At 42.7% G+C, this 288,358-nt stretch overlaps 1 protein-coding gene across 17 annotated transcripts; it reads right to left on the reverse strand.

Moving 5' to 3' along the window:
* Positions 1–22,868: 22,868 nt before the first annotated feature.
* SEMA3D (semaphorin 3D) lies at positions 22,869–218,874 on the reverse strand. 17 transcript variants are annotated; one of them, XM_073328654.1, is made up of 21 exons: positions 218,288–218,470; positions 215,584–215,671; positions 213,600–213,744; positions 201,255–201,389; positions 147,531–147,722; positions 125,662–125,822; positions 110,977–111,039; positions 108,095–108,214; positions 98,916–99,009; positions 94,803–94,931; positions 87,174–87,316; positions 73,095–73,209; positions 72,628–72,697; positions 70,136–70,280; positions 55,945–56,167; positions 52,941–53,029; positions 51,045–51,086; positions 49,344–49,501; positions 44,962–45,026; positions 42,699–42,838; positions 22,869–31,314 (listed from the first exon to the last, which is right to left on the reverse strand). In XM_073328654.1, the coding sequence occupies exons 5-21, from the start codon at positions 147,679–147,681 to the stop codon at positions 30,886–30,888; spliced, it is 2,337 nt and encodes a 778-aa protein (XP_073184755.1). In that variant the 5' UTR covers positions 147,682–147,722; positions 201,255–201,389; positions 213,600–213,744; positions 215,584–215,671; positions 218,288–218,470; the 3' UTR covers positions 22,869–30,885. The 17 variants fall into 17 exon arrangements, with proteins under 17 accessions (XP_073184755.1, XP_073184756.1, XP_073184754.1 ...); XM_073328655.1 differs by lacking the exon at positions 213,600–213,744 and having other exon boundaries at positions 201,255–201,384; XM_073328653.1 differs by lacking the exon at positions 213,600–213,744.
* Positions 218,875–288,358: the final 69,484 nt, after the last annotated feature.

Here is a 288,358-nt window from a genome sequence, read left to right on the forward strand (position 1 = left end):
GTACCAACAATGACCAGGGCCAAAGTGATTTCTATTTGCAGTGCTGTATTTTAAAGCTGATCCATTAGGACAATCTCCTAACGCATTTACATTAATAGGTGTGGAGAGAGGTCATCAGATGTAACATTCTAATTCAGCTTCACCTTTTTGATCATAAGCATGTGAAAGTTTCACTTGTTACCTGGTCTGGTGACTTGCACATGTCGCTAGCTGTTCTGCTTTCTACAAACGGCAGGCCAGATCCTCAGCTGCACTCAATGTAGCTGCTCCAATTTACAGCAGCTGAGAACCTGCCCTGTGTGTTTTGTCTTCTTTCCCAGGCTGGTGAGTCATTTCTGTATTGGTTTTTACCTTCCAAACTGAGTTTGTCTCCAGAATTAGTGTTTTCTCCTTGATCCGCCCTTTTAGAGGGGGCTGTCTCCAGCAATGGCATTTGTGAGACATTATGGACCAGTCCAGCAATCCCTGGGAAAAGTTCCCAGCAATTCAATGGAAGTTTATGAGCTTTGATGCCGTAACCCAATGACCCACCTCAGTGCCACAACTAAAAGCAAACTGTTCCTTTTGTTACTGCCGGCAAGTATATTGAAACTGCCTCCTGAAATATTGCTTATGCAGTTTACTTCCACCATTGGCTGTTTGAGCCTTTCATGCATCACCTCTATATTTACAAAGCTTTAGTTCTGTTTCCCTCATCAGCAGATTATGACTTAATTTTCACTACCTTGTTCTCTTTCATTGCCACAAGTCAATGCCTCTTCCCACATAGGTCTTCGGCTTTCATCACAGGGTTTAGTTTTTTGTGAGTTTCCATTGCATGCTCTTAGATGCAAACTGGGAGCTTTGTTTCCAGTTTACTAGCTTAGCACTTTGTAAATTCTACATACACAGTAGCTTATGGCCTGGTTCTACTCCCACTCAGGTCAGCTGAAGGTTTGCCATGCACTTCCATGGAAAGACAGTTGAGCTGTTTTGAGTGCAAAGTCAGCCCTTAAACTTACACTTGCAAAGATGGCATTGCACCTCATTCTGCTCCTTTCAAACTATTTGCATTTTAACCAGCTGAATGTTTTACATCATCTTCTTGGCTCATTGCTCTGAGGCTACATCTTCTCCACTCTTTGTTTGGTTCCACTATTATATTCTATAAAGGTTATTACGTTGCCCTCCTCACCATAATATCTGAACAGCAGTGTGTTGAACAATTTGACCCATATCACTATCAAGTGTAGTTTGTTCTCTCGTGGATATTCTCCCCATGGGAAGGAATTGCATGTGCGGTGCACTGTTTTGGTTTCCCTTATCTACCACATTAAACATAAGCTACTTATCTTGCCCATTAAGGACCACCATACCCTACCCATCAACTACACCTTATTGACAGAACTGATCAAATTATTTTGTTTAAAAAAGGTGGTTTTAACCATAATATAAATTTCTGAGACCAAGATGCTATCATGTTCTTCAGAAGCTCTAAATTCTATCTGTTAAGTCTTTGGCTTTTGCCTGAGAAATGTGAAACAGATGTAACTGATGCTGAAAGGTGTGACTGAATCTGGCACAAGAGTTCTGAGAGATGTGACCTGCCCCATTCATCTCAGATGGCGTCTGGGGTTAACTCAGATGCCCAGTGATTATGTCTTGTCACTGTTAACTATCTCATTCCTCAGAAAGGATAGCAGGATCACAGATCTGTACAATTTATTCTGGTGACCTCTCATTCTGGTGCTGCAAGTGTGGGGTTTTGGGGTGATGCCATCACTTATTTGTTTATCTGAGAAAGAGCCAACCCCAAGGAGACTAGCAGACTCCTGGGAGTACTCAAACCCTACTGAGAGGGAGACAGGTTCAAGACACTCTGCGGAGCTAAACAACACACACTATCATATTTAAAACCTCTCCACAATCTATTGTGAGGGGAATCTCATTTTGTTGACTCACATGGGTGGAGTTTATTTGGTGGGTGGAGCTTGAAAGAGTACTCACACCTATTTTTCCCTTGTACAAAACACTTGACAATGGCAAGACAGTTGGTGTGGTCTGTCTGCTGCTAAACATAGTTGTTTCTTTCTCCTTCCCCACCATCTTTCCCTTGTCCTTGAATCCACTGCATCACTTTTGTCATATGATACAACTGTAAGCTCTTTGGGGTGGGATCCATGTTTTTCATAAATGTGTGTACGGTGCCTAGTAGAATTATTATTTATTTGTATTACACCACTGCCGAGAAGCTCAACCAAGATCAAAACTCCATTGTGCTATGGTACAAACACATCATAAGCAGTTCTTGCCCCAAAGAGCTTACAACCTAATTAGACAAAACTTGCAAAGAGGGGAAGGGGAAACAGAGACACAGACGTGAAGTAACTTGGCTGAGGTCACCCATCAGGGCAATGGCAGATCAGAGAATAGAAATGAGGTCCCCTATCTCCCAATTTAGCACTCTGTCCATTGGACCACTCGGTCTCTCCTAAAAGGCCTTGATCCCTGGTTAGGGCCTTTACATGCTATACAATGCACAATACAAACAATAAATAACAAAAAAATACCATGTATGAGGCTTTCCAGCATCCATCTCTCTATATTTCTGTTATATTTATATGCCCCAACCCCCATTACTGTTGTATCTGAACTCACAGTCTTTAATGCATTTATCTTCACAGTGCCCCATGAGGTAGGACACAAACACAGTCCTAGATTGAAGCTGTGCAGATTGCCTCCATAAAGGTCTATAGTACCACTTAAGTCCTACTTAGACCCTAAAGGTGGTTCATTGGGTTAGAGTACATACACAAGCAATATTCACAACCTTAAGCATTCAAAAACCATGAGTCAGGCCCCAGACAATCATGGGAGTGGCTTAAAAATAATATGATTTTAAAAAATAAGGGTTGTTTTTATTTGCCCTCTTGTTTCCGAGCCTTTCAGCTGCACTCAATTCACATTTTGAGCCTTTACTCCACAGCCACAAGGGCTAGAAAACACACTTTTTATTTAAAAATAATGAAAGCTGAAATTCACACTTAACTGCTTGGCTAGGGGAGTTGAGAACTTAAGAAAACACCAGATTTTGTGAGACTCATGATAAAATCATGATTGACTGGCAAGCATGACGATGGAGTTACACTGGGCATGAATTTAGCCTATATTGAAGCCTATTTGGTTTGCCATAAAATATGTTGGTTCAAGAACAGGAAACCATTATTTGCATTAGCATTCTCTGTTTTAAAATCTGGGCAAGTTTAGGAGAAGTATTTGTATAAGACTTTTACATGTTTCCTTTCATTACTTCAGTTATAACCTTTATCCATGCCCACTATTTATGCTCCTAATGGATCCCACAAATAACACACTCAGGTTCTATAAATAATCAGCTTTGCAATTACCCTTTTAGTATTAAACAAAGTTACTAGACGTATTGGAAATGCCATAGGACTCTCAAGCAGTGTGGGACTGCAGACCTACTCTGGCTTTTGAAACTTGCTTTATTTTTGCTTTTCTTTAAAGCACATTATTTTGATAAATCATATGACCACCAGCCAATATCTATAGGAAGTTATTGTCTTTGGCGGTTATCTAAATAGTTACTAATTTAGGATAAATTCAAGGTGGAGAAACCTAGAATCAATACCAATAATCTGGAGAAAACAGTGATAATTCAAAGTCTTTAAATTGTCTTCTTGAGTGGGATTAGTTACTTCAAACTAAGGTGATTTTTACTTGATTATAAAAATCTCAATAAAAAAAAATCCACAATATAATGTTAAAAAGAGGGTGATTTGGCCTTTCCGAAAGACAGTATCTATTAAATTATAAACAACTTTTACTTACCTCTTTTGAGGAAAAAAAGAATTTCATTTTATTTTTCCCCGGACGTACTGTTTTCTTGAGTACAAACTAACATCCCCAAGTTTTAGTCTAGTACAGCCCCCTTGCAGCACTCTGTGAATTCAAGGGGCCATACATCCGGGGGATCTGGCCACCTGGGAATTCCCACAATTAAGAAGCTTTTTTTTTAAAAAAAAATCTCTATTTTCTCTTTTTTGTGTTCCCATATTTTTTTCTCTTCATTCTGTAGCAATGGTCCACAAAGCTGGTATTAAGTACTGCTGGTCAAAAATAATTGAATTTAGACAAAAACTTTCTCAATTTTTAAACAGTTATAAGTCTAACTCCAGAAAGGTCCACAGGAATTTCGAAACCAGAGAAGACTAATGGTCCACCCTAGACTAGTATCTTCTCTGACAGTAATTTGTGCCAGGTTCTTCAGAAGAAATAAACAGAAGCCCTTGAAAATACAACTTACAGTACAATACTATACCACAAAAGGAAATTTCTTCCTGGCTCCAGTCGTTGATCAGCTTCCCGCCACCCCTCAGAAATGGTAGGAGGCAACAGAATAGCTACAAGTTGGATAAAGACAGCCATAGTTACTTAATTATTGGTATTTGGGCAGATTGGATAGTTCAGGCCTGGCCTTTTCCCCCTTAACACCTGCTGATAGTTATAGTCATCTCAGACTTCTAGCTACATAACCTAAGAAAACTGTATTGTTGACAGTCACAACTTTTTGCCAAGTTAGGATGGAAACTCTTGGCTCCAGGCTCCAGGGTTATACACTTAGGTCTTAATATACCGTATGTTCAGCTTGAGATTTTGATCTTACACAGTGACAACTGGATATGATCTTTATGAGTCTTACCTTTGTGGAGGTTAAATGCACAAATGGAACCAGTATGTGTAGATTTAACTAGATTTTTAAAGATGATACGAACAGGGTGGCAAAATGAACAAAGAAAATACCAAGCATCTCTGGTGATTTATATTTGATTTCATTCAGCACAGAAGCACACAAGACCTTAAAGGTCTAGGATGTGTTTTTGCAAGAAGGCTCTGTTGAAGACATGCGCACAAATTACTGTAATACAGGACAGTTGTCAAAAAAGAACCAACAGTGATATAGAACAACAAGTCCATGATATAGAATTTTCAGTTCAAAATCGTCTTATGCTAACAAAAACCTGTATCTACAAAACATCTGAACTATAGTTACCAATGTTTTCCTAGTTGGAAATTAGAAAGCAACAACAAATCTTTCAGTCAATTCCTCCTGATCGAGCAAGTAATCTATTACCAATGATCAGAAAACCCTCTCTGTAGCGTTTGGAATCCTTAGAAACACAGATGAAGTCTATAGCAATAACTCAGGGTAAATCAAAGAAATAACTTCCATCAGTTTCTAATTGCTAGACCACAATGTTTAAACAGATGAAAATCAAAATCAAAATGTACCTTGATCATTGTAATCCACTGCCTTCAAATATTTCAGAGTAAAATTTGCTTTTCATCAGTTAATTGTACAAAGCCCAATAGCCACTCAATATTTTGACCAGTGATATTATGGAAGCTGAAATAATGGGGATGGCCCCATAATTGCACTGTCTGCTACAAAAGACCTTGCAAAGTTAGATGTGACTAAGCAGAGCTCACACTATTTAGCAATAAAATCTATGAGAGCTCATGAGAACTATGCAGCTCATAATATTTTTATGTAATATCTCTTTAATCAGGACTGGTGCCCCATTCTGGTAGGTATTGTACAAATATAGAAGATGATGATCTTTTACAATTATATAGTTCCTGCTCAGACTTTCAACCCAAACTTAAATTATCCTAATATGGTGCCTGAATATGGAGTCAACCAACCAGAGAGTCAGGCTGATAACATATGGCCTGTTTCATCATCCCTTGTGGCTGGATTCTTAGTTACACTGCATAGTTCTTTATTGCCTTTAGTCCCATTGAGTTCAACAGTACTACTGGGGCAGCAAAGTCCTACTCAGCACAGGCAAGGGAGGGGAAACTAGGTTCCAAGCTAGCACAGTAAGAGGATTCATCCTGCGGTTCAGCCAACTTCTGCTGTGGTTGACGAGTGGTTTGAATTCAACACCCAACGTGCTCCAGACTTTAAAAGGATAGTCACCACAACTCTTTAAACTCCACACCAGGCAACTGAAAACTTAACAAAGTGCCAAATGGCCATTTAGGAAGGTAAATAAAGAAGAACACCACACCTGCATCCATCTGAAGCTGCAAGAATATTTAGGTAGTCGGAATGTAATTGCAAGTGTTGGAATTTCATCATGGAATTAAAGTGCCATCGAATCTTTAATTACTATCAATTAAATTCAGCCCGTGCTAAACTTGATTAACTGCCATTGAGTTAAGGGTGGGTGAAGTAGTATCTTTTATTGGACCAACTTCTGTTGGTGAGAGAGACAAGCTTTCAAGCTTACCCATACCTTTTCTTCAGGACCTGTGGCCTACCCACAGGCAGATCTTTCCCAAAATAATACAAACTGGAAAAAAATATGAACACTTCCATACAGCTCTTGATCTCAGATTGGGGCAGCCCTCAGATTGTTTTCTGTCCACCATGATATCCATTCTACCAGGTCTGAAACAGGAATGGGAAGCCCCCGTGGTGTACTGGGAAAGCTTTGTAACATAAGCAGGATGGGCTAGTGGCTAGGGCTTCAGCCTGGGACTTAGGAAGCTTGTGGCAGAGCAGATCTCCTGTGTGACTGTGGTCAAGTCACCCAACCTCTCTGTTCCTCATCTGTAAAATGGAGATACTAGCTCTTCCCCACCTCACAAGGATGTTGTAAGAATAAATATGTTAAAGACTGAGATCTACAGAAGAAAATGCTATAGAAAGAGTAGTATTATTAGCCCTGATCTCTCAGCTCATTCCAGACTGGTGCTCATTGACTTCTGTGCTGAGTCCTGTTAAGAGTTAATATAAAGGGGTGCAAAAGGCTTCCTTTATGCAGAACAGTTTTTATAGGTCCTAGAAAACCTTGGAGCAATGCTGCATATTCCCCTATATATGGTACATTATCTGTTAACGATCTGTCTACATAGATACCCACATCCCATTTGTAGAGCACCATCATAACAAGCCCCAGAGATCGTATGGAATGAGCTGAAGGACTGGAGTCTTATTTTTAAGTTTCAAGTTTCCTGAAATCTTTTCAGGTTTCTTAAAGCATTTCCCTCCCTTAATTAAATTATAATATAATCCTCACTCTTACTATAATACACATTATGACCTGTATGCCCCAATCAGGATCATTGTTCTATGCATTGTAGAAACACAGAGTAGAAAGACAATCCCTGCTTTAATCTAATTTAAACAATCCCCTTACAGGAGAAGCTCAATTAAAATCATAATATGTATTTCTAATTAAACAGAAGCCTATAGTATGACAACAACAAAGATTTTTCTTTGAAAACAGTTATTTCCTTGAACCTAGGACTGCCAGAAAGTGAAATATAAACCACACAATGATCCTGAAGGCACAGTTTCCTAGAGACAAACAGAACTCAAACCTCCCCTGTTTTGAGGGTTTTTTTCTAAACCCACAAGCCAAGTGGGTTCTACATTTTGAAAAAAACAAGTTTTCCATCCCGTGTCTGAAACTCTGACAGTTTTTACTAGTATTTTCCTCCAATAACTATTATCTATTATACTTAATCCTAAATCCTGAGTTGAACAAAAAACATTTGGTGCAGTTTAAACTAACACAATAACAGCATAAAAGGTGCATATAGTCTGTAAAATAAGACCCAGATGATCTGGTGTCTCTTTAAATGTCTCTTTAATTTAAATTTAATTAGTTCACTTTATTTTATTTAAATTCATGCGTGGAGACAGAGGCATTTAAGAAGAACAAAAGGTATCTTAACAGGAACAGAATGGTAGTTGCATCAATGCGGATAATGATGTGGCTTTTCTATTTCTCATTTATTGCAGAGGACTAAGATACACTGCCACAATTAGTGGCCCACAAAAGGTCAATGAGCAGGGGGGTACATTTAAATTATATTGGGGAATTTATGTCTACCATTAAACTTTACGCTAACAAAGGTATCTTAAAAAGGGAGACCTCTGTTGTAGTAAGTGACAAAATATGGTTTATATTTTGATAGCCAAGGAATATAAGCTGCAACATGCTACCTGTGAGAACGTGCCATCCCCCACAGAAATAAGAAAGGGACAATCTAACAGGAAATAAAAGTACTTACTGCTGGAAGGAAGGCACAACAAACAGCAGGCAGTTGCAGAATGGCTACTTTAGGCCTGCAGCTGTTTGTTTCTGCCATATTTAAAAGGCCAGTTTCCAGATAGGTATGCTGGGAAAAAGTTCCAAGAGGGTAGAGATTCTATAGTAGAGACTGTGCAGTCACAAAGGAAGGTGTTTTGGAGGGAAGGGTGTGTTGGTTTTGGATTTTGTGCACTGTCCTTAAATCGCACTACATTAGAGTACAAAGCAGGAATAACATTTTGACCTGATAGTGTTTTACACCCACTTTCTCCACCATCTTGCATCTTGTCTACTCATTTACAGTTCTGCAAAGTGAGTGAAAATTACTAGCCAAGATGCCTGGCAGTGGCAATTCAGGTCCTATGGTTCTCAAGAAACTGCCTTTACGCAGAATGAACACATACTCATATTATTGCAATAAACCTATGGCGTTATATTGTGGCCCTGCTCCATGAGTTCCCTGAGACATAAAATTTGAATATTGTGAAACCTGACAACAAGCCTAACATCTTCCATGTTATATCTATGGGCCTGATTCTCCATTACCCTGAAGCTTGTGGAGTCATTTAATCCCATGCAAAGTGGATATAAACTACTACTATCCTGAGCTGAGTGAGAGTCAGGTCCCTTTTATTTATCTAGATGTCCACATGGAATTGAAGGCATCAGACAGTTATTGATGAATTTGTCCTCATAAAGGAGTAAAGCTGTTAGCCGACGGCCAAGGATGTTTGGTGAGGTGCCAGCTATGCCCGTTTATACCATCCGTGACTTTAACCGCTAGGACGCACTGTCCCTTCGCGGCAGGCAGCCCGGGCTAGGCTGACGGATGCCCCAAGGTCCTAACCACCCGTGACTTTAACTGCTAGAGCTCAGAGCTCCTTCGCAGCGGGCAGCCAGGATTGACTGACAGGTGCCCCAAGAGTTTGCCCCGTGGAGGCGGCACAACTCAACGCTAGGCTCTTAGTACTCTCACCTAATGGCCAGGCTTTAGAGCCAAAACGGCTGAGGTTCTTTAATTGTGTTGGCTGCTTTACAGTAAACCAGAGAAAACAAGTCAGGCTTATGCACAAATGGTTACCAAAATTTATTAAGCTAGATTCTAATCATGTGGTTACAAAATTGCTAGTGCCTACTTATTTAAATGTAGAGATGTTACACACACAAACAAGTTACAAAACTGAAGCCACAATCCCAAAGAAAGAAAACAAAGTATAGAGCTCTATTTCAAAATATGTGTACACTAAAGATAGGAGATCAGGTGTGGGTGCTTCTTACCCTCCTTGCATCTCTCGATTCCAGCGGTGCCAAGCCAGGATCGGTCACTCAATTCCGCGGAAAGACGAATAAGGGACAAGGCGTAGGGACCCTCTTAGCTGCAGAAGCCTTGGGAGGCTGTCACTTATCTGACCAGCAGATAGATAGTGAAAAGCACTCAAAAATCATGGTGCTGTAGGTCCCCTACTTATACCTCTGTACTCCTTTATTCTCTTTCTCCTTTCTTATGCCAAATTGAGGCTGGTCTGTCGGGGTGACGCCAGCTTTTGCAAGAGTAGTTTACTCTTGCAAGGGAGAGAAACAATAAGTTTCGACTACTGGACATTTCTTTTATCAGGGTAAATATTTTCCCACCTAGGATGTTGGTGTGTGTGCATCACCCTATTTAGTAGGGGCTAAGAGCCATGTCTGTCACAGGGCCTCTGCCTGCTGTGAGCTTAATCCTTGTATCTGCTCCCAGAGGCACATTGTAGCAGCACACCTGTGCTTTCACAGCTTCAAAGGCTGTGCTGGAATATATGTTAAGTGCCCTGTTCCTGCTTCCTCCTGTGTTTCCAGTAATGCTGGTCTGAGGGGGGGGGCTGGCTGTCTGGCTACATTCCACCCCCTGATGCACCACACTACATCCCAGATTGCAAGGTGGCGGTGATGCCAGCACCTCTTGCCCTCCTTGGGGAAATCTAGAAATACCCAACAACCAAATTAGAGGATGAGGGTTCGCAGAATTGGTTAGGATCCCTTTTTAGCTCTAGGTATCTGATTTGCGTGGAGGAAAGAGCAGTTTGAATCAAACGCTTCATAATACATAAAGTTACACAAAAAACAATTACAATAATTAAAATGGTTAAAACAGTATTCACAACCGAATGTAAAAACGGGGAGAGGGAGAATCCCAAGTGTTGAGCTAACCATTGCATCCATGAGGTTTGTCCATTCTCAGCCACTGCATGTAGTGGTACCAATTCAATTCCCAGTCCATTGGTTGAATCCAGCAAGGTGCACATCCAGCAATTTGTAGCACCAGCAGCTGAGGCGATGGTTTGGATTGCTCCCCGAAGAGGATGTTCTGGTATTGCCAAGGTGACTGGAGCCAACAGAAGGATCATGAGGGCTTGCAGGAACATATCTCTGGTGGGTCGTGTTGTAGCTAAAAAAACTTATTTTAAAACCAAAAGCAAAAATTACACCTGCTATTATAAGTAATGGCAAATATATCAACAGTCCATAGTAGTCTCTAGTGATCAAACAGGTCTGCTGCATGATCCATTTTGCTGACAGGTTAGCTGGCAGGTTGCTCGGAACCATGGGACCATTCCTGCAATAAATCACATGGTCAGCCGGTCTTGGATGCGATCCAAGCCTCTGTAATGGTTATTAGCCTTTTATCAGCATTTAAGGCACTCCATACACCTTTCTCTTTATAGGCGTGCAAAACGCAGGTAAAGGTTCCCAGGGCTGGGTGTTTAATCACAACAGTATCTCCGGGAGCATACTTGGAACTGTGCAGTGGTGTTCTGGCAGGGGAGATAGCTTTCCCTGTAGGGAAGAATCCCCTGCTGATTGGACTTCCTGTAGGAGTCTGTCTGTTGTTTAATCTCTGCACCACTTCGTCCAGTCTGTCTCCCCATGTGCCATCGGTAGGCTTCAAGTGATTCTTTAGAAACCCATTCCAGCGCTCGACCATGCCATTAGATTGAGGTCGATATGGAAGGTGGAAGGTCCATTGGACTCCATGGTTAAGGGTCCATTCCCTTACAAGTTTATTCTTAAAATGCGAACCATTATCTGATTGGATTTCTTGAGGCATTGGGACAATTGCTGTTAAGTGGTTTAGTCCCATAACTGTGGACAACCCTGTTGCCAATCGGGTTGGATATGCAAAACCAATCCCTGAAACAATTTCTACTCCAGTCAAGATGTATTTCCACCTCTGCCTTGTAGTGGGCAGTGGTCCGACATAGTCGACCTGCCAGGTTGCCCATAGTGTTTTTCCATCTCTTAGCCTGGCAAATCTTTGTCCTTCTGCTATATGTTTTCTAGTCTCAGCACAAATAGTGCAGGCTTGCACCAGGTCTCTAGCCTGTCTGTGGGTGATAGGCCACCCCCTGATATGTGCTTGCCGCACTAACTCATCACTTCCTGTGTGTCCTAAATTATCATGTAACCATGAATATAAGCGTTCCCATTCTACTTGTGTGGTAAAGAGCTGGGCAGCTGCATCGGCTAAATTGTTTAACTGTGCAGCTGGGGTATTATTCCTCTGATGAGCTGAGACATGTCCTATAGACAGGGGTTGTTGCAGGGCATGCTGATATAACCACTGCCAGTATTCCAGTCCCCAGACTGGTTTACCTCCTATTTCCCAGTGGTTATTTTTCCAGTTAGTGATCCACTGAGTGGCACCTGCCCATACCGCATAGGAGTCCGTATATACTGCGGTGGCTCCTGCTTCACAGGCCAGTTTAATTGCAGCCAATTCTGCAAGTTGTGCTGACCCATCAATTTCAGCAGTTAGGGGTGCTGCAGAGGGGTCTGCAGGCACTGCTGCAGCTTTTCCCTTCCATTTTCCTTTTACCAGCCTGGCACTGCCATCAGTGAACCATACTCCCTCAGGCTTAGAAGGATCAAATGGGGCAGCATCCTTAATGGGAGACTGCTGTGGAGGTAGGTGGTATTCATCAGGCATTGCTACTTTCCATAGGGATTCCTGAATCATAGTGGGGTTTTGTGCAGTGTCTGCACTCCCTACCCTGTGGTGTATGTAAAGTGCCCATCTTTGGATAGTCATCTTTTGTGCTACACCAGGTGGTAACTCTTTCTCTTCCAATATAGGTTTAATGATTGGAAGAGGAGTGTGAATTGTGATGTCCTTATCCTGAGTTAATTCCTCAGTTTCTCTCAAGGCTGTGTAAGCTGCCAGAAGCACCTTCTCATAAGACGTGTAGTTAGCCTGTGACCCTTGCCATGACTTGGAACCAAACTGAATTGGTCGTCTGGGAGCAGTGTCACTTTCTTGCCAGAGAGCATAAGACATTCCAGTGGCTCCCACAGTTAGGTACAAATGGAATGGGGCTTCAGGATGTATGGGACCCAGAGCCTGATAGGTGTGTATCTCCCCTATCAGTTGCCTGAGGGCTTCCTCATGGGCAGGAGCCCAATCCCAGGCAGCACTTTTCTTTAACAAATTGTACAATGGTCTGGCTATAATGGCAAAGCCAGGTACATGTTTTCTCCAAAACCCCAGGGTTCCCAAAATCTGTCTCAATTGATCTTTACTTTCAGGGGAGGGTGCCTGATTTAGCTCTTGCACAGTGTCATTAGGCACAGACCTCCTACCTCCCATCCATACAGTACCTAAGAATTTTATCTCTTGGGAGGGACCTTGGCATTTCTCAGCTGGTAACTCTAAATTAAGGGCTTCTAGTGCTCCTTTGATTTGATTCATAGCCTCCTGTACCTCTTCTGAGGTTTTCCCACCTATTAAGATGTCATCAATGTATTGCACAGTTTGTACATTGTGTGGCAGTATAAGGCCATCTAGGACCTTTGCCAGTGCCCCATGGCAAATAGTGGGTGAGTGTTTAAACCCTTGTGGCATTCGGGTAAAAGTGTATTGTACACCTTTCCAAGTAAAAGCAAATCTTTCCTGGTCAGCTGGTTGCAAAGGGACCATGAAGAACATGTCCTTTACATCTAATACTGCTAGCCAGTGTTTATCCCAGGTTTGTATGGTGTTTACAATATCTGTTATGCTAGGGACTGCTGCAGTTAATGGTCCAGTGTTACTGTTTAGCTTCCTATAGTCTATAGTGAGTCTCCATTTGCCATTTGGTTTCTTGATGGGCCACACAGGAGAATTAAAGCGAGAGTGTGTACGAATTAAAATTCCTCGCTGTTCCAAATCTTTGATCAGGTCAGTAACAGGGCTTATGGCCTCAGCTGGGACATTATACTGCTTTGTGTTTGTTACTGTTGAGGGCGGGAGAGCAGGCACGCTGCTAAGTAAGTTTACAGAATAGTGGGGAGGGCTTTCCTCTTCCAGGTGGGTGGCATGAGGAACAGAACTGACTCCAAAAGCCCATCTTTCCCCATTAATCCTTCCCTTCTTTCCTCTTAAAACGTCCATGCCCAGTATGTTGGCATTGCCCAAAATCACCTCATATTTTTGAGGCTGATGGTGGGGTTGCAATGGGATATCCAGTTTTATCTTAACTAATGGGTAAGTTATGGTACTGCCATTTACCCCTGTAACAAGTACCTGCTTTCCGCCAGTAGGTGGCGATCCCTGAAAACTTTCTCGCTTAATCATGGACCTTTGAGCCCCTGTGTCCATTAAGAAAGGAATAATGTGTTTGTCATTTACAGTTACATGTATCCGGGGGTCTTTTGCTGTTGTTTTCTCCTCTTTGGATTCAAGCTGGTTTATTAGGAGAGGAGATTGACCCCCGCAAGCTAGTTTCCCTGCTCTGGTAACTCTTGCAGTTGCTGCAGTAATGGAGTATACCAGGTGTCTGCAGGTGGGGAAAGAGGAGAGAGCTGCAGAGGTGCACTGGGAGTAGCATTAGTTGTCTCCCAGTCAGCTCTTTTAAAGGTGGTGAATAATTTTAGCCGCTCTGTGGGCAGTCCATTTATCACATCTCTGGGATAACCTAAAGCCAGACATTGTCTCCACAACTTGGCTCTAAGCTCCTTTTCCTCTTGGGTTGGCTCTCGCTTGTTTTTATGTCCTTTAGATGGTGCCCCCTTGTTTCCCTGAAGGGAACGCATCTTAGCTTTGCCTGTCAGTGCTCTGATGTCTCCGAATTCTCTAAAGTATGACACTAGAAGGTTTAGCAGTGCCCGAAAGGTACTGTTATGTGCTGCAGCTTCTGATCTAAGGGACAGTGCCATAGCCCTGTGGTTACTCGGAACTCCCTTAAGCAGGGGTCTGAGATCATCTACATCTACCTGACCCTCCCATGGGCTTTCATAGGCTAACTCTTGAGGGTTTTGGCCAAGCATGCTAATGACAGCCACAGTTAATAGAGCTGTTTTTACCTCATCTATGTTGGTCCAGTGCATTACTGTGGGTTCATCTCGGTCTGCTGGGTAAATACCTCTTGCCCATCGACAAGCCAGAGACCAAAGCGTTTTAGGGGTGTTCCCCTCTGAGTGTTCCAGGAATATTCCTGCACCTAAGTTAAGGCGCTCAGTTTCTTGGGCTGTCAGGCGTATATATCCACCCCCAGTGTCCCAGAGGCGGACCAGCCACTCTATTATACCTTCCTCAGGCTTTTTAGCAAAATCTCCCTGGATTGTTTTTAACTCCATGGGAGTATATTGGCGGGTGGTAATTTTGGTAAAGTGTGTTGGAGCTTTACTCCCTTTTCCCTTTTTACCTCCCTTCTTTGTTTTTGAAGAGGTGGATGGATAATTGTCATCCCCTTCTTCATCCAGCTCTGCCCCACTCAAATTTTCCTCATGTTCTTCTGATTTGTGATGTGTGATAGCTGGTCTTAATTTTACAGAGGGACCTTCCTCCTCAGAGGAGGGGGACTCATCTGCTGAATCCCAAATGTCTCCATCCCATTCCTCAGGGTCTAGCCAGAGAGCAGTCTCAACTTTAGCTCGGTTGATACTGCGTGTTTTAGTCTCCAGCTTTTCCCTTCGTTCTATCCCTTCTTTCTCAATTAAGGGAAGTAATCTTTTCTGAAGATGTTCCATATCCCTATTCAGTGTTCTTACTCTGGTATCTAAATTCTGGCATTCCTTGCGCAGTGTGTCCCTTTCCTGTTGTAGCCTATTAAATTCTATTGCCAGACTATGATAATCCTTACAGGCAGCTTGACAAATGTTAGTAAGCAGCCATATACAAGCACCTTTTCCTTTCCCTTTCTTCATCTTGCAGGCAGTTCTCCAGTTACAGAAATGCTGCCAGATCTCTGCTGGTTTTCCCCAATATTTCTCCAGCAGTTCTTTGCTCCACAGAGGATTTCCCTATCCCTCTTGGGTCAAACTTTTCTCTAGCGCAGGGAATTATGTGGTGTTTATCATGACTAGTTTCATTGTGTTACTGTAGTGCAGCCTATATCACAATCCTGTTCGTGACGCCAATTTCTGTTAGCCGACGGCCAAGGATGTTTGGTGAGGTGCCAGCTATGCCCGTTTATACCATCTGTGACTTTAACCGCTAGGACGCACTGTCCCTTCGCGGCGGGCAGCCCGGGCTAGGCTGACGGATGCCCCAAGGTCCTAACCACCCGTGACTTAGAGCTCAGAGCTCCTTCGCAGCGGGCAGTCAATACTGACTGACAGGTGCCCCAATGGCAGCACTAAGAGCCTCTCCACACCCGTGACTTTAACTGCTAGAGCTCAGAGCTCCTTCGCAGCGGGCAGCCAGGATTGACTGACAGGTGCCCCAAGAGTTTGCCCCGTGGAGGCGGCACAACTCAACGCTAGGCTCTTAGTACTCTCACCTAATGGCCAGGCTTTAGAGCCAAAACGGCTGAGGTTCTTTAATTGTGTTGGCTGCTTTACAGTAAACCAGAGAAAACAAGTCAGGCTTATGCACAAATGGTTACCAAAATTTATTAAGCTAGATTCTAATCATGTGGTTACAAAATTGCTAGTGCCTACTTATTTAAATGTAGAGATGTTACACACACAAACAAGTTACAAAACTGAAGCCACAATCCCAAAGAAAGAAAACAAAGTATAGAGCTCTATTTCAAAATATGTGTACACTAAAGATAGGAGATCAGGTGTGGGTGCTTCTTACCCTCCTTGCATCTCTCGATTCCAGCGGTGCCAAGCCAGGATCGGTCACTCAATTCCGCGGAAAGACGAATAAGGGACAAGGCGTAGGGACCCTCTTAGCTGCAGAAGCCTTGGGAGGCTGTCACTTATCTGACCAGCAGATAGATAGTGAAAAGCACTCAAAAATCATGGTGCTGTAGGTCCCCTACTTATACCTCTGTACTCCTTTATTCTCTTTCTCCTTTCTTATGCCAAATTGAGGCTGGTCTGTCGGGGTGACGCCAGCTTTCGCAAGAGTAGTTTACACTTGCAAAGGAGAGAAACAATAAGTTTCGACTACTGGACATTTCTTTTATCAGGGTAAATATTTTCCCACCTAGGATGTTGGTGTGTGTGCATCACCCTATTTAGTAGGGGCTAAGAGCCATGTCTGTCACAGGGCCTCTGCCTGCTGTGAGCTTAATCCTTGTATCTGCTCCCAGAGGCACATTGTAGCAGCACACCTGTGCTTTCACAGCTTCAAAGGCTGTGCTGGAATATATGTTAAGTGCCCTGTTCCTGCTTCCTCCTGTGTTTCCAGCAATGCTGGTCTGAGGGCGGGGGGGCTGGCTGTCTGGCTACAAAAGCTGAAGGGAGAGAAAGGATGGTCTTGTGACTGGGATGTTAGCTTTACACACAGAGACCTGGCTTCATTTCCTTCCTCTGCTACAAACTTCCTCTGTGAACAAGGGGAAGTTGCTAAAGCCTCATCTACATGGCAGAGTTTTGTCAGTAAAAGGCAGCTTTTGGCAGCAAAACAGTGGACGTGTACACACTACAATGCCACTTCTGGCAACCAAACTTTTCAGTTTTGGCAACAAAATAAAACCACCTCGACGAGAGACATAGAGCTTTTTTGCAGCAAAGTTAAAATGACAAAGCACCAGCGTAGACACTGCCGTTCGATATATTGCCAGAACTGGCCTCCCCCAGTATCCCACGATGCCTGCCATGACCACTCTGCTCACCATTTTGAACTTGGCTGCCCTCCTCTTTCAAAGCTTCCTGAAGTTCTCACAGCTGAGCCTGCTGCTCTGCTCTGGGAACAAAGAACAAATCATTAAGGTGGGATGCTGCTGTTTCCTTCACTATGAACACAGAGGCAGACAGGCAAGCAGGGACATTTGTGTGTGTGTGTGTGAGAGAGACTGCTGTGCTGTGCAGAACCAGGGAGGGAGGCTGGGCTGATATCGGGGGTGTCCCCCCTCCTGCCTCAGGACTGGTTGCTGCCAGTGGCTGTCTGAACATAGAGACAACATGCCGACACACTCACTCTCCCCCAACCCACACGGTGTCTCTTACATACACCCCCTGCTCTCTCACACACTCCCCCAACACACTCTGTTTCTCCCCTCCCTCCACACACACACACTCCCTCTCACACACTCTGCCCCCTCCCCTCCCACTTCAGTTGAAAAGTGACTGATAATCTAGTAGGCTGCCCATGGAACGATGGGATTGAGAAACCTGCATCGTGTGACGCTGTACCTGCCCATGAGGCAATGCAAACCCTTCCCAAAGCACCCTGCGGCCAGCTGCACAGTGGGATAGCTACCCACAGTGCACTGCTCTCTGTGTTGATGCAAGAGTGGTAGTGTGGATGCGCTCTGACAACACAAGGAACATAGTGTGGGCATGCAACAGCGGGTTAATTAAAATACTTTAATTAAAGTGGCAGAACTTTTGGCAACAAAACTCTGGAGTGTAGACATAGCCTTAGTCTTTCTTTGTACCATCAGTAAAATGGGACTAATGTGGTTTATTCCCTCACAGGCATGTTGTGAGGATAAACATATTACATATTCTGACTTGCTCCAATACTTTGATAATGGGAGCTATTTAAGTACTTTAAAGAAATAAGGCCTTGAACACATGGCCATTTTTCCTCCCTTAAAATCAGTGTGTTCCCTAAGTGTCCCCCTCAGCTCCGATCACCCACCTTCAAACCCCAACCACCCAAAGCTCTGTCCTTGTGTTGTGCTTTGAGTAGGGTGACCAGATCACCACACTAAAATATCGGGACACATTGGGGTGCCATCAGCCCTGCCCACAGTCCACCCCCGCAACTCCCAGGCTCCGCCCCCACTCTGCCCCAGGTCCCGCCCCCTCCCTGCTCCCCCCCTCCCCACCGCACCCTTCCTCATCCCTCTACCAGCCGTTGGCTTGCTGTGTCCCTCCTCAGTCCTCCAGCCACCGCTCGCCTGCCACTCACCCCTACCAGCGCCGACTTCCCCTCTGCCGGGTGGCTGCTCGCCCACCCCCCGCCTCTGCACTGCCCTCGCCCTGCCCCCATTCCACCCCCTTCCCCCAAGTCCCCGCCCCTGCCCTGCCTCTTCTCCGCCTCCTTCCCTGAGCGCGCCGCATACCCGCTCCTCCCCCCTCCCTCCTGGAAAGCGCTAAGCGCCACCAAACAGCTGTTAGGTGGCAGGAAGCACTGGGGGGAGAAGAAGGTGAGGAGGGGGAGCTTGGCTGCAATTTTTCCCCGTGGGTGCTCCAGCCCCGGAGCACCCACAGGGTCAGCGCCTCTCTCCCACTCGCCTCCTTACCTGAATATCAGGACAAATGGCGTCCAGATCATACATTGATCGGGATGTGGGACAAAGGGTAAAATATCGGGACAGTCCCGATTTTATGGGGACATCTGGTCACCCTAGCTCTGAGGCATACAGCAAGGCTTTCACTCTGATGCTGAGTTCATGGGGTTTACATGGAGTTACACGGGGTTAAAGGTAAGTTTTTGTGGTTGATGATGTGCCTCTTTGTGCACTGATGCTAATCAAGGTGGTGCTTATTTGGTTCCAGATCATAGTCCTGTCTATCCTCTTGTACTAAATGTTATTCATGATGATTCCTATGAGACTGACTGATTCTTCAACCTCCTTCTCCATTCCCCACTTGTTGATGTCCCATGCAAAAACAATGTTCCAGATTGCATTCTAAAAACCCTTTGAGTTTTAGATTGTCAAGGCCTAGAATGCCTCTGCTCATTTGAAAATTTCTGTGAAGCTGCTCTATTAGTATTAAACATCAGTGTGTTGCTGGCACCCAATGCCAGAGGCGAGCAACAGCAGGGGGTTTGCTGCCTGGTGTGCATCACCCAATAATCACAACAGGGTGGAGAAGCAGAAAAGTTTATTTGAAGCTTCAAAGAAGGTACAGGGAGAATAGAATCTCAAATCCTGCACCCAGAGCAGGAAGTTACACAGGCTTTTATACATCCTTTCTTCAGCACACTTATCCAATAGCAAGCTGCCCTAAGTATCCATATAGCCAGCCAATCCAGTTACCAGCTAGTTCCCTTGTTCTCTGTACCATCTATTAAACCATACATAAAGCTGCTTTATTCAGCATTGTTCTTCCATATCTGCCCTGTTTGGCCTTGTTTAGTTTCAGGCAGTCTGACTCTGCAACATATTGTTGCAGATCCCCAGCATAACTGCTGCGAGTGCCTCCAGGCAGGGGGACGGGGGGGTGGCGTGGGGGGGAAGGACACTTGGGCCTAGTACGAGGGGGCTTCATCGACACTCATGGTCTTCCATCCCCTCGAGTTACCTAGTGGCCATGCCCCAGTGTCCCCAACCAGGTGTAACCATTTTTTGAAGTTTCACATTTCTGTTTTTCTCCATTTGTACTGCCTCTCATTTGAGCGTATGTGTTGCACTTTCCAGATGCTTGTCACAGCTAGCCTGTCCGGTAAAATCAGCATGCATGTTCCACCTAGTAAAAAATGACTTTCCTCCGCTTTCATGAAATGTTTGTAGGGTATTGTTGTGCTCGTTGCTTTGCACTTATTTTAGCCACTTTACTCATTTTTTTGTTGTTGCCTCTTTAGCATTTTACTGCTGCTGACACTGCCAAAAAGTTGAGTTTACTTCCTGCTTCCACAAGACGGGTCACTGGTTTCATGGTTGAGTGGCAAGAAATGCCAAAATTCACACGTTCCATGACAATGGTGGCCACTGTGACAAAATCGTATCCCTACTCACGCTTAACTGAAGTAAATGGCTTATTCATGGCAGTAAAGTTGAATACATAGGTGTTTGCAAGATTGGAGCCAACGATTGTTACCTTTAGTAAAATCTCAGCACACAATTAATCTGGGAATGCGTGAGCGAGGAAGAAAGGGGTTACAGGAAGGGGTGGGGAAGGAAAACCTTTGAAGCTGCACTGGCAACTATATTCCCTGACAGCTGAGGTATTTGTGGTTGTTTTTCTCACAAAACCCAGGTAGATGGTGGTAAAATTGGCCCCCACAATGCAGAGGCTGGCTGGTGTGCAGAGAATAATGGAGGAGACCACAGATTGAATAGTAAGGGGGAAAAACAAATAGGGAACAACTGACTCATTGACTATGCACTGTCCCTTCTGCGTGCTGAATTAGGCACGGCTCTGCAGATATAACAGTATGTAACCATGTAATTAAAGCTTTTATTGTAAGGAGCGTTAAGGTTGTAGAGGGAATCTTAATGTTGGCCCTGCCTGACTTTAAAGTGTTTAATTCCATTGGACTGTAACACTCTTTTAAAGATGCATGTCAACCTGTTCCAAAACATGCTTCGTTGTAATTATTTTTCCCCCCACAATTTTAAGAATGAACTCGGAGTCAGAAATGTGGATTTGATACATCAGTGTAGGAGAGCAAAGGAGGGAGCTTAAACTAGAATAATGCTAAATATAATTGAACTTGTTGAACACCCTGAGCCGGTTTTGAAAGGCATTGCTACGGTGTCACTGTATCACGCTCTGGTGAACGTGTTTTCGGGTCTCCCCTCTGTGCCCATCCACAGAGGATAGGAATAGTTACCGCTTGTAGTTGTAGACACTTGGTGTTTTAGCTCAAGCTGTAGCAGCCCATACTTTTAGCTCTGGTGGTCCCCCATTCAATCCTTTATGTGGTAACTAAGGTGATGTAACATCTTACCCTTTGTGGATCAGCACAGAAAAGGTCTTGAAACGCACACACTCACCAGTGGGCAACAACTGTACTGGGTTACAGGTTTCGGACTCCTCGTTGTTTGTCCTGGGTTAGGAACTCCACTTTCTGCCGCCATTTCCAGACAGTGCATTAGCTGCAAGCAATAACAATACAGAGAAAATGTGGCGATGGGGAGCCCCTGGGGGAACTGTTAGGATACAGATATTCAGGCATGTCTGTAAAGGCCTGTACTCTAAGAATTTAGGTGTATTCTTATCACTTGGCTAGTTATAGAGGTATAAAAGAAAGAATCAAAATCACTGTCTGCCGGTGTAAGGGCCTTCTCTTACTGTGACAGTCTGAGGCCCTGTTCTTAGGCTAAGGCCTTTGGCTAAGCAGCAGAGGCAGCCATAACCTGGGAAGCGACTGGTCACTTCCGCACATTCCAAACTAGTCACATTGAAAGAAGGTGCTATTGGGCTGTTAGGAATACAATCCTGTCCTGATAATGTCTATCGCCTCCAGAGAAAGGGAAATGCCTAGAAGATGTAAAAGGAAACTTAGTTTTAGTTTCTTCCTGTCTGGCAAGAACTCACTTATCAATAGCTGGGGTGTGAAATCCTCACTTCTGTATTGTTTTGTCATTATAGTTCCCACTTTGCTATTGTTTATTTGTATGGTCTCTCTCTGGTTCTGTGATTGTTTCTGTCTGCTGTATAATTAATTTTGCTGGATGTAAACTAATTAAGGTGGTGGGATATAATTGGTTACATAATCATGTTACAATATGTTAGGATTGGTTAGTTAAATTTCAGTAGAATGATTGGTTAAGGTATAGCTAAGCAGAACTCAAGTTTTACTATATAGTCTGCAGTCATCAGGAAGTGAGTGGGTGGGAGGGGGGGATGGGGAATTGGAATCATGTTTTGCTGAGGGAGGGGGAATGGGAACAGGTACACAGGTAAGGCTTTGTGGTGTCAGAGCTGGGAAGGAGGACACTAAGGAAGGAAACTGGAATCATGCTTACTGGAAGTTCACCCCAATAAACATTGAATTGTCTGCACCTTTGGACTTCGGGTATTGTTGTTCTCTGTTCACGCGAGAAGGACCAGGGAAGTAAGTGGGATAAGGAATAAGCCCCCTAACAGCAACTAGCTGTTCTTTTTGCTCACTCTAAAATTGGATCAAATATATTACTTCATAGAAACCTAAATTACTACCAGTGTCAAGTAAACTTTGAATTTCTTGTCATTAACATTATAAATCTCATTGTGTGTGAATAGGCCCACAAGTTCTTCCAAACGGCCAGATTTCACCTCCTCCCTCCTTTTCTCTCTTGGAGTAGTGACGTATTTAGTCAGCAGCCCCACGGATTTCACAGAGACTAGACGTGGAGTAATGTACTACTCGCTGTGAGCAACAGCATGCAGAAAGTTTAGAAAGCTAATCCATTTCACAAATGCTGTCGTGTGAGCTTCAAAGAGCTCCTTGGTTGTATTATTAGTTCCTTAGGCCAGGTCCACACTACAGATGTCTGCCAGCATAACTACATTGGTCAGCGGTGAAAAGAGATGTGATCCCTGATCGACAGAGCTGTGCTGGCGGAAGACCCTAGTGTAGATGCAGCTGGCAAAGCTGTCCTTTTACTGCTATACCTTGTTTTGTTGAATAGGCATTTTCACTACACCAGTACAAAAATACAGACTTGTTGGAGTAGCTGCTGTTACACTAGGATTGATTTGCTGTTAATAGTATAAATGTATTCCTACACCAGTAAAGCACTCCTACGGCAAACATGGCCTATGTCTTCCCACTTCCATCTCACTTTGCAGTCTTTTTTTCTTTGGAAGCCCATATTGTACTATTTGGTATGATTAGGGGGAAAAAATAGACAGCAAAAGTTCTGTCAGAATTTGCTATTTATTATAATAAAACCAAAATATACATTTAACAGTTTCAGATACCTTTGGATTACAAGATTGGAATTCCTGTTAAAACAACAGGATTGCCAAGCTCAAAGCTAGTTAGTGACCATGTACAACGCTTTACTTATGATGTTACATAATTAGCTATATTGGCTGTAGTAGTGTTGTAGCCATGTCAGTCCCAGGATATTAAAGAGAGAAGGTGAGTGAGGTAGTATCTTTTACAGAACCAACTTTTGTGGGGGAAAGAGAAAAGCTTTCAGGTTTACCCGAATGAAGAGCTCTGTATAAGCTCAAAAGCTTGTCTCTTTCACCAACAGAAGTTGGTCCAGTAAAATATATTGCTTCACCCACTGTGTCTCTATATTTAGCCATGGTAATTTACAAATGGGCCCTTTCCACCAAAAATGGGTTTTTTTTCCATATTACTCTATAAATAATGATACTATAAATGTGAAATGGACTCCTTCACAGAGTCAGTCTAAGAACCACTTAAGCCCTATAACATGGTTTTAAATGGTGCATAGTTCTTGTGCTGGACTACTGAAATAGTGTGAGTTTTGTCCTATGTGAAAATATTAGCCTTACTGACAGAATGTGAGGCATTAACCAAATTCCTTTTGGTCAGTCTGCTTGGCCATGACTTTTCTCTTGAGAGCACTTGGAGAGGTTTTGAGCAGTTTCCTTTCTTCCCAGCCAGACTTATGCTGAGATATTTGAAATTTTCTGTCATTAATTGTGGGGGAAAATGCACTTCATACAAGTGATGGAAAAGATTATAGATCAGTCTCTCTTGATTTGTATGTTTCATAGATTTCTGTACTTCTTATCCAGTAGTAATGTACTGTAGTTTTTACAATGTCAACATGTTGACTAGCAAACTTAAAATGACATTTTTACATTTACTTTACATAGAAATCTCTTCAATTTAAGTCATGAAGAAATCATAAGTAACAGAACTTAAGGAATCCTTTAGAGCAGGTTGATTTTTTTTTAAAGTTGGGTGAGTTTTGGAAAATTTGAAAGCAATTTTCATGATGCCATTGTTCCCGGTATTTTCATTTTTCCTGAATTTTCTTGTATAATAATAATTCATTTTCAAACTAAAATTTTCAAAAAATGTTTTTTAAAAAATGCCTTGTGACTAAGGGCTTGTCTGCGTGGGGAAGTTTGTGTGGAGTAATAAGCTAGGGTGTGAATTTAAAATGCACTAGCTACCCGTGTGGATACCATTACGCTTTAAAGCACACAAAGGTGCTCTTAGTGCAGAGTAAGCATGTCCACACAGAGAGTTAATGTGAAGTATCTAGTGTGTACGAGTTGCTCCACACCAGCTACTCTGGGCTTTTTTCCTCATGTAAATAAGCCCGAAAATGACCATGCAATCTTCCCTCCCTGCACAAATATACATTTTGAAAAGCAACAAGCAGGCAATTATTTTCTTTACAAATTTCTGTTGATTTTTTTTTGACAAAATAGAAAACTTCAAAAATATGAAAACTTTTTCCAAAAATATTCCATTTTTGGAAAATGGCCACATTTTGATAAAGTATTTTTTTCCTTTTAAAATTTGACCATTTCTAGCTATCAGAGTTTTGGAACTTTCGATAACAAATTATATAACTTTAGGTGGTGCTTTGATGTATAGTAAATGCAAGTTTTGTAAACTGATCCTGGCTTTCAGCCTATAGGCAGATATATGGTACTGTCCTATGAAATGCTAAGTGCTTTCAAAACTCATTAAAGTTGTGAAGCCCACAAGGCTCTGCCCGGAGCAGCCATGACACACCTTAGCAGACAAGTTATCTGCCTAAGCCTTCTGTTCCAGTCACTATTACCATGTATGTTGAATCTTCAGAAAATGGCTGGTCTTGGACATGGTTCCATTTAACAGCAGGAATAGCAAGAACAAAATGAAAGAACACAAAAAGCAGCCAAAGGCACTTATATATAACAAGAGTAATGGAGCAGAATATAAAACACCACCAAAATCGAGACATGTCTGCATCCATTAAAAATATCATGACTGCCTATGAGTGGACAGATGACTTTCTTGGCACAGACTATATGAAACCATTAACTAGCGGTCTATAGCAGTAATAAAAGTCACCTGGAAACGTTTTTCTTGTTCTTACATCACCCAGAAAGGTTTTTGTTTTAAAGCACAATAGACATTGATTTTAAACTGGGGAATTGTACACAATAACAATACAATAAAGAGGGAAAAGACCAACTTTAAACAAGAGTTTCAAAATCTCATTATTGAGGCAAATTTCACCTTCCGATCTGTGATTTGTCTTTCCAGATCTGGTTTACATCTGTCAGCCACTGAATAGTTTTGTGTCAAAACATTAGGAAAGTTTGTGGTAGACACTAATCTATACAAACACAAGTGCTTAAGAGAAAACATTGTCTGAGATGAGAATATGTTAAGGGGCCTTCTAGTATGTTTAACTTTATACACCAAGCAATGAGCCAAATCCTGAAATCTTCACTGATTTTCCTAGTTTTTTCTTAATGTCAGCAAGAGTTTGCCTGAGTGAGGACTGAGTGAAAACCAAGGAAGGATTTGGCCCGATAACTTGAGACAACAGACTTGGATTGTGGGTTATAAAAACAAACCTGATCAATTAAGAGCCCAATCCTGCGTCTGTTGAAGTTTGTAGCAATACTGTTGTCCCAGTATTATAATTTATTTAAATATTCAGCACTGTCAAAATGTATGCCTGGCTTGGACACTTTTAGGTTTATCATCATTAAAATACTATATGGAAGTAAAAAACCCAAGATTTTTCACAACCTTAAAATTCTTTCATGAGCTGTTCTTTTATCCTTCCTTTTCCTGCCTATAATGAATTTATTTTATAAACCTGAAAAGATAGATTACAATTACAAAGGATTTCACATATCAGCTAATCACAGAAGCCTAATTCTGAGTAATATTTGTGACACTAAGGTAAAATATAATAAGGGACCACTTAAATTTTCATAAATTGTAACAGAATATATTGGAGAGACATGTGGACTTGATTTTCCTGTTATGCAGGTGTAATTCCACTGCCTTCCATGCAGTTAACTCCTGATTCTCCTCTGTATAATGAATCTCTACATAGTTATCTACACTCTAGGCTGCATCTTGGAATAACTTGCTATAATTATTTTGGTTAGGTTCAGATCTATATTCTACTGAAGCCAATGGGACTTTGGTCACTGACATCAATGACTGAGCTGGCTCTGTAAGTATTTTTAACTCATACTAATCAGTTGCAACAACCTTGTGTTACACATAAAATAAAATGCATCCAATTACTTATGTAGGTCCCTACAAAACAGTCATACACATGACAGCAGTTTAGTAGGAAAATCATGTTCCAATAACCATGTATTAATTTTCGATAAGGGATTTGTAAATGGTAGGTGCATATCAAGACTTACATAGATTTGATTAAAATTTCAGAGCATTTTAGACTACGGCCCAATTCTGATCTCATATGAATGTAAACCAAGAGTAATTCCATTAAGTTTAATTCTGTACATCAGTATGATTGAGATAGGAATCAGGGTCCAATGTCTAGTTGAGGACTGGCAAAATCAAGGATCTTGGCTCCTCAGTATATGTGTAAATGTAACTGCTTGCACAGAAAACTGTGTCTGTGATATGAATACATTTTCACACATGTCCTTAGAATGTTTACCAGCAAAGGAAACAATTTATCAGAAGAAGAGTTAAACGCTTTATTCCTTTGTCCGCTAAGCCCACTGCCAGTTTTGTTTTAACTGACTTCTGGACTACTACTGTATTTAGGGACCTGTTGGATCTTAAAGCTGGCATCAGTTTTTAGAATTCTAACAACTACAATACAAGCTGCACTGGATGTTCTGACAGCCTGTTTGAAATGGATGCAACTCAGACAAACACCAGTTATCTTCTGAAGTGGGGGGAGAAGGAATTATTTTATTTTATTTTGTTGAGGTAGGGGAAGAGCATTTATTACTGATTGAACCAAAGTAATTTTTTTTAAAGTCTGCACTTGGGGGATCTGTTTAGAACCTTCAGTTATTAATGTGGAGGTAACTTTTTCCATGCTTAACCTAAACTTTGGGTATCATTACAGACGCTCCCCGGGTTACACAAGACCCGATTTACACAAATTCATACTTACGGAAGAGATTCCGTGAGCTAGAAATAGGAGGGGGGTTTTTTTGCATAACATTTGGGTAAACGTTTCCGACTTATGCAAAAGTCAAGTTATGCAAAGTTTTCCGGAACGGAATGATTGTGTAAGTCGGGGAGTGTCTGTACTTTTATTGAGCACTTTAAGGAGGGTGGGTTCAGTTTCAGTTTCCTGTTGTGGCTCATTATACAGCCCAGCAGCACAATGGACCCTCAAGTCCCCATTTTGAAATTTAAGTAGACCCAGGTTTGTGCCTTTAAATTATATATTTAGGAAGGGAATCCTTTCTTGTCTAGCTCTTGTTGCTACAATTCCCTGGGTTAGCTCATTCTGTTCTCCTTGAGACTGTTTTGGTGATTGTACATTACAGAAGGATCCACTACTGTTACTCCTGACCTTGGTTATTGACTCAATATCAAACAACTGTCTAAAGAAATCCCTTCTTATCCTTCCTCAGTGTTCCCTGGACTATCTATCTAATTTACTGGTCTCCAGGGCCCCTTGGAATCATGACCAGCGTATCATCTACTATGAGAAGCAGTGTGCTAGCTCAGAGTACATCACTTATAAAATGTATTGAACCACAGATTTTTATCTGCACAATATTATTAAATATCCCTCCCCGGGGTGGTATGAATCCAATATGGCACAACGACTTGGAGGATACTGAATTTATTTCCCCAGGATAGAAATGGCCTCATTCCTCACTTGGGGCTTCACTCTGCTACTTCACACAGGAGAGTTGAGGTCAGTCCTCTGAGAGGAATCCTCTTGCAAGAATACTTAAAATAAAACAAAACCCCTTGAATTTAAGAGTAGTAACATTTTAATTCAATCTTTTATGCTCGCAGTCCCAGTGGTGCAGCCCTTAGGCCCTCAAGACTCCTGTTGAAGTTGATGGGGAGTTTTGTGTGAGGATTGTAGCGCTAGGCTCTGCAAAGCTATTTAAACCTAAAGGAAATCAATTGTGTTCAGCTCTTAAGGAAGATGGAAAAAAGTACCAACCAAACAACAAACAGCTCATTTAGGGCCAAATCCTGCTCACCTTATCTCATTGAGTAGGGCCACTGAAGTGAGTCCATGGTTCTACTTTTATGAATAAGGTAAGTAGGGTTTGTGCTGTAATTAATAATTACACTACTCAGTCCAGTCCTGCTCCCATTGACTTCAGTGGGAGCAGGAGCAGGCCCCTTGTCAGTATATGTAAGCACAGGCCCAAGATGGATTATTTGATGGTAGCACCTTAGCTTAATCATGGCGTGGCACCACTCATTCCCAGAAGGACCAACTCTGAGAGATGGTACTTTCTGGACTGATAAAATACAACACGGAATACATCGGTGGGTTCTGTATGGTGACTGCAGTCATTCTTAGGCAAAATTTTTTTAAAGTGATTCAAGATTTTGTGTGTCTCATTTTTGGGTTTCCAACTTAAGATTCCTTAAATGGGCCTCATATTTACAGGATAACACCCCATATGGAGTCTCAAATTGGGCAAGAAACATCAGGGCAGTCAAAATCACTAGTCACTTTTGAAAATCTTGACGTAAGATCCTATTGCTGTACAAGCTGATTTCTGAGCATAATGCTTACTATTGTGAAAAGTTCTACAGACATTAATAGGCTACTCAGAGTAATAAAGATTAACCTTACTAATAAGAGCCCAGGACATCAGTCTCTTTGATTAAAGGTCCTGTACAATGAAACTCCCCTCTCATCTTTTATAATATTTAACACTTGCAGAGTACACTATCAAAGTACTGAGCACAAACTACCTAATACCTTCTAATTAACTAATGTATCTCTTAATGAAAAAACAAAGAATATAAACCCCGTCTTTATACAATACATGCACATTCAGTTTTAGTTTTTTTACAATGAACTTGAGTCAGCTGAGGTTCCTTTCTCCGATCTGAAAAACACACCACCATATTTGTATCATTTATCAGAAAGAAAATGTACAATGACACAGATTGTATGGACACAATTATTGATCTGGGACTGAAAGCACACACACACTAGGTAGCAGATAGGGATAATCTCCAGCATTCAGAGCCAAAGTTCTTGGTTCCTTAATGAATTGCACATGAATTACATGGGTTTTCCACAGACTTTGCTATCCAGACATGTAGAATGCATGAGAAACAAGTAAAGTCTGTCGGTTTAGTATCCATCAAAGCTTCCTTCCATGTGAGGACGTCGCTAATTTGTCATTTCACACTCAAAGAGGCGTGAAAGGCAAAAAGGGGGAGGTTTGGTAGAGTGGGGGAGAGGGGCTGCAAAGCATGAGAAGAGGCAATAGGCCTGATTTTGATCTTGCTTACACTAGCGTAAATTGGAAGAAAGTCCAATGAAGCCAATGGAGTTATACTGGTGTAAATCAGATCTGAAGGAAGCACAGTGTCTCTTGCTCATACAAGAAGATTTATCTTATTAAAGAGCAGAAAGTAAAACTAGGAACAATTTACAAATGATGCTATTGTAAATCACAAAGCTGCTCCTCTCTAATTTGTACTTCAGTTAATTTACACATGGGCTTTTTTTGTTTTTATTTAATTATAATAAAAAAGTATTAATTCCAACACCACAATACCTTGTTTGAAATACACAAGACCTTTTATAAAACAAATACACAAGTCTGAGGAATGTCTGCTCTTTCCCCATTGTTATACCTGGTGTAAGAGCACTGTCAGTTTCTGTCTGTCACTAAATATGTTTCCCTCATTGTCTTTTGTCATCAAGTTCGGGAGGGTTTTTGTGCGTGTGTTCACCTCTCCTCTTTTTTCCACAACAAACTAACCATACTCCAGAAAATGAAGCCAGTTGGGGGTTAGAGTTGTAGAGGTGAGTGGAGACATTCAGGGTAAAATCTTCAGCAAGACAATAGAGGTGAAGGCAGAAATCTCATTATTTGTTAATAGGGTTTGTGCATGTACCTCCCACATGCTTCTTACGAAATTTACTCTCGAGTATCTTGCTGGCAGTTTCAATTTGAGTCAACAGTTCATTTCAGCAGATGGACTGCAAACTAGAGGCTGCTTATGCCCTAATGAATAAAGTTCTACATTTCCTCCTCTTAAGATGTGATTACATTTTTAAAGGGGAAAACGAGTGTTACTTCTAAGCTGATATTTAATTTGATTTTTTGCTTTGCTTCTCTGCGTTAGCAAATGCCACCCATGTACCTAAATATATGCCCAATGGGTAATTTAGTATAGTTTTGCAGATCTGTCATGAAATGGCCTGTATCTATATGGCACCTCCCATCCTTACAAGACCCCCCAGCACTTTTACAAATACATCCACCTACCCCTGAACTGCAGCCAACTCTCGGGTGGAATGTAGCAGTCCATTAATAATATACTGTAACATAGACTTTAAATCTCATACAAAAATTATGCCAGGGAAGCCATGGAACACCCCCATGACATATGTCACGAATCAGCTTCTCACTAAGTGTTAGCTATAAAATCTGAATTTTTCGGGGAAAAAACAGATTTGGAATTATTGCCTTGAGTGCGGTGCTCAAATAAGGAATTTGTCATTTGCTATCGTATTCCAGTATTCCAGTGCAGTCCTGTACAGACCAATAATGACTGTGCATTATCTAATCTCAGTGAGAAGCAACATTAATTAATAGGAAGGATGCACAAAACAGAATACAGTATTTTTGCATGTTAAATGTCCTCTCTTTAAATAGAATATAAAAGCTATGTAGATGTTGGCCTGGCATCTGGGCTGCTGACAGGTTCATGGTGCCTTCGATTTCGCTTTTTCTTCATCTCCTGCATGTGCTTCCATTTTGCCCCACCTTTGTTCCGCTGCCGCCGCTTCTCCCGGTGCCACATCTGTTCACACCACTCCTCCAGGCTGAAGCTGGGGCTGCTGACAAGTTGAATGTAATCCTTGTATCTCAGCCGTGACTCAGTAAGCAAATCTCTCCCTCGTCCCTCTTCATCCTCCGTTTTCTGAGTGCTTTCCATGTGCCCATTCTCTATGACGTTCAAATTTAACTTCACGATGGTGTGAACGAACGTGTGCTCCTGTGCTTTGCAGTAATACGCCCCTGTGTCCTTTCTCTGCAGGCTGCGGATCAGCAGTCCGTATTCCGTTTTGATGATCCTCTCATCAGCCTTCAGCTGTGAGGTTGGACAAAGCAGAAAACAATGCATTAAAAGCACAGGAAAAATAAAATTTGAGTACGTGTTAGGTGGGGAGTAGAGGAGACAGAGGGGATGATTGGCTCAGGGACTGACCATGAGAAATGCAGCCTTTTACCTCTAGGTCACTGGCACATAAGTACCTTAGATAAAGAGATACGTATGGAACCATTTGAATTTCAGAGTTCTACTCTTCAATTGATAACTGTAATCTCATCAGCATGCATTAGTTAAATGTACATACAGTCTGAGAGGATAGAGTCACCAAGAAATAATACAATTAAACAGACCAAAACAACAGCAAGGTAGCTGACTTTCTCGAAGCAAGAGTTGGATAGTTAGCTGGACAAATCCCATTAGATTGCAAGCTGTTTGGGGCAGGGCTTATCATTTTATTCTGTTTGTAGAACACATAGCACAATGGGGTCCTGGTCCATGACTGGGGTGCCTAGCCATGACCGCAATACATATAATAAATCAATAGTAATAACTATTAAGACAATGAATCTGCTTCTGATCTGACACTGGGTTTACAACAGTGTAAACTCTCTTAACTTCAGTGTGGTTACTCTTCATTTACACCATTGTCAGTGAGATCAGAAAAACGTCAATGCTAAACCTCAGGGAGCTAAAACCCAATGCAATTCTTTTATCATGTAGGGTTTACAATCCGTGAATGAGAAAACCTGGAAAAAACAGAGATTTAAAGCTAAGGCTGAATTTCTGTGCATTATGTACCGTATTCACTGCAACATTTGTGGAATTGTACTTGAGATTGTGAAGGCTGTGGAAATACTTGCTATATCTAGCACAATAGGACATGTTAGCCACTGGTGTGCTGGCTCAATGCAATTGGTACCTGAGGCAAACATAGCCATCCATGCTGCCAGCTACTTTGCAAATCTGGTAACCTACAAGTGATTTACAAAATTAATTAAGCCTCACAACCCCTCTCTGAGGCACTGATATGTTAGGACCCTTGCAGATGGAGAAACATGGATGCTAAGTGATTTGCCCAAGGCCACACAAAGACTCAGTGGCAGAATTGTGAGTAGAGCCCTGACTCCCAGTCCCTTGTTCTAATTCCATACCCCAGGGTACGTTCCCTCTGAAGCACGGATGTTGGGAAAGGCAGCTGGTACTTCACAGAGTGCGCAGTGTTCTGCTGCCGCACAGAGGCTGCAGGGGAGCACAACAGCGAAGGGATTGTAGTTCAGCTTGATTAGCCCACAATGCAGCATGCACATTGAATACATCTTCAGCGCCATTAGGGTATTGTTATAATATGCAAGGACCCTGTTTAATTCACTATTGTGCTGAGTGCCTCACTGGAAAAAAAGAAAAAGAAGAAAGAAATCTGGAAAATGTCCCAGACTACACATCTGCCCTTCCAGCATATTTCAGAGGAAGATGATCAGGGAGGCATAAAGATGAGTAAATTAACTGTATTCACAGTGGGTAGACTACACACTGTTTTTATGTGAACAATCTGTATGCAATTCTTCATCCCTAAATAATATATAAGTCCTGCTTCTGCTAGCCTGGCTTGCTACCATGCTAGCTGAGCCACTCTTCAGCCAGAGATGTGCAGCTGTCTGTGTGCCACTTGATGACCCGCTCAGAGAGCACACGTCAGCTACTAGAAAGGCAGGGTGGTCTACTGAACAGAGCTCGGCTCAGCTGGGGCTTACTGGTGGGTTCTGTTTGGTTCTGTCATGGCCACACAACATGGCCTGAGGCAAGGCAGCTCTGGGCTTCAGTTTCCTCATTCAGAAATTGGCGACAATAATACTTACTGAGTCACAAAGGGGAAGTCGGGCTTATTTAATAAGTGTCTGGCAAGTGCTTTGTGATCTTTTGATACCAGGCACGATACAACCCCAAAGTTTGTCTGAATTAAACTAAATTGGTCATGCTCAAAATACAAGCACATTTACAGCAGCTAAGGGTCCTGCAATAGCGGGGAGATGGACTAGGTAACGTAATAAGTCTTTTCTTTCATAGATTCATAGATTCATAGATATTTAGGCCAGAAGGGACCATTATGATCATCTAGTCTGACCTCCTGCACAATGCAGGCCACAGAATTTCACCCACCACTCCTAAAAAAGACCTCACACCTATATCTGTGCTATTGAAGTCCTCAAATTGTAGTTTGAAGACCTCAAGGAGCAGAGAATCCTCCAGCAAGTGACCCGTGCCCCATGCTACAGAGGAAGGCGAAAAACCTCCAGGGCCTTCCAATCTGCCCTGGAGGAAAATTCCTTCCCGACCCCAAATATGGCGATCAGCTAAACCCTGAGCATATGGGCAAGATTCATCAGCCAGATACTACAGAAAATTCTTTCCCGGGTAACTTGGATCTTACCCCATCTAAAAACCCATCACAGTCCATTGGGCCTATTTACCATGAATATTTAATTACCAAAACCATGTTATCCCATCATACCATCTCCTCCATAAACTTATCGAGTTTAATCTTAAAGCAAGATAGATCTTTTGCCCCCACTACTTCCCTCGGAAGGCTATTCCAAAACTTCACTCCTCTGATGGTTAGAAACCTTCGTCTAATTTCTAATCTAAATTTCCTAGTGGCCAGTTTATATCCATTTGTTTCTTTCACCAGATTCTATCACATAGGGTAGTGTTTCCCAAACTTTTCAGGATGGCATCCCCTTATTTGAAGTAAAAAAAATTTTGCAACCCCCTTGCATTTATTGTAAAGTAACAATAACAATGTATCAATGATAACAACGATACGCCTATATAATTTATTTGTGTGTGTGTGTGTTGCGCTGTTGAGAGACAATACTTGACCCTGAAGAGTAAGGCTGGGTAGGCAGTGGTGGAGAGAGATTTTCTTTGATTTAGATTATAATAACATTTCCATTGCCTCGCAAACATCCCCCATCTCCCCAGTTGCCTTTCATGATCCACCCTTTCTTCCCCTGTAAGGATTGCGACCCACCAATTAAGAAACATTGACATGGACAACTTCTGGATGTCTGAGGAAGACAGAGAAATATAGAGTGGGATTTTCAAAACTGCTCAGCATTGGCCTTTACTCTGTTGCCATTAGAACCCGTATGGATTTCAACAGGAGCAGAGTTAGACCGAGTTAGATTTCTTGAAAATTTCACCTAGACATGGCATTGTATTTTGTCAATTGATACCACAACATTTAGTATCCTGCAAAAGTAGAATACAAAAGAGATATTTTAAGTTTTTGAAAAGGCCTATTTTGAAGATAAGGGTTCCCTCACTTTTGCTATTATTATTTCTAAGGCCACCTAAAGATATATTATTAGGTGTCTTCCAAAACAGAAAGCCTTCTCCAAGATGCTTAGAAGCCAAGATTATGCATTTAATCAGCATGGGCATGGCAGTATGAGGAAAGGTTTTTATAAATTATTCTGGGAAAACATGTTCTAATCTGGTTAATTTTGTGTAGGCATTATGAAAAAGGTGGATCTTAAAAAGGGGCTTGAATGAGTTGAGGGTGGTGACTTTTCATAGCAGCTCAAGCAGGTCATGCCAGGAGTACAGACTGGTGTGCAAGAAAGTGCAAAGAGGGCTGTGGGTAAAGTTGATGAGCAGGGCGAAAAGGCTGGTGATGCTGGTGGAGCAGAAATGACGCAATAAGAGACAAGAGGCTCAAACCACTGCTGAGCCCAAGTAAGGGAGTTTCAAAGAGGCATCCTGTGGCTCCCTGACACCATAGTTTAGAGCAGATTAAGGGCTGTTCTACACTATGTCCCAGCTGCAATGTCCTCCAAAGAGCTGTTTGCAGCTGGGAACTGCCAGGGCACAGCTTGCTCTGGCCACATCTCTGATTCTGGAGGCAGAGGGCTGGCTACATTGGTTTAGGGTGACCAGACATCCTGATATTATCGGGACCACCCTGATATTAGGGGCTTTGTCTTATATATGCAACTATACCTCCCTGCAAAAAAGTGTCTTGATTTTTCACACTTGCTATATGGTCACTCTATATCGGCTACACGTCAGACCTCCTACGGTAAGGAAATCTGCAGCCGGCTGTTTAAGCTGGCTGTACACTGGTTCAAAGACACCACAGTGGGGCTCAGCCTATTGTCAGGTAAAACGAAGGACAGAGCTATGGAGGATCTTGAAGAATCTAGAATTAGAAAAGAGCTGTTGGGTCACTTAGTCCATCTCCGTACGAATTATTACCATGCATAATTTGTAATACAGTAGCCTTCATGTGCAGTTTGACACTAGGATGGAGCTTCTCAGATGGAGCTAGGCTGTTCTCGGTGGTGGCAGATGACAGAACAAGGAGCAGTGGTCTCAAGTTGCAGTGTGGGAGGTCTACGCTGGATATCAGGAAACACTATTTCACTAGGAGGGTGGTGAAGCACTGGCATGCGTTACCTAGGGAGGTGGTGGAATCTTCATCCTTAGAGGTTTTTAAGGCCTGGCTTGACAAAGCTCTGGCTGGGATGATTTAGTTGGTGTTGGTCCTGCTTTGAGTTCTGTTCACAGTACAGTATAGTTATAAATGTGCTAAATGTTGAGGTTCCCATCACTCTCCTTGGGAGCCCACACCACGGGCTAACCAACGCTAAGGTGGTTGTGTCTCTTAATCCTAATCCATCTCTACTTTCATTTTTAATGAATAAGATTCTTATTCAAGATCCCATTTACATCTTGGTTATTGATTTATGGAAACTGTCACCCTCTCCTTTTCTGTGGCTTTATTGTTAATTCCTTTCTTATTCTCTGACAGGATGAAATTATGGCTCTGATTTCACACATATTGAGCCACATTTCATAATTGCTTTCCCTTCCACTTCTTTTTTTTTGTATCCTGTTTATGTTGTTTTACCCATAGGTTCAGAACTCTTCCTGTCTTTCCTCTCTACTTTTTCCCCCACAGGACTCTGGAGTTTCATAAACACCTGGCATTTCATTACTTGGTAGTAGATCTTTAACCTTTCACTTGAATACTTAATTTGTTCTTTAGTTTCTGACCTGCAGATGTAAAACATGTTTTATTAAATTTTGAGTATAGTGCCAAGCCTGGTTACGTACGAGATATCATTTTATTTCTGTCATATGTGGTTTCATTATTTTAAAGCGTATCATAACCAATAATTCTGCGGGAGCTATAACGAGTTTTTTAGCAATTCAGAAGACCAGAGATCCCAGTTCAATAATGTGATTAACTTTAAGCAGGTATTTTAAGATGAACATATGATTAAGTGTTTTGTTGAATCAGGGCCAAAATTGTGAGCCACAGAAATTAAGCAGTTGATTATCAACATTCGTCCACTTAGGTCTTCTGGTGTCATGCTTGATTCAGCTTGCAAATAGGTTGCAGTGTGCATGCTATATCTTCTCAATGACAAGGAAGCAGAGTTTAACAGCATTCTGTGTGTTCTTTCAGCAACTTTTAAATAGTTTTTTTATCATTGATATAAAATATTAAATAAAATGTGCAGAGCACAGATTCAGAAAATGCCCGGCAAAGGAATAAGAGGCTCATTTACATTATTTGCTTGATTTTTACAGCATGAATTTGGCAATGGGGGGAAACACAGATTGCCATAAGGATGGCAAATCTTGAAACGGTAAGATAGTAAAGAGCTAAGGATTCAAAAGTGGCATGGCATCAGGTTAGGTCAACGTTTTTTGTCCTTTGTTAATGGTGTGTTTAGATGGCTCCCTCATTACAACTAATTCCATGTCAACTTTTTCACAGATGAAACATTGCACCTGTCTATGAGAAGATAGTGGCTTCAAAACCTGCCTTCCCTCATTAATCAACATGTGAAAAAGCACTATCGGTGAAGCTGAGCTAACCGTGGGTTAGATTACTCCTGGGGGAATTCTGCACCACTGCACAATGTAGAATTTTGCAGAAATTAATGTTTTGCATGCAGAATTTCCTTTCCCCCCCGAACAGAAATGGGCTGCAGAACTGCTGGCCACCACTAGGGGCCACTGGACGTGGCAGAGCCCAGCTCACAACTAGAAGATACTGCGGGGGGAAGAGGAGCTGGTGCAGTTCCCAGCGTGCCCTGAAGGAAGGAGATAGTGTGCAGGAAATTCCATGCCAAGGGGGTATGAGTGTCTAGGCTGGGGGTGGCCATGGCTGGGCTCTGTGGCGGAGGGGGTGTGAGTGTCTGAGTCAGAGGGGGGCCCTGCAGCTGGGCTCTGGGGGAAGGGGTGTGAGTGTCTGGGCCCTGAAAGGCCCCACGGCTGGGCTCCAGGGAAGGAGGGGGTGTGAGTGTCTGACCCCCTGGCTGGGCTCTGCGGGGGGAGGGGGCAGAGAAGCAGGAACTCATCTGTAGTAGGGGTTTCTTTAACTTTCTATTCCTGGGGGAATTTTTGTGTGCGTCTGTATTGTCACAGACATACTTGCTGCCAGGTATTTTGAAATAAATGATTAAATAATTGAAAGTGGCATGATTATATAGTGTTATTTTGACAAATAGAATTTGCAGAATTTTAAAATATTGTGCACAGCATTTTTAATTGTTTGGCATAGAATTGCCCCAGTAGTATTAGATGCAACCGCTGAACAAAGAAAGGGTGGAAGAAACAAAAATAAGGAGCGTTTACTGAGAATTCTCCTTGATCTTCATTATCAGTGGCCTGTATCATCATTCCACTGAGAAAGTGGATCTTTTTTATTATGTGCCATGATGTTACTGTTACACTGGAGAAAATAATAATTGAATTCAAACACCGCTGTAGAGAGAATTATTTTTTTACAATTTTTTTTTTAAATTTGTACTTAATAAAAAATCTAATGGAAAAATCACAAATGTGTTGGGGACATAACAGAGAGACAAGGTGGGTGAAATTTTATCTTTTATTGGAACAACTTCTGATAGTGAGAGAGACAAGATTTTGAGCTTACACAGAGCTCTTCTTCAGGTTTTGGGGTCATAATGTCATTATGTATGGAGAGACATCAGTCACACCATAGTTAAGGTTGAAGTTAACTTCCCATTAGAAGGATAATTTTTAAACTCTCACCCTACACTTACCCAAAGCAAATCAATCTCCCTGAAAATCCACAGGGATATATCTCAGCTCAGGATACAATTTATTTTTTTTGTAATTGTGGAAAAAAAATAATGGTCTGATTTAAGGACCTCATAGAATTAAAAAACAAACAAACAACCCACCATCACCACCCAGTTGGTTAAAGTAAAGTAAAAGAGTGAAAGAATCATTGATCAACAAACTGAAACAGTTAAAACCTTTAAAGAGTAAGTTGACACTGCTGTCGACACCAGGGGATTTCCCTAAGAAAGCACATCACACCACCAACTTATGATAAAAAGCAGATCAGCTGCATCTTCAATAAAATTCTACAACAAATTAATCAATAACTACCTAACATTACATTCCATCCCTGCTGGGCAATGTGTATTTCAGTCCAGGGTTCCCACTAGTCACCATTCAATGGGCCTCCAAGACAAAATTCCCTTCTCAAAGAACCAGGCCTGATACATGACAGTGTATTCTTACATCTTTACTCGATAATAAAGTCTATGCCCATAACTGCTATTCTCCGCCAAACTTAGCCCTTTTCTACACACTGCTTTCATCTGACTCTTGGGTTTTGGGTTGAATAGTCACAGAATCTATCTACAATCACCACCAGAAACTCATGCCCATGGAGTTGTGGCCAAAGAAAATAGGATGTAATCACACAAAAATAATCAGCCACTAACTACCAATGCCTCACACACCCAATTCACCACCAAAAATATCAATACCACAAAACAGAGATAACTACCAGATGTGACTAAAGCCTAATCCCTTAATCCAGGGTAAAATGCACCATGGGAAAAAATGCCTTCCTGTCCCCAATGTGGTGACCACAGCAATAGAGTTGAATTCTCTACCAAACACATAGCTTTCAAAGAGAATTACCAACCAGGCTGGATAGCCTAATCCATGGCCAACATCAGCCAGCCAACGTGGGGTGGGACAGTGCGAAAGAGTGAGCTGCTGGTGAAGAAGCTGAAATATGCTGAGGCTCCCCAGTGGTTTATCTTCCATCCCCCACATCATGCAAGGAGTTAAATCATATCAGTGCATAGGCCGTTGTTTCAAACCATATGGCTTGCTCTGTCCCATGGAAGGGTACATGACAGCCTGGCAAACTTGTGGCCACAGGAGACTCTGGGTTGGGGCCAGCCGAATATTGTCTAAAACTATAGGAGGCCAGAGTTAGTAGCTTTGCAGGGAACCCTGGGTTTGCTTTTTCTGGTCCTGACACCTATTATGTACATAACACAACACATAGGAATTTAAAAAGGAATAAACAAACAGCCGAGCTTAAGCTGCAGGAAATTCAGCACGTTAAAGCTTTACGAACAAATGATATACAGGATTTTTTATTAATCCAAGTCACAAAACTGTTCTCCCACAAGTCAGTGACTAATCTTCCAAATATGGGAATAAACATGATCAATTGCGTGAGCAACACTAAATACAAAAGCACCAGATAATTGACTCATGACCCACCAAACCGCAGGGAAACGCACTCCCCCTGGCAGCAGAATGACCTGGTGACAGCTCCTGTACCACAGGAGATCCTGTCCCCTCCCATAGGCCATTCTGACTGAAAGTAGGATTCTGAACCATGACCTCAAAGGTGAAATGCAGGAGACATCCTGCTGGGCCAAAGGCTCCCAATCTAGTCTGGATTTTGCCCTTTCTCTCCCCTCAGGAAGCTGTATTGCATGTCATGGACAAAGTGTAACCATCTATTTGTAAAGTGAGGTTTAAAGATCTGCTGAAACATTCCAGCTACACCACTCTAACTAAAAGTCTGTAACTTAAGTTCCAGGTGCACTGAGTCATTCGCAAAGCATGGTATCGTCATCACAATAAGTTATACCTTTAAGACATGCACTAAAATAACATACAGTGTTATTCGAGAAATATAATGCAGGAAGACAGAGCAGAATATAGAACTGTAATAGAAAAAGTTATGGTAAGGTATTGACTTAGCAAAGATCAGGCTATATGTTATATACAGCTACCCTATTTCTGTTACATATGGTATTTTGGTCAAACTAAAGTGCATTAAAAAAACCCTCAACTTTATATCTCTCTATCTTTGCATTTTCTATAGGAATCCACCAACCCTGTTGTATCTCAATTTCCCAACATGAAAAATGAAGATGAAAATGCTCAACCAACTTTGCAAAGCACTTTCAGATCTAAGAGGTGTTAAACATTATCATTATTAAATATACCATCTTCAGATGTAATATTTGGTTAATTAACATTTGTAAATCCTTTTGAGAAACTTGGTTAGGTATTACAGAGGTGAAAGGTTGTTTTCATAATGACTGTGGCTCATCGAAGCACCAATCAAAGTTTCCTGTTCTGGAACACTCTAGAGCATGTGCCTAAGTTTAAGCATGTGCTTAAATCTCTTTTAAAACAATAGGACTTAAATAACTGCTCAATTGTTTTCATAAATTGGATTGGATGTAATCATATATGTAAGTGCTTTTCTGAAGTGGACCACTAGTGAGGTAAGGAATACAGCTTCTTGCATAAGAGAGTCAAAAATAAAACAATTAGGGCAAGAATTACAATATTTCTGGAGAGATTAATATAGGTCTTCCAAGCCATGCGTAGTACAGTTTTCAGTTTAGCCACCTGTGTTTATTAGTGTTCTTTGGCCATTCTCCAGACATACCAGCAGGCCTGCTGATAAGAATACAATATAATTTTTCAAGTATGTGGTATTGATGGAAGTCAAAGATACTGTTTTAAACCACTATAACTTTACCTAAGGCATTAAGCCTGGGGCATGAGATGTGCTAGATATATAAATACATTTGTTATGCGCTCATGCTCAGTGGTGAAGTTCACTTTGCCAAGCTTGAGTATGTAGGAATTGGTACAACAAAAGTACCCCAAAGCCAGGGCCTGCAGACAGTCCTGTTCCTCCAGTTCATGTGGTGGAAAAGCAGCTGCAGCCTGAGCTACTTGCATATAAAGTAGATTATCTGACTCCCAAGGTTAGCACCTATCACTACTCTCCATGGCCCACTATTGGTGTCATAGCCTCATGTGGTCTCCCACATGGCGACTTTCCCCAAAGAGCCCAGATGGTGCTCAAGGTCCTCTTCAATAGACACCATAGCCCCATACAAGGCTATCATCTCACAAGAATCTGCCATGGCTAGACTTTCTTGGCCCTTAGGAAGAAAGAGAGAAATCTTGCCATCACAGTCAATGGGGAGAGTTGCTAGTGCCCACAATCAATGGAAGGCTGAGCCATAAACGATGGTGCATGTTTAAAAGTTCCTGTAGGACTCTGATATTTGAACTCTGCTTGAGCTTGAAAGAAAAAACAATTCAATCTGGTTCAGATCCAAAGGCATAACTAACTAAAGACTGGGATGAACATTGAACAATAAAGCACATCTAAAACCTTCAACCAACTTACCCTCCCCCTTTTCTCTACCACTACAGTTGTGATAACTACACCGGTGGTAGGGAGTGGCTTGAGATGGAAAATGGCTTGTCTGAGGACAAAAGGCATTCTCTGTGAGGGGTCCTTAGGTTTGAAAGTCAGTCCAAACCAGTTCCAATCTGTTGACCTTCATGACATGCTCTAATGCCCACTGGTTTTTCACTAGCTGTGAGAGGACTCTGTGGGAAATTATAAAGATTGTAAGGCAGGAGCTATCTCGGGTGCTGGTCCCAGACGATAGAATTAACTCCCCCAGGAACTAAGGACCGTTGGAAACCACCCCACTTTGAAGTGCAAGGGACACTTCTTCCACCTGCCTTCTCCAATTTAAACACAGAGGAGCATAAATATTTTTTAAAAATCTGAAACCCAACACAATCATAATAATAAACACTCCACTGTACATAGAATTCTCCTCCTACGGACAGGAGGAGAGAAAGAATCAACTTCACATGAGAGATGTTCATCACCACATTAATTGAAAGGTTCTCAGATACGAGGGTGATATGAAAACTTATAGAGAGCAGAAGATTCTGAATGTGGTTTCGGCTGCTGAGTTATTCCATGTGTTAATTATTGGGGGAAAGGGTGTTACTGGAGTAGTCTGTCTTTTTAAAATGCACCCAAGAGTGCTTAGAGCAAAGGTTAGGGTTTGGATTTTTTTAATGAGTAGAATAAATAAAATAAATCTGCCTGTAGTACAGTGCAAATGGCCTCTCTCCCACCCTCTCTATGCCCCAAATGGTGATACCAGAACGCTACATGATAGCTAAAGTGAAGCAAGGAAAAAGAAAACATCTACTAATCCCAGTAACTCCTGCTTTTGAATACTCGGCTGAATTCTCCACTGAAGAAGCTTGCCTTGTTGCCTATAATTTACCTCTTCTCGATGTTCTTCTCCAGAGCGTTGAATATACCACCTAATCGAGGCTTGCTGGGACTTAGGAATGCATTCCAGAAAAGTTGAATTAAATTCAATGCCAAAAATCACTTTTTCATCAGCAGTTTCATGACTAATGCCTGGAAAGCAAACATGGTACAGAAGATTAACCCTGACCTGATTTTTAAAGCAATGGGAAAATAGACTGATTCAGAACAGATGCTATAGGAACAAGTGAATTATAAAATAAGCAAAAGGAAACTTAACTTTTAGCTTAAAATGTAACTGCTAGGATTTAGAGGCAGCTGCTAACTTTCTTCCAGTGCAACTGTTTTTTAGAGAGGTTAATAAAATCTGTACCACTGACTTACTTGAATTTAAAGAGAGACAGTCACTGCTAGTGAATTACATATTTTACCTATATTTTTTCTCTGCTCCATCCTCTGTGCACCCAGTGAAGACTGAGCAGAGTAGAGGTGGGGTAGCCATAAGTGCTGGTTGTAGTTTCACCAATTCTGAGAGCCACTAGGGACTGCTTTACCAACCTGCATACTTTAGAGCAGCCTCAAGGCTACTTTAAATCACTCCCTTTTAGTGGCCATCTACTAGGCAGTTACTGCTGGAGTTCAGTGTGTTCCAGATAGGGCACTGAACTAGAAGTAAGGAGATTTGGCTTCTTGTCTTGACTCTGCCAATGACCTTGGAAAAGTCACTCCATCTCTGTGCGTTTGTTTCCCCTCCCAGCCTTTGTCTGTCTTGTGTATTTAGATTGCAAGATCTTCAGAGCAGGGATTGCCTTTTGTACTCTGTTGGTGCAGTGTCTAGCACAACAGGGCCCCAGACACAATTGGAGCTGGGAGGCGCTATCATTACATAATTATTATCTATTATTAATAGTCGTTAGTATTAATCTGCCAGGGGCTGGAAGTGGGGTGGCACAAGGCCATCTTAACCTGTTTTACAGCACCAGGGGAGATACCCAACTAGCTGCTAAAGCTAGCCATACATTCTATTTTTGCCACCATATTGGGGCTCAGTATTGAGTTCATATTAGTGAAACATTTTAGTAATTTTGTATTTGTTCATCAAAGACAATTACTTTAATAACCATTTCTCTACAAAGAGATACCTGACAGCAGCAGTCGGGCTGGCAACCCTACAGTAACCCTAAACTCTGTGGCATATCTCAGATACCACTATGTAGTCATTGTGGGTGAATCGTGAGAGTGCAATCCCAGCCCCATTGAAATCAATGGGAGTCTGGCCATTAACTTCAATGGAACCAGGATTTCACCCTGACTTTTTAATGATCCCTGCGGTATATATGCACAGTGAGAGCCCAGTATACCAGGCACCAGACTGGTCTTTGATTTCATGGCAGACAGCCCTAATTTTTGCCATAACATTCGCTGAGTTCTGCAGTAGGCTTCCAGCACCACAGTGACGTGAAAATAATCAGAGAATGATCAAAGGAATGGCTTCTACTAGCTCAAAAATTAAACTCAGCAATATTATCAATAGTGTTGTGACTGGGCTGTTCATTTTAATAATTCAATGTAAAAACCCCAGACTAACTCAAACTTTGGTTTTGAAATTTTTTCATTTATTTTACGCTGCCACAGAAATTGTAGCATAACCGCAGGATTTAGCATTGACAGTACACACTGTAAGTGAACTGCAGCAGTTGTCAAGGGAGCGAGCCAGACTTTTGGCAGCTGGGAGAGGGGGATTTCTTGTTGAGGGAAGGGGAAGGCTCTTGTAATAAGGGGGGTGCTTAAGTTGCTGCAGGGAGGGGGAACTGGAGGGTTTGGCAGCTGGAACAGGGGTTGGGACTTTTGTCAAGTGTGCGTATGTATTAGGGGAGGAAGAAGGAGCATTTCCTGCTTCCTCAGAGGTTTTCTTACTTGGATCTCTCTCCAGATACTCTGCAAGGGAGTGGAGGTCCTGGCATCTCACTCATGGTCGTGTATGGGGTAGTCACGTCAATTGCCTTATTTCTCCCTTCATGCAGGTTTCTGCTGGTGTCTCTCCCCCATGGAGTGGGGTAGGGGAGAATTGTTTTCACCACTTACTTCTTTTAAGTTCCCATCACGCAGTGAGTCTAACTGCTGACTGAGGGCTGAATGGAGAGTATTTGGGGATTCTAACTGCCTGGGCATTAGCTGCCCGGATATCTCCAGAGGCCTAGTTCCAAAGACCATAGTAAACAGACAGACACACTGACCGTACACTTTTTGTTAGAGGAAGAGGCGCAAATACTTACTTTCTTCCACATCCCAGCACTGGGCGACTGGGTCTCCGTATTTGACATCTTGTCTCCTGGCTCGCCTATAACAAGAGCATTAAAATTTGTAACATTTGAGGCATAATTGCTGGAATTCAGTAACAAAATGCAGAGGAGCTTGGCCGATATGGGTCTGCAGCACTCCTGCCCTATTGTTGGCAATTCCAGCCCTAAGTAAATCCAGCCTCGCTCTCAAGTGGCTTGTGGCACAGAGAGATTTGTACAAATGGCACAAAGAGACAGGCCAATGATTTAAGAAAATCACTGTGGGGAGAGAAATCTGCCTAGAAGAGGGTGAGTGCAACCTAGTAGCAGAGACGGCTTCCAAATCATAGAATCACAGAATATCAGAGTTGGAAGGGACCTCTGGAGGTCATCTTGTCCAACTCCCTGCAGCTACAGGAGCTCTGCCAGATCCAAAGGCAGAACAGATGCTGTGATTTGGTGGGCCAGTTCATCTTGGAAACCATCAGAACCCTCAACACCCTAGGTCATGTAAACCTACGAGGTTCAACAGACCACATTCCTGACCCAATTCAAGGCCAACACAGTGTAATGTCAATGACTGAATTTTCTAAAACAAGCAATGCTGGAAAAGCATAGGTGCTGCTTCAGATGGAACAGTTTTGAGAACAGCAGCTACAGAGTACGGTTTGGGGAACTTTATGAAGAGATGAACAGAGCGGGGGCCTGGGAGTCAAGATTCCTGGATTCTTTTCCCAGTTCTGCTATTTAACTTGTTTAGTGATCTTTGGGTGAATTACTTAGAATCATAGAATATCAGGGTTGGAAGGGACCTCAGGAGGTCATCTAGTCCAACCCCCTGCTCAAAAGCAGGACCAATCCCCAAATAAATCATTCCAGCCAGGACTTTGTCAAGCCTGACCTTAAAAACCTCAAAGAAAGGGGATTCCACCACCTCCCTAGATAACCCATTCCAGTGTTTCACCACCCTCCTAGTGAAAAAGTTTTTCCTAATATCCAACCTAAACCTCCCCCACTGCAACTTGAGACCATTATTCCTTGTTTTGTCATCTGCTACCACTGAGAACAGTCTAGATCCATCCCCTTTGGAACCCCCTTTCAGGTAGTTGAAAGCAGCTATCCAATCCCCCCTTATTCTTCTCTTCTGCAGACTAAACAATCCCAGTTTCCTCAGCCTCTCCTCATAAGTCATGTGTTCCAATCCCCTAATCATTTTTGTTGCCCTCCGCTGCAAGCTTTCCAATTTTTTCACATCCTTCTTGTAGTGTGGGGCCCAAAACTGGACACAGTACCCAGATGAGGCTTCTCCAATGTCGAATAGAGGGGAACGATCACGTCCCATGATCTGCTGGCAGGCCCCTACTTATACAGCCCAAAATGCCATTGGCCTTCTTGGCAACAAGAACACACTGTTGACTCATATCCAGCTTCTCGTCCACTGTAACCTCTAGGTCCATTTCTGCAGAACTGCTGCCTAGCCATTCGGTCCCTAGTCTGTAGCGGTGCATGGGATTCTTCCGTCCTAAGTGCAGGACTCTGCCCTTGTCCTTGTTGAACCTCATCACGTCTTTTGACCCAATCCTGTAATTTGTCTAGGTCCCTCTGTATCCTATCCCTACCCTCCAGCGTATCTACCTCTCCTCCCAGTTTAGTGTCATCTGAAAACTTGCTGAGGGTACAATCCATGCCATCCTCCAGAACATTAATGAAGATATTGAACAAAACCGGCCTGAGGACCAACCCTTGGGGCACTCTGCTTGATACTGGCTGTCAACTAGACATGGAGCCATGGATCACTACCCACTGAGCCCGACAATCTAGCCAACTTTCTATCCACCTTATAGTCCATTTATCCAGCCCATACTTCTTTAACTTGCTGGCAAGAATATTGTGGGAGACCGTGTCAAAAACTTTGCTAAAGTCAAGGAATAACACGTCCACTGCTTTCCCCTCATCCACAGAGCCAGTTGTCTTGTCATAGAAGGCAATTAGATTAGTCAGGCATGACTTGCCCTTGGTGAATCCATGCTGACTGTTCCTGATCACTCTAAGTGCTTCAGAATTGATTCCTTGAGGACCTGCTCCATGATTTTTCCAGGGACTGAGGTGAGGCTGACGGGCCTGTAGTTCCCAGGATCCTCCTTCTTCCCTTTTTTAAAGATGGGCACTACATTAGCCTTTTTCCAGTCATCTGGGACCTCCCCCGATTGCCATGAGTTTTCAAAGATAATGGCCAATGGCTCTGCAATCACATCCGCCAACTCATTTAGCACTCTCGGATGCAGCGCATCTGGCCCCATGGACTTGTGCTCGTCCAGCTTTTCTAAACAGTCCCGAACCACTTCTTTCTCCTTAGAGGGCTGGTCACCTCCTCCCCATGCTGTGCTGCCCAGTGCAGTAGTCTGGGAGCTGACCTTGTTTGTGAAGACAGAGGCAAAAAAAGCATTGAGTACATTAGCTTTTTCCACATCCTCTGTCACTAGGTTGCCTCCCTCATTCAGTAAGGGGCCCACACTTTCCATGACTTTCTTCTTGTTGCTAACATACCTGAAGAAACCCTTCTTGTTACTCTTAACATTTCTTGCTAGCTGCAACTCCAAGTGTTATTTGGCCTTCCTGATTTCACTCCTGCATGCTTGAGCAATATTTTTATACTGCTCCTCGGTCATTTGTCCAATCTTCCACAACTTGTAAGCTTCTTTTTTGTGTTTAAGATCAGCCAGGATTTCACTGTTAAGCCACCCCGGTCACCTGCCATATTTACTATTCTTTCTACACGTTGGGATGGTTTGTTCCTGTAACCTCAGTAAGGATTCTTTAAAATACAGCCAGCTCTCCTGGACTCCTTTTCCCCTCATGTTATTCTCCTCTTAACCTCTCTGTGACTGTTTTTAGGTTTCATTAAAATAATATTGATAATACTTCGCTTTTAAGAACTTTCATCTGTAGATCTCAAGAGGATAAATCTAATTATTTTCATTCTTCACATGGGGAAACTGAGGCTAGGAGAGGCAAAGTGACTTCCTCAAGGACACACTGCAAGCCAGTCTCAGAGATGGCAATAGGACTTTACAAGTGCAATGCACAGCACTGTCTAAGTGGAAGAGCTGGCTCCTGGTGCTGATGTAACCATTTGGGGAAGAGACTTAAATATGCTGGGAGCACAGTGTGCTAGATAGCTAGATTGAGCTAAAGGAAAATACCCAAGTAACTGACCTACGGAAGATGCACAAAGCAAAACATCAACCCCTTCTTCTGGAGCCTCACACCCACAAAGCTTTGACCTATCCACCAAGCCAGGGAGCTCTATAAATAAATGAACTCTCGTTCTCTGTCTCCGCATGCAGTGGAAAGAAAGCACTGCAGCCTTCAGCAACCCCCATGGGTGCATAACTTGTTCATTGAATCTTAGCTTTTATATTTCTCTTCTCATTTACATTTCTCTGAATTTATTCTAGTTTGCTATGGCTTAGGGGAAAATGTACATGGTTGCACAATGAATGACACAATAACCCGCAACTCATTAACTACAATAGTTCATTTCATCGTTTAGGCCCAGTACGGCAGTCCTTAAGGAAGCAAAACTCTTATCACAGATCAGCAACCATGGGCCCTTATTGTAAGCTGGGCAACATTTTTCAGATGATTAGTTTATATGCCAAAAAACTCAGTTTCAGCCAAAAAAATCTTTGTGTGTGTGCGCGCGCGTATGTGTGTTCAGGGAGAGTTCAGATATGGCTCCCATGGTCCTTTCTCTTTAGGGAGGTTGTTGCTGCAGCTGGTATTAGCCCAGCAAAGCACTTGTGTAACCTATACCAGTACACTATGGCTCTTTGTTCTTCGCTAGTCCATGGATAGAGGTTTGTAAACTCTAAAACACCTGAGCCATGAGACCTGTGTCTTTTAGCTTAGACAGCAGCAGCTCATCTTTTCAGTTCCTGCTGTCGATGACCCACCCAAGGATATCATGTGAGATTCACACTCCTCATTGTGATTGTGCCTGGCAGAGGCACAAGTATGGGAGACTCCATGGATCACTTCCCTCCTTTGTACACTCATGCAGAGGTGGCCACAATCTAGTCCTTAGCCTCATAACTTGGTATCTTAAAGGACGTAGCATAACAATAAGTACGGTGATCTTGTTACGTTAGATGCCCTAGCGCAGTTAACGCTGTTCATATTAAAGTGCTGCACTGTTTTCATAGCACTCCCAACAAAACATGGACAAAGTTATGTCTACAATTTACCTAAACAACATGCTGAAAAAGTGCAACTTGTTTTCGCAGGCCTAGAAACAAAATGGGAACCTCTGAAGCCCTTAATGTAGAGAACATGAGTGGATGGATTTTCCATAGGAACTCTATACGTATTCTTACCTTTTAGAAGTTGGTGCATATCTGGAACATGAGTTTCCATCCCAAGCGCAGTATGGGTCTCTGGCAAGGCAGCAGTCTGCACAAGCCTTCCCATACGTGTGACATCTGTGCAGAGAGAGCTGAACCAATCCATCTCTGGAACCAATGTACAACTGTTGCTGCAAATCAGGGAAGGTGAATGAATTAGAAGCATTCTTCAAGCAATTATTTTAAATGTTCTCTTTCTCAATACCACCCTCGCAATCGTCCAACCTTAGCCCAGATTGTATTGAATGGGAGAGAATTTCACATTCATTGTAAAATGTTTCTCAGGGCACTGTGTGCGCTGGCCAGTCTCCATCCATTGCAGATGATATGATGGTGGAAAGGGGCTATGGAACTGGAAGGACAAGGATCTAAAACACTGGTAGCATGTCGGCATAAATTTACAGTATCAATAATCTGCAGCAATCCACAACAAAAGTAACTTTACTAATAATTTGATAGAGGAAGACAGTCATGGGGCTCAGTTCTGGTTTATGTCTTATGTTCCTAAAAGCTCATGCTTCAGGGTTTCAGATGGTCACCAGCACAGGTCAGGAAGGTATTTTTTCCCCCTCCAATGTATTTTTTATCTCCTTCCTCTGAAGCATCAGGGATGGCCCTTCCTGGAGATGGGATAAGGTGAGCCAGGGCTATGAGGTGACATTGAGCATTCTCTCTCTCAGGTGCTTGGCTGGCTGATTCTTGCTCAAAGGGTCTAACTGATTGTCAAACACAAGGTTGCAAAGGCATTTTTCCCCAGGTCAGATTGGCAGTGACCTTGGGGTTTTTTGTCTTTCTCTGCAGCATGTGGGTGAAGGTCACTTGCTAGGATTACCTGGGTATATCTCATCCAATCATTTCCCTGCCATTGCAGGGACCTCAGGTACTGTGCACCTTGGTCTTTCACCTGTTCTCTGCCTGTAGCACATAACAGTTCGGTTTCCTGTGGGCCGTAATACTGTGTTCTAATTTCAGTTGTTGGGTTTAGTGTGTGGGTACTGGGTGCTGTTGGTGGCCTGTAACATACAGGAAGTCAGACTAAATGGTTTGACGGTCCCTTCTGGTTTTAAGCTATGGCACTGACTTGGAATTCAGGATATCTGGATGACCTGGGTAAATAACTTTACCACTCTGTGCCTAAGTTCCTTATTTAAAAAGGGGAATAATAATACTTCCTTTTTCCCACCTTTTGTGACTTGTGTGATTAGACTGTAAGCTGATAGGTTGGGGACCGCCTCGTACTATGTGTACATACAATGTCTGGCACCGTGGGGCCCTGATCCCTATTTGGGATCCCTAGCAGTGCTGTTTGTAATACCGCTACTATAACCAATAATAAAATAATAATAATGTCTTGTTGAATTGATAGATTACACAAAGTCCAATTTTTGTTGTGTATGGAAAATATGTGTGAACTAACTTTATTCACAAATCCCACATCCGCGTGACTAAGGATTTGTATCTATGAGTAATTACCAGTTTGTGCATTCAAACTACTATTTGTGAGCAAATGTCAATTTTCCAGGCAAACTAGTTCACACTATGGTTTCCAGATACAGCTTAAGTGGCAGCCTTTGAAAGTTTGGCTAATAAGCAACAGATGTCACCAGCAAAGCAACAAGCTAAATGATCAAAATACCAAACTATTCATGTGAATTAAACAAGTGTGTGAATTACCTGCTTCAGGGACATCTCCATAGTTGAGATAAATGATGGACGCTGAAAAATTAATGAGTGAATGTCAGTGTAACTATTCATTGACATTTGCTTCTGTCTTTAATAGAAAAGACGACATATCTTATCACCTGCCTAACAACAAAAATAAAGAAAACTACAGAGCAACTTAATTGGTTTATGCAGATGTGGAAAAAAAATCAGAAATAACAAAATACCTGCTTCCAGAAACACATACCAGCAAATATTCTCTGCTACTTGCCAGTAGATGACTTTTATCCAGGAAGATTGTAATGCACTGTGCACAGAGAACCACCACCAAGTCTAAAAACTCCATTTAAGCACTATTCTGAAAGCTTAAATGGAACTTAAGGTATGCATAGGTTGCTCCTCTGCACCAAGGGTGAATTTTACCTCCAGGGAAGTCAATGGGTGTTGGGCCAATGTCTGTAGTATAAACAGGATGGTCCTGGTATATTATTTATGCTCTATCACATAATCCAACATCTAAGCCTATTGTTTAATTTTGATTTGATTTTAGGAATAAGGAATGGTTTGCAGCTGCTCTCTCCTCTTCAATTTTCCACATTAAAAAAATGCAGAGGTAACATTTATAAAGTGGAGGAATGTCTGTTGAGCAAACCCCAACCCTTTTTACTGTTAAATATGATATGGCATGTTTGCCCTTGACATTATGTTATAAGAATGCAGCAAATTGGTGTACGTATTGAAACTCCTGATTATTTGGCAGACTGTCAAGCAATCTTGGTATTTTCAAAGTAATATTTATAATTCATGTTCATGGCAGTGAAAAGAGGATATTGAGAGCCTTTAAATCAAGAGGATTCTCCTCCTATAGATGATGTATCAAAAGGCACATAAAGAGATTAACTCAGTAATATCAGTTTTACAGAGTCCGTAATAGTGCTGGGTGAACTCATTGTGTCTGATTTCAAACCCACTTGATCATTGTGAGTTAGAAAGATCGACTACGACCCCACTGTTCTTGGGCTTGCACTGCACTTAGGAGAGAGTCTATGGAAAAACAGGGCAGATGGTAGGGAGAAAGGAAAACACTAACGAAACAGTAAGGTGAAAAATGAAGTAGAGCTGGATACAATGAAAGGGGAACAGCGAGAGGCTGCCAAAAAGGAGGAGAGAGAAACACTGGAATGAAAAAATAAATCAGCAGGCACATTCTATTTTCCATTACTCTGGTGTAAATCCAAATCACACACTGCCATCAACAGAGTTAATCAGGATTTATGTCAGTGTAATAGAGAGCAGAATTTGGCCCAGGGTATATACCATTTACAGGCAACTCACTGGAGCTGGCCTGACTCTCTCTGACATTCTACCGTCATTGCGAACCCCAAGCACACAAAAACCTAGAATCAGGCTTCAGAATAAACCCACCCCAAAACAAAACAAATCGAGAGATTGATTTAAAAATCATTAGACTTTAAAAAACAGCAGATATTTCGTTCATTTTATTTGCCTTGTGTTTTTTGTTTGTTTTGTTTTTAACCATCATTTGTGTTTCAAGGTTTTCTGCGTGCCCATGAGGGTTGAAAATATTTTTAAAGTGATAATGGGGATCGCAGGACGTCAGAAGCTGAGGCTTTAGGAAAAACACTAAAAATCAAGCAGTGTTGGTGAGATGGGTGATAAAACTGCAACAGTTGGCAGGAGTTTCCTAGGAGCTTGAAAATTCATGTTCTTTTTGATTCAATCACCTTTGGAAAAGCAAAGGATCACAATGCTAAAAATAAAATAAGTCTGGGAACTTGCACTAGTTCCGAGAAATGAATTGCTTCAGAGGTTAAACTCCTCAAGGCTTAAAACTCCCCTAAACTATTCTCTAATGTGTTTAAACATTCAGTGGCTGGTAAAGCTTACCTTGAAAATCTGCAGCTCTTCCAGTACTACCTCCTCTATAGTCCACTTCTCCTTAGTAATACTCACAACTTTCAGTACCGTTCCCGTGTCTGAAACAAAGGGATGTAGTATACAAAGCAGTAGTTGTGTTTCAGCGTTTACGTACAGTTCTGTTGCTAACTGACTTCATATTGACTCCCCTTCCCATTCTTTTTCTAAGTGATGCTCTAAACTGCAGTTATAAAGAAGATAATAAAGGAAACTAGACATCAGAGATCCTGTTTAATGTAGCCAGGAATTTGCTTTCTAGATACGTCTGTCCATCCCAGGTACTTGTATGGCCCCCATCACTATAGTGTCTGCGCAACTCACAATTTTTAATGTATTTAACCTTAGAATGCTCTGTGAGACAGAGCTATTATCCCCATTTTACAGATGGGGGACTGAAGCACAGCAAGACTTGCCCAATCTCACATGAGAAACATGTGGGGGAAGCAAGGAATTGAACCAGGGTCTATTGAGCCCCACTCTAGTGCCTTAGCTACTGTATCATCCTTCTTTTTCAGTAAGAATTTATCTATTTAAACGGTTTTAAGGACGATAAAGGGCCTAAAGTCCTTTGCTGAATAGGGAGCCTGAGTGACTACCTAGGCAGCATGGTGTGATCATACTTAAAACTGAATTGAAGTGCTTTTAAAATCAAACTAAACAGTTGTTTAAGATCCCACAGCGTTAAGGGTGGAACCTCACACCTGCTGAGGCCCAAATGTGGGATGTGTTATGTGCCAGTGACCCAAAGTCAGGGATACAGAAATGTTACTAATGCAGCGATTTAAATTGCAATGGAATCCCTTATTTTAATGTAAACAACTCTTTGGATCACCTCAGCTCCAAGAGTCTGCATTTCTTCTCTGAATAAATCCAACCATAATAGTGAAGGGACACCAAAGCTGTGTGGCATTTATGTATTTGGGCTTGCAATGAGTGATGCCCTTGAAAATGAAGCCCAGGTGAGAGTTGTGCCCGAACACGGCCCTTTGCAACAGTCACATCCCACTTGGCCCTAACAGGGGACTCGTGCTGCATAAAGCCTTGTGCGTGGGTTGCACGTTTTCCTGACAGAATACAGGATAGCACATAGGGAGGCAGGTTGGAAGTCTAGGGAACTGAGTATTGGACTGAGTTAGGCATGCTGGAGTTCTAACCCCACCTCTGTCATTGACTCACTGGGTGGGTTTCAGAAACTCTGGGCCTCAGTTTCCCAAACTCAGCATGAATTAAAACACCTCCCTATCTCAAAGGGGAGATGAAATTCATTGACATTTGCAAATCCCTTTAAAAATACCAGGTTTGGTCATCTCCTGGGAATCCCCAGTGGTGTGAATTCCAGTTGGTGGAATCCCAGCATTGCAAGGGGGCTAGCCAATCCTGCCCCCAAAACTCACAGGCTGGTGAAGGGGCATGGCCTGGATGTCTGGAAGATGCAAGGCAGGATTGAATCAAGCCCATTCAGTACTAAATATTATGTGTAGTATTAAAACAACAAATAAAACAAGTAGTATTAAAACAACAAAAATACATTTTAAAGCAAAGTAGGAGACTACAGCTGATGACATCCCTAGCACTTCAAGTGGAAGCTAGAAAATGTCACTACCTGCCTTCTGTGTCAGTAATGTCCACACTCTTATCTAGGCTTGCACAGATACAAAGGGCTGCAGCTGAAATATCTATACATAACAGGCAGCCTTTCTAAATTCTCCAGCAGTGTTGGTTAAACATATTCAAACATATTTTAAGCTTCTGATCTTCTGGTGGCCAAAACTTCCCAAGTTATTTGGTGTATTTTTATGGACTCATTGTATAATCTTTGAAATATTATCTTTCAGCCTGATTTTCCACAGGATAGATTTAAAATATAACATGAAATAAAACCATGTACTTCTGGACAAAAAAAATAGCTCACTTTTTAACTAAAAGGTGCTGGAGCTGATAATTTTCTCTCTATTCAAATTACTAGTGACTACATGGTACCTAGCCACCTCCAAATCTCTACCCTAAAGAAGAATTACATTGAAGAATTAGATGTCAGTGCTGTCTATGAATAGCTAACCCGACAGAAGGTTATTGATCTAATTTAAGTTAATTTTGTATGAAAACCTATGGCAGTAGAGGATAGCACAAAACAATGCAAATTCTAGAACATGCCAAAACAATATTCCATGTGTTAGGCAGCAAATCTACCTTTTTCGAACGGATGTATAATTTTTTCATAACTGTTCAGCATGTGTAACATATGAATGATCGTGGGTGTGCATGTTGTGTGTATGCTTCAGATGTAACTTTTATATTTGAATTGTAGGGGTTTCATGGTATTTGAAAGTGCATGATTACTTTCCTCCTTTGATTGCGTCAGAAAGGCAAAGCAATGAAGGTTCTCCATGATCGGGGCAGTGCTTGCTCCTGGACAGCCAACCGTGCTGTGAGAGCAACCACCCTGAAGTTCTTCCTCATGCTAAAATCCCAGTCCATCTCACTCTTCACTTGTTGGCCTGAAGTGTATGGATGCTGGAAGACACCTCATGACACCTTGTTTGCTAGTGAAATTAGTACTTGCGAGAAAGGCTGAGTCAAAAGCCCTGGAGACTTAAGTCCTGCACCTGAGACGTTGTTGGCTTTGAAATTCACTCCCGTCCCCAGTTGTGTCCCAAATAGTCAAATTTGTTGAACTGCAGGGCACGCTGCAAAATTCATCTGTGTGGTAAAGGGGAGGCAGTGTGGCCTACTGGAGTGTGACTCAGGAGACCTGAGTTCTATTCTTGGATCTGCCACTGGCCTGTTGGTGATTTTGGGCAAGTCACTTCACCACTCTGTGCCTCAGTTTCCCCATCCGTAAAATGGGAATAATGTTACCTCTTTGGTAAATGGAAAGATTCTTGATAGATGAGGACCACAAATGATCTTCTTCAAGAGCAATATCATAGGAAAGCTAAATAGGTTAAAGAACTATGAGAGCTCTTTAATTTACCTGTGCCTAGGAATATAACATCATACTGCCCATCTTCTGCCATGACATGATCCACCACAATCTGTGTCAGCCTGTAGTCCACATTGATTCTAGTAAATACAGGTCCTCCAGTCACTGGGTAAACAGACTTGTACATCAATGGATGGCGTTTTATAAAGCTAACAACATCATCTGGAAAATCTCTGGTAGATTTAATCAACGGGTCGTAAGTTTTGCTTGGGCACTGAACACAAGAAAGGGGAAAAGAAGATAAAAAAGAGAACATTAAGAAAAAATATGGATTACTTTGAAGCGCTCGTTTCTGTGCTAGGAAAACTTATTCACAAACAGTGCAGGGAGATAAATGAATGTTTAGTATAACTGAAAAACATGTCTCACTCACTTGGAAACAGAGTTTAACATATTGGGTGCTACACAGAGCCCATTGAAGTCAGTGGGAGCTGCTGGGTGCTAAGCCCTATTGAAAAATGAACCACTTGTTTAGATGCCTAAATACGGAATTAGGAGTGTAACTTTAGACAACCATTGTTTTTAAACCTTGGCTTTTGTGTGTATATTGTAACTGTCTATAAAGCATGAATGACAGCGATAAACCCGAGATTTCATCCAGAGGGAACGTAATTTGGCCTAGAATTGGAATAGCTCAGTGGTGTTTCAAGTTTTCTAGTCACCAGTGCTTGGAAGCACACTGGGCTGTTCAAAAAGACCATCCAAGAACTCTCTGCATTGGGGTCTTCAGCTTGCCACTTTCCCCCTTGTTTTTCCACTTCCCTCTCCTCGTCTTTTCATTTTTCGTGTCTTTACAAGCCTGTCCCTTTTATCGTCATTTCTGTTTTTCTCCGCTCCCACTGATTTTCCTTTAGCTTCTAAAACTCTCTGAAACTTTATCATTTGTTTCCACTATTCCATTGCCACTTCTCAGTAATATAAATTTCAGACCCTTGCACTAACACTCTCTTTCACAAACGTGATGCAGTTTCTGGTGTCACTTATTCACCTGGACAATCCAGCAAACTTTTCTCAGGCAGACCTTCCATTGAAGTCAGTGGGAGTGCAGGTCAGTTGCCAGTCTGGGATAGAAAGGATTGGCAGGCCGTGTTAGTAGGAAGACTTTGTCTAGGAGGCACTATATGAAGCTCTAATAGGGGCTATAGGAATTCAAGCACTCAGACTCTATTTTCCTCCATTCAAGTAAAAAGTCTGTTAATGAAACTTATTAAAAAAAGTTACCTTTGGGACTTAAGATATATCAGTAAATAGGTGTGAAGACCACAATCGAAGAGCTTGTCTGTGCCTTCTTCTAATAGACTGTGTGACAATTACAGCTATCATTACGTTTATACTACTATCACCAATCATGGTGTCAAGGGTTACTGAATTTATTAATTATTACTATTATTGATCTGGTCCATGCCAGCAGTGTGCTCAGAGTTGTATGTGGCACATTTTAAAGGGCTTTTCAACAGACATTTGGATAATGAAGAGTGAACAGTTTTCAGCCAAAAACGATAAAGTAACATAAGAAAAAACACCCAGAAATTTCTGGTGTTCAAGATTTTTGTAACTATTTTCAATGTTAAAAGTGTTGAAAGGGAGATATGCTCAATTCTGGAAGAGCTAGAGGCCCGTTGTTTAACAAAGAGTCAGACAAGTGAGTCAGATTGTTTAACAAGGAGTTAGTCAAGTGAACTGTGTATGGAATAGAGGGAGAAAGGAAAGACCCGTTACGTTGTCTACCCATTTTATTTCAATTGCTGTGTGTTTTTCAACAGTTAGCCTACTGTGCCCTCTGGTGGTTTTCAGTGGAAAGTCCCCAGCTTCTTAAATCTGAATTGCCTGGATACAAATACAAGACATGCTTCCTTTCATCACTGTCTGTGCTGTTGTTTAATTGTTTAGGGCCATAGGATACCCTGATCTACACATCACAGAGCAGGGTAAAATGATGCAGAAAAGATCCCAAACTTAAGGGGAGAAGTGTAAACAGAAGTATTCCAGAAGATTGTCTCAAGAGACCAAACAGCAGATTTCTCTCGCGAAGGTTGGGGTTCTGTAGCGCTGGTGCAGTGGGGCTGAACAGGGGAGCAGTCACTCTTTAGTGGCCTGTACCCTGGCACATTTCCTAATGGGAATCTACTCAAAAGTTACAGCTGCTAAAACACCACCGTCTGCATTACTGAAGAAGAACTGTTTTATCATTCTCCCCTTGTTATGCCTTTGTCTGTTATACAGCTCTCTTTGACTATTTTTCTCCTGAGTAGGGAGTTCCAGATGGTGATCAAACCACCTTTTATCTTTCTCTTGTATAACATAATCAGGTTGAGATCCTTGTGTCTCTCATCGTAAATCAGGTTTTCCAGACCCCAAATCATTCCTGTAGCTTTTCTCTGAACCTTCTCCAGCTTTTCAGCACCCTTTTTTTATAGCCTAGAACCAGAACTGGGCACAGCATTCTGACTGATGAAGGCCTTTAAAGTGAATATTGCTGCTTACTATATTACATTTAAAACAGTCATACTATGTATGATAAATACTATGCCAAGGATTGAGCCTTCTCCTCCCTTCATGGTTTGTGTGCATTACTAGCATTCAGGTAACAATCAGACTTATTTTGCAGATAAAGTAGAGACTTTCTGGCAAATGATTACTGAGGTCCCTCTTTTGATAACTAGACAGCTACACGGAACAAAGTTCTTCTAGCAGATCAATACCAGATCTGCACGCTGACAGTGCTCTATATACATGCATTGAACTTCCATTGATATCAGGGATAGTTCTATATATGCACAGCAGGGAAACCACAAGATCAGAGCCAGGCCTGCCGACGCAGGGGAGGAGGGGGAAAGGGGCAATTGCTATGGAGCACAGGCAATTTAAAAGGACCTGGGGGCCCCCGGCCACTGCTGTCGGCAGCAAAGTGGAGCTAAGGCAGGCTTCCTGCCCTCCCTCACTCTGTGTCACTCCCTGAAGTGGCTGGAATGGCCCTCTGGTGGGTGCGGGGTGGGGCAGGGGTTCTCTGTGTGCTACCCCCACACAACGTTGACTCCGCAGCTCCCATTGGCTGGGAACTGCGGCCAATGGGAGATGCAGAGGTGGTGCCTGCGGGGAGCAGCACGCGAAGACTCCCTGAGCTCCCCGCCTAGGAGCCGCTGCCAGAGGGGTGTGCCAATCGCTTTCAGGAGCCCCCCGGGGTAAGTGCTGACCTCCTGCTTCCCTCCTACACCCCAAACCCCTGCCTCAGCCTAGAACCTGCACCCAAACTCCCTCCCAAAGCCCGTACTCCACACCCCCTCCCGCAACCAAACTCCCCGCCCCAGCCTGGTGAAAGTGAGTGAGGGTGGGGGAGAGCGAGCGACAGAGGGAGGGGGGAATGGAGTGAGCAGGGGGTGGGGCCTTGGAGAAGTGGCGGGATAGGGGCATGGCCTCAAGGAAGGGACGGGGCAGGGGCAGAGCAAGGGTCTTTGGGTTTGCACAATTAGATAATTGGCAACCCAACTGGGAGAGCATATGGAAGCCCTGGCTGTGCCGGAAGAGCGAGCCCACCAGCACAGCTGCAGTTCACTGGGCACCAGCCAGCACAGGCCCAGCACCGCCCAAATTTCAGGCGGACTGTGTCCGCACGGGCGCAGCTTGTGCGTGCGTGGGGGACCACTGACCGTTCTGCCCTGGGGCCTGGAATTGCTGTTGGCGGGTCTGATCGGAGCAGAGACCAGCTGTGTAAACCAGGTCGGAGACATTTGTCCTTTAAGTGGATCCTACATTCATACCTAAATTCAATCTGTACAGTCTAGTCCAGCCAAAAAGACAAATTAGCTTGAAGTTTAGCTTGTGGTAAACACAGCTAGTAACTATTCTCTACAAATAAAGGGAGTTTTATCTGCATATAAAACTGCACAAGTCTCCTAAGAGAGAAACTAGTTAGGAAAAAAGTAACTTTTGACTATGGGTAATATTTTCAAAAGCACCTAAATGACCTAGCAGCCTAAATCCCATTTTTCCAAAGTGATTTAGGGCCAGACTTTTAAATGTATTTAGATGTCTAAAGAAACAAATATTAGGAACTCAATGGGAATTAGGCATAGCTGCAATTTTTGGTGTCTAAATACTTTTAAAATCTGGCTTTTAGGCAGTTAGGAGCCTAAGTCTTATTGAAAGTCATTGCAGTTTAGTGCCTACTATGGCCCAGATTTTAAGATATTTAGTCACCTAACTCGCACTGTCCTTGTGTCACTTTTGACTATGCCTAAATTACATAGGAGGTTTTGAAAGTTTTACATTAGATTCTTGAGGTGTTACATCAGTGAAAGGCAGAACTGCACTCTACATCATCATGTACCCAGTGTCCCATCATTTAGCGTCAACCTACAATTTGATGTGCGACTGTGGCTAAAAATTAAAGACTCAACTGGAAAATACAGAGGCTCTTGCATTACTACCGTGTGATAGTTATTCACTGGGCATCTCTGGAGAGTTTGGCACAAGCAAAGAAAGACAAGGAGATATGTCAATTGGATACTGTAAAAGTCTCCTTTGGAAATATATTTTCATTTGCTGTGAGTTATTCTTAGTGGCATTTTGCCAGCATTTGCATATGGTCTTTATCCTCTGGTTTTCTGAGCAGGATCTCCCATGTTCCATTGTCTGATGTGCTTTCACAAACAAAAGCCATTACAAGGTTATTCCCTGAAGGTTGGCTATAGTGAGATTCATTTGTGAAGAAAATGATGTAATTTTAATTCTGACGGAATAATTTGTTTTGATATTATGTAGCAAAGAGAAATACAGAGTGTGTGTCACGAATCTAAAAATCCATTCACAGGCTAGTCAAAACCCTTTTGATTTCCAGAGAAATTCAAAAGGATCTATAGTGTCAGCAGAAAAAATTCAGATAGAACAATAGCTGTAAAAAACCAAGCCATAGCTAAACAGTACATTTTCAGGGCAGCCGTCAGGGAAATTTCTCTTTATCCCCATCCTTCTGAACAATCCAAATTTAATCCTCCTCCAATTTACACTGTTTTGGGAACTCAGTAACTGATTACAATGGTGTAGTTATATATTTAGGGGTTGAGGCAAAGCCCATTGAACCGAATTAAAAGATTTTCATTTTCTTCACTGGTACCAAGTATCAAAGGGGTAGCCGTGTCAGTCTGTATCCATAAAAACAACGAGTCCGGTGGCACCTTAAAGACTAACAGATTTATTTGGGCATAAGATTTCATGGTTAAAAAACCCACTTCTTCAGGTCCATGCCTCTGAAGAAGCGGGTTTTCTACCCACAAAAGCTTATGCCCAAATAAATCCGTTAGTCTTTAAGGTGCCACCGGACTCCTTGTTATTTTCTTCACTGGAGTTTGGATCAGCATAAGTGAGAGTAGAATCAGGCCAGATTCCCCGGGTTCCAGATGTTCAATAGCTCCCCATTGATGGAATTTATTTTTCCCTCCTTTGTATATTTTTCTGTCATCTGCATTATCACTAGCTAAATATGTTATACTTTATATGGCACAGTCCACATCTTCTAGAGATTTTTGTGTTGCTCCTCCATTCACAAATGAATCCCAGCCACTCTGTTTTTTTCTGAATACCATGTTGAAAATCTAAGTTAGCAGGAAAGACTAGAAGATGTGATAGATGTTCTGAGAGCTAGAATGTGAGACATTTAAACATCTTGCTAGAAATGTCTATGTGGAAGAACACAAGACGTAGGAGAGGTGACATCACCTGCTATCATCTGTGGGATTGAGAGCAAAATGTCTACCAATCTGGAACTGAAATAATTATATTACTCCCAAAGGCCTGGATCCTGCAGTGTGTAGTGTCAGCAGATCCCCGCCCATTTATTTCAATGGGCCACCATGGATGTTTGCACACAGTAGTTGGCTGGAGTGGGGTCTACTGTGACTTCAGTGGGCTTTGGATCATGTCCTAGAACAGCCTGACCATTAAGAACAGCTGACCAGGTGCAACCCTGTTGTTCTTGGCAAAGCTAGCTGTGCCCAGAGACATCTCTGTCAGTGGCACGGGGTACTGCAGAAGGGAATGAAAAATGATTCTCAGCCACCAACAGGAATTTGGCAAGTCACCAAACAGCTCCACCCATCATTACAGAACAATCTATATAGGCTTGGGCTTCCTTTCATACTAATCAGCATGACACATGATGTTATGGGCTAGGCAGCACAGTGGGTGAGCATAGTAGCTTTTCACCTCTTGAAAGCTGAGGTCACATCCTGGCATATGTCACAAGTGAAAATGAGAGGGGTGATCTCCACCCATTCCATAGAGGACATTAGTGTACATCCAGAAGGACCAGAGGGTGTGTCAGACATGGACACTCATCTTCCACTAAAGTCAGTGGCAGTTCTAAATTCACATCAGAGGGCACAGGACTGGAACATCAGGGATGTTGCATGTGAAGACTGGAATTCTGCTTTATATAGGTTCTTATAATACTCTCATCACTTTAGTATCTGAGAGCCTTCCAGTAGCATATTAAGTGATGTGACTAGCATCGGTCAGGGGAGGATTAGTTTAGCAGTGGGTGGAAGCCTACAAAGAACATATCCAGAGTGTAAGTCACTCTTGCAAGATTTGTTAGTTCTTTGCTTTTATGAAAGGTAAATTCACAAACACACAAGTTAAATGTTTTACAAAAAACACACATACTGTGCACACATGTTCAGCTACTGTGTAAAATCTGATTCACAAAACATTAAGGGATTGATTCAACACCCATTAAAGTCAATGGGAGTCTTTCGATGGACTTCAATGGGAGTTTGATTAGACCCTATTTGCTTTGGGTCCAATTATTATCCTGGTTACACTAACATAAATGCCGTAGCAGCGTCACCAAAATTGTTGGGAGTTACTCCTAATTTACACAGGTACAGCTGAGAGTTAGGAGTTGCCCATTGGTTAGGGAGGTAGTGTAGCGCAATGTACTTGAACTCAGGATCTCAGGGTTCTGCTCCCAGCTCTACCACTGGCCTGCTGGGTGACTTCAGGCAAGTCTCTTTGCATCTCAGTTTCTGCATCTGTAAAATGGGGACAATGATATTTACCTTGTTTGTAGATCACTTAGATGGATTATTATTTTGCGCAATTCTAGATCAAATTATCCACTCTAGTATGGGAGGAGATGAAACCTCAGAAGCTCCACAAATATGATGGGGAAAAGACACCACAACAGATGATCTGCAAAGATGTTTTTAAAAATTTTCTCATATAGACTATGCTACAGACTAGGGACCGAATGGCTAGGCAGCAGTTCTGCAGAAAAGGACTTCGGGGTTACAGTGGACGAGAAGCTGGATATGAGTCAACAGTGTGCCCTTGTTGCCAAGAAAGCCAATGGCATTTTGGGCTGTATAAGTATGGGCATTGCCAGCAGATCGAGGGATGTGATCGTTCCCCTCTATTCGACGTTGAGGAGGCCTCATCTGGAGTACTGTGTCCAGTTTTGGGCCCCACACTTCAAGAAGGATGTGGAAAAATTGGAAGATGTCCAGCGGAGGGCAACAAAAATGGTTAGAGGACTGGAACCCATAACTTATGAGGAGAGGCTGAGGGAACTGGGATTGTTTAGTCTGCAGAAGAGAAGAATGAGGGGGGAATTGATAGCTGCTTTCAACTACCTGAAAGGGGGTTCCAAAGAGGATGAATCTAGACTGTTCTCAGTGGTAGCAGATGACAGAACAAGGAGTAATGGTCTCAAGTTGCAGTGGGGGAGGTTTAGGTTGGATATTAGGAAAAACATTTTCACTAGGAGGGTGGTGAAGCACTGGAATGGGTTACCTAGGGAGGTGGTGGAATCTCCTTCCTTAGAAGTTTTTAAAGTCAGGCTTGACAAAGCCCTGGCTGGGATGATTTAGTTGAGGATTGGTCCTGCTTTGAGCAGGTGGTTGGACTAAATGGACCCTTCCAACCCTGATATTCTATGATTCTATGGTGTCAGACAGATGGATGCCAATGTATCACTTTGATCAATTAAAGAAAACAAAAACCAGAATAACAAAACAAAACACTATCAGTGTATCTCTGTGTATAGAGACAGCACAAAATATGCAGGCGGGATCCACAGGGAGGTTTAGAAAGCAGCATTTTGCACTAACATTACTGACATGTCATTCAAGCCCACTGGCTAGGCACACACAGGGAGCAGCAAAACAGCAAGGTGGTCAAGGACCAACCTCTTTTTTTTTTTTTTTTAAAGAAAGGGAAATATTTTTTAAAAGGCTCAGATTCCCGTGGCTGATGCCTGATCCTAGAGTGACCCACAAGAGGAAAAATGTTAGTTCAGGTGGTGTTTGGAATCAGCCGCTCCTCTGTTCAAGGTTCCACTGTCTGCCCCAAACGTGCTGTATCACGTTTCCTGTTAACACACTGGCATTGTTGATATTAAGGAATAAATTGAGATAATTGCTTTTAGGTGGACAGGAATAAGAAGGATCCACTAAGTGCTCTTGACTTTGCAGGTGACACTGTAGAGCTCTCTGTAAAGCTTTGCAAGTGCAAAAGGCAACTAAGATTCGCTGAGTTCAGAAAATCTGCTGTTAACTCAAAGGTGATTCATATCAGGGAAAGCGTATTAGTAAGGAGGTGGAGGAGGTTTCTTCAGGAAAACAACATAAAGTAAAATGTTTCACTTGATAAGGCAGCCCAGTTACAGTGTGGAGATCAAAGGAGAGCTGAATTGGAGAAGTGAGGAATGCATTCCAACCTATAAAGATCAGGAGCAACAGGGAGATTAGTCTACAAATAATAAATGACACCTGTGTAACCTCAATGTTTTATACACATGCTTATTACAGCAGGAAAGCCAACCAGAGAGTGGGCTAGTGGGAGTTTTTGGCGGAGAGTGCTGGCTTTGAAGGATGCTTCCCTTGGGGTTCAGTCTTGTTAGAATGAGATGTACAGCACCCCAACTATCTGCATCAAAACTGCAGAGGGGACAAGAGATGTGAAATATGATCAGTGTTAGATGTTATGGTGAGGAGCTCTACAGAAAAGTGAGAGACCCAGAGTAAGGAAGAGATCACATCTGAGAATCTCATTTTAGTTTTAATCATTTTACAGTTTTTAAAAAAATGTAATGCTCTGAAAAACAAAGAACCCAGAAACCCAGGATTTTGTGAGGTGCTTAGATACCAGTGATTATAGCTATAATAGTAGACAGATTAAAAGACTTTTCCCCTAATTTAATCAAAATCCTGCTCTTCTGCCTTCTACCTGACATAAGAACTTTATCAAGCACTGATTATAAGTGTGAAAATCTTCAGAATACATTTTAAACAGAGTTTTCGGAGATTTAGTCCTGATCTTCTTCTAATGTTAATGGTAGCTTCCTGGCTGAATCCTTAGGTAGTGTTTTCTAGTGGCAACAGCAGTTATGCAATCTCAATTTTTAAGAGGTGAAAGAAAATCAGAATGAAGTAGGCTTGCTTTTCAAATGGACCTTCATTTCAGATCTGCCTAATGTTATTTTTGATTTGTCCCTGTCTTCAGCTCCCAAATTCCAGCATACTGTATTTCAGTTATTTCACCCTTGTTTAATTTCCATTATTTCCTAGAGCTTCCAATTAACACCAGTGGGACAGGCCCGGCCAAAAGAGGCATACATCACACACTGACCAAGCCTAGGAGTGTGGTGTATCAATGGTCCCTGAATTAACACCAGAGGGCAGGCAAACAATGCAAGAAAGAAACTGAAGCAAACAAGGGATCCTGCTGCTTCTATACAGTTTAGCATTATGGAGTCATGATGTCATGGTCATGCTGGGAGTTCATCGCTAACACAAATTGCCACAGGAAGCATTTTGTCAAAATTTCGATATCAGCGTGGTCACAGCATATATAGAGAGCAGCTTTATTTAATTCGGAGATAACATTAGTTGAGTAGAATGTTAAATTAGGGTAACAGTCTCCAGCTTCTGTATAAATGCTTACAGGAAGCCAACACATCTCTGGAAGCCCAACATCAAAGGGAATACATTTCACAGTGTATTCATTTTTTAAGCAACCCATAGCATATAACATAAGAAATATAATGAATCCAGGAAGAGCTCTGTACACCCTAATTGTGTCTTAGCCCTTATACAGATCTTTCTATTTTCCAAATACTAATTTATTAAGGGCTAAATTGTATCTATTTTGCATAGCCCTGAGCAGTACTAAGCTACCCCATGCTAGAGGGACCACAGGTGACATTTGACCTTGAGGGGTAGTGACTCCAGCATCCAGAGAACACTCAAAACGCAACACACTTAAGACATGCAGCATACCTCACCTCCTATCCGCCGATGTGCGTAGCAAACTTTACTGACTGGCATATAGGCAGGGAGGAAGCATGTTTCCAACTACATCTCGTCCCCTCTTTTGGGTTCTGTATTACATGGTGGAGAGTCTTGGTATTAACTCTGTGCTCCCTTGATCAGAGGGGCTGCAAATCTGCCCAGAACCTTATGTGGGAGTATAACACAAAGGGAGTTTCCTCTTCCCCAAAGTTTAAGACTATTCATATCCAGGGTTTTGGTTTAGCCTATTACAAGATGCGGGCCCTGCCACTTAATTTGAATTTGGATCCTGATTCAGATCATTATCATCAAGGCACCTCCCAAAGAGATGTAGTCTCCTTGCAGATCAAGCACCACTGGGATCAATCTCTAGCTAGGTCCTTAGAACAATCTGGCTGGATGTTCAGTCTATGTCCATCACTGGCCATCTCACTGCATCACCAAATCTTTTGGTGACCATGTGATCTTGATCTGAGCAGCTGCATTCCTTGGTAAACAGGTTTTGTAATTTGTTGGTCTTCCTCCTATTATATCCATACCAGGAAAGCTGGCGAAATTAAACTAGTGCTGATGGACATCCATTGCTGGGTTTGGCTACAAATATCCTCATTGCTGACTGTGTCCTACCACTTAATATGGAGCTGAAATGGCCAAGACTTTCTTTGCCACTGAGGAAAAAATGCCCAATGAAAACTTGTGAAAGGGCCATTCCTGTATCCTGAGTGTTGGCAGCATATGTAAAATTGGGCCTGGGATGTTCAAACTTTGTCCGAAACAGCTAAGCCACTCTCCTCGTCAAGCTGTTGAAAAGTCTGAAGGTTGATATCTGTGCCTTATCTGAAGCATGCTGCCCAGAACCACCGAAAAAAAAAGAGTTGAGGACTGTACGTTTTTGTTCTCATGCTGCACTCAGGGGTTGCTTGAGCAGAGTGGCTATTGTACTTTCACCCAGTGCCCAAACAGAACTGCAGCTGTGGTGGATAATTCATGAGCAATTTATCCTAACTGGGGTACTAAATACTAAATCCCCAAATTTCAGAGATGTTCAGATCTGGGATAATTCCATCTTAGTAAAGACAAAAGATTCCAGTATTAAAAATACTAAATATAAATAGATATAATGTAAACATGTACTACTGTATTATTAAAGTAAATTATTGTAACCACTTTGAGAGCACTTTCTCCTCTAACAGCCATATCCCCTACTCAACCCTTGTTCAGGAAAACTCTTACTGACGTCTACTGACAAAAGATTGAGTCAGGAGGCCCTTAGTATTTGACCCTAACTTTTTATGGAACCATTCTCTCATAGCTGTTATCAGGTGCTTAAAGGAAGTAGCTGCAGACTTACGGGAAGGGTTATGGAAAGTATCAGTTTATCTTTAAATCTTGCAACCTTTAAAATTCTTTCAGATGTGGATATCCAAACCAGTGAAACAGATCAGTGCTGACAGGATCACTGACACACACTTCCTTCCTTGTGAATCTCAGTTCATGCATGTGATGGCTAATACACAAAAAAAAGATCCCTCTAGGCAGGACAGAAGTTTTAGTATATTCATCTTTCTTGGGCATAGCAGGAGTTTCAGATGAGTAATTCCAATGATATAGACAGCATGGGCCTGTGACAGTTTCTGGTTTTGTGGGCACTATTTTATGCCTATGAGTAACTGCACCTGCATTTTTTAGTAATGAGCTGTGAATGCAAGCGTTGGTTCGTTCTCTGGTCCAAATTGCCAAATGTGGCTTCTACTTTTGGGTACCTCAAATTCTGGATGGCAGTTAGAGACACTTAGTGCCTGATTTCTGAATCTCAGCTCCCATGCTCAGGCCCTGGGTATTTCTGGTTGGGCAACCATAAACTGCGGCGTCATTCCAAATTAAAGGTCTCGACTGAAAATCTGGATCAAAATGTCTACCTGTTTGCATGTACATAAAAGGGTGGGCTGCCCCCTTATGAGCCAGGGGCTGGGTGTTCCCTACAAAGGGCTGAGAGAGCTCCACTGAAAGGGGAGCTATTGAAAGGAAGTAGGTTTCTGTGGCTGGGCCAGGAATAGGAGATAGAAGAGCAAAGGAAAAGGCCTCAGGGGTAATGCAGCCTGTGTTGGTCAGAGGAATAGCGTTTTGTGTTTTTGTGAGTTTTGTGTTCGAACTGATAAACTGTGCCCTGCGGCATGGGCCTGAAAGAGACTTTGGGCATGACATTAGTCCTTCCTGGGTTGGGCAGACAAGCAGCTCGTATTTATCACAGATGTCTAATAACTATTGGTTCCTGCAGACAGCTGAGAAAAAAAATGGGGTGGGGTGGGAATAAAGGAGAAATGGGGGATGACCAGAACACATAGGAGTGAGAGATGGACTGAAAGGAAGAGCAAAAATTAGATAGTGAATTATTGCCTGAGACAGAGGCAACATCAGGCCATAAAATATGTACATGGTTTACTCTGTCACGTAATCAGTTTCTCACAGCAATGTGTGATTGTGTAGGATCATGGATAGGAAGGGAAAAGGCCCATAAGACAATCTCTATTAAGATGTGGATTACTCCACAAAGAAGCTTGGGAACTTTTGTTCTCGTGCTCCGTCCAGTCTACCTTTATATGTCTCGAGCTACACAGGGCTCCCGCCTCTCTCCTCTCCTCCCCAACGTGGAGCTGGCTCTCTTCTCTACACATGGTTAGGCTGGTCCAAATTTTTCCAATTCAATATTTAATTTTATTTTTAAATGTGGGAAATTTGTCATTAAAAATTATCCTTTTTTGACCAGCTACAGAGTAGGTCAACCATTTTGTCAGTATTTGAAATATTAATTAAATTATAAATTTTGAAATAAAGAAGTGTTTTGTTTTTTTTTCAATTTTCCAACCTTTTTTCCCTCAGGGCCTAGGGCAGGGGTGGCCAACCTGTGGCTCCAGAGCCACATGCGGCTCTTCGGAAGTTAATACGCGGCTCCTTGTCTAGGCACCGACTCCAGGGCTGGAGCTACAGGTGCCAATTTTCCAATGTGCCGGGGGGTGCTCACTGCTCAACCCCTGGCTCTGCCACAGGCCCTGCCCCTTCCCACCCCCTTCCCTGAGCCCCTGTGCCCTCGCTCCTCCTCCCCATCCAGAGCCTTCTGCATGCCACACAACAGCTGATCGGGAGTTGCGGGGAGGGAGAGGGAGGTGCTGATCGGTGAGGCTGCTGGTGGGTGGGAGGCACTGGGAGCGGGCTTGGGGACAGACTGATAGGGGGCTGCTGACATATTACTGTGGCTCTTTGGCAACGTACATTGGTAAATTCTGGCTCTTTCTCAGCCTCAGGTTGGCCACCCCTGGCCTAGCGGATTACTACTGAGAAGTATTTCCTGATTTAAGCTTTACTTTTTCCTCCCATCAATCAGTTTTTCACCAGAATAGCTTAAAATTTATGACAACTAATTACTTATGTTACTTTAAAATAACTTATATTAATGACAGAGTCAAAATCAATGGTCACATCTAAGGGAACAGAATTTTATCAAAACCAAAGTCTGTAAGATATAGCAAAACAGAGAAACACAAGATTTAAACAACATGTATCATCATCATTTAATAGTCATCAGAGAAAAGTACTCTGCTATTTATGAAGTGTTGGTGTCTCAGAGAGGATCTCCACCTACACATGGAAATATAGCCAGGAGGAGCCCAGAGTGGGAGAGACCATCAGGAAATAGACAGTCTGGGCACAATGTTATCTCAGAGAAACGGAAGAGTTATATATAAAAAGGGGTAGGTAGAAGTCTGAGCTGTCAACATGAAGGAGGGTTAAGAGGATAATTTAAAACATCCTGAAAGGAAAATACAAGTTACCCATTCAGAAACATAATATATGGTCATTGAGTAAAAATAGAAGTATATAATTAAAGAGACACTTACTGTACCAGGCCGGGGGTATGGGATACGTCCTTCGTATTGTACCCATCTATGATCCACACTTTCTTTGTGAGCGTAAGGGCCATTGAAAACAGCTCGGATATCAGCCATGCTGTACACACAAACCGCGGAGCCCTTGAATACAGAGCTGAAAGAAATGAAGCATGTTTATAATCACATTTTAAAATCTTCAGTATAGGCCTGATCCAAAGCTCTCTGAAGACAGTTAAAAGTCCTCTGATTTTGATGGACTTTGGATCAAGTCCCATACCTGAGAATTATTATAACTGAGGGTGGTGCTAATTATGTACAGTATAGATTATATCTTTGGCTTGAAAACTCTCATACATAATATAACTGTGAATTACAGTTTAAAACTTTGGTTCGCTGGAGACCAGGTTTGTTAACCTTTTGGCCATACTGAAGAAAACGTCTTTTATCTTGGTGGGTGAAGGGATCCAGAGACCTCTTATTCCTTATTATGATTAGGACTTTGGGGTGTGTATTTTAGAGATTGAAGGACAGCCCATTACATTCAGTTTGTATTTGACATTCTGTGTTTTAATTCTTGTTCAGGCAATCAGAGTATTAGAGAGGCATGTGTAGGAGCATTGTAAACCAAAAATAAATAAATAAAATGTTATGTGTCTTTTCTAACAAAGATAGTTGAATTATCTAACCAAAACCAAGCCATAGGTAAACGTGTTAATCTTACACTTTGTGTGATGAAACGGACATTCATTCACTTCTGTATAGCTTCAGTGGCTATGTAATCTTCTAAGGGAAGATCCTATAACTGGGTTCAATTTTTGTCAGTTTATTGGCTGAATTGTATGAAGGTTCCAAGAGGCTTTGTTGCATACAGCACACATCCTATTGATATTATATTCATACTGTTCTTATAGTTGACATTTATAGTGTCTTTCATACTTTGCACACTGGACTGAGACCCAGGGACCTAAGCTCTACTCCTGGCTCTGCCACTAATCAACTGTGTGACCTGGACAAGTCAAGTTATTTCTCTATGTCACTCTCCTGCTTTGACACCTCCCCCTTTGGTTGGTCTATTTAGATTATAAACTCTTCAGGATGAGGACTCGTTTACTATGTGAATGCTCTGAGTCTAGCCCAAAGGCACCCTAATATTGGTTGGGGCCTTTATGTGCTACTGTAATGCAAATCAATAATCAAGACTACTACAAACTGATATAGAAATTATATCTAGAATGATTGAATTCCATTCCATCTGCAACAGGTAGATTACATGACACACAAAACCTACATTAAACATTATTAAGATGTGGAGTCAAATACTCAAAAGTTAGGATGCCAGAGGTAAGATTGCCAGTGCAAACTTAACTCACCCCCTTGTGTGTATACATTCTGATACCGTCTCTAATTACAGGATCACACACTATTTTACCCACAGGACTTCTGCCTCATTCCGTTCACAGGATGGAGGGTGCTCACTTAATCAGCAGTTATTCAATATCTTGTTGTAACCTTATTGTTCAATGTGTGGCCCCATTTACTGCACACTATTCAAACCATGCTCTGAAAATAGATTTATTAATTTCCTCATTGGATTTTCTATGACGTTCTTCGCTATAATATCTGAGTACTACACAAACATTAATTAATCTTCCAACCCCACTCCCCTCCTGTGAGGTGAGAAGGTATTATCTTATTACCATCCCCACCTATTATTCTGATGTGTCACTCTAAAGCATTGGTTCTCAAAGCCGGTTCACCGCTTGTTCAGGGAAAGCCCCTGGCGTGCTGGACCGGTTTGTTTACCTGCCGTGTCCGCAGGTTTGGCCGATCGCGGCTCCCATTGGCCGCGGTTCGCTGCTCCAAGCCAATGGGGGCTGCGGGAAGGGCAGCCAGCACGTCCCTTGGCCCGCGCCGCTTCCCACAGCCCCCGTTGGCCTGGAGCAGCGAACCGCGGCCAGTGGGAGCCGCGATGGGCCGAACCTGCAGACGCGGCAGGTAAACAAACCGGTCCGGCCCGCCAGAGACTTTCCCTGAACAAGCGGCGGACCGGCTTTGAGAACCACTGCTCTAAAGTGCTTTATTGTGAAAAGTGACCAACAGCTGTATCACCTTGACATGTGATATTGTTTGATCTCACAAGATAATCAGGGTCTGGCAGCAGAGGAGAATGAATTTATTTCAAAAGGAGCGCGGTTGGGTACTCTGTAAAGCTAAGAAACTTTTTTTTTTAATTTTGAAATTCAACATCTTGAAGATTTTTGTGAAAAATTCACCTGTTTCTCAACTGACTCTTTTTTTAAAATCAGGGCACTTATTTAGATGCCTACATAAGGACTATGAAGCACAACTTAAGGCACACATTTTGGAAAATATTGGCCTAGGGGAATAGAGGTCATTCCTGCAGGTCTTATTCTGGCAAACTCCCTTTGCCTTTAAGAGGTTTTTGCCTGAGTGAGGCCTTCAGAATTGGATTCCAGGGGCAAATGTGACCCTACACATACCTTGTAGTAGTGAAGACTCCATACACTAGAGGGTTTCTCTCATCTCTTGTGGAAAGTAAGAAAATATCTTCTGTAATGGGAAAAGTTTCTTTTTATTAAACAGCCTATAAACATTTTCATATTTACCACCCTATCATTTGGAGCTTTGTAAACATACAATTAATTCTTATGTTTGTTTGATTTTGAATTTTTTGTCCTGTGAATTTTGCTGAAGTTCTGAGTTCTGCCATCTGCTGTATTCCACCTGGAATCAGCTGAACTTCTCCCTAAATGGGAAAAGCCAAGTAAAAGTAACAGGGCATAATTCTGATCACACCTACACCAGCTGTATACCAGGAGTAAAGTCAGTGGAGTTGCTCACAGTATAAAACTGGTGTGAGTGAGATCAGAACACTGCCCTGAGTTTCTGTAAATCCAAAACACAGAGCAGATTACAGAACAAAATAGTAAAGATCAGTTCAACTTACGTAGCTCATCAAAGTATGTGTCTGCTCCCTCAGGGCCAGGTATCGAGCACACCAGTCTTGCTTTCAGGAAAGTTGTCCACTTGTTTATTAGGCTCCGTTGACCTCCCATATCATTCTAATTTTTTTAAAAAAAGTTTTGCTTAATGACTAAATAAGGCAATTTTACGTAAGTATCTAAAATATCTGCTGATCCCATTCTGAGCAGTGTTTTTTTACAGGGTGTATTTCTAGTCTGCCCTTTCTATATTTAAAGTAGAAGATGGATTAATGGGAAATGTTTAACACAAACAGATATCTCACAAGAAATGCTTAAGATTTCAGGTGCAGGAAGACTTGCTGTATTTAAGGCTGCAGAGTGGTTTTCTTTGTAACCTGATTTTTAGTTGCTCATAGCCTTGGGACTTTGAACTTTGGCGCTGAAATTTAAATGGTTTATTAGTATCCCAATTGTGATTGTATTCTTTTACTCCTTGTGCAGAAAAAAGCCTAGTTTGAACAAATAAGCTAAAACAAAATAAAACAAAACCCTTCAGAACCCCCCCCCCCTTTTCTTTTTTCTTTCTTTCTTTTTTTTTTTTTTTTTTACAGTTTATTTGGTCAAACTAGTCATTTTTAAAAAAAATACATTTTTCCCCATTATACAAAAATCTGTTTGCAAAGTTTCTTTGAACAACTCCACAGCTGAAATGCCCAAAGCCACACCTCTCCCAGCATGTGGTCTCTTCTTGTCAAGAGAGAGTCATTCTGGAATTAATGGTTCTCTAGGAATTTTTTTACATACAGAATAATGGTGCAGATCATCTGGGGCGGAGGTCCCAAAGACAAATTACTGTACCTACCAATTGTTCTACAAATATACATATGCTATTAGTTATGTGTACACAGTTCACAGGGAGGTTTGTGGGAGGGCAAAATTTGGTCAAATTACTATAACCTACGTTCTTGGTGAAGTATTCTGCTAAATTCCATTCTAGACCATTTCCTCTGAGCTACCCTTATAGCCCTAACAATCAATGCTCAAAGGTTTGGGGATTTTCTAAAGTATCAAGTATAAAACAAATGGGATACCATGGAAAAAAAACCTGTTTCTGAAATATTAATATGCTTAACAAAATATACTCATCAGCTGTCAAAAAATGAAAAAAAGGAGTTGAGTCTGGAATGAAGTTTTAAATTTTTAAGGAGTCGACTGTAAGCACTTAGTGACTGAATGATAACTATTACAGACATCCAGGAGCGTGGTCTTAAATGTCAAAGTTCACTTTGCAAGGAGTTGCTTTTCTCTGGTAATGCACTCTCAGCTGACGAACTGTTGACTTCTCTTTTTTCCCCAGTATTTGTTCCTTTTAAATATTTTTAGCTCAGTTTCTAATTTTTTTTTTGTAATTATTACCTTTTGAATCAAAATTCTTACAAGAACTGTCACCTCTCTGCTTATTTTTCTAAAATCCTTCACAGCCTGCAGGTTTGCATCTAGCCAACAGATTTATTATACAGGTGTCAAAATTAGCAGCCTTACGTGACTAGTAAAGTATGCTCTGTACATGTGTGTTGTGTTTGGAGGTGCAACAGCTGAGCATTCTGGCATAAGCAATGAAACATACGTAAACAGTAAATAGCTCTGAGCTTTTCATGCATCTGGCAATTCTGTTCAGCTAAATTACATCTATCTTTTCCACCAGAGTACCCTTATTAGCTCACTAGTTGATGCTGCACGTTTTCAAAAGACCACAAGGAGTTTCTAAATGTCTGTCTGATATTTGGAGTGATGTTGGGGAAGCAGGGGAACGCCTGAGAGAAGAATCTAGAGACATTCCGTTGCAACTACAGACCGGAAACGTGGCTCCCAATCCTTAAGTCCGATCAAGCAAAGCTCTGAAACACCAACTTAATGGTAAACACAGTAGTAGCCCAATTCATTTCCTAAGGTGAAGCACATGCTTAAGTACTTTGATCAGTGACTCAGCAAGCAGCTGAACCTGTGCTACTCATTGCCAGTAATATTTTATTTCACCGATTGACACAAGGAGGAAGGTCAGCATCTTGTGACCTGCCGGCTCCACCTGGACTATCATCAAGTGCTCTACAAAGTAACCACAGGGTGAACATGTCGGGTACAGAAATTACATATGGAAAAGCCGTTCCACCCATAACATCCTCTGCCCTCCAGCAGCAGCTCCTACCCTTCCAGGCACGCCTGGGTGGAAGAGACAGTGAGACACAAAAAGGGCAAGGCACAGGAGAGACACAGGGGAATGGTTGTTTTTGAAAACATCGGTATCTAGTGAACACTCAGCTCTACATCTCTTTTCTCTCATATCTGAATGATGCAGGTTCTTTGCTTTTCTAATTTTGGACACCTCCCAGCTCTTGGATTCTCAGGTAACACAGTAGCTACTACTGCTTTCGATATCTGCGCTTAGCTGTGTAAGCACGACCTTTCCTCCTGGATGCAGACTTCGCCACACCACTTCTAACTACCTCAGCCCTCGCAATTTGCTTAGAAATTTCAGCTACAACAGAACATGCTTATCTATCTGCTGATGGGAGCGCACTGACATCAGCACAATAGTGCCCTGTGAACCACATAAACGTCCCATTTCAATTCACTGTATTGGTTCTGACCTGGGCCTAATCTAGGAATGTGTTACGTTAGAACATACCTCTCTTCCTATTCAATCCCTACAACATCTGAGGCACATTTGCTGACAGTCCCTAGATCCTCCTGAGTGAGGGCCGAAGGTATGGAGCTTTTGGTATATGATCCCCAGTCCATCAAAGCATCTTTACAGGCCTATAGAGTCCTGTCTATAGCACATCTTGGCCAAACATCTGCTTGATGCTTCAGTGACACATGGAAGGGGAGCTATTTTATTTTGTTTGTCTTTCGTGGATGGTTTGATTTAATATCTCACTGCACTTAATCACTGTCAGGTGCTCAGATGCAACCTCAATGGGTAGCAGATCCCACTAAATTAATATAATGAAACCTTCAGAGGCGAGGTGAGCAGTAGATTGGAAAGAGGGTGAAAGAGAAGGGACGGGAAAAGAGAGAGAAAATTAAGAAAGGGAAATTCAAAGTACGGGGGTGGAGGTGGGGTGGTGAAGCCTAGGAGAGGAGGAGACTATGCAGGTAGGAGAATAACAAGAAATAACTTGAAATGGAGAGATCCTCAGCCAGATCCTCAGCTGCTGTAAACCAGCACAGTTCCACCATAGGTGTAGTTTGACTGCTATTTTTGGGGGTGGGGGGACAAAGCGTGTGAATGTGCACATGTACGCACACATACATGCACAGTGAAGCCGGTTCCCCGTCTCACTGGCTCTCTTCCCCAGCCTGGAGTGGTACCGGGGCAGCCGGTACTTAGGGGTTGGGCTGGCTTAATGGGGGAGTCCCAGCTGCTGTTGGCGGCCACTCTGGCACCGGCAGCTTTTGTGATGTCGCTGCTTTGGTGCTGCTGAAACCGCCTCCCAGCTGGGGCTACTGCTGCTGCTGCTGAGGGGATGCCATACGCTGGGTTCTTGCTTCCCCCTGCCCATTCCTTTATCCCCTTCTCTTCCCCCTACCCTTCACCTTCCTTTCCCCACTGTCTCCACCCCATCCCATCCCCCTTTGTCTCCCCACTGTCCCCTGCCCCATCCCATCCCCTTTCTCTCCCCACTGTCCCTGCCCCATCCTCCAACCCCTTCTCTTCCCCTTGCCCAATGCCACTGTCTCTTCCCACCCCCCATGCCGTACCCCTCTCCCCCAGCCCCACCCCACCCACCCCCTTGCCATGCCCTCCATGGGCACTCACTGCTGTAGAGGGTACAGGTGGGCACTAGAATCCAGGAGGTGACATCCAGCTGCTGAGGCAGCAACCCAGAGTGCAGGGGAAAGGCTGCTCCGTCCCACTCCCCGCGAGCTGAAATGTGTGTGGGGGGAGGCGCAGTGTGGGAAGGACAGAGCCCCCCTCCTGAGAAGGCTGAGCAAACCCTGCTCTGTGTTCACACAAATGGGGGGTGGGAAGTGGCACGTGAGCCTGCGTGACAACCTCCCCATACCTCGCCTCTGTTTGGGGGGGCAAAATAAAGGGGCTTTCACCAAGAGAAATCAGTAGAGTGGGGTGCAGAAGAACAGATACTGCAACGAGATGAGACAATGGCAAGAGAGGATGGCGCAGGATGAATTTAAGTGTATGTGTTGAGAGGAGGACGGGCAGGAAGAATACTCTAGTTTTTCAATATAGAATTATGGCCAGACTAGTCACGCCACATGAACAGCCCAAAGGTATCTGAAATCTTATCTCTAAGTATCACTGTCTATAGCTCCTGAGCACACTGGCTTAGTAGTGTTTACAATAAACTTTGTTTCATTACAGAAGAAGGCACTTAAAACCGCATATTTTTTCTCTATATAAATAAAGATTTAATTAGCACTTACTGTTTTGTAATCTCACAAGTTGTAACAGATACCAATGCTTCCGCCTCAAATGCCTTCTTCTATAGTATAAAGAAGTGCCTGTAAACTCTGCTACTCATGTGTATTTGGGAGTGAGAGGCAGCTGTAGATACACTGCCAGCTGGAAAGCAGATAATTTACCTGGAGTTGTCAGTCTGTTATAGTAAGACTTAAAAAAAGACAGCACACATAAATTAACTAGTGACCAGGGAAGCTTATTCATTAAGAATCTAAAAAGTTAAATTAATATATTCTAAGGCCAGAAAGGACCAGTGTGATCATCCAGGATGACTTCCTGCGTTCCATACTAGGCCAGAGAACTTCCCCCAAATAGAGCATATCCTTTAGAAAAAAACCATCCAATCTGAATTTAAAAATTGCCAGTGATGGAGAATCCTCCACAACCTTTGGTAAGTTGCTCGAATGGTTAATTACCTTCAGTATTAAAAATATATGCCTTATTTCCAGTCTCAATTTGACTTGCTTTGACTTGGTACAGTACATTAAAGAGATACTGTAAATATTAGAGATGGTAAAAAAAAACCGATGGAATGATTTTCTGCCATTAAAATGTAGTCACATTGAAATCAAGAAGTTTTGCTGGAATGTGTGAATTTCAACAAAATTTTCAACAAAACAAAGTCAAAGCTAACTCTTTCAACCTTCACTTTTTGTTTGGATAATGTTGAAATGCTTCATTTTGACTCTTGTTTCGATTAATTTCATTTTGACTTTTAAAATATAAATTTTAATATGCATTATAATTATACAGTTTTGATATTATCAAAGTGATGCTTTTACCCTATCCATAATAAATGTTTCAACATTATCTAAATTAAATGTTTCAATGGTAAATTGATTTTTTTTAAAATGTTTCTTCCATGGGAAATTTCAAATTTTTGTTATGATTTAGAACAAAACCAAATTTTGAAACATTAGAATTTTCTGTGGAATGGAAATTCCAATTTCTACCCATCTCTAGTCACTATTCAAATATTTGAGGAAACACTGAAATTAATACAGTTGTACTAGGAAATATAATGCCCTTGTCAAATCAAGAAGGCGTTCTCTTCAAAAGCCAGAATATAAAATCTGTATGAGAGATTAAGGCTGAATCCTGCAGATTTTATGTGAATAGCTCTACTGCTGTGCAAATTATCTCTCAACAAACTGAAGGTCTCATTCAGCTCTTATTAAAGTGAATAGAAAGACTCCCACTGACTTTAAAAGGGAGATGGCTCAGGCTCAAAAATTTTAATAATAATTTACACAATTAAGAACTTTTGGCACCTGGTTCATATTAGAAACTGCAACTAATCTTCCTCATTCATGTCAACATGAAAATGTAAATGTAGATGCATTTCAAGCCCTTGCTTTCTATCTACAAAATTAATATGTCTCTTTCTCATTAAAAAGAAAGAGGAGTCTTTCTGATCTGCAATTTTACCAGAACAAAATATATGTTTCCTAAACCATGTGGTTATAGGTAAAAGTTATTTGAGCATTAACCTTTTTGCAAGTAAAATCTATCACACCACTATTAATCTCGGAGTGTATGGATTGAAAATAAAATTAAATGATACATTTTCTTCAGTCACTTTAGGAAATATGTAGATGACATTAATGTAGCTGAATCAAAATTCACAACTGTGTGCCTTGGAATGCACTAGACAGGAAAACAGATGGCAGTACAGCAAAAGAACACCTGAACCTAACTGATTCTTAATCTCTCATTTGGGTTGTAAGTAACACTGAATGTAAGAACAGAAAAAGTAATTTTTTTAAAACCAGTAAACACTGAAGACATCAGAAAATGTAATACATAAAACTTTAAAGACAGTAATTATCCTGAACAACTGTATAAATCAAATCAGACAATGAATGGAATTCAAAGGAGGCGGCTATTAATTAGTGCCTGCAGCAAGATGCAAAAGGACCATCCAAAGTGAATTCCTAGCAGGAACAAAAGGAAATACCAGCAAACAAAATGAAAAGAGCTGGAACCGCGAAAGACCCTGAAGCTCTAGCTATGTGATAGATCCACCAAAAACAAATAAAATCCTAAGCAACAGAGAGCAGCACTATGGAAAAGTTTCCAGCAGACCAATGAAATTCTATTGAGAAATTGCCAACATTCTAATGTCAATGAATTTACGCCTCCAAATACACAATTCCTTTGTGACTCTTTAAGTATTACTGTCTAATATTTTTATTCCGGCAGTATCCAGCTATGTTAGGTACTGGCCACACACAGGAAGACACAGTCCCTTCCTCCAAGAGCTTTTTATCTTTAGGGTCTGTGTCAAAGCACACTGAAGTCCATGGGAAGACTCCCATGATTTCAGTTGGCTCTACATCCATCAGGCCCTAAGAAGATAAGCAACACAGGAAGGGTGGGAGAGAGAGAGAGAGAAAGAGAGAGAGAGAATAAAAATATACACAAGTATAAATAACAGGAAGGATGGTCATGTGGTTTAGACACTGGGTTAGGCCTCGCGAGTCCTGGGCCAGTTCATGGTTTCCTGTGTGACTTTGGGCAAATCTCTCTCTCTCTCTCTCTCTCTGCCTCAGTCTCCCCTGGGGATAATTCTGTCTTGGAGCAGTGTTTGTTTCTCATTATGTATTTTCACAGGGGTTAGCACAATGGGCCTCAATGTTGGCTGGGACTGCAAAACATTATCATACTACTACTATTAAAGAGCACTTGTATTCAATATTATGGGGCAAAGAATTCACTATACTCCCTGCCATCGACCCACAGGATTGGTGCTACTCTCCCAGCTTCGGAACAGTCGCTTGGAGGAACCCCCTCGATATGTCAGACCCTAAGGGGTCTCACTCTTTCTTCAAGTTAGGCCACGGCCTCCTGGGACTGCACCTGTGGGGCTTCAGCACTTCCTGCTTCACACCATGAGCTTTGTTCAGTGAGTCCAGCAGAGACAGACCCCTGGTAGGGACTTGTCCATTCTTCAGGGATTAATGCACCTCACCAAGCATTTACAGTGACACTTCAGCAATGTTTTCAAAACAATTGGGTTTATTAGTCAACTGGAACACAGCATAGGAAGCCCTTAGGTTAGCACAAAGAAATGAAGGCTAACACATAGAACATTCTGGTCAGCCCAGAGCCCCAGCCAAGCCGCAGTGAACTCCACTTTCAGGCTCTGTGTTTCTCTCTCTCTGAGTCTCACCTCCTTAGTCAGTTCCCAGGTGAGAGAACTTCCAGCTTCCTCCAGAAGCCAACACTTATCCCCCACCTCAAACCTTCCAGCCCTTTGTTCTCCCGCCGCTCTGCTTCCCAGCTGAGAGTGCTGATCCATGAGTCACTGGAGCTTGCATGGTCTCTCTGGATCCCTTGTTGATCTGGATCAGTTTCAGCCAGTCCCGTAATGACTCTATTAATTCTACCTGGACAGGAAGGTGACACACACCCATGTCTCTTAGCCTGCCCTGAGAGCAAACTTAATTCCTCCCCCCCACCCCAACCACCACCACTAGGTAGCCATGCAAAGTATAAGGGAAGCTGCAGATCCATTAAAAATATTACAAAAAATTCCACTTTGTCACACTCCTTCCAGCACACCCTACCCTCCCCTACTGGGGTGTCTGATCACTGACCTGGGGGTGCAAGGAAGGCTTTCCAGGCAGCTGTGCCAATGTCTAAAGTGGAGGGAGGGGACTCCTTGAACTCTCCTCCCCCTCTGCTAATTATTGTTTGAGTGGCCCCATTGTACTAGGTGCTGTACAAACACACAGGGAGACAGAGGCTCTGCTCTGAAGAATTTACAAGGTAACCAGACAACACAGACAACGGCGGGAGGGGAAATGCAAGCACAGAGGTGAAGTGATCTGTCCAAAGTCACATAGAAGGTTAACAACAGAGCCAGAAATGAACTTAGGCCTCCTACCTGCCAGTCCAAAGCCCAATCCAAGGAACCACACTGGCTCCACTATCTGGCCCTGAGCGATGCTGTTTCTTATAAAAGGCACAGGGGAGGTTAAGTAGTAGGTTTTACTGTCTAAAATTATATAGTACAGCCTCAATCACTCAATGAGCACAAAAATGGGGGTCCACCCTTGTAGAATCATTGCAGGATTGGGGCGAATTTTATGAACTTATTGTTTAAGGGTTATTGTTAAATTAGACTTGATGGATAAAGATGGAATTCTGCATACCAATTCATTTCTAGGTATTAAGACAACAGGTAAGGATGTTTTTATCCAGAGAGAAAACTACAGGAGGGAAAGTGAAAGGAACTCAGTTTGAGCAGGTCACATCACCTATGGAAATGGCCTCTGACGGAACTATGTGTGGGAGACAACACTATTTTAGCTTTGAGTTCCTGTACCTCTCACAGATTGGCTGTTACTTCTTTTAGAGCTGTAATTTACTCACAACAAATGTGCAGAACTATTAGGTTCGCCATGGAAAACTCGACTCTCATTTTAGAAAATATTTTCACATCACACCCATAGTTTCTTCTGAAATATTTTTGGATGTGTCCCAAACTGGAAAATCTAACTGTACAGTAAGGAATCTGCTGGATGGTTGCCATTCATACCAGAAAAGAAAGATCAATAGGCTCAGGTGAAATGACAGAGATTACAACAGGTGTATAGGCTTTGGGAGGAAAGTAATCATGAATCAACTGGAATTACTAAACCGTTCAGCACGGGATTGGTTTAGATTAAAAATAAAGCAAGTTTATTAACAAAAGAAGATCGGATGTTAAATGAATTCAAAGATAAGACATAACAATTAGAAATGGTTACTTAGCAAATAAAAGTGAAAACACACATCTAGAAGTCTAAAACTTAAATTGAGCGTATTTTGATGCAAGGCTTTGTTTAAAATGGAGACTGACCCTTTTCTTGGTCAGAAGCTCTCCCTGAGGTGCTGGTGCCATCGTCTTCTTAGGTGAAAAGAGATAAATTAGAGTTTTCTTTTGTAGTCCAGTGAACCTTTGAAGTGGATTCTTCTGAAGATTGCCCTTCAAAGCAAAGTCTATCCAAACAGTGAAGAAGGCAACATGGTGTCCGGTGGTGAAGGAGGCTCCATACTCTTTCTTCCCCCACCTGTGTTTGTTAACATGCAAATGGTTCTGTTTCCTATCATCTCCTCCCACTGCTGTTTTGAGGACCCTGTTTATTATGTATATGTAAATTGACGTAAACACACATTCCTTTGTTTAGGATAGGCCTGTTTAACAACTTTTGCTGAGGCAGGACTGTCTGGTTTTGAACCTGTGCTAATAAAATCATACGGGGGAATTCACATATTTACATATAATGCTGCTACATACATTTCACCACGATACAATTGACCAGCAAGTTATTCATGTTCAAATGATACCTTACAAGGCATATTTTGTATAAAGATTACTACAATGCTGTGTATGGTATGAATACAGGGGTGCTTTTGGTCACATTCATCTTATAATAATTTAATTTAGACCACATTTCCCTAGTTTACTTATGAGAATGTCATGTGGGACAGTGTCAGAAGTCTTACTAAAATCAAGATATATCACATCTACTGCTTTCCCCCCATCCACTAGGCCAGTGACTCTATCAAAGAAGGAAATTAGATTGGTTTGGCATGATTTTTTTCTTGAGAAATCCATGCTGTCTATTCCTTATGATCCTATTATCCTTCGGTGTTTAAAAATTGATTATGTAATAATTTGTTCCAGTATCTTTCCAGGTACTGAAGTTAGGCTGACCAGTCTCTAATTCCCTGGGTCCTCTTTGTTCCCCTTTTTAAAGATAGGTACTATGCTTGTCCTTCCCCACTCTTCTGGGACCTCACCCATCCTCCAGGAGTTCTCAAAGATAATTGCTAACCATTTCTGAGATTGCTTCAGCTAGTTCCTTATGTACCATATGATAGATTTCAAGGAATGACATCATGACTTTTTTACTTAACACTGAGCCTTAATGATCTTGGACAACGTCCAGTACATTACAGTATACTGAAGCTGGCATGTAACTTTGTGAAAATGTACTGAAACTAATAAAAAACTATCTCAAAAGAAATTGTTACCTTCCTAGTGGACTGTTGTAAGTTTGGACTTATTTTTCTAAGGTGATTTTGGCAAATTTCTATATGGTTCAATGTGTTTCTGTATGTGCAGCTTTGCATACAAATGATGACATTTCCATGAACGAAATCTGTTTGTCGTCAATTTGCAATGGATATACATGCAAAGACTTTGTGTGCTTGTGTAACTAAGGTTTATCATTTGGGTGCAAAGGTGACAGTTTTCAGAAACAGCACTAGTTTTCAAAATCTGATCCTGAATGTCTAATATATGGGCCATACCGTCAGCTGGTATAAATGGTGCAAATTGATTTGAGGTCAATGAAACTATAATAATTTACACTGGCTGAGGATATGGTCTTGTGACATCAATGGGAAAAAGTTCCTACAAAGTGTAATACATTTTCTATATTTTAAAAAAATACATAAAAATCCAGATAGGATTAATCTTTAAGCCTGATTTTTGCTTTTTGCAAATAATCCTACCTTGAACGAAAGCAAACAATTAACCACGTTACACTTGATATTAGTGGGAACATTCTGTTTTCCCTAATCAGAACAAGAAATTCCAGGTACTGCAGATAAGCTGACGATACCTTTTTTTTCCTTAAAACCAAAAATAGGAAATGCCATTTGTCGTGATAAATTATACATTTTAGTCTGCAAGTGACTGTTGAAAGCACTTCCTCCCAGTTTATAATTATATCCCCTGGTGATATACAGAAGGCAAGTGACGTAAACCTAAATGAGCACTTTTTAATGCTTTGGTGGCTGTGTTATTAGCAAAGCATGCTTTAAGATAGTAAATATAAGAACAGTTTTCTGAACAGGGCAAGCGACAACTGTTTGACTCTGGGCAAAGAACTTTAAGTGAGATATTGTAATCTTTTAGGTCTAGAAATAGCTGGGAAAGGGGAATGCTCTCCAGAGAAGACTTCCCTAAGGGAGAGGATCAGTGTGAGACTATATTGTTCAACCAATTAATACTAGTTAAAGAGTAGGCTCTACTGACTAACCTGTTATATTAAACACACAAGTCTTTTTGTGTTTTTACTGCCTATTCTAATTTCAGCATGTACCTCTAACACCAAAGTGTAGGAAGAGCCTTAGAGAACAGTGAGGCAGAGTGGTGAAGCTCCAGTCAAAGGAATTGGAATTACACGCACCAAGCAGATCATTTAAATAGTTCCTGATCTCCTGACACATAGCAGTATGTTGTGTTGCTGTGGACATGGTGGAAGGAAGACACAAGCTCGAATTTAAGGAAAATTGTCTAGATTAGTTGAAGCTTATTATCAAGTAATGCTGCAGGACAAGTAGAACTTTCAACCACACTAAATTACTCATGGTTGGTTTTAACTATAGATATGGACACCTATGCCTGCAGGCATAGAGAATTAAGCTGACCAGATTTGGCACTGCAGGTCAGAGAAAACACAATTGAACCAGATGTCAGGAATTTATGCTTTACCCATTTGTACTACATTTATACTACAATAAGCATAATCAAGACACATGCACAAACAGTGCAAATCAGATTTTTCAAGAGAGTTCTGCACCCAGCACTTCCTATTTAGGTCCTTAAATGAAGCAGCCAGATTTTTCAAAATGCTCCTCACCTGTTAGCTCCCACTCAGTGTGTTTAACAGGAGCTGCTGGAGGCTGAGCTGTTTTGAGAACTGGATACCAACTGTGGCTGCTGAGCATTTTGGAATATCTGGTCCCGTAAGTCTAGCAACCATCTGTATTTTGGTGTATGTACACATTACTACACGTGTTCATCGCTCCCAGTGTTGGGAGTTACATATGTATATAATAAAATGGAAGTTCTATTTCGAAGTTCTCCTATAATGTTCATTTGATTGGCAAAATGAAAACAAAGCTCAAGACATTTCCTACAACACCACTACCCTAGAAACTTGGTCTCATTTGAGACTCAATTAGGACTGTCATTAGGGTCTCTTTACAATACATTTGCTTTTATTAAGATATCTTATCTGTCCTTTTTCTCAGTAGAAGCTGGAGGTCTACTATTAATGCATCTTAGTTTAATATAATCTCTCTGTGCCTTGGCTTTCCAGATTCCACCTAACCATTTTCCCCCTAATGCATTAAGTACTTTCATAATCAGCAAAAGCCACATCTAGTAGTAAATTATATTTGTTTGCCTTGTCAGTATTTCATTAATCATACTGCTGTGAAAAACCCAACCGAAGCTTGCCCGTTCTCTTGTTTGGCTAAACACGAACTGCTACAGTGAACTGGTCGCTCAGTTTGTTGCAAACATTTGTCGACCCAGGACTGAAAATTTGTAGACCCAGTGGTCACTGAAGTCTCAGTTGTGACTCTTCGTGGATAGAAGAACAATTCTGGGTAGGCATCCGCACACGTGTGTCCAGTTCTTTGTTCTCTTGTGCCTGCATGTCTTTCTAGTTCATTTTTTCCTATTAATTTCTCTTTCTGAATCAAGAAGTCTTGCAGTTAATTGTTTTTTTCCTCAAGGGTCCTTCTTAGGAACCTAATGCCCACTGTTAGTAGTGCTAACTAATGCATCAGACAACACGCTACAGAATACCAGCAAATGAAGAAAGCTGTACAATTGTACCATAGAAATGCAGTACATTTACCTCTGAGATTACTACATACAGGGTTTTTGCTGAAACTTGGGCCATTTCATAATCAAAGCATAATGTTTTTAAAGTGTAATAACATACGGACATCGAGACTATTCTAAAACATGATAAAGAAACTAAACCGTTCCGGTGTGACATTGGAGTTCCTCACGTTTCCAACTTGACTTTGGCCACTGCATGGAAACGTAATCAAAACCACAATTTCTAATGACCTGGTCCATACTTTTTTCAAAAAGCCCAGCTTTTCTAATCATTACCAAAGTTTCATAAATCCATGGACCTGATCACAAAAATACTGCATTTGGAACACAGAGCATCAGCAGTAACAACATCTATCGCTACAGGGTTATGGATTACAGTAACGGCTGAGAAAAGGAAAGGCTACAGAGAACACATCAGCTAAAGTAGCGTACAGGTCGTTATTACTATTATTTATTATGTCTATGATTGTAGCATCTAGGGGCCCTAATCATAAGCCAGGCATGGTGCAAACACAGAACAAAAAAGACACTGTTAGTAATACTTGTGGGGGCGATACACTGATGCTCCCCACCTCAGCGAAGATTCTATTTTCCCCTTAAGCCAGTGCACACCCCATAAAAAAGGCCCATGTACTCTGACTTTGCACAGATGCTTAGGATTTAGCCTTAACCGAGACAGCAAAACAAAGGTTCTCACCACAAAGGAGCTTAAGATTAATCAATTGCTATTTAGATGCATCATTATCGATTATGAAAATATTATGTTTCCAAAAATATGATGACTTACTAAGTATCAAGCCTATTTTGCAGTTAAGGCAAGTGAATTTTAGACATCATTAGTAATCCATGTTATTGCACATTACTCAGACGGTTATATGCGTGAGGTTATTTCCTTCCTGGACAAAACTGAGATTTCTTAAAGAAACAAATTAAAGTTTACTTTTTTAAAAAAAAGAGAGAAAAAAAAGAATGTACATTTCTCACCTTACAAATTCTTCCAACTCGGGAAAGGATCGCTTTGTCAGACGTACTGCTATCTTGCGATATTTCTCGGAAAAAGAAATAGATTTTGTCGTCATCTGGATTGTATGTGTCCGGGATGGGGTAGGTTCCAATAAATTTTGCTCCTAAAAGAAACCCCCAAAACAAAAACAAATTATTAAAGTATTTTAAAAAATCCCTACTACTTGAGACCAAGATTCTGCGTTTGTGTCCATGAAGCAGATCACGGTGAAATCAACGAGTCATCATAAGCACATCTGAGGGAAGTCTAGCCATAAGACTGTATTGACCCCCAAAGTATTTATATCTAATAGGGTAGCTTTTATTCTTCAGGATGTATTCTGCTGCAGAACACTGCATTGGCATAATTGGCTGCCATTGTGAGTTTACAGGGTTAATGCCAAGGTTTTTAGATCCAAAACCCATACCTATGATACAGCTGATTTGCTGCTTGTGTTACCCTGTTTCCTGCTAAGCAGGTTTTCCAAAATCACACACTATGTTACACAGTTATTTAATTTAAAAATGGCAGCACTTAGTAGTAGTCCAGGGATATAGGAAACCACAAATGTTACAAGAGGCAGTATGCAAGGGAGCAATATAACCTCGATTTGTTTGCATGACTCAAGCTCAGATATTAATAACAGCTGTACTAAGACAATAGTTTCCTATGCACATGTGCTAGGATGGCCTTACTAAGTCAACAGTGTTGAGATTGTCTTGCCAAGACAATTGGTTCATATGTCCCTGTTCTGCTCTACAGTCTCATTTTCAAAGGTTTAATAACTTGGCATTTTCACTTTGCTTGTGCACTCAAATCAGAAATTAACGAAATGCCAGACACCTTAGTTAGTATAGCAACAACAAACAACACAATTCAAATACACAGATAGAGGGGGAAATATTTAGGGAAATTTCTTTAAGATGTTCTTGTGATCTGCCACCATGACTGAGATCCTCTGGGAGCACTCAAGATAACTTTCCTTTGCACTGAACAAGAGGTGGGCCAGTGATCAGACTAAGTCAGTGGGAGTAGGCCCTTGACTCTGGAATTCATTTCCCAGGCTGGTCAGACAGAGCATAGTATCTCTGGCCCTCACAGGATGTCGTCAAGGAACATCATAAAGAGGGGCGAAACGAGGACTAGAAGATGTTGGGTGAGTGAGGAGTGAACTGGTGGTTTGTAGGGAATGATATTTTCTTCTGCCTCCATAAGAAGTTAATTGATCTGTATTTAAATATGTTTGTTTAAATTCTTAGTATGCAAATTGATGCCAGAGAGCAAAATGTATGGGCCAGAATAACCATTGTATTACTCCAGATTCACACTGGTGTGACTCCATGGAGTTACATGTCAGTGTAAAATTGGAATGATGCTGTAGATCATTTAGACTAGGATTTTCAAATCAGCCTAAGGAAGTTAGGCACCCAACTCCCACTCAGCCCCTTTCAGGCTCTTCTGAAAATCCCAGGCCTAGCCATTAATAAATGCATTAATAAGCTCCAAGGTGGCTTTCAGCATATAAAGCTAGTTACAAATAAACAAATAGCAAATTCTGAAAAATACCTTGACAACATCCTTATTACCGTCAGATTTTTTTTAAAATAATCCACATTCAGAGCTAAACTCTGAATTCTGATTTTTTTTTATTACAATTTTACTGGTTTACTTGCCAAATGGAACCCCAAAACAAATGCACACATATCAGTTTTTGGGACAGATTTAAAACAATCTCAAACAAAGTAAATAAAGGAACAGGAATACTTAAGTAATACAATACTTAAGGACTTAAATTCACAATTGAAAGCATTAAAGTTGAAAGTTGCATCCAAACAAATAAACTAGAAAAGGTAAGCATACACAGACAAAGACACAGAAATCAACGGAATAAACAGACCATGACTGTCAGAGTTCCCTCCCCACTCTGAACTGTAGGGTACAGATGTGGGGACCCACATGAAAGACCCCTTAAGCTTATTTTTACCAGCTTAGGTTAAAAACTTCCCCAAGGCACAAACTTTGCCTTGTCCTTGAAAGTATGCTGCCACCACCAAGTGATTTAGACAAAGAACAGGGAAAGGACCACTTGGAGTTCCTATTTCCCCAAAATATCCTCCCAAAACCTTACAGCCCCTTTCCTGGGGAGGCTTGAGAATAAACAAGATGAGCACAAACCAGCCTTGGATTTTTAAGACCCAAAAAACCCAAACAGATTCTTAAATATCAGAGCTTTATTAGAAGAACAAAAAACAAACAAACAAAAAGGTAAGAGAACAACTCTAAGATCAGAATGGAAGATAATCTTACAGGCAGTCAGATTCAAAACACAGAGAATCCCTCTAAGCAAAACCTTAAATTACAAAAAGACACAAAAACAGGAATACACATTCCTACAGCACAGCGAATTTCACAAGTCAAAACAAAGAAAACCTAACGCATTTCTAGCTAGATTACTTACTAACTTTACAGGAGTTGGAGGGCTTGCATTCTTGATTTGTTCCCGGAAAAGATAGCACACAGACAGACAAAAGCCTTTTCCCCCCCACCTCCAGATCTGAAAGTATCTTGTCCCCTCATTGGTCATTTTGGGTTAGGTGCTAGCCAGGTTATCTGAGCTTCTTAACCCTTTACAGGTAAAAGGACTTTGCCTCTGGCCAGGAGGGATATTATAGCACTGTATACAGAAAGGTGGTTACCCTTCCCTTTATATTTATGACAATGACACACACAAAAAAACAGTTATTTTTTCCACAAGTGAGATCTTCCTCTCATCTTTAGTATCCTGTTCACACTATATAGAAAAACTAATTATAATCAGCTGTGACATGGGTTTTTGTATGTTTTGTAAAGGAAACAAATGGCATAATTGTGCAATTTAAATCATTGTTTATATTATCAATCATGTTGTCTATCTTCATTCAAAAATCTGACTAATTTCAATAGAAAGATTGTAAAGATTTCATTTGTTGGGGTGTGTATAAGCAAATAATAAGGCACTGAGATGATAAAGGGAGAGCAAGGCCTGGTAAAAGATGATACAGTATATCCTGGTATTGCATAAACTTTTTGTAATTTGCTCCAATGGCCTTCTGGGAGCAGCAATAAAATTATAGAAAGTTCACTAATGCAGTCTATATCCCTGGTGTTGTATCTGATTACCTACTTTAAAAATGCTCCAATCCAGTATTATACGATTGGTCAAGAGGCTCAATAAAGTTTATTCAACTGAGTAAGTCATATTAAGACTCATGAAGCCCGGATGCAGAGGGAATCAAAGGAGTGGGAAAGGCCCAGCAAGCAGGGAAGTGAAGGGTACAGATCTGAACCAGCATGAGCTAGTGGAAGACATGCTGCACCATCGCTATGACTTTGGGCCTCTAGAGGGCATGGGTATAGAATAGAGGCAGCCACTCTGTGATGCATGCTTCCCATGCGTCCTACATTGTGGAACAAACCCCCAAAGGTTAATGATATCCAGGGAGACGTTAACTCTGACAATGGCATTAATTTCCTGGACAAGTGGGAGGAATGTGCCGTTGCTTGGTGTATATGTGTGTGTCGACAGATCAAAGACAGCATGGCTCAGGCACACTGCCATAGGACCCTTCAATTCTCATACAATCCTTTTCACTGCCAATCTAGTCAAGAATCTGCTTGGCTCGGGCAGGACAGATCCACAGAGCTTCAATCTAAGGCCCAATCCTGAGAATAGACCTACATGCTCACTGACGTTAGTGAAGTTAGTTAACGTTAGTTAGCCAAGAAAAAGAACATTTTCTCTTATTTCCCCCACCCTGTTTTTCATTCTTTTTTTCTTCATCCTCTTCCTATATTATAAGTAATGAGAAGTAAATGAAAATAAAATGAGATACCTTGATTGGGGCAGGAGGTTGAGTGCAGGAGGGAGTGAGGGGGTCAGGCTCTGGGAGGGAGCGTGGGTGCTGGGTGCGGTCTCTGGACTGGGGCAGGGGGTTGGGATGTGGGAGGAGGTGAGGGGTCGGGCTCTGGGAGGAAGTTTCGGTGTGGGAGCGGGCTCTGGGCTGGGGCAGGAGGTTGGTGTGTGTGGGGGGGTGAGGGGTTGGGCTCTGGGAGGGAGTGTGGGTGCTGGGTGAGGGATCTGGGCTGGGGCGGGGGGTTGGGTGTGGGAGGGGTGAGGGTTCAGGCTCTGGGAGGAAGTTTGGGTGCAGAGTGCGGGCTCTGGGCTGGGGCAGGGGTGTGGGAGGCAAGAGGGGCGGCGCTTACCTCAGGTGGCGCAGCTCCCAAAGCGACCGGCACTCAAACCCCTGTGGCAGCGGCCCCTAGGCGGGGGGGAAGAGGGGCAGAGGGTCTCACACACTGCTGCCTCAGGCGCTGCCCCCACAGCTCCCATTGGCTGCAGTTCCCAGCCAACAGGAGCTGTGGAGTCGGCTCTCATGGTGGGGGCAGCATGTGGAGATACCCCCTCCCCCAGGGGCCACAGGGACACACTGGCTGCTTCTGGGAGCAACGCGGCACAGAGGGAAGGAGGCAGAGAGGGCAGGAAGCTGCCTTAGCCCTGGGGCTGACACATCTCTGCGCACCCCTTGGGGGTAAGGGGACAGCGGGTCTCCGTGTGCAGCCCGGGGCAGAAGCAGTGTGCGGAGCCACCTCCCCACACCAGGGGCATGCAGAGACGTGCCAGCAGCCGGCCGCTTCCAGGAGCGACGTGGGGCCACCGTGCCTGCCTAAGCCCTGCTGTGCCGCCGGCTGGGACTCAGGGGCAGTTGTCAGATTAGATTTGTCCTGCATTTTGGGGGCCCGTGTCATTGGGGGCCCAGTGTCACTGCACGGTTTGTTTCATGGTAAATCTGTTCCGGACTTCAGTGGGACTCTGTGCAGGAGTAAGAGTCCCAGTGGGTGTGAATCTGTTTGAAGGTTTATTCATCTCACCTCTTCTGAAAGGCTGCTATTAATGCAGTCAAGAGTAGGATGTGAAGGCAGTGAACTGCATAGGACCTAACGGTGTCCCACAAATCTTTGCCTTCTGCATTGTTTTTTTCCCTCCACAGGTAGGAAAAATACTGCTTCCAGAAACCTTTTACTAAAAAATTAAAACTTAAAATGCCAACATGCATTATAGCACAACCCCCCCTGCACTCAAAAAACCCCCCAAGCCATACATTTTTCACTTATCCTAAGTAAAATATGAGTCACCACTGCAAGTAATTTATTGCTAATTATACAATTACTTAAATATGTACCACCATTCCTGGAGGTCTAGCATATGCCTGGTAAATGGATAGTGAATTTAGGTTCTGGAGTGATTTTAAACCTAGAATCAAGTAAATATTTTCTTAGCACCGAAATCTGCTGAAAGCACAAAAGGTATGTGATTGTTAGTATTACTTAATATACTAGTGATGCACTGAGTATTATGTTACAGTACTTAGTGCAAAAATTGATCACAGTATTTAGAATTTCCTCAGCCTTAAAAGAATCTTTTTAAAACATTAAAAACTGCTAGTTTCTATTTATTTCAATGTAGAACAATGCATGAATTGTCTGTGTCAAGTTTCAGACATACTGTAATCGTAGTCCTTAAATACGGCTGGAAAGAGAGCAAAAACCTGACAAAGATGGTGGGGGCTTCATTATTTATATGGTATGAGATAGTATGTTAGGCTGTGGCGAGGAAACTAAGTTGTTTTTAAAACTCAGCCATATTCATATAATGCATACTGTCCTTACAATGTTCTCACAAATACGTTACCTCTTAGTGAAAACAAAATAAATTAAGAATAATAATAAAAAAAACTGGTCTAAAAAGCCAAACAAAAAACCTCAGAACTAAAACACATACAAAACTCGCAATTTCTTCACTTTATGTTGCACCCTGTTACTGTTCCCTTGCCTGTTTAGGGCCCAATCCTAACCACACACTCTGAGGTAACTTATTGATGCCACTGAACAGCCCAAGTGAAAATTAATGGTGTAGGTAAGTGTTTGCAGGATTGGACTGTTAGGTTGTAAGGCACAGAACACCAAAGGTATTGAGGCATTTAGTTCCCATTAATTGGTGCTTAAACACCTTTAGGGATCTGGGTCTCAGTTCTTTTGGGCAAGAAATGGAACCTTCTAATATGCCTGTGCCATGCATACTAATGGTTGTGCTAGAACGGTAACAACTAAATTCATCAGCCCACAACAGCATTAAATCTTTTCTATGATAATACTTTACCTCTTAGGAAACTGGCTAATCCTAAGGATTTTTATGCCATAAGTACTGGTCATTGTCCAGGGTTCTAAGCTGGCTGGTGAGGGGGCAGGCTGCATCAAAATTCCTGAAAGGAGCCAGTCCTGGCCTGAGCTGGCCTGCCTCACTTTCTAGGAACCCTCTCCTGCTCTGGACTGCAAACTGAATATGCCCTGCCTGCCTTCACTGCCAGGCCTGCCTTCTCCCTCAGGAAGTGTAGCAGCTGGCGGAGTGGCATGCAGCAAGAGAGGTGGGACAGAACTGGTAGAGAGGCAGCCAAGGGAGGAAAGCAGGAGACAGCAGAGAGGGAGCTCAGCAAGACCTAAGGGAGATGAGATTCTCCACTTGTTTGGAAGGATCCCACTTTTACAGCCTGGGGAGCGCTAAGGATATTTTAGTGGTTATATATATGGCTTTTTTACACAGGAAAGACACTGGGACAGGGGAATGGGCAGAAGTGGACAGAAAGGTGAGGCATCAGCATGGGAGGAGAGAGAGGAGTGAAAGAAAATAGAGTATACTCTTGTTAAAGGGTTAACAGGCACAATGATCCCTTTCAGAGGATAACTGTGGAAAAGTCAATTTACTGCTGCAGTCAGGAGGCTCTGGCTTTACAATTCACCCATAATAGCCACATGGTCATGCTGCATCATGGGCCAGTGTTGTCACATTTTTAAAGATAATTGATGGCCGAAAGGGGACACTTTCACATCTCCTAATTGAAAGGCATTAGGATTGTGGGTGAAGTTTTCTGTGCCACTCGGTGTGTGGTTTGAGGATGGCTGGGTATAAATATGGCCATTTTTTTTACAGGGTTTATTACTTTAAAAATGTTTTTAAATGGGCAAGAAAAAGCAGTCTGTTACTTAAGAAGCAGTTTTAAAGCATTCATAGTGAGTTTAAACTGCTCCTTGAAGTAGCACAGGGGTATTTTTCCCCCGAGGTGGGGGAGGGAAGAGGGAAAACCTCCTACCTAATAGATGGAATTTCTAGTCTGACATTTCAGAGCGCTGTAGGAAGCAGCTTTTAATAAATGATTGCAACTGTTTGGTGAAAAAAAATATTATTCCAACAACACTGAAAAACTAGAAGCACTTATGCCATGAAATTATTTCCAACTACTGTGCTATATATAGACTCATAGATTAGAGACGGAAAGAACTCTTAGGTCTTGTACTTCAAATCCCTTCCATTACAGTATTTTCCCCTCTGGTACATTTCTCCAGCACTTTCTCTGTTCTACTTTTAAAAGACTGTAGATGGAAATAACCAACTATGCAACTTTATTTATGCTGGTTATATATACACACACACACATGTGTTTAAATAAAATGGGCCTCTGAACTTTCAAAAAAGCAGAGACAATGCAGTCAACAGCAACGTATGTTAAGTGTCCTACCGTTAAGCCAGTAATGTTCGGAAATGTCAGTTCTGATGTAATGGTGGTCATCAGAAGGGCCTAGAGAACGTGTTAAAGCTGTATCTTTGCCAAGGAAATCAGAAGCTGTTCCAGCATAGAGGTACGCATCTGTAAATGAGAAAGAAATAGTGAGGCTTTCTTCAAGACCATGGTGTATATATGGTTTACTTTATTCCTGTGTTGTTAAATGAATAAAGTATACATATGTTACACCATTCTTTTCTTTTAAATCCAAGTCTTTGACTCTGTAATGTAACATAAAGGATAACATTTTCAAATATGCCTCAGTGACTTTGGAGCCCAGGTCCCATTATCAAAAGTGACTTAGGCACTGAGGAGCCTGAATCCCATTGACTTTCAATGAAACTTAAGAAGAATTTTCAAAGGCTCCTAAATGCTAACTAAATAATTTAATACAGATTAGTGTTTCATATGCTGCAAACTGGTAATGATGAATTCTGATACAAGACCCAATCCTGATCACGTTAAAGTAAATGAGCGTCTTTGCCTGGGTTAGGTGATGATGATTTGCCTCACAGCAAAACTGGAGTTAAGTATAATGGAAGTCCCAGATCATTTCCATGTATTGCACTGTGCCAGTTGCAATTGCAGTTACAGCTTATTCCCCTGCTTAGGTTTCTTTTTTGTATGGTTCTTAGAATCCAAGCCCCAAAGGGACCACTGTGATCATATAGTCTAGGGGTCGGCAAGCTTTCAGAAGGGGTGTGCCAAGTCTTCAGTTATTCACTCTAATTTAAGGTTTCGCGTGCCAGTAATACATTTTAACGTTTTTAGACGGTCTCTTTCTATAAGTCTTTAATATATAACTAAACTATTGTTGAATGTAAAGTAAATAAGGTTTTTAAAATGTTTAAGAAGCTTCATTTACAATTAAATTAAAATGCAGCGCCCCCTGGACTGGTGGCTAGGACCCAGGCAGTGTGAGTGACACTGAAAATCAGCTTGCACGCTGCCTTCGGCACGCGTGCCATCAGCTGCCTACCCCTGAATAGTCCAACCTCCTGTATTACACAGGCCATAGAATTTCCCCAAAATAATTCCTAGAGCATATGTGGCTACCTTCATGGCACCTCAGCACTGCACAAAATTAAAGGAGCACAGAAGACCAGAACAATGTTTGCTCTTTGTGTTCAGAGCATAGCTCTTTTGTGAAAAGAAGCCAAAAAAGACCTTGCTGTAGAAGTTTTGCAGTGCACAGTGCGTTCCACAATAGCTCTTTAATTCTTGCAAAATAAGGAGCTAGATTTAACAACAATGATTTTTATAACAAATTTGCATATGACGACATATTTCTGGTGTCCGTAAGAAGAAACAACAGAACTATGATGATGCATGTAATCCATACATGAATGGCAGAACTTCAAATTGAACAGCAATCATAAACCACATATAAAAGGCCCCTTTACTCAAATTCTGACATGGGTGAAAACATTTTATGTGATCTCTGAGCAGATAAATCCAAAGCTGAAAGTAACTGCATTTTTAATATTATACAATACTGATGTGAATTTTCTTCTGTAAAGAGAAAAACACATATTAAAAAATAAGACCTAACCCCCCCCATGAATAAATATGAACCACACAAACCTAGTTTATCAGTATTACTATTATCTAAGTAATCCTCCCTAAAAATATTTTAAAATTCATCTTTCAGACAGCATGTCTCCTTTGTGCAGTGACAAAGGATTCTGAAAGGTAAATGTCAAAATGAGGAATGGATGGTATAATTAGTGTTTGCTAGCTGACAGGCCTTCAATGATTGATACATTTGAAAGACTCAAACAAAATGCCCATCCTCACTTAACCTCTGTTGACAAGAAGCTTTCAGCACTTAACTTATTCTTTGGTATCCTGCATTCCAAGTTCCTGTTGTTTCCTATAAAGGCTTTGGTAGACAAGAATTTTTAAAAAGGGATGGATGCTAAACAATGTTATTAAAAATAAATGTATTAAAAAACTTTGAGCAACTACATAATAGTATAAAAATGCCTACGTAGGGTAGGCAGATATTCAAAGCTTTTTGTAATACACTCGCAACTACTCATGCAAGGAAGTATTTGTAAAATCAGACACATAGCTTTTTAAGATTATGTACGAAAATAGACACCAACAAATGCACTCAATCTGCCCCTGTATGTTTTAGCCAAAGGGACTAGGTTTTTAACATAATGCATAGCTAACCTGCAGAACTTACTGCCACAAGATATTGACGCCAAATATCTTGCAATATTCAGAAAAAGTAGACATTTATAAGGAGAATGAGAGCATTCCCAATTACATTAAAATATAAAACTATTTATAAAGGATAGAATTCCTAGCTCTTGTTAAGTGTTTCACATCTTTAGATCTCAAAGCACTTAACAAAGGAGGTCAGTATCATTATCCCAATTTAAATATGGGGGAAATGAGGCACAGAGTAGGGTCGTGACTTGTCCAAGGTCACCCAGCATGCCTGGGCAGAGCCAGGAATTGAATGGAGGTCTCTTTTCATAGACGCTAAAACCATGTTTCATCTGAACTCCTGCATAACATAGGCCATAGAACTTCCCCCAAATAATTCTGGTTTGAACTAGGGCTTCTCTTTTAGAAAAATATCTATTCTTGATTTAAAAATTGCCAGTGATGAAGAAGCCACCACAATACTTGGTAAAGTGTGCCAATGGTTAATTATCCACCACTATTAAAAAATGTACACCTCATTTCCAGTCTGAATTTGCATAGCTGCAACTTCCAGCCACAAGGAACCTGGAAGCAGTGTCCAATGCCCAATCTTGGTCCAGTGCCCAAGCCACTAGGCAAAACTGCCTCCCCTTTTGTTTCAGGGCATGAACTAACTGATGCATTACGAAGAAATTTCCCCCAAGGGCAGGTGATTTCACAGCTGCCTATTGCAGTGTTTCTTGTACCTTCTCCTGAAGCATTTGGCACTGGTCCCTGTCAGGGATGGGATACTGAACTAAAGGGGTCACTATTTTGGTCCAGCATGGGAGTTCTTATGTTCTAAATGCTATGTTTTAATAAATTGAAACATGGCCTCTTCTTCACTGCACAAGACTTAACAGAGAACTCAAAAGTATTTTAATGCTACTGAAATTAACAAACAGTTCTGTAATAAATCAGAGTGTTCTGTCACATTAGGAAAAAGAGAACAGTAGAAGTTTTTAGAATCTCTTTTTAGAAGCAGACTTCACGGCCATTAAAAAGGGCTAGGGGTTCCTGAGAATGGTAACCCTCTGGCTTCAGTCTATTGTTTTTAATAAAAGAAGTATTGGCCCTTCAGCTGGGTCAAGATCACAAATCATCGATCTTATTATTGTAGAATAAAGGCTGAACATTAGTCATATTCTTTTTATAGCCCCAAGAGTCCGATACTTCAAAGCACGATCGCCACTCCTCTTCTGCTGTAAGTGAAAAGGTCATGGTGCTTCACTCTTGTCTCGTATTCATACACTTGATGGACAAGTTAAATGAAAATTATCCAAAGCTCTGAACCAAACCATGACAAAAGTAGCTTTTTTACAGTGGTTTGGAATACGGAGGTCAGGCTGACATTCCATGACACCAAATGTCAGACCACACAGCATGGAAGTACAGGCAAGAGGAAAATTGCTCTTAGAATCAGTGCCTCTGAAGTGGCTACTCAAATAATTAGAAACCTCAAAATGGATTTTTGCAGATGACTTCATGTATGTCTGCTGACTTCAAAGGGCTGACAATATTGATAATTGCCACAGAACCCCCGAATCATATGAAATACTGTATACAGATTTTTTTAAAGCAGGAACGACTGGGTAAAGATGACACTACCTTGTTTCTAAACTGGCAGCTTTTCCATTTATTGGCTCTCATAGTTCCCCTTTAGCTTTATCGCATTCATTTTTTTTTTAGCATATGCAAAGTGACGGATGCTGTTGGGCCAGGTCCTCAGCTAGTAGAAGTTGGCATAGCATCATCAAAGTCAATGGAGCTCGGTGGATTTGCACTCGCTGAGCATCTGGCCCTGTTGTTGTTAGTTAAATAAGACTGTGATGAACACGCAAGGAAGAAACATCCGTGATGTTGACATCTTACCTGTCATTACGGAAGCAAACGGCTGATGAGGATCAAAAGGACATTTCAACCTGCCAGACTCCAGGTTCTGAGTGTCCAGTCTGAATACTATTTCCTGAGAATAAATGCAAATTCATTAACCTGGTGTCAATGCAAAGAGCGACTAAGTCTTAGACATATTGCTCCTCTCAGATATGAAGTAATGGCGTATTACACTGTGTATCTCTCACACATCTGGCCTTTATGTCTGTAGTTTTATAGATCTGCTTTGTATCTGGATTTTACATTCATCATTTTAATGCATCACAGTCATTTAATAGCAATGAATTAAGCAAAAATAAACTGATCTGAAAATGGATGCATTGTTCAATGCCATCCTTTCAGATTAAAGGCTGGATGTGCCTTAAAGGCATAAGCCTTTGTTGGGGAGAGTGTGCCGAGAGACTGTGGACAAATGGGAGGGATTCTAGCTATTTCCACCTGGTTTTCTCTTGGGGCTCCTGAACAGTGCTCAAAGCAGACACAGCTCAGCCACTCTTTAAATGAGTGCAGCATATGCTCTCTCCTCGTCATCTTTAAGGAAGCTGTTGAGGCTGGGGCTGCTTGCATGGCTCATTGGCTCCAATCGCCACCTGCATAGTGGCTAGGAGCTGGGTAATGGCATAAGGCATAAAGCAGGATGGAGAAAAATCATGATGTAAAAAAAATAATAAATTAAAAAAATATCAAATAATGGTTCTTATTTAAATCTTATTTTATGTATTTCCATGTTGCTCGTCCTTTACTTTCAGCCCATTTTATAGTCTTTAACTGCGTAAGTGGCTATTTGGTACTGGTTTCCTTCCTTGTTTTTAGTAAAATTTCAAGTTTTACAGAGATTTTCCTTCCACTAAGAAATTTCACACTTAAAATGTTTGTCTGTGCTGGGAGAGAAAAAAAAGCCACGTAAGTCCAGGACCTCCCTATGGGTTTGTCTAGCCTTGGAATGTTTTACCAATTCTATCAGTATAATTATGCCTGTATCATTTAACTGCTATTGTTATGCTAATATAACTCGCAGGGTGGACATTCTTATTCTGGAGTAAGAGTGGCTTTTCTGGGTTAGTTTGAACCCCTTCCAAAGCAACATATGCTAAACGGAAAAAAACAAAAAAGGCACTCATACCAAAATAAGAGTGTCCACATAGGGACTTATATCCCTATAATTACTGTGGTTTAAATTAACACTTTAGTTTCCACTGGTATAACTTTCCTGTGGGGACACATCCAAATATCCTTATTGTGAGAAAAGCACAAACTGAAATATAAAATTGATCAACAAATAGTCTGGGCTGTATTTGCAACCACCACTATATTCCATTACATTGAACTGACAGACGTCAAGAAAGCTGAAATGGTTCAACCATATTACACTCTTCCAACATGGTTTGCAATCTGAAGTCAGTGGGACCCTGTGCTTTTTAATTACTTAGTTGCTTTTGAAAATCCGATCCTTATTTGTCTAAATATCGGCTTGTGGTGGGGTGGCTGCCCTTCCCAGGGAGAAGAAGGGGTTAAAAGCAGCACCAGGGAGGCTGCACAGAACCCACTAATCAGGAAAGGGCTTATTGAGCCCACCAATAGGGGGAAGGCTTGCTGGAGCAGCCAATCAGGGGCAGCGAGGGCCATATATAAAGGGATGCTCAGCAGCGCGGAAGGCAATCTCTCCCTGGAAGGCAAAGGAGAAGGATCGGTTGCCTGAAGAAGTGACAGAGATAGAGCAGTGCTGGGCAGGGGCAGCAGAGTGCAAGGGTGAGCTGCTGGCGGACCACTGCCAGGCTAGGGCCTTGCTTCGTGGGCTGACAGGGTGCTAGGGCTATGGGGGAAGTGGCCCAGAGAAAATAGGCAGCAGGTTGGAGGAGGGCAGTAGGTGGCTGCTGGCTATAGGGTCCCTGGGTTGGGACCCAGAGTAGCGGTGGGCTTGGGTCCCCCACACTTGCCAATGAGGAGAGTGGCCGATATCCAGTCTACAGTTGGCCCCTCAGACGAGGGCTGGATATTGGACTGCAGTTGGCTGGTAAGGCAAGTGGCAGGAATACAGACAGCCGATTCCCCTGGAATGGGGAAGATACTGGAGTGGGGGCACAGCCGGAGGCCTGTGCCCAGAAGAGGACACTGTGGTCCGAGGAGTGAGAGTCCTAAGAGTGAAGACAGGAGTGACAGCAGGCGTGAAGGTGAAGCTGAAGGTGGACTGGAAGGGCCGAGGGCTAATTCTGAGAATGGCCAGCAGGAGGCGCTGCGGAGTTGAGTCCCGCTTTGTCACAGGACTTAAAGCCTAACTTTAGGCTCCTATTTTTGGACAGTATGTATGGGAAAAAAAACAAACCCTTTGTTAATGCAGTGAAAGTCTATATAGTTTTCATTGTTAAAACAAAATCCCTTCAGCGTTAAAGTGACAAAGATGTTATGCCACTAAGGGAAAAGTTTCAATAAAAATACCAATTTTAGTCAGTGATGCTGCAAACACACACATGCATGCTTAACTTTATGCATGTGAGTACTCCCATTGAAGTCAATTTTACTATTTGTGCAAGTAAAATTATGCAACTGTTAAAGTATTTGTTGGACCAGGGCCTTAATTTTCCATATTTTGTTTTTTGCCTGGAGCAGTTTTGTATAATTGCAATGAGATACTCTATTAGTAGTGGCATTTAAAAACCCCTCCTGCATTTACAGTTTAGTTCATCATAAGTTTTAATTTAAAACTGTAATAGCACAAATTTTCTAATTAGTTTTACAAAGTCAACCTGATTTAAATCAATTATTAAAATAAAAATCAAGTGTCTTCAATGAATGGTTTAAATCACTTTGTGTTAAATTATTCCACCCTGTCTTGGGGTATAGAGGGCAGGCTACTTACACACCCACAGAGGGCCATGTATAACAGGACTCCTTAACAAGTTAAATCCACCAATAATCTACACGACCTGGTTAAGTCAATACAAGGCAGCTTACGTTGACCTAGCTGTGGATGTCTTCACTTAATTTGACTCCCGCTGATGTAAGTGCCTCACTATGCTGACTTAATAACAACCACCACCTCCCAGAGCAGGGTAGAGTCACAGTTGATGTAGTTAGATCAACACAAAGTATGTCTACACAGCAAAGAAAAACCCACAGCTAGCCTGTGCTAGGTGACTCGGGTTTGTGAGGCTTGGGCTAAGGGGATGTTTCATTGCTGTGTAGACTTCTGGGCTCAGCTTGGAGTCCAAGCTCTAGGACCCTGCAAGGTGGGAAAGTCCTAGAGCTTGGGATGCAGCCTGAGCCTGAAAGTCTCTGCTGTAGTGAAACAGCCCCGCAGCCCAAACCCCTGGGAGCCCACGTTGATCCAGCCACAGGTATCTAGTTGCTGAGCAGACATACCCACTGTGTCAGTGGAGACATCGTGTTGTTTAAATCAACTATTACTGGTCTCCAGGAGCTGTCCCACATTGTTCCATACTGACCACTCTGGTCACCGTTGTGAACTCCACTGCCCAGGAGGTCAGGGAGAGAGAAAACTGCCCCTCTTTTTTAAAGCCCTGTGAATTTTTGAAATTCCTTTTCCTGGTTGCCTGGCTTGGTGAGCACACCTAGCAGTTCTCCATTGTTGTGTGCAGCTGCCTAGCTGACCAGGCTGGCTACATGCTGCAGACGCGTTCCTGCCTGGAGTAAATGGGCAGTATTCAATCTCCTATGGGGAGAAGAGGTTGTGTAGGGACAGCTCCGATCTAGCCATAGAAATGTGGCCATCTAGAAGCAGATTACTTGGGGGATACCGGAGAAAGGCTACAACAGTGTTGGTGTAACCTGAAATGGAGCGTTCTTTCCCCTTCATAAATTCTGTTCCCTTAATGTATTAAGTTTTAGATGTTTTCTTTTAAGTGCCTGGTTCATGTAACAGAATAAAATTCTATTTTTGGAATAAAATTCATCTTTAGTAATTCACAACATATGCTGGCTGGTGCTGAGCAGATCTGACACCCACCACTTTCCTGTTATTCACTGTTGCAGAACCTGTAACACCATTCACAGACCATATTAATAGGTGTATTGACAATGTTCTAATCACTACAAGATTCATATCGGCCTGCAAAAGAGCAAGGCCAGGTAGAATACACTATAGCAACACTTACTACTCTGGCTCACTATTATAATGGTCCTTCAAAGCCTCCCTGAGCGTGTAGCTCTGTATTGTATCTGAATGTTCAAATTCAGAAGACAGATGTTCCACCTCCACCCCAGTGGAAACCTTTCTCCTTTTGCTTCACAGATATTATGCAGGACACAGCAGGCCACTATAACCATTGGGATAATTTTCTCACTGAGGTCCAATCTTGTAAGTAAACAACGCTAGTGATCCTTCAAACGACCAAAGGCACACTCAGCTGCCATTCTGCACCTGCTCAGCCTGTAGTTGAAGTGCTCCTTGATGCTGTCGATGTGGCCGGTGTATAGCTTCATTACCCATGGGAGCAACAGGGGTAATCTACCAGCTGGGAAAGAAAATCCCGGCTTGCAGTTTTCTGAACAGTTCATCTTCTTAAAGATGCGAGCATCATGTACGTTCTCTAACCAACCCACACGGACGTCAATAAAAGCATCACCAGTGATTTACCAGATTTTGCATTACCATAGAAAAGTAGCCCTTTCTGTGGATGTACTCTGTGGCAAAGTGATCTGATGCTAAAATAGCGATACACATGCCCCATCTCTTGCCACACCATAGTTCAGGAATCCTGCTGCAGCAAAACCAGCCACTATGTCCTCCACATTGCCCAGTCACAGTCCTGCATAGCAGGAGGTGATTAATAGCCCTGCACACTTGCATGCCAATGGCCCCTGTGGTGGATTTCCCAACTCCAAATTGATTCCTGACTGACAGGTAGCAATCTGTCATTGCAAGTTTCTACACTGTGAATCATCACTCACTTCTCAACTGTCAGTGCTGCTCTTATTTTGGTGTCCCTGCACTGGAGGGCTGGGGCAAGTTCAGTGCACAGATCCAAGAAATGTGGCTTTGTGCATCCGAAAGCTCTGCAGCCACTACTCATCATGCCAAACCTGCATGACAATGCAATCCCACCAGTCAGTGCTTGTTTCTCAGGCCCAGAACCTGTGCTCCACCATCTCCGGCTGCTCCACGAACACTACCAACAACCTTGAATTGGTTCTTTCTATGCCCCACAGCAATCAAGCCTCCAAGGAATTGTCATGTTCTCCACAGCTCCTCTGGCAGCTCTGCAAACTCTGCAGGAACATGCCCTCTATGCTTGCAACGCTCATGGCAATAGTGCAGAACTGTGCAAACTCCATGCTTCTGTCACAAACAGCAGGTAGCAAGGAGGGATGTATGGGGTTTTGTGGATTTTGAAAAGAAGATGTGAAATATTATGGGATGCAGATGAAATTAAGGGATGGATAACATTGCATTATGGGAAGTTGACCCCCAGGCTCCTAGTCACCATTGGGTGACTCGTTTCGGCCCCAGCAGACATTGCAAAAACTTCCCAAAACACCCTGTGCTGGATGGTGGCAAATTGCACAGTGGTATACCTACCCATGGTGCATTGCTCTCTGCACTGATACAAGCACTCCTGGTGAGGACATGCTCCGCCAACACAAGAAGCAAAGCATACACATGCACAAGCGATGTAATAACTGTGGCGACTATATGCCAATGTAACTGAGGTCAGCATAATTTTGTAGTGTAGACATGATCTAAGTTTTCATTTAGGTAACCAGAGGGCCAGCATTTTTATTTTTCCTGTTATGTCCATCCATAAATTCTCTAGGCTCATGACAAGATATAAAAACACAGCACCAAAAAACTTATCTGCGGAATATTTAATAACTAAGCTCCCTACAAAGAAGCAAAGTCCCAGTAGTGGGACATATTCCACCCCATCCATTCACCTCATTCCCTCACATAATGCCACCTGGGACACAGGTAAACTTTGCAGTGTTCTCAGAAGGTCACCAATGTGAGTTGAGGCATACTGATGGGGAAAATGAGTTCTAAGGCTAAAGATCACTGGCCTGCTCCCATCCCACTCCCATTTCAACAAGGTGGCTGTTAGTATGAGCCCCTCCCAAGATCACAATGACAGCAGTATCAAATATGGAGAGGGTGCTCTCTAAATTAACTAGGACCCAAGTCACTTAGAGTCTTACACATCAAAATCAAATAGCTCAAACTTCACCCAGAAATCAACAGGTAACCAGTACAGAGTACAGGTAATTAACACACAACCTGGGCAAAGCTTTCAACACTGTTTTGAAGGCTGTGGCAAAACACACAAATTGAGCCCAGTCCTGTTCACCTTGCCCTCAGGAGAAGTTTTGGCTTTGACTTCAATCATAACAAGATTGGGATTTTAATCTCCTTAAATTCAACTGTGTGACGCCTTGGCAGATTTTATCATGTTTCCAAAACAGTATGTGCTGTGGCTTAAAGTCACCTGACCTGTTCTGACTCATCTGTTTTCAGGGCACTGCCATCAGAAGGTTGGCAGACACATGGGCAGGTTTCAAAGGTTGTCAGTACATTGGCAGATTTCAAAGGCTCATTACAGAAAGAAAGACTATCTTGAGCCTTTGCTTTCCCAACAGCAGATTAGTGCCTAGAATCCAACAGAGTCAGACTGAGTTTGGTCATTACAAAACACACGCAATTATAATCTAGACTTTTAAAAATCAAGAAAGAATCTGGATCAGTGGCAATGCTGTGTTACCACGCGAGAAACCTGAATTCAGTTCAGAGTGTCAGGGGACAAAATTCCCAAAGTACACAATCCATGCAACCACAGTCAAATCAATAGGTTTGCAGGGAGAGTAAGGGCTAGCAGCACCTGGCTCCTGACCTCTCACCTCTCAGGAGGTAAGTGAGACACTGAGGAGGCAGTGGAGTTTGCCCGTTAGATAAGAGCCACAGGTGGAAAGGGAAGGAGTGCCTCATGCCGTTCACCGCTACATTGCACTTGATTAAACCAGGCTGCAGAGAAGAGATACTATCGTGTGAGGCTTTGGGTGGTAATGGGAGAAAGGAGCACTCCTTAGGGATGCAGAGGGCAAGCAGGGGGGTGGGAGGAGAGAGGGAAAACGAGGGAGAAAAGTTGCATATAGCCAGTCCAAGAATTCTGTTCCACCAGCTGTGACAAGAGAAGCACAGTTTATTACAGTGCTGCTTTTCTTTTATTTCAGAAGCACTAGAATGTGCTAATTTCTCTTTTGAATCTTAGGTAAGAGGCCTTTGAAAAAAGTGAATTCTTTCAACCCATGAAAAACACAGGACTCTTCCACACACAAACACAAAGGGACATTGGACTTGTCCTAATGGATCAGGCTAGTAGTCGGTCCAGTCAAACGGCCTATTTCCAACCTTGCCCAGCACCAGCTGCTTTAGGGGAAGGAGAAAATAAATCCCTCTAATGAACAATTATGGAAGCATCTGTCCATAGGGGAAATTTCTACCAGACCTGTCAGTTAGTGGCTGGATTATACCCTGTAGAGTGAGTTTGGCACATTGCCACTGTTGTCACTAGGAAGAGCGTGGGCCTGTTATACCAATTGACAAGGTGCAGCATGTACAGACACATGGGAGGGGACAATTTTGCAGGCTGGTGGAGCTGGGGGTAGAGCTTGTGAAGGCAAAAGTGCTGGAATCAGTCTGAACCGAGCTTGTCCACAGGGACCAATACTTTGTCTGTGCTCTGTGTAAGGGGAGGAGGGAAAATCTCCTTGAATCCTCCTGCTCCATCCCAAGCAGATACTGCTCTGGTGCCTTTACACCAAGTAAAGGGCTGGAATGACATAAAGAGGCCCTATCAGTCCCATTTCAGCTGTGGGTGGATTCCCTCAGTGCAGGTACTGATGAAGACAGCCTTCTGAGAACCTCCGCGCAAGCCCTGGCATAGGATGCATGCCAGCAGAAGGGGCATGTCAGGAGCAGGGTTGGACAGAACTAAGAGACTGCCTGGAGACAGGTCCCCAGGACTGGCCTCTCCGGGCTCCAGATCATGCCAGGATCAGGGGCTTGCAAAAGTGGCTTAGATTCCCTCCCCTTGGGCTGTGAGTTTGCCTCAGGTCCCTAAACCCTCTTTTCAGCTACCTTGTTTTTAAAAGTTTTATAGGACTCTGCACCTCTTACCTGGCAGGAAATATCTGGCCTTGGTGCTGTGCCTCAAAAGAACTGCAGGTATCTGGTGTTACCGCATACTTTGGCACACTATGGCTTACATTATATTTTACAGAGCAAGCCAACATTATGTTAGCTTTTGAGAAGCATGGCTTCAGTTGACAAATCCTTCAGGGTAAAATCACAGCCAGGAGTAATACATGTGAAAGGACTCTGCTGTGTGTTCTAAGGATGGGCAGGGCAAGGCTGTGCAGCTGCTCTCAGCACTGACTGCTAACAGATTTGAAGGAAGAATCTGAGATGCACCCTGTTGCTCTCCCCAACTGTCATTTTGATCCCAAGTGGCAATCAGTCCTGTCATCTTCATCCCCATAACTTTCCTACCCTCATGAGCAAAGAGCCACCACACAGTTCCCCCTTCTGCTTCCTGTTCAATTCACAGCCCCTCTGTGCAATGGAAAATGTGTTATTTCCACTGGGAATGGGTGGGTGTAAAGCCAGGCCTGGCGACTGAAAGCTTTCACCCTAAATGGCGAATGGACTAAGCAATCCATAGTGGTTTAGACAGTCCCAAAGCACCAGAGCACTTCCATTCCCACAGGTAGCTGGCCCATGGAGTGATAGTCACAGTGAATTTCGAGGTTGCTACTTTCCCTGGAAGAAGCAGAGTGTTGCAATGCTGACCAGAAAGCAGAGAAAGAGAAACAGGAATAAATAAGCAGGAAAAGGATTTGCTAGAAAACAAGACATCTGGGTTAAATCTGCTCTTCACATAATTAATCATTTGAAAGTGTCATTCTAAAGGCCGTTGTATATTAATTCTTGCTGGGCAAAGAGTTTTGTTCGGGTGCAATATGCACACATCAAATGTGAGAACATGAGTTCTTACATGACCTGTAAAATGCGCCATAACCCTGATATTTATACAAACTGCTGGCAGTTCATTTTTTATACCACTCACTCTGTATTTTAAAATAAATGATGGATGCTAAGCAAGGCTAGAGCCATTTCTTGTCATGCACCATTGGTGGGGGGATTAAATTACCTCTTTGTGTACTCCAAGCTCAATGTATCCACAGATAGGGTGGAAGGCTCCTGTGCCACAGACATAAACATGGGTCCGGTTGTAGGGTTGAAGAACCCGGATAAAATTTGCACATTCTGTCTATTGGGAGAAATGGAGGAAAAGTTAATACTTTACAACTATTCACACAACAGTACTCATATTTGGTGGCTTATTTATTTTTGCTCTCTCATCTACATTTCATTAAGCAATAGCCGTGCTCATGTTATTTTGAAAAAGTTGTAACGGCTAAAGCATTAGCACTGGCCAACTACTGCACAGTTCATCCATCAGGCAATGACTTACATGTTATACTGATTACATTCTTGTTATACTGGTATAAAGCCATGAAGAATGACAAAGTACATGGTGAAAGTCTAGTTTTGAGGAGTTCTCTATGTACCAGTCTTTGTTGTAATAAAGCTCCAGTCTTAACAATTGTCTGGAAACGGGAAAGTTGGCAACCGTTTCCAAAATGTGGTGGGCCCCACGTTTGGCTGGCCTGTTGGTTCCCCTGTCATTTCTTCCAATTAAAGACTCAGTGCAAGCATTAACAGCCAAAGGTTAATTGGGGGAATAGAGGCAGGGGCCCTCCATCAGTGTGGCAGTCCTCAGGGCTGCAATAAACTGTCAAAGGGTGCATTATGTATATACTCCCCTTGCATTGGCCCTACCTTATAGACCAGCAAGGACTGGGGCAAGACTGTTATGCTCTGATGCACCCTAAACAGCTAGCCCAAAACACAAGGAAATTTAAGCAAGACACACAGGTAGGTTGTCAATCAAAACTTTTAACAACCATGAACCAGTTAAGTCAGCAACAATCTGAAGAAAACATCACAACAGTCCAAATGGCTGGTATATAGCAGTTGTGCCTGAGTAACTGCACACATCCAATGATTGTGCACATACACACAGGACCAGTAACTATAACAAAGAGGAACAGGAACAGAGAGAAGGAAGCAGTAAGTAGGAGGGGAACGAACACACACAACACACACACACACGTCATCACAAGGTCCATGACACTTTGGGGTACGTAGCACCAGGGTAGTCCCTGGACAGTCCTGGCCCTTGCTGTTCAGCAGTGCAATTACCTAGAGTTTCAGAGTAGCAGCCGTGTTAGTCTGTATTCGCAAAAAGGAAAGGAGGACTTGTGGCACCTTAGAAAATAACAAATTTATCTGAGCATAAGCTTTCGTGAGCTACAGCTCACTTCATCGGATGCATGCAGTGGAAAATACAGTGGGGAGATCTATATACACAGAGAACAGGAAACAATGGGCGTTACCATACACACTGTAATGAGAGCGATCACTTAAGGTGAGCTATTACCAGCAGGAGAGCGGGGGGAGCTTTTTGTAGTGATAATCAAGGTGGGCCATTTCCAGTAGGTGACTTCTGGGTATTCTTGATTATCACTACAAACAGTTTCCTCCCCCCCTCCCCGCTCTCTATGTATATAAATCTCATGTTCTCTATGTATATAAATCTCCCCACTGTATTTTCCACAATATGCATCTGATGAAATGAGCTGTAGCTCATGAAAGCTTATGCTCAAATAAATATGTTAGCTTCTAAGGTGCCACAAGTACTCCTTTTCTTATTACCTAGCGTGTGGCTGTCCATTGCAAGGTTATGGCATGGGGCGGGGGTAAAGGGCAAGCAACAGCCTTGCCCTAACTGGGAAAAAGAAGCATACAGCAAAGCTGTTTGGCCACTTATTTTCAGGTTAATATATCTGCTGTCTAACCTGTAAGGTGGAAAGAAAGCTGAAGAGGGAATGTAGTAGATGACACCTACGAGGCATCACAAAACACAATATTCATCCCTCCAGCTGCCTCTCTTTTACAAAAGCACAGACATGGGTCCAACTACAAAGTTTGTGTACAGATCAGGATCAGAGAATTCCCAGAGCTCAGATAAGGTGTTGTTCAGCCCTGCTGTATAATAGAGATAAGGGACAGTCATTATGTTAGGATCCCAAATGGAATCTCCTCATAAAGTGTATTTCAATCCAGGGTTTTAGCTTGGGCCCATCCTTTAAACAAAAATGCCCAGTGAAGGCCTCTGGGTTAGTGGGAAGAGAGGGGAAGAAACTTCTCATGTATGAGTGGGGAAGGCTTCACGTTCTTTATGGCTCTTCTTGTCTTTCATGAGGGAATCTGGTTTCTCTTCACTGTGCAGAAGATAGATGGGGGAAGTCTTTTTATTATGCAGAATGATGCATGTTCTTATATGAAAGGGGACTGTGGCACTGGAGAAGAGCTTATGAATCCATGAGACTGATGTTTTAGACTGGTGATAATTGCAGCTGTCTATGAATTGAGTTAATTTGTAAATGTACAGGTCTGCGGCTTTGTTAATGAATTGCATAAAGCTGTGTTCAGTATATTCCCAAGGGGAAGGGACTTTCTGGTGGTCACAGGAGCTTTTAGTGGCTTTGGATCAGGCCCATAATGAGTATCACAGGATACATTTCATAATGGAATTGATTCACTTCTCAATATGAACTGTGGCTGAATTTTGAACGTATACTGAATTTTGCATGTATACTGATGGCTAAGCACCTCTTCTACTCAGTACTGTTCCATGTTTTGCTTGAAGCATCAGCATTTGAAATAGAGATGAAACTACTCTTTGAAGTTAGTGATTTCAATATCAGTTGCATGCACTTTTTTAAAGAAAGAGGCTAAACTATCAATGGTATGTCTTTTGTGCATTAAATTAGAATACAATAGTGTGTGTATTTACCAGCCTTTCTTCCACAGCTGCTTAATAATCAAATCTAACACATTTAGAAATAAATATATAGCTATACAGTGTTACCAGCACCAATAAAGAAAAACAATTTCTGTACTTACCTGGGCATCTTTCCCAGCTAGTTTGCATACTTCCACCTTGTCTTTTGCTGCAGGCCAGTAAATCTGTAATACATTTAAAGGTGTGTTAGGACCAGAGATTTTGCAGCATTTTACTCTTTCTTCTGATTTTGCTTGAAATATTTCATTGCAAAGAGCAGCTCAAATAACCTTATGTATATTTAAAGAACTGAGATATGAATATGTATTTCTTTAAGAATATCATAATGACTATACAAACTTTAAATACAATGTGGCCTGCCATTTGTTCATTTTATTTACCCATTTTAAGGTAACCTTTAAGACCCTTTCTTTACCTGTTTTCATAATTCATATGCATTTTTAATGTGATGAGCTGTGTCTGGTTCTGAAGGACAGACCAAATTCAGCCTGAGTGTAAAATTAATACACTCTATGGAATTACACTAAAAGTGAAGTTAGCCCAGTGGCTACAGATTTGGCAAAGCTGTGTCTGCCAAATATTAGCTGCGTCTGCCAATTTTAAAATGAAAAGGGGTTTTGTTTGAAAAACTAAAGCATAGCTTTAGGGAAATCTTTAGAACAAAAAGGACATTTGTCAGAAATGCATAGCACATGATTTAATAATCTGACCCATCAGCAGAAACTGACTTATAGTAAAGTATATACATGTAGAATATGACATACATGCATAGAGCAGAATTACATGCCATACTTAATAGGTCTCTTTTCTTTCATATACACTTAGAATCCTGACATATGGAAGTTAGTATTTTTGGAAATATTGGCTCAGATCATTAGTTGGCATAAATTGGCATAATTCCATTTATGGCAATGGAGTTACATTGATTTATACCAGCTGAAGAGCTGGGCCATTTATTTCAATTAAGTAATCAAAATAGGGCACTGTCAAATATATGTATGAATCCATCAGCTAAAGAAATACAAACTTTCGATAAATACAAAGAAGGGGAGAGAGAGAGAGAGGGAAAAGTATTCTTCCAAAAGCAACATGATTTATTTGCCCTGAGTTGACCAGGGATCTTTATTCCTGTTTTTTATTATTTTAAGAGAGCCTGAGTGTGAGGAATTTTTTTTCTGATTGACAGCAAAGAGACAGAAAGAATTTAATATGGTAAGGTCTTGACCGAATGCAAGTTAGGAAATATCTAATGCCTCATGCTTCAGGAGCCCAAAAGTGATTTACCAGTAGCCTGGGTTCTTACAGCATAATGTTCATCTTGGATAGCACTTCATTCAAATCTTAAAACACCACAGTCCTAAGAGTCTAGATTAAAGAGCAGACGTTACATAAGGCTTGTTTTCCAATAAAGACATGCTTTCACAAATATATATATAATTTCCAAAAGGGGATTTAAGGAGTTGAATTCATGGCAATTAAATCAAAACATATCCCTCTGGACAATTTCAGATGGAAGAAAGGGCAATATGATTTATACCAATAATGGTGAGCTTCAAAAGGTTCAAAATTGGAGTTCAGTTCAGATAAGCTTCCAAAATTGTAGGGTTCTGGATGTTGGGGTGTAGATGAGCTGTGCTCAGAGCAAGATTGAAAAGCTTGGGGACTTAAGTAGCTCTCTAGCACCATTTTTACTCCTCCAATCCTCAGGGCTACTCTAATCATGTCATCTTATAAGAGCCCCCTAGGGACCATTAGTACAGATGGAGATCGCTGGAGTGAAACACATTCTAGCCATGACCCCTACACCAGCTCAATTCCACACAATTAAGGCAGCTTGAAAGTGCCCACACAGGCCAAGATTTTGCTCCAGATGTTTATGTGCAATGCTTCTCTGAACCATCCCAACCTCCCATGTCTACAAAACTGGGTCGAGAACAACCTCCTTTATTTGCGTTCTAGCCGTTCTTGTTCTCCTCCCAGCCAGAAATGGGATGTGCTGGCCTTCTGCAAGGAAATTCATTCACTCCCACATGAATAAGGGATGTGCAATCAGGCCATATGTATTTCCCTTACTGTCAAAATGCAGTCATTCATTTACAATTACCTTTGTGGTAAGAAACTTTGTGGTCAACAGTGTGCCCTTGTTGCCAAGAAGGCCAATGGCATTTTGGGATGTATAAGTAGGGGCATTGCCAGCAGATTGAGGACGTGATTGTTCCCCTCTATTCAACACTGGTGAGGCCTCATCTGGAGTACTGTGTCCAGTTTTGGGCCCCACACTACAAGAAGGATGTGGAAAAATTGGAAAATGTCCAGCGGAGGGCAACAAAAATGATTAGGGGACTGGAACACATGACTTACGAGGAGAGGCTGAGGGAACTGGGATTGTTTAGTCTGCGGAAGAGAAGAATGAGGGGGGATTTGATAGCTGCTTTCAACTACCTGAAAGGGGGTTCCAAAGAGGATGGCTCTAGACTGTTCTCAGTGGTAGCAGATGACAGAACAAGGAGTAATGGTCTCAAGTTGCAGTGGGGGAGATTTAGGTTGGATATTAGGAAAAACTTTTTCACTAGGAGGGTGGTGAAACACTGGAATGCGTTACCTAGGGAGGTGGTGGAATCTCCTTCCTTAGAAGTTTTTAAGGTCAGGCTTGACAAAGCCCTGGCTGGGATTATTTAATTGGGGATCGGTCCTGCTTTGAGCAGGGGGTTGGACTAGATGACCTCCTGAAGTCCCTTCCAACCCTGATATTCTATGATTCTATGAAAATATTAGTAAAGGAAATTTAAGTTACATAAACTTTAACCCTTTACAGCAATATTTATTTCAAGAAAAGATAAGGCCTTATAATGTCATCTCAGGAAGTGGAGCTCAAATTTGCTCTTCCAGAGCATAGCTCAGGGTGACATAATGAAAGCACCTTGGTCTGAATCAGACATGCCAGTACAGCTGGTTCCAGGGGCATGGATGTTTGGGACAAAGTACTGGGAAAGAAGCAGGGTCATCAGGGTGAGATGTTGGGGTGACTGAGTGGAAGATGGCATTGGTTTCAGTGGGGTACAGCATAAGTAAGGTAAGAGATTCAGGTGGATGGACCCTAACTCCTGGGCAGAGTCTTTTGAAGAACTGAAGGCATGATAGCATGTGTGGTACAAAATGGACAGATCAGGCTGGGACATGAACGCTTCTTGCCATGCTGACTGAGGAAACGGACAGAGTCAATCCTGACTACAGAAGAGTCACTTGGTTTACATCCTAGCTACTTGACAGCCTCAGAGTTTAGCATTCTAAAGACATAAATCAGTCACTGAAGGGTAGCTTAAGTGCTGCAACTTAACAATCTGTTTACAATTCTGCACAAAGGATTTAATCGTTTACTTTTCATGTGAGAAATGAGAGGTTCCCTGAAAATTCCATTTCTAAAATGTAACACATCAAGATTACATAATAAATTATAAAGTATGATCACAAGGCTGAAGCACTTTTAGTTCTAAAAGTGATCAAACTGTACACAATAATTCCCCAGGGCTTGTTACTGCTAACACTGGCCCTCATAAGTAACTTTAGTTATGTCAATAGTCCCATTGACTTCTCATGTGCATCAAGCTATTTACCTGCATAAAGAAAAGGAGTACTTGTGGCACCTTAGAGACTAACCAATTTATTTGAGCATGAGCTTTCGTGAGCTACAGAAGTGAGCTGTAGCTCACGAAAGCTCATGCTCAAATAAATTGGTTAGTCTCTAAGGTGCCACAAGTACTCCTTTTCCTTTTGCGAATGCAGACTAACACGGCTGTTACCTGCATAAGCATTTCCAAGATCCTAGCTATAGACTAAAGACTGGATGCCTTTCTGGAAGATATGCTTTAGTCAACAAAACTTATTGGGCTTAATATAGAAGTAAATGGACAAAATGTTATGACCTATGTGTGACACCCTGGCACCCCAATAATCACGACTGTCATGTAATTAGGATATGTTTTGTTCGAAGTATGCCTCGCGATGTATTATTCTAAAAGTCTTGATCTGCTAGATATTAATATCTCATTGTATTGTATGTATTATCGTCATATCATAGAATATTAGGGTTGGAAGGGACCTCAGAAGGTCATCTAGTCCAACACCCTGCTCAAAGCAGGACCAATCCCCAACTAAATCATCCCAGCCAGGGCTTTGTCAAGCCTGACCTTAAAAATCTCAAAGGAAGGAGATTCCACCACCTCCCTAGGTAACGTATTCCAGCGTTTCACCACCCTCCTAATGAAAAAGTTTTTCCTAATATCCAACCTAAACCTCCCCCACTGCAACTTGAGACCATTACTCCTTGTTCTGTCATCTGCTACCACTGAGAACAGTCTAGAGCCATTCTCTTTGGAACCCCCTTTCAGGTAGTTGAAAGCAGCTATCAAATCCCCCCTCATTCTTCTCTTCCGCAGACTAAACAATCCCAGTTCCCTCAGCCTCTCCTCGTAAGTCATGTGTTCCAGTCCCCTAATCATTTTTGTTGCCCTCCGCTGGACATTTTCCAATTTTTCCACATCCTTCTTGTAGTGTGGGGCCCAAAACTGGACACAGTACTCCAGATGAGGCCTCACCAGTGTTGAATAGAGGGGAACAATCACGTCCCTCGATCTGCTGGCAATGCCCCTACATATACATCACAAAATGCCATTGGCCTTCTTGGCAACAAGGGCACACTGTGAACTCATATCCAGCTTCTCGTCCACTGTAACCCCTAGGTCCTTTTCTGCAGAACTGCTGCCAAGCCATTCGGTCCCTCGTCTGTAGCGGTACATGGGATTCTTCCGTCCTAAGTGCAGGACTCTGCACTTGTCCTTGTTGAACCTCATCAGATTTCTTTTGGCCCAATCCTCTAATTTGTCTAGGGTCCTCTGTATCCTATCCCTACCCTCCAGCGTATCTACCTCTCCTCCCAGTTTAGTGTCATCTGCAAACTTGCTGAGGGTGCAATCCACACCACCCTCCAGATCATTTATGAAGATATTGAACAAAACCGGCCCAAGGATCAACCCTTGGGGCACTCCACTTGATACCGGTGGCTGCCAACTAGACATGGAGCCATGGATCACTACCCGTTGAGCCCAACAATCTAGCCAACTTTCTATCCACCTTATAGTCCATTTATCCAGCCAATACTTCTTTAACTTGCTGGCAAGAAGTGTCAAAAGCTTTGCTAAAGTCAAGGAACAATGCGTCCACCGCTTTCCCCTCATCCACAGAGCCAGTTATCTTGTCTGAAGGCAATTAGATTAGTCAGGCACGACTTGCCCTTGGTGAATCCATGCTGACTATTCCTGATCACTTTCCTCTCCTCTAAGTCCTTCAGAATTGATTCCTTGAGGACTCAATTATGTGACTCAAATATGTGACGTTATGAAGTGGGCTATGTTTGTGTTACTGAAACAAGTTGTGAGGTTGAGAACACCCACAAGCAGCCTTTCAGATACAACAATAAAAAAGCCAAACAATGTTAATGTTTTATTGAGGAAATGCACACAAGCACAAGGATTACCCCAGGAACTGTGTACAATAGAAACCTCTCAGAGATAGAACTACACAATGGGAAATGTTTGACCCAAGTCACAGCAAAAAGAGCTTTCCAGCAAGTGGGAAGAAAATATAAAAAGGGGGAAATGACATCATGACAACACACCTGAAAACACCTGAGGAACAAAGATGAACTGAGGGAAGTGATGGTCCCAGACTAAAGGGATTTTTAGCCTGTGAATGGAACACCTGGGGATTCCAAGCTGTAAGCAAGTGCAGCTTGCCCCTTAAGAATTTCCAGCTTGATTGTATCAGCTCTTAGGGTGAGAATCTGCTATTTAAATCCAATCTAGTTAGTATATTAAGTTTAGTTTGCATTTTTAGTTTATTTGCTAGGTAATCTGTTTTGATCTGTTTTCTTTCACTTATAATCACTTAAATCTATCTTTTATGGTTAATAAACTTATTTTTGCTTTATCTAAACCAGTGTGTGGGAATCATAACTCGGGGCAAAAAGCTGTTGCGTATTCCTCTCCACATTGAGGGAGGGGGCAAATGTTATGAGCTTTCGCTGTACAATTCCCGTGCAATGCAAGATGGGATAATTGTGGGTTTATACTCCAGAGGGGGTGCGTGCCTGAGGAGCTGGTAGTTGCCCTAGCTGTAGCCTTCCCATGCAGGGGCTGGTCCAAGAGCCTGCATGTAACTGCAGCTGGGTGCGTCCCTACCTGTATGTATGCTGGTGAAAGTGCAGGCTGGAGAGGGCTTTGCAGCTTGTCACAGCAGTACAGTTTAAGAGGGAGCTCAGGGTGTTGGGTCAGGGGGGCTCAATGGTACCCCAGTTCCAGGTGGCACCCTGGAAGAACCGGTCACACTATGTTATCGAGAAAATCAGACCAATCTAGTGGTCCCTTCTGACCTTAAAATGTACAAATCTATCGATCTGTGGATGGCTTGGACTGACAAGGTCAAAGCAAAACTTACTTTATTCTGCAAGATGCATTTAAGCTTATGCATTCAATGCAAAATGTAAGTGTTGTAATCTCTTACTGACCAAACCGTTTTATCCTGGAATTCTGCAAAAGGAAGCTCATTAACAAAACCATTTTCACGATAATGAACATGGACAAATGCTACATGCATGCCCTGCTAAAATCTGTTATGAGGTTGCACTACAAGTATTACAGAATTATTTTTTTTCAAATCTAGATAATTATTTCTGGATTTAGAATAATTAGTTTTCATTCCATAAATACCACCAATTAGAGCTTATAAATTGCCTGGAGAGCATCTGTATCTTAAATATCTGTGAAAATTGTAGGTTACCTAACTTCAGTGAAGAATGTAACTGTATTAAAGATGTGATCCATCCACTCAAAAGGTTTTTTTTTCTTTTAATCATTTATTTTTCTTGAAAAGTATATATAATGAAGATCCAAAGGTCAAAGCTGACTTTATAGTTTCATGATTTTGTCTTATGTAGCTCTGATCTAGAATGTACCCTATTATTACTGTTTGACCTTATACAAGCGACTGCTCTGTGCCTCAGTTTCCCCATCACTAAGTAAGATAGAAAGAACATGCAGCATCAATAGAAGGTTTTATGTTGCTCTAAAATAAAATGCCCCCAAATGTAAAATTGTAACATTATGGCATATGACTCTGTTTGTAGTGGTCACTCAGCTCTATGGATTACACATTAAATTTCCAGAAATCAGGTCGTATTGGTGCTGGGGTGCTTGTCATTTGTTTTCACTGATCAGTGGGGCAGTTGGTAAAAAGAAATTCCAAGTAATTTCTTCTATTTTTTTCAAAGGTTCAAAAGAATTTCACACTTTTTTACATATTGCTTAGCAGAAAGAAAAGACATTTACAGTATTTGGGAATGCTAGGTAAGGCCAGTTTTAATGTCATGTTTGTATGACAGTTGCTCTATAGGTACATGAAATCTGTTATATGCATGTGTCCACTTTGAGATATTCACTGTTCAGTGATTTGGACACAGTGATCATTCAGACACACCGATATTAAGGGAGGATTGTCCAAATCAGTTCTTAAAACAGGATCCCATTGTATTGGCTGCACTCTCAAAGCTAAGATTTTTTTAGACCATTACTAAACAAAGAAGGATAAAAAGTAAACTCCTTATCTAAATCTTGTCCCATAATTAATTTTTTAAAATAATTACTCTTTCTTTTTTAAGAATTTTACTGAAGCATCAAGATTTAAATGAACCAGAAGAATAGCTGCAGCTCCTTAAAATGTTAGGCATATATTCTGAATTTTCCTTTAGTGTACATCTGCCACACATCTCCACACTTTCAACAGACACATACATACCTGATGGTCTGACTCCTACACCTGAAATGTACATTCCCAGACTTATGTCTCACAGGGCTTTTCAAAGTCATGTATTTTATTACTGACTGAAAAACAGATACAGGAAAAAATGGTTCGCTATATGCAAGCAAGCTACTCAAAAAGGGGACCTGATTCTCCTCTTGCCCAGCATAATTCAGCAGTAACTCAAAGTCAGTGGAGTTACACTGCTGTCAAACCAGTGCATTTTATTGCTACCCAATTACTGCATACATTCACAATGTAATCAACCCATGTAAATATGCCTGGAAGCTGGAGAGAAATTCAAGAAGGAATCTAGTCTAACCTCCTGTGTAACACAGGCCAAAGAACTTTCCCCAAATAAATTCAAGAGCATATTTTCCACAAAAACATTAAGTCTTGGTTTAAAAATTGCCAGTGATGGAGAATCTACCATGTTCCTTAGTAAATTGTTCCAATGGTTAATTACCCTCACTGTTAAAAATTTGCACCTTATTTCCAGTCTGAATTTGCCTAGCTTCAACTTCCATCCACTGGTTTGTGTTATACCTTTCTCTACTACATTGAAGAGCCCATTATCAAACATATATTCCTCATATAGGTACTTATAGACTAATCCAGTCACCCCTTAACCTTCTCTTTGTTAAACTAAATAGATCAAGCTCCTTAAGTCTATCACTATAAGGCATGTTTTCTAATCTTTAAATCATTTTCATGGCTCTTCTCTGAACCCTCTCCAATTTATCGACATCTTTTTTGAATTGTGGACATCAGAATTGGACACAATATTCCAGCAGTCGTCACACCACTGCCAAATACAGAGATAAGATAACCTACTCAGGATTTCCCTGTCTAGGCATCTAAGGTCCTTAGCACTTCTGGCCACAGTGTCGCACTCGGAGCTCCTGTTCAGCTGATTATCCACCAGGACCCTCAAATCTGTTTTCTATCTGAACACTATAGTGAGGTCTTAATATATAACTATTTTCACTTTAGGATTTGATTGTATTTAAACTATCAATTATATTAAAAGAAAATAATCTTTTAATAGTATTTCTATTTTTGTAAAATGAATGGTTAAAGATACATTACAAGCATATATGAAAATTAGAAAGAAAATATAAAAAGCACAGATGCTGATTTCAGTGACACCAGTGCAAAACTGGAAAGACTTCATTAACTTCAATGGAGTTACTCTGTTTTTCCCTCCCACTGTAAATGAGAGAAGAAATTACCCCACAGTTCGTTTGTCATGAGGGGAAAACTACGCTCAACATGATAGCTAGGGAAAATGCCACCCCTTTTCACATTAGTCTCTCCTCTTCATTTGAATGCAAATTCCGCCCTCACATATTTGAGCAAAGCCCAAGATGAGCAGGATCTTTCAGATGGAAGCATACCACCTATTCATTACACCAAAAGCCAAGCAGTGACACATGAATATGGCAGTGGATGTTTGCACTGTATTTTATGGCAGCATTACAAAAGGAAAAGGAAGATACATTCTCTTCTAACTAAAATTCCTGTGCTGTTCCAGTCAGATAAGGTATTCTTTACATGATGTCCTGGTCTGTTGTGTTGCTCTGCCCTGTTGAAAGGCTGCTGGGGCTTTCACCACAGATGTGGCTGAGTCTGAACGAAAGGTGAAGCGATTTCTTCACTCAGTTCATTGGGCTGTATGTTTCCATGTGATTTTGGACTAAGGAAAGTGTTCCAACATGCAGGGAAGCAAGTTCCATGAGAAGAAACCTACCAAGAAGGCGACTGTCATTGTGCATCTGGGGCCATGTAAACTGGTGGGCTGATCCAGCAGCAGGGGGAAGATGAAAGCAAGCTCCAAACAACAGCTTGACTCCAGTTCTCTTCTCAGGGCTTTCTTTACTAGCAGACATGCAGACCAAAACCAAACACAGGCGAGAACAGTCCCACTGCTCCCCCTGGGCTTCTCTTAGCTTCATAGCCCTTCCAGCACTTCTTCTAGAACTTCACAGGCCACCCCAGCTGAGGCTTCTCTCCAGGTAGCTCCTGATCTTTGCAGGTGGCTCTTTTCAGGTCTTACATCCTGACTGGTGCAGAGAGCCCCTTCTCTCACCTTGGGTCCCCATTGTCTGCTCCTCTGCATAAGAGGTAGGAAGCCCTGTAACCAATTTCCTGTAAGACACCTTACCTGCAACTACATTTCCCAGTCTAATTGGTCTGAGGGCCTTAACAGGCACACTTCCATGTGTGCATGAGCCCCACGGTTCAGTGCCCTAATACAGGCCCACTCCCACATTACTGCTATGCTAAAATTCCTGTTAATTCAGTCCAGATTTAGGGAAAACTCCCACTGATTTAAATATAAGTTTTGCTTGAGAATGGGTGGCAAAATGGGGCCCTTATCAAGTGTTTGTTTTACTATATGAGGATGGGGTCTGTCCAAAAGTGAAAAGAGATAAATCACAGGACTGTTAATCCACATGCTACCCCTCAAACATTCACATGGTGTTGCCACAAAACAAGCTGCAAGCTAAGGATGCCCTCAACTACAACAACTTGTGACCTTATGTCAGTGCACACTGTGGCAGGTCAAAATAACTCATTCCAAAGAAGAGCGTGGGGATGTGACATGTTTATCTGTTTGGCCCATATGTGGATGTGTTTTCTAGCACTGACAGCTCCTGTAGGTTGGCAGCTTTTCAGGAGTTTGTCAGCTCTTGATAGCATTCCTATTGCTGCAAAGAAGGGTGGGTCCCACTGTAGATCGCACAGTGATAACCACGCTAACATGTAACCCTGCTTACACTGCTGAGGGCAGTAAGTACATAAGATGCAGAGGAATATGGGAATTCCTGTGCAGCATTTTCACCAACATTTGTACAGTTGACTGAAGTTATTTTCTTTATTTATTCATTTAAATTTAAAATAATAAGCCAAGGCTCTAGGTGCCCTAACAATACAATAAATGCAATGAATCCCATCGGTATAGAAGTAATCATTTCAGCAAGAACTCAGCCAGCCAGATGCCTATCAAAACTCCTTTTCACCTCTTCATCATTGTGAGGAGCATGCTATCTTCAAAATCCTTTCTACTGCCTTCCTTTTAAACTACACCCTCTAATGGTTACAAACTACTGTTCTTCAAGTATACCACCTAGGAGTGACATGCTGTAACAAACATCCACTGGTGCTCTTTTCTGTCTACTTCTATGCTGATTTTGCGGTGGTTATTTGTTTGAAAAGAGTCACAGGGTCTCTTCTTTATAAGCAGTTTGCAATATTTGTCAAGTATCTTAAGCTCTTTGGACGAAGACATTAGGGCATATGCCTATGAGCTCTCTTATGGAAAAGCCCTATGGAATTTAACAGAAAACCCTCTTGAGGTTTGTAGGTCCTATGTAATTTCATAGACAATTCTATCCCTGCTATAGAAAGGTGATCCTATTCTATTAAGTGCTATAGACTTATACAGTAATATCTAAAAAATTCCTAAATTAATTGATCTATAATTTTAATGGTATTCATTCCTTTTACATTCTACAGGGCGATCGTGACTGTGCTGAAAAGGGGATAATTTTTCAACCATAACACAGTTGACACATTAATAGACGGGAGTTATCAATCACCTCCACAATTACCTAGAATAAGCTGATTAAAAGCTACAACAATTAAAGAAACCATGTACTTGAAGAAAAAAAATCTGTTAATTGGTGATGAAACTGTGATATGACAGAATACAGAAGCTATATTTTTTTTTAAAAAAGTATTAAAATAATACTCCTCATCAAGAATTTCATAGTGGATAGCTGCTCTGTCTCTTTCCAACATATGTGACTAACTATGCTGTAACAGAAAGTTGTAAAAAGGTATTTTTTTAAAAAAAGGGGGAAGGGACCCCTGCTTTTGAGGCTTCTTTAAATACTATTCCGGAAATACTGTAACTTATCTGAACAGACTCTACAATGTAAATTTGTCAAGTGAATGTACAGAAAGTGGCATTCTAAGAGAAAATAGGGGGATATTCAGAGTTAGATATTCAGGGTTATAACTGTTCTTCTAAAAAAAGAAAAGGAGGACTTGTGGCACCTTAGAGACTAACAAACCTAAGGTGCCACAAGTCCTCCTTTTCTTTTTGTGGACACAGACTAACATGGCTGCTACTCTGAAAACTGTTCTTCTGAATCCCCCAAAACTGAGTAACAGCCTGTATGCACATCTCTAGATTCACTAGATTTATAAAATTCAAACACTGTTCATGCTCTTTTTCCCTCCGATGAATGAAAACCTGGGCATTAGTTATACAAACTTTCAGTCTGACTGCAAACCTCTTGTGCCCGTCTCAAACCTCTAAGCAGGATTCTTGTATCATCCTTCTGTAGAGTCATTTGTAATTGTACCATTTGCAGGAAGAAATTTAATATCCTGATATGTTGCTTCTATCCCTAATGGACACCTATAGCACAATACCCTTTTTTCAGAAGACTCTTAGTTCAAAGAGTACAAAGGAGACACTTCAGACCCTGGTAGTCCCAACATGTGTGGTTTCCTCACACAAGGAAAGGCTGCAGCTGAGCCGAGTGGCACAGAGCCAATCAAAACCACAGTCAGTCTAAACACAGCACAGACAAACACTACATTCTGACACTTATTTGCTACTGGAGAGTACCCTTTGGCATTTGATACTGGAGAGTAACCTTAGGCTACAACGTACGTGAAATCTCTCTCTCCCCCTATCATTGTGTAAGTATATTATGGTCATGGATGCCAGCACTAAACAGATAAGACAGACAGACAGATACATAGATGCCAATATTGTAAAACTTGAGCACCTAAAATTAGGCATTGAAATCCATACTTAGGCATTTAAATAAATGGTCCACTACACAAAAGTTCTTCCCCCTCCCACTGAAATTAATGGGATAAGTAGGTTCTCAGCACCTTTGGTCACTCATTTAGCAGCCGAAATATACCTTGTGTGGCTGTCTTGTGATAAAACTCAAGACAGTTAAATGAAACTCCACAGCAAAATTGTGAGTGAAAACTGGGTTTGATCCTGGGGTACATCTACACACATAGCCTCCTGTGAAGTTAGGATCTACTAAAATCTACAAATTTTAATTAGTTACATATTTCAAATTATCACAGTATCAATCAGTTTTTCACTTATTTGATTTTGATTTATCACAAGTAAATTTTAGTTCTATTATAAAGTGAGTTTACACTCTGGAAAGCACTTCTACAGAAATAGCAGTATATGGTTCCATAGTAATTGTCTCAGTAACTTCAGCCTGAATGCTGTGGTGCTTATAGTAGCAAAACTCCCACTGAAATCATTGGGAGTTTAGCTAAAGTAAAGACTTGTAGAAACAGAAATCTGCCTCCCTTACACGTGATTTCCCCTTCTTCCACTGCCCAGTTGCCAAAAACTGGGATAAGAAAGTGTATGGTAGGAATAACTGCAGCAGGAATAATTCTGTTATCCATAACTATGCCTAAGAGATGGATGGGTGCCATTTGTACATTGTTACAATTCTGACTATACTATTGAGCTCTACGATTGAAAATGATCATTCGGAAAAGCATACAAAGAAATAGGAATAAAAGAATAAGTAATAGCTATTCAGATTGTGAAGTTTGATATTAGAAACTCTTTTCTACAGTGCTCTCATGTCTTCCCTTCAGACAGATGGGCCCACCCTGAGTTACACTGGTATAGCCCACAGCAGAATTTACCTTTTAAAGCCTCCTGTTGTATATAAAGAAAATATAAAACACAGCTGAGGATCTAACTTTCTTAAATCAGAAACATATATGTGATCCCATCAAAAAGCAGTTTTAGTTAGAGTTTTTGTGCTAGTACTTGGTTTTTATACACTAGGAGCCAAAGGTATGTGCAAAAAGCATCAAATCATCATCCCCACTGGAAATATTGAGGGTTAAACCTACACCCTTCTCTTAGATATGGTCTAGAACAGTGGTTCCCAAACTGTTCCACTGCTTATGCAAGGAAAGCCCCTGCTGGGCTGGGTCGGGCCGATTTGTTTACCTGCCGTGTCCGCAGGTTCGGTCGATCGCAGCTCCCAGTGGCCACGGTTCGCTGCTCCAGGCTAATGGGAGCTGCTGGAAGAGGCGGCCAGGACGTCCCTCAGCCCGCACCGCTTCCCGCAGCTCCCATTGGCCTGGAGCAGCAAACCGCAGCCACTGGGAGCTGCGATCAGCCGAACCTGCGGACACGGCAGGTAAACAAACCGCCCCAGCCCACCAGGGGCTTTCCCTGCACAAGCGGCAGAACAAGTTTGGGAATCACTGGTCTAGAAGTAACAAAATTAATTTTACCCAGGGTAGAGGCATGGGCTATGTATGGTAGCACCCAACAGAGGTCCCTTGTAACCCAAATAATTGTTCACTAAATAATTGTTCAGTAAATAATAATTCACTATTAGTACAGTTAAGAATATTTAAATTGTCTTCAAAATGTTGAGTGCCATTTAAAACAAAGCAGACTAACATACTAATGGGACATATTGTATGCTTAGTTAGACCCATAACCCCAATGAAATCAGTAAGCAAGGACAGAAATGACCTCACTGTTTGTTTGTTTTTTAAATTTTTGTCATGCAAATGTCTCCATTAGGCTAAAGGGAAGAAGAAACAAATACTTTGAGAGGTGTCCTTGCCATTTGTTGATATTTTGGTTTCATGAAGTGCACAGCCTCTATAGGTATCCGACCTAATACATTTCTTTATTGCTACAAGGGGTCACACACACTGACAACCTCCGTTGATTAAAAGCAAACCATGTAACAATGGGAGGTGAGATTATTAAGTCCGGTTACGAGGACGCATCACGTAGCGCATTTGCCATTTAGCCAGCGAAGACAGAAAAAAACAAAAACACAGGACCGGGAAAGGGGCTGAAAACAAACTTATCAGATGAACTGTGTAGAAAACAAACTGACCTTTTTTACACTTTTGTTTAAATCAACCAAGCTGAGCAGAAAGATGTGGTCTTTAGCTCCGATTAGCAGCCAGCCTCTCTCCTCATCTAGCAGCAGGGTCCGAAAATCAAACCCCTCCGCTGAGCCCAGGAATGGGATACAGCTGTTTGAAAGCAGCAAGTCTGTGGGAAAATGAAGAAAATCTTTATAATCAAAATGTTTACATATGACTCATTGGTGTCTGTTATAAATATATGCAACCACCATGGAGGTTGCCGGTGAGATAACTGCAGCGGACAGCATATCTTTCTGGAGTCAAAATACAGTTTTTGTTATTCTCAAACATGGTTTTTTTTGGCTTTCAGTTGGGTTATATTTACTTTCACAACTGATTTTTAATGTGTAAAAATTTGTTAATAAATATTTTAAAAAGTCTCTGAGGAATCAGACTTTTGGAAGAAATTGGAAACAGGGAAAAGGCAAAACTTTGGAAGAAATTTGCTACATCTTTTTCTTGCTGCTATAAAATCTGGCCATATTATTAACATTATTCTGTATTTTAATTACCATTATGATTATTCACCCCACTCAAGGATGAGGACCCCAATGTGCTCAGCTCTACACAAACAATGTAACAATAAAGACAGTCACTGACCCAGAGAAATATCAGACACGATGTAACAGGTGAACCAAAGAGATAAGTTAGGAACGGAAGGATCTGAGAGATTGAGGTAATAATAAAATTGATAGAGGTTAGCATAAAAAGTGAGACAACGTGGGTGAGGGAATCTTTTATTGGACCAACTTCTGTTAGTGAGAGAGACAAACTTTCGAGTTACACAGAGCCCTTCCTCAGGTCTGGGAAAGGAGAGGATCACAGCTAGATACAAGCTCAAACAGATAGGTTAGCATAAGTAGTTAGCACATCTCGTAAGGGACCATTCAAGGTGAAGTGGGCCAATTAACACCCCTGTAGTCATAGGACAAAAAGGGGGGCTAGTGGGTTACAGATTGTTGTAATAAGCCATGAATCCAGTATCTTTATTAAAACCATGATTTTTAGTGTCTCGTAAAGTTATGAATTTAATCTCCCAGGCTTGTCCTTTGAAGGTGTTGTGCAGCTGTCCTTTGAGCCTGGGAGCTTAAATCCGTAAGCTAGACACTAAAAATCATGGTCTTAATAAAGATCCTGGATTTGTGGCTTATTACAACAATCTGTAACTCAGGCCATGTCTGTGTGTGGAGCGCAGCAGCGGCGCAGCTGTACTGATATAGCGTCTGCAGAGCTCTCCCATCGGCACAATAAAACCACCTCCACGAACCGCGGAAGACACAGCGCTGTGTATACGAGCGCTTCTGTCAGAGTAACGTATGTCGCTCAGGGGGGTGGAATATTCACACGCGAGTATGTTTTGCCGATATAGGCTGTTGTGTAGACATAGCCTCACTAAGCCCCCTTTTTGTCCTATGACTACAGGGGGGCTAATGGGCCACTTCACCTTGAATGGTACCTTTGAATATCTGCTAACTACTTATGCTAAACTATCTGTTCCCTAAAAAGAAAAGGAGTACTTGTGGCACCTTAGAGACTAACCAATTTATTTGAGCATGAGCTTTCGTGAGCTACAGCTCACTTCATCAGATGTTTACCGTGGAAACTGCAGCAGACTTTATATACACACAGAAATCATGAAACAATACCTCCTCCCACCCCACTGTCCTGCTGGTAATAGCTTATCTAAAGTGATCAACAGGTGGGCCATTTCCAGCACAAATCCAGGTTTTCTTTTTTTGCGAATACAGACTAACACGGCTGTTCCTCTGATATCTGTTCCCTCTTGTATTTAGCTGTGACTCTTAGGCTATGTCTACACTACTGCCTATGTTGGGAAAACTTATCTCGCTCAGGGGTGTGAATATTCCACCCCGAGTGACACAAGTTACACCAACATAAGCGTTCGTATGCACGGCGCTATGTCAGCAGGAGAGTTTGTCCCGCCAACATAGCTTCTGCTGCTCGCGGAGGTGGCTTTATTACGCTGACGAGAGAGCTCTCTCCTGTCAGCATAGAGCGCCTTCACCAAATGCGCTGCAGCTGCGTTGTAAGTGTAGACAGAGACTAAGTACCTTTCCCAGGCTTGAGGAAGAGCTCTGTGTAGCTTGACAGCTGTCTCTCTCACTAACAGAAGGTGGTCCAATAAAAGCTATTACCTCACCCATCTGGTCTCTAATATCCTGGGACTGACATGGCTACAACAACACTGCACAGCATAAAAAGTCTCAGTTCGCCGCTTGTCTACCCATACGGGTGGTTGGGGATGTACAGGAGCATAGTATTAACATTTGAAACAATCTAAGCAACACATATGAGACTCAGGTATGGCACTATGGCGCAGTCTTGCAGTAGGGGGCAGTATGGAGACAAACCAGCCCAGCCAATGCTAAAGGAAGCTTGCATGGTGCCTGAGCCAGGCACAATGGCCCAGGTCCTCAAGGTATTTAGCTACCTACCTCCAGGAGCCTTGGAGGAGCACAGCCAGTGTACCCGCATGAAAAGGAGACAGCGTGTGCTTGCCCCACATTGCTGATCTATCAGCAGAGGAAGTGAGGCCATTGCTAGGCCCCTCTACTCGAGTTGTCTAACCTGAGCAACAAGTGCCCATACTTGAATTGAGCTGTTGCTTTTGTGAGACATCCACTTTGGCCAACACTGGAGACTGAACAGGGGAACCTCCAAAGCTAAAAGCATGAGTCTCCACTGCTTGAATTCCAGAGACCCCTTCAGTAGCACGGGCTTTATCTGACTCTGTGGATCCGTGACAGAAGGGGACATGTAACATAAGCCAATCAGTGAATTACACTTGCACACAGAAGAGCGCAAAGACTATGACTGAAACCAGCCCAACAAAGCTCTGGAGGACTTTCTGCCTAGGGACCCTCTTTCAGGGTTCTTACCGGGAAAGCAAGCATAAACCAGGGCTAAAGTTGACCAACCAATTCATCTACTGATATTCTTCTGCCTGACAGTCCCCATAAACACCTCTGTTCTTAGCACATCCTCTAATTCTAACACAGATTATTAAGATAGCCCCACCTCTTCCAGTTTGATTTCTTTTTACTACATGTCCAGCATGCGGCAGTGCTAGATCAGTTTTCCCTTCACGCTGTGGAAGTGAGCACTAATTTGGGGAGAACACACTTAAACATGCAGAAATCATGCATGGCCTGGTTTCCTAAACCGAACCACACACATCTTTTGGGAGAGACAGATGAATCCAGGGATCAACAGAACAATATCAAGGTTCCTTCCTTCTCAAGGTAGGTGGACTTACTCCCACTCCTTTATCTAACCAGCATGATTTATATGCCCAGCACATGAAGAAAAATGTTATTGGGCTTTCATGAACAGGAATTCCCCATTCAACAAAATAAACGGAATACCCCAGAGGACTCTTGCACGCTAACAGAGATATGGCAGACACTATAGACTGCTCAAGGATTAAGCCAGTTTCTTGGGAAAACAGTATTGGGGAAGAAAAAATAAATATTTTATCATTATTCATCTGCTAATGAGGATATTGTTTCAATAGTTATAAGCTGGCTCTTTGTCATCGTTATGTATGAAGTCCAGGTATTATTGTCTGGCTCATTACTGAATGTTGTTACAGCACAAGCTGCAGACAAATTGCCCTGTATTGAAGCTTCTGTTCCCTTAGGTGAGATTTATCTGGTGCTATTTGGAAAAGTCTTAATTTAAATAGGATATTAATTCAATTGTTCTGCCTAAGCTGTTTCGGGCAAGGGCTGTCTTTGCATGCATCTTTTAGAGCCAAGGATGTTGCCGGTGTTTAGCAAATAAATAGTATTTTACAAGGGCTGTCTCTTAGTCAGACCAAGAGCACAAGAAAGGAGCTAGGGCTGCACAGGTTTTCATGGCATGATGCTATGAACACCTGAGCCCTGTCCAGACTGCTCCTCAGGCTAAAAATGCAGTTGTTGGAAACTGGGTACCAAATTTTCCAGTGGAGACAAGGCAGCGTAGCCTGAATATCTCCATTTATCCACTGAGCAGGTACAGCACACATAGTTAGCTTACCCATACTGATCTGCCAATGGAGGTTGAGGGGATGATTTATTCTCCATGATCCATTCATTTGTTGGCCTCTCTGTGGAGGCAGCCAATCAGTGCCACTTATGGTGCGTTTTTTCTTTTTTTTTTATTTGTGTGTGATGTGGACATCTGTCCACTGGGAATTAAAAGTTGTTCAAGATTCTTTCCAAAGTTGTTGTTAATATTATTTGTATTACTGTAGTGCCCAGAGGTCCCAGTCAAGAATGGGGTCCATTGTACTGGATGCTGTGAAAATACATAGGATAAGATTCCCTGCAGCTGTGCACAACAGAGTAATGGGTTACAGCCACTTAATACTCCCTCAGGCTACTCTAACTTGAACTAGCAGCGGTCTCTAAGGCCCTGTTCAGCAGCTGAGCATTGCTGGAGAGCATCATGCTCCAGTCACTCCTCCCTCCTGCCCTCCCCCTCCCCGCCCCATCAGCTCTACACCATTCTGGGATAAAAGCAGAGACCAGGGTGTCTGGCCCATACTACATGTAAATCCCTGCCCTAATGACTTTGCAATCTCGATTAAAACAATGCATAAGAGTTGGGTATAGCAGACAATGGATGGGCTCAAGGAGGAGAGATGAGAGTAACAGCAATGGGAACACACAGCTACATAGATCAGCCATGGATAATTTGCTGGAATTAATTTTAAAGAAACAGGAGATTTTAATGAACGACTGTAGGCTGGTACATTTTAACAGTTGCCCCCTCTTTTTTTTAGTCCCAAGTCTCATGAGCACAAACTCAAAATGATAGATTGTGTGATGTGTCTAAATGAGACCACTGACCTCATTTTTATCTGCATTCTAGTAAACCAGGATTTGAATCTGGGTATCCAGCGATAGACAGCTACTGTCCTCTCCCACCTGGCTCTGATTGCCATAGCTCATAAAATCAGTCAACATGCTAAGATATATAGCAATGGAATCCAACATATCTGAGAGGGGAGGAATGAGGCACTGGTTTCCTTTTTCATTTGCTTAATTGGAAGGAAATCTCTCTGCAATGAGCATCCCAAAAGGATAATACGTCATTCCTTCTTCATGAGCAAATACTGTCAAGAAAACTTAAGTAATCATCTCAGGCAGCTATTAAGGGGAAGTGAAAGGGTTGTCTCATGACTGGAACACTTGACTGGGAGCCTGGAGAATTTGGACGGATTTTCCGTTGTCTTGCACAGTAATTTATCCTGCGCAGAGGGTGAAAAATGCTATCAAATGGAACAGCCGCATTTCACACTGACTTTATGCAGGGGTCAATGCCAACACAAGGTGCAAAGCAGTGAAGGATCCAGCTGGCAGTGTTTTTACTTTTAACTAATGTATTTCTGAAAAAAATCTTGGAAATTAGATTCTGCCTATTGCCACTGATAGGATTAAAACTGAGATGTGACCCATTAAAATCTTGCAAAGCAACATTAGCAGAGAACTCATTAAATTACTTCCAAATTAATCATTACAACCACTCACATTAAAAAGAAGCCAAACTTATGGGTTTCCCCCCTACCCCTTTTGGGTAAATCTATTAAAGGTGATCAAGGATATGAAAATGATCAAAGTTATCATGAAAAACAGCCCTGTCCACTGCCATCCAGGAGAATTTATTGCTTATCGGAGAAATGTGTAGATTTGCAGCACTGCACCTTGATCAGTTAGTGGCTGACTGTGTTCTCATATTGCACAGGAACAGAGTTAATTATACATATGGTCGTTTATTAATGTACGGTGAACATTCACTTTAAGAGGTATGCTTTCTGTTTTATTAAAGATTAAAGTTTTTATCACTTCCTCAGAGACTCTGGTTGGGTCATTAAATCGGCATGCAGCTAGTTCCTCATCTACATTAATGTTTGCCCATTAAGTGGTGGAAATTACAGTCATGCCATCATTTTTATTAATGGAGAAAAGCATCTCAGTAGATCTGACTGGCTATGCCAGTACGACTGTTACTCTACAGTACAGCAGTGCTGTAATAAAAATACATTGTATTATGAATGAACATGCCGCCGTTTGCACTGTTTACCAGGGACTTTAATGTGTAACCCCACCCCCGACTGCAGTTGTGCAGATAGTCCTATTGACTTCAGCTGTGCAAGACTGGGCCCTTATTCTTGGACCAGTGCTCCATCACAGCGTTCAAGACGCTGCTAGCTGGAGCCACTCTCATTTCGATGACCTAATGGAGCCATTTTTCTAAATTATGGGCCAGGTCATCAGCTGACATGAATGGGCACAGCTCCACTCATTTCTAAAGAGCTGGGCCCATTTACGGCGACTGACGAGCCTGCCTTAAAAGCACGTGTGTGTATGTGTACACATTTGAATAAACTTTTTTTTTTTTAAATATCCGGTGGCATTTTTCTCAGTAACTGAGGTGTTAGCTCCTGGAGTCTTGACTAAGCTGCTATTTTAAATGTCCAAGAGTAGCAAGAGCTGCAGAATGAACGAGATCGGTGCGGTGTACAGAGCATTTCATTTCCAAACAAATTTGACTAGAGAAACAGCTGCACAAATAACAGTTAAAGTATTATTATTCCAGAGATGATTAAATGCTGCTTTGTGACTTCATGTTATTGGTGAAAAATGCATAAGGCCTGGTTCACAAACTCCATGTAGCCAAACTAAATAGTTAGCTTTAGACAGCACAAATGAAAACGTATTCAAAATATTTGTTATTATGAAGAAGACCTCAGGCTGTGGATTTGCACAGGTTCCCTTTTTCCGAGAGCAGCTTATCTTTCTTGCGTTACTGCCAAATAAAGCAAAGTCATCTTTGTTACCAAGGCAGTTCAATTCACAGATTTTTTTTAAATGGAACTATGGCCATTAAAGGTTACACACGGAAAGTTTAATCCAGCACAAATTATTTACAGCCATGCCAGCCCTGGAATACCACCAGTGGGTACAAGCCACATCCCACCACTCTATTCACATGGCAGGTCAGTGTGGAATGGAAGAAAAGAAACCCCATCCTTGAAACAAAGCTCTCTTTGGGAGAGCTCATGCAAATTAGCTTCCCATCACATTTGTTCCACAATTCCCAGTTCTCAGATCTGCACATCCTGCCTCTCCTCCATTCACCTCCCACAGCTTCCTGCTGTAACTTTCCTGCAAGCCTCAGGTAGACAGTCTGTACTGTTTCACTGGAGTCCATTTCTCCTCCTCTCAATTGCCATTTTAAGTGAACCTAGTCATAGGGGAGTAGCTGAAAAGCCCTACTCTCTAATATCTTGTCTAGCGGTGTGGAGGAAAGGTGCTGAATCTTTAGCCTAATGGACTCTTCTCTTCCTCTCCTGAATCCTCACAAAAAGGAGTTGCCAGCCTGGGAGAAGCCAATAAATGTAGCCTTCTGCCCTATCTTTTAAAAGTTTTCCCTCAGTGACTGAGGTTCAGGCATCTAAAGAAGAACACATCCTCTATATTGGGATGTTGGGACACTTAATATGCTCCTCACTGAATCCTCAAATTGTTCCTAAAATCTGGATTACAGTTTTCACCTGTGGGATTGGCAGGACTATTCACTGAAAGGGCAGCTGTAGAAGGACTTGTGCTATCTTCCACACTCATTATCAGGATTTAAACTTCAGGAATCTCCCATCAATCTTAAAATTGTGAAGGAGGCAAATCCTTAATCTATTCGGCCACAAATCCCCTCCCCGATCTGTTCCCCACATATCTACCAACCAATAAAAATGGAAGCAACATACCACACAGTTCAGCTAGGGATTGTCCTACAAATTGGAGACAAAAGGGACATGAACTGGGGGACTCCTAGGTCTACAGTTGTTCAGGTCCTAAAAATAGACTTTGACATGAGCTGAATTAGAAATGTCCTCCTAGCCTGGAGCGCTCAGAGGCTCTGTAGGTCAGTAGCAGTAGTTCATTTTGTCTGGACCAATGAAATTATAGAATTGGACCCACAATATTAAAGCGAGAGTCAAGAAAGCCCTGGCTGGGATCATTTAGTCAGGGATCGGTCCTGCTTTGAGCAGGGGGTTGGACTAGATGACCTCCTGAGGTCCCTTCCAACCCTGATATTCGAGGATTCTATGAATGAACTTTCGTCTTAAGATCCTGTTCCCTTACCTCCAAATTTCTCATGTCTGGTGTGGAGGATTTTAAAAGTATCATGAGCACAAGGTAAATAGTGCATGCAAATACGCACTAATCAGAAGTACAATGAACACAAAGGAGACATTTTGTGGGTGGAAAGACTGGCAAAGTTCTCTTTGGCTGTCTTATTTGAATGGTCTGTGTTAAATGGGTTTACTCTGAACCTCTCTTTCCCACTGCCACATCTGTCCCCATCACTCTGGCCTGCCATCCCTCTTCTATGAATTTCTTTACCATATTTATTTGAGTGCATGATCCAAAGATCTCAAGTTCAAACCAGACTACATTCTCTGAGGGATGCTCAGCTACCAGAAGGCAGGCTATGCTACAAAGCACATAGCTACCACACTGAGTAAAAGGTAAGGACTGGCCTAAAGAGACTAGGACTAGCCAGCGCATACAAAATTTTAAATTGGCAACAGAATGGGTTCAGCAGAAAGCTTATTGCATCAACATGAGCCCAGCCATTTTGGGAGACATATTAACTTCCATTAATACAGCCCACCGTGCAGCAGATTCAGCATTTGGTCACAGTCATAGTCAGTGGCTCAGCAGGCAAGCAGCTCTTTACAGTTCAGATGTTCATGTTGCACATTTCAGGCAAATCCAGGTGTTAAAAATGTAACAGTCATACTTACCACGTACAGCAAATAGAGCTTTACTTTCCCAGAGAGTCATACATACAATTATCTGTGGTACTATGCCTCATTTTAAAACAAAATCACTGTCATTACACTTGTCTCCAAAATAGCACCAGCTTTTTACTTTAAAATGTATTTTGCTTTTGAGTTACTCAGAAAGGATTGTTTTCCAACAGTAAAGTCCTATCTACCTTCAAAACTGGTCAGATTTTGCTTGTTTGCAGTGAGTTTTAAGTCAGAAACATGACTAAAAATGGCTACTTTGACCTTCGCTATTCTTCTGCAATGACTTTTATAGCACAGTTTGCTCCATTTACAAGTTGAATGATGATTTTTCTCACTGCGAGCTCTTCAGGTTCAAGCTAGGTTCATCCTGCCACTTACATCATCACCATAAAAAAAAAAAAAAAGATCCTGCAATCTGGACATAGCTGAAGGTACACAAAGCAGACTAGAACCCAGCTCATTTTTCCTGAGCTGTACTGGCTTTGAGGACCTAACATGAGTAAACAACTGGTTTTGCCTGGAAAGCACATGCATGGTTCTAACATACAGGTGAAAAAGCTGCCCTGCTCCTTCTCAGAGAGGATTTGAGAAAGGAGCAAAAGTGATGCGCAGGGAGGAAGGTGAGTGGAGATGTCAATCAAGAGACTGCTCATACCATGTGGACCCAAGCTCATGGTGGTTCTCTCTGCAGACAGAGTTGATGACAGGCTGAGGGAATGGCCAATAGTTCTATGCACGGACCAGATCCAATGACCTAAATTTCCATATGGTGAAGAGGCTATAGGAGAGAATGTCTTCTATTCCTTCCATAGCCTGTTCACCAGAGGGCAAATTCCAAAACCTTACCCAGCTTTTGCTCCTTGCCCCCACTCCCCACTGGGAGTTTTACCATTGATTGTAATGAGGCTTGGGATTCAACCCTTGTCTTGAATAGGAATTTGCTTAAATAAAGACTGATGAAGAACTGGGTAAGGTATTCACAATCTGGCTCCAGTAGAATGCGTGATACTACTGGTAGGTGCTGATACATGTGGTTCTTAGTGTGATTCATGCTTGTCTGACCCACTTCTTGGACCATGTGTTTGGTGCCAGAATTTGGCCCACAGGGACCAGATCTGTGGAATACAGAGGTTCCAGTTTATAAAGTGTTTTTTAAAAATAGTATCTCCACCCTTAAAAGTTTCTCCCCAGTTTGAAACTTATTTGCCAAGACTCTGATGAGAGCAATTTTTGATAACCAAGTAGACAGGGGTTTATAAGTGAAACAATGGGAGACCCTAACCTAGTGTGGCGCGAACAACTCTGCTATGATAAAAGTGTTAAATGACTATGGACCATAAAGCACATTAAAATCAATTTTAACGGGCTTGGGAGAGTAGTAGAACAGCACAAACTTTTTCTGAAGTAGGTGAATGGACAGTTAGGAGAGTTAACACAAACACATTTATTGGCTTAATGTCTTTAAACTACTTTCAGTACCTTCTTTGTAAGAATGTTTCATTGACAAAAGAAACCAAATAGGTGCCTTATTAGTCCTATGACTGAAAAAAAATTGGTAATTTTCTTATTAGCATAAGAGGAAAGTAAGAACTAGTGGGGTTTTCTCAGATGTAGTACTGTTTAATTTTCTAATGGTCTCTGAGTCAGTATAAAGTATAAAAGGTGTTAATTTTACACCCATGCTATGAGCTCATCAGGTCTCACCCCCTAAATTGGGTTGGGCCTGGTCAAGACTTGGATGTGACAGCAATGGAAAATTAAAAATCAAGGGCCAGATCCTCAGCTTGACTTCAATAAGGCCATGACAAGTCACAGCAGGTATCCATCCAGGCCCCAGTTTGCTGCTGAAAGTTGTGCTGGCAGTTCTATAGCCGACATTCTTCCCTTAGAATCAGTACTGAGAGAAAGCCCCCTCATGCTGTCACACGAGATATAAATGTGAGTCCTGGTTACTGATAGTAACTACATGAATAAGGGGTCCTGACCACATTAGTGTTTAGGTAATTATATTCTGCCTAGGCAGTTCCAACAGAATGTAGTTAGGTCACGGTTTCTAGTTTGAGGTTAAAACCAATAAAACCACATAAAAATCTGAGAACAGGTTATTATAAAGCAGAGATGGGGGGGGGGGCAATATTTATTTTACATATAGTTCAGAGAAACCTGTTCAAAACACTGCTAAACAATATTTACTCCAAAACGGAGTCATTACTTGTCTAAAAATAAAATAAAACAGGAAAAATATATTGAATATCCTGTGTATGATCATCTTTGTTTCCTGTCCTAAACCATTTTGTGGTCTTGCTGCAAGTTGTTAAACAGCTTCTACACTTCATTCCATTCAGTGAAAAAAATATCATTCAGTGGTTAAGTATCTGGCCTAGATCTTGGGTAGACCTAGGTTCAAGTCCTTGGGTAGGCCTAGGTTCAAGTCCCTGCTCTGTCACAAGCACTCCCTTATGTTGCCTGGGCAAGTCACTTGGCCTCCCTATGCCTCGGTTCCCCATCTGTAAAATGGGGATAATAGCACCACTGAGAGGTAGGGCAGTGCTATGACATTAAAAATGGTGAGATGTTCATGTAATGAGGGTCATAGAAATATCTAAGACAGACATAAAAAATAGCTGCATTTCAGCCATAAGAGTCTTTCAAGAGTGTGTAGAATAAGAACCTCATAAGTAAAGTGATTTAGAATCCTGTATATTTTAAGACACTTTTTTACAATGCAGGCAATTAGTTTAGAAACAGACTAAATTCTTAATGAGGATTAGAAATAGGGACTGATTAGTTTTGTCTCATGTGGGCAGAATTTTACCGAACATTTCATCTCATCAATAAAAGTGAATCCCATTACAGTATTTCATTGTGGAAAGAAGATTACAAAATATTTTGTGTGGGTGAATTTTTTCATAACTAACTCCCATTTATGCTATATAAACTGAGTAAAACAGGAGTTTAAGCTATTTACTCCAGCAGCACTTGCATGTACTTGTTAGACACTCATTTAATTCTAATGGGCTATTCTTGTTAAGAGTTAAGTTGTTTTTCTCAATGGTGCTGCTAATTAATGCACCCTAAAAGCAGAACCATTTTCAGCAATGAAAAAAAATCTGCATGGTAATAGCTCAGATTAGCATAATAAAAATTCTGACATGGAAAACTAAATTATATTCTCAGTTACATTTTGATATTGATGGAGTTGAAATTCTGATAAGACATCTGGAACCAAATGTCACTGTATATGTAGATTTTTTTCTTTAAAACATTATTTATTTCTAGTAGAGTAACAGATAGCACCCCCAACCAGGGTTGGAGCCCCAGTGTGCTGCATGATGAACACATGGCCAGACACAGCCCTTGCCTCAAAGAGCTCACAATCTACTTCAACACAAAACACAACTAATCAGAAGGAATGGGGCAGGGAAGATGAAGGAAACAATAAGGACATGTGTTTACACAGGCCAGTTGTGTGCACTGCCAGATTACATCAGATCAGTTTGGGAGTTTTTTTAGTTATAATATATAAATAAAGAGATAAACTAAATATAAACTACAGGCTAATATTACAGCTCAAATAATGCGGGTGGGGGGACTGAAGCAGCATCTGCATGTTTTATGTATAACCTTTGCTGTCAGCAAAATACTCATGTAGAAACACACATTTTTCATCAGAACATCTCAACGCATTCTACAAAGGAAGTCAGCATGATTATCCCCACTCTACATATGGGGTAGTGTTATGCTATACAAAGCACACGGGATCTTTTATGAGAGAGAAGGCAAATACGCCATATTTATTGAAAATACAACAGTTAGCATATGCTTTTCAGTCACACATCATGCACACAGTCCTGCCAGTTGATGTTTTTATAGTTACCAGTCTGTTGTAGCTCCAGTCAATCTAATGGCCAGTTAGTTTGAGCACAAGTGAGGAGCTGGACTCTGTCGGTCGCAATCCGATGCTCAGAGGTTTTGGCAGGACTGAACCCAGAGTTTCATGGCAAAACACCATGAAATTTATATTTGTAAATTCCCATTTGAGTCCATGCATTTTGCAATGTCATCCTGTAATCATTAGTCCTTAAGTGGTGGTAATCTTGGGGTTTTCCGTTGTTATCATTTGATGATTATTGTCAGGCTTCCCATCGTTATCTCCTATTTGTTGTCTTGTCTTTGGGGGTGGTTGCCTCACCTCTGAGGCCATCAATGCTGCTAACATGTTTAGCATCTGATACAACGGACATTTTCTGATTTTCTCCTGGTGTTTCCAAGTCTCTCAATTTTTCCTGACCATCTGGACATTTGTGATGGCTTTCACACCTTATCTTTTCCTGATGCATGCATTCCTCATTCGCACAAACAATCTCACAGAGAAGACAGCAGTATTTTATATTCAACCGAATACATTGTAAATTAAACTTCACAAAATATTGTGGTCAAAACAGTTTACATTGTGGCTCAGGCCTTTAACATTCCTTTAATCTAATTAACAGACACAATAAAAGATCCAGTCTTTTACTCACTAAACCTTAAACCAAAGAAATGACTAGAGGGAAGTTTATAATGCATATAGGGAACAAGATCCCAGTCTCAGGCAATCATTCCTGCTGTTATTCAAAGAGGGTGGCTGGCAGAATTAATTCAAAGCTTACATCAATTTTTATAGTACAATTATAAAATCCTGTCCCTACAGTAGAGGGAGGCGTGGAGACTCACCCAAAAATCCAGTGGCAGAACTCAGGTGCTCCTGAGTCCCAAGCTAGTACTCTACCCACTAGGCCATGATGCCTCCCCCTGTAATGATCTGATCTGATCACCCTGGAGATTGAAATCTTTTATCTAGTCACAGGGCAGCACGTGCAGCAGCAGTGTATACTTCTTCAGGACAGCTGGGACCCATGCTAACGCACAGAACTCCTGCCTTGTCTAATGCATGTTCCTCAACCCTAAAAATCCTCTCTACCACCCTCTGCATATACTTATCCCCTTGCTCCTGGATAATCTTTGCAAAATCCAGTTGCAAATTGGACAGTGTAACACAAGTCCCTTTTTAAGCCTGGGTTTCCTACTTGGACACTAGAGGAAGCTACAAAAATACCCTTAGGTGCTAATAGGATACCCTAGCATCTCCTTGTGCCATTTTTAAAGACATGTAAATAGCACAGAGACACGCATCCGATGAAGGGAGCTGTAGCTCACGAAAGCTTATGTTCATATAAATGTTAGTCTAAGATGCCACAAGTCCTCCTTTTCTTTTTGCGAATACAGACTAACACGGCTGCTACTCTGAAAATTGATCTAGGTAAGTTACTCTGAGCAAGTATGTTAGCAGCAGCACAAATTTTGGCAAAAATTCCTTCAATGTGTTTCATAATTTTCCCCTCTCTTTCCCTCTGGCCCTGTGTATAAAGATCTATTCCATATATAGATTACCAGAGACTCAGAGGAAGGTATAGGAGGTAAAACATTATTTAAGGCCCAGGCCTATTCCCACTGACAACAGGATCAGGACAGGTCCTAAAATTAGTTCATAGTGAAAGACTAAGGGTAGAGTTTTCAAAAGCACTTGGCATTGGCCTCACTCTGTTTCCATTGAAGCCAACAGAAATTTTACTATTGACTTCACTGGGAGCAGAGAGTTAGGCAAGCACTTTCGAAAACCCCACCTGAAAATGCTGCCATACTCAACCCCTGTTCTTTTAGGGTAGCAACCCATAAGTATTTTCTCTTCCTCCTTTTTAACTGATTCAACACTTTCTCCACAATCCAGTCCACTTCCTCTCTCTCTCATCTTTGTGAACTCTAAGAATTATGGGGCAGTGTCTTGTGAACTCAACATTTTTCCTCTTCCAAGTGAGGCCCTTTTGCAATTATGCAAAGAGAAGAGCGTTGTGAGCTACAAGCTGTTTACATTGTTATGAGGCTGATGTGGGTCAGCTCTTCAAGGTTATTCTTAGTTCAACTGCTATGTAAACTACTGATGTCATTGAGTGGAAGTTGCCCTGCAGGACATAATATATGTGATAATTATAAGCCAGAGAATACAGCATCTCGTCAGATATGACTCCAAGTTCTCTAGTTCAAGGAGGAGGGAGAAACCTGTTAGTTTTCCGGTTGTAGCTCTGCAAAAGAACCTGAATGAAAAACAGATTGATTCTATGCACGTTATATCCCAGATTTTTTCCCAAGCACGATAGTGCTGCCCACCCAAATTCATTTAGAATTGATTTAAGTTTGTATGTCAGAAAGCATCTTTTGAAGACCATGGAAAGGAAAAAAAATTAATATGCTAGCTAACCAACACCCTCAGCCAGGGCCTTGTAACAGAGCATGCAGCTACTGATGTTCTGCTTGTTTTTCAAGCAGCTGCATCGATTTGTGATGATCCCACATCAGATGAAATGACAAGCGATAACACTTTGCAAAGCACTTTGAGATCCATAGATGAGAAGTGTTATGTGAGTGCAAAGGTGATTAAAGCACGGCTCTTGTCTGCAACGATGTAAAATGGCACTCACTCACCCCACAGATCTGCTTTCTCCTAACGTATATTTAGAATTATATCTGCCGACTTTGGTCACAGCAGTAGATTTTTACTGCTTTTTCCTCCCCTTATTCCTGCACAGCCAGCACAGCTATGAGCATGTGAGCTTAATTCTATTCCTTCTTGGGCATCATCAGTAGAACAGTTTACTACGTTCCAATCCGTTACACCTGTGCAAACCCTTGCAGTGCAGTCACTGTTGGCTTAAATGAGGACCATGGAACTACGCCATTGTAACTCAGTTTTGCAGGGTAAGTGAATGATGGAAAGATGCCAGCTTGACTCATACAGCACAGGCTGAGTACAGAGGGGTAACAGTTTATTGTCTTTTCATTGATTTATGAGGAGAGGCTGAGGGAACTGGGATTTAGTCTGCAGAAGAGAAGAATTGGGGGAGGGAGTTGACAGCTGCTTTCAACTACCTGGAAGGGGGTTCCAAAGAGGATGGATCTAGACTGTTTTCAGTGGTAGCAGATGACAGAATGAGGAGTAATGGTCTCAAGTTGCAGTGGGGAAGGTTTAGGTTAGATATTAGGGAAAACTTTCACTAGGAGGGTGGTGAAACACTGGAATGGGTTATCTAGGGAGGTGGTGGAATCTCCTTCCTTAGGAATTTTTAAGGTCAGGCTTGACAAAGCCCTGGCTGGGATGATTTAGTTGGGGATTGGCCCTGCTTTGAGCAGGGGGTTGGACTAGATGACCTCCTGAGGTCCCTTCCAACCCTGATATTCTATGATTTGCAAACAGAATAAGCTGAATACAGAACTCATTGGAGAGACAGTAAGCATGGAACTTTGCAATACCATTTTTAAAGAAAAATTTATTTTCAGTGATTATTGTTAAAAAGTTATCGATTCTGGGTAAAAAAAAAAGTCAGAAGTGCCAACATTTTACCCTGTTGGCTGTGTACATATGAATGGATCACTCATCTTGTAAAAGGAGGAAATTCACTCTCCTCTGTACAAAGCTAAAAGCTTATAAAGCAAGGTTTGTTCCTGTTCACCCGATTTACCTTAGCATCCTACAACATAGGGAACAGGACCTTACAGTAATAGTTCCTTCAGGTCATGTTGACTAATGATGTGAACAACTGGGGACTTGATCCTGCTCCAGTTGATGTCAGTGGCAAAACTCCCACTGGCTTCAGTGTCAGTGGGCTTCAATTGCACAAAAACTTTCTTAATTAATGCAGCAGGATCTTCATGCTGTGTGAGTAGGAAGAAGGCAGGTGAGACCTGTGTTCTTTTTTACTAGCCATTAAGTTACCACCACAACAGTCCTTACGAGGGTTGAGTCAATGCAGCCTGAATATGGACTTCCAAACTCCAAAGGGCAACTAATACAAGATGAAAATTGTTTATGAAAATGCTAGGGCTGAAAGTATCCCTTCAAAGAGTCACTCAGTAGTTGCTTCTAGTCAAGAAGCATCCACTGGACACGGTAAATAAGTTATACATTAAATAAAGAATGTTAAGGTTAGAAAGTCAAGCACTCAAAAGTTAGGAAATACCAGAATTAAAGGTTGCTTGCGCAACATTAATGTGGCCCCCTTGTGAATATGCATTATGGAATAGGATAACATGCTATTCCCCGCCCCCACAGGACCCCTGCCTAATTTAGTGTACAGCATGGACATTGCTCTCGGAATCAGGATTGTGTAGTGAATGAGGTTGTTGTCTCCATGACCTCTGCCTCATTTGTTGCAGAAGTTGGAAAGTGTGCAGTGAAGACAGCAGGGACTTACAGAAGGAGAAGGGATGGTCTCATAGTTAAGATATTTGAATGCAACCTTAGAGAACTAGGTTCAATTCCTGCTTCTGCCACAGAAGTCTTATATGATGCTGGATACCCAACAGAAGATCTCTTACAGAAGTATAGCCAAGCACCTGAAATTGATTGAAATGGTGCTTTTAACATATTAAAGTGCTAGACTCAGTAAAATTGAATCCTAAGTATACCAAGTTGGGCACTTAAAATTAGCAACCAATTTTGTCGTTAATGTCTGTGCCTCTGTTCCACCTTTTGTGTTCTGGGAATAATAATGCCTCCTAAGATCACAGGAGTGCTGAGAAGATAAAATTCATTAGTGACACTATTCATTCATTCATTCATAGTGACACTATGGTGAGAGCACCACAGAAGCCCAAGAGGAGATTACTAGTTTTGTATTCAACATAGTGCAAACACTCCGTAACCAAAAGTCCCCAAACTTAATCCACACACTTCCCAGTAAGGGCATGCAATCTTTAAAACCCAGCTTCGTTCTCTTAAATGTCTTCTCCATCCCTCTGCCAGGGCAGTCGCCCACAACTTTCCTTCTGGGGTGCAACCCTGCTCTTCCCAGTGAGAACTCCCACAGCCTGTCTGCTGGGTGCATTCTTGTCAGGGAAGCATCCCTCACTCCCCTGGCCCTCTCACTATTCCCTGTGGTCCCCACTCTCCAGCAAGGGGATGCCAGAAAGTAAGCCCTTCCTCTTCTCCCCCTTCCTACAGCTCTCTCTAGCCCTTAGCTCTGGCTCTCCAGCCTAGAGCTAGCAGGCATCTTACTCTTCTGCCTTCAGCCCTGGCTCTCTGGCTTGGGGATGCCAGCCAGAAAACACCATGTGTTGCTCTTTGCCTTCAGCCTTCTCCCAGGAACCATCTTCTCTGTTTGGCAGCTCTCCTGTCCTTCTCCTGTCTGTCTCCTGACTCATCTTCTAGAACCCACCCAGATGTTTCTCCACCCTCTTAATTGGCCCAACTGGGATCATGTGGACTGGATGTTCATTTAATGGGCCAGCAACCCTGTTGCAGAGAACAAGACACATCCCTAGCACCAGCAATGTGTCCTGGCCAAATTGCCAGACTGAGAAAGTTCTGTCTCCTGCACAAATGAGCTTAATTCTTATTGTTGAGAGTTCCATTGTGCCAGATAGTGAAGTTCTTCATCCTGGAGCTTTATATTGTCTTTTAGGTATCCTGGGCTCATGCCATGAAGCACCTTGAAGATAAGGGACGAACCCTTGAACTTGATTTGATATTCCTTGGGAATCCAGTGCAGAAGAAGTTTGATGTGCTTATGGTATCCAGTGTTGCTGAAGAGATGCGCTTCTGCGTTCTGTACTAGTGGGAGTCTTTTAAGTGCTGAAGACTTAATTTCTGGTATATCTCATTGCTGTAGTCCAACCAAGAGGCGATGAAGGCATTTATAACTTGAGATCAGGCCATCATCTTCCAGGATGTGATGGAGTCTCCTAGCCAACCAGAGATGATAGAAAGTATTACTCATGGCTGTTGCGATGTGAGAGCTCAGTGGCAAGAAGAAATCCAAGAGCACTCCTAGACTACGTTCTGAATTGACCTATTGTGGATATGAACCATCAAAATGTTGTCCTCTGCCCACCAACATCACCTCTGTCTTTCTTGGGTTCAGCTTCAGCCAGCTGTGCTTAATCCATAAGCTGATTTTATACAAGCCTGGTGGTAGTGGTGAGGTCATATGTGGTGAAAGACAGGTACAGATGTGTCATCCACATATTGCTGGCACATGAGTTCATGTTATTTGACCATTTCATGGTTGCATGTGGATGTTGAAAAGGACTGGAGAAAGAACTAATCCTCGTGGAACTCCACAAGTGAGGGATCTAGTGGTGAAGGTGTAGTTTCCCCATCATTATTCATTGGTTGTGTCCCTCAAGGAAGAGCTTAAACCATTTAGTGCATTACCCTGGCCCCTGTCACTTCCCTCAGCTGAGAGAGCAGTAGTTCGTGGTCAACAGTGTTGAATGCTACAGAGAAGTCGAGCAGGGCTAAAATTTGGCTAAGTTTTAAGTAACTGAAAACAGCATGTAATCATGGGAAGTACTTGGCAACTTTAACTTTAGGCATCACTATCTACACTGACTATAATGGAAATCACTACTCAGTGAAAAGTCAGCATAAAACAGGCACATCAAAATTCTGTTTTGGAAACAAACATTTGGATGCACCTCTGCAAGCCTTTGACACAGGTTGACAGCTAGTTACTTTTGAACTTTAGGACCAGCTTGGTTGTTCTTGCACATGAACAGATGACACCACATTTCAACACACCTTCTCATAGATTCTAAAGCTGCTCTAAAGACACAAAGCCTTAAGAAATTGGTTCAAACCATTTAATTCTTTTTGGTGGTAAGCAGAGTCCAGGTTTGCATTAGTGTGTGTTCAGGATGTGCATTTTTCCTCTACTTTTTATTTCTCTTTAATAAACCTTTTCATCCACAGTGCTCAAAGAGCTTAGAGATGCTAGCAAGTTTTTTTTGTTTATACTTTTTTCCTCCTTGCCATTGTTTTAATGCCATTAAAAAGCTTGAAAATATTACATTTTCTTTTACTTTTTTCTTCTTCCAGTTTTGGGGGAAAAAACCAAAGAGCAAGCACAACAGTAATTCAATATTCCTCATACTTCCTTATTTGTCTACTGGCCTCATCATTGGCAGCACAGCTCTCTAAATTGGAGTGTGTGTGTTTATTTGTATTCCACTCTGATTTTTTCCCTGCAGGGCTAGGTCACTGAGTTTAGATATAATAACCCACCCCTCCAGCCAAATCCAGAGCTTTATGAAGGTCCTAAAAAAGTTTGGGTCAGGGTCTCAATATCAGTCATCTACTCACTGTCATTATTAATGACTAAGCATTTTCCAACACCACTCCCAGCAGGTCTTTCATTATTTTAAAATATTTCACACATTTTTTCCTACATTGACCTCAAAGTTTTTTTTGTCTCCCCTCCTCTTCTACCTGCCAACTGAGTCTATCAGGATTTTGCAGGTGGCTAGCTATCTGAAGTACAGAAGAATACAGAAATTTTGGTCATAAGTCCCACAATATGTGTCATCACCATGTGGAATAAGTAACTCGGGGGAAATGTTTAAAAGCCAAAACTAGAAGTTTAAATACAAGTTGCAGGTTTTTCCTACTAATATCCATAACTCAATGTCAGATCTTTCAGCTTCTGAATTCATTGGCTTACATAACTGTAACTATTTCCTGAAACTATGGAAAAGCTGTCAAGATCTCACATGCACACAAACACACCCACATACTTGCATACAAATCCAGCAGATGCAGAGTTGAAACTTGTAAGTAAGTAGCATTTCACAGGATACAGTACTCACTGATTAAATAAATTTTTGTATGTGTCATACCTTACAATAGGCACACTCTGCTCATTTATGATGGCTGTTCAAACTCTTGTCATTACAGAGCATCTTGGGCCTCACTTAGGGTGACCAGATGTCCCAATTTTATAGGGACAGTACTGGTATTTGGGACTTTTTCTTATATAGGCTCCTATTACCCCCCCACCCCGTCCTGATTTTTCACACTTGCTGTCTGGTCACCCTAGCCTCACCCTACTCATTTACACACTGAAGAATAACTATGCCTCTAAGTGAGAGCAGAATCAGTGCCCTTAATTGCGGGCACCGAGATGGTTTAAAACTAACTAGGGAAACTTTTCTTTAGCTAAGCAAGACAAGATCAAGTGCATCAATATATCTGAATGGAATCTCACCAACTCTGGTAGGATGCAGTGCAGAGACAGCAACAAGAAAACCCACAAACTGGACTATGATCATCATCATTTAACAATTAAAATATATATCTTTATTTAAATTCAGCCTTTATCATTCTTACTGAGGGCAGAATTTAAGACAAAAGGATTGCACAGGTGTAACTGCCAACACTTCAGTGCGTAGTCTGAAGAATCTTTCTAAAGTGCTAAAGATGCACAAGTAAGGGAAAAAAAACCTCTAGATTTTTAGATCCCAGGTTGAGTTAGGTAGGGCAGCAGTTAGGGGTGAAATAAAAACAAAAACAATGTATTTTGTAAACTGAGCAAGCACATTGTAAAACAATACTCATAGAACTCCACAATGACCTTTTTACATAGCCAGTTTTCAGACAGTTGTACTTGCAGTTTTACTTCTAATCTCAACGTGAGCAATGTATTGGGCCCTAAATCAGGGAATTGGACCCCAAAACAATAAGAAATACTATCAAGTGGCTACCAGAGTCATGCACGTTCAATGGTGACCATACAAAAGAACCCAAAAGAATAAGGATTAGTTTCTTACCAGTCATATGGGATTAATTTATACAATTCTTGGTGATTTGCGTACTGTTTGTCACATAAGTGATTTTTAGCGTCAAGAAAAAAGTCTAAGTTTAACAAACACTTTGGAGTGTTAAAAATTATATCCCTTTAAAATGTATTTGAGAAACTTTATGGTTTCCATTACTATCCGTCGCCCCCAAAAAGATAATTGAATACTTTTGTCCCATAGAAGACTATACAAGTCTTTCATGCTATTGTTGTCTATTTCTAGGAACTGTTGTGACAACTGTTTACTTTCCTGTTTACTAACAGAAACTAAATGGTGCCACCACCACTACCACCACACACTTCAACAGCCCAGAAATAGAAAAGCTTCTGATGGGTTTACCTTTATAGGAAAGTTTAAGTCTTGGGATATTTTGCTTTGAAGTTCCAGTGACTGGAAGGAACAGCATTACTAAGGATAACGCTGTGCAGACATGTGGTGCTTTGAAAGATCTCACTCTGCTGTTCTCTCGACAGTCTGTTCTTGCATTCATGGTGAAAAAGGTCCGTTTTTTCAGAAAAATCCAAATGTAATCTGAAAGCAAGAAGAAAACATCTGTGTCTCCTTTGCATCGTCACACACAAAGCTTATGAAGGCAGGCCAAACCTTCAGTTAGAGAGTATCTTAAGCAGAAGTCACTTTGTTATAGAGACTTTTCTCCAGTATACACCAAAACTCTAATCTCTTTTCTATAAAACTAATTTGGTAGACTGAGGCCGGAACAATGCGTAAGCTTTTGGACACTGTCTAGCATAGCTAACTTTTAAGTACAAATTAAATTAAATATAATACCCGTTAAAAATAGTCACATTAATGCCTTGGCTATCTCTATATAGATCAGGTGTTCTCAAACTGGGGGTTAGGACTCCTCAGGGAGTCACAGGGTTCTTACATGGAGGGGGGAGTTGACGAGCTGTCAGCCTCCACCACAAACCCCACCTTGCCTCCAGCATTTATTATAGTGTTAAATATATAAAAAGTGTTTTTAATTTATAAGGAGGAGTTGCATTCAGAGGCTATGTGAAAGGGGCCACCGGTACAAAACTTTGAGAACCACTGACACAGATACCACAGCAATTTTATATCCTTACACTGTGAATAGGCTACACTGTAATATCTCAGATACCACGGTGTAGCAACTGGAGATACCATTAAAATTAACATGTAATTGACATTCATCACAAACTTATTTATAAAATAAAAAAAAGGGCTATTAGAAGCTTTTATTCACTTTCAGGAGAAAAACAATGATTGCTGATAAAATGTAAACATACCTTCCCATATGTTGTTCTCAGTGAACTAAGACTTACTTAACAACCACAATCCACAAACCAAAACGTCCTAGGAACGTTAAACGGGGGAGGTCCATGCAAAGGCCCATCTCAGCACAACATGTAAGAAAAGCAAGCTTTGCATCACCTTTCACTTAATAATCATAATAGAATACCTAGCTCTTTTCATCCATAGATATCACAGAGTACCCTACAAAGGAAGGCAATTATCACTATCCATGGAAAAACGGAGACACAAGTAAGTTGAAGTGACTTTGGGAAGATCACACAGTAGTCTCCCTGTGTAGAATTGGGGACAGCAAGATTGGATTTTTTTTCCCTAAAAGATATTCATGTTTGAACAAGAGCATTGGTTTGGGGAAGTTCTATGGCCTTTGTTATGCAGGCGGTCAGGCTGGATGACCACAGTGGTCCCTTCTGGCCTTAGAATCTATGAAAATGACCAAAGCAGATACAACACCAGTGATTAACAAGTAGGGCTGCTGGGAAAACAATGACAATTTTTCCATTAATTTTTTTTTTCGGGGCGGGGGAGGGGAGAGCGGAGTCAGTTGACTTAAAAAAAAAGTTAACTCCAGTGCTCTGATCAACTGATTTGGTGTAAGTACCGCAGGCAATGTTCTGTGCTGACCCTTTTAGATGAAACAGAATGCAGAGCCCCTCCGACGTTTGGGCTGCTCCATGGCTCTCGGTGTTAACTTAGCGTTAGTTTAGCTCTCAGAGAAGCTGCAGCACTGCCCAGGATCTCCATGGTATTGCATGCTCTAGCCCTACCCCCGGCACATCCCTCCTGGCCCCAGCCTCTCCCCAAGCACATCCCCTACACCATGGCTTGCAATGGGGTCCTTGGAAGATTGCGGAGGATAGCTGTGTCTTGCCAGAGTAATCCTTCCTCCGCCTAAACAAGGTGGTTCTGAGCCCTTTACACTACTCTGGTACTTCTACCTGGTGTAAAGAAGCCAGAGAGGGGGTGAGGATCTCACCTGGAACATCCTTCCTATGCCAACACATCCAGTTTCCTCCCTTTCCTCCTTCAAATCTCTCCTCCAAATGCAGCGGGACCCTGCCGCCTTTCAATCTGAATCGACTCCTGTAGGCTACGCACAATCGCCCATTCATTAAATAAAACCCCAAAGTAAGCATCTGATTATTTGATTTGTTTCTTATTCTTTGCCCTGTTAGAATGCAAACCCCTGAGAGAGAGGGGGAGAGAGAGAGATCTTGTTTACTCCATAAATGTGTATTACTGAGTTCATTATTGGCGCCCAACAAATAAGATGATACAGGAAGTAACTGATGGTGACATTTTTCACCTCAGTCTTTTTTTATATAGATATATAGAGAGAGATGGTTAAAGATGCACAGGCCCTGTCCATTTTGGTGGAGGAGAGTGAAAGCTATACTCCAAAGCAAGAAATTATTTAACATCAAGTCTCATTGCAAAGATTGCATAGGGATCATGGCTTGGGGGACTGGGATTCTGCTAAACGTATAAGGATTCCGCCAGAGGGTGTGAGGGTCATTTTCTAGAGGCAAGAGCATACTTAAATTGTAGGTCCAAATTCACCAATGGTATAGTGAGGCATGAATGGGACGTGTCTTACAGCACTAAATTTAGCCTTTTGGCTGCAAGGAGTCTGACTTTTCCACGTAGAAATTTCTTGCTACACAAATCCTTCTTCTTTTGTGTTGTCTGAACTCTGGCTGTGGAAAGAGGCCAGACACAAGGGGCTTACTTTACACTTGAGGCAGCTGTTCAGTGAGTTTGAGCCAAAAAAGTCCCATTAAGGACTCACTGCAGGCTAGTCAGATTTTTTAAGTTATGCTTTTTCATACGTTCATCCTCTAATACACCTCCAGCTTCAATACAGGACTCTTCCAGGAGATTAATGACTAGCTCAGGTTAATGTACCTCAGACCAATTGACTCAACATTAATCCCCAGAAAATGACCAATAGCTCCTGGGTAGGGTGACCAGATGTCCTGATTTTATAGGGACAGTCCCGATATTTGGTGTGTTATCGCTTATGTAGACACTTATTACCCCCCACATCCTGTCCTGATTTTTCACATTTGCTATTTGGTCACCCTACTCTTGGGACATCTCTAATGTAGATCAGTGTCCTATGCTCCATTTGACCAAATCCATAAGCACTGTTTTGTTTTTAAAAGAGGAATTTTATAAGAATGAATAGCAATTCTTCTTACTTTAGTTCTTTGATTTTTCTGATAAGCATCTACCTATGCTGCAATAGTCCTGTGAGATGTACTGAACCAAAATGGAGGACAAAACATTTCAAGAGAATGATGTTTAACTTCAAGTGCTTTATCATGAAGCTGTATCTGCATTTGGTTCTTTTACGTTTTTTTATTATCCTCCTGTAGGGAGCCAGGGTGGCTCCCCTCTGAACCAGAGGGTAAAGAGCCACCCTTTCAGCCTGAGTGGGCGGAGCCAGGCCAAGCTTCCGCCAATCCCCGGAAGGGGAAGGGTGGGACAGGAAGTACAAAGGGCAGGGGGGCCCTCTGCCCAGTGAAGAGAGCACCAGGGAGGGAGACAGACACGCGCTGCTGGCTGCTCCCTCGCGAGCCTGCTGCTGACCCAGGCGAAGCCCTGGGCAAGGAGGAGCCTGACCGGGAGGAAGGCCTGTGGCAACCACGGCTGCCAGCCGCTGAATACCCAGAGGACCTGGAGGGGCCTGACTGCAGCCCGGGCCAGCGTGAGTCCGACACCGAGGGGGAGCGGGAGCTGCCTGCAGCGGAATACCCGGAGGAGATGGAGGGACCGGAGCTGCCCGCTTGAGAGACCGGGTAGGAAGTAGCCCAGGGGCCGAACTACACCATGGGGTGGGTGTGTTTGGTCAGTGGGTGCGGACGGCCCCGCTGACCCAGCGGCAGGACCTTCGCCTCCCGCCACTGTCAGGGCCCTGGGCTGGAACGCAGTGGCGTTGGGTGGGCCTGCGTTCCCCTACCCTGGCGCTCCCCTGCCTGAGGGGCGTGCTACTGACTCCGGCCGGCACACCTTCCCCGCTAATTCCCCAACACCTAGAAGGTGTGGCTGAGGCCTGCCACGGAGACCATAGCTCTCCATCGCCCCTAGGGGCTCGGAGGACCGACCAACACCTGTCACAAGTGGTGGAGAATGCGGACAGGCGATCCCAACCCCTGCCGAAAGGGGTTAGTGCGAGGGCGCCTGTGAAGCGCCCCTACTGGAAAGATGGAGATGGGAAGCCTTATCAAGTTCCTGGCTGAGAGCCAGCAACAGCAGCAGCACCAACTCGAGCAGCAGCTGGGCGCCCACCAGCAGCAGTTGCTTCAAACCCTGGGGGCCCAGCACCAGGAACAGCAAACCCAGTGCTTCCAGCAGCTTGCAACCCTGTGGTCAGGCATTGGTGGTGCTCAACCGAAGCGGGCAGCCACCCCGACCCTTCCCGCCCCACCGATCTGTCTGGCCAAGATGGGGCTGGAGGATGACCTGGAAGCCTACCTAGTGACCTTCGAGCAGGTTGCCTCAGTGGCTGGTTGGGCGCCTGACCAATGGGCGACACTCCTCGCCCCATATCTGACAGGGCTAGCCCAGAAGGCTTACCATGGGCTCCCAGATGATGAGGCCTGCATTTATGCTTGAGTGAAAGTGGCCATCTTGGATGCCTTCAACATTACCCCGGAAACCTTTACCCCAGAAACCTTTCGGCAACGGTTTCGGGAAAAGGTCTACCCACCGGGCGCCAGACCCCAGGCGACGGCCCAGGAACTGAAGGACGTGGGTACCCGATGGCTCCAAACTGAGCGTCGAACCGCAGCTGAGGTGATGGAACAGGTCATCCTTTAACAATTCGTGCACATCCTCCCACCCCAGGGGAGGGCTTGGGTGTTACGGCACTGGCCACAAAGTCTGAGCTTGGCCGTCACGCTTATGGAGGACTTTCTCGAGGCTGAGGCCCCGATACGACCGGCCACCTGCCCCCCAAACCCTGGGCCCAATGCACAGAAACTTGAACGGAGGGGGCCCACCTCCCAAACCAACGCACCCCACCGTACCAGACGACCAGAAGGCGGCAGGACCGAGTTTTCCCGATGGCCTGAGTCAACACCACTCTCTGGCCCTGGATGCTTAACCCGACCACCAGGCCCCGGCCCACGCTGCGGCCCCACTGGTGCCCCCACGTGGCCGGCGTGCCCAGAGGTAGGACCTTGTTTCCGATGTGGCGAGTATCTGCATCTGCAACGGGGCTGTCCTGCAATGGACTGCAACTTTGGCCTGGTGTGTGCCGGGGAGCGATGGGCCCGTCTGCCCTCCGTGGCCAAACTGACAGCTCCCATAGAAGTCGCCGGGGTCCCTGTGGTGGGTCTAGTCAATTCAGGCTGTGGGCAGACCCTTGTCCGCCAGGCGCTCTTCTCGGACACCACGCGGACCGTCGGGGAAGTACAGATTCAGTGCATCGACGGAGATGTAAAATCGTACCCCACGGTGTGGGTCCCCATTATGGTGCACGGAGTAACCCAGTTGATGAATGTGGCAGTGGCGTCATCCCTCGCCTATCCAGTGATCCTGGGCCGTGACTGGCCTGACTTTGTCGAGGTGCTCCAATCCCTACCCACCAAAGAGGCGTTTGAGGGAGCCCCGCCTGAGAAGAAGACAGGACCTGACTCGAGCTCCGACTCTGGAGCTGAACCAGGCCCCACCCCCAGGCAGGATGGCTGGGAAATGGCGGGTCCTCCTCCTGACCTGGACTTTAGCCGAGATCAAAGGGAGAATCCTACGCTCCGGTTTGCCTATGAGCAGCTAGCCCGGGTGGATGGTGAGGTCGTGGAGGCGCAGCGCACCACCCAGTGGCCCAGGTTTGAACTCAACCATGAGCGGCTCTACCGCCTTGACCGAGACCCCCAGACCCAAGAGGTCCGGACCCAACTCGTGGTCCCCCGCATCCATCGTCGGGCTGTCTTGAAGCTTGCACATGACATCCCGGCTGCTAGCCATTTAGGGCAGGAAAAACTGGCTAGGGTCCTGACCAGGTTCTTCTGGCCCGGCGTCCACCGTGAGGTGAAGGAGTATTGTGCGTCGTGCCCAGACTGCCAACATGCAGCCCCGGCCGGGGTACGGAAGGCTCCCCTGGTCCCGTTATCAGTCGTAGGTGTGCCATTTGAGCAGGTAGCAATGGACCTGGTTGGGCCATTCCCAAAAAGCAAGGCGGGCCATCAATACATCCTCATCCTGATGGACTACGCCACCCGCTTCCCGGAGGCCATCCCCTTAAGTATCACCGCCCGCACTATTGCTGCGGAGCTCGTGAAGACCTTCGCAAGGGTGGGCCTCCCACGGGAGATACTCACTGATCAAGGGACCAACTTCACATCTAAGCTGTTCCACCAGGTATGTGCCCTATTGGGGATTAAGAAATTGCAGACCTCGGTCTACCATCCCCAGACTGACTGGTCGAGCGGTTCAACTGAGAACCAGACTGACTGGTTCTCCAAGAGGAGAAGGCGGGTGGTGGTGGTCGGGGACTCTCTCCTCCGGGGGACTGAGTCATCTATCTGCCGCCCTGACCGGGAAAACCGAGAAGTCTGCTGCTTGCCAGGGGCTAAGATTCGCGATGTGACGGAGAGACTGCTGAGACTCAACAAGCCCTCAGATCTCTACCCCTTCCTGCTTCTCCACGTGGGCACCAATGATACTGCCAAGAATGACCTTGAGCGGATCACTGCAGACTATGTGGCTCTAGGAAGAAGAATAAAGGAGTTGGAGGCGCAAGTGGTGTTCTCGTCCATCCTCCCCGTGGAAGGAAAAGGCCTAGGTAGGGAGCATCGAATCGTGGAAGTCAACGAATGGCTACGCAGGTGGTGTCGGAGAGAAGGCTTTGGTTTCTTTGACCATGGGATGGTGTTCCATGAAGGAGGAGTGCTGGGCAGAGACGGGCTCCATCTTACGAAGAGAGGGAAGAGCATCTTTGCCAGCAGGCTGGCTAACCTAGTGAGGAGGGCTTTAAACTAGGTTCACCGGGGGAAGGAGACCAAAGCCCTGAGGTAAGTGGGAAAGCGGGATACCGGGAGGAAGCACAGGCAGGAATGTCTGTGAGGGGAGGGCTCCTGCCTCATACTGGCAATGAGGGGCGATCAACAGGTTATCTCAAGTGCTTATATACAAATGCACAAAGCCTTGGAAACAAGCAGGGAGAACTGGAGGTCCTGGTGATGTCAAGGAACTATGACGTGATCGGAATAACAGAGACTTGGTGGGATAACTCGCATGACTGGAGTACTGTCATGGATGGTTATAAACTGTTCAGGAAGGACAGGCAGGGCAGAAAAGGTGGGGGAGTAGCACTGTATGTAAGGGAGCAGTATGACTGCTCAGAGCTCCGGTACGAAACTGCAGAAAAACCTGAGTGTCTCTGGATTAAGTTTAGAAGTGTGTGCAACAAGAGTGATGTAGTGGTGGGAGTCTGCTATAGACCACCGGACCAGGGGGATGAGGTGGATGAGGCTTTCTTCCGGCAGCTCACGGAAGCTACTAGATCGCATGCCCTGATTCTCATGGGTGACTTTAATTTTCCTGATATCTGCTGGGAGAGCAATACAGCGGTGCATAGACAATCCAGGAAGTTTTTGGAAAGCGTAGGGGACAATTTCCTGGCGCAAGTGCTAGAGGAGCCAACTAGGGGGGGTGCTTTTCTTGACCTGCTGCTCACAAACCGGGTAGAATTAGTGGGGGAAGCAAAAGTGGATGGGAATCTGGGAGGCAGTGACCATGAGTTGGTTGAGTTCAGGATCCTGACGCAGGGAAGAAAGGTAAGCAGCAGGATACGGACCCTGGACTTCAGGAAAGCAGACTTCGACTCCTTCAGGGAACGGATGGCCAGGATCCCCTGGGGGACTAACTTGAAGGGGAAAGGAGTCCAGGAGAGCTGGCTGTATTTCAAGGAATCCCTGTTGAGGTTACAGGGACAAACCATCCCGATGAGTCGAAAGAATAGTAAATATGGCAGGCGACCAGCTTGGCTTAACGGTGAAATCCTAGCGGATCTTAAACATAAAAAAGAAGCTTACAAGAAGTGGAAGGTTGGACATATGACCAGGGAAGAGTATAAAAATATTGCTCGGGCATGTAGGAATGTTATCAGGAGGGCCAAATCGCACCTGGAGCTGCAGCTAGCCAGAGATGTCAAGAGTAACAAGAAGGGTTTCTTCAGGTATGTTGGCAACAAGAAGAAAGCCAAGGAATGTGTGGGCCCCTTACTGAATGAGGGAGGCAACCTAGTGACAGAGGATGTGGAAAAAGCTAATGTACTCAATGCTTTTTTTGCCTCTGTTTTCACTAACAAGGTCAGCTCCCAGACTGCTGCGCTGGGCATCACAACATGGGGAATAGATGGCCAGCCGTCTGTGGAGAAAGAGGCGGTTAGGGACTATTTAGAAAAGCTGGACGTGCACAAGTCCATGGGGCCGGACGAGTTGCATCCGAGAGTCCTGAAGGAATTGGCGGCTGTGATTGCAGAGCCACTAGCCATTATCTTTGAAAACTCGTGGCGAACCGGGGAAGTCCCGGATGACTGGAAAAAGGCTAATGTAGTGCCAATCTTTAAAAAAGGGAAGAAGGAAGATCCTGGGAACTACAGGCCAGTCAGCCTCACATCAGTCCCTGGAAAAATCATGGAGCAGGTCCTCAAAGAATCAATCCTGAAGCACTTGCATGAGAGGAAAGTGATCAGGAACAGCCAGCATGGATTCACCAAGGGAAGGTCATGCCTGACTAATCTAATCGCCTTTTATGATGAGATTACTGGTTCTGTGGATGAAGGGAAAGCAGTGGATGTATTGTTTCTTGACTTTAGCAAAGCTTTTGACACGGTCTCCCATAGTATTCTTGTCAGCAAGTTAAGGAAGTATGGGCTGGATGAATGCACTATAAGGTGGGTAGAAAGCTGGCTAAATTGTCGGGCTCAACGGGTAGTGATCAATCGCTCCATGTCTAGTTGGCAGCCGGTATCAAGGGGAGTGCCCCAAGGGTCGGTCCTGGCGCCGGTTTTGTTCAATATCTTCATAAATGATCTGGAGGATGGTGTGGATTGCACTCAGCAAATTTGCGGATGATACTAAACTGGGAGGAGTGGTAGATACGCTGGAGGGGAGCGATAGGATACAGAAGGACCTAGACCAATTGGAAGATTGGGCCAAAAGGAATCTGATGAAGTTCAATAAAGATAAGTGCAGGGTCCTGCACTTAGGACGGAAGAACCCAATGCACAGCTACAGACTAGGGACCGAATGGCTAGGCAGCAGTTCTGCGGAAAAGGACCTAGGGGTGACAGTGGACGAGAAGCTGGATATGAGTCAGCAGTGTGCCCTTGTTGCCAAGAAGGCCAATGGCATTTTGGGATGTATAAGTAGGGGCATAGCGAGCAGATCGAGGGACGTGATCGTTCCCCTCTATTCGACATTGGTGAGGCCTCATCTGGAGTACTGTGTCCAGTTTTGGGCCCCACACTTCAAGAAGGATGTGGATAAATTGGAGAGAGTCCAGCGAAGGGCAACAAAAATGATTAGGGGACTGGAACACATGAGTTATGAGGAGAGGCTGAGGGAGCTGGGATTGTTTAGCCTGCAGAAGAGAAGAATGAGGGGGGATTTGATAGCTGCTTTCAACTACCTGAAAGGGGGTTCCAAAGAGGATGGCTCTAGACTGTTCTCAATGGTAGCAGATGACAGAACGAGGAGTAATGGTCTCAAGCTGCAGTGGGGGAGGTTTAGATTGGATATTAGGAAAAACTTTTTCACTAAGAGGGTGGTGAAACACTGGAATGCGTTACCTAGGGAGGTGGTAGAATCTCCTTCCTTAGAGGTTTTTAAGGTCAGGCTTGACAAAGCCCTGGCTGGGATGATTTAACTGGGAATTGGTCCTGCTTTGAGCAGGGGGTTGGACTAGATGACCTTCTGGGGTCCCTTCCAACCCTGATATTCTATGATTCTATGACCCTGAAGGGGATGTTGCGGCGTTTCCCCACCCAGGACCTCTGCCAGTGGGACCAGCTGCTCCCTCCTTTACTACTGGCGATTCTAGAAGTCCCACAGGCCTCCAAGAAATTCTCCCCATTCGAGCTCCTCTATGGGCAGCGACCCCGCGGGGTGTTGGACCTCTTAAGGGAGACTTGGGAACACAACCCATCCGCAACACAGGGTCTCTTGCAATATGTCTTACAACTGCAGGGGCAGCTGGCGCAGGCGGGCGAGCTCGCGAGGGAGAACTTAAACACTGCCCAAAGAGCCCAGGAGCAACACTACAATCGGGGTGCCCAGGCTCGATCATTCGGGCCAGGGGACCGAGTACTCCTCCTGCTCCCCTCAGAGGAATCAAAGCTTTTTTCCCGCTGGCAGAGTCCGTATGAGGTCCACCAGGTCGGGCCGGTAACTTATGAGATTTGGCAACCTGGTCGCCGTAAGGAAAAGCAGATTTATCATGTAAACCTCTTAAAACCTTGGCAGGACTGGAAAGGGCTCCTAGTGGCCCCATATCCCCCCGAACCGGAACTGGGGCCCCAACCACCCGAGGAGTCGGATAATGGTGAACCCCACCTAGCAGAGACACTCACCGTTGAGCAGCGAGAACAGGCACTCTGCTTAGTGAGGGCATTCCCCAAGATGTTCACCACGAAACCCGGGCGGACTATGCTCACCTACCATGTGATCCAGACGGAACCTGGTGTGGTGGTCCGAGAGACAACCCGGCCATTGGCTAGGCGAAAGCGGGAGGCTGTAGAGGAGGAAGTCCAGGCGATGTCGGAACTGGGTGTCATTGAGCCCTCCCAGAGCAAGTGGCGGAGCCCCGTCGTCCTCATACCAAAGCCCGATGGGAGCTGGCAGTTTTGCATTGACTTCTGGAGGGTCAACGCCATCTCAAAATTTGACGCCTATCCGATGCCCCGCGTCGATGAGCTCCTCGACCAGCTCGGGGAGGCCTGTTATATCACCACTTTAGATCTCAAAGGGTACTGGCAGATCCCCTTGGATCCCAGGTCCAAGGAGAAGACCACGTTTGCCACCCCTTCAGGGTTATACCATTTCACCCGGATGCCTTTCGGCCTACATGGGGCCCTGGCAACCTTCCAGTGTTTGATGGACCGGGTGTTGCAACCACACACGAAATACGCGGCAGCCTACCTGGACGATGTGCTCATCTTTGGCAATAACTGGGAGGAACATCTTAACCAAGTAGCAGCAGTCCTCCGGGACCTCCGCGCAGCTGGGCTGATGGCCAACCCGAAAAAATGTTGAATCAGGCAGGAGGAAACCACTTACCTGGGGTACACCTTGGGCCGGGGACAGGTCTGCCCCCTCATTGGGAAGGTCCAAGCACTCCAGGAATGTCCGGTGCTGACCACGAAGAGACAAGTACGTCAATTTTTCGGCTTAGCTGCTTATTACCGGCGGTTTTTACCCCACTTCGCAAGCATTATGGCCCCGCTAACGGAGTTCTTGACCAAGGACAGTCCCCGCCAGGTGCACTGGTCCAACGAGTGTGAGACGGCCTTTCAAACTATCAAAGAACGGCTGTGTAGCGATCCAATACTCTTCAGCCCAGACTTTCATCGTGACTTTATTGTCCAGACAGATGCCTCAGGCGTTGGGCTTGGGGCGGTCCTCTCGCAGGAGGTGGATGGGGAAGAACACCCGATTGTTTACCTCAGTCGGAAGCTGTTCCCCAGAGAACGGAACTACTCAGTTGTGGAGAAAGAGGCCCTAGCCATTAAGTGGGCAGTCGATGCTCTCCACTACTACCTCCTCCAGGCCCCCTTTATACTGGTTACGGACCACGCACCCCTGAAGCGGCTTAATAAGATGAAGGACAATAATGCCAGGCTGATGCAATGGTATCTCGCTCTGCAGCCCTATGCCTTCACGATTCACCATCGGGCGGGACAAGACAACACCAATGCGGATTTGCTATCCCACCTCAGAGAAGGTGAGGACGCCAGCTCCGAAGATCAGGAGCTGGATTTGAGGGGTGGGGTATGTAGGGAGCCAGGGTGGCTCCCCTCCGAGCCAGAGGGTAAAGAGCCACCCTTTCAGCCTGAGTGGGTGGGGCCAGGCCAAGCTTCCGCCAATCCCCGGAAGGGAAAGGGTGGGACAGGAAGTACAAAGGGCGGGGCCCTCTGCCCAGTGAAGAGCGCACCAGGGAGGGAGACAGACACAGGCTGCTCCCTTGCGAGCCTGCTGCTGACCCAGGCGAAGCCCTGGACAAGTAGGAGCCTGACTGGGAGGAAGGCCTGTGGCAACCAGGGCTGCCAGCCGCTGAATACCCAGAGGACTTGAAGAGGCCTGACGGCAGCCCGGGCCAGCGTGAGTCCGACACTGAGGGGGAGCGGGAGTGGCCCGCAGCGGAATACCCGGACGAGATGGAGGGACCGGAGCTGCCCGCCTGAGAGACCGGGTAGGAAGTAGCCCAGGGGCCAAACTACACCGTGGGGTAGGTGTGTTTGGTCAGCGGGTGCGGACGGCCCTGCTGACCCAGCGGCGGGACCTTCGCCTCCCGCCACTGTCAGGGCCCTGGGCTGGAACGCAGTGGAGTTGGGTGGGCCTGCGTTCCCCTACCCTGGCGCTCCCCTGCCTGAGGGGCGCGCGCTACTGACTCTTGCCGGCGCTCCCCTGCCTGAGGGGCGCGCTACTGACTCCTGCCGGCACACCTTCCCCGCTAATTCCCCAACGCCCGGAAGGTGTGGCTGAGGCCTGCCACGGAGACCATAGCTCTCCATCGCCCCTAGGAGCTCGGAGGACCGACCGACACCTGTCACACCTCCCTTAGTACTTTGCTGAAAAGGGCCTTAAGCACAAACCTCTTTTTACGTACATAGCAGCTCCAATGAAGTAATGGGGACTATTCACATGCTTAAAACTGGGTGGGTGCAAAAGCACCTTGTTGAATCAGGGCCAATATGGTTGGCTCTGCAGTTAGATCTTCCCTGTGGAACTCTAATTTGAAACGGGTTATGGGCTAGCAGAGCTGCCAGCAGTCAAACCACTGATGTGCTGGTATTCTGCCATCTTGGGACAACCAGGGCTATCCAGATGCACATGACTGGTGCATTTGTGACATTATATCCCTGAAAAGAAGTGACATCTCAGTGCAAGTGGTCAGACTTAGTAAAACCTGTAGGGTAGATTACTCTGAAACTACTGTCTGAAACAGGCAAACCTGGAGCCAATTTATTTAGCATAATTTATTCCAGGCCCTTTGTTGGAACAAACAGAGCTCAGATAGACAGTCCCCTATTAGCTGCAAAACTACATCAGTTTTTAAACACATTGTTCAGTTAAATCTGATATCTAAATGCAAAAAATCTAGCACCCAGGGATGTTGTGTGGACTCCCAACTTTCCCTGGCATCTTGAAGTCCAGAAACAAAGGACAGCAACTCACTGATAAATTTAGATTTTTCGAGCATGGCTGATATAACACTCATTTGAATATTTAAACAATGGTTTTTACTTAATTGGAGTATAACAGTTACCACTGTTCATGTTGTGAGACAGTTTTAAAATGATGAGTTTTGTATTGTGCTAGAGAGCACAATGAAAACTGCTTGCAGCAAATAAAGTATCCAAATCTCACTAATAAGGATGTAAAAGTGAAACAATGACAAATCCAGAGTAAACCTGGAGAGTTTGGCCCATTGTGATTATAATAATTAAGAAAAGGGTAGGAAAAATTAGGACACGATGTCTACTCATAAATATGTTGGGTAAGTTACTTGGCCCCTTTTTTTTCAGCATGCATAATATTAACCAGCGTTTTTTAGTGGAGAAGACTGTTGTCCAGTAAAGAAGCCCATTTTGACTGTCTGATCTGGGTTGATATACATGACATTCTGTTGATCAGACCTATGTTTAGACCCATACACGAGCACACTGTATGCAATGGTTAAATACTAACTGTAGTTGGGAAAAAAAAGACGGAAAATGTATCCCACCTACAGTTAAATTTCAAATATGTAGAGAAATATATAGAAAGTTTCTAAATATATTATATACAGACAAACATCCACATAAGTTCTAAATTTATTGCTAAACAACTATCTTTCAGATGACTAATTACAGTAAAACAGCGAGACATATTTCCAAGAAAGATATTTCTACAGTTGGCTAGTTTATACTTCCAAACTGCACTATAATCACAAACTGGGTATTGGAAATCTAGCCTTAACCAGAAGAGAAACTGGAAACATATATGACAGTCAGATGAATAATTCAGCAAATAAAACACAGAGTGAAATACAGTATCCGGGTTCACTTAGCATCCAGGCTCTCTTTTTAAATAACGAAGATGACATTGATCCAGAGCACAGTGAAACTATGTTCTTTCCCCTCACAGACAGGATACTCTGCTGATAGACAGTTTGGCAGAGAAAGCTTTTCTTCTCGATGGGAAATCTCATTATAAATCTAACTCCATCTGAGAGCTAACAATATACTTCATAGCCATTCTCCAACATTTACTTTATAAAGCAGCTTTAGTGATGTTTACAATGCAGCAAATTTTGTCTTCTGCATAGACTCAGACCCGTTACTCTTTTCCACAAAAGCCCCACAAATCAATATCACTCCACCCCACCCCCGTCCAAAAACAAACAAAATAACCTAGCAAAACTAACATTAACAAAAGGAAGTACTTTGGTACAATACTAACATTAAAGTGAACGTGCAATGCATTTACTTGATCTTTTCTTGAATTTCAATACGCTAAACATCCAATGGGGTATTCTCTACACATTCAGGTCTGTCCTAAAATGAGTTTGACAGCACAGGAATCCACCCATTCTATGCTCTGTCATCCATTCAGCCTCCAAAACACCTGCATCCTCTGTTTGGAATATGAGATAGACCTCTTCTCTGGATTTCAGTCCAAAAGGAACAAGTGGAACAAAGAAAAGAAGGGACTGGAAAATGAAGGAGGGGGAGAGATAAGTGAGGGGAAGGATTCACACCAGTAGAAAAGTTATTTTAAATGGAGAAAAGAAAGAGGTTTAGAGATTATAGTAAATTAAAACAGTAAAAAAAATGACACCAAAAAAAGGGGAAGTCGGGAGAAAAAAAAATCTGAAAAAGGACAGCCTAAAATACAGAAGAAATAAGTGGAGACTAGGGAAATGAAAGAAAAACAAACAAGCTAGGGTTTTTTTTCCCCCTTTCTACAAACTATTAGGATTTAACATCTGGTAAAGCATGACTATGACACAGTAATTGGTGGAAGGGCAAACAGGATAAGGATGGACCAGATCCACAGGGTGGTCTGGATCACATGGCAGGCTAGGCTCATTAAAATGTGCTTTGATGCAGCCAATGCAAGGTCATATATCCAGGGAGGGAGGGTGAAACTCTGGCCCTACTGAAGTCAGGGCCCCCACTGATTTCAACGATGCCAGGATTTCATCCAGCGAACGTGGATCATACATGTAGGAGAGGGGAGTGTACTATGCAAAGCTGCAATACTGAAAGGTACTACATGAGCGTAATGGTGCATTCTGACTTCACAGTCCGTGACTCAAAGGTTGAGGATAACGTGAAGCCTTCTCTCCAGACCTGATCTGTGGTGTGCTGCAGATCACACTCATGTGCATGTAGAAAAGCAAATGCGGGAATGTACTTTTAGATTGTATTGTCTGTTTCTGTTTTTCCAACTCCAGTCTACATTTTCTGGCTGAAGGCTGAGAGGAGCTTGTGTCATTCGGTGATATCACATATTTGACAGCATCCCAGCAGCCAGCTGTCCAGATGGTGATTTGTACCCACAGATCTCAGTACGTGTACACTATTGTGTTGAATGCATGTGCAAAGGATATTCAAAATTGTACAGATATTTTTGAAAAAAATTATGCCTTAGCTACCCATTTTTGTGAGCTCTGAAACATTCAGGCACGCCTGCTTTAATACTAGGTCCTCAGGAACAGCGCATTTAAGTCACCTAAAAAACCCGATTGTAGCTTTACTCATTTGAAAAGGAAAATGAGATGAGAGAGTGAAACAGTTTAATAGTTTAAAAAATACTCAAACAGAACTCATAGGACAAACCTCACCATAATATTATTTTCATTACAGCATATACCCTGATCAGAGCGAACTGAACGCATTATGTGTCTATATTAAATATGTTCTAGGTATCATTACCTTGGCATCTAAGACAAGAAGGCAGTAGACAAATCTCTAGAGGCACTACAAGTGTGAAGTTGACACCCAATAAACAGATGCTGAGAGCTGCTGCTGGCAGCATAACATTTCCCAGAAGATGCAGAGCTTCCCTGCAGAGAGTTGGATGGTTTCACACAGCTATTAAATAAGTGGGCACAGAGAATGGGCAGGAAGCCTGCCTAAGGAAGCACCTTTGCCTGCTATTGAGAAAATAAGAACCCTCCCCACCATCAAAAACGAAAAAAAGTGTCACGATGACAGTAAGAGAAACTTCAGGAGCTGTATCTTGGGGCTACCTGCCTAACCAATTAAATGTTCCCTGGTTTTATTGGCAAAGGCTAATGTCTGAATAACTCCAGGCAGAAATCACAAACTGTTAATCAACTGACCCTGCAGCTACTATTGCCCTACACATGGAGACACACACCTGCTGTAGCCCGTTTGAAGAACTAGAGTCTTCCCCCCCTGCACACACACACCCCGCCCCCAGGTCTGTGCTGACAGTTTGCTGAGGAAGCTGTGAGTACCTCTCTACTTAGTTTACTTTTTGCAACCCCCACACCAGATCATCAGCATGAATGGAACCAGAGACCTCCAATAATGGAGGTTTGAGCTTTCGGGATTCAGGGCCTATCCCTGCTGATGACCAGTAGTGATGGGTTTTTACAAACTGGGACTTGTCCTTCCATGCACCTCACACGCTTGGGATAAAACTCCCTTGACTGGGAGGGGTTCATAACACACGGCTAAGTGTGTTATGAACCCCTTCACCAATGGGCTCAAACAGGATAAGACTACAACTCCTACCAGGAGCTAGAGGAGCACCTCAAATGGAGGAGGCTTATGTTTCTGAATGTGTAGGAACTGGTTCTATCGTGGCAACAATTTGTGATGGAAATTTGTCACCAGCTGGCAATCCATAATATTGTTGTTATCAATACTTGCAAGTTGCATTAAGAAGCTTGCACTGGGGAATTTGTTTATTATTAGATGCTCCCATGCCTCATGACACATATGGCAACATAGTGTTTCCACCTCAGTCTGTCTAATGACATGTTTCTTGCTCTGTTGCAGTCTGTTTCCATGACAGCAACATCTTTCCCAATTGTTCTCTTACATGCCATCTGTTGTCACCCATTTCTCCATCTTCCACCAACTGGTATCCAGCATTTGGGAGACTGCTGCTTGAACATAATGAGTACAACATGTTCAAATTTTAATATTACTAAACATTTACATTGGGGTAGCATATAAGGTCTCATCTTGGACAGGGCCCCTTCTGGTAGGGACTACAGAGTCATGTAGTAAGTGACAGTCCCTGCCCCACAGAACTTTCCATCTAGAACACTGGACATTAAAAGGTGGAGGATACAAACAATTGAGCAGGGGATTTCATTTACTGCAACTCATAGCAAGAACTTTCTCAGTTTATTGATCTGATATAACAGATGTTTAATCAGATTTGCTTTTCTGTAATATTGCACTAGCAGGTTTCTTGCTATGGTGGGAAATGTATGCAACTGTTTGGTACAATTGTGGTGCTAATAGATGTGCCAGTTTTATTTAAGTTAAACAGAAAAGGTTACTTCTATATCTGGTTCCTCTTGTGTCTCCCTATGAGAAATACCATGAGTACTGCAAATATTGAGCTTAGCTAACTGCAGACTTTAAATGAGAAACCTAAGGCAATTAATTTTTTTTTTTTAAGTACCACCACTGTACTACGGATACAAAATTCCGCCAACCACCAATTACCAGCAATTCATTATCAGCCCGTGTTTCCTGTTTTGAAAGGTTTGTTAATAAGTTCAGCTTGTTTATCGTCTCTAAAGTCATGTCTACACTATGACATCTAAGCTACAACACTTCAGCCGTGCTGTTGTAGCACTCCAGTATAGACACTTTCTCCACTGATGGAAGGGGTTTTCCCCCCCATCTATGCAGTTAATACACCTCTCCAAGAGGTGGTAGCGAGGTCAATGGAAGAATTATTCCATTGACCATGCTGTACCTACAGTGGAGGTTAGTTCAACCTGATTAATCACACAGGTGCAAAATTTCACAGCCCTGAGTGACGTAGGCTAGGTCAATCTAATTTTTTAGTGTAGACCAGATTTAACTTCAAGCTATTGTGATTTGGTGTCTGTCGGCTACAGAAATGTAGGATTCATACTAGAAGAAGACTGATCAAATGTTTGTTCTATACTAACTTATTACTTTTGATTCCTATCACCAGTGTACGGCCTCATTATTTGATGCACAGCCCATGAACTCTATGAAGTATAGCTTGCTTGGATTTAGCATGTAAGGTACAGAATTGAGAGATGTGGGGGGAAGGATTTTTTTAGTTTACAATTCCAACAGATTTTGGTTTCTTTTAATCATATATTTGATTACTTTTGGAGGAGTTCTTTATGTCACTCGTCCAACTAAATTTTGGATCAACATTTTGTGCAATCCACGTGTAAAATGATATTCAAGGAGGTTTAAGAAAGGATATATTGCAATGGAGTAATCAACCAAGTTATGGCCCTGCTGGGATGGATGTTTTATTTTTTTAATGGTTGGATCAGATTTTAAGGAGAGATTGAGAGAACAAGCAGAAGCATTATAACGTGTAAGTTTACAATCTTACAGAGTAATTAAATCCTTTTAAATCTTAGCCAAACATTATAGACCTTTTATAGGCTCTTCTAGAGTGCTCATCACCATAGTATCTGAGCAATTCACAGACGTTAATGCATTTATCTTCACAACTCCATTATGAGCTAGGTAAGCATTGTTATTCTAGTGTTGTTACTAGAAAATGGAGGTACAGAAAGAAGAAAGGACTTGTGCAAGGTCACACAAGAAGTCTGTAACAGAGCCTGAATCAGAACTCACATCCCTTGAATGCCCATTCACTTCCTGGGGTCACAAAACCATCCCTCCTCTCTTCATCCTACTCATTCCTTATACCATGCAATGTTTGCAGTAAGTCTTGTGGCTGGAGACTGAGGACTCACATTTCACTGAATTTAAACTAAATAAAAGATGGAACTTTTCCTAATGCTTTATTCTTTGCCTGTGGGCAAACTTCAGAGTATTAAGTGATCACTGTTTTATTCTTCATAAATATTTAAAATGGAATCACTGAGACTCCTTGTGGAGTAACAGACTGCTTGGGGTGAGTAAGGATATCAGATTATTATTTTAAAATAAGTTAATATTCACTAACTGTACCATTTCCAAGGGGTTTGGAATTGCTGCTGCTCTGACCTAACAGAGTTTTCTGCCTGTGTTACGCCAGGACTCAGCTTATCTTTAGCACAACACACATAAAAAGCAAAAGCTGTTTTGAGAAGGATGCAGTGTCAATGTCCTCTGGGTCTAGCAGAGCTATTCTGCGGGGGGAGGGATCAACACCGCCATTAAACATAGAATTATTTTCCGGTTTGGTTTAAACCACAATAGTGGCTTGGGGGGGTTTTTTGAGTACAAAGTGAGAGCAACATAAGTGCAAAGATGAATCAGTTCTGCACAGGACATAACAGGGCTTTCCAGACTTTTAACCTCTTAGTTACTGGGTAGATGAGTGCCTTGTTTTCAGCTTTGTTGTACAGCCATCACACTGAATGAGTCCTACATCTTCCAGAATTATGGATCTTTTAAAAATAAGAAATTACATGCACAGTAGTTTCCATCTTGAGTGGGGGTTGCCCTTCAAGGACCTCTCATCCAAGAATTTGGGCATGATAAAATATGTATCAGAACCTCCCTTCATTGGAGTCAGGTATCCGGGGAATCCAAAAATCGGTACCTAAATAGATACCTGCTTCTCCCATGTACAGCCTACTGAAATGACTGCCAATTTCAATTGATGATGTAGCGGAGAACAAAACTCAATCATATTAAGCCAAATACTGACTCTTCATCTGACTGTCTAACTTGGAGAGCAAGGAAAATACACATGCACACACTTCTTAAAACCTTTGTAAGTATATCAGAAGCTGGAAGCCTGCAAGAGGGTGAATCTGCACTGTACTATTAGGCATAAAGGGGGCAATTAAAGAGGTTAAGGACATGACTGACAAACTACACGATTCCTTTGTATAAAGGATTAACTAAAAAGGTAGTATTTTCAACCCTACACATTCAAAAATCATGAGATGGGAACAAAAAAATTATGGGATTGGCTTAAAAATAATGAGATTTAATAAATATATTTGGAATCTTATGATTTGCCTTCTGGGTTTAGAGTGCTACGTTTATTTTTCACATTTTTATCTACAGATACGTGGGCTGGAGCTTACTTTTAAAAGAAGAGGTTGAGATTCTCATTTAGTCACGGGACTCCAGGAGCCAAAACCTTAAGTGCCATGAACCTGGTCTAGGCCCATTCTTTTAGTCTAAGAAACAAAGTTAGAGATGGAGGTACCAGAACAATACGATATATCAAAAAGCAACAAGTCACCAGTCCAAGGCCAATGGAAAGACTCTTATAGAGCTGTGTGGTCTTTGGAACAGTACCAGGACTTGAGTAGATGGATTTTTTTTTTTTTTAAAAAGCAAAGCATAAAAGTGGCTGAACTGCTAATCTTGCAAGCCTTTACTCATATGAGTAACTCTTCTTACACAAGTAGTTGTGCCACCTTGATTGGGAATGTTCACGAGAATAAGGACTACTCGTGTGAGTAAAAGCTTGCAGCATCCAGCCCATAGGTTTAGTATTTTGCACAGCTGGTACCTCTGATTATAGTAAGAGCTGTTTGTGTCCCCAGCACCTTTGGGCAATCGAGGCTGTACAACACAGGTAAACCTCCTCACAAGACTTCTGACATCTTCTCAGCCATGAGGACCCTTATGACTACAAGACACTTTGGGATCTTCGTGATTAACTAGCCTATACGAGATATTCCACACTGCTTTAGTGCTTTTAACTCCCAACCCTCTGGATTAAAGAGTTCTCTCTTCACAGCTGCAGCTCAACTTTGAGAGGAATTGAGAGACATCCAAAAATAAAGCCAGACAGAATTTTAAAAAAAAAAAAAAAAAAAAATCCTTCAGTGAGGCATTTAAAAAGGGTGACAGATACAGCTGGATCTTATAAATACAACCACCAACTAAATATATATTTATTATACAACAGCCTTATGGGGACTGACCTTGAGAAGGACAATTTTGTACAAGGAACCAGAAGGAATATATATATATATATATATATATATATACACACACACACACACACACACCCCATGAACAAATCAGATCAATAACAACAATATTTTGTACTTATATAGTGCCTTTCATCAACTCAGCATTTAGAATAAATAATGTATACATCCTTGAGCCATCCCTCAGGGCACTAAAGGTAATTATCTTGATTTTACATTTGGGAATGCTGAGGCACAGAGTGGTTAAGAGCCTTGATAAGGCGCAGAGATGGAAATAGATCTCAGAATTTGTGATTATAAATGCCATGTTCCAGCCACGAAGAAAAGTCTCCCTGATGAAAGAAGTTATGCATCAAAATGGAAAAGGTATTAGGTATCCGCTGAAAAAAAATTGCAACTAAACAGAGTCCAAGACATTCAAGCAAATAGAAACCTAGTTGCAAAGGCAAGAAATCTTTAGAGCAGCTTTGCCAATTTATCAAGCCTGGATGCTATGCACTATCAAGAGCAAACTAGAAATGAATATTTTAAATCTCTACAATCTACCTTTTCAGTGGCTCTGTTATCCCTGCATCTGGAGTGCGGAATTTTTACTAATGTCAATGAATGGGAGTAAGATGTTTGCTCTAAGGGCCAAACCCTGGCCCTGCTGAGGTCAGTGGGAGTTAGGCCATTGATTTTAATGGGACCAGTGATTGTCTGAGGGCAGGTCTACACTCAGAATGCTGCAACAATGCAGCTGTAGCGGTTCAGTGAAGACACTACTCCGCTGACGGGGGAGAGAGTCTCCTGTCGGCAGTTAGCTACCGTCTCTCACAGAGGTGGACTATGTCAGCGGGAGAAGGGGCTAGGGCAGTATAACGCCATCGCTCAGGTTTATGTAATATAGACCTGGCCTAAGGGAAAAAGGCATCCTAAGGACCCAATTATCCAAACTAGTGAACATTTCCTCTGAGGTGCTGACTAGCCTCAATTCTCACTGGTCTAGATCTTCGACCCTGCTACGACAAAAGGAAAAGGAGTACTTCTGGCACCTTAGAGACTAACAAATTTGAGCATAAGCTTTCGTGAGCTACAGCTCACTTCATCGGACCCTGCTACGGCTGCGTAGTACCATTCCCGCTGACTAGAAGGGCCACTTGAGAATACTCCCTGTGTTTGGAATTCTGGGGTGGCATAGAGTCAATGTAACATACAGCCTCCCCTTCTTGGGGCCCTTTCCAGGGAAAAGGCCGTGGCCAGGATATCCCTACATGCCAGAAGCCCAGAGTACCGCAGCATCTTGGCAGCCATATGTAACCAAAATATATAGATTTTTGAGAGATTTGAGGACACTTGGCACCTTTCAGGAAGCACTTGCTACCGTGCCAAATTTGCTTTCTTCCAACCCCCCACCTAAGCTGCCCCAGGTGCCCAAAAGCCCAACCCAAGGATAGCACCCAATGTATGGCGAAGGCACTCACTGAGCACCTTGAAAGAGACACTTGCCATCCTGCTTGGCTTCCTGAGCCCAAGCCCAAATTCCTTCATCTTTAACATCAAACAAACTACTAACACAAGAAAAACATGTTGAAGCCAAAAGAATGATGGCAAAAGAAGACTGAAGTCATAAGTTGCCCTTACATAGCACAAGTTGGGCCACACAATACCATTTCAAGGACAATATAAAACAGGGCCATGAAAGTGACACTGAGATGGGCACTTCAAAATTGTGTTTTAACTGAAGACCTCCCTACAGGTTCAGATATACAGTTCATCACAGAAAGACAAATGTCATCCAGAGAAAGTTAAGATGAATTTAACAACATAGGCCAAGAACTTTCACCAACATGCTACAACAATGAGTCAGATCTGCAGCTAGCATTGTACAGAGGCCCACTGGTGCCAAGTGGCGAAGGGTTCAACACTGTTTATTACAAGCAACTCCTGTCTCAGACCTGACATGCTCAATACATCTAATACACCACTTTCATGGTATTTATCCATAAAGGGTGGCATGTGAGGTCTCTAATGAAAGCTTATAACTTAATGACAAAAATCACTGAGTTGTGTGTATGGGTACTAGTTAAGGATTAATGTAGCTATACTGAAATTTATGCCCTTATGATCTTGTAGTGAAAGTGAATCACCAAGGAATGTGTCTCAGTGATGGCCCAATCAAGTGGCAGAGAGTTATCACTCTTCCCTGCCTAATTATGTAATGTATTGCTCAATTGTCTACCATTGCAACAAACCAGAAAAGCCCATGGAAAACCCCCAAAGACAAAACTATGATCACTGAAGCCACTCGGAAGGGATAAAGAACTATAAGACCATAAGGGGATGGCCCTGTCTGCAAATAAAGGCAAAAGTCTGATTCTGCACATCACATGGTGGAGAAAGACACCCTGCATCCATTCACAGAGGAGCAGTAGGTGAAAGAATGGGCCCTGGCTCCTTCCAGTTAGGAAGCGCTGCAAAAGACTGAACTTTGGGGTGAGAATCTACTTTGTTGGATAGGAAAGGCGATTATTAGTGTAGGCCCTGGTTTGGTTTTGTATGTTACCATTTGTTTCCCTCACTCTCTTGTTTCTATTTGAATTGCTCTTCTTTCTTCAATGAATTTGATTATCATTTTTTAAAGGAAATTTAAGTGGTGTGTGTGACACAGGAGCAGTGGGCTAAGGTAAAACTGAGCTATGCTGTTCCTTTGGGAACAGATGTGGGACTCCTGGTGGTATCTGGTGATCACAGGCTGGATAGCAGGACACTTTGAAGGGACTTGGGCGGGGGTGCAGCTATTGTCAACTAGCAGAGGCGGTATAGGCCAGAGAAGAGTGCTTGAATGGCCAACAGCCAGTCGTGTTATGGAGTAACACCCAGCTGGCATAGACTAGACTCCCTGGGTAGGTGGCAAAAAGGCGATTGGAGATCTGGGTGGCCTGAGAAGCGTAACAGAAATGAATCACCATCACTTCATCTGGCCCAGTTGTCCCCCTGCACCACCCACACACATACACAATAGTATTTGAGCACCTTGCAGTCCTTTAATGTATTGAGCCTCACAATATCCCTCTACAGTAGGCAGTATTTTACAGTTGGAGCACCAAGACCCATAGAGATGGACTTGCCCAAGGTCATGCAGAAAGTCTGTGCAGTGCAGGTAATTGAACTTCCGGTCCCAAACAAACACCCTAACCCTTGGACATACTTCCTCTCAGCAATGACAACTGATAAGATGACTCATAACAGAATTGCCATATTTGAAAGCTCAAGGGCTGCCATATTGCTGATAAAGAAATTTGAGGCCAAAATTGACTGCCAAGATATTAATGTACACAAAGATGAACACAGTAACAAATTTTTGTACCATCTCATTTCACCCAAGAGATTCTGGAAGTGAGTATAAATAATAATAGTGACACCCACAGTGTGAACAGTTTTCAGTAGGTTCCAGGTTGATCCAGAGAGTCTAATGTGATCTTTAGGGATTATAGGAGGGTGGACGGCCTCTAGTAATGTTTAGCCACATATGAAAAAAAGAAGCTCTGGGGGTTACAGCACAGCCCTGGGAGTTGTCAGACCTAGGGCAAGTCACTTAAATGAGCATATTTAAATTTAGGCACCTATATCTATATGTAGGCACCCAAATATCTGCCTTGTTTTAGAAGTACTTATATAAATATTTACATGTATGAAATTAAATATAAAAATCCACAATGTAAGGAATAGCCAAAGGATAAAAGAAAAAACAGAAAAAACCAAGTTTAAAATAATAAAAACCTTATGTGCCTCCTAAAAAAATTAAAAATTACATTGTGAGTCATCCAACTGACTCAATCTATAAATTGATCTGTGTCCCTTTGACTTCTGTTACTGATTGCCCATCTCAAAACAATGTAAATTGTATATGTTTGGTCAAAATAATAGTTGTAGGTGATTTGCTTCTGCTGGTCAGTAGCCTATAAATGCTGCAGCATAATCCACACCATTTCCTTAACACCGGAGACAACTTTACAAGGTGCCTCTCAAAAGCAGATTTCCATCTGGATCAGTCATTGCTCTTTCAGAGTGATGCTAGAAGGAATTGTTAGGAAAAATCGCAAAAGTCAGCCCAACAACATTAATATAAAGTGAAAGGGAAAACACTGACAACCTACGTTCAAGTAGTTAGAACAGTAAAAAAATGTGGGCTTGTCACCTGGATTCTATGCCAGGGTGACCCCTCGGCCAGGCCCCAGCTCTCACCCGGGTCTATGCTTGGCAGTGTCTGGGTATCTCAGCATGCACTCCAGTCTCAAGAGGCGCAGCCCTTTGGCCAAGCCCCTTCCCGAGGGTCAGTAAACAGAAACAAATGGGAATTAACACAAAGGAGTGGTTCCACAGCTGCATTAAAAATCCTCCTTCAGAGGGCACTGGTCAGGATGTGGCCCTGAAAAAGAGTTCACAAGTAAACAAAGGCATAGTCCCTTCTTCAGGTGAGTCAGCATCAGGCCCTCCTTTCCTTCAGGGAGGGGCCATCAGTTGGCAGGATCTCCTTGGATGACTGCTTTCAGCCAGCCCTCTCTCCTGGAGCTGAGGATTTAAGGCCTGCTCTCCTCCCTGGTCTGTCATCAACTGAGCTGGGTTTCTCCCTTTTTCCCCTCTAATTCTGACATTTCCCACTGGTGTGATGGCATGGGGCCACTTCAGCACACATTAGCTCATTAATCTCCTATTGCCCAGGGTGGGGTTTGAATACCCTCCTTAAAGGGCTTCTTTTAACATTAGTTTAAAGGATTGAGCATATTCCTATTGTTGTAGCTCACTGCTCTCATTATGGGGGGTGGGAGGAGGGGAGGGAAGTGTCTTTTCCCTTACCTTACTCCAGGCAGATGTTAGCCATGGGCGCGGTCTCAATTCCAAATTAATTACTAATATTTATCAATAAGCACATAATTTATGTTCCTTTCCTGAAGGGGTGTTTTCTCCAGCCCCACCCATGGCTTGTTCTGAGACGCGCATCCATATCTCAATGACTGGAAGGCATCTATCCAATAATATAAAGTGATGATATGTAAAGTGAGAGTGTGCAACTCAAGCACCAATGACACCATTTTAAGATCTGAAAAGTACATCCCATGGGGCTCTGGATATGGTGATGTATGGTTTAGGTCTGCAAATCGCCATAGTTATCAGTATACTCTGCCACATGATCAATTATGCACCATCCACCACAGTTTGCTTGTTTTTACTGGCTCAACTCATATTGGCTTGGAATTCAGGGATGATGAAAGGGAGTTGAGATAGAGGGCACCACTGATTGTTGCCTTCTGCCAATTGCAAGTATCTTTGTTTGAGAGCCATTTATTATGATCATTGCCCAAGATAAAAATTGCCATGAGCCACATTTGGCATTTGATTTGATTCCCATTTCCCAGAGGATTCCACAAAGCAGCTTTTCAACTGCTTTTAAATCATTTTTCATACTAAAGATATTGCAAATGTAGTTACATAACCCTACACCACTTCAAATACTTCAGCTATGATCTTCATGTCTCAGATTTTTATACATATATGTTTTGCATTAAAGTAGACAGCAAATTAAGGACTTGCAGAGACTTCCCACAAGCAAAGTTAATACTTAACATAAGGGATCATCTTCATATTTTATTCAGCGTGCATATGCTTTTTACATGCCAATAATGTAACTTTGATTTCTAAATATCCCTATTAAATTAGGCAGACATACTGGGATTTGGAACACCTTCCATTTGATAACAAGTACCGGTCAAAACTGGAACCATTTATCAAAAGCTTCTCAAACTTAGAAGTTTCTTACAAAATGGGATCTGAATCTGTGCCATCCACTGCATTTGCAAAACTGACCAGGCTTTGCAACAACCATTTCAGTTGTATTGTTTCCTGGGTGTCTAATGCTTTAACAAACAGAATTACTACAACCACCTGTGTGTTTGTTAAAAGTATCAAACATTGGCATAATGACAGTTTTAAGTCTTACTTAGGTAAACTAATATTTTAGCAAATATTCTCAAATCCCAGAGGAAAAATTTAAAAATGTAAACACTTGGTTTTGGTCCTAAAGAAATTCCTCCAAAGGGCACATCATGCTACTTAAAAACACAATTACATAGGAGATACACAACATCAAACAATCCAAAGCAGCCGAAGCTTTTCCCATTCCCCTGCCTCATGTATCAAGATGAGATTGGTACAATGAGGTTTTGTAGTAACTTGAAACTGAAATCTAGCTGATGAAACCCCTACACTAGGAGTTTGCAAAGGTATCACTCAGGTCATAATCTGAACACAGTGAGGTTGCAAAAAAAATGTAATCGGACCTGCAGAATTTTCATTGTGTGAAAAGAACCCACCTTCACTGCAAGAATCCAGGGTGCGCCTATGGGATTGGGTGTTAGAGCAAGCACCTATTAGATTTCTAAACCAAATAAATTCAGTATGGAAATCAATGAGTTACAATGAAAATGAAAACTCAGAAGGCCATAGTCAGTCACTTTTCAGGGAACACCCACGCTTGTATTTCATTTTTTATATAGCACATTGTTATTGCTGCTGTAGACACTTAACGGCCCTATCAATGTGCTGCTGTCTGCCATCAACTCCTAATGAAATCTGTGAAAGCAGAAGGCAGTTGGTGGATTAAAATAGGTGCTCAGCACCTTGCTGAGTCAGTCTCACAATGAGGTGTCCGAGCTCTGAGGCTCTACAACTACTGCACTTTAATACATTTTTATTCTAGTACATGTTTAACATACACATAGAAAAGCTTGTATACTTCTCATATCCATTAATGAGAAAGGGAGTTTTGCCATTGACTCCAGTAGGAGCAGAATTGCAATCCTTTTACAGTAGCTTTCAATTGTGGAAATAATAAATTGTGCTGCTAATTACATGGTATTGTATGAGATGAGTGTATCTCCTTTTCTGTCCGTCTCATTCCCTTCCCCATAACAATGTGGCTGACACTAGATATGGTGTTTTACAACTGTTAAAGAGGTCACATATGTATTTTGATCCACAATAGTCTACTTGGGCTAGATTGAGCTATGGTGCTTTACAACAGCTGCGTTCCAGCTAATTATGTTCATAAAACTTACTATAAACTATTAGAACATGGACACATAGACAGTGCTTTCAAGTAACAATCACCAATCAATGGTCACCTGTATTTTCATTGGCAGAACACCAGATTTCTCGAGACATTTTTGGTGTCAAAGCAGAGCTGAAATATCAAAATTCCTTCAAATACTTCTCCACCACTATTATCTGCAGCTGCTTTCAAAACCTGCTGCCTTTGGTATCACTTACATTCCCACAGGAAGATAAACCTCTGTGAGGCAAGAAAAAAAAGACAGTCCAATAGGAAACACACAAATTAATTCTTTTGATGCTCAGTGATAATTTGCAAGTGTTATACCTACTGAATTATGTGTTTTGTACTCTTTGTGAATGTTATTGCCTCTTAGATTGTTAATTTGAAAACAGACCAAAATAAAACCAACTGAGAGAGCCGATGAATTCAGAATCAAGTACTGTATTGTCATGCTAGTTCTGGCCACTGAATAGCTTGAATACAGGCAATTTACTTCTAGGCACTGGAATATTAAGAAAAACGTCAAGAAGAGATTATTGAAACTGGCTGTTCTCTTTGGGATCGAAGAGAATATGAAATTGTCAGCTGTAGACAAGATAATATATGTGGTGGTGTAATGGGGGACACACCTCTTGGGCACCTCCTGCTGCTGCAAGCAATACAGTAAGCCTTTCCCTGCTCCTAGCACCCCCTGTAGGTTATCAACAGACATGTAGCCCTGCTTTTGCAAGTGCAGGTATTCTGCCCCTATCACCCACCCCAGTGTGACCCCAACCCACAGGCAGGATCCCCCCCAGCATGTTTCTGTATAAAATGGCAACCTCCATGCAACATAATCTCATACATGCAGTGTGTGTGAGGTCAAAAGCACAGGAACCCTGTTCCTGCAGTCCTGCCCCACTATCCAACTAAGTATCAGCCTTGCTTGGCAGGTCTTCTTCAGATCAGTCCTTCACCTACTTCACACTGGGTAGCAGAGAGTTCAAAAACACTATCTGCCCTCACCAAGGTCTTCAGCCCCAGCTCTGAGCCCTTTAAATTCAGCCATTTGCTTGAGCTTCCAAACAAACCTTGCTCTCTTCTCAGGGTTTACACCACTTCACTAGTAGCTGGTGAGAGAACCCAGGCTCACCCACTGCATGTTCCAACCCATGGACTTACAAACACCAGACACATACAGCTCCCTTCAATTCATTGCTGCTACTTCCCCAGGCCTATTCCCACCTGGCCCCTTTATCTTCACCCCTTACCTCAGGGTTAAATTTCTCCAGTCCTATCTCTCCCACTTTAAGGGAAATGCAGTCAGAACCAAACTCTGGTTATCCCTCAAGCGTGTTTAGCCAGACAGGATCCCCTTCCATGACACTCTACTCTCAGCAAGGAACTGAGCTGCTAAGGCCCTGTAGCTCCTTTTATCAGAGCCTGCTGGACTCTGATTGGCTGCTTCCATGCAGCCTCTCTAGGCAGGCCTGGAGGACCCACCTTCGGTGCTCATTTCCTGGGGTGGGGTGTGGTAGGATCACAGTGCTCCAGCAGGGGTCATGAAGGTCTTGTATGCCCCCTTAACAGGTGTTCTTGCACTTTAATTGTTAAATATTCATACTGAGAAATTTTATTTTAAGAGGTTTAATTTTAAAATCCATTAGCATTATAACAAATGAACAATCAAAAAGTATTGATATTACATTTCAGAACTACAGCTATTTCAACAAGGCACCTTCTTATTTGTAAAAAGAAAAGGAGTACTTGTGGCACCTTAGAGACTAACAAATTTATTTGAGCATAAGCTGTAGCTCACGAAAGCTTATGCTCAAATAATTTTTTTAGTCTCTAAGGTGCCACAAGTACTCCTTTTCTTTTTGCGAATACAGACTAACACGGCTGCTACTCTGAAACCTTCTTATTTGTGTGGCTAAAAAAAAATTCAAAATGAGATGGCTCAGAACTATAATGCTGTATTGTTTTGGAAACCCAGTGGCCCTATTTGTTTAATTTAATCTCTTAAACTTCATGATTATCATGATAATAATAATGATCTAAAGAATGTCTATTACTATTGGAACTTAAATGGATAGTGACAAATCTGAAAACATCACTTACAAAGCTACCCATAATGACAGCACTAAAGAAGCATCGTTCTTCCTTACAGAAATATTAATCACAATTATCTTGTTTGGAATAAAAAATAAATGTAAAAAATTATATTGCAACAACAACAACAACAACAAACATTGAGCACATAAACATGTGTTTTGAATTGCACCCTGTCATTAGTCTTGGGAGCTGCCATATCTCCAAAGGATGTCTTGATTGAGAAATCCATGACACTGGTCACAGAAAGTTCAACCCAAGGGATGACATCAATCTTAACTGTTGCAGTGGGAAATACAGTGAGAGGTCTCAGAAACCCTGACCATTCAACACTTTCATTTAATCACAGACCCTTAAATGGCACAAGGAAGCAAACAGGAAGCCAATGTCTGACTTGAGCATAATGAGAAAGGCTGTCATAAATATAAAGGGAAGGGTAAACACCTTCAAAATCCCTCCTGGCCAGAGGAAAAACCCTTTCACCTGTAAAGGGTTATGAAACTAGGATTACCTCGCTGGCACCTGACCAAAATGACCAATGAGGAGACAAGATACTTTCAAAAGCTGGGGGGAGGGAGAAACAAAGACTCTCTGTCTGTCCGTGTGATGCTTTTGCCGGGGACAGAACAGGAATGGAGTCTTAGAACTTAGTAAGTAATCTAGCTAGATATGCATTAGATTCTGATTCCTTTAAATGGCTGAGAAAATAAGCTGTGCTGAATGGAATGGATATTCCTGTTTTTGTGCCTTTTTGTAACTTAAGGTTTTGCCTAGAGGGATTCTCTATGTTTTTAATCTAATTACCCTATAAGGTATTTACCATCCTGATTTTACAGAGGTGATTCTTTTTACTTTTTCTTCTATTAAAATTCTTCCTTATGAAATTGAATGCTTTTTCATTGTTCTTAAGATCCAAGGGTTTGGGTCTGTGGTCACCTATGCAAATTGGTGAGGATTTTTATCAAACCTTTCCCAGGAAAGGGGGTGTAATGTTTGGGAGGATTTTGGGGGGAAAGACGTTTCCAAACGGACTCTTTCCTAGTAATATACCAGTTAGACGTTTGGTGGTGGCAGCGAAAGTCCAAGGGCAAAAGGTAAAATAGTTTGTACCTTGGGGAAGTTTTAACCTAAGCTGGTAAAAGTAAGCTTAGGAGGTTTTTATGCATGTCCCCACATCTGTACCCTAGAGTTCAGAGTGGGGAAGGAACCTTGACAAAAGCTAAGGCATAAAATAGTTACACCTAGCAAGGGACATAAGAAGCAATAAGAAGACATTCTATAAATACATTAGGAGCAAGAAAAAGATAAAGAAAAGTGTGTGTCCTCTTCTTAGCAGGAAGGGAGAACTAATTATGGACAACATCAAGAAAGGTGAGGTGTTTTGTACCTATTTTGCCTCAGCCTTCACTAAAAACATAAATTGTACCAGTCAAATTAGGGAAAGAACAGATTAAAGAATATTTAGATAACTTAGATGTATTCAAGTCAGAAGGGCCTGATGAGGAAAAGCAGCATAAGCTCTGGCAAGCCAAGTGTAAAAGAATAATTAGGCAGGCCAAAAAAGAATTTGAAGAACAATTATCAAAAGACAAAAAATAACAATATTCTTAAGTACAATAGAAGCAGAAACCCTGTCAAACAATCAGTGGGATCAATGGACAATCAAGGTACTCAAGGAGCATTCAAGGAAGACAGGGTCGTTGTTGAGAAGCTAAACAAGTTATGTGCATCAGTTCTCACTGTAGAGGATGTGAGGGAGATTCCCACACATGAGCCATTCTTTTCAGGTGGCAAATCTGAGGAACTGTCCCAGATTCAGGGGTTGACAGAGGAGGTTTTGGAACTCTTGATAAATTAAACAGTAATAAGTCACCAGGAGCAAGATGATATTCACCCAAGATTTCTGAAGGAACTCAAATATGAAATTGCAGAACTACTAACTGTGGCATGTAACCTATCACTTAAATTAGACTCTGTACCAGATGACTGGCTAATAGTTAATATAATGCCAATTTTCAAAAAAGGCTCCAGAGGTGATCCTGGCAATTACAGATCTGAAAGCCTAACTTCAGTACCAGGACAACTGGTTGAAACTATAGTAAAGAACAGAATTACTAGACACATAAATGAAAACAATGTGTTGGGGCAGAGTCAACATGGCTTTTGTAAAAGAAAATCACGTCTCACCAATCTATTAGAATTCTTTGTGGGAGTCAAACATATGGAAAAGGTGATGCAGTGGACAGAGTGTACTTGGTTTTTCAGAAAGACTTTGACAAGGTCCCTCACCAAAATCTCCTAAGCAAAATAAGCAGGATAAGAGGGAAGGTCGTTTCTTGGATCAGTAACTGGTTAAAAAATAGGAAGCAAAGGGTAGGAATAAATGGTCAGTTTTCACAGTGGAGAGAGGTAAATAGCAGGGTCCCCCAAGGGTCTGCACTGCGATCAAATCTGTTCCATATATTCATAAATGATCTGGAAAAAGGGGTAAACAGTGAGGTGGCAAAGCTTGCAGACAACGTTAAATTACTCATGATAGTTAAGTCCAAAGCGGACTGCAGAGAGTTACAAAGGGATCTCACAAAACAGAGTGACTGCGTAACAAAATGGCAGATGAAATGCAAAGTAGAGCACACTGGAAAACACAATCCCAACTATACAAACAGAGTGAGCTATTGCCACTCAAGAAAGTTCTTGGCATTAGTGTGAATAGTTTCTTGAAAACATCTGCTCAATGTCCATCAGCAATCAAAAAAGATAACAGAATTTTTTGGAACAGTTAAAAAAGGGATACATACTATATACATCCATGGTACACCCAAACCTTGAATACTGCACACAGTTTTGGTCATCCCATCTCAAAAAAAGATATATTAGAATTGGAAAAAGTACAGAGAGGAGCAACAAAAATGATTAGGGGATGGAACAGCTTCCATATGAGAAGAGATTAAACAGACTGGGAGTGCTGAGCTTCAGAAAGAGGGATATGACAGAAGTGTATAAAATCAAGAACCAAGGTCACCCAATGAAATTAATAGGTGGCAAGTTTAAAACAAACATAAGAAAGTAGTTCTTCACACAATGCATAATCAACCTGTGGGACTTGTTGCCATGGGAAAACCAACGTATAACTGGGTTTAAAAAAGAATTAGCTAAGTTCAATGAGGATAGGTCCATCAATGGCTATTTGCCAAGATAGTCAGAAACACAACCCTGTGCTCTGGATGTCTTTAGGTCTCTGATTTTCAGAAGCTCAGACTGGACAACAGGGGATGGATCACTTAATAATTGCCCTGTTCTGTTCATTCCCTCTGAAACACCTGGCAATGGACACTATCAGGAGGCAAGATATTGGGGTAGTTGGATCAATGGTCTGACCCAGTATGGCCATTCTGATGTTCTTATGAAATTCACCATAGCATGCTTAAGGAAATAGTTGAAGCAAACTCAGAACCATTAGCAATTATCTTTTGAGAACTCATGGAGGAATGGTGAGATTCTAGAAGACTGGAAAAGGGCAAACATAGTACCCATGTTTACAAAGCAAAACAAAGAGGATGCAGGGAATTATAGACCAATCAGCCTAATTTCGATACCTGGAAAGATACTGGAACAAATTATTAAACAATCAGTTGGTAAGAATCTGAAGGATAATAGATTTATAGGGAATAGCTGGCATGGATTTGTCAAGAACAAATCATGCCAAACCAATCTAATTTCCTGCTTTGACAGGATTAGTGGCCTAGAGGATAATGGAGAACCTGTATATCTGATATATCCTGGCTTTTAAAAGACTTTTGACACAGTCCCATATGACATTCTCATAAGCAAACTAGGAAATATGGTTTAGAAGAAATTACTATAAGATGGGTGCACAACTGGTTGAAAATCTGTACTCAAAAATAGTTATCAGTGGTTCACTGTCATACTGTGAGGGTGTACCTACTGAAATCCTGAAGGTGTCAGTCCTGGGTCCAGTATTATTCAATATTTTAATTAAAAACTCGGATAATAAAGTGAAGAGAATGCTTATAAAATCTGTGGATGACACCACACTCAGAGGGGTTTTTAGCCCTTGGAGGACAGAATTAGAATTCAAAACAACCTTGATAAATAGGAGAACTAGTCTGAAATCAACAAGATGAAATTAAATAAAGAAAAGTACAAAGCACTATGTTTAGGAAGGAAAATTCAAATGCACAACTATAAAATGGGCAGTAGCACTGTTGTTAACAATCTGGGATTACCGTGAATCACAAACTGAATATGAGCCAACAATGTGATGTAGTTGCAAAAAGTCCAATATCCTTCTGTGTATTAACAGGAATGTCATATGTAAGACACAGAGTTATTGTCCTGCTCTACACAGCACTGGTCAGGCCTCAGCTGGAGTACTGTGTTCAGTTCTGTGCTTTAAGAAAGATGTGAACAAACTGGAGAGAATCCAGAGGAGAGCAACAAAAATTATAAAAGGTTTAGAAAACTTAAGGTATGAAGAAATGTTAAAAAAGCTGGCCATGTTTAGTTTTGAGGAAAAAAGACTGAGGGACGACATGATAACAGTCTTCATATATGTGAAGGGCTATTATAAAAAGGATGGTGATAAACTGTTCTCTATGTCCACTAAAGATAGGACAAGAAATAATTGTCTTAATTTGCAGCCAGGAAGATTTATGTTAGATATTATGAAAACTTTCATATTATAAGGATAGTTAAGCACTGGAATAGGGTTCCAAGGGAGGTTGTGGAATTCCTGTCATTTTTAAGAACAGGTTGGACAAACACCTATCAGGGATGGTCTAGGTATACTTGCTCTTGCCTCAGCCTAGGGGGGTTGGACTTGAAGACCTCTCAATGTCCCTTCCAGCCCTAAATTTCTACGATTCTATAAGTGTATGGACTCACAGCAGCATGCCTTGTTCAGCAGGTTGATGACTATGGTCTGCACTAGCTAAAGCTTAAACTTCGACTTCAAGGATACCTGTGAGTAAAGCACATTCCAGTACTGGAGGCTGGTGACAAAGGCCTGATTGGTGTGAGGTTCACATTAGGGAGAAACGACCACAGCCTCCTGGTGAAAGGCCCTGAAGACCATGGCTGCTGTAGACCTCACCATTACAAATAGTCAATTTCCCATCTTAAGTATGTGAAAAAGCAGATATTTCAGATATCATTGCAAGGAGATGCTGGCAAATTCTGGCTTTTTTATTGACACCCTTATTACTGCAAAATTGAAGAACAGCAATGGATCACAGTGGATTAGAAGACTGAGAATTATTTTGCAGGGCATATATCCTCAGTATACAGTGTAGGTATCTCCTCCACCCATGCCTCTAAGTGCTTCCCGTACCTAATAACCATCATTTCCTTCTTGGTCAAATTTTGTTACTAACAGTTCAAACCAGACTGAGAAGGACCAAGGAAATCTATGGAATCTCAGTGTAGGTGACACTGCTGCAATTCCACCTTCTCAATAACTTTTCTTCAAAAAGGGAGATTCAAGGCCATAAAGCAAATGATGAGATATCGCCATCCAAATAGTTTGAGTTTAAGTAGAGCTTGCTTACGTGTTGCTGGCAGCTTGCCCTATTCAAGTGAAGGGGCAACTCAGTCACAATGAGCCCAAAATATCTATGCTTACTTTAACCAACCATGAAGGACACAGGTGGTTGGTTACAACTCCCTAAGAACATCCAAAACCACTGGAACTGAAAGTAGACGAAAACCAACCAGAAGAGATGACACATTCCTTCCCTTCCGCTTGAACACACTTCCTACAGAAGTCATCAGACTGGCCCAGATCTCACTGAATGTATTTGCTAGTTAAGTTGACAGTGCCTCATGAAGAGAAACATTCCACTCAGTTAACCAAGCTAAGAGAGTCTTGATTTATCAGTCTGCTGACAACTCAGAACAGTACAGCTGGTTTGGATTTCGTAAGATGTCAGGGGGCTTTGTGGAGCAACTCAGTGAAAAAAAGCTTAAGAACATGGCAGAAATGGGGATGATTACTTCAAAGATGGTTTAGATTAGTTAGAGATGGAAGAGGTGTCTAAACACAAATCCATCACACTGTGTGCACTTACTACAGAATACTGTCCTCAAAAACAAAAGGCATGCTAAATTGATACATAAGCTACAACAGAGCCAATTTGGAGGTACAAACTCTGGCAACCATAAAACATGTTTTCAAGGGGGCTTTAGGGGATGGCAGCCACATATTTATCTGTTGTGTCAAATATAGTAACCTCAGGGCAACAACTCAGCATAACACAAACAATAAGGCAATAAATAAAATAGTAATACCTTGGAAATTATTAATACAAATTACAGTTGCATCTGCACTGTTTCCAAAAACTGGCAGAATTCCTTCAAATAAACATGTAACTTTTTATTTTTTTTTAAAGGTTCTATGATGGCAGTAATTTGAGGAAATCTGCTAATTGATTACATTCATCTGAGGTGAAACACATCTATCACATTGCCTTTTTTCGCTTGGAAAGCCAGAACAGGGAATCTCCAAAGATTAAAGCAGTATAATGAAAACAATCATTGTAAAACAAGTTTCAGAGTAACAGCCGTGTTAGTCTGTATTCGCAAAAAGAAAAGGAGTACTTGTGGCACCTTAGAGACTAACCAATTTATTTGAGCATGAGCTTTCATGAGCTACAGCTCACTTCATCGGATGCATACTGTGGAAACTGCAGAAGACATTATATACACAGAGACCATGAAACAATACCTCCTCCCACCCCATTCTCCTGCTGGTAATAGCTTATCTAAAGTGATCATCAAGTTGGGCCATTTCCAGCACAAACCTGGATTTGTGCTGGAAATGGCCCAACTTGATGATCACTTTACGTAAGCTATTACTAGCAGGAGAGTGGGGTGGGAGGAGGTATTGTTTCATGGTCTCTGTGTATATAATGTCTTCTGCAGTTTCCACAGTATGCATCCGATGAAGTGAGCTGTAGCTCACGAAAGCTAATGCTCAAATAAATTGGTTAGTCTCTAAGGTGCCACAAGTACTCCTTTTCTTATTGTAAAACAAGACAGTCATAGTCTGGGGTATTTACATGTGGTATGTATGCAACATACTAAGCCAATAAAATCATAATGTATGTTTTTGTTATATAGGGTAAAATTCTTTCCTGGTGTAAATGAGCACAACTCAGCTGAAGGCAGTGGAACTGTGATCAGTTACACAGACAGAGAATTTTGTCCTAAATAATATGTATAATATAATTATAGGTCCCAATCCTGCAAACACACACACAGGAGTAACCTTACTCACGAGTAGTCTCTATGATCTCAGTTGTGTGTGTTTGCAAGGCTGAACCTTTAGTATGTACTGTACAACACCATGACATACAAAGCGTTATGTAAGTGCTAGAGTACATAATGGTATTATAATCTCTTCTGCAGTGGAGATTTCAATTAACTCAATTCCCCTTACAAGAGAGGACATATACCCAATTTTTGTAGCAGTGATCTTGGCAGGTTAAAAGAAAACATCCTTTTATCCAATAACTGAAATTTAAAATAAGTACCTTCATGCTTTCTCCCACGCAGTCCTTCATGCTTCAGAGGAGCGCGCCTTAAATATTCACAAAACTAACAAAATATCCTCTTTCAAATCCCTCCTTAAAACTCTCCTTTGCCTTTATGCCTACAAAAAACTTGGCAGGTAGGGGAGCTGGTATGCTGAGACCCTTGCCTATCATTCTGGCCAATATTGTCTCATTGTTTCCTTGTGTTCCCGTCAGCCTTTCTGTATCCATCTGTTGTCTCTTGTCTTTGGCTATAAGTCCTTGTGGCAGGAACTATCTTTTTGTTCTGGGGTACTGGGCCATGATGGGCACAATGATAATACAAGCAATAATAATAGGGTTAAAAATAACTATATTAAACGTTCTCCTGAAAACGCCATTCTGTCTCAGATGGTGCATTAATTAGCCTATTCACCATATGAATAAACACCAAAGCTGTTGCACAAAACAAATACCTGTCAGGAAAATGTGCTTGTTTAATAATAAAAAAAAAAAGGCTGAAAGAAGTATCAGCCACCACATGCTAGAGTGAGACTGCTTAACAACACTGTACCTTGGAGACCAATCATGCATCAGTGAAGTCAATGACAGGTTTACCGCTGACAATGTCAGCAGGGCACAGCCCCATCTGTATGAATACAAGTAAGAGGCCTGTGTAATACAATACTTCTATGTTGATCTGTGAGCCACTAAGCCCATGCATAATATTGTGTCTTACCCACAGCATGGGTGAGACGTGGAATGTGTTTTAAACTGCTGCATACCTAGGGCCTGATTTTGCTCCCATTGAAGTCAATCAGGCCGCTTCAGAGGCACGTTAGTTGTTCATAATACAGAGGTTCTTAACTCATTTCTCATGGGGTGCAGTGGGGCTTGCCGACCTAAAATGTGCTCCAATGGCTCTGACCTGGAATTAAACCGATACGCCATTACTGTAAAACTGAGTGTTACATCTTTTTCAGGATGACCCCATACTTAGTTATAATTCACAAACCATCAGAATGGCATTACATGTGAATGGTGATAATACACTGCTGAATTCCCCACAACCATCTTATAGCATGCACTTTCTGGGTATGCTACCATGGGAGTTCAATTACTTTGTCTGAAACAGGCTGATCTGTGCTTTAGAAATGTGTACAGTCAGATAGATTAGTCACTCTTTCCACCCCACTGTAATACATTCCTATCCATATTAATTCTGATTTTCTCCCTTCATTCTTTCTCCGGTGGATAGTTTCTCTGTATCATAGTGATTTTTCCCCAGCTTTCTACCCAAAATAACAGAGATTTATGACTGTCTTCAACATTGACCAATATCAGTGTATTGCAAGACTGTTACCACTATGGTTCAGAAAGTCTTTTTTGTTGTTGTTGTTGTTCTAACTCAGGGGTTCTCAAATGTCATCGCACAACAAAAATTCTTCTGACAACAAAAATAACTACACAACCCCAGGACGGGGGACTGAGGCCTGAGCCCGCTCAAGCCCTGTCACCCAGGGTGGAAGGGCCAAAACCAAAGCCTGAGCCCCACCATCTGGGGGGGGAGGGGAAGGGCCAAAAACTAAGAGCTTCAGCCCCAGGTAGATGGCCTGTAACCTGAGCCTCCCCACCCAGGTCTGAAGCCCTTGGGTTTCAGCTTCTACCCCAGATAGTGGGATTGTCACCCATTTGGGGGTCCATGCCCACAGTTTGAGAACCCCTGTTGTAACTGAATAAACTATGTGGACCAGAACCTCAATTGGTATAAATCATGTTAGATCCATTGATTTCAATGGAGTTACACCAACTGAAGCCAGGCGAGGGTCTGGTCCTAGAGAATTAGTGTATTTAAGAACACAAATATCACAAATGCAGAATTACTTTCCTTGCCTGTAATTCTGAGTTATCTTAATATGGCTGGCTACCACATTTTGGACAGAAATAATCATTCATGGCCATGTTGGTCCAATCCAGTTGAATGGAAGCAGAATTCCTTTTTACAGTAATAAATGAATCTGAAGGCTTCTATTTGCTAACGTGTTATCTGATCTGACTACACTCTCTCCCCAGGCAAACACTTCCAAGGACAGCCAGATACAAAAACAGATCAAATTGCCACAATCTGGACCTGAAGAAACAAAAATATAACCATTGCGTATGTAACTCCCCTCCTCAGAGGTCACCTGCTGACCAATTATTTGAGCATGGTCAAATATTGTCAAATATTCCACTATGAATGCCCTGATGTAGGCTGTGGTGTACCATTTTGATTCCACCTGTTACCAAGTCTATTTAAATGTCTTGATCACTCACTTTAATATATGCTAATGCCACCTGTTGGGGAAAAGAAGAACTTTTCGAAAACTGAGCATCTTGATTGGCTGGAATATTCTAGAACAATGTCTGTATGTGGTATATATGTATTTGTTTTCCAGACCATCAGTGTGCATGGCAGTTTACAAGGCACATTAACAAGTTAAAAGGGATGGTCCTTGCCCTGAAGAGCTTACAAGGCAAACATACAGAAATTAATTCAGAAGGGAGTGGGGACAGGAAAGGGGGGCTTGTAGTCATTAAACCTCCTCCCACAACACAAAGAGAAAAGATGCACAACCATTGAACAGATTGAAGAGTTAGCCTGCTGCCTACGTAACATAAGTGCATGTAAAAATGTTACTGTTTTTCTTTTCTTTTGTAAGTGTTCAGTGTTAAATGACATTCATATTTGAATGCCAACCTACCATTGCTAATTAAAATAACACAGTTAAGTAACTTGTCTTTTTTGTAATTAGGCATAAGTATCTAAGGCTAAGCCTATTGGAAACCAGTCAAATGCCCAACTGTACCTAATTCTTCCTCTTAGCTAAGCACATTCTCTTTTTGTGTGCTAGGTGTTACAGAAGGATCTAAATAGAACCATGTCTTCTCAAATGTTACAACACAACTGCCTACTGTGATGTTTCGTGCCTCTTCTTCTGAAGCCAGTGCCAGTGACAGGACATAGGATTAGATGGCTAGAACTGTGCAGACCAGATCCAGGAGGATCATCTGTAAATACTGTACAGGGATTTTTATTCTAGAGAGAAAAGTGGGCTGAAATCAAGAAGTCAGAGTTGGCAAGCAGCATACATCCCTGAAGGCTTTCTTCAAGGGGACTAGGCTCAATAGCTAGGACTAGAAATGTAAGGGAGACTCTCCACTTTCTTTCTTTCTTTCTTTCTTTCTAAAAAATAAGTTTCTAACCATTTCCTTTGCAAAGATACCCTTGAAAAGGTAACCAAAGCAAAACCCCACTTTAGAGCTGAAAGCCTATTACTAATTTTTCCTAAGGTCGCAGTTATTCAAAGTCCCCTCACAGCCCTTTGGGTTCCAGATAAAAACGAACCTTAGCCACTGGTTTTTGAGAAGACCCCGGATCAGTTCACAGCTATAGGGAGCAGTTATATTTTTCCTGATATCCAGCCGAATGTTCCATACCTTACTCTCATTATTCAGAGTATTCGCTCCCTATGGAGCTCTGCATGTAGCTTCCACTAGCTAAGCACACAGAAAGGAAACAAATCAGAATAGACATTGCGAGAGAGTCTCCATGAGCACATTGAATAATGTTCCCAAATTGTTAAACGCTAGTGAAACACTGAACTTGATATCATTGTTATTGTTTTATCATTCTTTTCAAATCAGAACTTCATGCTTTCATCCTCCATGAACTAGTTCTCTAAACTTAAGATATACACAATGATCTAACAGAAAGGCATTAGAAAAATGTTAAAGTAAACAAAATAAATAAAATAATCATCATAATGAATTGGGTTTACATCTGTTTGTGATTATTATTTATGAATGCCTTTTGGGGAAAACTATATAGAATCCTTATAACACACATCAATTTAACTGCTTTAACTTTGGCCCAAAATTCACGGTACTGTTAAGTTTATCCAACAAGGATCCTCTTATTTGAGGCTCAGTGTCAAGTAAGACTAAGCTTTCAAAAGAGGCTGACTGAAGCTATCACACAAGAGGATCAGAGGCATACTTCTGCCACAAGAGAAAGCACTCTGAACAGCAGTGCGCAATTCTGTCAACAGATTGTCACTCAGTGGATTATAGCATCAGACTCAGTCACAGATTCCCCTTTCAGATAAACACTTTGTCACAATCCTGACCTTGCCAGATAAGGCCCATTTAGCAGAGTTCAAGTCTCACCAGGTAAGACCCGAAGAAGTTATGATTCACCTCTTCTCATTCTCATCATAGAGCTCTATTTGTTACCAGCCACAGTTATTTACCCAGCGATTGTTCAGACTTTACTGGAGGTGGAGGAAATGCACACAAAAACAAACATGCACTTGCTAAACTAAAAAGTTTCAGCAAGTACCCCCACAGCATAGGTGCAAATCACTATTTCTGAGACCTCCTTATGGGCATAGTCCAAAAAGGAATGGAAAGTGACACTGGCAGGCATATTCTGCTCCAACTAGCAAAGTGTTTAAAATCAAGAAAAACGGGCAATTCTGGATCAGACTAGGCTAATTTATGTGGAATTTTTGTCTCTTAAATGTTAGAATATCAGAGAATATCGGGGTTGGAAAGGACCTCAGGAGGTCATCTAATCCAAATCTCCACTCAAAGCAGGACCAATCCCCAGATAAATCATCTCAGCCAGGGCTTTGTCAAGCCTGACTTTAAAAACCTCTAAGGAAGGAGATTCCACCACCACCCTAGTTAACCCATTCAAGTGCTTCACCACCATCCTAGTAAAAAAGTTTTTCCTAATATCCAACCTAAACCTTCCCCACTGCAACTTGAGACCATTACTCCTTGTTCTGTCATCTGCCACCACTGAAAACCACTGAGAACAGTCTAGATCCATCCTCTTTGGAACCCCCTTTCAGGTAGTTGAATGCAGCTATCAAATCCCCCCTCACTCTTCTCTTCTCCAGACTCAATAATCCCAGTTCCCTCAGCCTCTCCTCATAAATCACGTTCTCCAGTTCCCTTTAATATTCAATCCAAAGAAGAAATGAAATATTTGTAATCTTAAGGGTCTGACATAAGGCTACAAAATAAAAAGATAACTAGTCCTGAAGTTAAGTTCTTAAGGTTGTTTCAAAATTATTATTCTGTGTTGTTTAAAAAAATGCCCTTAGTTTCTTCCCAGTGGTAGAATTACAATAAGAGCACACACCAAGTTCCTCACAAATAATAAGGACCAGATTTAGACACCTTTATTCACACTCAGTGCTACTAGGTTTAAGGCCCTACTGTGCCAGGTATTGTACAAACAGATAATAAGAGTCAGTCCCTGCCCCCAAAAGCTTACAGCCTAAACAAAGGGTGGGAGAGACAACACAAACACAAAGTGATGTGCACAGGCCACTGGTAGACTCAGGAACAGAAATGAAGTCTCTTGAGGCCCAGTCCAGTGCCGTATCTAATGAAACACACTGCCTCTCACAGAGTAGCTGCAATGTAAACAATGGAACTGCTGATGAAGAAGTTACTCTTCAGCACGCAGACGGTTGGAGGAGTCAGGCCCACAGGAAAGTGAAAGTGAAAACTGGAAAAGAAAGACAGGGCATGCAAGTGTGGGCTAGATTCACACCCCAGCTTGCTGCAAACTAATTGTTCATGTAGACAAGTCCTTCCTCAAACTGGTTTTAGAAAAAGTGATTCTTAGGCTAAAACCCCATCTGATTCTTACTGCCATATAATTCATTTATTTTCAAGGATCTGTTGACAGATCTTTAAACAAAACAAAGCTGTCAGGTGCCACAATGAAAACAAATACCGTTCTGCAGACCCTTAATCAAACAATGTGTTTCTAAACCAGAGTTCTACCTACTTCTGTATACTCGTTCTGAGTCCTCATTCCACTATTTGACGTGGGCCCCGTTTCTAAAAAGCTCCATGTGTCAGACTAGAGGAGACAACATTCTTATAGGCTGTATCGCTCCATGGCCGCTCCAGCCACATCCCCAAGCTTATGACCCAATCCTGCTCCCACTTATTTAATGGCAAAGCTACCTTCAGTCCTCCTGTTTCAGGTCCAAAGTGACACATGATGCCTGAGACAGGGTGGTCTAATTCTTTTATTAAGCTAACCCTGGGATAGCAGTATTTTATTTTTTATTTTTTGTAATTTGCCATGGCTCGTGAAGACAAGGGTCTCATGGAATTTTTTATGTCAGAGAACAGGCTTTTTGCCATCTGTATGTTTGTTTTGTTTTAACTAACCATGAGAGGGGAGCTTCTGTAGCTTCATTTTTCTCCCCTACTCCAAAGCCCCTGCGGATGTTTCTGTTTAATTTCATGGTTTCACTCCTGCTTTGGGAAACCTTTTTCCTGGTGTGTGTGAGAGTGACCCTTCCTTAGAGGTTTTTAAGGTTAGGCTTGACAAAGCCCTGGCTGGGATGACTAGTTGGGGATTGGTCCTGCTTTGGGCAGGGGGTTGGACTAGATGACCTCCTGAGGTCCCTTCCAACCCTAATATTCTCTGATTCTATGACTCTATGATATGAATGGAGGATAATCACTACTGCCTACTTCATTCTGCCCTTGCTGGATTATTCTATTCTTCCAGTTCTTCCTCAGAACAAAGAAAGGAACATCTTTTTCTTTCCCTTACTATAAAGGACGTTTTTTGTCTCTGGGGAAACCGAGGTCTCTGTTTTCTTAGGTCCAGCTACAAGCTGTGATGGGATATACAAACCCCACGCTGGGATGGAAGGGGTTAAAAGACTATACTGGGCCCAGCTAGCCCTGCCCCTCCAACTCTGCAGGGCATGGTCCAAATGGAGACAGAGTTGAAAAGGGAGCGACCCAGCTCAGAACAGGGAGACTGGGGAGGAGTGCAGACCTACCTTTTGCAGGAGCCTGCAAAAGGAGTCAGAAACGCCTCCCAGAGACTCAAAGGACTGTGTGCTGAGCCCGGTTGGGACTGACGGTTTGGTTTCCCTTTTCTATTTTCTCCTTACCTGGACTGGAAACGGAGAGAGCAGAGTTAAGAAGCAACCCAGGGACAGTAACACAGAGTGTCCACAACTCTCCTCAGGGTTCTGTGCTGCTGACCCTCCTAGGGTCCTGGGTTGGAGCCCGGTAGAGTGGGTGAGCTGAGGCTCCCCTACTACCCTCCACCAGCTGAGTGAACACTAACCACTAGGACACCCAGCCCACCAAGGACCCTACCACACAAGCTCTTTGGACTATTGCATAACTGAGGCCATTTGTCCAGCTTCCTGCTTACGCAGGATTTTGAAACCAGGGAATCCAAGGCAAAACATGGGGCATGAATTTAGCAGGCCTAAGCAGCTACAACTCCAGCTGAAGTCAATTGGCGCTCCTGGGGTTCAGTATCTCTGAAAATCAACCCCTAGGACAACAACAGAGTTAAGACAATGGAGCACAACTGACATCCAGGGAGGAGACTAGTATCTTCTTCTTACATATTAAAACCTTAGGTTTGTTTTTTTGAAAAAAAACTATCCAGGCCATGGCCATGTACAAGCCAGAGCAAAGGCAGGAGGAGAGTTACACGAGCTCAGAAAAGCTTTCCTCTCTCCATCCCAGTCCATATGAAAAGAGATCACTCACCCCCAATTTAGACACTTCCTGAAACAGCTGCTATGGGCCCAGCTGGTGTTGGACTCCACAGGATCACACAGGTGCAGCAGTATGCAGCCGCAATATGAGATTTTTGTTTCCTGGATGCATGCTTTGTGTTTGAAGACCTCATTCTAACCTAACAGACATGATCCAGCTCCCGCTGAAGTCAACGGAAAGACTTTGCTTATGTTCAAGAACTCTTTTTTATTAATGTAATTTGTGATGTGAAATAAAAAGCACCCCGGAGGCTATTACATTTCATTTCAGCAGCAGCTCCCTGGAGTCTAGATAGCCTTGGCCATGACTAGTGCAAGCTGAAATCTACATTGTGTGCTGTAGATAAAAACTCTACTAGAGACAGCAACTTGCCGTTCTTAAATTAGAGCACTATAAAATCACTGTTCAGTAGCACTCCCTGTAGAATAGCTGGGAATGTCATCTCTACAACCCAACAGTTTGTGTGTACAATCTACAGTACAAAAGTCACTCCCAAGCTTAGGTCTCCTCTTTAGGAGCAAACTGTGCTTTCACCTCATCTATAACTGGCAATGTGTGCAATGTTTCTATATAGATTACGGAGAGAAAGAGAAATATGCTGCAGATAACCTATAACCATGGTAAAGCTGTTTGTCTGAATGGTCTTCCTGGCAAGCATGGAAGTTAATGCACTGCCAGTTAAGAGATTCTCCTAAATTCACTGACTTGTAACAGTGGCAGCTGTGAGAGACCAGTCAAAGGTATTGGACTTAGTCTGTATGTGGGAGGATGTCCAAGCCACTGCTTTCCATTCACCTTCTGGAATTCAACTGGAAGAGTCCCAATAGCTCGCACCTTGGGGAAATGGAGGCGAAAAGAATTAAAGACACACAAGTGACACATGAGGCTCCAGCTCTGCAAAAGCTCTAAGTTTAAAGAGGTACAAGAATGTTGCTGCTAAACTAAGAATGTCCACAAAACTGTGAATTTGCCAAGAGTACTTCACTCAGTGCTAATGCAAAACACTGTCGGCATTTCATCAAATCATGTGCATCTGCTAAAATATAAGCAATTATCTACAAAAAGGAAAGACCTATAAGTGGGCAAGTCACCTAATCTCTGTGCCTTGGTTCCCTATCTGTAACATGTGGATAATAATGCTTCCTTCTCCCACCTAGGCCTGTTGTCTATTTAGAATGAAAACTTTTCAGAGAAGATTCTGTCTCTCACTCTGTATACTCTGTGTCTGTGCAACGGGGCCTTGATGTTGGATGGGGTCTCTAGGCACTATTGTAACACAAGTGATCATCATCAGCATCATCTTTTCTGTTGTGCACTGCCCCTCCACGCCTCAGAATGTGTGTGCGTGTCACAGAGATAAATTGTATTATTTAATCTGAGCATACTGGAGCTGCATGAACAATCAATGCTGTATAGATAGAAAGGAAGCTGCTGCAAACTCCAGTGTAATAGTTGCACAGACATGGCAAATGCTTTTCAGTTGTTCAGAGGTATTACTTCATTTTATATATTTATGAACTTTTTTGCTCTTGGAAAAACCTCCAAAACAAACCCGACAAAGCCTGGTCATCATCACATAAGACACATTCTGCCCACACTTGTCACTCACCTGTGCAGTAAATACAGATTGCTCACACACACAGAATTCTTACGTTGTCTTAGGTTTCTATCTCTAAGAGCTGGCAATTGCATGAACCAGACATCTGACAACAGTATAGTTTACTGTTAAAACAGAGCGTGGGCCTCAAGAACTATATGGATGTTACACTGGTCATATATGATTTGTATTGGGGCAGTGCCTTGAGGCCCCAAACAAGGATCAGGGCCCCATTGTGCTAGGCCCTGTACACAGATGTAACAAGACAGTCGGTGCCCCTAAGAGATTACAATTTAAAAATATGAGAAAAGACTCCAGGTGGATAAAAACAGTCGGTGGAGCAAAGGTGAGATGGTTATGAATGGTGTTATGAATAGTGTAATAAGCTGCAGACACAGCACACCAGCTGTCTAGCTATATACAGTATATTCAATTTTGTGTTCCTATTACTATAATCCTTGTCTTCCCTTTGCCCTCTCCACCTGTCATGTTCTGTCCCTGGACAGAGCCTGATCCTGAAAACACAGGTACATGAGTAGCTTTGCATTGACTTATTATTCATTATTTGTGTTACCGTAGTGCCTAGGAAACCTGGACCTCACTGTGTTTGCATAACTGGCCCTTGGGTTGTAAACTCTCAGAGGTAGGACTGCCTTCTATGTTTATACAGCTCCAAGCAGAATGGGGGCCTGATCCTAGTTTGGGCTTCAGGACACTACAAATAATAAAGCAGTATCCAAATTACTTTTACGAGACCACTTGGGGTATGTTATTTATGACTCTCTTCCTAACCAGGTCTCTTAAAAACATATTTCCCACATCTGAATTCAATGCATCTTTGTATTCTGACACTACAGAGCTTACAACTAATCTGATGGCACATGTTTAATGTCTCTCAGTAACAGTTAATAACAACAGCACAATACTTTGGAATTATACAGCATTAAAAACACATTGTACAAATATTCACAGAATGTTGGGGTATACACTGTGGTTTTTGATGTTTTCTGCAATGCACTAGGACATAGTAAAGTTGCTTTACAACTGCGATATCAGACACCCCACTCCAGATCCAGCCCACTTGACATATTTATGTGGCTGGCATCAGTCATTTTTGCAGAAACGAAGACACTGATTCTGCAACCTGTGCCATGCAAGCCGTGCCACTAAGCCAGCACAGGGCGCCACTGAGATCAATGGGGCTCCGTGAGAGTTGCAGGGATAATCCAGAGTGGAGCAATTTCTGGGACTGGTGCTTCAGCTTTAATAAATAAAAAAAATTATGTTCCCAGCCTTCATGGTTGTGAAGATAACCTTCAAACTGAGTGCACTGACAGATTTTAATTAACAGGTTTTTAAACATCACTTAGCACCTGGGGTGGACAAAGACAATAAAGGGTTTAAAAATGCGTTAGCTGGGCATGGTTAACCCTGCCTGAAACTTGCACACCAGCTTGGACATCCCCTAGAAGGAAGGGAGCAAAACTGGTGACAGAAGGCAGTGGGAGGAGAAGAATGCTAATGGATGGGAAAAAACTCTCTCATTTTCATGAGCTATCACTTGCCTTACAGTCAAGAGGAGGGACTAAAAAATGTCTTCCTGCAGCAGTGGCAACCAAACCACGGAAAAATCATAGTCCACGGAAATATTTTGTAAAACACCAAATGTGTGTCATCCATTTAGCTCACTGATATCAAGCCCCATTTAGGAATTGTCTAAATGGATGGTACCAACAGGACATCTCAACTCAAGGATAGCCTCCCTATACTACTGTGTGTATAAGTGTGGATCCCTCTTCCCCTTGACAGTAATGCTGAGAGTTACCTCACATCTATGATTGCTGTCACTGGTCTGCTGTGCTGTGTGGATAAGATGAATAAGGGTTGCACGATGGTGACTTAGTGCCATGGCAGTTGGTATAGAGAGATGAGGAATGTGATCTCTCCTTAAAAAAAAAACAAACCTAAACATTTTTCAAAAAGGTGTTTCCACCATTTCTCTGAACTCAGAAATTAAATCCCTGTGTCTCTATATCGATGGAGTCCTGGTTCTCCACTGCCTCTTGGCTAGGAGCACAGCCAGTTGAAGGAAAAGGGGGATGGGGGACTGAGCAGTGAAGGGATTCCCTCTATGTGTGCAGAGCCAGTGAAGTGAGTGAGCTCAAAATGCTGGGAGGGATGCAGAGCCAGCTGTGTGGGGATGAGCTCCATAGAGGTAAGGGTGGTAGCTACCATGATACTAGAGACAAAACATTAAAGCAGGCCATTACTTCAAAGGCTACAGACCAGAACAGTAAATGGGACAGGAAGAGAGGGTGTTGTCCAGCAGTGTAGAGTATAACAAGTGAGAAATTAGTGACTGAGTCACACCTATGTCTTTAGCTGGATGGGCCAATAAAACCCATCTCCCTTTGAAATGTAGAATCCTGGACTCATGTGGAGTAGAAGGGCCTCTGGTGGGTTATTCCACTCTGTCTCCTGTATCGTAATTGCTAAACCTTGCTTCAAAGGGCCCCATCCTACCACTGCTCTGCACATGGACCTCCCAGCAGCCATGTTGGGAGCTCCAAGCATTTTCAAAGCTCTCCTCTGAACAGTTCAGTTTTTTCCCTTGTCTTTTTTTTTAATGCATGTTGCCCATAACTGAGTAGAGTGTTTCAGTTGAGGCCTACCAATTGCCATGTAGGGAGCTGCCACCTATGGGCAAGTATTGGTTTCCAATTTGACCATCAGATAATTTTATAGAGCAATTACCAATCTTATCAAAGCAATTAGGGCCAAATATTCAGAAGACCTCACTTCCCATTTAAACACGTAGGCCCCAATCCTCAAAGGTATTTAGGCTCCTAACTTTCACTAAAATCAGAGGGACTAAGGTGCCTAAATACCTATGAGGATCTGGACCTTAATGGCTACAATAGTTGTTTCTTCTACTTTCTTCCCACGCAAAAAAATTCTTACAATATATAGGTATATAATGACTGTATTAGAGAAGCTAGCAATGGAAATGACCTATCATCTAATTAAACTTTCCTGCCAGTTCAAGATGTTCCCTAATAAAATAACTGCTGTTCTTGGCCAGTTTAGTTTCAAAAACCCCAGGTGATGAAGTTTCCACCACTTCCCATGGGAGACTATTCCACAGGAGAACAAATCTGTCAGGCAGATTTTGTCATATATTCAGTCTAAATCATCCCTTTCTTAATTTCATCCCACTATTCTTAGTTACTCTGCCTTTTATCTGTTTAAGATAATTATATGTCTCTCTATAGTGGTGGGATCACCCGCTCCTGCCTGAAAGGGCTTAAAACAGCCCTGGGAGAGGGCTGGGGCAGGGGAAAAGCTGGGCTGATTGGGAGGCAGCCTCAGCTGTGACCACACCCCAAACAGACCCAGTTGGCCCTATAAAAGCCAGTGATGCCAGGAGCTGGACACACACACGAGAGGGGCCTGGCTGCTGGGGAGTGTACCTAAGGTGAAGCAGGGCTGGGGGAAGGCCAAAAAGGGTACTGGGGATGCAAGGGGCAGGCAGAGGCAGCAGGTCCAACCCCCCTTGCCTATGATGAGTGGAGCTTACACTGCAGTTGGCCCCAGGGAACAGGGGCCAGGTGATGACCATAGACTGAGGTGGGGGTAGAGGGTTGGGGGTTCCCTGGGGAGGAGAGACCCAGATCTGTGTGGGGTACTGCAGGTGGCAGCACCCCAGTGTAAAAGGGGGTACTGGGGTCCGGGGTACTGGCCTGCAGAGGGAGCTCTGGAGGCTGGAATGCTAATTCCCTGGATGACCAGCAGGAGGTGCCGCAGGGGTGAGTCTCACACTACTACACTCCCATTACCATAGTATTTGGGAACCTCACAATCTTCCATAGTATTTATCCTCACAATACCCATGTATGGTAAGTTAAGTGCAATTATGTCCATTTTACAGATGGGAAACTGAGGCACAGAGAGGCAAAGGCAGGATACCCAATGGGATTTAGGTGCTACTGTGATCCACAAAAACCCTGCTCAGCTGCCACCTAATCCGATAGGTGCCAAGTGAGCTTAGGCACCTAAGGTTTCACTGCAAAAATTCCTTAGGCTCCTACGTGTCTGCCTATAGCAGGGGTGGGCAAACTATGGCCCGGGGGCTGCATTCTGCCCTTCAGACGTTTTAATCTGGCCCTCAAGCTTCGCTGGGTAGCAGGGTCCAGGGCTTACCCCGTTCCGTGCTGTGGCTCCTCGCGGCTCCCGGAAGCAGCAGCATGTCCCCCTGCCGGATCCTACATGTAGGGGCAGCCAGTGGGCTCCACATGCTGGCCCCACCCCAAGCACCACCTCTGCAGCTCCCATTGGCCGGGAACTGCAGCCAATGGGAGCTGCCTGGCCACGCCTCTGTGTAGGAGCCGGGGAGGGGGGGACATGCCACTGCTTCCAGGAGCTGCTTGAGGTAACTGTAACCTGGAGCCTGACCTCCTCCCACGCCCCAACCCTGATCCCCCTCACAGCTGAGTGCCCTGACCTTTGGACTCTTCTGATATGGGTCACTCTCAATATCTTACATTGAAGCTGTTCCATTTTGTATTAAATAATTGGGCCAGCGAACGTAACAATGGATCTATAGTACAGTGGTGAGTGCACTCCTCTGAAAGGTGGGTAACAACTGTTCAAATCCCTTCCCATCAGGCAGAGGGGGACAAAAGGTCACAAGGGAGTGTTCTTGTCCTTCTCCCCTGCTGTTCTGTACTTGGAGCTTGGCAGATGCCTAAGCCAATCTCGCAAAAACGGCTGAGGCACCTGACTCCAGAAGAGGGATTCCCGGTTGTGGATTGCACAGCCCAGACTTAGGCAACTCGCTCCACGAGAAGGGCAGGTTTTATCTTCTGGGACTAAGATGCCCCAAAATATCGTCCTAATACAATGAAACCCTGGTCTCAGTGGGAGCTTTTAGATACTTCTGTAATACAAATTAAAAATAGGGACTGATCCAATACCCATTAAAGTCAATAGAAATATTCTCTTTACTTCAGTGAGCGCTGTATCAGACCCATAACGTAACTTTCTTCTAAAACATTTTATACCACAATGTATGAATGGACCGTATATATATATATAATATATATATCATACAAACACATTATATATAAAGCCATAGACCTATTGGTTCACAGCAGGCTTCCATATCAGCAGTTTTCCTACTTCTTAGAGTAATTGTGGAGTGCCCTCGGATGTGTGCCCCCAAGGCTCCCAGTGACTTCAGTAGGAGCCATACATGAGCATCCAAGGGCAGAATTCGATGCAAGTAATGACCGATAAGCTGGAAACATTTTATAAATTAGGCTGCATTAGTCCCAGCTCAAATCCTGTTACTGGGCTGCAGCCTGCACACTTTACATACGGTGCAGCAGGAAAAGCAAAGAACTGAGCTGTCCTTGAGACAAAATTATCACCCGTGTGAAACAATGACAGGCTTGCACTATCAAGCTCTGTGAGAAATATGAAGCAACATTGTATCTTTTGCACTACACATTTGCTATTTTCCTTTACTGAGCCAGAAATCTTGATTTTAACCAAAAACAATCCCATCCCTTCCTAGAACCATCACCAAAGCCGATCTATATTTTTTTTTCAAAAACTACATGCACTGTTCCATTTTTTTTTAATATTCAGTTGGATTAAAGTGCATTTGTAAGCAAGGTGTTTTTTAAATGACTGTAAAAGGTTTTGCACATTTTAAATTCATAGTTTCAAGGGCCCAACAGATCATCTGATCTGACCTCCTGTGTAAAATAGACCATAGAATTTCAATTTTACCCAGTTATCCCTGTATAGAGCCAAATAACTTGTGCTGGGTAAAGCATATTTTCCAGAACGGCACCCACCCTTGGTTTCAAAACATCAAGAGATGGAGAATCCACCATCTTCCTTGGAAAAAGTGACTTGTCCAGGGACATGCAGCGGATTAATGTTTCCCAAGTCCCCGTCCAGTGACCTATCCACTGGCTTGCATTGCCTTCCACCATTTTTTTTGAATGAGGGGAAAAAACCTATAGCAAAAAATGAGTTTTGCTGAATAAGCAGTGTTCACAGCCAGAAAACAGCACTTGTCCAAGGCAATGCAAAGAACACAGGAGCTGACCTAGTAGATCAGACCAATGGTCCATCTGATTCAGTATCAGAATAAGGTATTGATGTGGACCTAGGGCTCACTGCAGGATCATGGCCCAAATGCCTATATATAAACTGTCCCTGCAGCTGACGTACATTAAATCCTCTATCCATTAATGCTCTTTTCCAGTCCCCTCTGCCTCCTCATGAACAAGCCGTCTCTCATTTAGACACACATACACAGCATGAAGGATGAATATAAAGAGAGAGATAGCATAGGTCAAAAGGATTTTTTTCCATGCTTCAGATGTGCCAATTAACATAATAGACAATGGGTATAATACAGTGCCCACTACAAGACCTTGTGGAATCCCTCACTAGATATTACAAAAGGCCATAGTACTCCCGCAGGCATTTATAGTGAGGATGACAGTCCTACTCACACTTAGTGTCACTGTGCCCCAGTTATGCTGGCTTCACATGCTGGTTCTCTGTGCCATTCAATGAAGAGGAATACACTCCTTTACATGGAGATTGAGGCATTTATCTTGTCTCCTTTGTATCGTGTGAATTCTAGACTAGGAGACAAACAATTACAATGAACTGAGTTTCATTTCCAAAATGGGTCCAAAATGCTCTTTTAAAATCTCTTTAGTAGGATTTATCTTAATGCTTTTACTTTAAAAAAAATCTGTTTTCATTACATGTACTGCAGCTTTTCTTCTTAGCAGTAAAAAAGAGAGTATGATACACTTGGATAAAGACAACAATTTAGCCTCCTAGGACATGTCTGCGCTAGAAGAATTACTCCCAATATTTCATCAGTGATCAGCAGCAGTGAGTGCATCTGCACCAGTGACAGCTACGGTGTAAGTGCTAATGCAGACAGACAGGACTCAGGGGCTTTTACCCCGTCTCGAAAGTCTGCCTAGAGCTGAGACTTGTCTGCGCCTGAGCGCTCTCAATGCTAGCAGCTTAGCACTCACGTTGCAAGAGTGTTGAAATATGGGGACTAATTTGGACGCACCCTTAGGGATGCAGCTGGTGTTTTCAGTTTTCATCTGGACCATTATTTGGAGTTAGCTGGGTACAGCAAAACTGTGGCTGCTGATTTACTTATAACCACAAAGGAGAGCTAAATTGTAAAAACAGTGGGAGAGGGAAACTGAGAAGGGTTTGCAAGGGGGAAAGATCTGTTTTACACTGTGGCTTGAAACAAGCTGGGGAACTGGTGCAGCAAAGAGGTGTGGGTGGGCTGTTCCAGGCAAAGCAGAAGAAAAAGTCCTTGTGCCACAGTAGCTAGTATGTGTGGAATAGCCCGAGACAATGAATCGGGGAGTGGAGGACAGAAGAGATTGTATGCCAAATGCGAGTTTACCAGTGGTGTCCAAGCAAATTAAGACAATTTTGATTAGTACCATTTTTCAGTCAGTTGTGTGAATACCATTTATGGTACATTTTGTAATAATAGTGAACAAGCTTTATTTCCTCACTCAACAAAGCATTTATTACAAGTGATCGTTATAGTGGAGCTACTGAACAGAGTAGGGGTTGAGACATTTTCCAGACACCTACTATCCAGGAAACTAAGCCTACCAGCCACAGGGTCATGAAAGATAGGGAAAGGCCACCAGCATGTTCCAGGGTCAAGGTTCTAATGCGTAGGATACTGCTCAGAACTTTCCCAAGCATCAGCCAAATGACACTCCCATCATCCTTGCCAGTTTCCCTGATGCCCACAGAATTCTGAATAGCACCGAGAAAATTGACCAGTGTCCTGTCAATTTAATTCTGCTGTTCTGCTGCTACTTAGGAATGCTACGAGCTGTAGCAAAGACACAGAGCAGTGGGTCTGCAGACTCAGCCTTTCAAATGTAAACCGTTGTGGTGTTGTATTCCTATCTATCTTTGGACACAGGCGTACAAGAAAACACTGGGAGACTTTAAAGTGGGATGATTTTAGAATGGAGGTTCATCTTTTTCCTGCATATCCTTAATTTTGCAGGTTTAAGCAGTCTCCTAACTATGAATTGCCTATTATGGGCTCTGGCCTAGTGATGCAATCCTTCCACAATGTAGAACTTGAGTGGGAGATCACGTTCTGGCTATTATATTGGGTCCTAATTTTCTTTAATGTGGATTTTATTTTTTTTCTCACTGGGACAGCTTTATGAGGTATACATCTCCTTTTTTATAGGTGTAACTACAGGACAGTAACCATGGCCATAACTCCAGCATAAATCAGTGTAGCATAAACAGTATACAGGACACTCAAGAGGCAGACAAAACTGAGCGGTCATAATTACAGGTCTTTTTACAATGACAAGGCATCTAGAAAAGAAGAATCAAAAGTCCCTTAAACCCAGACAATGATAGTGTCTGATTTAAAAGAACAGGTGCTGTAATTCCCCCTTCCCCCCAGTGGTTTGGGACTGAAATTCCAAACGCTTCCCACAATCAGTTCTGCCCTGGAGACCCTTTAATACTTTGTGTTTGTATTGGAAAAAAATAATAATACCTAAAGTTTAAAACAGCTATAATTTTATCAGGATTGAACATCCTTCATATCTTATACCCATGTATAATCTAAGACCCTGGACAAAATAGCCCATGTTGATTCTTTCAAAGGCACCAAGCCTATTTCAAAATCTTTTACCCAAAGTGTCTTCACACTACACACTGAAACTGAAAATCTGAAATTCCTCAGGAACCCTTTAATTAAAGTAATTGGTGTTCTGGACACTTCTCCAGATATAGGGCCAGACACTGGTATAAATCAATGGAACTCCACTTACTTCAATGACACTACTCTGATTTATACCAACTGAGGATCCAGCTTGTGAAGTCCTGAATTCTTTGTGAACATGGCCATGAGATTACTCTAGGTAAGATTGTCACAATCATATTCCCTATCTACAAGCTCTGGCACGTCCTCCAAAGGGGATTTTGTTTTCCTAACATGAATCACATTTATACACCTCAGCTCTTACAAAACTGGACTTCCCACACAAGTGTGTGTTGTTGGGATTTGTTTTCTAGTTATTACCTTGATCATTATCAAAATACCTCCCACCACTTTAATGGAGTGCCACACAGGTTTCTTTTGTTAAGATATAACTGAGATAAACTGCAGAATTTCAAGAGCTGCTGACACCTATTGGGAAACTTTGAGAAATACTCATTTTACAATTAATTCCTATTATACATTATTTTCAGAGGGGTGTGTGGGTGAGGAACTAGGGGGGAATTCTTCAGTGATTTTGTTTTATCACTGAAGATTTTTGCATTTGAAGGTTTGTTCCTGACCTATTGATCTTCTTCTGCTTTTTCTTCCCGAATGATACTTTGTGCCGAAATAGCTCCTTCCAACTGAAGATAACTCAAATCTTTAGCAATATTAATGAACTCATCCTCATACGCCCTTGGAGACAGATATAGTAAATATTCTTACGCCCATTTTTAGATGAAGAACTGAGGAATGGAAACACACGTTTTTCCCTACACAGGAAACACCACAAGTTTGTGTTCATAGAATTTGATAGCTTTTCTTTTTAGGGTTTGGCCCCACTGGAAGTGGCAGGGGTTAAATCCTCCAAATCAAAATACGACCTAAGATTCATGTGTTTCTCTGTGGATCCCAGGATCATCCACATAGAGACCCTGTGTCTCTATATCAGTTCCCAGTCTCTCTGCAATAAACCTCCTCATGATAAGATGTAGCCTCTGAAGCTGCATAGCCCACAAAGTTCTTCTGGTAGCCCTCAGAGGCTCCAGGCACAAGCAGACTAATTTAGTATCATTTATTTTAGATATTAGCTCTCATTTGACTTTGTTTTTAATTCTAGTTGCTAAGTGTTCAACATGCATCTTAACTACTGCAATATCCTCCTCTGTCTTTGACACAGACAAATGCAACGTTGCTCTCCCACCATGCCTAGGGTGACCATATTTTCCTAAACTGAAACCAGGACACCCAGCTGATGATCAGTTGGCAAGAGTGAATGGGACAAATGCCCAGTTTTGCCAAAAAAGTTGTGATGAACAGAGCTTAAAAAGGGGACTGTCCTGGCCAAAATGGACTATATGGTCACTCTAGCCATGCTCCAAGTCATTCAAAACATCTGCTGAACATCTTCCAGGCTCATTACTCTAAAGGCTACATCACTCCTATTTTTTGTATCCCTTCACTACCATATCAAATACAAACTGTTTTTTGCCTTTAAGGTCTTTCATGGGTTAACTCTACCTTACCTACCTATTACATGAGAACATAAGAGCTGCCATGGTCCATTTTGCCCAGTATCCTGTCTCTGACAATGGCTCATACCTGAGCTTCAGGAGGAGTATACAGAGCAAGGCAATTATGGAATGATCCACTTTTGTGTTCCACTCCACTACTACCAAGACATCAGTGCCCACCTCCTCTCTGCCAGTGAGGCTAGCCTTCATCAATACTCCAATTATTTCCCCAAACATCTTCATGCTTTCTACCATGTTGCCTCTTAGAAGGAGGTCCCTGTAAAAACCCATGTGTTATCCTGCTTCAAATCCCTCCTTAAGACTCACCTCTGCCAACACAACACAAGGGATAGACAGTCGGTGTGCCAAGATGATTGTTTGTCATACTAACCAGTCTTTTCATTATTACCCTGTCTTCTACCACACCTGTTTCTTGGTCTTCCCAACCTGTTCAAACCATCTAAGGTACTTATACCATAGTCATAGTATCAAAGCAAGACACAATTGTTAATGTATTTATCCTTACAACACCCCTGTGAGGTCAGGCAGTGCTATTATCCCTATTTTGCAGATGGGGAACTGAAGCACAGAGAGACTAAGTGACTTGCCCAAGGCCCCTCAAGAAGTCTGTAGTGAAACAGGGAACTGCACCCAGGTCTCTCAAGTCCTAGGCGAGGGCACCAACCACTGGACCATCCTTCCTCACGTATTTTCTTTTCTCATATGCTAAGATTGTAAACTCTCTATTAGATTAATGCACTGTGCTTAGTACAACTGATCCCTGACTGTGGCCTCCAGATGCTACTGCAATACAAATACATTAATAACAATAATAATTTTGATTAGAAAGTGTCCCCTTCTTAGCAACTAAATGAATTTACAAACAGAAATTACGAAATTTATATATTGCACAAGCATCCCTAGTACTAAGAAGGTGACTTAAGAAATATAGAAAATGTATACAAACAGATCACATCTAAATCTTTTTTCCAACATTTTCCATGACACATCAAGGGATCTTTAATCAAGAAGCATAAAATTACCCTGTAGATACAAAGCCTTGGAGTAGCTTTAAAGGAATATTTATGTTCTTAATAAAGGTTTCCAGGCACTTGTTACAGAAACATGAAAGGTCACGAAACTGATTAAAGGATCAATTTTGTGTGAAAGACTGGGAAATTTCAGATATTGAAATGCTGCAGCAAAAGAGACAGCAGATGTATCAGTAGTCAAGAAAGAGAGGTTCAAATTGGAAAACCCTTAGGGTATGTCTACACTGCATTTAAACACTCACGGCTCGCCCATGTCAGCTGACTCTGACTCGCAGAGCTTGGGATGTAGGGCTATAAAATTGCAATGTAGACATTTGGGATCAGGCTGGAGCCCAGGATCTGAGAACATTCCCCTACACAGGGTCCCAGAGCTTGGGCCTGAGCCCAAATGTCTACACTGCAACTTTACAGCCCTGCAGCCTGAGCCCTGTGAGTCCGATTAGCTGACTCAGGCCACCTGCAGGTGTTTAACTGCAGTGTAGACATACTCTTAGAGCCCAAGTGGACATGCTCTGTTATGCCTGGAGAAGAAGCATATTTGCAATAACACACCACTACCTGTCATTCCCAGCACACTTTATTATTTGTCTTTTTTAGGTGTGGTGACTTTGGGATCAAAGCATATTATTCTATACAAAGCTTTCATACATTATAATGTGTTACCAGAACCGATAAAAAGTTACAAAGATTGTAACATCCCAAAGATAAATATCTACATGAACATTAAAATATATTTCTGCCTCTTTATATTTTTAGCAGATACTTTGGCATTTAATTTGAGAGTAAGATACATGCCTTTTGATGTAAGCAGCTAGTCAAAAAATCAGGGTCTAGTGGGTTGCTCCAGGTAGGAGCAAAAATTGATGGAGTTTGGTATTTTCTTTGATGCAGTCTTGTTTATTTACAAGGAATAGACAGAGTCCTGCTTCTCTGAACGCAGAAGGAACCAAACAGGAGATAGCTTCTTTGCTTATAGACTAAGCCTCTTTAGCTAGCACCAGAACCTTTCTATATGTTTCTCCAGGGTCACACTATGCTTATAGGCTTCTGCCTGGCTTTCTTCCTGCCTCTGAGTCTCTCTCAGATTCTGAGTGTTCCGCTCTCCCTCATACACACACACACAAAATTCTCCACCCCTTCAGTCCAAAAGTCCTGGGCAGGTTCACGCACCCCTTAGTCTTAGGTGGGCAGGGGGGCTTGTCATTAACTTATCCTGACTATGTTAACTAAGAGTGTGTTCATGCAGTTCACACCCAATCTCAAAGAGCTTTGTGATCATGAAGTCACCTGCACTTCTCATCACAACAGTATTCTTTCGGGGGTCAGAAGGGGAGAAAGCAACGTTTTTGGGCAGTGAAATAATTCTTTGCATTTTCTCTCTTTTCATTACACCACAAAAATGATGAGGAACAACCACAATTTTACAGAGTGAGTCACTGACAACTTCCAGGGGGATAATATAAAGTACGTATGCATAATGCACATACCATTAGATATAGTTGTACAGAATGTTAAACTCCTAGCCAAACATCAGGTTGGAGAATTTGGACACATCTGGTATCAAAATCATGCTTAACATTTGAAGAACCTGATCTTACATTACTTTGAGGCACTGATTCAGGAAAGCATCCTCATTAAGGGCAGCACTTAAACACAGACTTAACTTTAAATGTGTGCAAATGTCCTATGACAGTCTCACTGGTATACGCTGAGATCAAGATCAAGTCTGCAATATTTACATTTTTAGAACTGGATATTCCAGGAAGATGGGTAATTTCCTCCCCCTCTCTCCAAAAAAACAAAACAAAAAAAAACCCCACCCACCCACCATTCCGCTAGATTGAATCATTACATTTTTAAAGACTTTTTTTCTTCTGCACAACATCTGCTTCCTGCAGGAATCCGATTCACTGACCAATTGTCAACTATTTAAATTCTGGGTTTTCTCTTTTTAAAAGTGACCACATCAAGAGAGAGAACGCACACAGCTCTCCCCTCTGTGTACACACACATGAACAAGGTTAGAATGCTAAAAAGTGCTGTCTTGTGTAAGGGCCAGGGGACAAATATTACTGAAGAGCAGAGTAATATATGCAGCACCCTATGAGTGAAATTCACCCTCCGTGCAGAGGGTCCTCATCATTTAAGCTGTGATGCACATTTAAGGTCCACTGGGTGACCTTAAATGTGCATCACAGCTGCATTCAGCTAATGTCTGAGCCAGCAAGATTCCACGTGGGAGACAAGACTGTGGAGTCTTTGCACCTTAACTAGTACTAATGTACTATGCTACTCCTGAGAAATGGTTTGACTAGGAAAGTCCACTAACGTATGAATTAATTAATTTATTATTATTATTATTTATTATTACTATTATGGTAGTACCCAAGCACCAACCAAGAATGGGGCCCCATTGTGCTAGTCCCTGTACCAACACATAGTATTAGATAGCCACTGCCCCCAAAGAGCTTACAATCTAAATAGATAAGACAGAACCAGGGTGGGGGAAGAGGGAGAACACATCACAGAGTGACCAAATGTGATGGTGGCAAATGTCATGTTAGTTCCCGCGACACTTTTTGAAGTTGGTGTAGTTAGGAGGGGATAAGCTAAATGGAAAGAAAAGTGAAGGGAAAGGGAACACTAAAGGGAAGGAGGTTCAGGAGGGCAGGGCAAGGAAGAAGGGGGGGCAGATGTAGAGTAAAGCTGATGTGAAGAGACTGAGGGAGAGAGAGAGGAAGAGAGTTGGAGCAAACAGCCAATAAGCATAAGGCAAAGAAAGTCCAGTCAGAACTGTAGAATGTTTACTTTACTAGGTAACAGTATCAGCAGGGTTCTATATTTTAATTGGATTTTCCAGTTGTGTTGGCAGGGTTACTGGGTGGTGCAGTGACTTCGCTAAGGTCACATATAACTGTCTAGATTTTAATACCACACCCATCACCAAAAGAGTTGAATCGAGTTAGTGATTCAACCCAGATGGGAACCCAGGTTCCTCTTGGCTTTCCCTTATTTCTTCTGACCATTAGGTCAGGTGGCCTCCATAAATTATTTGGCATTTTCTGTAAAAATCCACATTATCCTGGCCACAACACCAAAGGGACTTTTGGAGGGGTGCCTCGCTTTCAAAGAGCTGACTCATTATGGATCCATTCCATTTTATGCTGGATCCCTCTATCCAAGCGAGAAAAGAATTTTATGGGGTTTTATCAGTCGCAGTCAGATAACATGTGAGTGATTATGCCGTATGCCGCTGGGTATGTGAAAAGTAAAAATAGAGGGTAGGTGCTTTTAGATTAAATACAGTAGGATGGCGGGGAGAAAGAAAAGCATTAAGGATGTATACGGGGCTAATTTAAACATTGACTCATTGCCATTACTAAGTTTGTAATACATGAAACCCAGACAAAGTTGTTAGGGGTTTTTTAAGCAGCATGACTGAGGTTCAGCACTATAAAAAGATTAAAATAGCTCACACATCAAATAAAAGGTTAGTTTGCACATGAATTAAAAGGAGTCGCTGCTCTTCATGTTTCAGATGCCTTGAGGGAACCTTTCTTCTGAGCTTTTCTGTTGCTTACTGGTAGCAGAAAAAATCCCACCAAGCAAGGAAAGCAAATATGTAACACATTTACTATATTTATTTAGGTATTTAGATTTCACAGCTATTGTGTACCTTAATTGCTTTACCAGGATTAAAAAGACAATGGGCCAAAATCTAGCTCTGGCTGGAATGGGCTGCTTTGACAACACAAAACTTCCTGATTGCCCCATGTAGGAAAAACCCAATGGTGTAGGTCTGTGTGATGAGACGTGCCCTCATCCCCCATTCCTGCACTTGGTGCCAACTAGGTGCACCTGCAGAACATGCTCCATCTGGAGAAGTGAATCTTAAAAGGGAGAGACTGGCCACACAAACAGCGGGAGGGGGAGTTTTCTAGGAGCAGGAAGGGTGCCAGGGACGACTAGCAAACTCAGCTAGCAAGGGGAGCTCAGTCTGAGGCAGTTGCGAGTCCTTTCACTTCCCCTCCCTTGTTTGCAGCAGAACTGACACTGTGAGACTGATATGGACAAGGAGCCCTGGAGGGCTCCTCGAATCCAGCAACAAGGGAGCGAGCGCCTCCAGGGAGTAGAGGCAAGTGAGCTGTAATTGTACTCAGAAATGCCCTCCAGGAGTGACCTGAACTCTCACCGGGAACAGTGAGGTTGCCCAGGAGTAGGTACTCCAGGAGGTGACCTGGGGTAAGAGACTACAAGTAAGTCCAGGCTGAGGGTCGTCCAACTACAATTGGTGGAGAATGAGGGCATGAAGGTCTATGCCCGATAAAGAGCCTTGAGACGGACCCAGGTTCCTCCAGCCAGTGAGTGTTCTGGAGAAAGAGTGGTGAAATCGAGTGGCACGGAACCTTCACTCAGGGTTAACGAGAACTTAGCTACTGGTACCATGTAAGCATTGCCAAGACATAATGCAGCTACCTCATCATATTCTCTGGGTGGGGCATCTAGGGCAGGATAAGAACTTGCAATGGTACTGCCCTACTTTTTCTGGGGGATGGGGGGTACAGCACAAGGTTAGGGAATATTGCTCTTCCTGTCCTGAGTGTCAGTATTTGGCAGCTAAAAATGTTCCAAAGGCTCCCTTGGTCCCAAAGCCATTAGTGGAAACCCCATTTGAAAGAATAGGGAGGACATGGCTGGGCCTTTAGAAAAGAGCTCTGTGGGAAACCAGTATATACATGTAGTAGTGGACTATACCTCTTGCTACCTGAAAGCCATCCCCTTCAGTTCAGCTAAGGCAACAGCAATCACTCCCAAGCTGATGAGACTCATTGCCTGTGTAGGTTTCACTGATCATAAGAACATACATAAGAACTGCCATAATGGGTCAGACCATTGGTCCATCTAGCCCAGTACCCTGTCTTCTGACAGTGGACAATTCCAGATGCTTCAGAGGGAATGAACAGATATTCATCAAGCGATCCATCCCATGTCATCCATTCCCAGATTCTGAAGGGCTCCAACTTCACCATTCAGGTGATGTGTGAGCTATGCTCCCTCTTTAAAATCAAAGCCTTGAAAACATCAGTGTACCATCCGCAGACAGACAGCCTCATGGAAAGATTTAACAAGACACGGAAGGACATGTTGAAGCAGATAATTTGGACCTAGCCTAGGCACTGGGACCAATTCCTCCTGCTGTTTCTCTTTGCCATGAGAGGTAACCCAGGGTTCTCACCATTCAAACTGCTCTGTGAATGCCAGACCCACGGAATCTTGGATGTGTTGCAAGGAGGTTGGGATGAGCAAGATGAAAATATGCTCAGAATGATCCAATACATCATATGTCTAAGGGACAAGAGCACCCAATTGTCTATTTAAGGAGAAAGTTGTTCCTCAGGGAGAGATTTAATTCAATTAGTGAGAAGGAAGCTCTGGATATCTAGTGGATTGTGGACTCCCTCAGCTATTATATGCTGGGTAGTCCCTTTTCCCAAATCACAGACGACATGCCCTTGTGGAGGTTACAATACACAAAGGACTCAACCCTCTGGATTATGAGCTGGTATCTAGCGCTCCAGCCCTATGGCTTCTGGGTACAACACCACACAGGGAAAGAGCATACAAATGCAGATATTTTTTCCCCAGGGAGACTGGGACTGGAGAAATGCTTGAGCAAGAAACTCTGCTCGTGTTGAGGGCGGGAAGGGGGGCAGGTATGTGATGATCCACTGATAGAAAGGCTACTGAGCATTCCTGCACTCAGGCCCACCTGCAGAACATGTTTCACCCGGAAAAGTGGCGCTTAAAAGGATGAGACTGGCCACACAAATGCAGCGGGAGTTCCCTCGCATCGTGGAACCTGGGGAGAGCCGCCTGGGATTAGAGGCAAGTGAACTGTAACTGGACTCAGAAAGGACCCTGGGAGTGAGCTGAACTCTCACTGGGCTCAATGAGATTGTCCAGGAGTGGGTGCTCCTGTAGGGGATCCAGACGCAAGAAATTCAAAGAAGCTACAGCTAAGTCCAGGCTGAGTGTCAGCCAACTACAGGCTGGCGTAGTGACTCAGTCATCAAGCGCAGTGTAGAGACTGTGGCCAAGGAAATGTGGACAAAGACTGGAAATCCAATTGATGCCTGGCTGATCAATCAGCCTATGTGGAGCTGGGTGTAAATTACAGGAGCTTTCAGGCTGCTCTAATATATACTGAAGACCACCCTGATCCCCAGCCAGCCCTGGAATGAGGGAAGATAAAGAATTTAAACACAAGCTGTCTCTAGGTAAGCACACAAAATTACTGGTCATGCGAACATTTTGGCTTTAATCTCTCTTAGCCCTAATTCCGCATCTGTAAAATGGGAGTAAATAATAACTCCTTATCTCACAGTAGAGTGGTGAGGTTAAACTCATTAATACTGATAAGGTGCACAAATACTATGGTCATAGGAACAAGATAAGGAAATAGATTTTATTTTCAGTAATAGACAGCCATCAAGTCTGAGGCATTGGGTGTAATATTTTAAAGAAAGTTAAAGTGAATTTCATTTGTGGGCTAGAAGCCACTTCATCAGATGCATGGAGTGGAAAATACAGTAGCAGGTATAAATACATAGCACATGAAAGGATGGGAGTTGCCTTACCAAGTGGGAGGTCAGTCTAACGAGACAATTCAATTAACAGTAGGATACCAAGGGAGGAAAAAATCACTTTTGTAATGGTAATGAGTGGCCCATTTCAAACAGTTGACAAGAAGGTGAAACAGTAGGGGGAAATTAGTATGGGGGAAATTAGGTTTAGGTTTTGTAAACACCCAGCCACTCCCAGTCTTTATTCAGGCCTAATTTGATGGTGTCCAGCAATGCCCTTCTGCCATGTACATCTCTACCCCGATATAATGCGGTCGTCGGGAGCCAAAAAATTATACCGCGTTATAGGTGAGACCGCGTTGCATTGAACTTCCTTTGGCCACCCTGCTCCTTGTCCCCTCACCGCTCCGATGACTATCCACACACCCCGCCCCCTGACAGGCACTCACCGGCAGCGGCAGGAAGCGGAGCAGCCCAGCCCCAGCCCACTCCACTCTGCCAGCTTCCAGCCGCGGCGCCCCGCTTCCTGCCGCTGGTGAGTGCGGGGAGGTTGGGGAAAGGATGCCCCCTGTACTCACCTGCGGCGGGAAGTGGAGTGCCATGGCTGGGAGCTGGAGGAGTGGAATGGGCTGGGGCCGGGCTGCTCCGCTTCTGCTGCTGCCGGTGAGTGCGGGGAGGTTGGAGAAACCAACCAATCGCGACCACAGCCCGCTCCGCTTTCTTTTCCCCGGCCTCAGCCCCAAACATCTTGCTTTGGGGGGGTGGTTTGGGGAAAGGTCCTGCACTCACTGGCAGTGGAAGCGGAGCAGCCCAGCCCCAGCCCACTCCACTCTGCCAGCTCCCGGCCACGGCACTCTGCTTCCCGCCTCAGGTGAGTACGGGGGCATCCTTTCCCCAACCTCCCCTCACTCACCGGCGGCAGGAAGCAGAGCGCTGCAGCTGGGAACTGACGCGCTGATCTGCCGGAGTGCTGCTTTACCACGTTGTATGCAAACCGGTGTCATATCGGGTCGCGTTATATCAGGGTAGAGGTGTACATTGGCCAAACCAGACAGTCTCTATGCAAAAGAATAAATGGACACAAATCTGACATCAGGAATTATAACATTCAAAAACCAGTAGGAGAACACTTCAATCTCTCTGGTCACTCAATAACAGACCTAAAAGTGGCAATTCTTCAACAAAAAAAAACTTAAAAAACAGACTCCAACGTGAAACTGCAGAACTGGAATTAATTTGCACACTGGACACCATCAAATTAGGCCTGAAAAAAAAGTGGGAGTGGTTGGGTCATTACAAAACCTAAACCTAATTTCCCCCATACTAATTTTCCCCTATTGTTACTCACACCTTCTTGTCAACTGTTTGAAATGGGCCACTCATTACCGCTACAAAAGTGATTTTTCCTCCCTTGGTATCCTACTATTAATTGAATTGTCTCATTAGGCCGACCTCCCACTTGGTAAGGCAACTCCCATCCTTTCATGTGCTGTGAATTTATACCTGCTACTGTATTTTCCACTCCATGCATCTTATGAAGTGGGTTCTAGTCCACAAAAGCTTATGCCCAAATAAATTTGTTAGTCTCTAAGGTGCCACAAGGACTATTTGTTGTTTTTGCTGATACAGACTAACACGGCTACCACTCTGAAATCTGAATTTCTTTTGTAAACTTTTTTTTTTCTTTGTAAGAATATGGCAGCTTTTTAGATAGAAGAGAGCAGGCGATGCACTTATGACCAGATTTGTAAAGGTATTGTAGGCACCTAAGATGCAAATATAGCCTAACTACCACTGAAATAAAGCCTAACTTTTACTGAAACCAATGGGAGTTGGGTACCAAAGTACTTGTGAAAATTCCAATAGGAATCTTATCTGTATCTTTACTTGCTTTTAGGTACCCTTACACCTTTACATATCTAGTCCTCAGTGGGAAGTTATTCCTTTGACCTCCCTCCCTCTCTGGTGCTTCCAGCTAATTGGCTGTCAGTTGGACAGCACTTGGGTGAAAGAGAAAAAGGAGACTTCCAGGCCTAAAAGACAAATTCACTGGAGCAAAAAGACTTTGCAAAGATAAGAGTTTTGAGAGCTCAGGGCTATATTCCTTTCACACCCAAACTCCCCCTGACTTCAGCAGGGTTTTGGATGCAAAAAGAAAGTAGATTCATTCCATAATGCTGAACACTAAACACAAAGGTCCAGATCCTCAGATGTATTTAGGCTTCTAACTTACATTGTAATCAATGGAAATTAGGTGCCTAAATAGCTTTGAGTATTAGAGTGAGAAAGTCTGTACATATAGCATCTCATTAAATGATTATGGCATTTTGAGCGGTTAAACTACAGATGCTCTAATTTACCTGAGTTCTTGTGATTTTGTTACTTATTCCCACTTGTGTTATACTATGGATGGTGCACGTGGTTTGTTTGGAATCTATTTTATAACTTGGAGTTGAGGATTTTTTTGTAATTAGTTTATTCTTTGTTTGCTTTATAATGCTTTGGCAGTCATATAGTAGTTTTGTGTTTTTAATTAATTGTTATTATAATTGCAAAAAGAAAAGGAGTACTTGTGGCACCTTAGAGACTAACCAATTTATTTGAGCATAAGCTTTCGTGAGCTACAGCTTACTCCTTTTCTTTTTGCGAATACAGACTAACACGGCTGTTACTCTGAAACCTGTTATTATAATTATTGCATATTTAATGCATAGCATCCCAATGATTTTGGGTGGGGACACTTTATAAAATAAATTATTTATATTTAATTTTCTAACACGGTTTTTGAAACACACACACACACACACACAAATCTCTCCTTGAGCCTTACCCCACTCAAGTCAATTGCAAAATTCCAATTGACTTTAATGGATGCAGATCAAACCACTAATCCTCACCATGGTATCTTTAGGGGCATATCTCCCTTTGAAAACCCACTGTAAACAAAAAGGTACATCATCATTCTCTCATCTTCAGCTGAGTAAACTATTAAAAGACAAAGATAAAATGAATTATATTTCATACATGTAATCATTCAAGTTAGAGGAATATTGGATAACTACTTTGCAGTGTGTTAATCCATTCACTAAAGATTAAAATGGAATCCAGGTATTCCATCCTACTTACTAGAAATGCAAAAGAATAGTAAAAGGTGATTGAGTATATTATTGCAACTAATGTTATAATCTGCATCTGTGTAAAGACAGAACTATGCAGATGAGCAGCTTGGGAGCTGCTTTCTGAGCAGACAAGAATGAGCTGTTTGGTCTGACTGCTCCTAAATCATCCCTATTGTTCTTGGACAATTTTTTTGTTTGATTTATTTTGTCTTGATCTGTTTCATGGAAATCTAAGTGGCTGCTTTGTAATTCTTCATTACCCAACGAAGACCAATCACATCACACACTGTGGAATGTTTCTGCTCTAGAAACAACAAAAGCCATTTTCAATATTTATAATGAAACAATGAGCTTTGGCAGCTACACCTGGGCACCATCTATCCATTTGCCTGAACAAAGCAATATACAGCTTGTTGCAAATTTGAGGACGTTAGCAATATCATTCCAGTGAAAACCACAGGACAAACTGGCACTGACATACTACACCACAGCTGGATACATCTGAAGAAAATAAACAGCTAGATCAAGCTCCGCACTGTAGTTAGTAGCTGAGCTTGAGAAAGAAACATGCAGCATTGCTCTCAGCAATTGCAACTCCAGAGTTCAATTGAATTGTATGCACATACAGTAGGATTGCATATGGCCACCCACCTGTGTCATTCCTTCTCCTTCATTGTCTAAGGAAACATTTCAACAATAACTGGTTCAAAAAGCACTAAGGAATTCCATACAGGTACATGGAGGAACTGATCTGTCGACCTGTATGGCCTCCTTCCCCATAGTCTGAATACCTAAACTCTGGAACACTTTCTGTGTCTGTTTAATTCTGATCCAAAGCAGTGCGTTTCCCACTCCTGGGGAAGGGATGGCAATGTAATGATAACCTGGTGCAGTGCTGTGGTTCAAACCTATCGACTGTCCTGGAGGACTCACAGTTGGGCATATTACTCTCTCTTTCTGCAGCTTTGGGAGGATACCCCCCCTACAGTGTCTCGCCCTCCAGAAATCCAATCAAATGAAAAGAGCTGAGCAAAGTTCAGCTCACAAATTATACTGTGCAGGGATATAACACTTTCCACCGAGTGATCTCAAAGTGTTAAACGGCGGGTAAATATAACTACCCTCATTCTACAGAAGGGTATACTGAGGCACAGTGAGCTGGAGGGACCTGCTCAAGGTCACACCGCAAGTCAGGGGCAGAGCCTGACTCCCAATCTCCGACTCTAAACATTATAAATGTATATTACCCACCTCGGTGGTTCATATTAATTACTCCCCTATTTGTGCATGAATTATGTGCAGTGTATTAATTAAGTGCAAAGCCAAAACACCTGAGCTGATGATAGCAACGGCCTGAACAGGGCCCGGAGAGTGCGTGGGTATCCACCGAGCCCCCAGGGGTGTCCCACACTGCAGGCGGTGGGGCAGCTGCAGACCCAGCTGTGCTAGCTCGATGACGCCCCAGGAGGTGCGGCCAGGTGTCTGGCACCTGCACCGGCGCTGCATGGAGCGAGCATCTGCGGGGAGCCAGAGAGCAGGCGCCCACCAGCGCACCTCTGCAAACGCTCCCTACTTAAACACACGCCAGCCACCCTCTGCTGGGAATTCGCCACAGATTTGCAGAGAGCCTCGCAAAGCGTGAGAGGTTTGGCCGGGCGAGACAGCCCGAGGGAGGCTGCCTGAGAAAGAGTGGGGAATTGACCCCAACCCTACTCTCCTGCTGCAACCCAGTGCCAGATCCGCTCATGCAATGATTTGTGTCCAGGGATAAACTTCAGATCAACTCACGCAATGGTTGCTGCGTGTAGCTTGCCAGCGGGTTAGTCACCCGCTCTCCTGCCTGAAACGCAGAGCTGCCTGGAGATCAATCCGTCTATTGAAAAACGGCTGTCAATGAGTGTCTCCATTTAACTTTTCTTGTCGTAGACAACCCCCCAGCCCCCAACTCTGGATGCACCTCGGGTCATTTCCCCCATTGGGAACTGCCCGCTGATGAGCGATTGAATGAACATCGCAAACCCCGCTGGAAGGGGAGAAACCTAGGGGTGGATTTTACACGTGAATCCGCCGCGCTGCTTTGCTTCGATTAGTCTCCGAGCTGCCCCGGTGAGCAGCCAGGGGAGACTCACTTCCCTTGCTCACCTCCCCCCCAAAATCACAGCCTGCCCCCCGCTACCCCCGGCTGGGAGGGGGGGGGCAGCCCAGACAGCAGCATCCCGGGCAGCCGGCTCCCTGAACCAGCCCTTCCAAAGCAGCCCCTCTTCCGTCCCACCCAGCCCTCTGCCGGGCCAAGCCGCAGCACACCTTAGGGAAAGGGTCGCACCGGCTCCCGTCTGGACGCTCGCTGACCGGCCCCGCCGCTCGTGCCCAGCGCGTCTGTGGGACCGTGTCTGAGCCCGTCCGACCCCCGGGAGACTCGCCCCCTCTGGAGCCAGCCCTGGGGACCTGCCCTGCCAAAGGGGCGGGCGGAGCCGCACGGTACCTGCCGGGTGTCGCCGCCGCAGGGGAAGGAAGCCGGTCCCGGGAGGGAGACGCTGTTGCTCCGATAAGAGCCGCTGGCCCTTCACTGTTGCACGCACCGGGAGCGAGCGGCGGCTCCTCTCCGCAGCCAGGGAGCAGAGGGCGCTGCCGGCCGCTCCCCGCCAGGCAGAGGTTGCGCCGCTTGGGCGTGACGCGACTCCGGTGTCCCGCTGCGGCTGGGGGCTCTGGGGCGAGCGGCTGCCGCGGCTCTTGTCGGGCCGTTCGGGGCGAGGGAGTTTCCTCCTTCCATCCCCTCCCTGCCGCCCTCTGTCTCTCACACCCCCCCCCCTCGGGCGCGTTGGCGGGAGTTCCCGCACACGCCTCCCCCCACGGGCCCGCGAGCGCACAGGGGCGCCGCGGCGGGCCCCGGGAGACGGGGGCGGGGGTCCGCCCCGCTGGCCAGCAGCGGCAAGTGAAAGGGCATCGCGAACGCGCCCTGTGCGCGGCAGCCCTTGGCAGGTGCCGCGCAGCCTGACCCGAGAGCTGCGGCCCAACAGGCAGGCTCCCTGCTGCACCGGACAGCGCTGCGCTCATGTCGTACCCGCAGCCCCCAGGGGTAGGCGGGCAAGGATCCCGCCCGGGACCGCTGGAGCTAAATGCCTGCGCCTCTACTGCGTGGGCTGAACGCTGGCCCTGAGCGAAGGCTGCGGCGGACTCATTCAGCTCTCAGTCTGGATGCCACTAAAGGGGACAGAACACCCCACCCAAGAGGTGCCTGGGTTACACTCGCATGGCCATAGGCCAGGTCCCAGCCTGGGACACAGAGCTAGACATTGCACACAATGCCAGAACCATCTCGGGCAGGGGCAGGGGCCACTGAAACTTCGGTGGAACCTAGCGGCCTTGCTCAGGGCGGTGAACAACTTCAGCACTGTAGTCAGGCGGACCTGACCCCTGGTGTCGAAGGGTGAGAGCAACAGAAGGATTCTTCCCTCAAGCTCCCTACCCTCTCTGGGAAAGAGGGATTCTCTACATCTGTGGGAAACCCCCTTCCGGCAATGCAGGGAGCAGCCTTACAGCGGCACAGCTGCAGCTCCATAGCTGTGCTGCTGAAGCATAGATGTACCCTGACCCACAGCGTATCTTGGAATCATAGAACTGGAAGGGACCTCGAGAGGTCCTCTGGTCCATTCCCCTGCACTCAAGGCAGGACTAAGTATTATCTAGACCATACCTGATGGGTGTTTGTCCAACCTGCTCTTAAAAATCCCCAGTGATGGAGATGCCACCATCTCCCTAGGCAATTTATTCCAGTACTTAACCACTCTGACAGTTAGGAAGTTTTTCCTAATGTCCCACCTAAACCACCCTTGCTGCAATTTAAGCCCATTGCTTTCTGTCCTATCCTCAGAGGTTAAGAAGAACAATTTTTCTCCCTCCTCCTTGTAACAACCTTTTATGCACTTCAAAACCACTATTGTGTCCTCTCTCAGTCTTCTCTTCTCCAAACTAAACAAACCCAATTTTTCAATCTCTGTACAGTACTCCAGTTGAGGCCTAATCAGCGCAGAGTAGAGTGGAAGAATTACTTCTCGGGTCTTGCTTACAACACTCCTGGTTATACATCCCAGAATGATGTTTGCTTTTTTTTACAACAGCATTACACTGTTGATCCATATTTAGCTTGTGATCCACTATGACCCCCAGATCCCTTTCCATAGTACTCCTTCCTAGGCAGTCGTTTCCCATTTTGTATGTGTGCAACTGATTGTTCTTTCCTAAGTGGAGTACTTTGCATTTGTCCTTATTGAATTTCATCCTATTTACTTCAGACCATTTCTCCAGTTTATCCAGATCATTTTGAATTTTAATCCTATTCTCCAAAGGACTTGCAACCCCTCCCAGCTTGGTATCGTCTGCAAACTTTATAAGTGTACTCTGTATGCCATTATCTAAATCATTGATGAAGATATTGAACAGAACCGGACCCAGAACTGATCCCTGCGGGCCCCCTTTTATTATGCCCTTCCAGCAAGACTGTGAATCAGGCAGCCACAGGTTCACTAAGGAGCATTACACACCAGACACAAGAGCCATTCCCAGTGATGTGGGCCTAGGTCCTGCACTCATTTGGTGGTGGACCCTGCAGCTAGTGAATGGAAACAAAATAAGAAGGCAAGATGTCCATGCTGTCTGATTCAGTTAAAGGGGATGGGCAGTTGCTTATAACTAGAGTTGCTCAGATAGGGTAGCTGATTTCAGCTAAACAGTAGTAGACAGCCCCACCCCTCCCACACAAAAACATAAGAACGGCCATACTGGGTCAGACCAAAGGTTCATCTAGCCCAGTATCCTGTCTTTGGGCAGTGGCCAATGTCAGGTGCCCCAGAGGTAATGAACAGAACAGGTAATCATCAAGTGTTCCATCCCCTGTTGCCCATTCTCAGCTTCTGGTAAACAGAGCCTATGGACACCATCCCTGCCCATCCTGGCTAATACACATTGATGGACCTACCCTCCATGAATTTATCTAGTTCTTTTCTGAACCCAGTTATAGTCTTGGCCTTCACAACATCCTCTGGCAAAGAATTCCACAGGTTGACTATGTGTTGTGTGAAGAAATACTTCCTTTTGTTTGTTTTAAACCTGTTGCCTATTAATTTCATTTGGTGACCCCAAGTTCTTGTGTTATGAGAAGGAGTAAATAACACTTCCTTATTTACTTTCTCCGCACCAGTCATGATTTTATAGATCTCAATCATATGCTCTGTTTGGTGTCTCTTTTCCAAGCTGAAAAGTCCCAGTCTTATTAATCTCTCCTCATATGGAAACTGTTCCATACCCCTAATCATTTTTGTTGCCCTTTTCTGAACCTTTTCCAATATATCTTTTTTTTACATCTGCATGCAGTATTCAATATGTGGGCATACCATGGATTTATGTAGAGGCAATATGATATTTTCTGTGTTATCTATCCCTTTCTTAATGATTCCAATATTCTGTTTGCTTTTTTGACTGCCACTGCACATTAAAGTGGATGTTTGCAGAGAACTATCCACAATGACTTCAAGATCTCTTTCTTGAGTGGTAACAGCTAATTTAGATCCCATCATTTTATATGTATAGCTGGGATTATATTTTCCAATGTGCATTACTTTGTATTTATCCACATTGAATTTCATCTGCCATTTTGTTGTCCAGTCACCGAGTTTTGAGACATCCTTTCGTAGCTCTTCACAGTCTCTCTGGGACTTAACTATCTTGTATAGTTTTGTATCATCTGCAAATTATTTCACCTCACTGTTTACCCCTTTTTCCACACACTCTTGTTTTTGTTGTTGGTTTTGGTCCTTGGAATGTACTACATCAGTGGTTCTCCAACCTTTTCATTCTGCAGGCCACGTCCTCAGAGAGAACTCCCCTCATGGAACCACCCTCCCACCCCAAACTGTCTTCCCAACACTTGGCTCTCAAAATATGTCATTCTGTGGCTGCCAAGGAAGAGCCTCACAGACCACAGGTTGAGAACAGCTGTATAGACTTCATGGATAGTATCAAAACATTTCCCTGGCGGCACACAGTAGGATCCTTCCCCCAAATTGGCTTTATTCACCCTCATGGAAACTCACATTGAATATTTCCAGTTGGCAACTGGTTTCTGAAACAAACCAATGTATCCACCAGTAAAAAACAAGGAACCAGTTAAAGAAGTCCAATGCAATATACAGGAAATTTTCACTCAGGCCACCCTCCCCAACAAAATTCTACCCTCAGTTACACCAGTGCCACTTCAGTAATTTGGGCTGTACGGGTGGAAAAGAGGGCAGAAATTGGACCTATATCTGCCGTTTAAATGGTGCCTTTATTGCTGAAAGGCACCTTGATACTTATCTATCTTGGTTTTAATACCAAGTTTCTCATCATGATATCTGATATGATGGTAATATTATTGTAAGCTCTTTGGGACAAGAGGAATATTTTCATTGTGTGTGCATACAGCGGTCAGCACAGTGACCTCCTGGTCCATGGCTGGATCACCAAGCTGCTACCACAATATAAATAAATAAATTATATTAGCATTTAGAGAGAGCTGACTGGCTGGACACTTGGCCTTTACACAGAGAAAAACAGCCCCTGCTTCATAGAGCTGGTGTTAAATTCTTCGCAAAAGTAGCATGTTTTAAGGAATGATTTGAAGGAAGGCAGGGTAGTTGTTCAGTGAACAAGGGAGCATAAAGAATGCCAAGCAATAAGGGGCAACGTTGATTTTTTCTTTTCTTTTTTTTTTTTTTTGCTGCTTTAAAGGGCCGCAAAAATGGATTTCATACCTTGTTTCCTCCTTTAAATGGTCTAGAAAATACAGATGATCTCATCACAAAAACAGTGTTCACGCCGATCAGCCTTGCTTTTGCCACTTGCCAGCCCCTGGTGTCAGGGTCCCAGCGAGAGCAGTCCAGGCCTAGGGTCAGAGTAGGGGCAAACCTGCAGCTGGGAGCCGTAGAGGAGTTCATAGTTATGTCCAGGCTAGTGTCGACACCAGGGGCCAGAGTCTGAATCAGGTTTCAGTGTTCAAGTCAGGAGGCAAAGTCAAAATCAAGCCAGGAATTCAAGGGCAAGGAGCACAAATGGCCATGGCAGCTACAGAAGAGCCACACTGTTGCCTGGACACTTCCTGGAGTGCACTTTGGTTTATATAGGGCAGGGAGCCAATCAGGTGCCATGGGGATGCTGTCTGTCAGCCCCTTGACGTGGAACTTCCCATGGACTGTGGCCACAGCAGGTAATGGCAAATGGAGCACAAGTTGGTTGCAGCTGCTACTAGGTAGTCTAGAGCTGTCAGTTGCCTGGTATTGCTACACACCTGCACTCTAGACCTGTGGGGCCTTACACCTTGCAAGTCAGAATATGATAATGGTTTATACAATGCAAGTCAGAAGTATTCTTAAACTATGGAGATTAACTGTTGTCCTTCCAAATCCTCCCAATCAGATTAACTCTTGTCCTCCCAACCAGATTCTAGATAAATGCCAGGTAAATTACAAGTAACTGCCCTTTTCCAACAGACAACAGTCAGTGAAAAAGAAATAGAGATCCTACAGGACTGACAAAGGCGAAATTCCCACTTATTTTCATGAGTGATTTGCCTTCATCAGAACTACAGAACTGGACTCTAGGTTGCTCTAAAAATGTCTGGTCCTACAAGGGGTGAAGTACCCCTGAGTGATGCCGGGCACCCTCCACATATGTTATAATCAGTGGAAATGGAGGGCACTCAGAATTTCCGAGGATCTGTCTCAAATATTGGAACTATTTTGGATAAGAGACCAAAAAAAATAAGGTATCATGAAAGAGTCTCCTTTCTCATTTCTAAACACAGCCTGCATTCTCTGTACACCATAAAATAAAACCACTTGGAAGTGGTTTTCTTTCAATGTCCACTTTTCCTCTTGTGGTTCATTAGAATAAGATTTCTGAAATCCAATAGAATCAATATGTTCAATGTTTCCAAAAAATATTATGCTAAAATATGTGATAAAATAATTAGTCCATATATTTATTGAAGCTGGTGAAGCCAATATGCCCTCTTGTGGCTATTTGACAATGTGTAAAAGCTGTGAATATCTAATAATAACTGTCTTTTCTTTATAGAGCGAACATGCCTTTTTATTTTATAAGTTAGGCATGGCTGTAAAACCACTGGTCAGGTTACATAAGGTCATACCTTAAGAGCAGAATGAAAAGATACATTCATTGTCCACACAGAGTATCTTTTTTAGGATCAGATAGTACAAAATGTTCAGCCTTAGTCAACATGGTATTTTAAACCATTAATGTTCACAAAAATCTCACTGCGGGCCTACAAATGTCCTTATCTGTTATGGCAGATTTCCCCAAACGCACTGCAAATTTCCCCAAATGCACTGCAAAAGATTTCATAGCTGGAAATTTGCGGTGGGGAGGGTGTTCTCTGAAGGAAAACTAGTGGGGGAAAGATAAGCTTCACAGGTTCCTGCACACTAGGAAAAATGTGTACTAGTTTCTTTGAGACCCTTTGTCCGAATTCCTCAGTCTGATACACCCGGACAACCCATCCAACTTCATACAAGACAGTGCTGTGTTTGAGCAAAAGTCGGACATTGGATCATTTTTACCATTTTCTTTTTCTTCTCTCAGGAAACAAGGGTTCAAGCAGAAGCAAGAGTGAGTTAGGTGATCAAAAAGGTCTTTAAAAAAAGTCAAAAATAGCGTAGAAGATAAGCCATTATTTATTTGGTCATGACAATGACAATGACAATGGTTACAATGGAAATATTCACCTACAGCATGACTGTTGGGTGCCACTATGCTATTAGCATTTATGGTTATGCAGAGCTCCTTTACAGTACTACTCTTTCTTCTATACTGTAAACCAGTGTTTCCCAAACTTGGGACGCCACTTGTTCAGGGAAAGCCCCTGGCGGGCCGGGCTGGTTTGTTTACCTGCCGGGACCACAGGTTTGGCCAACCGCAGCCAATGGGGGCTGCGGGAAGTGGCGCAGGCCAAAAGACGTACTGGCCACCACTTCCCGCAGCCCCCATTGGCCGGGCACAGTGAACCACAACCAGTGGGAACCGGCGGACATGGCAGGTAAACAAACCGGCCCAGACTGCCAGGGGCTTTCCCTGAACAAGTGGCGTCACAAGGTTGGGAAACACTGCTGTAAACATATGCAGCACTGTGCAATGGGTCAAAAGATCCAGAGAAATTCTTTGGCCTGAATATCTTGCAATCTAAGGGTCTGATCCAACACCCATTGAAGTCAATGAGAGTCCATTTACTACAGTGGGTACTGGATTTGGCCCACTAGGGTCATGTACAACATAGAGCAGAGTGGCCTACAGCCAGTTAAGTTGGACTGTGGAGGAAGATACAGGGTGTGGAGTCATACCTAATGAAGGAGTCAGCATAAAAAGACCTCATGAAAGTCATGGGTTTTAAAGAGGGATTTGAAGGAAGGGCAGTAATGCTAGTATTAAATTAGATTGTCATCTTTCAGTCCCTCCCAGAGTAAGGGCAGCTTACTGCTCTGAGAGTCACAGTTCAGTCCCGGTTTCTTTGAGCCGGGGGGAAGGAAACTAACAGAGCCCTTTTCTGGGCACAGCTTATTTCTCCCTCAGCTTATTTCTCCATCTCAGCTGTGCTGGCTAGAGAGTTGAGGGGCAGAAAGAAGACTCTGCCCACTCTCACCCACATGCAGGATGGGGACTGGCAGCTGTGCAGAGACTGGTTTACCCCCAGTGCTATTAATCACGATACAGGCACTCATGCAACAGAGTGCAGGGGCTATTTACTCCCCTGCACAGGTTCACAGCCAGCATCATGATCAGGAGTGTCATTTGCCATGGGGCAAGGGGGGGCGTTGCCCTCCTAGAACTTGTCCCCACCCCGACTTTCATAGATCTATATACAACACTCCCCACCACCCCCTCCAACTTTGCAGGATATAATATAATCACACGTAATGTTCTATATGCTGACACAACTTTGCCCCCTCTCCAGAATTTTTCTGAAATGATGCCTCTGATCGTGATCTGGTCCTTTGTTTTCCCTATAATATAGCTTGAGCAAAACCTCCACGCTTGCTTTAAGGCAGTGGCTGTCAGAAGAGCTTGATATCATTAATGGATTTCTTGGTGATTTTAAATACATTTATTTGTTTTTAATTTGGATTAAACAGGTAAGTGCAGTGACATGGACAACTGAAATCCATTCTCCTATCCACCAGGGTACAGACCTATTTGGGAAAGACCCACAGAAGAGAGAACTTACAAATATATTCTGTTTTGGAAAGTTTTTTATTTTTATTTTTTCACCTCTCTTTGCTCCTTAATCCTGTATTTCAGGTTTTACCTGGTACAAAAAAATATGATCAACAAGTAGCTGCAGAGCTGGGAGATGGTAGATAAGATTCCTCTAGGCATACCAAATTATTAAAAAGAAAAGGAGTACGAGTGGCACCTTAGAGACTAGAGACTAACCAATTTATTTGAGCATAAGCTTTCGTGAGCTACAGCTCAATGCATCCGATGAAGTGAGCTGTAGCTCACGAAAGCTTATGCTCAAATAAATTGATTAGTCTCTAAGGTGCCACTAGCAGTCCTTTTCTTTTTGCGAATACAGACTAACACGGCTGCTACTCTGAAACAAATTATTAAAGAATTTAGGAGTAAATTGCTGGTTGTAACACTAGGGGGAAAATCTGATTGAATATTAGAACTTATGAAGCTGTATGCTTTACATTCACTATTTATTATATTAGCACTTAGAGCTCCAAACTGAGTGCTAGGTAATATATGGATGTCAAATAGAACATAGTCCCTGACCCACTGACTTCACTTTCTATAAAAGGAACAAGGTGCAACAGGTGTATGTAGAAAGAGAAGTCAAGGCTGACATTTAGGGTACATCTACTCTGAATCTGGAAGGTATCATTTCTAGCATGCGGAGACATAATTGTGCTGATCTAGCTAGGGCACTAAAAATAGAGGTGCAGCCACAGTAGCATGAGTGGTAAGAGGGGCCAGCTGCCCCAAATATGTATTTAGGGGTTTGGACGGGATCCATACTCGTGGCAGCCAGCCCCTCCTGCCAACATGGCTACACTTCTATATTTAGCACACTACCTCAATCAGAGCTAGCATGAGTATGTCTATTCGGGCTGGAAATTATACCTTCCAATCCAGTGTGGATTTACCCTAAATGGGAACGGAAGGCTTCATGTATCAGTAAGGTAAAAATGGAAGCGCAATGCTTTGCTGCCTAATATATGGCAAGGTACCAATTTTTAGTCATAATAGAGCTGATCCTGAAACGGAATCCATTCAAATTCTACAGAAATCAATGGTATTTGATGGTGCTCAGCATCTCACAGGACTGGGCCCCAATTAAGTTAAGCCACACTGAACATTTGACCAGTTCCTATGTGCATTCCTACCTTCATTTGGGCCCAATTCCATTCAGGGTTGTGCCCTTATGAGGTAAGCACTTGCAATTTCCATTGCCTTCAGTGAGAGCTAACGGTGCTCAGCACATTTTGGAATCTGGCCCCAAACCGCCTTAGAACCATGGCCACAGGAGCAGGAATTTTGTGCAATGATCAAAGGCAGAATCCAAACCCAAATATTAATGTATATAAAGTAAATACTTACACAAATGCCTGTTAAATGTCTCTGTCGGTCCTAACTAGAAAAAGGTAAAAACATGCAGTGCCATGTGTATGGTAACATAGATCAGAAATTCATTTGCATAAAAATTCACTAAAATTCTGTCTTCCAGATTATGCAGACCATACTGTCAACTTTATTTTCAAGATGTGTGATCTACAGCTGATTTCTATCCTCACTGGAGTCAGTGGCAGAACTCTCCTGGATAAAGAGTATGTCTCCACAGCAATTAAACACCTGCGTTTGGCCCGACTCAACTGACTCAGGCTCATGGGGCTTGGTCTGCAGGCTGTAAAACTATGGGGTAGATAGTTAGGCTCAGGCTGGAGCCCGGGCTCTGGGGCCTTACCCCCTTGCTGTATAGACATAGCCTTAATGTCAGAGCCTGCACTTGCTGAAGCCAATCAGTGTCAAAAATTGACTCATTGACTTCATTGGGAGCAGCATCAAGTGCTTAAATAAGGCCAGGACTGTAACATAGGGATAAATTCAGCTCATTTTTAGATGGGTACAACTCCCATTCAAAGGGAGCTGAACCCACATTAAATCATCCCCTTGTGTTTCCCATGAAAATGAGTGTTATAGCTAGAAATGATTTCACCTAGTTTCTTATCTCCAAACACAGGCTCTACAGTTCTATTTATCTTTAGCATGAACAAGGCTTTGTGTTCCCCTGAATGTCACTTTTAATACCCAAAATACATATGTGTGGTTAATTGAAGAAAAACATTCAAGCAAAGATACTATAGACATAAAAAGCTCTTTGTGGCTTCAAGATATAGTTTTTGCCTAAAGTGCCCCCTATTTATTTTTTGTTTTCCACCTGATTCAGAGCAAGACTCACTATGAGCGATCACTTTTCAAGAAAAATACCTGTTAAAAGAAATCACGTCTGAGTGATTTATACGGTGCATTGGGTGGACTTAGAACTTTGGCTAAAATGTTGTCACTGGTAAATTCCAACTTTGAGTGCATTATAAGATTTTGTCCTTTGCTAACAAATGTTAAATTAGTTACAGCTTCTTTACAAGAACATATTGTTTAAAATTCCTTGAGCCCGTTTTCTCCAGGACCAACTGGGCCAAAGGCAATTTGAAAGCTGTGGGTCATCCTCACACTGGTTCGGAAGGGGAAAACCTGAGTCTTTTTGTGGTGTAATTTTACAAATTGCCTTTATTCCATCTATTTCCTTCTCTTCAGTATTTTGTTCAAATCCACTCCACTCTGTAGTTGGGGGAGGGATAGCTCAGTGGTTTGAGCATTGGCCTGCTAAACCCAGGGTTGTGAGTTCAGTCCTTGAGGGGACCATTTAGGGATCTGGGGCAAAAAATGGGGATTTTCTGCAGAAAAGGACCTAGGGGTGACAGTGGACGAGAAGCTGGATATAAGTCAGCAGTGTGCCCTTGCTGCCAAGAAGGCCAATGGCATTTTGGGATGTATAAGTAGGGGCATAACGAGCAGATCGAGGGACGTGATCGTTCCCCTCTATTCGACATTGGTGAGGCCTCATCTGGAGTATTGTGTCCAGTTTTGGGCCCCACACTACAAGAAGGATGTGGATAAATTGGAGAGAGTCCAGCGAAAGGCAACAAAAATGATTAGGGATCTGGAACACATGACTTCTGAGGAGAGGCTGAGGGAACTGGGATTGTTTAGTCTGCAGAAGAGAAGAATGAGGGGGGATTTGATAGCTGCTTTCAACTACCTGAGAGATGGTTCCAGAGAGGATGGTTCTAGACTATTCTCAGTGGTAGAAGAGGACAGGACAAGGAGTAATGGTCTCAAGTTGCAGTGGGGGAGGTTTAGGTTGGATATTAGGAAAACCTTTTTCACTAGGAGGGTGGTGAAACACTGGAATGCGTTACCTAGGGAGGTGGTAGAATCTCCTTCCTTAGAGGTTTTTAAGGTCAGGCTTGACAAAGCCCTGGCTGGGATGATTTAATTGGGGATTGGTCCTGCTTTGAGCAGGGGGTTGGACTAGATGACCTCCTGAGGTCTCTTCCAACCCTGATATTCTATGATTCTATGATTCTGTAAGGACTAGATTTACACACAGAGTGCAGATGTTGAAACTGAGTTTACAGTGCATGCTTACATTTGAAAAAACAAATTCATTTAACAAACCCAACCAGAAGGAGATGGTGCAGTAGTCTGAGCATCAGATTTGAAGGACTCCCTTGAATAACAAGAAAAAAAGTCCTTGTGGCACCTTAGAGACTAACAAATTTATTTGAGCATAAGCTTTCGTGAGCTACAGGCTCACGAAAAAAAAAAAAAAAACTTCTGTAGTGATAATCAAGGTGGGCCATTTCCAGCAGTTGACAAGAATGTGTGAGGGACGGGGAGGGAATAAACATGGGGAAATAGTTTTAATTTTTGTAATGACACATCCACTCCCTGTCTTTATTCAAACCTAAATTAATGGTGTCCAGTTTGCAAATTAATTCCAAATAAAGACTGGGAGTGGATGTGTCATTACACAAAGTAAAACTATTTCCCCATGTTTATCCTCCCCCTCCCCCCACAAAAGGTTTTTTTTTTTCTCTCCTGCTGGTAATAGCTTACCTTACCTGATTACTCTCCTTACAGCGTGTATGGAAACACTCATTGTTTCATGTTCTCTGTGTATATAAAATCTCCCCACCTGTATTTTCCACTGCATGCATCCGATGAAATGAGCTGTAGCTCACGAAAGCTTATGCTCTAATAAATTTGTTAGTGTCTAAGGTGCCACAAGTCCTCCTTTTCTTTTTGTGGCTACAGACTAACACGGCTGCTGCTCTGAAACTTGTTGAATGACAAGGACAAGTAATCTCTTCGAATGTAGACAAACTGAGTCTCATGCAGAGTTTTTGCCTGTTTGTTAGGTACCAGATAATCAAATGCCCTCAGACTATCATGAATATTAACTGCATTGGCTTGCAATCTACTTCCAGATGCATTAAAGTCAGCGGAAGTAGAAGTATCATAGAATATCAGGATTGGAAGGGACCTCAGGAGGTCATCTAGTCCAACCCCCTGCTCAAAGCAGGACCGATCCCCAATTTTTGCCCCAAATCCCTAAATGGCCCCCTCAAGGGTTTAGCAGGCCAATGCTCAAACCACTGAGCATTGGGGTCTCCTGGATTAATTCAACACCTGGCTTTCTCTACAGGTTTCTCTAGAGAACCTAATCTAAGCCCCTGTGAGTGGAAGGGAAATCCAGGGAGGCCAGCAGAGGCTACACAGAACACATCATATTTTGAGTATCTGCACAATCCACTGTGAACTGCATCTTAGACTGATAGGGTTTATTTTGTGGGCTGATCTTGGAGGGGTATCAATAATTCCCCCCCCCGCCCAATTTGCACTCACTTTTTGTAATGTGGGGGGATTTGCTCTCACTAGCACTGGCTTGTAGCATGCTCTGTGTCAGCTGTCTCCTTCCCAACAGCCTTTCTTCACCCATTTTTGACTGCAAAAATTTGCCTTCGACATCTAAAACAATCATACTTGATTCAAACTAAACAAATATATTTCTAATTTTGTTTATTGCTTTTTCCAATACAAATAGTTTGTGAAGTTTTACACTAAACTTAATTCAGTTTACATCAGCAACATTTCTTGATGTGGCTATGTCTGGCTGCCTTTCAGTCTTTTGGCCTATGTTTTTTTTTTAAAAAATGACAAATTCATAAATTTAGCATCATTGAAACCATGTGCATCTACATCAAAGTGGCCAATTATTCAGTGGCTGTATCAAATGTGACTGCAGTAACTTGACCTCAAATCTGGACAATCTGGAATGTTGCTTTATATAAAAAAATATCTCTGAATATGGAACTTGATATTGTGGGTTGGGTAGGTCCAATCTTATCCTATCAAACTGCAATTATGAAGTGATATATATCATACGTGTTTTGGTTAGTTAGCCTTTATATTCTCTTTTTGGGGCTGATTCAGCTCCCAGTAAAGTCAGTGCAACTTCTGCAATTGACGGAAGTGGAATCTGGACCTAAGAGCAAATATGGTGAATATTTTTAAAGGAGCGTTCAGATTAAAAGACCCTATCGTCTGTGCAGAAACATGTTGACTCTTTCGACACTGCATGTAGGCGTTAGAGCTTTGTAAGTACACAGACATTTGTGCAAAAAGAGAGCCAGTGCTGGAGATGCTTAAAAACTTCCCCTTCCCCCAAACCTCCACTGCTGCCCCACCTCTTCCTGCCCCCGCTCTCCCCCTTCCCACCCAGGTCCACCCCTCCCCAAACCACGCCATATCCCCGCTCCTCCCTCTCCCTCCCAGCGCCTTCAGCATGCCGCGGAACAGCTGATCGCTGCGGACAGGAGGTGCTGGGAGGGAAGAACTGGCTGCTGGTGGGTGATAAGCACCCACTACTTTTTTCCCCATGGGTGCTGAAGCCCTGGAGCACCCACAGAGTCGGCACCTATGCTCCCAGTTATCCCTCCTTCCCCTACGCTCCAGTTCACACCTTCCTTTCTGCTGCCCCATACCCTTAGAGCAGTTACCTCTGTGGGATACAAACTTTGTCATCACATCTTGGCTTCTGTAGAACACTTCGCAAGCTAAATAAATAAAGGGTCAATTCCTCAGCTGGTGAAAATAGGCATAGCTCTGTTGAAGTCAATGGAACAGCACTAATATATACCAGCTGATGATCTGGCCCGAGGTCCTCAGGATTCAGGAACCAGATTGTATCTTTGCTTGTTGCATAAAATACTCTGTACAGAACATACAAGGCTCTATGCAAATCTTTCTTAATAACACTATTTGTTACACAATCTGTCTGCTATATTCAGTGCACAGTTTGTTCCATACCTATTTCAGACCTGATGGAATGTGTTCCCCGCTTGATCTTCCAACCTAATCTCTTTTTAATTTTTTAATTAGAAGTTGGATGGTTGGCACCCTGCTTCTTGTAAAAGATGCTCTGTAAAGGCAAATTTCTCATCTTACTCCCAAACAACAGATCGAGACTCACAGATTCTTCCCAGTTTAGCTTGGCATAGCCTGGGTAACCACGTGATCTTATTACTGCTACAATCCTCCTCCTTTCGATTGTTTGTTACTTTTGTTCATTTATTCCAGATTCAAATTGCATTAAAATTTTTCCTGTACAGTACAAACCTGTTTAGCTGAATGGCCTGGGGGACAGCCAAAACTTTTGGATAACTGGGCATTTGGTTAAAAAAAAAAGGGCTATTTTGAGCTGCAACTTCATTGATATACATATACAGGGAACAAAGGGAGTAATGCTGATGTTTGCTTAAAACTGTATACTTTCTTAAAAAGAGTAAAAAAAAACTTTATGGAATTTATTAAAATGGCAAAAATGTATTAAAACCACAGTGGTCATAATTTAATTCTGATTTATTTATTTTAAAACTGACTAATCACGGTGTGTCGTTCGTGTAGGTCTCCGTAACGGTTCAGAACTACTATACAAATACAAGGCTAGTGATTAGCTCTAACAGGCACTAGGAGGCTACTTGAACAGTTTTTAGCAGTTGGCATAGGGCTACAGGGGGACACACTGTGGATTTAGATCACTAGGATTTTTGTATAAAAATAATTTGGCAACTGCAATTCTATGTAAAATGATAAAATGAATCTCAGTGGGGTCTTGGGGTGCTATAACAATAGAAATAATAAATGCAAATATTAAAGAGGACAGATTGAGTTGGGATCCACTTTGCAGCTATGACTTTTGTGAACCTTTATGCATTTAAGATTAGTACATAGCTTTCTTCAGTAACACTGGCCCTGATTCTTTCTCCTGTGCCAATTTTATACCAGCATAAGTCCATTGTCCTCACAGGAGTTGCATGGGTTTAACTGAATTATTATGTCCTAGCTCAAGCAAAAATTGTGGGTTCAACACAAGAATTAATGGGTAAAATTCTATGGCCTGTGTTATACAGGAGGTCAGACTAGATCAAGGTTTCTCAACTCAGGAGTTGTGACCCAAAATTGGGTTGCCAGAAGGTGTCAAAGGGTGATAGGGCTGACTGGGCTCAGCTCCCCACTCTGGGCTTTGCGACTGGGTATGTGGGGTTTCAGTGCCACTCAGGTCTTGCCCAGCCACGCCAATGTCATGGTGATGGGCATCCAGCTGAGCCACATTTGACTGAGGCGTGCTGTGATCCCATGCACCAGGGAGTAAAGTCACTCACACAAGTTTGGCCTCACCGGCCCCCATAACAGAGGGGCCAGGCAAAACCTGAGCAGCACTTGCATCCCTCATGGTGGCACCACCCAGGCCAATGAGCTGAGCCCAGCCAACTCTGTGGCACAGGAGCTGGGAGAAAGTAGCTGACGTCACATTCTCTGGTAAGTACCAATCACCTGATGTACTCCTCCCCATAGCTGGGTGAATCCCACTCTGACATACCACCCCTCCTGGCCCCAGATCTATCCCCCTGCACCTCCAACCCCTTCTGCCTTCTACTCTTTCCCTCAGCCTCACCACTTTACCCTCAGGACTCCAAACCCCCCCCCCTTTTATTCTCTGCCCTCATGGGCCATGTGTGGGACCTGTGTGTGTTTTGCGGGAGGTATCAGCTTACTGCCCCTCCCCTATACCCCTCTGACCCTCAATTCCTTATCCAGCCCAGTCCTTCCTCATTATACCCCCAGGCACGTTAATCCCCCTCACTTCAGCTCCAGAACCCCAAATCCCTCCACCCTTGACCTCTGCCATCTGTGTGCCATGGAGGGGGCTGTATGTTTTGGGGAGATATCTTTTCTTGCTGCCCTTCTCCCCAGTTGCTGGTTGGAGAGGTTCCCCAGCTGTTCACATCTGTCTGCAGCGTCTAGAATTTTAGCCCAGAGCCTCCCCCCAATGGACCATTGCTGAGGGTAGGGGTGGCATGGGGCTAGGAGCATTTTTTCTGGATGAGATAGTTCTTTGGGTCACAATAGGCCATCAAGGTGTACAAATGGGGCCTGAGCCTAAAAAAGTTGTGAATCCTAGTACCTTCTAGCCTTAAAATCTCTGGAGAAATCCTGGCCCCAATGAAGTCAATGGCAAAACTCCCATTGACTTCAACAGAGTCAGAATTGAACCCTATGACTATAAATTTGGCCCAACTCTCAGATAACAATAAAGCCACTTAACAAAGCTTTTACAGAATTGTAGATTCATCGCTTTTCTGCTAATAATCAATGCAGTGTAACAACAGACTTTAAATTGTGACCAGTCTGTTTGCAAATGAGGGATACCCTCATTCACGATCACTTGGAAATCTTCAAGTTTGGCAGCACGAGAGCACTTAGGTTCTTGGCATTTTATTTCCCTTATTTTTTAAACAGCCATTTTTAATGCAGTTTTCTTGGCCCACAGAGCCTGGTTGGAGTTTCAGCTCCTTGCTGCTTTTATTCAGACCCTATACAACGTCATTCGTCAGCTTGGTTTTATGCAACACTGGCTGTTTGTGAAGCTCAAAAGCTGTTTCTTTTGGCAACTTTGAGCTAGGGTTCAAAATGGGGCTCTAGTTTAGAGCCACTAGCTTTTGGGTACACATAATACAGCATTTTAAGTTTCAAACCCCAGCAAGCTTATATTGCAGGTGCAAGTTGTCAAAACTTGTGGTTCTTTAACTTCAACCCAAAGAAAGATATAACTACATCCAGTCACATATTCAAATTGTAAATTACATAGCCCCAGTCACTTGATGACCCTCTCTTTTTTGTTTCTTGAGTTTAGAATGAAACTATAAAGGAAAGCAGACTTGGCAGGCATCTGGGTGGTTTCTGGAGGGATCTAAGCAACTTACTTCCAGGTTTTGTGGCATTTATGGTAGAAATGGGTTTAGTGTTTGTGGTTTCTGTCTATGGAATATCACTGGACACGTGCACAGAGGCCTGTTCTTCATTTTCCAGACCAGCAAACTTAGAGAACACTGGAAAATCTAAGTCTGATTTTGTGATGCTTCACAATTAAGAATTCACAAACCCAAACCATGCATCACATTACTCTTTGTTTTGTTTTGTGTCGGGTTTTTTTTTAAAAGAGGCAATGACCAGTAAGTTTCAGCCTAAATTTATGGGGGTAGGTTTGATTCCACTCCTTTCCCAAGTGGCAATGAGAATAAAATCCCATGCGCCAATCAGAACTCAAGCAAGGTGTGGAAGGATCATTTGGAGGGTGGAAGGGAGAAAGGTTTCATAAAACCTTGTTGTGATGGGTTCCCCGCAGGGTGCCAACTGGAACTGGGGTACCACTGAGCCTGTGTGACCCACCAGCCTGGGCTCCCTTTACACTGTACTGCTGTGACAGGCCCTCAAGCCCCCTCCAGCACACAGACAGGTAGGGACTCACCCAGCTGCAGCTACACACAGATGCTGAGATCAGCTCTGCATGGGAAGGCTCAGCTAAGACACCTCCCAGTTCCTAAGGCATGCACCCACCTCTGGAGTGTATACCGTCTTGTGCTGCACAGAGATCTGTACAGCATAAGCTCATGAAATTCACCCGTTCCCTCAATGTGGAGAAGATTATACACAGCTTTCTGCCCCAAGTTATGACTTTCACACACTGGTTTATTAACTACAGAAGATAGATTTTAAGTGATTATAAGGGATAGCAAACAGATCAAAGCAGATTACCTAGCAAATAATCAAAAACAAAATCTAAGCTTAATATACTGAAGAGATTGGATATGAGTAGTAAATTGTCATAAATATAAAGGAAAGGGTAACCACCTTTCTGTATACAGTGCTATAAAATCCCTCCTGGCCAGAGGCAACACCCTGTTACCTGTAAAGGGTTAAGAAGCTCAGTTAACCTGGCTGGCACCTGACCCAAAGGACCAATAAGGGGACAAGATACTTTCAAATCTTGGGAGGGGAGGCTTTTGTTTGTGCTTTTTGTTTACGTGGTTGTTCTCTCTTGGGACTGAGAGAGGCCAGACAGAAATCCATCTTCTCCAACCCATCCTAATCCAAGTCTCCAATATTGCAACCAGTATAGGTAAGCCAGGCAAGGTGGATTAGTTTATCTTTTGTTTTATGTGAATTTTCCCTGTGTTAAGAGGGAGGTTTATTCCTGTTTTCTGTAACTTTAAGGTTTTGCCCAGAGGGGGATCCTCTGTGTTTTGAATCTGAATTCCCTGTAAAGTATTTTCCATCCTGATTTGACAGAGATGATTTTTACCTTTCTTCTTTTTTCTTTTTTTTTTAAATAAAATCCTTCTTTTAAGAACCTGACTGATCTTTCCATTGTTCCAAGATCCAGGGGTTTGGGTCTTTGATGATTTTGTAACCAATTGGTTAGGATATTATTCTCAAGCCTTCCCAGGAAAGGGGCTGTGTAGGGCTTGGGGGGATATTTTCGGGGGCAGACATCTCCAAGTTGTCTCTTCCCCTGCTCTTTGTTTAAAATGCTTGGTGGTGGTAACATACTGTTCAAGGACAAGGCGAAGTTTGTACCTTGGGGAAGTTTTTAACCTAAGCTGGTAAGAACAAGTTTAGGGGGTCTTTCATGCGGGTCCCCACATCTGTACCCTAGAGTTCAGAGTGGGGAAGTAACCCCGACAAATTCTCACCCTTATTGTTGATTTAGGCAGTTTGCAGAGATTCTTGAGGGCAAGCTGCACTTGCTTGCAGCTTAAACCCCCAGGTATTTCTTTCACAGGCTAGAAATCCCTCTAGCCTGGATTCAGCCCTTCTCCCCTAGTCCAGTCCTTATTCTTCAAGTGTTTCCAGCAGTCTTCTTGGGCGGGGAGTCAGTGAAGAACCACAATGATGTGACTCCCCTGCCTTAAATAGCTTTTACATATTGGCAGGAACCCTTTGACTCCCAGTTTGGTTCCCACGCCTGGTCAGTGGAAAAACACTGGTATTCCAAGATGGAGTCCAATACCAGGTGACTTGGTCACATGACCCCATAGTGTCATAGCAGCCATGAGTCAGAGGCTGTTTATAGTGCCCCCAGGAAGGCTCCTGGGTGGGAGATTGACTTCTTCTAAGACCTATTTTTCTTTCTATTGGCCCTTCCCAGACAGCCATCTAAACTGATTGCATTCTGCCTAGTGGGCGTTTCCCAAGTGTAAACACATTTGTAGTAGATGCATAGGTAATATTCCTAACTTCAGATACCAAAATGAAACATGCATACAAATAGGAGAATCATATTCAGTAAATCAAAACCTTTTCAATGATATCTCACATGACCTATCTTGCATAAAATACATAGTTTTTGCATAGTTATGCCCTAATCATATCCTAATAATATCTCTATGAAGAATATGGGCATAGTGTCACACTAGTATTGGAAATATTACATTTTTAAATTAAAATAAATAACTGCGGACTGAGATTGATAGATTTTAAGGCTAAAAGAGACCACCATGATCATCTAGCCCAGTGGTTCTCAACCTAATTACCATGTGGGCCAGATATGTAGCTCTCTGTGTGTTGTGTGGGCCACATCCATACAATATATATGTAACTTTAGCGCGTGGCCAATATGGAGTCTGCTCTGCAGGCAGCTTTGGCCAAGAGACGGCGTGCGCAGGAATGCAGCAGGAAAAATCCCTTCCACCCCAGGGGCACCTGTTCCAAACCCCCCAGAGTGAACACACCCACCCACGGGAAAAGTACAATGGATATAACAAAGGGAGATATTTATTTACAGAGGGATGAGAGGAGAAAAACAACAAGGGGAAATATAGGGGGAGCAGTAGAACAAGGTTACATCCAAACCAAGGCCCCACGGGCCCAGTGATAGCAAGGGCAGGCACTGAGCAATGTGTCTGCACACAGAGGTCAGGAGGCCTGAGCAAAGTTCCAGTTCAGTGCTGAGTCTTGTGTGCCCCTGGTCGTCTTCAGCGCCAGTGAACTTTCCCCAACAAAGCCCTTCAGTGCCCTCTTCTGCCCCTCTCTGCAAAGCCACACAGAGCGACAACCGCCCCACTTAACTAGCTACCAGCCTCCCTCCTTATTCCCAATGCAAAGTCTCAAGCCCTGGTACTCACAGCCCCATGCAGCTCTGGGCAGCAGTGAAACTGGGTCCAGCTCCAGCTCCTTCCTCCCTGGCACAGTGCTCCTCCTGATTCCTGTCCTGGGGTGTCCCCACTCGGCCGCCCTGTCCTTCCCAGGCTTCAGGCAGGTTCTCTGCTGCTTCACTTTGCGAGGGCCTGTGGGCTGCCGCCCTTCTTTCTCTCTCCCTGGCTCCAGAGCCCCACCTGGAGTTTCCCTCCTTTCTCTCACTGCTCCCTCCTCCCCCCTTAGGAAAAAGATTTAAAGGGGCCATGCTTTCTAAACCCCAAGGGGTTACACATATCTACTACCTGTATAGCCCTGAGGATGTCACGAGGGCCGCAGCTGTGTGCTGATTGGTCCGCAAGTGGCCCACGGCCGCTGATTGAGAACCACTGATCTAGCCTGACCTTCTACATAACACAGGCCATAAAACCTGTAATTCCTGCATCTAGCCCATAACTCCTGTTTGAGCTATTGCATATCTATTAGACATCCAGTCTTGATTTAAAGACTTAAATGATTCTTAAGCATTCACATTCAGCATTTGAAATCTAACCTCTGCAGCATGGTGGTAGTGTATAAGATCTAGATAGAAACTGTCTAGACATCACCTAAGACAATGGCATATTAGATATAGCTTAGTCAATTGAAATTCAATGAAACGTTATTTGCAACTAATTATAATGAACATGTTTTCAAGGTAGAAAGTAAATTTGTTGGAATTTTTCCACTTTTAGGGACAGATTCTAAGAAGTCTTGATTAGTCACATCTCCAAGTCAATAGGAATTGCAGATGCTTAGCACCTTTCAGGATCCAGCCCGTAATAATAATTCAAGACACCACATTGAGACAGAATATACCCTTGTATTCATACCTGACACACTGTTGTAATAATCTTTGTACAAAGTATGCTTTGTAAGTATCATTTGATAACTCATAATTTGCTGGGTAGTATTGTCCAGACAAAATATGTGTGGCAACATTGCATGTGAAGTTATAAGATTCCACTGTATGGTGTTATTAACACATGTTCCAAACCCAAAAGCCCTGCCCCAAACTGAGGTTGGCAAACAGGTCTGTCCTAAACCAAGGGATGTGTGTTTTGCTTAATTTGTATTTAAGCAGTAAACAGAACCATCGAGCAGGAAGAGAAACAAAGGAAGCAGCAGGGAATGTCCTTCCATGTTGACTCTTTGCCTCCTGATGCCCAGGAGAAATATTTTTCAAAAGAGGCACTGACACTATAAAAAGGAGGAACAAACTCTCCAAGGACCTCTTCTCTTCCTGCCCATTGTATTCACTGTACTGAAGCAACAAAGGAAGCATCTGTTAAACTCTGGGAGTAGGGATCCTGGCCTACAGAGTTTGGTCAGTAAGACTGCTGAAAGCATGTGGTGAGAAACTTTGCTTGAGTCTGATATAGTTTGTTAAATTAGGTAACAGTGAACTTCTTCTCTTTATTTTTTCTTGTAACCATTTCTGACTTTCATGCCTCATTACTTGTACTCACTGAAAATCTCTCTCTTTGTAGTTAATAAACTTATTTTATTGTTTTAGCTAATCCAGTGTGTTTAAACTGAAGTGTCTGAAAAACTCCATTTGGGGTGACAAGTTCTGTGCATATTGTTCTCTTAAAGGAATAACAGACTTAATATAATATATACTGTCTAGGAGAGAGCTGAATGTATTTCCCTCCCCCCCAGGATGTACATTTCTGGGGGGAAATCTACAACAGGGGGTGTGTTGGGGTCACCGTGCAGTATAACTAAGGTAGGAGAGAGCCAGAGTGTAACTCAAGTGTGGTTGGTAGGCTGCAGCTATACATCGACACTCAGGGTGTGGCTTGCATGCTGGAAGGCTGTTTGTGAGCGGCCCAGGTGGGAAGTACTTCAGCAAGGCACTGTAAGGTACCCTAGGTTGCAGGGCAGGGATGACACAGCTGCTCATTAGTCTGGATTGTACCCTGGTACGTCACACAGATATACAGAATTAAATATAAAAAATTCAACTCTGATTTATCCCCCAGTCAAATCCACTGACCCCTTATTTTCAGTCTGTCACTGTTCCTGTAAGCACATTATCCTTTCCACAAACACTCAAGAAGAAAGATGCAATTACATTTACAACAGTTAGATTATATATGTTCTAAATTACAGAACAGATACTATTCTGGAGTACATAACCTCACCAATATGTAAAGCAAGATGTAATATAAGAATCTGTCACATTTTCCTTAACTTAAACAACACATCAGCATTACCATTTTTCATTGGCAGTTTGATAAGTGTTTTGGAAGAGGCATGCAATAAAGTAAATTAAGGTCCAATCCTACCATCTTTCCCCATGTGGCAATGGGAATAGAGTCCCAGGCCTTAATGGGAGTCCTGAATGCACAAGCATCTTCCTTTGTGTCAGGTTATTCTATAATTGTCCATTTAGAAAGTTTCTTGCACTCTGAAGCACCTAATTCTAGCCACTGTTGGAGTCAGGTTGCTGAACAGATTAATCCCTTCCCTAGTATGGTAGTGCCATTTCTATGGTCAAAAGATGGATTTAGTTATCTTTAGTTACCCTGAGTGCTTAGAGTTCATTAAGGAAAACACAAAGAGAAAACATTGGTACCTTATTTCCAGCTTTGATTTCTGATGACAACTCCTTCTGCTGACAAAAAGATACCATCTTCTCACCATAGATGGAGTAGGGGGTGGGGGCAAAAGGAGATACAGGAGAAATCTAGGATTATCCCCTTGCATTAAGGAGCTAAAATCCAGGAGTGAAAATCCTGACTAAATAATATAGATGGGTATTTTAGCTGCACTTTTCAGGTAGCTTTGCTGAATGTTCCTTTTCTATATTGTATTTATGTAACGTTGTCCCTTACAGAAACCAACTGAGCTATGAGTTCATGAATCACTATTTCATCACAGGGAGTCATGGACAAAAACTGTCCAGAACAATGTGCTGACTGCATCCTGCACTCATTGAAGGCAATTAACGTTAAGACTTCAGTGAATGTGAGATTAGAAAATTGTTAACTATGGAACATATCCTGAGGTCCTTAGTTAGTCCTCCATCTTTGTAGGATACTTTTCTCTGTGTATTACACACACAAAATTCACAGCTCAACTCAAAACAGTATGGGCCTGATCCTCAGATGCTGTAATTCACTGTAGCTCCCATTGACCTCAATTCAGCTGTCGCATAACCTGGCAATTGGATTGAAGACATCTCTGTTATGTATTATAGGATATTCTGCCACCAGTTATGCCAAGTGATATGCTGTATTTTTTCCAAATATCAAATGTTAACCAAAAAGACTATAAATTAGTCATTTTCCATTGTGGATGAAGGTTGCTTCCTAAGTATTCCAGTATTTAGAATATTTTGCACTTCTGTGCAACTTGCATGTGTTTGGAGAGGAAGATTTCAATACAACATGGTTAATATGTACTGGCCACATACATGCTCAAAATACCACAATCAAGTGAATGCAATAAAATGTTTTACAAGCACTAACATTCTTCCGAGGGATTAACTTTTTTTTCAGAACAATGGATCTAAAAGTAACATGAACTTCAGAAGAGTGTTTACCTTGGTTTTAACTTACATTAAATTATTTTAGCCTTTGGCTTTGTAGCATCATTATTGAATTGCAATTTGAACGATCTTCCTTCTCCTCAAACCTTATTCGTGCCAAGAGAATGATTGATTAGCTGTGTTTGCAATGAGTTTATTACTTTTTAATGTAAAGACATTTCTTCAGTGCCTACATCCATAACAACTTATACTTGTATGGCAGTTTGGTTATACCATGTTTGTATTTTGCTTCCGTTTCTGAAACAAATCAGTAGGACAAAGTTCACTCTTAATTTTGCATGTTGTCATTTCAGGACATTATGGGCCTAAACCTACTAGTCTATCATACTCAAAAATCCCATTATATATCATGGGAGTATTAGATATTCCAAGGAGGCAGAATAAAGCTCAATGTGCATCACTGAGGAAATATTTCTCGTCTGGATGGTTTGTTGACTCTTACATAATCAACATCATAGCTAACACATAGCATATAGAAACAAATAAATAAAAAGGTAGAAATCATTCCAAATAAGACACATTTAAATACAATCCTTTAGTTTATAATGGCGATCACTCAGTTTTTCCTGTTCATGGAACAAACCTCCAACAGGGTTTGAATGCAGGACCTCAACAGACCTCTACTACTTGAGGAGTTCCTTCATTAGCTGGTAGCAGTAGTAGGTTGTGGTCCTCCAGCAGATCTTACATTAGAGGGAAAAAACTCTGAGTATGTTACATTATGAAAGTAATATCTTTGAAAAGTAGAGTCAAACACTGTCAGTTACATCAGTATGACTCCATTGACTTGTGCCAGATGAGGTTGAACAGTGTAGATTTTAGCCCTAGAACTTTATTTTGGAGTTATATATAGATGTAAAGCTGGGAACTAAGCTTGTCAACTACAAAACAAGCTAAATTCTAGGTGCATTTCATGCTTTTAAAATCTTCCATCAGTTCCTATATAAAGTTAAAACAAAATACTACGCACTTATCCTTCTGTAGGTTACAAAATGTAACTTTAAAAAATAAATTTTAAAAGGGCAGACTTGGTAAGGGGCCCAGCAAACTTTTCCCTTTCATTCCAAATAAAGTAAGAGGTAAGATTACATAAACTAAGTTGCACTATATTGGGGGAGTTTGCCATTTTTCAACCAGTGGGAGAGCTTGCCTTGATATCAAGAGATTAGTTCATTTTCCTCACTATCTTAAAATGTAATTTTTCAAAAGTTTTAAAGACTTCTCCAGTGCCTCACAAATTTTAAGGTTGTTTTATCCTTTAAGTGACCCATACCCAGTCTCTTATTCAGTTGACTAATTTTCTGCCTTTTCCCATTAAGATTAGAATTGAAAACTCTAAAAAATCATTAAGTGTCAGAACAGTGGGAACAAGACAATGTTTTGGCTCGCTATTAATAAGAGATAAGTTTACTGCATACCTCAAAAGAGTAAAAATGATTCTGTAGTTCACATATTAGCCTGCTAGAAAGAGGAGCCTTGAAGAATTTAGATGTATGCCTATTAAGCCACGTATTTCAACCATAATTCAACCCTCTCTGGGGGGATTTGTCAAGATTTTGCCCTCAAACATACATTGATGAGAACATTCCATTCAAGTAAAGGTGAATCATTGTGAAGTGACGTGGGGTGAATCATTGTGAAGATGAAAAAAGAAAAGGAGTACTTATGGCACCTTAGAGACTAACCAATTTATTTGAGCATAAGCTTTCGTGAGCTACAGCTCACTTCATCAGATGCATGCTGTGGAAGGTGTAGAAGATCTTTTCATACACACAAAGCATGAAAAAATACCTCCCCCCACCCCACTCTACTGCTGGTAATAGCTTATCTAAAGTGATCACTCTCCTTACAATGTGTATGATAATCAAGTTGGGCCATTTGATTATCATACACATTGTACACATTGTAAGGATGAGCTTTACCCTTATGGTTAAGGTATTTGTCTGTTCTCTGAGAGTCAGTTATGTCTTAGCGGCACGTTAAATGACAGAAATAGCAATACAGTAGGTATCACTTAATGAGGATGGCTCATCCGGGAACTTGAACTGAATGGAGCCATCCTGAATGCCATTTCAAGGTCCAATCCCTAATGCCCATATGTGTTCTACTGCCAAATTGGTCCTTCTGATTCTGTAGATCAGATGGGACCTCCCACACTTGCATTGCCTTCCGAGCCAGTTTCTTGCTCTCCCTAAAGTACATCAGGAAGGAAAAAGGGACAGTTTCAGTATATTAGAACAGGGAGTGCTGATCGGGTTGGTGCTGTCTTCTTTGGTCTGCCCTCATGCATTTGGCAGCTGGCTATGAGGGAAGCACTCATAGTATGATGACATGCACAAAGGGGGGAGGGTCAAGTAGGGGCAGCTCCCCAATAATCGACAGGGGAGGCACAGAACTCCTCCAGCCCCAGGGTTCGAGTGGGGAGAGTGAGCTCCTCTGGCCTTAGGGCTTTCCAGGCCACAGGGCCACAGTGGGAGCGGACAGCCCCTCCAAAAGCATTGACATTTAAATTCCTGTCCATGCCCCTGATAACATAAATATGAGAAAAACAAATATGCAACATCCCACCTAAAGTGGGGAAAAGTGGGGGGCTGGGGAAGGGATGGGAGGAATGACGAGGAGGAGGAGAAGAATTGAGGGGAGGTGACCAGACAGTGGGTGAGGGTGACAAGTATCAGGCCCAGAGGGTGTAATGTGGCTTAGGTAGGGCAACTGGAGATATCAAAGCAAAAACAGAAGTTTTGAGATAGTTGAGCCACAAGAAAACTTTCCTTATAGTTCTATACAGAGATTAACCTCCTCTTGTGCCTCCCCCCGAACCCAAACACCCCAGTCTTTGTGGGAGTTCAGCCGCAGACTGGCATATGGTGTCTCAGGTCCTGCTCTGGCTCTGATTTGTTGAAAAGATTAATAGATTTGGGGCCAGACAGGACAATGAGCACTTTTTAAACTCACTTTGCCGATTAGGACTATCTGTGTTCCAGGGAGATGTCTCTAGTAACAAAGTCCTGCAGCTGATAGAAAAGTATGCACATCTACATCTTTGTTAAAACATGGAGCGCTTCTGTGGACTTGAATATACAGTGGGGCAAATTCTCCTTTTATTTACACCCGCGCAAGTATTTTCAGCACCTAAAGTTTCAGACTGGACACTGAATTCATTATATGACTAGCACTGATAATCAAAGGATGCACTATTAAAATTTCAGTGAAGATTTACTGGAGAAACAGTATTATTAATAGCTGTTTCATATAGATGGTTAAAAATAGGGCATTACACTTTCTTTTAATTGATTTCTAAAATGCACTCCATATTGCACCTTTGCCACCACTTTTCCTTTTTATAATACTAATTTTATGAGCTCTGATCATAGGAAACTTACCCTATGTATCATGATCAGTGGACCTGGAGTCAGAGGGAAAATGTTTCCTGGAAGTACTGTTATTGATGGGAGAGTGGAACAGGGAATGTGGGGAGGTAGGCTGGTTGCTACTCAGCCATATGGACAGAGCAGTCCATAGGGTTAAATAAAGTTTCACTTGTTCTGTTTAAACAGCATTCCACTTTAGACTTTATGAATGAAACACTGTGCAGTCTGCTAAGGTCAAGCTTGGGATAGTTACAGTTAACGTGAAAGGCAAGGGAATTCCATCTGTACAAGAATACAATTTCTTTTTTAAAAAATCACTTTGAAACAAATGTATTCAACTCCAGGAATGTTGCATATGGTTATTACTTTGTTCCACATTACCAACATGCTTTCTTTGTACTTGTCCTTTGAGACAACTAGACTGCCGCAACATTCAGATTAAAGCACCAGAGTGGGAGGTTCATGTTGCAACCCAGAGCCGAAAGAGCAACATAAGATATTGTAGTTAAGTGGTTAGAGTAGGCTGTTTGGTAGGAATGCCAAAATTGGACTGTTCAAATGGCCCCGCTCCTCTTGGAATCAAAACACAGTGGTAGCAAGTTTGGGAAGGAGGGCTGGAAGAGACTTCTCCAAATAGCCTACTTCCTCCATTGGAACCAGAGCAAAGCAATTCAATCCGTTCAAACTGGTTCCCAAATACGTCTGTTCTACCCAAACACTCCACGTCCAGGCTGGCTTTGTTTTGCTAAACTCATAGTTTAGGTTAAGCTATCATAGAGCATTCTGTGGCTCCTGGAAGTACAAGCATAAACAGAGACCACTGTTGACTTTTTTTTACTGACCACATTAGATTCCTCCTGTCTCAATTGAATGGGATGATCTCTAGGTGGCTTAGCACCTCCCAGGCCATCTCTAAACTCAGAAGTCTTAACAGAAATTTGGTTCATAAATGTTTAAAATAAGTAAGTGGATGAGAATTATCTCAAGGTTGGCACATTTGCTCTTGGACGATGCTGGATCTTCAGTGGAAAAGGTGAAACATGGGATTGAAACTATGCTTTACCTTCCATTATTTGTTTATGGTAGCATCTACAATATGCTAGGCATTTTCCAGACACTCAGGAACAGACAGTCCCTGCTTAGAAGAGCTCACAGACTAGGGATAGAAAAGCATAGGTTGCAGAAGGGAATCAAACACCAATTCAGCTTTTGTACAAGTCACCTAGATTCACTGCAGGCAGCACAACAGAAGTGGGTCCTTAAGAAGGTCTTAAACGTGACCCTTATGGCTGAATTCAGGCAGGTCAAAACATGCCTAGTCAGCCACATGGAGGAGATTGTTCAAGGAGCTGACACAATTAAATTATTGCTCAACAACTAAAGCAAAGTTGACCCAAATCAGAGGCACATTTTAAACACGTGAAGCCTCTTTACTGCCTTATTTTAGAGATATATTAGCTTTGGAATGTGTTAGTTATCTAAGGCCTGTGATGGGTTATACAAACGCCACACTGGGCAACAAGAGGTTAAGGAACTTCTCTGGGCTCAGCCAGCACTGCCCCACCACACCTGTAGCAAATGCACCAACTGGAGGAGAAGTTAAAAGGCAGGGGAGCAGCTCATTTGGTGGCAGACCAGGGAAGAGGGCAGACCTGTAGCTCCAAGTGTGAAGAGCTGAGGGAAGGCAGAATCTCTCCCTAAACAACTGCCCAACAGTCCCTCCCTGAGTGAAGGGAGAGTCTGCTGCGGAAACAGCCTGAGAGGGAAGCATTCCCTTCTCTCTCTTATATGAACTCCAGACTTGGTGAAACTCCTTTATTTTGTTTGGACTACTGCAGCACGGGAAAGCCCTGGGACAGAGCTAGCCCAGGAGGCTGGGCCATACTGCAGGAGGAGGCAGTTGCTGCCCGAGAGAAAAAGAGGGTGACTTCATTATACACAGCTCCCAGGAGGTGCCTTGCAGTGAGCAGACACCCCTTACACCTCCTTAACCCAGATGATGATGTTGAGACAATCGCAGGTGGGGATAGGAAGCGGGCCAGGGAGAGAAGCCTTAAGCACCCCCAGCTGTCAGATTACTGACCACCTTCAGAGGGTGGTGGGTCAGAGGCTGGTGGAGTGGGAGGTCCCTGGCTTCCCTATCAACAACCCCCCTGTACATGATGGGCCTAAGCTCTGACCACTAGGCAATGCTCCCCTCCCAATCACCCTAAGTGAGGACCGTCTCAGGGCCTAATTCAAACTCTGCTGAAGTCAATGGGCTATGCAATGTCAATGATGCGTCAAATGAATGCTTACTCTGTGTGTTATGTATCCAGCTTTGTGTAACTCGAAAAAAGAAAGGAAAAAACCAAGATGGATATAAATTGACACATCACAGTGTATGGATTTGAAAGAAAAAAAAAAGTAAGGTGGGAAAGTTTTCCTTTGATTGACTTCTTTACAAATAATTTATCTTAGATTTTGCCCATGTGGGATGCCAGCAGCCTGGGGAGCTAGCAGGCCATGGAGTTTGGAAGCCCAGGGCTCCTCTAGTCCTCAGGCAACTACTGATCTTGAAAGCTCTGATGGCTGCTGACTTGTACTTGTAGTCTTGCCAGTTTAATTGCTACTGTTCAATGGTGAGCAACCCTGAAACTGATCAAAGTCATGTCCATTTCAGTCAGCAGCTGCTGGGGTTCTGGGGAGAACACTTGGGTTTGAAAACACCCTGTAATGTTTCCAGTTCACAGAAAATTTAAAAATGTCCATTTCCCACAAACCAGAAGTTCTGAATTTTGGCCAGCTCTACAGAATTTTGGCCAGGGCTTACGTGTTTTCTCACTACCAAGGTATATCTGGGTTTCTGAAAATAAACTGGGTAGGACTGGAAGCTTAGAACCCAGTTTGAGAAAAGGTGAATATTCTTTATGTGGACATTGTTTAAATACCCTTATTAGAAAACACATGCTTCACTTTTCAGGTGGAATATATAGTACTCGGGGGGGAAGCAAATATCCTTCATTTCTCTAGTGCTTCCTACTAAAAGCTTTGCTTACCATACATTTTCATATCTATGTTTACCTGTAAACAAGTCTCCATTTCAGTTCTGCTTTAGCCTCAGCTGTAAGAGAATTACAATTTTCGTCATGTCAGAACAGGAGCCTATTAATCATGTTAGGCAGCAATTAATTATTTTGTTTTTCTGAACCATCTCCCCCATCAGATATATGTGACAGAATTCAGAAAACATCTGCATGAGACAGGGTTAGACACAATGTGAGAATCTGTATCCACTAGATGCCATGTTCTAAATATGGATTTACACTAACATTGCTCCACATCGGTACTGGGGCAAATGTCTCCAAAAGAGCATCTTTAGTCTCAAGCACAGAGGCAATTCTGACTTAGAAGGAGTTAAGCAATGGGAGACCATTTATCTATTGTTAATGGACACCCTCAGCATTGCTTCTTAATGGACAATTTCAGCCTAAGCATCCTTATACTTCCTATACCTGAGCCACCTTTAGAAGAGATCCTAAGTGAAGGGATATTAGACCAGTGACTTTCTTTTCCATATAATGACCCCTTTTATATTAAAGTACTTTCAGGACCCTCTACTCCCATCTCACCATGAAGAAAGTGATATTGGCTGTGACTGCCTGAAACCTGTTTGTGACGCCCCCAAAACACCACCCTGTATTAGTCCAACCTTTCAAATATCGCAAGTAGTGACAAATATTTACCACCCTCACAGGAGAAACTGGACATTTTATGAACAGAATATGAGAACCCCCTGCTCAAAGCAGGACACTAACACTTTATCCAAATGAACTTTTGAGGCATGTAAATTGAGATGTAATCAGAGAAGAGTTAGCAGCATTGTTGTACACATCTTGCCAAAAGGGAAATAGCTAAACATTTTCCACTTCCCCCACATAGTGTTTTCTCTTCAATGCTCTCAACATGCTTTAAGGATTACTAAGACACAACATCCCATGAGGTAGGTACCCACTTATTTTTGGATGGCAACCAAAGTACTAAATGGATGGGGTGAAATGCATGTCATCAGACCTAGTCCATTATCTTTCCTGCCTTTCTGCACACAAGCCAAGACCGTATGCTTTTTTTCTCCCGACCCATTCTGCCTCACCCAGCCCAGCTTCCCTTGTTATAGCTCATAAGGTTTCATGGCCATTAAAATATTTGGCTTGTGTGAGAACATGCAACAATCCACAACCAATATACATTCATTGGTCTGTTCATTTTCGCTCTCAGATACCAAGTTACTTTGCCCAAAATCTTCAAATTCGGGTTCCTAAAGACAGCACCTAACTCATACTTAGGCACATAAATGAGGAGCCTGATCCACACCTCCCATTGTGTAAAGGGCTCAGTATAAACATGTTTGTACCAGGATCATAGAATCATAGAATATTAGGGTTGGAAGAGACCTCAGGAGGTCATCTAGTCCAATCCCCTGCTCAAAGCAGGACCAACACCAACAGGACCAAGGATGATCAGCATAGAGCCTATTAATACTGAATGTTGTGTCATGGGGAAAGGATGCATTCCTAATAGATTAATACTGTAGTGCAGATGGCTGGTTTAGAGAGCCCTTCACCCAGATGATTTTGTAAACACTTCCCCCTGCCAAATTGGCATTTTTTCAGTTCTACACAATGTGGTGTTCTGCTGCTCTATAAACATATGCCAATGCCAAAATGCCTTGTCTGAGGGATTAAAAAAGGGCTTGGATGTGGGAAGAGAACAGGAAGCGTTCAAATTAGCAGGGATCCATTGAACAACTTCCCGATAAATAGGATACTCTCTCACGCACATTCCAAAATACACTGTATGGAAGGCAGCACAGATGTAATCCTAGCAGAGGGCAGACACGCTACATTGCAGATAATCTATGAGACAAGCACAGCTAAGGAAGGGCAGAGACATTACCAAATTCTGATGTTCACTTTGAGACTCTAGAGATATCCCCCTTGTTTATGGTTCTCTGCGCTGAGAACGAGAAGGGGAGCAAGATCCATCTGGGAAGGACATGGCAAGGGAAACTGGTGGTAAACCCTTTGTGACATGCTGCTCAGAGCTACCAAGTATCTCAGGAAATGCCCTCCCATTCCTAGGAAAGGCCTCACCTGCTGGCAGTGTGACATCTTATTGGTCAAAGGAAAATGTTTGAAATACTCACCAAACTGGGGTAGGTATTTGTGGATGGACTGACCAATGATAGCTGACTCTTTATGGATATTCTGGAGAACCATGAGAAGTGCTTGTTGCTCTGTCTACACACCCTTCTGCCTCCCTTTTATTGCGCACATCAAGGACAACATCCTCTGATTGGTTTTATGACTTTCCTCCTTTCTGTTTCTCCACATCCACAAGATCCAGCACATCCACCCGTCGAAGGGCTGGTGTTGTACAAAAGTTGCTACTGGGGCTCTGGAACTCTGCAAATGTAACTCTAGAGAAGGAAGAGGCTGCAAATCTGTCAATGATTTGGGAGATTGGGTGCTGTATTCCTGGAGGGTCCTTCTCACCTGCCATTAAGTGGTCCAAACTCCCAGCCATCTTCACCTTTTAGCCCAGTGTTGTCACTCAAGTCTGAAGGTAAAGATTTGTGCCTTACATTAGGAATTGGAGGAGATGTCTTCAATGGGGAAGTCAGGGGATACTCTTGGAAAGGAGCAACCACAGAAACTGCAGGAGTTTGGGGCAGCTGCACTGGGAATGGATTGCTTGACCAAGAAAGGAGTTTCTCAATAATCTAATGGGATGTAGGGCTGAAGATTATGAGTGAAACCACTGTTGCAGGATCAGAAAAGTCTGTTGCTTCAGGAAGATGCATAGGGAGAATTGCAAAGCCCTGCAATGGGGTACAAGGCACATGAACATGCTGATGCACCATACCAGCCACTTCTGAAGCCAAAGATTTTCCTCCTTGGTCCTTGGAAGGGCCACGGGGGTTGTATCCTCTGAGGAGCTGCTTGGCCTGAAGAATATGATCCACACTAAAGAGACAAACCTAAATAGAGGAAAGCCACAAGTGAGAAAATTACCAAAGAAATGAGGTTGATAAAAATATTGGGCCAATTTTATTCCTGGTGCTTATTCTCTTGATTTCCCATTGTATCAAAGATGAATTTGGCCCACTCTCAGACTAGGTCTGGATCATAGAATCATAGAATATCAGGGTTGGAAGGGACCTCAGGAGGTCATCTAGTCTAACCCACTGCTCAAAGCAGGACCAATCACCAACTAAATCATCCCAGCCAGGGCTTTGTCAAGCCTGACCTTAAAATCTTCTAAGGAAGGAGATTCTACCACCTCCCTAGGTAACGCATTCCAGTGCTTCACCACCCTCCTAGTGAAAAAGTTTTTCCTAATATCCAACCTAAACCTCCCCCACTGCAACTTGAGACCATTACTCCTCATTCTGTCATCTGCTACCACTGAGAACAGTCTTGATCCATCCCCTTTGGAACCCCCTTTCAGGTAGTTGAAAGCAGCTATCAAATCCCCCCTCATTCTTCTCTTCTGCATACTAAACAATCCCAGTTCCCTCAACCTCTCCTCATAAGTCATGTGTTCCAGTCCCCTAATCATTTTTGTTGCCCTCCACTGGACTCTTCCAATTTTTCCACATCCTTCTTGTAGTGTGGGGCCCAAAACTGGACACAGTACTCCAGATGAGGCCTCACCAATGTCGAATAGAGGGGAACGATCACGTCCCTCGATCTGCTGGCAATGCCCCTACTTATACATCCCAAAATGCCATTGGCCTTCTTGGCATCAAGGGCACACTGTTGACTCATATCCAGCTTCTCGTCCACTGTAACCCCTGGGTCCTTTTCTGCAGAACTGCTGCCTAGCCATTCGGTCCCTAGTCTGTAGCGGTGCATGGGATTCTTCCGTCCTAAGTGCAGGACTCTGCACTTTTCCTTGTTGAACCTCATCAGATTTCTTTTGGCCCAATCCTCTAATTTGTCTAGGGGCCGCTGTATCCTATCCCTACCCACCAGCGAATCTACCTCTCCTTCCAGTTTAGTGCCATCTGCAAACTTGCTAAGGGTGCAATCCATACCATCCTCCAGATCATTTATGAAGATATTGAACAAAACCAGCCCGAGGACCAACCCTTGGGGCACTCCATTTGATACCGGCTGCCAACTAGACATGGAGCCATTGATCACTACCCGTTGAGCCCGACAATCTAGCCAGCTTTCTATCTACCTTATAGTCCATTCATCCAGCCCATACTTCTTTAACTTGCTGGCAAGAATACTGTGGGAGACTGTGTCAAAAGCTTTGCTAAAGTCAAGGAACAACACGTCCACTGCTTTCCCCTCATCCACAGAGCCAGTTATCTTGTCATAGAAGGCAATTGGGCTAGTTAGGCATGAGTTGCCCTTGGTGAATCCATGCTGATTGTTCCTGATCACTTTCCTCTCTTCTAAGAGCTTCAGAATTGATTCCTTTAGGACCTGCTCCATGATTTTTCCAGGGACTGAGGTGAGGCTGACTGGCCTGTAGTTCCCCAGACCCTCCTTCTTTCCTTTTTTAAAGATGGGCACTACATTAGCCTTTTTCCAGTCGTCCGGGACCTCCCCCGATCGCCATGAGTTTTCAGAGATAATGGCCAATGGCTCTGTAATCACATCCGCCAACTCCGTTAGCACTCTTGGATGCAGCACATCCAGCCCCATGGATTTGTGCTTGTCCAGCTTTTCTAAATAGTCCCGAAGCACTTCTTTCTCCACAGACGGCTGGTCACCTCCTCCCCATGCTCTGCTGCCCAGTGCAGCAGTCTGGGAGCTGACCTTGTTCGTGAAGACAGAGGCAAAAAAAGCATTGAGTACATTGTTTTGAAACACCAAGACAGCAACATGAGTAGACAAACAGGATATGCATGCTTGTCTGAAATGTTGTTTGTACCTGAACTGCCCATGTACTCTGGAAAGCTGAAGTCCGACTGCCCTCCCCAGGGGAAAGCCGAACTCTGCGTCTGAGGCGGCTGAGGTTCCATGGTTTCTGTTACTGAAGGCAGTGCATTTGTGGCATGCTCCATAGCAGATTCGGGTGCGGTTCTTTCGCATGTCCTAGCACCTGAAAAAATTCAGAGACTGGCTTAATCTTCTTTACAGTGTAAATTAATATATCTGATATATAGCTGTGGCACTGCACTGATTTATCCTGTGGTCTACCAGAAAGGGGGAAAAACGAGAGCCCCACGAGGACAACTGATGCATGCCTATGAGGGACATGACAGATGTGTGGAGTTTGTGTCACTGGGATGTTCACTGTGAGACGTTATAATACGAATAAAATTGACACACGTAAAATTTAAAGCAATGTTTCTACCTATGGGCTTTTGCCTTTTAGGTGGGTCCAATGCCAATTCCAAACCAAATCAAACTCCTACAAACCTTTTAGAGGTCACCCTGCTCTAAGATAGGCTTAAAATAGTCTTAGCTGTTCGGTCCCACAGAATGACAGCTCATGATGCTGAGATCCTCCCAGGTGCATCTGCAGCACATCCAATAAACTCAGTAATATATTTAACTTTTCAGTTCCCAAAAGTGACAATGCAGCACAGAGAATTGTTATTGTACTACAACAAATGAAAATCACATTAAGCATTCAAAGACCTTGTGTGCTAGGGATGATTAAAGCAAGCCACTCTAAAAACACATCTGGAGATTTTATGTTCAAACAAAGCATTACTTGTCAGCTTTAATACCATGTGCTATATTTGACAGGTTTCTTACTAACCTCAACCACTGGGGAGCCAACACTCCCCATTTTCAGTTATATATTAGGCGATTGTATGTAAAATGCTGATAATTATATATTGCAGCTCATAATACATGATTTTAAGAGGTCCCTCAGTATTTGATGACTATGTAAATCTAAGGTAAACATAGAAGGGGTTTAGGTCATAGTGAAAATAAAGAATTATTTAGTTAAGCACACAGTATTCATGTTAAAATTCTGCATTCGTCTGGGCATTCTTGACAGAGTCATAGAAATTCATTGGCTACATTATAGTTAAGTTTTTCATCACCTCTGATTGCTTTACACACACCCCTCTACCACAGTATTTCTAATGGCACAGTCTGATATAAAAACCAAAAACATATGGGGGTGGGAATTACTAAAGAAATTAGAAATCTTGAGTTAGATTTTTTTTCTTGAATAGGGACTAGACAGTGAAAAAAACATATCTACACTGGTGGTCTAAGAGCATTTGAATTCACAAGCTTGTTTTCCAGAATTCGTTGTATGAAATGTTGTTAAAATTACCAAGCTAAATGTAGAAATCTTGGAGCTTACATTGGATTTCCAGGAGAGTCATCTGGAAAATTGAGTCTAATGGCAGGGGTTATACTGGCCCCTGAAGGCATTTTTCACTAGTGACAAAGGACTGATTCCATGAAAACTCCTTTGAAGATAGAGTAATTTTACTGAAGTCAATGGAACCACTCACATGAACAAGTGTGGCAGCATCCAGCTCAAAGCCATTTAGAAATGGTATTTGTTGGTGGGAAAAAAACAGGCATGTGAGACCAATACAGCGACTGTCTAAACTATTCACAAGAAGGGAGAGAGATGCTCGCTTGACCAAGGAGAGGTACAGTCAGAGTGGAAAAAGAAACATGAAAACCAAAAACTTCTGCCCAAAACAACCTCTTATTTTTGAGACAGAAACCACACAAGTGAAAGTTTCCACAGGTCTAATTGCTTGGAAAAGTAAGTTGTGCTAATAGGATGGGGAGACGAGGAGAGAGAACCAAAGTAATTCCGTGGGTCACAGTATCAGCTTGTTTAAATTGGCATAGCTACATTGAAGTCAATGAACGATGCCAATTTATACCAGGTAGGGAGCTGGCTTTGTGGTTGTAAGACCTTTTAGTGGAGGAACAGGATTAGGTGCCTCACTCCCTTGGGTACTTTTTGAAAATACCACCTAATGTCTTTTCATGAAATGTATACTCCTCATAGGTTTTACTACTGTATCCCAACTCCAGGAAGGCCACCACACATTCTGCACTGCTCACTGATTCAGATACACTGATCAACTGTTTACCCCAGGTGTTTTCTCATTACCATTCTTTTCACTGGATAGTCTCACTGGAGCATTTACCTTGCAGATCTGCTTGCACCAGCTTTGTGCCTCTCACCTGGAATGTTACTATGGATGAATACTGCCTGGATCATCTCACATCTGCATCTAATTTTGTGGATATGCTCCTGTAGCAGCAAGGGCTCTGTGCCCTCCAGTCCCTCCACTTGACACACCGGGTAGGGCAGGATTTTACAGCAAGTCCTGCAATTGTCTCCTGGTAGAAGAGGGAGATCCCAGAAGCAAACACCAACCTTGACAAAACAGAAGCCAAGTGACTCAGTCAGGATTTGAACAGACCAGCCAGCGGAACTCCATGCAGCACTCAGCTCCCAGTACAACAGGACCCACTGTTCTCTCTCCACAAGGTATCAAGAGAACCAGCAGTAGGAGAAACAGCTCACTGGGCATGCAGGGGTTTCTGTGATGGTAGCTGAGGGAGCTGCTACCATGGCGTGTCTGATTAATCTTATCTGGTCATTCAAACAAGCTTGTGGGATGACCACTGGCCAGTACCTATGGGTGAACTTCAAGAGGTTCAGAGATCCCATTGCATTAAGCAACCAGATGAAGTCTACATGAACCTCTTAGGCCAACTACAACAATAGACACAAATGGTGGTATAAATTCTGACTCTGATTTCCAGTACATACATGGAAGAAGGATGGTAACTAGCTCTGACCTTTTCAGGGGAGGCTGAAGATGGGTACAATCACAAAAGCAGACACCTTCCATAACAGATAGAAATTTGCCATCAGAGGTATAAAAGCTATTCATGCATCCTTCGTATGAGAAAAAAAAACCTTCTGCTATTTTACTCCCTGCAGGCAGGTGACATTTTGCAAGGCTGATGTAGGAAAACAGGTTCCTCCTCTTAGACAGTTGGTCAGATTCTGATCAGGAGTAGAACTGGTAAAATAAACCCAAAATCCACATCTTTTTCTGTGCAAGTTTTCAAGCTGAATATTTATGTTGAATATTTTCAATTTTCACCAGGAAATTGAAAAAATAAATGTGTTTTGTTTCCCATTATAATTTTGTTTTTTGAATACTAAAAATTTTTGAGTTTTAGGTTTTGGATTTCTGGAATCCCCTCTGTGACGCACTGTACCTCAAAATATACCCTGTACCCACATATTCACTTCTGTTATATGATTATGATATATTTTGTACAAAGAATGCCTTGTAAGGTATCATATGGCAAGTCATGATTGGCTGAAACTCACTGTTCTGTCAAAATACGTATATCATCATTGTATGTTGAGTTATGAGATTTTGCTATATGGTTGTTATTGAAATATGTTGTGAGTCTGGGAGATGCCCACAGCTAGGTCTCCAGTAGCAACAAAGAGGTGACTCACACTCAGACAGGTCTTAAGTGACCATCACAGCCAGTGATTAGCAGGGGAATTGTAAACAAGAGATATACAATTCAATAAGGGACGGTTGCTCAAGCTCCATACAATGGGGCTAACTCTGTGACTCAGCAAGGTATCAGGAGATGTGATACTCACCTCCATGTTTGAGCCAGTATTTTTCCAGGCACATGATCTGCGGGTATAAAATAAGGGACAGTGGCATCATGAAATCACCGCTCTCTTCTCCCCCATGTACTCTGAAGGCCCCAAGAACGTTTGGAAGAAAAAGAATTTGAACTGGGGACATTGGTCCCAGGCTGAGCAGGGAATTTAGCCTGTCTATGAAGAACTGTGAACTGCTTACAATGCCTAACAGGGTGAGAAAAACTGCTTGAATCAGCTCTTGTTTAATCTGATAAAGTTTAGGATTTAGAATGCGTGTTTACTTTTCATTTCTTGTGTAATCATCTCTGATCTTTATGGCTCCCACTTATAATCATGTAAAATCTACCTTTCTGTAATTAATAAACTTATTTTAATATTTAATCTTAACCAGTGAGTTTGTCCTAAGTGCTTCGGGAATCTGCTCAGATTACAAAGGCTGGTGCATGTCCACTATCTTTTGATGAAGTGGCAAACTAATTAATGAGCTTGCATTGTTCAAGAGGGTCTTGAGTAGCGTAAGATGGTACATTTCTGGGCTGCAAGGCTGGGGGGGATTTGCTGGTGTCTCCCTGTGTGTAGTTCATGAAAGGCAGTGAGACCCTGCATGTAACTTTGGGTGTGCCTTCACATGCTAATGGCTGTGTTGTGAGAGAAGCCTGAAGGGAAGGCTTTTCACTAGCAGAGCAGTATGAGAGGTACCCTGATCCAGAGAGAAAAAGGGGGCACAGCATCCCACAATCCAGGTTGTACCAGGGGGCGTAGACCCACTTATTCTTCTGTCCTTTTAAAAATATTTGCTAACATCTATTCTACTGGAAGGGGACAAAGGCAGGAGGATTAGAAAGGGAGAGAAAGTGCTCACACAGACCCAATATTTCTTCTTGTACCTTGTCATTCTATTCCCCCCGCACACACACACACACTCTTCTGACATGTGAAAAACTGGGGCGGGGTATAAAAGGGAGAGAAATAGGAGGAGCACACACCCAACCATCAAAGCAAACAGGGGCATGCGCAGGGATGTAAATGTGACTACTTTGGGGGGGGCACTTTACACCCCAGCCCCCCCAGCCAAAGCCCCCGGGTCCTGCTGCCTTCCCCACCCCGTTGGCTCCCACTGACTCTCAGGGCTCCCCACCCATCCCTCCTGCACCCCACTGTCTCCCCGCATTGTCCCGGGCTCCAAACACTTACTAGAGGCTTTTGAGGAGGAATGGAGGGGGCTCAGCAGGATTCCTGGGCCCCTTCTTGCAGAAGCTTCCCTGATCTGGACACCATCTAATGGGGCTCGGTCGGAGCGTGAGCTGCAGTGCCTTTCCCAGGCACGTCTCTTCAGCCACACTCAGCCTGACTCCCACCCTGGCAGAAAGGGGGGAGAAGGAGTTCGGGGGAGGGAATCCCAGGGCGGGGGCCGGGGCAGAAGCTGTGGATGGTGGCAGAGATTATTTTGGGGGGGACTACACCCATCCTTGCCCCCCTTACACGTGCCCCTGAAAGCAAAAAAGTCACAATATGAAGCAAAACATTTGTTTCACTTTTAATTTTCCAAGGAAAAATTATCAAAAGTGACATTTTCCCATGATGATTTTGGTTTGATGAAACTCTACCTTTTTAGAAAATCTTTAATCAGCTCTAATCAAGAGTAAGTCCAATTAAGTCAATGGAGCCTCACCAGTGTTAAAACCAAGCTGAGCAAGATCAGAAACAGGCCCTAGTTTCATATTAGATATTTTTCTTACTACGATTTCTTTTTCTTCAGAATCCTTGACCTGTAGCATTATGTTCATTTTGCACAGTCATGAAAACACGAATTTAATCCATATCGCCATTTGCGTCATTATTCTGGCTGACCTAGAGCCCATGGAGTTACAACTGTGTAAACCAGTTCCAATTTCCTAACCCTGGAAATCTTTCAAGTTCATGCTCACAAACTATGCAATTTTTTTTGTTTTAGTGAAGCTGAAAGCACATTATCTAGGTACTAATGATTCCAGATGAACACAGGAAATGCAAGAGATTCACTAACATGATAAATAAAATAAAAGTTAACTTTGTCTCAGCAAGGGTTTGGTTTACGTCAAGCTTTGGATGTAGGTTTGTTGAATCAGTTCTTGTTTCAGAACAAATCAGTTAGTCCAACCTTTTATAATATCATCCCTCTGGCCAGCACTAGCAGAACTCAGGGCCTTGCAGTATCACTGTGAAATTTACCTGAGTCTGGGTATATTCTTAGTGTAACTTGTTTTGTTTACACTCTAAAACACCAGTCCAGAACACAGGGGGTCACAATTAGCACACACACAAATGCTTCCTTCAGAACTCTCAGCTCAAACACGTATACTAGTGCTGTCTTCTCAGGAAGCTATGCAGCCCCAAGAATTGACTCTAGCTGGAGACTAAGTCAGACAAACTTTTGCTGCTTGCCACAGTTTCTCCAAAAGAATGGACATCACAGAAAGCTTAACATACAGCACTTCCTCAAAGACTGTACACTACTTGCATGCAAAGAAAAATAATTTGTAAGAGTATGGAACGGCGCCATCTGGTGACTCCCACTATACCAATAAAATGGCAAAGCAATACTATAATCTGGAATTCATTTAAATGTGAAGCTTATTTATTCAGGTTAGTAAAACACTTGTTTTGTCCATTTTGTGCTGTGTTTCTCCCTTGGCATGGCTGCTGTGATTTTAGCTCTGTCTTTATTTATGACACACAAGAGTCCACAATATTCCACAAGAGTCCACAATAATCCTGGATTGTGGGTTGCTGTGCTCCCTTTTTCTCTCTGGATCAGGGTACCTCTCATACTGCTCTGCTGGTGAACAGCAGGTAAGAGCAGATGCAATGGTACTGTGAGATTTTGATAATCCTGTCATCATGTGTGTTTATTTGAAGCTACTGCATGGAGCAAAATAATGTTCAGTATTGTCAGAAGGGCGCAAAGAGAACTTTGTGCTGCTCTCAATGATTTCCAGATGTGATTTGCGGTACAAGCTACTACGTAGCTTCTTTGTGACTCCTTTATTGTTTTCCTGCGGGTTCTCCATTTATATGTCTGGGATAATCTGGCCACTCAAAAAAAACAACAACTTTATTCTTATGGCCTTGCTACATTAGCTGACACCCTCCTTCCCTTCCCTCCCCCAACCTCACACTCCCATCCAACCTTCGCAAACTCTTCTTCCTGCACCTATGTGAACCCCCAGTACACCTGTCACAGTTTCAGGGTAACTGCACCCACCTCCCCAGTGCCCAGTCAGGTTTCAGGTCTCCAGCCATCACCTGCCTCTGGGCAGGGACCCTTGTCCCACTCCTTTCCGACCAGTGGATTTTGAGTCTGCACAGCAACCTGCTTTACACTAGGCAGACTGGTTGCTGGGGCCATCATAAAGCCCACTGCCTGTACTTTGCTGTCTCACTGAAGGTCATGAACAGCATATTGCCAGCAGTTACAAGATACACACAGCTTTTTCTAAGCAAGCACAATTATTGTTGAGGTAAAAGATTTACAGAGAAAACATAGAAGGCAATAAAAGTTCCTATACACATGCTAAACACTTACCAAAGATCACACACCAGGGCCCTAGTAAGCCAAAGACTTCCCAACCCTTACGCAAGGATTGGGGGGGCCCCCTTGAACAGAATGTCCTGTCTTTTGCTCAGAAAGAATGCCGGAGTCCGTCCAGGCTCATCCTTTGATGCCAAAAGCCCTTTCTTTGTTGCCTGGTCCATGGAAAACCCATCCTGAACTAGTCTATAGAAGGCACTCCCGGGGGTGGAACTTCTCTGTTGTTATTCACTCTCAGTGACTCACCTGAATCACCTCACACTGTTTTTTAGCTCCCGGAGGGGCTGTGGTAACTCTCCCCCATGGAGCAGAACACAATCATACATAAACCATTTTGAAATGTAATCTAGTGTTCCCCAAAGATACTGCCTAGGGTTGCAATGTCTGTCTCAACACCTGTATCCAGTGTCACGCTCAGCCCATGGGAAAGGCATCCTAGTTTAGTTTTAAAAGTCTGAGCATTCGCCTCACTCCCCCAGCCTCCTTCCTTCCCAACCCTCCAACAGCCAGAAAGATTTGGGTTCCTTCTTACCAATCTTAGTTACTAGGAGGGATGTGGCTTCTCCAGCCCAAATAATCTGGTTCCTGAAGAGAAGAAGGTGAGGAATTTTAATTTACTACAGCCAGAACACTGTCTGCTCAGCCTATGCAAACTCCAGCCCCTGGTTTAAACAAGGAAGCCAAAGTAGAAGCCAGGGAGACATCCAATTTAGTCTTTGATGTTGCAATTGAGGTGGTAAAAGAAAACCCAAGTGTCTGGGGAAAACTAATGAGCCAGCATTTTAACATACAGCTGTTTCTTATATTCTCCTTTATACCAAACCATACAATTCCCTAGTCAGCCTAAATGTTAGCTTAGACCATTATATGCCACTAACCTGTATTACTGAACTCTACATAACCAACGTTACTGCTCACTGAGGAGTTCACAGACAGCTTCTAGAGGTCTCTCCTGTGTGATCACTGAAAACACACCACCACTTTTCAGTTTTCCAAAGTGATTAGTGACTTGGGGTGCCTGAGCCCAGGGCAAGACACTTCAAAAAGGGGCTTGGTATTCAGAAAGTGTTGAGCACCCACCTTCTGATAATCAGCCCCTTTAAGGTATCTCAGCATAGGGAGCCAACAATGGAAGCAATAGAATCACTAGTCACTTTGGAAACTGTAGGCTGCACACAGGAGACAGATCCCTTTCAGGTACTGCCATAGACCTGTGTCAGGCCTACTGAACAGGCCTGTTCTGTTATTCCAGGCATAGAGAAGTGGAAATACAGGAATTTTCTTTTATGAGGGAGAGGTTCTCTCCTGCGTTTGGCCCGGGTCCCCAATTTAAGTTAAGGGGTAGTAAGAAGTAGGTTTTCCAGGGTAGGGAAGAAGAGAAATGCTGCCCACACCAGCAGTGTTTCTATAACCTGCCTGTGAACTTTGAAATTAAGTGACATTATTCGTAAGCCTTAGTTATCTGGCATCGAGCAGCCCAGTGTCTAATAAACTAGTGTAAAAAACCCATTGCAGATTAGAAAAGGCAGTCAGAGCCCTCTACTCTTTACAACCCTTAGACAGACTAATCCAAGAAACATATACATGTTGTAAAAACTCTTATTACAAAAAAAATGTTGAAGGCAGCGCTGTAAAATAGTCAGATTTAAGGCTCTTTCCCAGCAAGCTGTTTTTAAGGGATAAAACAAATTGTATCTTATGTATATAAAGCAAACTGTCAAACGGGGGTGTTTTAACAAAGCTAAGTGAGATCTACAGTACAGCAATTGGTTTTAATAAGTTCATTTGGTGTTTGTCTCTAACTTACAAATCACAGCAGGTCAATTTGAAAAGGCAGATTGTCTTCATGACAGAAATAAGGGGCAGAAGAAATGCATGAAGAGACCTTCGTGTTCTTTTGAGGGTGCGGAGGAATCTAAAGGGTGCAGAAAAATATTGTGAGCTCCTCAGCTTGAGAGGGGAAATGTGGTCCTGTGCAGAGGTAATGTAGGGTGGGGGTGGGTCAAGCGCCCCTCCCAGATTGACCTGTCAGAGGCGGGAAGGGAAAGGGACTCTGTCCATCTCTCCCTGTTCCTCCCCCCAGCACCTTTGACTGCTGTCCCTGACAGCCAGGCAGGAAATGGGATGGGACCGCTTCTGCCTGAGAAAACCTGGCTGGGAGGCAGCAATGGCCTGCTACCCAGCCAGCTGCCAGCGAGAGTGGCCAAAGGTGCAGAGGGGAGGTGCAGAGAGAGAAGGACAGAGAGTTCCTCCCCACCACACACACAGGTCACGTGGGGCGGGGAGACCACTGTGGTCTCAAGCTGGGTGCAGGGTGGGTGGGTCACTGGGCAGGGGAGACACATGGGAAGCTCATGTCTTCTCCCCTTTAGATTGTGCCCCTTCTGTATAGGGAGGTACCAGTCATCTATGGTCCTGTGGTTAGAGCAATAAGTAGTTTGGGACTCAGAAGACCCAGGTTCAGTTCCCTCTGGGAGTCTGGACAAGTCACTTATTCAGCTGTGTTAATAATCAGTTGTTCATTTCGGAGGCTGAACCCATAAAAATTGAAAAATAAATCTTTTTATTTCATTTCCAGGGGTCTTTACTTTTTTTAAAAAAAATGTAATGGAAGTACCATGTGAAACAACAAGTCATCTTGAGTCCAAAAAAAATTAAAACATTTCATTAATGGCAAAAGAAAATGTTTTGATTTGGCATTTTTTTCCCAGCCGAAACAACTCAGAAAATTAGACCCGGAATCGCCGGATGTCTTGGTTGATCCCAATGTGCATTTTTCAGCCAAAAAAGTTTCATCAGAAAAATTTCGCCCGGCTGGAGTCACCTAGTGTGTCTGCACCTCAGTTCCCCATCTGACAGTGGTGTTGCAAGGATAAATACCAGTGAGAGGTGCTCAGAGGGTCATGTAAGTGCCGTAGAGAGGGAGGATTCACACTTTTGGAGATCTGGGGAAAACAAGACACTTCAGGGGGGATTGACAGGGAAATATTGTTTCCCCTCCTCTATCACCTCAGCTCATTCTGTTTGCTCAGCCCCTCATGAAAGAAGAGGGGCAACTGCAGCAAGTGATAGCTTTCCCCTCACTGCAAAGCCTCTAGTACCTATGACTGTTGAAGACCACAGCTCCTATTCTTTCCCTAGGGCTACTGCCTGCAGTTAACAGAATGATACCCTTCTGCCCTGAGAGGATCATGGATAGAGCAGGAGAGGAAGAAGCAAGTTATTCACCAGCCAGCTCTTAGAGCTGGTGGGGGATGAATGCATCCTCCTCTCCCTCACGGAGCCATCAAAATGGCTGCTAGTCAGAAAGGCAGGCTTTCAAGCAACGCTCTATCCCCCGATGCTCAGGTAGCCGATTGACACAGGTAGTGCTGCTGCTGAGCAAGATTCCCCTACTTGGGCAGTCATGAAGTTGCAAGGGAAGTTTTAAGAGGTCTTGGTGCATCCAATCGGAGTGGAGGGTGCATAGCCCCATGCTGAACTACACCCAAAAGAGGTGAGATCCCCACACAACACGCCACACTTCAAAGCCCTTTAACTTGTAACAATTATTTCATGCAGTCTCGCTGAATTTTGCACTCATCTGTGCAATAAACATTATCCTTACAGCATAAAGGAAGGTAAGAAGTGGGCTAGTGGATTCTGTACCTACTCAGTGTTGCCTGCTCTCCCCTTTTATCATGAGTCTAATAATATGTGGTATTTTCCTTAGAGCACTTGACTCCAAAAGTTTGGATTACATGAGAAACTCAGCTTCCATTAAAAAAAAAAGTTACTATCCCTTAAGGCTAAAAAGCCTGAAAACATGAACCCTAAAAACTTAAAAGACAGATTTAAAAAACACAAACCCAAACTCTTCTTTTTTTAAGGTTATGATTTTTAAGCCAACCTGGTGAGTCTGAAGCTTGACTCTTGATTTATTTTTAAAAACCCTTGGGAGTGGCATTAATATACTTTGTATGTAGAATTCTTCTGTTAGTGTCACTCATTGACCCTAAAACAACCTTTATTGGATTAAATCTGTCTATAAAATACAAGCTTAAAAAATTAGCAATGCATGATGCCAATGTCAGTACAAAAACCAGACTGCTGTGAATTCAAACATTCTAATTACTAACAAATGGAGATGCTGACAGGTTTGGACTATTCTGCAGGAAATTGACATAAAAGACCATTTTTGCATACAGGTGGCCTTGGCCTCTTATCTGTATTTACTCTGTGTGAGTCTTTCTGAATAGGTTCTTAGGTTCACATCCAAAAAAACATGCTCAGTTGTCTAGTTTTAGCTGCTACTTCAACTGCATGTCACCAGAGTAAGATCTAACCCAACAAGTTCAATATGGGGAAAAAAAACCACTTTAATCTAAAAAAACGTGTCAATTCTGAGTCAGGGTTAATCATCAAGGTTGACACCAGCCTTAGCAGTTTTTTGTTTGTATGTTGGGGAGAGTTTACAGCAGTATGAATTTAGCTCAGATAGTCAACCCTTTATTATAAACTTCCTTGCCTTTATGGTTTTTTTTAGATGAATACAAAATGCACACATACACAAACACACATAAATAACATTATCCCATTAGTGTTATCTGCATCCCAGATTTGGCAATGCAGTTTGCGTCTGTTACATTTTAAATGAAAGAAAGATTATCTGGTGAGAGCAGAACATGTCAGAAACCTAGGCTAAAAACCAGTCATGGAATCAGAGCCTCGACCTCCAGTATACTGTTTCCAGATGGAGCATTAATTTTCTGTATCTTTACATGGTATAAGACTGAATTGTTTGCTAAACCTTCCTGTCTCCTTCCTGGCAATAATTATTATTATTATTATTAATTTATTTATTTATTTTAATTCATTTTGATTCCACTGCAAAACTAAACAGCTTTCTTGCACAACAGACCTGTTAATTCAATTTGTATTGACTGAATGCACCCTGTGTTCACATGCCACACACTGTTGTACTAATCTTTGTAATAAATATGACTTGTGAGTGTCATTTGAAAACTCATAACTCACTGGTCAATAATATCCTGGTAAAATGTATGTAGTAACACTGTATGTAAAGTTATGAAATTCCCCATGTATAAAGCTGGAAATGGCCCAACTTGATTATCATACACATTGTAAGGAGAGCGATCACTTTAGATAAGCTATTACCAGCAGGAGAGTGGGGTGGGGGGAAGTATTTTTTCATGCTTTGTGTGTATAAAAAGATCTTCTACACTTTCCACAGTATGCATCCGATGAAGTGAGCTGTAGCTCACAAAAGCTTATGCTCAAATAAATTGGTTAGTCTCTAAGGTGCCACAAGTACTCCTTTTCTTCCCATGTATAAAGTTAAAGGCACGTGACCCCAATTAGGCACAACTGGGCAAGCAGGTCTTAAACAAAGGGATGTGTGATTACCTCAATTTGCATGGAAGCTGAAAACAGATTCCTCAGACACACACACAGAGAAAAGAAATGAGACAAAGAAAATCTGTATCTCAGCATACACAGGTGAAAAAACCCCAGCATGAATCATGGACTCATTGTCTCCTTGCTCTCAACTGAAAAGAACTTTATGAGGAGGACTAAACTATAAAAGTGAGGGGCAAACACCACAAGTGTTCTCTCGCCCTGTCCATTTCCCTCTTTGCACTTAAGACAAAAAAAGAAACGCCCTTGGACTTTGGAGGAGGTGGTCCTGACTTGAAGATTTTGGTCAATAATGATCACAGAATCATAGAATATCAGGGTTGGAAGGGACCTCAGGAGGTCATCTAGTCCAACCCCCTGCTCCAAGCAGGACCAATCGCCAACTAAATCATCCCAGCCAGGGCTTCGTCAAGCCTGTCTTTAAAAACTTCTAAGGAAGGAGATTCTACCTCCTCCCTAGGTAACCCATTCCAATGCTTCACCACCCTGCTAGTGAAAAAACTTTTCCTAATATCCAACCTAAACCTCCCCCACTGCAACTTGAGACCATTACTCCTTGTTCTATCAGCTGGAACCACTGAGAACAGTCTAGATCCATCCTCTTTGGAACCCCCTTTCAGGTAGTTGAAAGCAGCTATCAAATCCCCCCATATTCTTCTCTTCTCCAGACTAAATAATCCCAGTTCCCTCAGCCTCTCCTCATAAATCATGTGCTCCAACCCCCCTAATAATTTTTGTTGCCCTCCGCTGGATATTTTCCAATTTTTCCACATCCTGCTTGTAGTGTGGGGCCCAAAACTGGACACAGTACTCCAGATGAGGCCTCACCAATACCGAATAGAGGGGAACGATCACGTCCCTCAATCTGCTGGCAATGCCCCTACTTATACAGCCCAAAATGCCATTGGCCTTCTTGGCAACATGAGCACACTGTTGACTCACATCCAGCTTCTCATACACTGTAACCCCTTGGTCCTTTTCTGCAGAACTGCTGCCGAGCCATTCGGTCCCTAGTCTGTAGCGGTGCATGGGATTCTTCCGTCCTAAGTGCAGGACTCTGCACTTGTCCTTGTTGAACCTCATCAGATTTCTTTTGGCCCAATCCTCTAATTTGTCTAAGTCCCTCTGTATCCTATCTCTACCCTCCAGCGTATCTACCATTCCTCCCAGTTTAGTGTCATCTGAAAACTTGCTGAGAGGGCAATCCCTGCCATCCTCCAGAACATTAATGAAGATATTGAACAAAACCGGCCCTAGGACCGACCCTTGGGGCACTCCGCTTGATACCGGCTGCCATCTAGACATGGAGCCATTGATCACTATCCATTGAGCGTGATGATCTAACCAGTTTTCTATCCACCTTATAGTCCATTCATCCAGCCCATACTTCTTTAACTTGCTGGCAAGAATACTGTGGGAGACCGTATCAAAAGCTTTGCTAAAGTCAAGGAACAACACGTCCACTGCTTTCCCCTCATCCATAGAGCCAGTTATCTTGTCATAGAAGGCAATTAGGCTAGTCAGGCATGAGTTGCCCTTGGTTAATCCATGCTGACTGTTCCTGATCACTTTCCTTTCCTTGAAGTGCTTCAAAATTGATTCCTTGAGGACCTGCTCCATGATTTTTCCGGGGACTGAGGTGAGACTGACTGGCCTGTAGTTCCCCAGATCCTCCTTCCCTTTTTTAAAGATGGGCACTATAGTAGCCTTTTTCCAATCATCCAGGACCTGCACCGATCGCCATGAGTTTTCAAAGAGAATGGTCAATGGCTCTGCAATCACATCCGCCAACTCCGTTAGCACCCTCGGATGCAGTGCATCCAGTCCCATGGACTTGTGCTCATCCAGCTTTTCTAAATAGTCCTGAGCCACCCCCTCCTCCATAGAGCTGCCCAGTGCAGCAGTCTTGGAGCTGACCTTGTTCATGAAGACAGAAGCAAAAAAAGCATTGAGTGCATTAGCTTTTTCCACATCCTCCGTCACTAGGTAGCCTTCCCAATATAGTAAGGGGCCCACACTTTCCTTGACCTTCTTTTTGCTAACATACCTATAGAAACTCTTTTTGTTACTCTTAACATCCCTTGCTAGCTGCAACTCCAAGTGTGATTTGGCCTTCCTGATTTCACTCCTGCATTATGTTGGAAGGATGTGGTAAGGACTATACCTTAATTCAAGTATAGTTTAAGTTAAGCTAAGCAATAGGAAGCATTTTGTCTTTATTTTTCTTTTAACCATTTCTGACTTTTATGTCTCATTGCTTGTACTCACTTAAATTTTTCTCTTCTTTTGTTAATAAACTTGTTTTATTGTTTAATTCAATCCAGTATGTCTAAGTTAAATTGTCCAGGTAACTCCATTTCAGGTGTCAAGTTGTTGTGTATTTTTCCCTTAGAGTGACCTAATATCTCTGGACTGTCCAGGAGAGAGTCGGACAGTACATAACATTCATTTGGGGGTGGAAATCTGGGACAGGGAGTGTGTTGGGGTCACCCTCCAAATAGTAACCCAGGCTGGTGGAAACCAGCGTGTGTCTGGTGTGTTGCTGATAGGCATCTGGGGTCAAAGCTGCTGGACCAGAGCTGTGGCTTTACAAAGACACTTAGGGTGTGACCTACATGCTGTTTGTCTGTTTGTGAGTGGCCCAGGTGGGAGCTACAGCAGTAAAGCATTGTGAGGCACCCAAGGTTGCAGGATAGGGGGACATAGCCCCTGACTGGTTTGGATTGCACCCTGCAGTCACACACACACAAAAATCCTTATTTTATTTAAATATGGGATCAGAGTCTCAACTAGCATAAATTGGCAACTTTAATGGAGCTCTGCTGGGCATATGACTCAAAGATATTTGCAGTATTAAGATGAAAGATTTAAATTAAAAGAAAAAAGAAAAAGAAAAGAAAAAGGAGGAAAAAAAACAACAACCTGAATCCTCATCTCTGTCAAATAATGCATTAGACTCTTGAAACTTAGACTTTTTAAATCTAGGCCCCGATCCCACAACATATACATAAGTAACCTTATACATGTAAAGAATCTCATTTAGCTGCATGAGTTTGCAGGCTAGGGGCCCTATTCGCCCTCTTCTCTGCATCACTCATTTCACTATGCCCCTTACTTTTTTACATTTCTCCCAGTTTAGACATTGGAAATAGGCTAGTCAATTTCACTTTCAGAGTTTTTTTTAAATTGTTTGCACTACAGTGCTATATCCTATCAACACAATGAAGGACATGCCCCAAAGATCTTACTATCTGAAATCCCAATCCTGCAATAAATCTATGCATGTGTTTAACCTTGAGTGCACATATAGTCCCATTAACTTTAATGTGACTTTGCACATACTTAAACTTGAGCGTGTGCATTAATCTTTGAGAACTGGAGTCTACTTTAAGGCATGATGAAACAAGTGAAGAAGGACAGGTGTAGGGGGAGAATAGAGGACAAGGGTAATCGCTCTCAAACATTAGTTTCAGTGTTTGGATTGAAAATGCTTTAATATTGAGCAAATTTATTTTAACGAGGCATGATTCTACGTAAGCCCCAGTCTCCTTTCAGCTGCAAAGATCCATTTTATTTTTCAAGACATTTTTCTACATAAAATTCTGAGACTCAGAAGCAAATAAAAGTTGACTGAAGAGCTCAGCATGAACTCCCTGTCAGCCCGGTTTTACAGCTGGATTGAATGAGGCACAAGGACACTTAATATGAACATTTTCAGCACAAAATAAACTCTGTTTTATTGTGCTTTGTTTACCAGCCATGACATAAGAAAAACATCCCTGCCAGTGTGTATTCCAGCATATGCTGGACTGAAGTGAATCCTCAGGACCCTTTCTAGCTGCATGTCAGTCACAGAATTACCATTCCCTAAGCTAAGTTTTTCAAAGATGATTAATGAACTTTGTGTCCAATTTGAGAAACCTCAAAAGGACCCAATTTTCAGAGGGAGGGTGCTGAGCACTCTCTCACAATTAGGTCCTGTTTAAGGTGTCTAAAGATGCACACACAAAGTCACTAGTCACTTTCCAATCTAGGTCCCTGTCTTTGGAGCCTATCTTCCTCCCACTTCACCATGACAGAGTATTCTCACAGAGGGGTCAGGAAGCTCCTTGCATTTCCTTTGTATTCTTTTCTCATCCGATGAAGTGAGCTGTAGCTCACGAAAGCTTATGCTCAAATAAATTGGTTAGTCTCTAAGGTGCCACAAGTACTCCTATTCTTTTCTCAGGAGTTCATCTGGTGACATGGTTTGCTCCTCCATGGAAGATGCAAGTGACTCAGTCAGCAACACTAAAAGATCCCTTCAGATCTGCACAGATTCCAAGGGACCTAGTGGTCAGGGACATCTGCATGGAGTCTACAGATTATTCTTGAGACTATGACTCCTTGAGAATTTAGTTTCTGAAAAAGCCACTCTGCCAGGCCCTTCCCTGCTGTGAATTCTACTTCCTCTGTAATCTTCTCTTATAGGAGAAAGGAAGATTTCACAGTACAGAGGGGGACAAGGGAAAGTTAATGTTGACATTTAGGGGAAGGATACCATGGGGGATGTTTATTCCCCATCTGCTCTGAACCCCGGAGTGTCTTCTTTCTCCCCCCTTCAACACTCTCATTCCCCATATCTACTGGGTTCTCATGTTCACCACTCCACAGTGTTGCATATGCATGTACCAGAAGGGTCACTGAGACTATGATTCATACACTGCACAGAAACACCAAGCTATAGACCCCTTTCCTTACTAAATCAGGAAGCATGCCAGGTCCTCAGCGGGTGTGAATCAGCAGCACTCTGTTGACCGTGGAACCACACCAGCTCACAGCCGCTCCGAACCTGGTCCACAGCATTCAAGAGTCAGCATCTAGTTGTCTGAACACGGGACTGGGAAACAGGAACTCCCAAGTACTAATCCGGGCTCTGATTACCTCTGTGCATTTTGAAGGGGGGAAAGCCTCTGAGATAAATAATAAGTGTCAAGTACTATTACTCAGACTTGTAGTAGACTCGGAGCATTGTTCATAATCTCCATGGTTTCCAGTTATCAAACACACAAGGGCATTAGTTTATACAAAATAACGGCTATTTCTTAGCCTCCCTGTAACTTCTAAAAACTAAGGAATGCAATTATGTATAAGGACACCACACATGCTATATATTAATTTCTGTACACCTTTCTATTGTGCTTTTCACTGGAATTAAGGTTTCATGGGTGTGCATAACCCTTCTTTCACAAGGCTTAAGCAAGCACATTTATGGGTGAAACTCATACTCAATATGGGTATGGGAAAAAGCACTTCATGTAATCCTCATAAATCCTGCCAAGACGCAAGTTCTACTTTAGTCGAGACATTCCAGGCTAGAGCAAAATCCAACCCCATGTGTTAATTGGATATTATTACTTGCTGTACCATTATTTGCTGTACCTCAAGGGGCTCTTATAAGAATAGGCAAATATGAAATTGGCTAGTGCATTAATCATTTGTCTTAGGAGACGAAGTCCTGGTTTGAATCACATGAGATTTTAGTGACTCCTCTTAGACCCGGATTGTCAATTACACAAGACTATGACCCAGCACTAGCTCTCTTCTGAAGAAAAGGTCAAGGGCTGGAATGACAGGGAACATGGCAGTTCAGAACTGAGATGTGATGGAAGGGCTGTGAATCCAACAGTATGCCTTCTCACAATATGCCCTGCTTAAGCAAATGCATCTCCATGGGATAGGGAGTAGACAAGCTGGAAGAGCACCCGGAGCTATTTACACAACTGGAACCATTTCATCTTCACTCAAGTGAAGCAAATAGCTATAAAAGCATTCTCCATTCCAGCCATCCAAGAACAACATGACACAGTGGACATCCTGAAGAGTAAGTTGCCATGGGCATTCAGGCATCTGAAAGAGAGAATACACACACTAAACCAAACCAACCCCAAAGTAATTTCAGTTCTTATTAATGCAAATTTGCTGTCACTCAATGTTAAAAGTATCCTAGAAACTTAGGGAAAAATGCCTGGATGCTGGGTAAGGTCCTCCTCTGAGACGAGACTGGAAAGAAGCAAATACTCACAACATCAACAGCAGCCAGGGGTGGGATCCTTTATTTTTTCACATTAGGCTCCACAGACACTGGTTCCACTTGACTAATTCTCCAAGCCTGTGTATCTAAGCCCTCTACACAAACATGCTCCCCAACTTGTGTTTCTCAGGGAAGGTTCCTGGCAAAGATCATTTATTTTTTTTCAGTGATTCCTAATCAGAGTTACCAGCAGCTTCTGTGAAACAGGATTGTTAATTACTTTGATTGCTGATGTAGCTCAGTTTAAACACAGCCACCCAATTTCTTCCTCAATCATACTATAGAAACCCACTGATTTTAATGGAGCTGCCTCAGTGAGCCAGAGCAGAATTTTATCCAGTGTAACGGCAATAAGGTCTTGCTACCGCCCAGGGTTAAAGCAGGTTTGACGGAAATCGGTCCTTCTCTTTGCTGAGGCTTCTCCACATTTGTGTCCCTGTCCCCTAAAAAATTAAACAATGATTTGTTTTTTTCCCTTTGCATATGGCATGAGCAGAAATTCCCATGGCAACTCAGCCATTCAATGCCAAACACAATAAAACCACAGCATGACCGCAGAAATTATTCACAGTCATAATTTAGCTCCATAGCCGCACAAGCACTTTGCTAGCTCTGAAATGCCTAGGGCCTTCTTTCTTCATAAAGAAGGAATTGGAAAAAGTGTTACAAGAACTTTCTTCAGGTTCTTTGCACCTGAGGCTCTTCAAAGAGACATCACTTTGCCAGCTCTCATTGGAGACCTGGAGGTTTTTATCTCAGAGAATGATCTAACCTGCAACACACTAGCCTGAAGAATGCACTCTGCACTTTTTTCAGAATAGCAGCCGTGTTAGTCTGTATCCGCAAAAAGAAAAGGAGTACTTGTGGCACCTTAGAGACTAACAAATGTATTTGAGCATAAGCTTTCGTGAGCTACAGCTCACTTCATCGGATGCATTCAGAGGAAAATACAGTGGGGAGATTTATATACACAGAGAACATGTAGATCCTTGATGATGTGTTTCTTTGGGCCAACAAAGAAAATAACAGAACACCACTAGCCATCACCTTCAGCCTCCAACTAAAACCTCTCCAACGCATCATCAAGGATCTATAATCTATCCTGAAGGACGACCCATCACTCTCACAGATCTTGGGAGACAGGCTAGTCCTTGCTTACAGACAGCCCCCCAACCTGAAGCAAATACTCATCAGCAACCACACACCACACAACAAAAACACTAACCCAGGAACCTATCCTTGCAACAAAGCCCGTTCCCAACTCTGTCCACATATCTATTCAGGGGACACCATCATAGCGCTTAATCACATCAGCCACACTATCAGACAGCCACTGCTTACAGACAGCCCCCCAACCTGAAGCAAATACTCATCAGCAACCACACACCACACAACAAAAACACTAACCCAAGAACCTATCCTTGCAACAAAGCCCGTTGCCAACTCTGTCCACATATCTATTCAGGGGACACCATCATAGGGCTTAATCACATCAGCCACACTATCAGAGGCTTATTCACCTGCACATCTACCAATGTGATATATGCCATTATGTGCCAGCAATGCCCCTCTGCCACCTACATTGGCCAAACTGGACAGTCTCTATGTAAAAGAGTAAATGGACACAAATCAGACATCAAGAATTATAACATTCAAAAACCAGTTCAATCTCTTTGGTCACTCCATTACAGACCTAAAAGTGGCAATTCTTCAACAAAAAAAACTTCAAAAACAGACTCCAAGGAGAGACTGCTGAATTGGATTTAATTTGCAAACTGGATACAATTAACATAGACTTGAATAAAGACTGGGAGTGGATGGGTCATTACACAAAATAAAACTATTTCCCCATGTTTATTCCCCCCCCCCCCACCTCTACTGTTCCTCACACATTCTTGTCAACTGCTGGAAATGGCCCACCTTGATTATCACTACAAAAGGTTCCCCCCCACCCCCCGCCGCTCTCCTGCTGGTAATAGCTCACCTTACCTGATCACTCTGGTTACAGTGTGTATGGTAACACCCATTGTTTCATGTTTTCTGTGTATATAAAATCTCCCCACTGTATTTTCCCCTGCATGCATCCGATGAAGTGAGCTGTAGCTCACGAAAGCTTATGCTCAAATAAATTGGCTAGTCTCTAAGATGCCACAAGTCCTCCTGTTCTTTTCACTCTGCACTTTGTGATCTCTGGGCCGTGTGTATGGGCCCCACCAGGGACGATTATTCTTTTTGGTGACTTGACCTGCAGTTATATTGCTTAGGGATGTGGTGCCATTATCTCTCCCAAGTCAGCAGTGCTAGTACTTTGGCTTTGAGCCCCTCGCTGTTGCCAAGATGCAGTTCTGATAGAGTAGGTGCTAATCTTCCCTCTGAGTTCTGGATGTCTGTCCAAGAATGGTGCTAGGGAGCACTGTGCTGGGAGAGATGCTCTCCTTCAGAGGAGATATAGCAGAGGAGAGTCCTGACAGTGATAATAGGAGACCATATGTAAGAATAGGGGAATAAACCATAATGCCCTGCCCAAGTCAATGGGGCCCTTTTTGTCCATCTGTGACTGGCCCTCTCCCGGGTATGACCCACTTCTTGCTTTCCTGGTAAACCCTGTTATTTCCACTGCTGTAGTAACTAGAGGGCTTCACCCAGGGATCTCTGTTGTGCTCGTAGATTGAACCAGGGACCTCTGGAGCTTAGTGCATGAGCCTCTACCACATGAGCTAAAAGCCAACCGGCTGTTAGCTAAGGCTGTACAGCAGACTCAGTCTCTCTCTCTCTCTTTAAGTGGTCTCAGTACCACTAGATGGGACAGAACCCCACACCCAGAAGGAGTGTGGGTCACACTAGGACTGTACGCAATATCAAAAAGTGATGCCCACCCGAGAAAGCTTGCAATTTAGGTATATGACAAGACACAACAGGTGGATACAAAGAGGTAAAAGTGAAACAATTACAGTTCTGGTCATACACAGGGGGGTCACAATATGCCAGCTGGCTAGCCATTATCAAGTGTTTTGTAAGCATTGTGGTGAAGGCTTATTCAAGGGGAGATTTTAAGAAGGATAGCATTACTGTAGAGGCTGTGCTGATTTGTATAGATCTCCCATGCATGAAGAGTGACACAGGAGAAAGAAGAACATAAGAGATTACAGGAGCAGAGAAAATAGTCCTCGGTAGGCGGCTAACTCAGAGATGCCAAAGGAATGCTGGCCACCACACTGTTTCTCTGATAATGGGGTGCAGTTTCCTTGTCTGTTACAGCTGGAAAAAATAGGCTTCAGAGAGGTATCCAGATGACTCCAGGGCTGCACTCTGCAAGTATGATATACAAATGTTTATCATTTGTGACACCTTCATGTAGTTCTATAACTCAAATCCCTTTCTCGTTTTAATATGACACCGGCATTTCCCCCATCTCCAAACAACAGACTATTTTAATTAGAAATTTGGCCAATATTTCACTAGTACTAAGGAGCATCATTATACTAGCTAGAGTCATAGGAATTCTGTAATGAAGACAGCCAAAATGTCTATGAGAGATCTGTTTAAATATGGTCTTTCCATTAGGAAGGGGCACACCTTATCCACACCAAAGATGACAAATACAGATTAGAGCTAGATCATCATGATGATCAGAAAGTGCTCAAATGACAATGACTCGTGTGATGTTAATATACTGTCTGTTTGGGGTTTGTTTGGTTTTTTTGCTGCAGTACTTCCCACAATCAGGCCGCTGAACTGTAAAGTGGCTGCAATGGCAGAGCTAAGAGATTCCAGGACAATAAGGAATCTTGACATAGGGCACATTTTTCTTAACTTTCACAGGCTGTTGCAGGGGTCTGGCTGAAGAAAACCTAGTGAGCTTCGTGGCCTATAAGAACCTGGGTAAGACATTTGGACAAAGGCATCCAGTTAAAGCCCTGACTCTGCCTGAAGTAATCCAGTACCTAATCGCAATGGTGCGGTGGTTACTTTCTTTAGGAATATACTGTGACTACTGCTAATCCACTCTTAGTATATCAGTGGTCTAAACCCACCCTAAGGGATGGTTAAAAGCATTGCAGAGTCTCCATGCCCAAGTACATGATCAAAGTCTAAGGATTTGGGTTACAAGATGAAAATAATTACTTTTCTCCCAGAACAAAGTGATAATTGACTTTGGGGGAAAGAATTCAACACTGCATATTTTAAATAATTTAAAAAGCAGGAGATAATATATCAAGTAAAGCTGGCTGCTTGTTATAACAGCAACCCTGGTACATTCTTAAGACCCACAGTGTAAATAGCAGTGCGGGGCATATAGTATATCTTTGTAGCATCTGAAAATTGTGTTTACACTTTTACATCTAAAGAATCAGCACTCATCATACACTTTACATGTATATCCGTGATGGAGAATAAAACTGCATTTTTGTCCTGCACTACAAAAGTTACTGGAAGGAGCTAAAAATGTCCATTATATCATTCTTTTCCTTCTTGGAAGGATTGTGTAGGAGAGCTGTGATGGTTTATACTATTATGCTCACTAATTTTACAAGACTATGATGCATTTTGTTCAAGTATACCTTGTGAGGCATCATTTGAAAAGTCATAATCTGCTGAGTATTATTGTCCAGGTAAAATGTGTGTATCAACAATGTATGTGGAGTTATAAGATTCTACTATGTATCATTCTTACAACATGCTCCAAGGTTAAGACAAGCAGGCCCAAACCGGTTTTCCAGAGACAAAAAGATACATTAGCTCCCCATCCAGGTGTAAAAGAGATATCACTGGCTTAAGTAGACATCCCCCAGCAATGGGAAGGTGTAAACAAGAAATTTACATTTAATCACAGGGACAATGCAAACCTTATGTCCACAACAGACTGCGTGTCACCCGGACTCAACAAGGATGTTTCTAGCATAGGAAACTGAATTATAGAGGGGTGGAAAAAACTTGATTTTACCTCTTCTCCTCTCCCCTCTGCTCATGACATTAATGACTCTCAAAGGACTGAACTAAGGGGGAGTGGTCTCAGGCTGAAAAGAGACCCAGCTTGTGAAATTTACAACAGCATATGGTGAGACAAAACCTTTGCTTTTAAGTTCACCTAGCTTGTTAAGTTAGGTATTAGCATATGTATTACTCTTGAATTTATGTAACCAATCCTGACTTTTATGCATCATTACTTGTAATCACTTAAAATCTATATTTCTGTAGTTAATAAACGTATCTTATTGTTTTATTTTAACCAGTGTTTTTGTAGTAGTGTGTGTGTGAAACTTTATTTGGCATAACAAGGCTGATATATCATTTCCCTATGATGAAATGATGGGCTTTCTATAAGATTGCATTGTTTAGTAGCGTGCTGGACAGTACAAGACCCACATTTCTGGGGGAAAATCTGGGACTAGGAATTTGCTCAGGTATTTAGCTGAGAGTGAATTTGCATGCTGAAGCCTGCATGAGCAGACCAGGAGTGACTGTTCTGACAGTAAAGCAGTGTAAATGGCACCTGTGGTTAGAGAGTTAATGGGACACTGCTCTTCAACAGTCCAGATTGTACTCTAGGGACACAGGAGTACAACTGGTTTGACCTTTGAGCCCGATTCTACAAGGTCTGTAGCAGTTGAAGATACAGCACCTTGGGGGCTCATGCCTTTAGCCTGCAGTGTTAGCAAAATTGAGGTAAATTTTCATTTGGGAGGAACCAGCAGGGGATCCAGGTCTTATTACACTTATCTTTTAGAAAATGAATAAATGATATTTCCAGATGTAGACAATGGCACTTTCAAGTGATTTTCTACTTCAGATAGTGACTTTTTAAAAATGAAACTTAGTCCGGATTTCTCAAAAGGTGTGTGAATTGCTTCATGCTTTGGGACACAAGTCACTAATTTATACTGTGTATTCGGATTGTGTTTGTGTGTCCATTTTGATTTCCAGGTAAAAGCACTTAGAGCTGAGAATAAGCACTTGCAAACAATGAACAGTGGAGTTAGGAATCTTCTCCATGCTCAGATTATTATATATTTGTCCATTTTAGAGGTTTTATACCTTCATCTGAAGCATCTTGCACCAACCACAGTCAGGTAGGATAATGGACTAGGTGGTACATAGGCTAGGAGTTTACTGATCAAACCTGGATCTGTTTCTTTGACCACATCAACCCTTTCTTCATCCTTCCACTGGATCTTCTGTCACATCAGACATAAGCTACTTCTCTTCATTTTCAAGACTCTTGATGATCTATCCCCACTCTAGCCATCATCTCTCTTTCGGAGAGGCTGACTCCTGCTTCTGATCAGTCCATGATTCCAGACTCCATTGCTCATCTAAATGTTCAAACAAGGTCAAACAAGCACCCAAGTTCTTTTGTCCACGCTGCCCCTCACGCTTGGGAGGAGCTCCCTGAAAACATCCACAAAGCTACCCCATTATCCGCCTTCAGATCCCTCCATTAAAAACTGTCATGATGCTTACAAAAAAGTTGTCAATGGCTAGGCTGCTGATATACCAAGACATTCCTGGCTGGATGGTCTCATCGCTCATTGCAGTGGTCTCATTGCTTCAGTCAGTCAATCTGTCTGGAATCCGCTGTTGTTCTGTCATTACAAAAAGTAAAGCTATTTCCCCATATTTATTTCCCACACACACACACTGTTCCTCACACTTCTTGTCAACTGCTGGAAATGTCCCATCTTGATCATCACTACAAAAGGTTTTTTTTCCTCTCCTGCTAGTAATAGCTTACCTTAACTGATCACTCTCGTTATCGCATGTATGGTACCACCCATTGTTTCATATTCTCTGTATGTATAAATTTCTTACTATATGTTCCATTCTATGCATCTGATGAAGTGGGCTGTAGCCCATGAAAGCTTATGCTCAAATAAATTGGTTAGTCTCTAAGGTGCCACAAGTCCTCCTGTTCTTTTTGCAGATACAGACTAACACAGCTGCTACCCTGAAACATGTTGTTCTTACTTTGTAAGGTCTTTGGGGCAGGGACCATCTTTTTGTTCTGTGCTTATGCAACTCTTAGCCCGGGGGGAGAGGGGGCTGCTCCATAACTGAGGCTCCCATGGGCTATGGGAATACAATTATAATATAACTGGATGCTTCTAACCTTTGAAGCAAATCTGGCTTGATTTATAGTTTGGCATCAAAACCACACAGCACTCAGATTTTAGTGAATTTTGTCCAGGGTTTTATTCTTAAAGAGAGATTGATTTAGGGGTGCAAATCCCCACAACATGCCTGCACCATCTCCTGCACTATAACAGAACAACATTTTTCTTTCTTAACACAATCAAAAAAGTGTGGCTGTCCACACAGCCTCTGTCAAAGAATACTATGTATGCTCTTAAAGAAAACAAAGCAAATAAGGAAACTGTCTGCAGAGATAAGAGAGAGGTGGATTTAAAAGGATTGTGTTTCAATAAATTGAGGCACTCAGTGACAGCTTTAAAGCAGGGTCAAAAACATTGCAAGAAGTGTCACTTGGATAAGAAGTTAATCCAAGTTTCCATCTCTCTTCCTTTAGTGCTTGTTCAAGTGGAAGTTAAAGATCCCATAAGAGAGATATTCTGCCCTGAATCCCCCTCTCAGTATCTTCAGAGATTTCTCTAGTACCAGTACACACAGATTGGTGTGTCTTTTTGTGTAATAACAGTTACATTTGCCTGCAACACCTTTACCACAATTTCTTCGCTAGATTTAAGATTCTCTGCTGCTATGCAAACAAATTGAAGTGAGCTGTAGCTCACGAAAGCTCATGCTCAAATAAATTGGTTAGTCTCTAAGGTGCCACAAGTACTCCTTTTCTTTTTGCGAATACAGACTAACACGGCTGTTACTCTGAAACTAATTTTACAGATTATTCAAATGTGTTTGCACTTAAAATATGCCAAAAGATTCATAGATATTAAGGTCAGAAGGGACCATTATGATCATCTAGTCCAACCTCCTGAACAATGCAGGCCACCGAATCTCACCCACCCACTCCTGCAATAAACCTCTCACCTGTGTCTGAGCTATCGAAGTCCTCAAATCATGGTTTAAAGACTTCAAGGTGCAGAGAATCCTCCAGCAAGTGACCCGTGCCCCATGCTACAGAGGAAGGCGAAAACCCCCCAGGGCTTCTTACAATCTGCCCTGGAGGAAAATTCCTTCCCGACCCCAAATATGGTGATCAGCTGAACCCTGAGCATGTGGGCAAGATTCACCAGCCAGATACCCAGGAAAGAATTCTCTGTAGTAACTCTGATCCCACCCCATCTAACATCTCATCACAGGCCATTTGGCCTATTTACCATGAATATTTAATGATCAATTAATTGCCAAAATCATGTTGTCCCATCAGATAGTAAATCTGAACAAGGTTCTTTTCCACAGGGGAGGATCTCAAGAAACTAGATAAAACCTAGTAACTGTACATCTTCACACTGACCGAACCAAAGAGTAGATTTGTATTTAGCATAAAGAAAAGGAGTACTTGTGGCACCTTAGAGACTAACCAATTTATTTGAGCATAAGCTTTCGTGAAGCTCACGAAAGCTTATGCTCAAATAAATTGGTTAGTCTCTAAGGTGCCACAAAGTACTCCTTTTCTTTATGCGAATACAGACTAACATGGCTGTTACTCTGAAACTGTATTCAGCATAGTTTCACTTTTGATGATGCACTGTAGATGTAGTGGTTTGTAATATTGTAATACAATTAATGTTTTTCCCTGAAAGAAAATGGTATTAACGTGCTGCTGAAGGCACAAAGGGATTGTGTTTTTAGATTGGAACAAAGACTTTAAATTAAAAACAAATGCATGTTCCACATCAGGCCTGATATCTGAAATGTCAGCATCATGATTTAATGACAGATCCTGCAGTTATAGATTAATAGATTGCAAAGGCAGAAGGGATCATTGTGATCATCTAGTCTGACCATCTGTATAACACAGGTCAGAGAACTTCCCCAAAATAATTCCTAGAGTGTATATTTTAGAAAAGAAATCCAATCTTGATTTCAAATGGTCAGTGATGGAGAATCCACCTTGACTGTTAAATTGTTCCAATAGTTAATTACCTTCACGGTTAAAAATGTAGGCCTTATTTTCAGGCTGAATTTGTCTAGCTTCAGCCTCCAGACACTGGATTGTGTTACTCTTTTATTTGGTAGATTGAAGAGCCCATCAAATATTTGTTCCCATGTAGATATTTGATGCTGTAATAAAAAGTCACCCCATAATGTTGTTTTTTAAGCTAAATAGATGGAGCTCCTTGAGGGCTATCAGTATAAGGCATGTTTTCTAAACCTTCAATCATACTTATGGCTCTTCTCTGAACCCTCTCCAATTTAACATCCTTTTTGAATATCAGATATCAGTCCTTACATTCAGTTATGCTTACTTACAGGAATAGTTCCTTTGAAGTCAGTGAGACTAGTTGCATACAAATATCTATTTGTAGGTTTGGATAAAGAGAGAGTATGGGAGAAAGTAGCATGAGGAGAACTGAGGTCACTTTTAGCCCCCAAGTTAACAGAATTTAAGTTAAACACAATGAAGCTAAACATCCTCTTTTACTCCTGCACAGAGTGAAATCAGTATGAGGATTTGACTTATGAGGAGAGGCTGAGGGAGCTGGGATTGTTTAGCCTGCAGAAGAGAAGAATGAGGGGGGTTTGATAGCTGCTTTCAACTACCTGAAAGGGGGTTCCAAAGAGGATGGCTCTAGACTGTTCTCAACGGTAGCAGATGACAGAACGAGGAGTAATGGTCTCAAGTTGCAGTGGGGGAGGTTTAGATTGGATATTAGGAAAAACTTTTTCACTAAGAGGGTGGTGAAACACTGGAATGCGTTACCTAGGGAGGTGGTAGAATCTCCTTCCTTAGAGGTTTTTAAGGTCAGGCTTGACAAAGCCCTGGCTGGGATGATTTAACTGGGAATTGGTCCTGCTTCGAGCAGGGGGTTGGACTAGATGACCTTCTGGGGTCCCTTCCAACCCTGATATTCTATGAGTACATGAGCTGTAATAAGAAAAAAAGGCTTCTGAGAGTGGTATCTCAAGAGCAATCACCAGGTCAAATATGGCCTAACATTTAAGGCCCCGATTCAGGTAATTCTTAAGCATGTGTTTCAGGGCTAGTCTACACTGGTAGCGCTGCCGTGGCAGTGGTTTAACGTGGTGTGTGTGGTCGTGGCAAGAGCTCTCCTAGCGCTCTAGAAAAACCACCTCCACGAGGGGTGTAGCTCCCAGCACTGAAACTTGCTGCACTCGGGGGGGTGTTTTTTCACACCCCTGAGCTAGAAAGTTGCAGCACTGAAAATTGCTGGTGTAGAGAAGCCCCAGGTCTCATCAAAGTCAGAGGGATTGCTTAAGAGTTTTCTTCCACCGAGGCCTACAAGTGCCAAATAAAACTTTCTTAGCCAAACAAATGTTTCCACGATTGTTTAGAAGTTTCACTGCAAATGTTTTTTTAGAAAGCCAATATTCCCCTGCAATGCTTACAAGCCAGGTATTGTAACATTGTGTTTGTGAATAAGAAACTGGTTATGCAGGTTGAAGAAAAAGGAGTCCAAACTGGAACAGGTATAGAGCAAGGCTACTAGGATGACCCGGGAAATGGAGAGCCTGGTTTACAAAAGGAAACTAAAAGAACTTGGTTTGCTGAGCCTACCAGAACAAAGGCTGAGAGGGGATACCATTGTTTTCTATAAATACATCAGGGAGGTAAACATCAGGGAGGGAGAAATGCTATTTAAGCAGATGGACAATATGGGGACATGAACAAATGGGTCTAAACTTGCCATGAATAAATTTAGGCTGGAAATTATGTTTGTAATCGCTAGAAGAGAGAAGTTCTGGAACAGCCTTCCAACAGGAGCAGTGGGAGGCAAATAACGTAACTAGTTTTAAGATGGAGCTTGACAAATTTATGAAAAGGCTTATATAACAGGATTGCCTGTGATAGCGTAGATATCACCCTGGAGTAGATAGCCCGGTTCCCTTCTGATCCTATGTAAACTGAAGGCAAAATTAATGTATTGACTAGAAACAATGATTCTGACCAGTCTATTTTCATCATCCAAATGGAGAGCAAAGAGACAAATACCAATACACATTTATTTTTAAATATTAATAGTGACGAGCACATTGCTTAAAGAAGGGTTAACAGAGCTTGAAAGAGAAAGCTGAGGGTCTGATTCTCCTCACACTTACATCAGTGTTACACCAAATAACTCCGTTCTGTTGTGTTTCTAGAGAGGGCTGATTGTATGATTCCCAGAATAATGACTGGGTGGAGAAGACTTTCTGCAGGTAGCTGAGTTTGTGTTTCAATGATCTGTAAAACAACAAAATCCCAGAAGCATTAAAATAATCTTGTGTTAGGGCATCTAAAGCCTGGAGTAGAAGTTTTCTTCATTACTTAAATCTAAATAAATAAAAAGCTCCATTGACTTCAATTGAGTTATTCCTGCTTTACACCAGATGAAACGATAGCAGTTCCAAAGGGAACAATAGGGCAGATAAAAGAAGAATCAAGTGGCTACTCTCAGCGAATTCACAACCTGGAGAGGAAAAACCATGTTAATAATGCCAAGGGTAGGAAACTGAATGAAAGATCTTTTGTAAGATACTTCCAAACACATTTGTTAATCTCTTTAAGGTAAATAGTAAGGAGATGGTATCTCTAATATCTCTTTGCTCTTTATCTCCATTTCAAATATGTGAATTGGACAAGCACCTTGTGACATACTTTGTAAAACCACACAATACAAGTTCCAGATTACCCTCCGATGTAGTCCATTGGCTTCACGGGGGCTACTCAGGCGAGTAAAGGTTCTTAGGGCTGGGTCCTGAAATGGTATTTTAGCAGCATTCTCCTGGGCTCTTATGAAAAGAGAGACAACAGATTCAGGACAGAATGGATGTCAACACAACTCTGAGGGGTTTCTTTGTAAGACAATGCTACATGCAAATCAAGCATAAAATTGCTTATGCATAGGTTTTTGGGTGGTCCCATAAAAATTATGGCTACTGTTTCTCTTTGCTCTTTAGTTTCTGGTCGGGGGGGGGGGGGAGGATTTATTGTGTGTGAAGATATTACTTTTGCCACTGGGCAAAAATTTCAATGTCTGAAATGGGTTTGGATCCAGCAATGGCAATTGGAAGCTGGATGAAGTTATGCCTTAATTCATTTATAATTTGGTAGGGCTGAGACACAATCTGGTTTGATACAGAAAGACAGCAGAAAATATTACTGAAACTATTTCCTGAGGCACTGTGTCTTTGAATTCTTTGGAAGGATTAATTAAGTTCATCACATTTTAAAATTTTGCAGATCCCTTCCAGAAAGTAATTATAGGTTATGATGTGGGTCTGTAGGTTTAATCTTGGCACATGCACATTATAAACATAATGTAATGTTCTTTAATTAGACAAATATTGTAGCAGACCACTAAAATAAATAGTCACAGACAGCACAACTGTCCTGGGTAGATCTAAGTTTCTGGGATTTGTTTGAGCTTTTGTTATATTACTCATGTCTTCTTGTTGTGTCAAGCCACATTCAAACTAACCCCCTTGGTAATTCGTGACAGATCTGATGTATTAACCAGGAGTTTATGCTGGCAAGAATTTCAGAAAAATTCTGAAACAGTCGGAGACAGGCTAGAAAAGAAATAAAATAAAATAAATAATTATAATATATTGTTTATATAGTACTTTTCATCTGTAGCTCTCAAAACATTTTACTTAGGCAATAAGAATGATTGTCCTTATTTTATAGATTAGGAAACTGAGTCACATAGAGGCTAAAATGGATAGCTTAAGATCACCCAGCAGGCCACTGGCAGAGCTGGGACAAGAACAACAGTTTGAGTTTCAGTCTAGGCTGTAGCTTTTCATGCAAATATGGGCTCTGCTCCTCCAGAGACTTACTCATGTAGTAACAAACATGTGAGCATCTCCAGTGGGACTATTCATGTGATTGTCTTTACAGGATTAGAGCCTTAGACACAGACTGAGAGAGAGAGAGAGAGAGAGAGAGAGAATATGATCTCTTCTGCATACTCATGCAGGGAAGTGAGACAGTGTGAGAGTCCCTTATGCCTCTGTGAGGGGTACCTGCATTGCAGCACCCTTTTCAATGGGGGAATTGCAGTTGTCACTGGGTCACCACTCCCTCTCCTGAACAGATGGGTGGGGAGCCTGTGGGCAAAGGTTTGTGGCCCACGATATATTGGAGCCAGCACAGAGGGGGAAATAAATTGATGCCACCCCTGGAGCCTGGGGGGAATCAATCTAATTCCTGCCCTCCTTCTGGAACAACACAGCTCTGTGCTGCCCTTTATCAGGCTTGAATATAGGGTTCCAATCCAGCCCAGTGGAGGCAATTTTAAAAGCATCTTTTGTAAAAATCTGACTGTGTTTTGTTTACTTCTCCAATTTCTCAGATACATCGCAGTGGCACAGTTGTCCTGTCTGCACCACTACAGTCAGGCTCTGGCTGGTGTTTGTATCACAAAGATCATTTTCCTAGTTACTGTTTGAATGCATGCACTGGTACTTTGAAGATACTTTAAAGTGCCTAAATGAATGCATCCATACGTGCTAGCTTCTGGTACACCTCAATGCATCCCGAAGCACAAGCAGTATTTGCCTGAAAGGGAGATGCCAGTAATAGAGTACGCCACTAAAATCTGTATTTAATAAACCGAGAAATGTTTCCCCACACTTGCAAAAATATAGCAGTCACATGTAAAAAGAATCCAGACAGAAATAGAAAATGGTACACACTGTACCAAGAGAGCATGGATGCTTCCAGGTTTGACTCTTTACCAGTGGACTTCTCCTCTAGCGCAATTTCTTTTTTTAATTAAAGGTTGGCAAAACTGTGTGTTTAACAGTTAAAAAGCTTACTAGAGCTCAACTAAAATACATAGTCATCTAAATTTCAGAACACCTGTAAGACCAAACTTATGCTCAGTGAATCAGATACTGGGAGTGGAAGAGGTCTATTTGGTCTAGTGCCTCTTTTTGCCAGTACAGAATTCTCCTCTACAGTCCATTACCTAATATTTTGGATGGGGTAGAATCATTAATAGGTGGAAGGAGGCAGCTTCCATTTCTGCGGTTGGCCTCAGTTTAGCTTCTTTTTTTAAATGTTATAACTAATATTATAAACACTGAAAGAGGTTAATACTCAAGTATTGCTGCAATAATAGGATAGAGAAGGTAGAATATTACAAATATATAGGGGATATTGCCTGTTTCTGGTCTTATGCTACTATGTAGCAGCTGAACACTTAACAGAAGCAAGTTTTTATGACTTGGTTGGGACATTTTAAAATATATCCAGTGACAGTGAACAGTGATTTTCCAGCTGGGAGGGTTTTATTTTCCCTCCTCCCCATTTTTATCTTGACAGGTTAGGTAAGTCATTAACCATTGACTGTAAAGAATGCAGAATACAAAACAGCAATTGGAGACATGAATGTGTGGCTGCAAACAGAAATGGCAGCCCTACCTATGAATCTTGCACCCCAAAATGGACAATGCAGTATTATAAATGCCTAAATAAATATTGTATTTATGGAAGCTAAGACACTTAGCCAGATCCTCAGTTGGTATAAATTGGTGTCAATCTGAGTGCAATGGAGCTATTCACCAGCTAAGGATCTGGCTCTTGTTGAGTTCTAAAATTTCACATCTAGCTATTTCTTTACATTCTCCTAGAATTTGTATATTTAAAGGTCATGAGGGGAGGATTAAAATGCTCAAAAGGAGATATAGCTATATTGTGAGACAGTGAATATTAAGAGCGTGCATGTAGAGAACAAGAGGGTTCACCACCGTGAAAATGCAGAGAGAAAGATGTACTCCACCAATTCAGATCAAACAAAAGCAACAGATCGCCACAAAACCAAGTGCGAGGCAGAAAGCAAACACACCACATCTGTGCTGCTCAAATACCAGCCTGGCTACATAGGTACAACAAACTGAGCAGCGAGACCAAACTCTTGGCCAAATTCAGTCAGTTTTTCCAGGGCTTGTATGGCCTTGTGGTGTGAAAGCTGAGCTTTTCTGGAGGGGAAGGAAAAAAAAAGAATCCTGCCCTTAATAAGCATCTAGTGCAGCTGTCAAATCAGACGCTGATGGGCAAATCCTCTTCTGTTACCACTTTGCAAACCTCATTGGCTTCACTGGGCGGTTTGCACTGGTATAACTGAGAGCAGAATTTGGCCGAGAGGCAAGCAGTTACCTCTAAAGACTCCACTGGGTATGTGAGTATAACGTTACCAGTTCTTCAGCTGAAGAGACATACCAACATGAATGAAAAAGATGTCAGACAAATAAAAGTGCTGGGAGCACCAGATGTTCTGTTAGGAGAACTGCTCACTGATCAGTTTGTTGCCATGAGGACTCTCACACCTGCTACTAGTTCCAAAGAGACCAGGACCTGCCTCGCACATCAGGTGGCCTGGACAGATCTCCATTTGGAACTCATCAACACGGCTGCCTGATCAAGCAGCAGAGTCATTATGCGGCCATTGAACACTCTCTTTGGGATTGAGCACACTCAATGTTTTGGGCTGTGGAGCAGGGAGCCAAGTACAAAAGTCAGCTGGTCTCTTGCTGCTAGTACGGAGCATTATAGGCTACAGAACAATACACTCTGGTGCCAACTCCTAGCTAGCCTGTGCCAATATCCTGTAAGGGTTGATTTTTGTAACTCATTTTCAGCTCCACTTTCATGATGTGAGATACATGAGCAGAGTCATTTGGAAAGCTTCTTCCTCTATAGGTCCATTTATAGTCACCAAGGGATCAACACAAGTAAAGGCGAATAGTAAAAACCTATTAAGTCATCACTTCTTTCCATTTACACAGCACAGGAATGGTCCTATAGTATGTCTGTTAGTGGTTTTGCTCACTCTAGTTTTAAATCTGTGATGCCAGATTTGATTGCCTATTTGCTACATTTACAAACAAACATCTTTGCTGTTTCTCCCACGCCATCGCCTATGCACAGGAAGAACTTGCAGAAAGCCATCTCATTCTCCTCCTTTAAATCTCACCTTAGAACTCTCATCTGCGGTGATGCCTACAAAACATATCGACAATGGTCAGGCAGCTGATTTGCTATGACCACTGCCTATCGTGATGTTACTAGTAGTGCTACAATGTCCTTCCCCCTTCTGTTTTTTGCATTTGCTTGTTGTCTCTCATCTTATACTTAGATTCTAAGCTCT

This window comes from Lepidochelys kempii, chromosome 1 (genome assembly GCF_965140265.1).
Source record: "Lepidochelys kempii isolate rLepKem1 chromosome 1, rLepKem1.hap2, whole genome shotgun sequence".
Taxonomy (NCBI): Eukaryota; Metazoa; Chordata; order Testudines; family Cheloniidae; genus Lepidochelys; species Lepidochelys kempii.

Coding starts and splice junctions, on each gene's coding strand:
- SEMA3D (XM_073328648.1), bottom strand. CDS start 218,859: ATGAGCGCAGCGCTGTCCGGTGCAGCAGGGAGCCTGCCTGTTGGGCCG. Junction 51,087..52,940: donor AAGAGCTGCAGATTTTCAAG/GTAAGCTTTACC, acceptor TTAATTTTTCAG/CGTCCATCATTTATCTCAAC. Junction 49,502..51,044: donor TGGAGATGTCCCTGAAGCAG/GTAATTCACACA, acceptor CCTGATTTGCAG/CAACAGTTGTACATTGGTTC.